The sequence below is a fragment of the Puma concolor genome, chromosome B1 (assembly GCF_028749965.1).
Source record: "Puma concolor isolate L17-30 chromosome B1, mPumCon1.1.hap2, whole genome shotgun sequence".
Classification (NCBI taxonomy): Eukaryota; Metazoa; Chordata; class Mammalia; order Carnivora; family Felidae; genus Puma; species Puma concolor.
In genome coordinates this window covers 206,609,860-206,868,080 of record NC_141670.1, presented here as the reverse complement: position 1 = coordinate 206,868,080, position 258,221 = coordinate 206,609,860, and the positions used below count along the sequence as shown (strand labels likewise).

Here is a 258,221-nt window from a genome sequence, read left to right as displayed (position 1 = left end):
GCCGCAGGCCCTGCTTGGGCTCTGCCAGGGCTCCCTGGCTGGAATCCGGCTATGGGGAGCGGCGGCACGATCCCACCAGCGGGACTGGGGCCTACCCACCCCCACGGCTGCTCTTCACGCCTGGCGGTGAGGGGGAGATTCTGGTCGAAGGTGCCCCCGAACATGGATCTCCGGGGCGCCGGTTCGGGAAAGCTGTCAAGTGTCGGTCCCCCCGGCCCCCCCGCCGCCCCGGGCTCTGGCACCAGGCCAGCGGAACCAGCTCCATGAGGCCGTGAGGATCAGAAAATGCCACCCCTGTGCCCCCCACTACTGGGGTGGGGGGGCCTGCAGGCAGTGGGAGGTGGCCATGGGGCTCAGGAGTCACTGTCAACGGCGTGGGGGAGGGTGGTTCTGCCTCACCGCCACGTCCCCTGGGCCAGCATGGCACCTGGTCCGAGGTCTTGACCCCCTTACGCCCCTGAGAACAGGGAGACCGGGCCCCCTCCTGCTCTCAGTCGGGGTCCATGGCCCTGGCCCCTGAGAGCCACAGGCAGCAAAGCTGCCTCAGGTGGAGGGCGGACATCTGCGGTCCTCGCTGCGCCGCACCCGGGCTGGAGTCACACGGGTGGCCGCTCGGTGGACAGCTGCTGGAGTACCGGGCAGGGGCAAGGTGAGGAGCGTGTCCTCTTGGCTTGCCTGTAACCCCAGGTCCCCTGCCCAGCTGAGTGGGAGCTGGGAAAATTGGAGTTCAAACCAAGGACGATTCAAGAGGACCATCCTCTGGCGGTGCTGGGACTTGGCCAAGGTCCCCGGTAGAGCAGAGTGGTGGCAACCCGTGCAAATCCCGGCGTCCAGCTGAACCCCACCCTCTGTGAGCACGGGGAAGGGGGGGCAGGAAGGCCTCTCCGTCACTCGCACCCTCTCTGGGCATCTCCTTCATACCCACAAGGTCCCCCGGGCCACAGAGCAGCTCCCTGGGGAGAAGGGGGCCCTGGGACCCTGGACGGCTCCCCAGGGCACTGACCACCACCACCCTCCTGGATATGCTTGGGGAGGCCCAGGGCCTGAGAAAGAAGGGCAGGTCCGGGTCCCACGTCAAGGCTTCTGGTGCCCACCCGCATGCCTCGGCTGTGTGTGGCCCCGGGGGGCCCCCCCCCGCCCCAGTCGGGACACCACCATGCCCCCCTTCCCCGTGCAGCAGAGATAACGTGTGACTGAGGCACGGATAAACTTGCCTGCCCCGGGACCTGATTAACGGCAAATCCCGGGAAGTTCCCGCCCCATCCTGAAACTCCATCCGCAGCCTGGGCAGTGATCCCACCCATCCGGGGCAGGCCCGGCCCCAGAGGCCGCCACCACCGGCACGCACCCGCTGGCCCTCCCTGAGACCCCAGCCTTCTCCACCCACTTTAGGCGTAAGCTGACCGAGGGTCCCCAGGACCTTCCCCACCTGACTTTGCCGTGGCCAGGCCAGGGCCCCATAAATGTCTGGTGGACCAGCAGGCTCCTGGGTGAGGGCTCAGCGAGGAAGCTGGTCTGTGCTTTCTCATGTCCCCAGACCTGGTGCCCCCCAGGTCCCCACCAGACTGGACCCTGCCTTTGAAGTGGTGGGGGTCCATGCAAGGGAGTCCTAATGGCCTGGTCAGTGGGGACTGGAGAGCCCCCGCTTCCCAGGGAGGTGACACAGGGAAAATCCAGCCCACCCAGGAGGCCCCCAGGGAGGGGAGAGGACCTGGTTGGGGGCACACAGGGGCAGCAGGAAAGGCAGCTGGGGCATCGTGGCCCGCCTACCCACCCCGGCCACTTCCCGGGCCCCCTCCAGCTGAGACGGGAGCTTCGGGTAGGAAGGCCTCATGGCATCAGGGTGGGACACTGGGACGAGGGCCAGGCACCTGGGAGATGTGGGGGCCGCGCAGCCTGGCACTAGGGGCCACATACTCAGCCAGCCTGCACAACAGGTACATGAGAACAAAGGGGCCTTGGCTGTGGTCACCTGCAGGTCAGTGGCAGAACCGGGAGGGTGTCATGGGCAGTAGAGGCTGCTCAGAGCGGTGAGGCGGACGGAGGCAGACACCCCTCGAGCCCAGCCCCCTGGACAGGAGGCTGGGTGGGCTGCGGTGGCCACAAATCGTGGGCAGGAGTGGCCCTCAGCTGGTGCCATCGGGCAGATGACTTAATCACAGGCGGGCTTTGTCCCCGGGCGCTCGCCTCCCTGCCCGGATCCTCCGCCCGGCCCGGCCGCAGGCCGCACGCCCCCACCCCCCGGCCAGCTCCTAGCAACCTGCAGCCGAGCGTGGGCAAATGTGAGGAGGGCCTGGGAACAGCGCAGGGGTGGCCGTGGGGTGCGGCCGGGGCGGATCCATCCCGGGCTGGGCTTGGGGGATGCCTGCCCGGCCTGGCCCGTGCCAGCCCCCGGAGGAGGGCATCCTGGGAGTGGCAGAGGAGGCGCCAGGGCCGGGGGCGGGGGGCTTTGTACACTCAGACCCCCCTCTCTTCCTGGGCCCCCACCCAGCCGATCCCGTCAGAGCCTTACAAAGTGAGACAAAGGCCCGGGAGGCCCCGGGAGGGCTGGGACACAGGCAGGAGATGGGGTTTTAATGACCCAAATATAACGGCGGGAGTGGAGGCAGCTCGTTAACCCTGTCGGGCCCTTGCCCTGGGGCTGCCCACGCCCAGCCAAGCCCCCATCACTGACCCCTTAAGATGGGGCACGGAAAGAAAATCTCGTCTAAAGGAACAGGGCCAGGGGCCCGGGTCCCCAAGGCATCAACCCCGGCGCCCTGTGCCCCAGTCCCCTGCCCAAGGCTCCAGGTGAGACTGAGGGGCCGCACGGCAGACACACACGCGCCGGGAGGCAGCACCCGGGGGCTTGCAACCTTCCTGCCTCCTGACCTCAGCCTAGGACCAGGCGCCGGGCTCCAGCAGGCTATCACCTGCAGGTGGGGGTCTGCCCTCCACCCGCCCCGATGTCTCCACAGGGCTCTTCCTCACCAGGGGACAGGGGAGGCCTCCGTGGGCCTCAGAGCTGGGGCGGCCCCGAGTGGAAGCACCCCGCGTGCCCCCAGCGCCCTGCCCCGGTCAGTACTTTTGCTCCCAGCCCCCGAGGTCCTCAGAGACACCCTCCCTTTCCCTTCCCCACCCACCCCATTGCCCCCAAACCTCCTCCCACCCCTGCCTCCAGGTGCAGGACCGGGCCTGGGCCTATCGCCAGCTGTGGTGCCCTGAGCCTCATTTTCCTGGAGGACCAGGTGTCCAGGGACCCAGAGTGGAAGTGGGGCAACAGATGGAAGTTTCCAGTAGCAGCCACACCGGACAATCCAGAGAGAGCACCGAGGGGGGTGCTGGGAGTGAGCAGCCCCGACCCCCCCCCCGACCCGAGGCGGCAGGCCAGGACCGCTCATGGAGGGCGGCAGTGGGAGGAGGCACCCTCGGGAGCACCAGGCACGGCACATCTCCCCCTGGGTGCCAGATCCCTGTGGAGGAGGGCCCGCCTCCGCGGCCTGAGCCCACCACCAGGACTGGGCTCCGCGTTCAGCCCTGGACTGGCTCCACGCGCTGGGCTGGGGTGAGGACTCTGGGCTGGAAACACAGACTCCAGAAAATGGAGAGTGATATGATTTCAGCTCCTGCTGGAGGGCCGTCTTGTCCAGGTGGACTCAGGATGGGGAGCCCAGCCGGGTGGTAGACAGAGGTCAGGGCTTCTCCACAGGGTCACCTCTGCTCTTGGACCTCAGCCCTGGCAGGTACCCACCACCCACATCTCCCCAGGACCCCTCCACTGGACAGACTCTGGGGCCAGGTGGACACAGGGCGACCAGGGAGGGGCAGCTGTGATGGCCCAGGGAGTGTGGGTGAGGCCAGCCGGAGCGGAGGCCGAGGTTCAGCGGGGCGTCCAGGTGGCCGGAGGCTGGACAGACTCTAAGAGAACCCAGGGATCAGGGCTGAGAGCTGGTCAGTGATTGAGGGTCAGGAGCAAAGTACGAGCCTGTCAAGTTCAGGACACCCAGTCAAGACGCCCCCTGGCCGGGTCCAAGTGCAGACACATTTGTATGTTCACGAGCATCCCTCTGTGCCCGTGCCACGCGCGTGTGCCCATGGGCCTGTGTAGGCCGGTCCAGAGCTGGGCCTGGGCCCGGAAGCGCCACCAGGGTGGGTGTGCGTGGCGGGTGCTGACGTCCAGGCCCTCACTGTGTGTCCACGAGTGGGAGAGGCGGCCCCCGCTGAGGGGTCGCGCACAGTCCTCCCCGGGGACCCCTGGGCTCTGCCCCCACAGCACGACTGCCCTCGGGAAGATGAACTTCAGCTGGGCTCTAGGCCCCCAGCCCCTCTTACAGGCGCCTTCCTTCTTGGGGTGGGGGTTCTAGAATGGCCAGGAATGAAGCCACTTCCTGGCCTCGGGCAGGCAGGCCCTCAACCCGCGAGCCTCCAAACCCGATGACCTTCCTGTGACTTGCCTGCCTCCGGTCCCCTCGGAGCAACCTGTGCTCCTGGGACGCACTGGAGTCCCGCCGAACAGAAAGGAAGAAAGGAACTGTCCCCGCGGCGGTGGCCTCCCAGGCCCGCTCACCTGTGGCCAGGGCTGGCGGAGGTGGGGGCGGTGGCCGCGTGCTGCCGGGGCACAAACAGCCCGCCTTGTTTTCCCCCACGGGGTTCCGCAGAGTTTCCAAAAGTCTTAATAAGGAACGTGGCCTGGGCGGGAGCGTGGCGGCTGGGCCGTGAATGGCGCCTGTGAGCGCCGGAGAAAGGCCGTCCTCTGCGGCCAGCCAGGGGGGCCCGGGATAAATGGCCCCAGTCATGCCGCCGGGCTGGCCCAGCGAGAGTGTGCTAAGTTGAAGCTATAAATTACCCGGCCGAGGCCAGCGCCACCGCAGCGCAGGCGGGGCAGCGGGAGGGGGCGCGGGCGTCCGTAAATCGGCCCTTTCACCACTGGAGGCTGCGCACGAAAGAAAAACTTTGTTTTATTAAAGCAACATCAGGGTTGTGGCCGCCCGGCTGGGAGGCGCCAACAGCAGGGCCGGGCACCGGGCAGGCGGGGGGCTCCAGCCGCACCCCGGGGCCTCGGAAAAAGGTCCCGTCGGGAGGGCCCGGCTCCAGCCATGGGGCCAGGGCTCGCTCCCGCACCGGGACCGGGAGGCTCACACCGCAGACTCCCCGGCCGGCCCCACACTTGTCCCCCACACGCTGCCTGGGCCCCCGCAGATCCCCGGAGCCGGCCGGCGCCCACCCCGGAGCGGGGTTCCTGGATGAGCCGCCTCCACCCCCAAGCGCTGTATCTTCCCCTTGCTGTCTGGGCTGAGCGAGGGACAGCCCGGGTATCAGGGAAGGCGTGGGCACGAAGACCCAGGCCCCGTACTGGCCCCCGGTGGTGTCAGGCCCCGCTCAGTTGAGTGGCACTCCGCCACGGCCACAGGCCAGCCCTCGGGCACAGCCCCCTGCCCAGGCATCCACGGGCTCCCAGCTCTTCAGCTTTTGGGTCACAGGAGGCCGGGGGGCTTTAGAAGCTGCCTAGGATAATATTTAGACAATTTAGGTGGAAATGAATGGAAACCAGGGGCTTTATCTCTATTCCTCCCACAACCAGGAGGACTCTAGGGTTCCACAGACCCTGGCATGGTGAGTGAATAGAAATTCAGGGGGGCTCCGAGTGTGGCTCTTGCCACATACCCCCAAAGGAAGCCCCTGGTGGCCCGCAGCCCTGCGCCCCCCCCAGCCTAGCCCCTGTAGGGGCTCTCCCCCTGAGCCAGGTCCCCCGCCTACCACCTCTGTGTCCCTAGCCTCCCGAGCACCCCAGCCCCGAGAGCCACGGTGGGAGCTGCGGCCCGAGGCCTGCCCCCCTCCTCCCTGCCCTGCTGCGGGAGGGCAGGGCCGAGCTGTTCTGCCTGGAAGTCCCCAGCAGGGTAAGTGTCTGCTAATGAGACCTCAGGCACGACACCTGGCACGCAAGGCCTTGTTCAGAGCACAGGGTCATCTGGCCTCTCGCCGAAGCGCAGCCGGCCTTGGCCCTGGCCTTGGCCCATGCCCTCTGGACCTTCCAGACACCTCAGCCGAAAACGGGGCCTGGAGGGCAGGGTGGAGTCTCCCTCTGAGCTTCAGAGCCCCTCTGCCTACGCCTCCCCGTCGGGCTGGAGGGATGTCCTCCTGCTTCAGCCAGGCGGCCATGTTCTGTGCTCCAAGCCTGGCCGAGGGCTGCCCCATTCCAGGTCACATCTGGCTTCCCCGTCCCCTCTGGTCCTTGCAGCAGGACCCTCCTGTCACCCCGCCTCTGGCTCTCAGGCGCGTAGAGGTTCCCAGGGGCACAGAGAGCTGGACGGAGCCTGAGCCTGGTGGGAGGAGGGGCTGTCAGAACCACAACCTGATGTGCCCAGGCAGCGCCTGGTCCTCAGAGTCCCCACCGGACTGCCACCTCTGTCACATCTAGCCCAAAGGAAGCCCCTTGGCTTGACCAGGCCAGAATGGCCCACCACCACTCACACTGACCCCAGCCCCCTCTGGCTTTGCCCACTCACCCTCTCCTCTAGGAGATGAAAGCGGGGCCGCTGCGCAGGCAGGACGCCCCCCGCAGCGGGCCGGGGTGCGGTCTCCACTCCTCAGACCCGCTCCGCGCGGCCCGAGCCTGTCTAAGCACGTGCTGCTCCCAGAGCCTGCCTGGATTCCCCGCGTGGCTTCAGAAAGCTGGCCTCCCCAGCTGGTGAGTGGGGTCTCCAGGGTTCACACAGCCGTCTGCAGATGCCACCCCCTTGTCGGGGCATCCACAACTCACATCTGCCCTCTGACTCGGGTGGGGGGCTCCTGTGAACCAGACCGGCCGGCCGCGGGCCTGGCCTCCCACCAGGAGACCGATCACAGGGACTCGGGTAGTGATATGAGTACACAGCAACAGGGCAGGGAGGGCACCTTGGGTTGAGACCTGACTGATGAGAAGCAGCTAGGCCTGAGTGGCCCTGAACAGGGTCCCCGGTGGCCCAGTGGCTGGAGCAGATGGAGCTGGGGGGAGGTGGGAACCTGGGGCCCCGGGGCACAGGGCACCGGGTTCTCCAGCCTCCTGGGTACAGCAGGGCCCCGGGGTACAGCAGGGACTCTGGCTGTAGCCACAGAAGCCACTACAGATGTCCAGTGGCACCGGGCAGGGCGGCAGGGCCCTGCGGAGGGGGCTGGGGTCCCGGCCAGTCCTGGGGAAGAGGCGAAATTCCAGGCCCTTGTACCGCGCCGCCTGTCCCCGCAGCCTGCCCTGGGGCTCTTCCTTGACGCAGTGGGCAGAACCCACGCTGGGCAGGGGCACGGGGAAGGGCCTGGGAGGTGACTGTGCCCCCTGGGATCCTCCTGCTCACAGCCTACCACCCGGGAGATAAAAGGCCCTGCTTGGCCCTGCCCCGTTCGGGCCCCCACAGTGCCCTTTGAAGGCTGTGGGAACGCCCGCAGGGCAGGCGGGTGCCAGGCACCAGGAGGGGGGCCGCCGGTGGTGCGGCGGGGGCCGAAAGGGCCTCCTGGCTGAGCCCTGGCCACCTTCCCAAGGCCACACCGTCAGGCTCTGGCCCTGTCTGACGCGCCAGTGGGCAATGGGGGCTGAGGTACCCACCCTCCGTGACCCTGCAGAGAGCAAGGTCTGTGCCCAGTGCCTCAGTCTCCCCACCCGTGCTCCCAGTAGAGGCAGAGAGATTCCGAGAACGTGAGGAAGCGAGATGCCTCCCCACTCACCCCTGCAGCGTCGGCCTCATTGACGACAAGGGCCCAGAAAAAAGCAGGTCCCGGAGGCCCCTCTTTAACCTCTGTCTCCAGGCCGCTGCCACCACTCTGTGGTCAGCCCAGAAGCTCCAGCCAGAAGTGGGGTGCAGAGCTGGGTCCCTGCCCTCTTCCTCCGGGCACTGACTGGGGAGGACGGGTGGGCGGCGCTGGGAGGGTGGACAGCCTCCACCCTCACTCTGCCCCGGCTGGGAGCCCCCGATGGCCTGACCCCAGCTGCCATGGGGACACGGAGGACGGACTCCCTAGAACCTGACAGCAGGGGCGGGGCTGGGGCTGGAATGTTTGCGTTCACTGTTTGCCTGAGGGGGGTGGTGCCCGGGGCCCCTCCCGGGTCCTGGGGCCCCAGGCCCAGCTGAGTCTACAGCCCAGTCAGCTGTGGTGGGGGAGGGACCCTCCGAGTCGGGTCGGACGCGGGGGGGCGGGGGGCGGCTTTGACACAAAAGGGTCCTTCCTGCCTCCAGCCTGTCCCATCGCCTCCTCCGGGACCCTCTGTCCCCTGGACTGGGAGACCCCCCCAGCCCAAATAGTTGCTCGGCCCGGCTCCTCCCCCGCCCAGCCCTCCGGGGTCCCGGGGCTTCCCAGCCCGGCTCGGAGATTATGCAAATCCCCGGCGGCTCCTTAATTAAATCCCTAACGAGGCGCTGGGGCCGGGCCAGAGGCGGCGCTGAAAGCCGGGGTCACGCTCCGGAGGGGCCCGGCCCCGTCTGCGACGTGAGGGCTCCCCGCGCCCCTCCCAGGCCTGGGAACCGCCGCGCAGCCGGAGGGGGCGGCCCGGCCAGCCCCCCTCCCCCCTGCCCGGCCGGGGTGGGGGGCCCCCCCCCTCGATTCCCGACGGGGGGCGGGGGGTGGCTGCACCCCAGCCCCACCCCGCGGCTCCGCCCCGGGCCTCGGTCTCCCCAGCTGGGACGGCCGGCGCCCGCGCACCTGCGCCCCGTCCTGCGGGCTCGGGGTCCCCGGGGGCGGGGGGCCGCCGGGGTCGGGGGCGTGGCGGCCGGGGGGCAGCGGCCCCGCGCGCCCCGCGCTCCCCTTTCAGACGCGGGTTGTTGGGCCAACAGCCCGGCCGGCCGCCTGAAAGGCCGGGATTAGCGCACATTAGCGGCCCTTTGAGCGGCGCCCGGGGCGCCCCTTCCGCCGGCCCGCGGGGGCGGGGGGGGGGGGTGTGCTGGGACAGGGGAGGGCCCGGCCGGCCGCCGCGGGGCCAGATCCCCCGCCCTCGGGTGCCAGGCCTCGGGGTCGGGCTTCTTTACCCCAGTCCGGAGCCGAGGGGCGGCCCGGACGGGAAGCGGGCGCCCCGCCGCTCGGTGGACCAGGACATACGGGCCTGCGGAGCCTCCCCCCCCCCAACCCCGGCGGGGCAGGCACCCCCGCGGGGAAGCCCAGCCCCCTTATCCCCCCCGCCGCTTGCAGGGGGTGGCCTGGGAAGAGCCCCCGGCCATTTTCCGCACGTGGGAAAGTGGCCTGCACATGGCAAGAGGGGCGCACAGTGCCCCCTAGAACTCCGCACGGCTGTTCCCGCGCCCACCTCCGTCCCTCGCTCCCAACCTTCTCACTAACCCAAGCGTCTCTTCCTCCCAGCAGCCTGCTTGGACTTTCCCAAACTGAGCTCCAGGCCTCTGGGTCTCCCAGACCTTCTCCTCCCGGACCCCCCTGGCTCCAAGGTCCCCCCGGTGGGTTAGCATCCCTCCCCCAGCACCAGCTGGAGGCTCCCCTTTTTCTCTGAGGATAATTCTTGACCCCCCGGGCCGGGGACTCCCAAGGCCAGAGAGGAGACTGCAGATAGGAGAAGACACCGTCCCCGGTGGGACCGGGGACAGTGCAGTCTGCCTACCACACCCTGTCCCTGACACCTGTCCCAGACTAAACTACCCAGAGAAGGTGTTACTAATTGCCCCCATTTCACAGATGGGGAAACTGGGGTGCTGGGCAGGGAAGCCACCTAAGGCCACACTGCCAGCAGTCGGGGTCAAACCCCACACCCAGGGAGAGGCCCCCTGCACCCTCTAACCCAGCCACCTGCCTGTCTAGGGCGCCTGTTGGCCCTGGGGCCCTCACCATCTGCCCAGCATGACCAGGCCCGGACGTCCCCAAGGTGTGGCCTGCACGGGGCCTCCTTTCCTGCTGGTGGCTGGAGCCCGGCGCCAGCCCACCTGCCACCTGGACCCGTGCCCGAGGCCCCACATGTGTACGCACGCACACGCACGCACACGCATGCACACGCACCGCAGCAGTGCCCCCACCCTGGGAAGAGTAAATATCTCCTCCGGAGGAAGCAACAGGCCTGTCTCCCGAGAGAAAAAATGTGGCCAAACCAGACCCAGGAGGCCCGTGGGCCCCACTACTGCTACCACCCCGGAGTCAATGGCCTCTCAAGTTTGGTGGTAAAACATTGACAGCCCCCCTCCTCCACAGGACGGGCTCCCAACGGGCGGGTGTCGTGGGGAGCGCGGGCCGGGCAGGCCTACGGGATCAGCTGGGCAGGTGGCAGTGTGGTGCCACAAGGGCTGGCCTCTGAGTGTGAGCTCCCCCTGCCCCTGCCCCCCTGCCCCCTGCTCCCCTGCTCCCCCTGCCCCCCTGCCCCCACCCCTGCCTCTGCCCCCCTACCCCCTGCTCCCCTGCTCCTGCCCTCCTGCTCCCCTGCCCCCTGCTCCCACCCCCCTGCTACCCCTGCCCCCCTGCTCCTGCCCCCCTGCCTCCCTGTCACCCTGCCCCTGCCCCGCTGCCCCCATTCCCCCTGCCCCCTGCTCCCCCGCCCCCATTCCCCCTGCCCCCTGCTCCCCCGCCCCCCTGCTCCCCTGTCCCCCCGCCCCCCTGCTCCCCTGTCCCCCTATCCCCTGCCCCTTGCCCCTGCACCTGCCCCCTGCCCCGAGGAGTGGCTCTCAAGGCTTGTAGGGCCCCCAGGGCTGCCCCGTCTCCCCATGGGATCTCGCCTAAAGAAAACCAAGCTGTCTTGGGGTGCCTGGGTGGCTCAGTGGGTTAAGCACCCAACTTCAGCTCAGGTCATGTTCTCACAATTCGTGGTTCGAGCCCCACGTTGGGCTCCCTGCTGACAGTTTGGAGCCTGCTTCGGATTCTGTGTCTCCCTCTCTCTGGCCCTCCCCCACTCATGCTCTGTCTCACTCTCTCTCTCAAAAATAAACAAACATTAAAAAAAAATTTTTTTTTTAAAGAAAACCAAGCTGTCTTGCCCATGGGCCCAGAGCTCTGCCTCCTGAGTGTCCTGTGACCCCTAGCCTGTGCCCCAGGTCGCTCAGGACCGGCTGCAGACAAGCTTGGGGCCTGTGGGCCTTAGGGAGAACCCCCGGCAGTGGGAGGCCCCGGACTGAGGCCCCCTGGGTTCTGGCCCCACTGGGATGACGAGTCCAGGAGCCCTGCCTTCGCTGCTTTCAGGAGGTCTCCACTGCCTCTCGCCCCTCGCCCCTGGAAAGAGAGGCAGGTCCAGACCCTCCCCTGCCCAGGGGCCCCCACCCGCCTGGCCAGGACAAGGACCGGCCTGGCCAGATCCTATGACTCTGGAGAAACCACACGGAGCCTGGGGTTTGCATCGGGAAACCCGATCAACTAATGACAGGGTTGGCGTGGGGGCGGCCGGCTGAGGGCCCCACCACAGGCCCATCGGCAGCAGAGGGACCCCATTCCTCCACTTCCCTCTGACGCCAGAAGCCAGGCCTCAAGGCCCGTCACACCATCCTCCGCTCTGCATTTGCCCCGGTTGGGCCCCCCGCCTCTCACTGGAGCCTGGCCGCCTGAAGCCCCCCGCCAGCCCACACCAGGCTCCCCCACCCTGAGAACCTTTGGAGCTTCTGGAACTGCTCTCCTGGAGAGGGGCGTCAGGCCAGGGGGAGGTCTGTATCCCCGCATCGTTACCTGCACCTACCTCTCCTTGGGCCAATCTGGCTCCTCTGGCCCAGGCCTCTGGGCCGCAGGGCTCTAAGGTGAAGGCCGGGGAGCTCAGGAGAAAGCAGCTACAGAGGGCCACAGGTGTCCTGCAGCCCCTCGCCCCACCCAGACCCACCCACGCACACGCTCCTGAGGGGACCCACACAGCGCCTGTGCCCTCGGGGACCCACCCACGCACACGCGCCGGCTCAGCCCAAGCTTCCCAGAGCCGCCTGCGGGCCGCCCCTCAGTTAGGGCCTCGTGTCCAGCCACCCAGCCAGGCCGTTAGCCCCTGGGAGGCCTCCCCCGGGCAGGGTCCCCAGAGGCCTGGAATGGCTGTCACACCAACGCCCCCACTCACTAGCCTCGGGTCCCACACCAACCTGTGATGGACCGGGCCACCTAACTCTCAGGAGGGGAAGCCGAGGCAGGCCCCAGCGGGCGGGGAGGATGGGAGGACGGCCCGGGTGAGCACAGGTGGCCTCCCAGGACCCGTGGGCACGGGGCGCACGGCAGGTCCAGCCAGGGCGGGCACCACAGCCTCCCTCTGTCGCTGAGGCCCGGGCGGGCAGCTTTAATTACCACTCGCTGGGCCCATTGAGCCGAGATAATCTGGGCCCGCCGCGGGCGGCTCAGGGAGGCGCCCCCTCCCCCCGCGGCCCCGGGCACGGGGTCCTCAGGTTCTCACGTCCTGCCGGCCCCAATTAAAGCGAGCTCGGCAGGGTTGCCGCGGCGCTAATGAGCTCCGTGGGCTGCTGGGCTCCGCGCCAGGGGGGTGCAGAGGCGGTGGGACTGGGGGGAGGGGAGGGCTGGGACCATTCCAGAGGGGAGACCCAAGGGACTTCCCCTGTCCGTGCCCACCTGCCAGCGGAGCTCTGAGCCGCCCCTGTGAAAGAGAAACACCTGACAGCAGGGACCCCCCCCCCACCCACCGCCCCGTGCGAAGCCCCCCAGACAGCCGGGCTCCCAGGTCAGGACATCCTCACACATGGCGAGAGCCAGGCAGGGGCTGGGGTCTGGAGGGCGAGTGCTGGTGGCCACAGGGCTTGGTGGAGGGCTGGTGACCCCAGACTCGGGGCCGAGGCAGAGGGGGGCGCACGTCCTGACATCTGGGAGGCTTTCTCTCCCAGCACCTTCACTCCACGGAGTGGCCTGCGGCCCTGGGGTGACAGGTGAGGGGCCCACAGGGGTGAGGGCCGGGCGCTCCAGGCCCTGCAGCCCTAGGGAGCTGGAGAGGGTGGGTGCCAGGACCGAGGCAGTCTGCCAGAAACTTCTGAGGTGCCCAGGTCAGACTGGACAGAGAAGCCCTGAGAGGCCCCTGGAGGTCTCTGTGAGTTTAGCAAATGTCCCCCAACCCAGGGCTTCGGGTCACTTGGGAGCTACGGTGGAAGCAGGATTTAATTGGCGGAGGGAGATGGGGGCCGGAGGCCATGATGGCTGGCTAGGGGGTGCTGGGGTGTCACCGCCGGGGCTGCCCCCACTCTGTTTGCCCATCCTGCCTCGCCGTACCACCTCGGAGGCGCTGCCCTGCCCCTCTTTGGAGGCCGGGCTGGGTGTGTGGGGACCTGGGGGGCTGGGACTGCAGGCCCGGAGCCCTCCCCCACGCCCCATCCACCAGATGGGCGAGGGGGGGGGGGGCTCAGAGCCAGGGCCTCGCGGTTTCGCTGGGGCCTCTGGGTCTGCTTTGTGGTCGGTGCAGCCACCGCCCCCATACCCCCTCCAGTTATGGAGGACGCCTGTGGGGCCCCAGACTTCGAAGGGGGGAACAGGGGCCTTGGCAGGCAGAGGCCCAGAGATGAGCAACAGGGTGTGTAAGGGGGGTTGGCGGAGCACAGGCCTCGGCTTCCTGGCCGGCAACGCGTGTTGGGACCCTCACCCTGCTTACCTGACTGCTTAGGGGAACCCGGGGGTCCAGGGCCAAATCCGCCGGCCCCACCGAGGACCCGAGCCTGACCCGTGCACACAGCCGTGCGGCACACACGGGCACATGCATGTGGACGGGGGCACAGGAGTGAGCACGTGGGCACAGGTCTCAGGCCCGGCCCACTGCAGGACCGGGGCCCACTGGGTGTTGGTGCTGGGCAGCAGGGCAAGGGACCCGGAGGCTGTGCGATCCAGTTTACTGGAAAGGCCAGAGCCAGGCAGGGGGCCCAAGGTGGGCTGGGGCACCTAGGGTCTGGCCAAAGCCAGCTACCCAGGCACGTGTTCCCAGGGATCCAGTGAAGGCAGGGCGCCCCGGGGCAGGCCATCTCCCCGGGTGGGAAAAAGAGACTGTAGGAGGGCGGTCACAGCCACTGAAAGATGCCCATGGGCTCAGGACGCCTGGGGGGTGCTCAGCCTGTTAAGCGGCCGACTTCCGCTCGGGTCATGATCTCATGGTCCGTGGGTTCGAGCCCCGCCTCGGGCTCTGTGCTGACACCTCAGAGCCCGGAGCCTGCTTTGGATTCTGTGTCTCCCTCTCTCTCCGCCCCTCCCTGGCTCACGCTCTGTCTCTGTCTTTGTCCCTGTCGCTCTCTCCAAAATAAATAAACATTAAAGAAAAAAAAAAAAAGATGCCCATGGTCCCATGGCCAGGCAGGGGGTCCCGTGAGCTGGAGTGGAGACCCAGGCTGGGCCGGGGCTGCAGGGCAGGGACAAGTCCTGTGCCGATCCGGTCCCCATGCTGTTGCTGGGCTACTCGCCCTTGGCCTCCTTCCCCCTCTTCTTTTCTGGCCACTTCCTTTGACCTGGAGCTTGAGGCCAGTCCGGGGCAGGGGCAGTTTGTGTTCTCAGGGGGAAGGGACCCCCTCGGACAAGTCGGCTCCAACCTTGCCCCTGGGCCGGGGTTTCGGGGCTTGGGGGCGGGGAGGTACGTGGCCGCCACTCAGGAGCAGGGGAAGCCTGAGCCCCTGAGAGAAGCTTTCGGGGAGGGGACAGGCTTCGCGCTCCCACCTGTGCCTCCCTCGGGCCCTGCCCCTTCTCGCCCGCCTCCCCGCCGGGCCGGAGCCTGGTGCCAGCCCTTGTTCCCCGGACAGCCGGTGAGCGCCGAAGGTGCTATCTGTGACAGCGGCAGAATGGGCTCGTCACACCCAGGGCAGGTGTCGGCGCCTGGGAAGGGGCCAGCTGGAAATCCAACCCCACCCCCCAGCCCCCACCTGCCGCAAACCTGGCGGTCCTTCCCCTGGGAGCAGAGATTAGCAGGACCCTTGTCCCAGCCCCTCCCAGATCGATCTGCCCCCAGATAAGGAGGGTTCCAGAGTGAGCCAGGTGGGGAGGGTGGGGAGGACCCCGGACAACGGGACGGGAGGGGGATCTTGGGTCGTGGTGTCTCAGCGCCCGAGTTGGGGGAGGCTGGGTCTCGGATCCCAACTCCCTTCCTGCTCAGGTGGCAGCAAGATCTGGGTCAGGATGGGGGCCGGGAGCAGGGGTGTGCGCCGGTGTGGACGTACTGCTCTCACAAAACCCTCCCTCAGGCACCCTGTGCCCAGACGGTTCCGGTGGGGGGGGGGAGTCGCCACGACGGGCCAACTCACATGCTGCCTGCAGGCCTTTCCCCACCTGTGGCCGCCACCTGGGCCCCTCCCGGGTCCTGTGCACACCCGGTGCCCACCCAGGCAGTGCTTCCTCACCGAGCACACACGTCCTCACTTAGGCCACGGGCCAGCTGGGCCCTGCTCTGGGAAGCCTCTCGGAGCCCCTGACTCCAGGCCCTCCCCCTCCTGGCCCGCGTTGCTTGTGATGGGGGCTCCCAGGGAGGATGGCTCCTCCAGGGGGCCCCACAGCCGTCCCCCTCGAGTGCCCGTGTGTCTGATGCCCACAAAGCTGAGTGTGCGCGGTGGGGCGGTGGGCCCTGGGAACGGGGCGATGTGGACGTGGGAGGGACTCATCTTCCTGGAGCTTCGAAACCCCCCGGGGGCTCAGCCTGCTCTCCGGCTCTCCGCACAGCCCTCCCTGGGCCAGGCAGCCCGAAGCTGCCTGCTGGTCCTCTAGAACAGCTTTCAGTTCGTGCCGTGTCCACAGTCCTTCCACTGGCCACCAGTCCCAACCAGCTTGCTGGTCACCTGGGTGGCTCGTCAACACCTCCCTGCTCTCCTGCATCCCACCCTTTCCTCTGCAGAAGCATCCGGATTCCTGCCCCGGCCACTGTCCTGCAGTCCTGGTCCAGGCAGGGCCTCTCACGGAGGGTCTCTGACCTCTCTCTTGCTTCTGCTTTGTCCCCACATCTTGGGGATTTGCCTGGAAGCTCTGGGCCGTCCACTCACCTGCTGTCCTTCTGTCCCCCTATCCAGGCCACACACACAGTGGGCGCTTTCTCCACACCATCCCTGGGCTGACCGAAGGCCACTCCCGGGCTCAGCCAGCTTTCCCAGACCTGCCCCCTCGGGCCCAGAGCAGGCCCCATGGCCATTGAGTCTGGGCTGTGGGTCCCATTGGCTATTGTCAGTCATTTCCAGGCCCAGGGGACACCCGGGCCCCAGAAAACGGCCGGAAGGGAGGTGACATAGGACCCATCCGTGGCCTGCAGTCCAGCTCCAACATCCCCGAGAACGCCATCCCACTTGGACTCTGTCCCCAGATGTGGCCCGAGCATATCAAAACCACACGGCTTTGCTTTTAGGAAGGCACGTCTCGGCCAAGTCAGAGGATGGGCTGAGGCTGTGGCCGGTGGCGTCGGGAGGAGCCGGGGGGGGGGGGGGGGGGGGGCTGGGAAGGGGAGTGCTCATGGCAGGACCCAGCCACTGCCTGGGACCCTCTGCAGGCCACCCAAGGGACAGTGCCCACTTTCCACCATGGCCCCTACAGCTTGAGGGTCTGAGACAGGGGCTTCTCAGCAACACCACTGCGGGCAGCCAGGAGCTGGCGGGTGAGGGTGACCATCGCCATCCTGCACGTCAACGTGTCAGAATCAAGCAGACACCCTCCTCCAAGAGGATAGACTGCTGGGCACTCAGGTCTGGGGACACTGGTAGAGGAGGGGCTGAATAAGGCCCACAAGGCCCCAGAGCTCACCCCCTGAGGGCCTTGGCTGGGTCTGTCACCCTTGGCCTCAGAGGACCGGGATGTCCCCAGAGGGAGCTGACGTTTGAGACTTCATTGCAAGCTCCTGGCCACTGGCACGCCAGCCCAAGGGGGCCCGGGTCCCGAGCTGTGCCCATGCCTGAGGCAGTCAAGACCCTTTGCAAGACGGCCTCTCCCCTTCCCCCTCGGTCGCCTCACTTCCTTAGACTGGCCAGCAGGACCCAGCCTCAGGGTTCCTGCAGGGGCTGTTCCCTGGGTCTGAAGCACTGTTCCCTGTGCATCAGAGGGTCATGTGGTCTAGTGGTCGGGGCGAGAACTCTGGCTGTTTACACAGTGTTCCCTCTCCCCACCTTCGGCTCGGCCTCTCTGGAGATGAAGTCAGCCATCCTGGCTGGCCACGGTGAGCACGGTGGCCACGGGAGCTAGGAAGGCTCTCCTTCATTCCCTCTCAGGGCTCATAGGGCTGGGGATCTGGTCTGTGTCCCCTGCTCTGGGTGTCTGTGGCTCCCAGAGGGCTGAGAATACTCAAGGTCCCCCCCCACCCCCACCCCGTGGCTGTCCCCCGCCCCCTGCGCCTGGACCATGGTCCCCACCCCCACAGACACACACACTAGACTTTCCTCAAACACAACTCCATTTCCATTTGTACCACTGATTGTCTGTGCGGACAAAGGCCCCTTTCAGGGACCTCAGAGGTTCAGCAAATAAATAAATGAATGAAGTCTCCGAGAGGAAGAGGTGGTGGGAAGGGGCCGGGCCTGGGGGGAGGCGGGGCAGACTGGCATCCCAGGAGGCACACAGGCTAGGGACAGAGAGGACGGCCGGCCGGGATAACAGGGGACATGCCTGCCCAGGCTGTTCAGGAGAATGAGGCCCAGGCATCCCAAGGGTCACACTGAGGGCTCCCACAAAGGCTTAAGACTGGTTCAGTCTGGAGTTTGGTTTGTCCCACAGCACATCATGGGCCCCCCAGGGAGGACAGGATCGGAGGCCCCAAGCCTGGGCGAAGAGAGATGACGGGTCTGCACGTGGTCCCCTGTGTTCCTGCAAGCTAGGTGCCACCCTTGACTGTGAATCTTCTGGGGTCCCAGCTTAGACCCGGAGTCAACTCTTAGCCCAGAGGAGGGACCCTCCTGGTGGACCTGAGCCCCTCGAAAGGCAGGTGTGCTTTGGGGACTGCCACGCACTGCTGTCCAGGGTGGGACACGAGCACCTGAACCTGAGCCCCCAGCCCTGGGGTCCAGAGGGCACCTGTGCCCTGCTCTCACGCCCTCTGCCCAGGTCAGGCCTCCCTGAGAATCCTGCGCTCCCCCTTGCCCCCAGCTGAGCCCTGAGGACCCCTCAGAGTCAGCTAGACCCCCTGCCCCAGCTTCCTCTGTCACCACCACCAGACTCGTGGGTACACAGAGACCTGCACCAAACCCTGAAAGCATGGCCCTGAGCCCCCCGGCCCTCCGATGCCCCTGGAGTGGGGATCCAGGAAGGGTAAAGTCTGTATTTCACAGAGCGGCCTGGCCCAGCCAGTCAGGGAGACAGCTCGGGCTCCCCAAGGGAAGTAGATTCCAGTCAGGTCCCAGCCCGGGCAGGGCCCTTGGGACGGGTTCCACTTCCCTGCCCTCCAGGACAGACAGAACCAGAACTGGGCAGCCAGTAGAGAGGGTAGGAGGGCTCCAGGAGGGCTGCCTGGAGGAAGGGGCTGGGGGAGATGCCTACAGGAGAACAAGGGCTGGCCTGCGGGACTGGCTGCGGCCCCGGTCCTGGCCTGGTCCAGCCCCCAGGGCAGTGCTGACTCCTGGCTATTCTGGGGACCACAATGGCCGGCATTTAAATTCCAATTGAGTCGGCCTGAGTGGCCTCGGGCCGTGAGAACAGGAGCCCCCCCCCCCCTCCGCCTGAGCCCCGCCCGCCACATTCCTGCCTCCCCGGAGATGGCCACGGCCAGGCCGGTCGCCAGGGGGCCGGGAATGCGGCACTCAATGGCCAGGGACAAGGGCCCATTGAGCGGTGACGGGCGGGATTGAGCCGTCAGTGCCCCTCCACTCAGGATCCCCCCCTCCTCTGTCCCACCCGCCTCCCAGTGTTCCCAATGTCACCTGCCAGGGGGACCCGGTTCGTGCCTTCCTGCGCCCAGAGCAGGCACGGGCCTGGGTCCTCATGACTGACCAACTGACCGCACAGCTGCGGTCCTGTCACCCCTCCCGCCACAGCCAGAGACGGGATCGTCATCGGGTCGTGGGGCACTCCTGCCCGGAGCCCTTGGTGCACCCGGTGCCCGCGGGCACAGAGGCCATTCTCCTATTCGGCCTACTGACCGCTGTCTCCCCCCACCCACCCCTGGCCGCCACCTGGCTCCCCTGCCCAGCGGCGCCCCCGCCCCCACTCCCCGTCACCTGCTGTCATCCAGCCTTGCCTTCTCCCCCGAGTGTGTCCTCACCGCCCACAATGCCAGCCTCCCGGAGGTGGAGGTGGGACTTCATTCCCCGCTTCTCGGTCAGCATCTGCCCCGAGCCTGGCCGTCAGGGGCCCCACGTGTACGCGAGGAATCGGGGTTTCAATGCCCACAAGCATGGCCAGGACCCGTCCCCAGCACCCCAGACAGGACACGGCAGCCTCACAGCAGCCCTGAGGGAAAACCGAAGGTGGTGTGGTGGCGACCCCTTGTCCTGGCCACACTGGGGCCCTGAGGGCGGAGGCCCGACTCGTGAGGCCGCCCAAGGTCTTGACCCCCTCCTTGGAGCCAACCACAGGCCCGCTACTGGACTCAGCAGGGCTCGCTGGAATCTGTCCTCGCCCAGACGGGTCACCCGGACAGGACCCTGGGCTTTGCTGCCCTCCACGGCTGGGCACAGTCCGACCCTCCCCTCAGACCGTGTCTGAGGCCTTGTCTCAGGCCAGGGTGGCGGTGGGGGGGGGGGGGGGGGGAGTCAGGTCGGATGCCAGGGAACCTGAGCCCAGGAGGAGTCGTCCCAGCGGGCAGTGGGTGGCCAGGAGGCACAAAGGCCGGGCTGCGAGGGCCCCCACCTGGGAGAGAACTCCGGGGCAGGAGACAGGCTGGCTCGGTGCCCGCGGGCGGCAGGGCGGCCCCGTCAGGACACCTCCTTCCGCCCTGCCTGGGAAGATGAACTCACCCGCCGGTCTCCTGGGTGCAAGGGGGCGGGGGGGGGGGGGCGGCTGAGAGGGGGGAAAAGAGCAAGGGGGGGCATCCTCGGCCAGGGCAGACAGCCTGCCGGGGTCTGGCACACATCCCGCGCAGGCACAGCCGCCCGCGTGCCCCCCAGACAGGTGGCAGGGAACTGCGGACAAGCGAGGTGCATGGTGCTGAGGGCAGGGTCTGGGCTCTCCGGGAGCCCCCGGGGATGAAAGGGCAGCACTTGGTCCTTCTGTGCGGCTCACGTAGCCCCCAGAGCCATTAACAATGCCAGACACCCCAGGGGTGCTCAGAGGATAGTTGCGGGATGGATGGACGGATGGATGGACAGACGGAGGGACGCTTCATAATGCAGAGCTGAGGCTGACAGCAAGAGGCACCGGGGAGTGGAGGGGACTGCGGAGTCCCCAGGCCTGGCCCGCCACCACACCCCTGTCGGCCTGCAGCAGCCGTCCACGCCTCCCTCGCCCCGCGGGCTGTCCAGCTTCAGCTCCTTGAGCAGGACTGTCCTCGCTGGACTTGCACATGTGGGGACCCCTTCCCAGCCTCGTTTTTCAGGGGAAGCCCGGGGACAGCTGGCCTAGTAGTGTGGGGGTGTGACGCCCACAGGAGCAGGGCCACCAAGAAGTCACCCCACGCCCCGGGTCCCCCACGGGCCCCCATCGTCCACACTTTGTCAGGCTGGGTGGGGGCAGCGAGGCCTGGGGTTGTGGAGGGCCCTGTTCTGGGAGCCCACACACCCCAAGCCCAGCTACTGCCCAGCTGCCTCGGGCTCCCGCCAAGCTCCTCGTGGCCTGCCTCTCACCCTCCTCCCAGACACACCTCCAGGCCCGTGTCCAGGCCATAATTGGGGTTTACAGACCCCGGGGGGCAGGCTGTCGTGAGGCGCCCTTGCCCATGGCCGAGGGTGGACAAGGATGGCTTCGCCGAGCAGGTGGCCCCCGAGAGGCCAGCGCGGGTAAGGTGGGTGCTGGGAGATGGGGGGCAGAGCTCCGGGAAGAGGGGCCCTGTGCAGAGGCCCCGAGGTATTCATGAACTCTGTGTCTGAGGAGCGGCCGGCGGGGGGGGGGGTGGTCAGAGAGGCTTTTCTGAGGCCTCAGCGGTGCTGAGACTCGGCCAGGAACCCAGGAGCCACAGGGGTCGCGAGCAGAGGGTGGTGTGGTCCATGCAGACTTCAGCAGGACCCTCGGCTGCCCGGGGAGGCGGGACTGAGGGGGCAGGGCCCAAGGTCAGGCACCAGGAGGCTCCGGGAAGACAGACCAGCCAACAGGGCTGCACCCATCCAAGGGGTCCCAGCCCACTGTGGCCGCACCTGGTGCTCAGGCCTGGGCAGCTCCTTGAGCCCCAGACGACCTTGCTTGTTGCCACTCAGCTCCCCTTTGCCTGGGGTGCGATCCAGGACCACCGCTGGTCTTGATGGCGCCTTGGCCCTCCAGGCCCCTCTGGGGCACGGCTGCAGGGTGGGAGCCGTGGTCTCAGCCCTAAGAGGGAAGACGTGGCCTTAGGCTTTCCCTCTTTGCCCAGGCTTCCAGGGAGCTCGGGATCAAGCTAAGGGCTCAAGAGCTCCCCAGGTTCTGGGCTGTTTCTCTCTTCTTGGCCTCAATAAATCCAGGGTGGAAAAGCGTATTTTCTCAGCAGCTTCAAGCTCAGACACGCACAGCAGGCGTCCCTACTTCCCAGAGCGAGCGGCGCTTTCCTCCTCGTCAGCCCCAAACTGCCCCCGCCGTGGCCCAGCCCTGGTCCCCGCAGAGCCGCCACCTGAACCTGCTGCCCTGGCCCTGGTCAGAAGCGATCACTGAGAGCCGGGACCCTGGGGTGGGCAGCTCGGAGCCAAGCCCCTGCTGTGGGTGAGCAAAGCTTGTTCTCAAACCCGCCAGGGTGGGGGTGGGGAGGGGGGCAGACCCCAGCCCATCCCCAAGGGCATCAACACACACAGACACAACATCTGCTCCTCCCTTGTCAAGGACCTGGGGACTTCATCTGCGCCCTGAGGTGCCTCCCAGGGAGAAGGGGTGTCCTGAGCAGGGGTGAGATTCCTGTTCCTGGAGGGTTGAAGCCGATGCCATCAAGGCCCAAGACACTGGCAGAGCTGCGATGGTGGGCACGAGGCTCCATGAAGGGTCACGCCTTGAGCGGGTTGGGGGAAGATGGCGAAGCCCTTACACCTGGCACCCGCCAGGCCTAGCCAAGGCCTGTCTGCCTGGATGCTCCCAGAGGGCAGGGCCCTGGGTTTGGGGGAGCTGGCTGGGGGTTTGTTTGGCCTGGGGACTGGCAGGCATCCCCAGTAAGGACGGCTGTGTTCAGGCCACTGTCAATTGGCCGTTGTGCTCGGCGAGAGCCACTAACCCTGCCCACCTGGCAGGACACATGTGTCCTTGCTGGTAGGTCCCGGCTCCAGCTGGCAGCAGCCGGCCGCCGCACACGGCCCAGATGTGGGTGCCTTGGCGGGGGACTGGTGCACATCCTGGGGCCCCTGGGAGTCCCGCCGCGCAGAGGGCGCGCTGTGTGCCCTGCGCCAGCCAGCTGTCCTCAAGGGCACACTCACTGCCCCCACGGGGCGGAGGCCGGCCCCCCCCCCCGCACCCCCCCCACCCCGTTCGACCTCACACAGCTGTTCTGAGCCTCAACAGCCGCTGTCCTGGGGGCAGGGGTCCTGACTGTCAGGGAACAGAATCTCCTCGCCCATCCTGAAACTCGCTGCATTAGCCCCAGAGCCGCTCTGTGAATATGGGGTTGGGCAGGGGCTCGGGGGGTTCAGCTGGCCTCCTCAGTTCGGATCAGGGGGCCCTGGGGGTCCAGGACTGAAGGCAGCCTTTGGGAGCAGGGTTAGAGACCCGAGGGTGGACATAGGGTCGGGGGGCACTGGCTGAGACCCCCCCCTCCCCCAGCAGGACAGACCCCCTTCCAGGGCAGGGCCAGCCTTGGCAAACTGAAGAGAGGGACCCAGATTTGTCCGGTTTGTGGTGGGGACACCCGTGTGGAGAAGGTCAAGCCTGCAGCCACGGCCAGAGAGGCGATGTTGCAGGTGACTGGGGACAGGCTGGCACACCTTCGGGGTGGCTTCTGAGCCCCCAGCTCTAACCTCTAGGGTCATACACCCCCCCGGAGACCTCAGAGACCCCTCCCCGAGGAGCCCCTTGCCATATCCTCCTTGACTCAGGGTCTCTGGGCCAGCTCAGCTGCCGAGGGACGCCCGCCTTGTGGTGGGTGAGCTGGCCCTGCGCTGGGGGACCCAGGCGAGCCCCCTCCAGGGGTCTGTGGTGGAGGACAGTGGACAGGGTCTGACTTCATGGCGGCGACTCCTTCAGGGCTGGAGAGGACAGGGCTGAACTGCAGGGGCCATGGGAAGGGTCTGAGGCCAGCCCCTCTGCCACACGTCCCAGGTGCTCTGATAAAGACCCAGTCTCCAGTCACCTCATCCATCGAGTGGCACCTTTACTGTCCCCATTTTACAAACATGCCTGAGACCACTCAGTAAGTGCCAGCAGCGCCGGGCCCCCTACATCCAGTGCCTTCTGGGCTAGGAACACTCCTGAGATGGGACGGGGGTGGTCTGGATGGAGGTTCTGGGTGGCCAGGGGTGATGGCACCGAAAACCCGGGGGGCACGGGGACATTCAGAGGCCAGGAGAGTGGAGGGGTCTGCAGAAGAGGGGGCATGTGGCTCCCGTGCCTAGCTCCCCACTTCTGAGGGCGATCTTTCGGGGGCGGAGGGGCAGGGCGGGCTGGGGAGAGCCTGAGCCGGGAGGCCTCTGGGGGGTGGGCCAGCCCACAGCCAGTCTCCACCTGCCCGGCCAGCCCAGAATTCTGGCATCACCAGTTCTGTGAGCTCAACAGTAGCGCACAGCCCCGAATCCCTTAAGCTCTTTACACGGAGAACACGTTGTCTGGGCCGCATGCGTGCACGCAGGAGCAGGACGCGGTAAGGGCAGGACGGGGACGTGGGAATAAAGAAGTCTCTGTGGCTCTCCCAGCTCTTGGTTTCAGGGATTTGCAGCTTCCCCTAGCCCTCAGCGGGATAGACGCGGTGGAAGGCATGAGAGAGGGGCCAGCCCGGGAACTGGGGGACCGGCCCCCAGCCCGGGATAGTGTGTGAATGGCCCCACTCCTCTGGCCGGCGTGGTGAATCTGTCCCCCAGACACTCTGGACCGTGAAGGCAGGAAGTGGCCTGGGTGTGGGTCGGGGGACGGCAGGGTGGCTGGTAGCCCGGTAGCCCTTCCTTCTCTGTACCCGCCACCTCTGTGGGCTGGGCTCAGGCTGTGCGGACCTGGAGATCCGCGCCCTCCCCCCCCCCACACCAGGTGCCCACGACGCTACACCTGCAGGCCCCCAGCATCAGTAGGAGAAGCCTTGAGCACAAGCCGTGGCGGACAGGCCTCACCAAACCCTTGGAAAGTTCTCTGCCAAGGAAAGGAGGGGACATGGCCGGTGGAAGTCAGGGGTAGGCTGTCCGGGAGGGCAGCTAATGAAGACACTCCGTGCCCTGGAAAGGCACGACCAGACGCACGCCAAGGGGGAGAGGCTGCTCTCGATTTGCTGTGTGTCCTGGGACAGGTGGTTATCGTCTCTGAATCAAAGTAGATTCCTCATCTGTCTGCTTGAGGTCAGTCACCTCCTCAGCCTCAAAGGCCCAAGGGACTGGGAGAGGGAGCCCTTTCCTGAGCCGGCCAAGGTTGGTCAGGGTCCCCAGGCTACCCAGCTTCTGTGGGTTAGCCTGGAGTCTGCACTAGCCAAAGGCTGTCCTCAGCCAAGTCAGGTCCCTGTGGGGCTGGGAGCGGGGGCCACCCAGAGCCCTGAGCAGAGGCCGTCAGCTGAGGCCTCCGACCCGCTCGTGCCCCCAAGACATGAACATGTGAGCACAGAAACACACACGCGCAAACGTGTGCACCCAGGCTTGGCCCGGGCCCAGGGTGTGCTGGGATCTGAAGCCCCTGCCTTCACTGGGTGTGTGCTTGGGCAGGTGTGGGGAGCCTGCCCAGCCTTGCTCTGACCCAGTTTTCCAGGCCCGGCCCGGCGGGCAGCACTGGCAGTGGAAGTTCGCAGAACTTCTCGTCAGCAACGTGGGTGCCCTGGGCCGGTGGCACCCAGCTAGCTCGATGTGCTGAGGACTGGGGCACAGGCGGCTCCTGGGGACACACGGGGGCAGACACGGGCTTGTGTGGGGGTCCACGTGCATGTGCTCAAAGGTGTATCCGCGGGGCCCCCTCTGAGGCTTCCGGACCCCACCTCCTGGGGGCGGGCCAGCTGCTTCCAGGCCCCCCTATATCCTGCCCACCTCCTCTCCTACCTCAGGACGAGCCGATACATCATCCAAGGGCCAAGCCCCGTGGGCCCCCACTACTGATCTGGCAGAGTGCTCCCCGGTTACCCCTTCCTGGAGGTCAGTCATAGCCCAGCTGGAGACCAGGATCCTGGGAGGTCATGGATTTGGGGCTAAGCCCATGGAGCCACAAGGGCTAGGAAGGCCTCAGGAGCCGTCCCAGAGGAGGGGTGAAAGGGAGGGTCCGGATGGGCAGGGAGGCCGCAGGGCATTGCCAAGGCAGAGCCTGCTGGGAGGGGGAAGGGAGGGAGTGCGGAAGGGTGGCCGTGGGAAGGGAGCTCTGGACTGATAAGCCCCTTTGATCTGCACTGAGGCAACACAGACCCCCCATCCTGAGATAACCTGGACCTGGAAGCCACAGACCCTGGCCTGAGCTGTCCTCTCCAAGGCACCCTGCCCCCACCCACGGCGCCCTGGGCAGACCCTGGCCCAGACCGTGACTGGTTCTCCGGGCAGGCTCAGTGGGAGGCTGGGGCAGGGGTGACCTGAGCCAAAACCCAGCAGGCGCCCCATGAAGCAGGGAGGGAAGCTTGGTGCGTGCCTCCCGCCGGAAACCGCCCTGGTCTACAAGGCCTCCCCCAGCCCTGGCCTGGCTGGATCTGGCCTCACCGGCTTGGGAGTGGACACCTCTCCCCCCTGGCTCCCCACTGCTTTCACCCTGAGCCTGGGGGCCCCCTGTGAGGCCGCCCCTTGGCTGTGGCCCCTTGAGCAGCCCTGTCTGACCTGAATTGTACCAGAGTGGGCACAGGTGTGGACGCTGCTCTGTGTGGGACGGTGGCACACTGCCCAGGCACCCTCTCCATGACAGCTACCCTCTGCTTGGGATAGCCCAGGGGGCCCTTCCAACCACGCCCCCAGTCCCTGCAGGGCAGGCCCGCTGGACAATAAAGTTGTCACAAGCTTTGGGCCATGGGGAAGGCAGGCAGGCGTGGCAGGGGAAGGAGGCTTTGGGAGGCCCCGCAAAGACATCTCTATTAGGGGGCCGCAGACCCCGCCCAGCCCCAGGGCCTCCCAGGACCTGGAAGAGGGGGCGAGCGTGGGCAGAGGTGGCCCTCAGGCTCACTGTCCACCAGGGCCCACTGGGAGGGCAGGCCCATTGGGCAGAGGAGCAAACTGAGGCTGGGAGCTGCATGGTGATGGCACCCCACTCTGAGAGACCCCTTGAGTGGGGGAGCGCCCTTAGCAAGCAGTTGGTGAGATACAGTCCTCCTGAGGTGCTCCCCTTGTGTTCAGCAGGCGCCCAGCACTCACCCCTGTCCAGTCTCCTGGGAGGGTGGGACCAGAGCAGGGGCTTCCTGCCAGGGGCTGGCCATACCCCACATGAACCCCCACATGAACGGTAGCCTCTCTTCCTAAAAGCCCAGCATCTGGGCTTGGGGAGAAGCCCCTGATGGGCCACTGCTCCCCAGCTCTCCTTCCCCAGGGCTGGAGAGGGTGCAGGCACACCGCCACAGGGCCCTGGATCAGCAGAGGTCAGCTACGGCTTTTCTTCCAGAATCCCCAGAGCCAGGCCCCCTTCCCTAGGAAGCCCAGGCGCCCCCCCCCCCCCGCCCAGGCCCCCGCCCCCCCCCCCCAACTCTTTCCCAGAGCTGCCTCCTTCCTCCGGACCGCCCTCCACCCAGGTGCGGTCACGGCCCCTCTACAGATGGGAGACGAGGCCCTTGTCCGAGACCAAAGGACCGGGCAGCAGTGGTGCTGGGGCAGATCTGGGACTCTGCCCCAGACGCCAGGCTTCGACCTTTCACTCCGCAGCCTACCCCTAGGCCAGGCGTCAGTGTCAGCCAGGGCCGCGGGACTGAGCTGGCCACTGGGGCATCCTGGAGCGGGGCGTGCCCCCATGTTACATTCTCCCCGGCAGAAGGCCTGGAGAGGGGCGGGGGGTGGCGGGGATCGGGGCTCACGGTGGGCCTGAGTCTGAGCTCACGGTGGGCCCGAGAACAGGGCTCCTGACGACAGTGGCGGCTTGGTGCGCCAGCAGCCTCTGCCCGGCCTCCTCGGCAAGTTCATTCTGCAAACAGCTGCCTCCTCCAATTAGCTCGGTGCAGCTCTGCGCGCCAGCCTCCGGGGGAAGGGCCTGGGGGCGGGGCGGGCGGGGCGGGCGGGCCCTCCCTCCAGCAGCTAGGCGCGGGCCTGAGGCTGTTGGAGGTGGGGGGGGGGGGGCGGCCCGCCCCACGGACTCCCTAAATGCTGCAGAGAACGCCTCACCCTGCCCAAGCTCAGTGGACATCTCCCCAGGTCACTGTGTACCTGGGCGGGCCGTGCCACCCAAGCTTCTGTGCCTCAGTTTCCCCCCCGTCAAGCACGGCTGAGGAGCAGGTGTGAGGTTCTTTGTCAGAGCGGCCATCACCACCAACTTAAGTCCTCCTGTTCCTGGTCCCACCGGTTGGAGGTTGCCCCGCCTTGAGTTCTGGGGGGTTCCCTTGGCCCCAGCCTGGGCTAGACTGTGGCTCTGGCCTCCAGCTGGCAGAGGCGAAGGCCTCCCCTGCCCACTGGACCCAGCCGGCCGCTCTGACCTCGCTGGCTCTGGCTGGAAGCGGGGCTGAGGGTTTTCCACGGGTGACCTGTGCAGAGGCCAGAGGGGGCGAAGGGCCAGCGACGGAGGCCCTGACGAGGCTGAGGCTCAGGGCAGAGCTCGCAGGGGCTTCCCAGAGCAGGTGACACTGGCCAGCGGGACCCAGAGGAGGGGGCCTTCCACGAAGCAGGGTGGAGGCTGACCAGGAGGGAGGAGGGTGTGACGCGGGGCTGGCTCAGCGGCCCCTGAGGCCTGGATTCCTAATTCAGCGGGAGCCTGCAAGCCGGGCTTGTTTATTCTTGGCAGGAAGGCTGATGTTGGGGGGTGGGGGGGAGTGAAGCCTTTTCAAAAAATAATAATAATAAAAACGCTCATTTAGAAGGCTCCCAAGACGTGCTGAACTCCAAAAGGGTCTTGGAAAAAATGCTGAGAAGGTTTAAGTGTAAATGGACCCAAAACACCATAATTAAATTTCCCTTAAATTTACCAGAGTTTGGGGTCAAAGAAAAAATAAAACTTAGGGAAAATACACTTGAGGGTTCAGGCGAATGCCAAGTGCTTAGAAAAATAGATTTCTGAGCTGCTCCGCGGCTACCGGCCTGGCCCCCGCCAGCCCCGGGAGCGGCAGAGGCCTTAACCGCTCCTGGGCCTGGGCCGGCTCTGGCCACCTCTCCACGGGGCCCTGATGCCCGGGCCCACCCCCCCAGGGAACCTCCCCAGTCAGACCCTCCGCCCCCTGGGCTATGGAGCCGGCCGGCCCGATGGGCCAGGACTCCCCTCCTGATGGGCCAGGACTCCCCGTGGGGAGCTGGGGGCCCCTCACCCCCAGCCTGGGTTGGAGCCCAGCGGAAGCTCGAGCTTTCTTTCGTCTCTCCCTCCCCCACTCCCTGCCACAGCTTTCCTGCATCTACAGACAGCCCTGGTCTCCCCGCTTGCTCATCTGGTAGCAACCACGCTTTCCAAACCTGAAGTCAGGATTTGAGGTCTAGTGGCCTGCACAAACCAAGGGGTAAAGAGGCCAGAAAGTCTGGACCGGGGCTGCGCCTCCCAGAAGACAGCCTCCCAACAGCACAGGATTATGGTGTTGCCCTCTTTGCTCAGCCTGCCAGGAAGCTCAGAGCTAACATTAAGGATCTTGTACAGTAGCTGGTGTTGGCCAATGGATTTTGGAATATATTCTCTTCTCCATGTTCTTTAAAACCCCACTTCTGTTATCATGAGCGAATCAGTTGTGCTTTTTATTTTAATCCTCCTCCTATTTTCTGAGTATAAATTTAAAAGGCAGAGATTACCCATGATCCATAGCAGCTGGGGCCTCTCTCAGATCTGTTCTTCTTTGGGGGACAAGGGCAGCCCAGCCCAGCTCGGCACCTCCTCCCCCATCCTGCGGTAGCCTGCCCCAGTCCCTGGGGCCCACACGGGAGCAACGGTGTCCCGAACAGGTGGAGGTGGGCGCTAGGAGATGCAGAGCTCCAAGGGGAGATCAGGCAGTCCGCCCTGGGGGGCCCCAGGTGAATGGGGCCGAGACCTGAAGTTCCCTTGGGGCCTCAGTTTCCCCCATCGGAGCCCTGGGCCTTGGGGCAGGGCAGGGAGAAGCCCCCAACAGCAGCCGCACCCCTGGGCCAGGCACTCCATCGCAGGGGTAGACGGGCAGGAGGCTGTGAGCAGGGGCCCTCCGTGCCCTGGCTTCCAGGCCCTGATGGGCATCGATTGGGTGGCAGCCGTGGAGACCGCGGCATGCCAACAGTGCTGTGGACAGCAGGCAGGATGTGGATTCAAGTCCCCACACGGGCTGAGGGACCCATCCCTACACCCGGGGCAGGCGCCCCGCGGCCCGGCCCCCCTCCCGCAGCCTCCCTCTCAGCTTACACCTGCACAGGCCCCAGCAAGCCGGGCCGCCCGGCTCTGAGTCACTGACCAGGCTGGGCTGGGCCAGGCTGCCCGTCAGCCCCCCACTCTTGCCCGAGGCCTCCTCCACTCACCTTCACTGGGGACCCCCGTGGTGGGGGGGATGGGTGGCTGTGTGGGGGGAGCGGGGGTGGGGTATCAACACTGAAGGGAGACTACCCGGCCAGGACTCCTGCCGCCACCACACCGACCCCCAGCAGACTCTCCACTCCCTGGCACCCGCGCGCCTGCCGGATGCGCCCAAAGACGGCCTCCCTCACGGGGTCCAGGACACAAGGGGTCTCGGGGGAATGCTCCGTCAAGAGGGCCAAGGTGGCACAGTGGCTATAATGGCCAATTTTTAGAAAGGGTCGCTGAGGTCTTGGGGAGCAGGGCACAGACAGCATGGCGGGGAGCGCCCTGATGTCAAGGGAAGGCCCCGTGAGCGCTTGGACCTGGAAAGAACAATGGTGAACAATTAAATTATTTCTCAGTAACAATGAAAAATGCCTTCAGGCAATGCCCTCCCCGGTGGCAAGGGCGGGGCACACCAGACGAGTCCCCTGGTGCTGGCGACAGGCAGTGCTTGGACCTTTTGGAAGCAGTTTGGCAGAATCAGCCGAGAGCCACAGGAACCTCCTGCTCTTTGACCTAAATGCCACCAGACGTTTGGGAGAGGCCGTAATGAAGGGATCCCTTCAGACTGTGGGTGCCGCCACACGAGACAAGTCCGCACCCAGACCCCCGGACACTGGGGATGTGACCTTATTTTTTGTGGTGTCATTAAATTACGGTCTTGGGACGCTCTTGGATTATCTGAGCGGGTCCCACATTCAATGCGCAGTGTTCCTAGAAGAGCTAGAAGGGGCAAAGTCCATGTGACTATGGAGGCAGAGACTACAGTGATACGGCCACGAGTCCAGAAGCACCTGGGGCCTCCAGAGGCAGGAAGAGGTGGGAAGCACCCTCCTCTGGAGCTTTGGAGGGAGCAGGGCCCTTGATTTCAGACTTCTGGCATCCAGGACTGTGAGAAACTAAATTTCGGCCAACCGGTTTGTGGTGACTTGTTACAGCAGCCTTAGGAAAGGAACACAGAGTGTGAGGCACCCAGGGGTCAACCCAGGCCTGGCGCTGGAGGAAGAGGGGGGCTCACCCCTTCCCGCAGGCCTGAGGGAGAGGGGGCAGGGCAGAAGAGCACGGGGCCCATCTCCCAGCAACCTCTCCTCTTGCTAGTGTTGCCTGATGGTCCGATCCACACAGAAGCCGCAGAGGACAGGGCCGGTGACGCCGCGTGTGGGGTCAGGCTTGCTGGGACAGATAGAAGAAGGGACACGAGGAAACAGCTAACACAGACGGGCAATCCCCTATGGGCACTTCTGCTAAGGAGACAGTCTTGAGAGGCAGAAAGCCACTCGCAGGAGGATGGAGAGATGCTCGCCTCTCAGAGTCACAGGGATGCAGGGCTCTTTTCTCAGGGGTGGACCCCTGAGAGGGAACTGTGGGCACCGTCCTGGGAGCAGACTTCGAGGAACAATACAGAACCTTTGCTGGGCCTTGGAAGGGCCCCCTGGGAAGCCAGCCCCCAGGTGCCAGCGGCTGGTCCTTCCTCCCTGCCCCACTCTGAGCAGACGCTGGCCCCGCCTGCCAGCTCTATCCACCAAGGAATCTGGGAGGACAAACTCAATCCAGTCCACACAGAGGAAGAGGGCAAAGGGGACCATCATCCCACACCCATCCTGGTATGTTAAGTCACTGATTAAGTAACTGGTTAATAGATCAGAGCACAATGTGCTGCTGTGGGCCCTAGGATGGTCTCCCGGGAGAGGACCTGGGTGGGGTGGCCGGGCACTGGAGGGGTCTGGACAGCCCAGCTAGGATGCAGTAGAAGGGGCATGGGCTTGACTAGAGCAGGCAACGAGGGAGGGCAGCACACAGCAGAGATGCTAATCTGTCAGGTAGGCACAGAGGGGCTCCCTGAGGGCTCCCTGGAGGGGGGGGGGATCCTTTTAGGGCCCTGAAGTCTGGCCTCAGAGGCTGGGTGTCTCCAGGCCGGTGTCTTCAAAGCATAGCCTGCACCTACGGCTGTGGGGTGGTGTCCGCAGCCAGCCACAGAAGGGCTTTCATGGCCATCTTCCTGATGAGCAAACCGAGTCTCGAAAGCCGCAAGCCAGGTGGTCCAGAGACACTTGGCTGGGGCATGCCAGAGCCATGCCCAGGTGCCCTCCTCTCCCACCTGGCGCCTGTAGGTCCTCTGGGTTTGCCTGAAGGTGGGAGTGCCCTCTTCCTTGCGAAGGTGGGCACACTGGGTCCTCTCCAGCTCGGCTCCGTCCCACTCAACAGTGAGCAAGCACCTGGCACAGCTCTGGCCACCAACTACCCTCATCCCTCCTCAGAGCCCTGGGGTTGGGGTGTTGGTGTCCCTGTCTGAGGCCCCCAGCCCCTGCTCTCCGTTCTGATGGCTGGCAAGCACCCAATCTCTAAACTTATTTCCTCTTATTTCCTATTGGGGGTGAGGATCCCTTTGGCAGGGAACTCAGGCAGCTTAGCTACAAGTGTACCACAGGCCCCTAATAAAAGCAGCAGTGAGACCACAGCCCCCTCGTATTTCAGCCTCAGGCAAACAGGCAGAGCTGCCCTTCGCTCCCAGGCCTTTGCGCACACGGTTCCGCCTGCTTCGATGCAGCTCCGCGCTTTTCCACCTGAGGACTGGCTGTTCACACCTCAGGGTTCAGCGTGAGCAGCTCCCTCTCCGTGAAGCCTCTCGGACGGGCTTCACCTACCGCAACAACGCCCTCTCTACGTCCCCGGGTTCCCTGCCCCGATGGGCAGGCAGCAGGGTGGCAACCGGGACTGCGCGCTGCGCAACTAAGGGTCCGCGCTCGGCCCCTCTGCGCGCTCGCGGGGCCCAGTAGTGCGACTGGGGGCCCCGCGCGTACAGCCCCGGCTCCCACGCCCTCCGAGACCGCCCGGCGCCCCCGCCCGGCCCCGCCCCCTCTAATCCCCTCCGCGGGCGGGGGCCAGGCGAGCCGCGGCCCCGCCTCCGGGCCGTCTCAGGGGAGGGGCGTGTCCCGCGCCCGGCGAGTCCGGGCGGGCGTGGCCGGGGCGGGGCGGGGCTGGGGGCGTGGCGGCCGCGGGCCAGCCCCCGCTGGCTGCCGCGCGCCTGGCGGCCCGGGCTCAGTGCGCGGTGGCGGCGGCGGCGGTGCGGACAGCTGGCGCCGCGCGATCCTGCTCCGCCGGGCGCACGGACGCACCGGCGAGCCGACGCTGGAAGCACGGGGCGCGGGCGTCCGGCCGGCGGACAAGGAGCCGGAGCAAGAGCCGCGGGCAGCGAGTGGGCGCCAGCGGCCGCCAGGTCGGTGCGCGGGCGCGGAGGGGACGAGGCGGGCGCGCGGCGAGGCCGGAGCGCGCGGCGGGCTCACGTCCCGAGCGGTCTCCGCGGCGGGGCCCGGCCGGGGCGCAGGCTTCCCGCTCTGGAAAGTTTGCCGCCGCCGCCGCCGCCGCCGCCGCCCTGGGAGGGCTCTGCAGAAGTCAGGGAGGGAAGGGGGAGGAAGGGAGGGACCGCGGCGGGGAGGAGGCGGCCGGCGCCAGGCGGCCCGGGAGCCCTGGGCGGCGGCAGCGGCGGCGGGCGGGGCGGCCGGGGGTCGGAGGAGCCGGGGCGCAGGAGCCCAGCCACCGCCGCTTCCGCCCCTGCGCGCCCCGGATCCTCCGGGGTGACGAGCTGCCCGCCTCCTCCCGCAGACTGCCTAGCGGCGCCCTCCTCCCGCCGGTGCCAGAGCGGGGCCATGGGGGGCAGCATGCCCGCGCGCGCCGCCTGAGGACGTCGTAGCCCCCGCCCCCACTATGGGCGCCCTGGCTCGCGCCCTCGCGTTCTGCGTGGCCGTGGCGGTCGTGACCGGCGCCGCCTCGGGGCCCCCCGGCATGGAGCAGCGCGTCGTGCGGAGAGCGGCAGGTACGGAAGGACCCGACGGGTACCGGCGAGGCCCAGGAAAGGGCTCCTGGGTGGGTCTGGGGCGCCGGGTCTGAGTGGGCCCGAGGGTGCGCCCTGGGCTGGCACTGCGGAGCCCGTGTCCGGGTTCCTGCCGCCCTCGCTCCCGGGAGATCCGGGCCAGAGCTGGCGCGGCAGTTTGTGAGGCCCCTGGAGGCTCAGGGCTCCCACCCAAGTGCGAGGCCGCGGCGGGCAGCTGAACGCGACCGTGGAGTCCGCGGCCACCGCCCCCCGCGGTTTCCTTATGGGGCGCAGCGTGATCCCGGGCATCACCCGGAGGGCGCGGGGGCTACGTTTCCGCGGTGATTCCCATTGTTGTTCTGCGGGTTCTCACTGACGGCAAGTTCCTATTGTCGGCGCCGCAGCCCCTGCCCGCCTCGTCCGGGTTCGTGGCCGGCTTCGGCCCGAGCGAGAGACCGCATTTCGGAGGGAGGGTGTGAGAGTGCGTCAGCCTGCCACCGGGGCCCTGCCCGCCCCCCGTGGGCCGCGTGACGAGGCCGCGGCGTCGGGTGCCTCCGCTCCCAGCCCTGCTACCCTGCCGGGTGGGTGACAGCGTCTGCCTCCCTCCCCGCCCCAGGGCGCGCGCCGTAACGCCTGGCCGCTGTCCGAGGGACGGGGAGCCGCGGACGCCGGCGGACTGCCCAGGGCCGGTGCACGTCGGGGGTCGGCGAGCGGCGCGGAGGGGCGGGGGCGCGTCGGCCCGCCAGGCCCCGCCCCGCACACGCGCCAAGGCCCTCGAGGTGCGGCGCGCGCGGCCCCCCGCCGGGCGCCCCGGGAGCCGCAGCCCCGCACGCGAGCCTCCCGGCTCCGGGCTCCCGGGGCGCCCGCGAGGGGGCGGCGTGCGGGGGCGGCGGCCGCGGGCCCCGGGGCGCGCGCAGCCCCGCTGCGTCCCGGCGGCCGCGCGGAGGGAGGCCCTCTCCCGGTGAGCTCACGCCCCACCCGGGCGAGACCCGAACAGCCGCTCCTTTGTACCCGGCGCGGCCACAGACCGCGCATTGATGGCGGCCGCGGCGGCCTCGCGGGGAGGTGTGAGCTGAGCGGCGGCGGGCGCGCCGTGCCAGGGAGGCGGCGGCCGCGGGCGGGACGGAGGCAGATGGCGGCCCGCCCCTCCCTGCGCCCCCGCGCCCCCTGCTCCGGCGGCGGCTGCAGCCTCCCGGAACAATGTCATTTTTTTATGAATGAAGTGGGCCTGGCGCTTGAATGCGTGTGTCATTCAGCGGCGTGACAGAGGCCGTCGCGAGGTCAGCGCGCGCTTTTAGCGCCTGCTTAGGCGGCCCCAGCTTCCAGGGGCGCCGAATAGGCGGTAGCGGGGGGAGCCCCGAATTAGCATTCGCATTCAGATAAAGATATTACTCCCTACGGCCGAGGAATGTCAACTAGCCCCGAGGAGGGGGCGAAGGAGGGGGCGGCGGGCGGGGCTCCGGGCCCTCGCCTGGACCCCCTGCGGCGTGCGGGGCCCTCCACCCCCCCCTCCTCTGGGAACTGGCAGTCCGCGGGAGGCCGGTCCTGGGGCGCAAAGCCTGTGGTGCCCCCACTGGATGCAGGCCTGGGGCACAGTAGCAGGAGGGACCCCAGGGGTGGTGGGTGGGAGGTACAGGGACTTTTTCCTCCACCAGAGCATAGGTGACCCCCCACCCCCACCCCAACCTCCTTATCCCCGAAGTAGAGCCGGGAAGACAGGTACTGAATACATGGGTCGGTATACTTAAACCATTTCTTTAAGTAGATGAACCAGACAGCAAAAACACGAAGACCTTCTGAAACTTAGAGGTTCCAGCTGACATTTTCGCCAGGAAACATAAATTAAAACGCCACAGTCCGCTGGGGTCAAGGTGGGGAAGGTGTTCGCCCCTGGACTGATCTGGGCAGCCTTCATGTCCACATGGGGCCAGTGTTCTGGGTGAGGGGCTTGCTCAGGGAGGTTGATGGGGGGGGAGGGGCGTGTGCCACGTGCCCTGCAGTCTGAGCCCACCCAACCGGGAGGAGTCTCTTGGGGGGCACAGGGCATTTCCCACAAAAGCACTGGCTGCAGCCTCCCCCACCCCTTCATCAGGGCTGGACTTTGAGCCCTGGGTGGTTCATTAACCTGGTTGAGCCGAGGCTGGACTTCTGGCCTCAGCTGCACTGAGCCCCTGCACTGAGCTGAGAAGCACCCCTGCAGGGCCTCAGGTCTTCCTTGGGACTGATCTGGGGCCTGGCTGTGCCCCGGTTCACAACTGAAACTATAGGGGAGCTGGAGCCCTGGCAGGGACAGGCTGGGGGGGCAGCCAGGCAGGCCTGAGCCATTTACCAGTGAGTAAGCAATTCCCGGAGTCTCTTCTGGATGGGAGGGGAGCTCCCGACTCTAGATCCTGCTGGGGGTCCTCACCTGTCTGTGTGAGGACGATACTCACAGGGTTCTGGGAAAGTTAGGCTGGATAATCCTGTAAGCCCACATTAGCTTGCTGGGTTTCCAAATCCCCCTTTTTTTCCTTGGTTATGAAACTTTTCAGAAAGTTTCCAGGTGGGGAGGTTGGAAGATCAGATCCTCTCCCTTGACCTGAGGTCCCTTTGAGACACCCCTCCTTTCTTGGACTTTTTTTAAATGTTTATTTATTTGAGACACAGAGCGAGTGAGGGAGGGGCAGAGACAGAGGGAGACAATCCCAAGCAGTCTCTGCACTGTCATCGTGCAGCCCAGCTCGACACGGGGCTCGATCGCAGTGTCATGGGATCATGACCTGAGCTGAAATCGGGTTGGACACCTAACAAACTGAGCTTGCCCAGCGCCCCCCTTGGGCTGTTTTAAAGCACGTTCCTGGCAGCCAGTCCCACCCCCTGGAAAGAGTGGAAAGCTTCACCACGCACCCTGAACCGGAACCCTTTGTTCCTCATTCCGCCCCCAAACCCAAATCCCTCCGGAGCTGCCAGCTCCAGTGGTTCCTTTGAATCAGGTCTGAATTTGCTGGGTGTTCTCTGGGGTCACCCCGAAGGCCTTTCTGAGGATCCCTGTGCCTCCCCCCTTCCCCCCCACACACTGGGGGAGGCTTGACCCTGACCACAGCCTGGTGGCATCTCTCAGCCTGGCTGTCGCATGCTTCAGCACTTTATTTACTTATTAAATGAATTTTTTTTAACCTTTGTTTATTTTTGAGAGACAGAGAGCACAAGCGGGGGAGGGGCAGAGAGAGAGGGAGACACAGAACCCGAAGCAGGCTCCGGGCTGTCCGCACAGAGCCCGACGCGGGGCTCGAACCCACGAACCGCGAGATCGTGACCTGAGCTGAAGTCGGAAGCTCAACCCACTGAGCCACCCAGGTGCCCCTCCAGCACTTTAAACCGCTTGTGGTGGCCTCCCTGGCCTGCGGGTGGGATTTTTGCCCTGTGCCACAGTGGGGGAAATTGGGGTATGAGGCCAGTTAGTAACAGTCAGGAGGACACTGATTGGGGACATCCCCGCAAGCCCAGCTGGGCCCTTCCAGGACGCAGTAGTCCGTGGCTGTGCCTGTGGGCTGCACTTGGTGTGTGGCCCACACCGGGGCGGGGGTGGCAGCCAGGAGCAGGCGCCGTGGGACCCACAGGGTCAGACCTTCCGCCTGTGCTCACCCCCCTCAGTGGCATGTGGGCACCTGCCGTGGCACATAGGACTTCCGCCCTCTAGTGTGTGTGGGCCCCAGAGCCCCCTTTTGTTGATCGGGAAAGACCCCTTCCTGGGGCCGAGCGGCACACGCCCCAGCCACTGCCCTAGTGGAGCCAGACCGTGACTTTTAGCATCCACTCATGCCTGTCACCTGGAGTCCTGCCTGCTCTCTGTCCCCCTACCTGACACCACCCACTCACGCCACTGGTGGGTCACCCCCAGGGTCTCCCGTGGCTCAGGGTGGGCCTGGTGGATCAGGTCTACCGGAGGCAGAGATTTCTGCCAGTCTCTGCCCTGGTCCAGGGGTGTCCCGTCCCCCCACCTCCCTCCACCCACCAGCAGACGGCTGCCAGGCATGGCTGGCCCCGGGGCTGCTCTGTGTCCGTCAATCCCACACTGGACCGGGTTGAAGTGAATATACTGTGTGGATGGCTTGACCTGCTGACGCTGCCCAGACCAAACCGGAACCAACAACTGTTGCCCTTGGGCCGGGGCCTGGGGCTGAGGCTGCCATGACCAGCCTGTTCTCCGACTTCTGGGGGGCCTCAGTCCACTCCCAGCACTGGGTGGTCCCCACAGGACACAGTGGCCGGGACCAAGGGGCTGGAGGTCGGGTCAGGAGTCCTCCGACAGTGGGGCCCTCAGGGACACAGGCACAGAGGTACTTGAGAGACCCTCCCGGCGGGCACGGGGCTGGTGAGGCCACCTGAAGTGGGTGGGCAGAATTGGGACTGTCCAGGGAGCCAGGGGCCGGTGTGGCTAACAGCGGGCAGCTGGGCCCTCGAATCTAGGCCACGCGTCGGCAGAATGACAAGTGATGATGTAACTGACCCAGCTGGGTCTGGGGAAGGAGGCCTGGGCGCTGGGACCACCCACCCCTGTCCCGGGCCCCAAGCCCAGGCTGCCCGCCGGGCATTGTCTGGCCCTGGCAGGGAGGCCTGGGGGTGATAGCCCCGCCAGTGATGTGTCCCTGGATCTCAGGCCTCGGCCCCTTGAGAGGTAGGCAGCCGCGGGGCAGCGGTGCGGGACCCCGGGGCTCTCCGGTGGACTCCCACCCTTGGCAAGGCTCCTTCCTCTACCCCAACGTGGCGTGTACACGGTGAGGTGGGCCAGGGCACCTTGGCCTGCCCTGGCCTGCTCGCTGGCTCAGTCTGGACAAGTCCCACCTCCCACAGCTCGTGTCCTCGGCTGTGAAATGGGAGTCCCAGGTCCCCTCCCCCCATGGGCCTGTGAGACACCGCTGTCCAGACGTAGTATCCTATTTACGACCTGCTTCTTACTGTGTGTTCGGTGTACCACTGAGGTGTAGCTCGCGTGCAAGACCCTTCTCTCTAGTCACGGTGCAGGTGTCCCTCGTCCCAGAGAGCCCCCGCCCTGACCCGCCCCGCGGGGTGCGCCGGCTCTTGGTAACCAGCCCATGGCCAGTGCCGGCTCCATTCTCATGAGGCCGAGTGTCTGCTCTCCGGTCCGGAACTGCTTTCGAAGCCAGGATGGGGGGGGGGGGGGCGTCAAGTGGGTCCCATCCTCCTGGGGCAAATCGCCCCTGTCTCCAGCCCAGCGTCCCTGCCTCCAGCCTCTGCTTCAGCCGGAGGCGTGTGAGGCACTGCCTGTGAGCTCGGGATGGAGTTTGCGTTTCTAAATGGTTAAGAGCAAGTCCAAGGAGGGGGCGCCTGGCTGGCTCGGTAGCTTAAGCGTCTGTTCACTTCAGCTCAGGCCGTGATGTCACAGTCGTGAGCTCGAGCCCCTCGTGTGGCTTCGTGGTGGCAGGGCAGAGCCTGCTTAGGATTGTCTCTCTTTCTCTCTCTCTCAAAATAAGTAAATAAACTTAAAAAAAAGAAAAACAAAGAAGACTGACTTACACTGAAATTTGGATTTTCAGCGCCCTTACGCATGTTCTGATGGGTGTGCGCTGGGCCGCATGCGTCCGTTCACGTGCGTGTGGTCTATGTCAGCGCTCCGGCGACCAGCCGGAAAATATTGTCCCCCTCCGCCCCCGCCCTTCACGGGGCACTCTGCAGGACCACAGTTCTGGACACTGGTCCCTCCCTCGTGTGGGGCCATGTGGGCCCTCGCCGAGCCCCCTCCCTGCGGCCTCCACCGCGTGTCGACGCAGTGGGCACGCCGTGGTGCCTCCCGGGGTGCCGGGCGCCCGGTGCTCCCGCTCTGGGGGCTCCTGCCTTAGGGTCACATCCATATCACCTACAGAGGCCCCGGGACCTGAGCCCGGCCCGCAGGAGCAGCTGGTCTTTGGCAGCGGGGACACCGTGGAGCTGAGCTGCCACTTGCCTGCAGGTGGCCCCACAGGGCCCAGCGTTTGGGTCAAGGACGGTGTGGGGCTGGCGCCCTCAGACCGCATCCTGGTGGGGCCTCAGCGGCTGCAGGTGCTGAACGCCTCCCACGAGGACGCGGGGGCCTACAGCTGCCGGCAGCGGCTTACCCAGCGCGTGCTATGCGACTTCAGCGTGCGCGTGACAGGTACGTGCCCGCCGGGGTCCTCCGAGCTCCCTGAGAGGCCGGGGGGGGGGGGGGGGGTCTCGGGGCGGTGCTCTGCAGCTCCCCACGTTGGGGGTCTCGGTGGTCCCTGGTAGAGAGGAGGGTGCCGCACGGGAGACACGGCGAGGGGCACCCGTCCCACGGCCACACACTCTGTTGCCTGCGTTTCAGATGCCCCGTCCTCCGGGGATGACGAAGACGGAGAGGATGAGGCTGAGGACACAGGTGAGCCTGGGGTCCAGGCGCGCAGGGCGAGTCAGGGCTGGGGACCCGCCTTCCTAACTGCCAAGCCCCGTGCTCCCTGGGAATGGGGCCTCCTGCTCACAGGCAGGTGGGAGACCGAGGCCTGGGGGCCACCTCCCCAGGGTCCCACCGAGTGCGGGGTCTTCCTCGGGGTGAGGTGGCCTCGAGCGGGCCCTGGGCCTGTGCGCCCCAGCTTGGGGGAGGGGGGACCGTGCTGCACGGGGCTTGAGGAGCGGCAAGGAGGCCGCTGCGGCCTCGGGTGAGGTGGCCTGTGCCGGGTGTGAGTACGGCAGGGCAGGGGGCTCAGGGGGCTGCTGTGGGGCCAGTGGGCTAAGGGGTCGGGGGCCCAGGAGGTGGGGGAGGAGGGTGGCCGTGGGCGCCAGGGACACCAGGTTTGGGCGGGTGTTGATGGTACAGGGGATACCGTAGCACTTGCTGGTGACAGGCCACGGGTGCGGGAGAGCAGGAGGGGCAGCAGCCACCGGGGTGTTCCAGCCTGGGATGGTGGCAGGGCCACCTTGCCTGTCGTGGGGGGTGGGGGGCAGGGAGGGGCAGTGGGCTGTTTCCGAGGAGCCCGGTTAGCCAGGCCGAGAGATGTGGGACATGGTTGGGGGGCCCTGTGGGGTCTAGCGGGCAAAGAGGTGAGGAGGGGCCGGCCAGGGACACAGAGCTGGGTGGGGACACGGGAGAGGAGTCAGGTGCCGGGATACTCATGCAGCAGCTCTGCCTTGGGCTCTGAGATAGGCAGGAAAGCTGAGGGGCCGCTGGGTTTCTTCTCTTTTCCCTTTTTCCTTTGGCTGCCAGGAAGTTTAGAGCAAAACTCCAGGCCCAGTGCTCCTGGTCCCTCTGACCACCCCCCTCCCAAACCCGGTGGGCTCAGGGGCTCTGGGGGTCACGGGCAGGGCTGCTCTCCAAGGGCAATGTCTCTAGCTGTGCTCAGCCACCATCGTCTGGGCCTGCAGGGCTCCCTGGGTCACCCCAGAGTCTCTGCCCCGGGAGTGCCCCCGGCCTGGGCCTCAGCACCCTCCTCTGCGAGGTGGCTGTGTTGGAGGCGGCAGGGATTGGGGGTGAGGGGTGCGCTGTGTCCCTTCCCTGTCCGGGGGTTGCCTGCCCACTTCCCGTGGCAGGAATGCGGTCCCCACCTCAGCTCCAAAGAAGGATGGAAACCACTTAGGGTGGGGGCGGGGACAACCCTGAGAACCAGGAAGGGGGCAGGGCCTCCCACGTGCCACATCACTGCCGTGTCACCACGGCCCCTCCCACTGCCCAGCAGACCCTGGAGTGCTAGAGAGGGTGACTGGGTCTCGGAGTCTGGCCACCTTCAAGACTCTGGGCTCTCCAGGTGGCTGGGCCTCACGTCCCGGTAAATTGCTTCCGCAGCCCGGCCCCTGGTCCGTCGGCTGGGCTCTGTGACCTGGGCTGACCTGGTTCCTCTGCTGGCCCAGGCTCCCCTCAGCGGGCCTGCCCTGTGGGTGCCTCCCTGGGTGTCTGGGTGCTCCCCTGGGAGATACCCTTGTGTCTCGAAGGCTCCCGGGTGAGGGTGTATTATCCTGGACCCTTGGGCCCTCCTGGCTGGTGTGGGTGCTTGGGGGCAGCGGACAGGGAGAGGAGGGGATGCGTGGCTTGGCTTCGAGGATGCTGGGAGGCGGTGTTGGGGTCGGCGGGAGCCTTGTCCCGCCAAGGCGGGGGGCCCCAAAATCCGACACTCTCTGTGCAAGGGAGGAAACTGAGGCCGGAGGGGTGGGTGGTGGGACAGCTTCCGAAGGGGGGGGGGTGGTCAGGCGTGCCCTGCTCGCAGCCTGCTTACGGCCTTCGCGTGCCCCTCTGCCAGCCGGGGCCCCTTACTGGACGCGGCCCGAGCGGATGGACAAGAAGCTGCTGGCTGTGCCGGCCGCCAACACCGTCCGCTTCCGCTGCCCGGCCGCCGGCAACCCCACTCCGTCCATCTCTTGGCTGAAGAACGGCAAGGAGTTCCGGGGGGAGCACCGCATCGGGGGCATCAAGGTGGGCCTGGCGGCGGGTGGCGCCGGCCGGTGGGGGCCTCGGGCTGCCGCCTGCTCACCCGCGTGCCCGCCCGCAGCTGCGACACCAGCAGTGGAGCCTGGTCATGGAGAGCGTGGTCCCGTCGGACCGCGGCAACTACACGTGCGTTGTCGAGAACAAGTTCGGCAGCATCCGACAGACCTACACCCTGGACGTGCTGGGTGAGGCCCGGCGGGGGCGGGGCGGGGCGGCCCTACGGCTCGGCCTGAGCGGCCCCTGAGCCCCGTGTGCCCTCCCCGCAGAGCGCTCTCCGCACCGGCCCATCCTGCAGGCGGGGCTGCCGGCCAACCAGACGGCGGTGCTGGGCAGCGACGTTGAGTTCCACTGCAAGGTGTACAGCGACGCCCAGCCCCACATCCAGTGGCTGAAGCACGTGGAAGTGAACGGCAGCAAAGTGGGGCCCGACGGCACCCCCTACGTCACCGTGCTCAAGGTGGGTACTGCCACCGGCCGAGCCCGGGCCCTGGGGCCTGGCCCTGCTGGCCCCCAGCGGCCGGGGACTGGGTTACGGGGTCGGCGGGTGGGGCCCGGGCATCGGACCGTCGGGGAAGGAGCCGCGGAGGGCTCGGCCCGGCACTGGCGGGCCGGGGGCCGGGGGCCGGAGGGGGCTGGGGGCCGGGGGCTGGCTGGGGAGTCTGGGCTGGGTCCCAGCATGTCGGGCGGGCAGCACATGGCCCCGCAGTGAGTCCTCAGTTTCCCCCTCTGCTCTGAGGGTGGGCCTGCAGGCAGCGCCCTGGGCCGGGCTCAAGCTCAGGGGCCCGGGGGTGGCGGGCGGGGGGGGGGGGGGCAGGCAGGTGGCAGCCTAGGCCTTCGGGCGAGCTCTGGGCCCCAGGCGCAGGCCGCGGCTCCTCCAGCCGCCCCGATCAGGGATCAGGCTGTGTCACCCCGAGCGGGCTGTGTCAGTGCTTGTGCAGCGCGGCTCGCTGCCCGCCTGGCTCCCTCGGCCCTCGCCTGGGGCGGCCTCAGCTTGGTTCCCACGGCCCCAGGGTGGGGTGGGCCGCGGAGCTGGGGTGCTTGCGACACTCAGCCCGAAGAGAGACGTCGGCCGCCGGTGGGGGCGTGGGGGGCCAGGCGCCTGGGCTGAGAGCAGGGGTCCAGATCTGCCTGGGGAGGCTGCCGTGGCCCCGGTGGGTGATCTCTCTGCACTCGTGGGAACACGCTCACCGTGAGCCGGGCACCGTCACGGCAGGCCCGGCCCGGAGCCCAGGGATAGGCAGGCTGAGTGCCAGCCCAGGAGGGCCTCTCCGAGGGGCGCCTGCGAGGCCGCACTCGGGGGGGCCGTGGTGGGTGGACGCGGGGAAGGGGCCTCTTGTGAAACCACAGCCCGCCACCGCCTCCCGCAGGCAGCCTTCCTGGCTGCCCTCGCCAAGCCCCCGCTCCGTTCCTTGAGGGCCACCCTCGTGGCGGGGTGTGCGCCAGGGGCCTGCTCCCGCACGGCCACTCTGTGCCCGGCCAGGCTGCCAAGGGCGCGCCTGAGCCGGGTCTCTTGTCCCCGCAGTCCTGGATCAGTGAGAGTGTGGAGGCCGACGCGCGCCTCCGCCTGGCCAATGTGTCCGAGCGTGATGGGGGCGAGTACCTCTGTCGAGCCTCCAATTTCATAGGCGTGGCTGAGAAGGCCTTTTGGCTGCGTGTCCACGGGCCCCAAGCAGGTAACGACTCTGTCCCACGCTGTCTGGCACGCCGAGCTCCAGCTCCCGACGCCCTGGCCGTGCGCCCCCGTCCTGCTCGCTCCCTGCCCTGCGGCTCGCATGGCGCTCCGGCCGGAGCCACCTCTGCAGTGCCGGTGCCTCTGGCCTCCACTGTGACCGCCCGCTTCGAGCCCCCGCGGCCTGTGCTGACCCTGCCTGTGCCCTACACGCACCCTCAGAAGGCCTCCAGCCCCGGCAGGGGCCGCTGCCCTCTGTGAGCCTCCGCCCCACCCTCCCCCGCGTGTGCGTGCGTGTGCGCGTGTGCGTGCGTCTGTACGTCTGTCTCACCCTCGCTTGCCCCTGGCTCCGCTGCCCGCTCGCCCCCCGTTGGCGTGCGCGTGCGCGTGTCCGTCCGCCGGCGCCCCCCCCCCCCCCCCCCCCCCGCCCGCCCCTGCCCCGTACACGCGCTCACCCCGCATGCCGCGTCTGTGCAGCGCTGCCGGCCGCACGCCTGGCGCTCGCCTGGGACAGAGGACTCGCCGGTGGAGGGACTGGCTTCGGGCTCTGTGTGGACGCACGAGGCGGAGGACCCGTGGCGCCGCGGCCGCGGCCGCGGTGGTGGTGGTGGCGGTGGCGGCGGCGTTTTCCTTGCAGCCTGGCTGGACCGTCGCCGTGTGGACTGTGGCTGTGGTGCCCGTGGCAGGTGCTGGCGCTCGCCTATCGCGCTCTGTTCTCTCTTTGTAGACGGCGGGCGCTAACAGCACCGACAAGGAGCTAGAGGTTCTGTCCTTGCGCAATGTCACCTTTGAGGACGCGGGGGAGTACACGTGTCTGGCGGGCAATTCTATCGGGTTTTCCCATCACTCTGCGTGGCTGGTGGTGCTGCCAGGTACTGGCTCCTGCTGCTGCTTGCTCTGTCCCTGTCCTCTCGGGGTCGCTGGCTTGGGTCACACCGGAGCTGCCGAGGGCAGGCGGGGGACGCCGTGGTTCGTGGCCACCTCGTTCTGCAGAGCTCCTGGCCGGGGCTGGTGTGGGGATAAAGTGCACGTGCCGTCTTGCCTCCGAGGGGCCTCCCTCGAGCCCCCACCCCCCCAGCTCGGTCCCCAGCAGCCCGTGTGGCGGCTCCGGTGTCACCCCGGTGGCGGGCGTCAACGCTGCCGGCTCCACTGGGCTCTCGCTCTCCTGGGTGCGCCCCTCCTGACCCGGCGTTTCTGACCGCGGACCCTCAGGGAGGGGGACGTTGAGGCCTCGGCGTCCCCACCAGGGGTCCGAGCCCCTTGTCCCCCACTCCCGCCGCGCCTGGGGCTCCGGCCCTCGGGGGCTCCCGGGAGGCGGGGCCCGGCCTGCAGCGACGGTGTCTTTGCAGCCGAGGAGGAGCTGCTGGAGGCCGGCGCGGCGGGCAGCGTGTATGCGGGCGTCCTCAGCTACGGGGCAGGCTTCCTCCTCTTCATCCTGGTGGTGGCCGCCGTGACACTGTGCCGTCTGCACAGTCCCCCGAAGAAGGGCCTGGGCTCGCCCACCGTGCACAAGGTCTCCCGCTTTCCACTCAAGCGACAGGTAACAGAAAGTAGCTACCGGGTTCCGAGCCGCCCGGACGCCCCCGGGGCCCGCTCCTCTGGGCTCCTGAGCTCAGGCACTCCCCGTGGTGCGGGAGGCCTGGGGCCTCCCGGGGACGCAGGTCTCCGCGGTGGCTGAGCCGCCCCCCTCCCTGGTCTGCGCGGGCTCCACCAGGAGCCTGGGGTACCCTGCAGCGTAGGACTTCTAGGGCCTTCCTTCGTTTAGGGCTGAGCGGAAGTCAGATGCCCCCCTCCCCACCCCTTAGCAGCCCTGCCCGCGTGGGCAAAGCCACGGCCCCGCCACCCCTGGGGCGTGTCTCACCCTCCCCCCTGACCCTGTGGGTCGGCCACTTGGCACCAACCTGTCCCTGCCGACCCAAGCAGGTGTCCTTGGAGTCCAACTCGTCCATGAACTCCAACACGCCGCTGGTGCGAATCGCCCGGCTGTCTTCCGGGGAGGGTCCTGCGCTGGCCAACGTCTCCGAGCTCGAGCTGCCCGCCGACCCCAAGTGGGAGCTGTCCAGGGCCCGGTCAGTGGGGCTGGGGCCCTGACCCGGCGGGGGTGGGGGCACACACAGGGTGTGGTCCTGTGGCGGGGGAGGGGGCACCACTCAAACCTGATCGGACTCAGATCAGTGTCGGGTAGGAGTCCACACCGTTGATGGCGTGGCAACTATCGACCAGAGGAGGCCGGGCCAGGGGCAGGTGCTCCTGAGGTGTCGGCGCCCCTTGCAAAGTGCTGTCTAGATGGCCCCACACAGGGTGAGAGGCTGGCCGGCCAACGTCCTTTATCCTATGAGTAGTCATGGGGGCAAGCGTGGAGGGCTTCCTGGAGGCAGCGACGCTAGGCCTCAAAGACTGTCCGGTACAGGGCCTTGAGCTGGTGTGGGTGCTCACTGCCTTTCGGTTTCTGCCCCCAGGCTGACCCTGGGCAAGCCTCTCGGGGAGGGCTGCTTTGGCCAAGTGGTCATGGCAGAGGCCATCGGCATTGACAAGGACCGGGCCGCCAAGCCTGTCACTGTGGCCGTGAAGATGCTGAAAGGTGAGGGAGGAGGGAAGGATGTGGCGAGGAGAGCCTGTGCGGGCGGCAGGGGCGGGGCCGGGGCCGGGGGCGGGGCGGCGCGGCAGCGCCTGATGCGATGCGCCTGCCCTCCCGTGCAGACGACGCCACAGACAAGGACCTGTCGGATCTGGTGTCGGAGATGGAGATGATGAAAATGATCGGCAGACACAAGAACATCATCAACCTGCTGGGGGCCTGCACGCAGGGCGGTAGGCTGCGGGGGGGCGGGCAGGCGCGCAGGGGTGGGGGCGGCGGGGCGGGGCCCTCCTCTGACGCCTGGGCCCCCAGGGCCCCTGTACGTGCTGGTGGAGTACGCGGCCAAGGGGAACCTGCGCGAGTACCTGCGGGCGCGGAGGCCGCCAGGCATGGACTACTCTTTCGACACGTGCAAGCTGCCCGAGGAGCAACTCACGTGCAAGGACCTGGTGTCTTGTGCCTACCAGGTGGCGCGGGGCATGGAGTACCTGGCCTCGCAGAAGGTGAGCAGGGCGGGGGGTGGGGGCGGCGCAGGGTCCATGAGGGGGCCCGATAAGGGCACCCTGGCCTGCAGGGGGGGGGGGGGGGGAGGGTCAGGTCCTGGCGGGAGCCTCAGCCCTGCCCCCTCCCGCCCCCAGTGCATCCACAGGGACCTGGCTGCCCGCAACGTGCTGGTGACCGAGGACAACGTGATGAAGATTGCGGACTTTGGTCTGGCCCGCGACGTGCACAACCTTGACTACTACAAAAAGACCACCAACGTGAGTCTGGCTGGGGGAGGGCTGCGGAGTGGGGAGGCGGGGGGAGGGGGGTGCGGAGTGGGCCTGGCTGGGGGAGGGGGGTGCGGAGTAGGCAGCCCCAGGCACCAGGAGGGCATCTGGTGACCGACGTGCCCCCCCTTCCCCGCCTCGCCCTCCCAGGGCCGGCTGCCCGTGAAGTGGATGGCACCCGAGGCCTTGTTTGACCGAGTCTACACCCACCAGAGTGACGTGTACGTGGTGGGGCGGGGGGCCGCGTGGGACGCAGGGCGGGGGGACCCCAGCGGTGGCTCCTGTGGCCGATCTCCCCTTCTTGCCAGTGGGGTGCGTCTGGGGCAGGCGGGCTGCAGAGGGCACAGGACCTCTGGTGGTAGGACAGATGGGCTGACGGTGCCGTGCTCCCCGCCAGCTGGTCCTTCGGGGTCCTGCTCTGGGAGATCTTCACTCTGGGGGGCTCGCCGTACCCCGGCATCCCCGTGGAGGAGCTCTTCAAGCTGCTGAAAGAGGGCCACCGCATGGACAAGCCGGCCAACTGCACACACGACCTGTGAGTGCGCGGGGGGGCCCCCTCGGCCGCTGCCCGGTTGGGGCCCCGGGGGGGGGGGCGTGGCTTTGGTGCCCGCAGCGGGGGGCGGGGGGGAGCGAGCGCGGGCGGGGCCTGTGCGGGCACCGGGCCCGGAGCCTCACCTGAGCGCCCGGCCAGGTACACAATCATGAGGGAGTGCTGGCATGCGGTGCCCTCGCAGAGGCCCACCTTCAAGCAGCTGGTGGAGGACCTGGACCGCATCCTCACCGTCACGTCCACCGATGTGAGTGTGGCTCCCACCCACCTTGCGGGGGTGGAGGGGGCACGTGGGGGGCGTGGCCCTGATGGCTGCCCCCCCCCCCCCCGCAGGAATACCTAGACCTGTCGGTGCCCTTCGAGCAGTACTCCCCGGGCGGCCAGGACACCCCCAGCTCCAGCTCTTCGGGGGACGACTCTGTGTTTGCCCACGACCTGCTGCCTCCGGCCCCTCCTGGCAACGGGGGCCCTCGGACGTGAAGGGTCGCCGGGCCTGCAGGCCGAGCCCCCACCAATGTGAGAGCAGACCCCAGCTCACCGTGCCGCCGTCGACCGCAGGGGCCCCCTGGCCTGGGCCTCAGACCTGGGCCAGATGGACGGATGGACAGACAGCTTCGTGTGTGTGCGTGTGTGTGAGCGTGTGAGTCTTGAGGCCCCCGGCACCCCGGCACAGGGTCCCTGGGGTGCCCGCCCTGCTGTATGATGACCTCCTGGCCACGTGTGCTGGCAGCACCAGGGGGACCGAATGTAGAATGTAAAGGGGCTCCTCCCTGGGGCCCCTCCCCCAGGCTCCCCCCACCCATCGCTGCCCCTCCGGGAGCACTGGGTGGGGGGGGGCCGGCCAAGCTCTGGCATCCAGCGTGGACCGAGGCCCCTCCACTTGCCGAAGCTGAGCCTGCAGGGAAGCCTCCCCCCGCCCCGCCCCCCCATGATACACCTCCCACCCAAGCGGCACCTTGGGCCTGGGGGGGAGTGCTAGCCCTCAGCCTCCCCCCACCTCCAGGCCTCCCCACTTCCCACCCTGCTCCTTGGGAGACTGAATTACGGGTACCTGAAGGCAGGAGGCTTTAACTTCTGTCCGAGAGGTTCGTTCCAGAAATGAGTGTACATTTATATAAATAGATGCTGTGTACAGGATCTACACATACGTATATATAGAGATATCTATGCGGAGGGAGGAGGGCTGGTCTAAACGGGCACGGGACCCTGAGGGTGCAGGAGGGAGGCGCCGCCCGGGAGGTTCCCGAGGGATCTGCGGAGATCAACGCGAAAACCAGCAGGAGATGGAGAGGCTTTTCTGGCAACGCAGTTTTGTTTTAAAAATTGTATATTTGTAAAGCTATTTATCGACCCCCAGAACCCCCGGCCCTGTGCCCCTCTCCCCCCGTGCTCATAGTGTTCAGCCAGCCGCGTGGCAGAGAGGTCTCAGTTTTAACTTATTAACAGCCGAGAAGGTTCCTGCTTCACGTAGAGGGCCCGCTAAGGGCTTCACCCCAAAGCCCAGCCAGGTCCCTTGCACCCTTAAGGGTCGTTAATAGTTTGAGGTGATTCTAGTGAGGATATTTTATTTCCTTTGGCCTTCTTTCACAGGGGAATTAGGTTTCTATAGGGTTTTTCTTTAGGAGATGTATTTTTTGGACTTCAAAGCAAGCTGGTATTTTCATACAAGTTCTAATTGCCATGTGTTCTGAGTGAGGAGGCAGTTTCCGGGGGGGGGGGGGCAACCCTGCACGCAGGTTCAGATGTTATTAGATGTTACAAGTTTATATATATCTATATATATAATTTATTGAGTTTTTACAAGATGTATTTGCTGTAGATTTAACACTTCTTACGCAATGCTTTTAGACTTTTATAGCCCAGACTGCTACCTTTCAAAGCTTGGGAGAGAAAGCCGTGAATTCAGTTTTGTTACTTTTTGTACTGTTAATGGCCCGCATTTGGGTGGCTGTCTTGCTCATCGACCCGCCAGCCGGGCAGCGGTCCAGGGTGGTCTCTGTTCTCAGGTCCCCAGCCTCATGGGGGTCAAAGGTGTCGGCCCAAACTGGCAGATGCGCTTTCCAAAAAATAAAGAGACAACTGGTTCATGTCCCTGCTCTGTGCTTTCTGGTTTCCTGCCCTTCTGCAACCCCAGGCAGTGTCGTCCTCTCCACCTGGGACAGGTTGTCGTCTGCCCCCGGAGGAGGGCGGGGTCACCGGCTGCCTGGGTCACAAGCCCTCCACAGGTTTCCAGCTCAGGTCTCTGGCTGGGATAGGACAAGCCCTGGGCAGAGCCAGGGTCAGCGTGGTCCAGTGTGTCCAGCTGCACGGGGGCACGGCCCCGGCAGGGCAGAGCCTTAGGACCACCGGTGGCCTTCACTGCCTCAGTCCGAGGTCCCCAAGGGCAGGGGGTGCAGACACCGTAGTGTGCACGGGAGGGACGATGAGACCATCACGGGGCGGGCCTCCCCTTCCTTGGGGGGCCGTAGGCCTGCCAAGCCCCCTGGCTGCCCCCAGCTCTTGGGAGTCCACGTGGGCTCTGGGGGCTGAGGTCTCCCCCTCCTCCCCCCCAATCAGCTGGGGAGGGGGAGGTGGTTTCTAGGTGGGTCCCCACCCCCCCACCCCCATGGAGCCACATGTAAGCAAAGCTCTCACCTGGCCTCTGATCCACCAGACCCAGGGACAGTGGGCTCCACTCTGCTGGCCATACTCCTGCTCCTGGACGTTCCCTTCCCCATCCCTGGCCTGCCCACCACCCCCCCACCCCCACCCCCGTCCTATGATTTTGGGCAGATGCTGCTCCCTGACCCTCAGGGGGCACTGAGGACCCAGTGACAGGATCTGGCCCCCTCTGCTCCGGGGTCTGAGGGAGTGGGGCCACGGAGGGGGCACCCACCCGCACAGCAGGGCAGCACGGGGGGGGGGGGGGGGGGGGGGGGAGGGCAAGTCTGGGAAGACTCACTCTCAGGGAGACCGTGGTGCCGCCACCGGGCGGTGAGACTGAAGAGGGTTCTGGGACAGGTGCCCGTGCGCAGACTCGCACAGAACTCTCTGGAGCCTAGCGCTGCCCAGCCCTCCCCAGCTCCCCAGGGGTTTGTCAACCGCGTGCGCCTCCCTCCCCTGTGGCTCCTCACATTGTCAGGTCTCACCATGAAGGGCCACAGCTGGTTAACTAGCTACTGGGCTGTGTGCGCTTTTACTCTGGCTTCTAAGAAACTGGCTCCCCTGTGGCTGAGTTCAACTCACCTTCCACGAGTGACGAGTGACGGGTTTGTGGGGCCTCCCGGAGAGCAGGCGAGGCTACCAGGGTCCTGCCTCCGGGTAACCGATAACCGGTGCCGCCCAATACCTTGACCCCACTCAGGGAAGCACTCCCCACACCCCTCCAGCCTGCCAGAGATCCCATGTTTTTTGTGTCCAGAGCGCTGGGGGCAGGAACAGCGATGGAGGCCAATGAGGGCGTAGACCACGTGCGCCCCAGCCCAGTGGGGTTCTGGGTAGGGGACTGGGGAGCCCGGGGACGGGGCGGAAGGAGTCTCAGGGAGGCGGGGAGCCCGGGGAGAGCCAGGGAGCCCCGGGGCGGGGGGGGGGGGGGGGGGGAGGGGGGACCCGGATGGGAAGGGGGACCGGGGAGCCCTGGGGGGAGCCCGGGCCGGGGGGAGGGTGGGGAGAGGCGGGAACCTGGGGAGGGGGAGGAGCCCTGCAGGGAGCCGGCAGGGGAGGGCGGGGGGCGGGAGGCAGGAAACGCGGAGGCGGGCGGAGCGCGGGCCGGGAGCGCCCTCTAGTGTCTGCAGGGCAGCGTTCCCCCCCCCGCCCCCCGCCCCTCCCACCACCCGTGTCCCGGGCGCCTCTCCCGCGCGGTCCCGCTGGGCTCCGGGTGCTCGCTCGGGACGAGGGGCCTGGCCGCCGGGGGAGACGCTGTCTTCCGGACGCCGGCGGAGACCCCGGGCGGGGCGGGCCGGGAGAGGAACGGACCAGGCGGGCAGGCAAGCGCAGCCCTGCCCTCCGCGCGGCCCGGAGCCTCTCTGCACCTCACCCGCGGGCTTAGCCTCTTCCCACGGCCCCGCCCCTGTAGGGCTGCACCTGTCCGGCGGCACCTGCGGCTCCGCCCCTCACCTGCCACCCGGGCTGTCCGTCTCCCCGGAACCGGTCGGCTCCGACCCAGCCCCCGGGCAGGCCTCAGGGCCGACACGCCACCCCGCCTCGGCGGGTGGCGAGCTCCTCCATTCCCGAACCTCCAGGCCCGACCCCGCCCCTCGCCTTCCGCTCCGGAGCCCGGGCCGGCTCCACCTGGGTCGAGTGCCTCCACACTCCTGCCCCCTGCAGGCTCAGCCTTCGCAGTCTGGTTCCTACGAGGTCCGCTGCCCGCCCCCCACCGGCCTGTCCCGCTAAACTGGACGTCATCCGTCATCCGCGCACCCTGCGTCCTCTTCCCCACGCGGCGGCTGCCAAGGTCTTCAGAGGCTGCGTCCCCACACGAAACACACTCCAATCGCCTCCCGCACAGTTGACTGCTGCCGTCTCTCCTTGGACCGGAATAGCCCCTAACCTCTCTGCCGGCAACTTTTTGAAGGGGGCAGCCATGTCCTGGATATGCTGGTGCTCCCGTGGGGCCCTCAGATTTTCCTGGCCGGGCACCTGGGGCAGGAACGCCGTGGGGGAAGGGGGCAGAGCCAGGGCACCTGGCCAGCAGCCCTCCCATCCGGCTCCCGCAGCACCCAGGGGCCCCGGTTCACTGGCCCCCCCCCCCCCCCGGGGCACCATTCTGTGGGGTTTGCAAAGCAGGACGAGCGGATTCCAGCGCTTCTGCGGGTCCACCAGCAGATTCTCCCTAAAGAGCTTCGGGGGTAGACTCTCCTGAGAAGAGAACCAGGGCAATAATCTGCACCAGCGGGGGCGTGGATGTTTGCTTGCAACCCACATGCTCTCTCTGCTGTTTCATACTCGTTCTGTCCTCATTCGGGCCAGGAACATCCCTTCGGGCCAGCTGCTGTGTCCCTGCAGCGCCACCTCCATAAGCAATCCCTGCCTCCGCCCCAGATCAGCCTTTCCAGAGCCCTGGTGGCCCTCTGAGTCGTGGAACCGAGAAACAGGCTGCAGACCAGGCCTCGTGTTCTGGGGCAGCTGCTGGCCACAGGCTCACATGGCCCCTGTCCCTGGCCACTGACTCCCAGGCGTGGCATGGGGAAGGACCCCACGGAGTGAACACATGCCTGGATGCCTGCCAGGGGCACCACAATGAACCTGGATGGGAGCCATTGGCCCAGGGCCCAGGCAGGGGGAAGACAAGGGCTGAGGCCCCGGCGGCCCTCAGCTCTCCAGACCTATGGGGCGGAGGGGGACAATGGCCAAGGCTGGCCTCAGGGAGAGAAGGGACACGGGTTAGGGTGGCCTCTGGGCAGGGAGGAGACCCAGCAGAGGTGGAAGGATCCCACACAGCGCCCCATGCAGCCCGGTGCCAGTGAAGGGGTGAGGCCGCCTGAGACAGGGTGGAGGTCCCGGGCTCAGGGCTGTGATCTGTCCCTGGAGCGGGGCCGGAAGGAGTGGCAGGATGGGGGGAGGTAACATTGTGCCTGTCCTGCTCCCGGCGCCCCAACGGGGGGCCTCAGCCCTTCACTCTAGGGGAGAGCACAGGCAGCTTCAAGGAAGCCCTACTGCCCACGTGCCCCCTCGGCGCTCTGGGGAGCAGGCTGCAGGGTAGGGAGGGTCCCTGCAGCATCTGGGGCCCCCTCGGCGGAGCACGCAGCCCCCACTCCCAGGAGCCATCAGAGTATTTCACACAGAACCATGCCCTCCTGGGTGACCCTTGGGCCAGGAACCCGGCTGTGCCCACCCAGGCCCCAAGGCACCCGCTGCGGGCTGCGGGCTGCGGGAGGGGGAGCCAGTCTGGACAAAGCAGCCATCACACGGCAGGCAGAGGTCATGGAGACAGTGCTTTATTAAACCTTCTCCTTACGGCAAATTCAGCGTCTAGTCCCCACCACAGGGATCTGTCTGGGTGCACGGCCCGACGCGACACGGAGGCCCGCTGTCACCAGACAAGCAGGCACCCCGGCCGGGGCTAGAGCTCCGGAAGGGGACTCTCCATCTGGAATCTGGCCTCACGCAGCACACTCACACCCATGGTCACCCGCCACCCGCTTCCGCTGCAAAGGCAGAACCGACCGTGGGGCACAAGGCTGTCACAAAGGCAGACGCTGCAACCACCCTGACGTCTTCCATTGGCTTCCGATGTGTCACATGACTCAAAGACCTTAGTCTGAACTGTCACGGGAGCAGCAATGTCCTATTTTAATAAAAACACTATTTCTAAAAAAGATGTTTATACACAGCCCGGGAGGGAGGTTCTCAGTGGAGCGGGCCCTGGGATCCCAGGAGGACACATGGAGACAGCGCTCAAAGGCCGGGGGTGCTGCCCTGCTGACCCCAGGGCCGCTCCGTGAGAACCACCGCCTGCAGGTCATTCTTCAAAAATTACAAAGTGCCCTTCACTTACAAAGGCCGGACTCTGACGTTCCAAAAGGGCTCTAGGAACCACGTGTCAACTTCCTGAATCCCAAGTACAAGAGTGGGCGTTCAGGCGGAGTGAAGGATGAGGCCTGTGCTAAGAATTCCTGTTTCTTTTTTTTTTTTTTTTTAATTTTTTTTCAACGTTTTTTAATTTATTTTTGGGACAGAGAGAGACAGAGCATGAACGGGGGAGGGGCAGAGAGAGAGGGAGACACAGAATCGGAAACAGGCTCCAGGCTCCGAGCCATCAGCCCAGAGCCCGACGCGGGGCTCGAACTCACGGACCGCGAGATCGTGACCTGGCTGAAGTCGCACGCCTAACCGACTGCGCCACCCAGGCGCCCCAAGAATTCCTGTTTCACTTGCAAGTAGTCTTTGCCCTCCCAGGCGCCCGAAAATACGGGCGCCTCCTCCTCCGGAGAGAGCGCGGGAAGACTCGGCCGCAGGCGGTCAGGACACAGCCGCCTCTGAACACCTTAGCGCACAAGCCTCCGCTCTCTAGACCCGACGTACTGGGCCTGCACCCAGACACTGATTTCGGCTGCAGTAAGTGAGGTTCGGGGCAGTAAAAGCCCACACGTGACAGAGAGGGAGCCAGCAGCCGACTTCGCCAACACGGAAGGCCGCCACCAGCAGGTCAGGCCCACGTGTGTTCGGGAAGCCCCCCCGTAGATTCTGGGGGTGAGCGCTGCTCCCGGACAGCACAGAAAACCCAGGAGGGGGGTTCCAGGGCAGCGGGCACGGCAGGAGCGCCTGGCCGCCACCGGGACAGCATCCGTGAGGACGTCCGGAGCGCCGAGGCTGAAGATGGGGTGGGCGCGGCTTGCTCAAGGGCCCCAAAGCAGTGCCTGCTGGAAAGACAAGCGCCATCCACGGGGCACGTGGGCCACCCAAAGCTGGCACACACGCGCGCTCCCTGCAGCTGAAAACCAGGCTACTGAGATGCGTGTGAGGTCATTCATAGATAAATTAATTAAGCATCTAGAATATATAGATTTCCTTCTCAAACAACTGAAGGAAAAACCCTTTAGAACCCAGCTGCTACTTTACAAAGGTTTACGTTTGACGATACATGATCGTATTCCTATTTTGTCAAGTTTCCTCTTTAACGGCTGAACGAAAAGTTTCAAGTAATTCAGATCCATCGTTTCTGGGTGCTCCGCCTCTGCTGGCTACTCTGGCCACTCAGTTCCTATGTCTTCCAGCTCCTTCCTCTGCTTGGCCTCCCCTGAGAGAGCGTTCTGGCCCATAACGGACCCAGCCTCTGAAGGACCAGTGACACAGAGCTGAGACCACAGGCCGCCCACTGAGCACCACCGACCTCAGCTGCCAAGTGCCGAGACGGCCAGAGGCCAGGGCGGGGCGCCAAGCCCAGGGAGGCCGCCCCGCTTCCCCCAGGGGCGCACCAGGCCGGCCCTACGCGGACCCGCGGCAGGATTCTGCCTTTCCGAAGCCCCCTCAGGACGCGCCACCCACAGGACCAGGAGCACGGCCAGCGGCCTACTTGTCCTGGGTGGGGGCGGGGGGCCAGGGGACCGAGTTAGCAGTGCCGGGAGCAACGAGGACACCGCGGGGCTGCAGAGCTACGGTGGGCGAGGCGCACGCAGAGCGTCGGCCTGGACACGCGGGGGGACCTGCTCTGATCACCCACGGGGGCGATGAGGTGCTAAGGACCCAAACTGGGAAACTTTCTGAAAGCTACAAGAGGGTGGTAAATTACTCAAATGGAAATGCTTCATTTTCAAAGGCTTCATTAGCATCTCTCACGGCATGATTCACGTTAGCTGTTACGCACGTGGCAGGCGGACCGTCGTGTGTAAAAATTCTACTAGTCAACCGGTGAGGGACTAGGTGAAAACCAAAGGTTAGAGCAAGGAAGAGCTGACACACCACGACAGGGGGCTCGCACAAGGCACGACATTCCTGCCAGACAACTGTGGTTTTCCAGAGGCCACGCGATCCCCGTCGCTACAGAGACGACCTTGGAAATGGGCACGAATCGGTGCTTTTGACGCTGACGGGCAGGACACTTGTCCAGAGCTGGGGAGGGCCGCGCATGCCTCCTTCCCATCTGCACGCCGCAGGCTCCACGGGCACGGGGGTCCACGCGGCCGGTCCTTTCTCCTCCCGGGACAGGTGCCGCCAGCTTGCGGCACTCGGCGAGGCGCCTCCCTGCCCCAGTCCGGCCGGGCCCACCTCTGGAGCCACGAGGCCCGCATACAGCCACCACGGCTGGGGCCACTGCAGCACCGTGCCACCGTGTGAATCCGGATGTGATTCCCTGCGAGGGTTCGGGGATTCCAGACTGAATGAATCTTCGTGGAATGATGAAAATTAAAAATTACTTGATTATGGAAGTTTCTGATTTATTCCAGACAAAATACTAGATGTGTCACTAAGAATCACCTCAGAGCCATCACTACCACAGCAGGACCGTGGCAGCCGGCGCGGCGGGGTGGAGGCAGACACGGGAAGGGCCCGAGGCGCACACAAGCAGGCGACTCCTAGTTCTTCACTTCTGCGGCCTCCTTCTCGGCCTTCTCCTTGGCCTTCTCCTTCTCCTCCACCTTCTCCTCCTTCTCCAGCATGGCTACAATCTCGGCCACCTGGCCGGTGGAGATGTGAATGTCTTCTTTGTCCACCAGCTCGATGACCTACGCACACGGGAAAGGACCAGGGGACTCAGGGGTGGCCTTGTCCCTGCGCGGCGCTTTCCCCAAGGAGCACGCCAGGGACCCACCGGGAACACGGCGCGGCTCCCCCTCCAAGCTGCGTCCTTGGCTACCAGGCTGAATGGCCATCAGTGGCGTCCCAGCAGGGGAGCCCCCGGGGTCCTTCAGCCGCCCTGGTTCTGAGGACTAGACACCACCCACCCCCAGGAGGCCAACAGGCCCCCAAGCCCCAGGCCAAGCTACAAGCCACGAGGGAGAGGGGCTCCGGCAGCAGGGGGCGTGTGGCTCTCGAGGGTGCTGGGTGCGCCTCCTACGGGCCTGGCGTGCAGGAAGGAGCAGCGGAAGGCAGGCCAGGTGGACACGAGGCCGGGGGGCCTACCCCGGACAGAGTCAGCGCGACAACACGTGAGCTGCCGTCCACACCAAGGAAAGGGGCCCCAGGGAAGGGGCGGGTGACGGGGGCTCGGGCCTCCCAGCCTCTGCTGCCGGCAAAGCAATGACCCAGCACGTGCATTTGGTACCGTCTGGCCTTGCGGCTGAACTACACGGCAAGTCAGCGGATACGCTCGGGAAACGTGTAAAAAAATCACTAGCTGGAAACACCAGGAACCGTTCCGACACCCGTGAAGGGGCTCTCTCCTCGGAAATGCAAGGCCACAGGCCTCCTTACAAAGGGGGATCCCATTCTGGGTCTCCCGGGCTGCCCAGCTCCCCGGGTCCCCGCGCCCACCAGCTCGCCACCAGGACCGAAGCCGACCCGCAGCGGCCCGCCAAGGTCGGTGTGCCCCAGGCACCCTGCTAACACGCTTCCCAGACTGCGCCGCGGCCCCGCGGGAGGCAGGGGGAGCCAAGTGTCCTGTCAAAAAGCGGGCGGGCTGCTCTGGACAGGCATTCCAACCGCACCACTCCTCGCTCTGTGTGAGGGCAGACACGGGGCCGCACGTGCCACACGCGCCCCCCGAGCAAGCCCTCGGCTGGGCCTGGTGGCCCCGACCCGGCCCTGCCGACTCACCTTGACCAGGTCATCGATGTTGACCTTGCCATCCTTATTTTCATCCAGTGCCGAGACCAAGCTGATGAGCTTGTTTTCCGGAATGTGCTTGATCTGCTTCATGGCACTGATGAGCTCGGTGACGCTGATGACAGTCTCCCTGGGGGGACACAGCCTGCATGTGGCACAGACGTACCACAGCCTCACCAGGCCTCCCACGGGTCAGCTCGACCCGGGCAACTTCTCCCTCCCTCCAGGGCCCCTCGCCCCTGCATTTGGGAACGCCCGGCCAACTCGGACGCAAAACCAGAGACCATCAGTCAGTCCAAGGTCTCCCTGTGTGTGCAGTCCCCCGGTGAGCCCCGCCTCTCCACTGGTGATGGGGACAGGGAGTCCCATGGTTACTAGGACCGGGTCCCTCAGGCCTGCCCACCCTGCACAGTAGGTCACCCCGGGAAGGGACACTGACCTTGTCCTGGAGGTGAAGGCCCCCCAACCTGAGGACAGCAGGACCTCTGCAGCCAGCCCACCCGCCCCTCAGAGACGTGGGCGCTCAGAGCACAGTGCCCAGCCCACGGGAGCATCGAGTGTCAGCCGCTACCACCTGGCAGAGTCGTTTCCTTGGCACACAGTGACCTCCAGAGTGGGGGCCATCGCCGAGCGCCTGTGTGTGGAGGGCTCGGAAAGAGGGAGGAGGCAGGAGAGCACCGGGAATCTGGGAGAACAGGAACTAAGCGTAGCTGTGGCTGGAGGGGGAGGAGAGGCAGGGGGTTCCCAGGGGAGCTGTAACCCTATGTACATTCTGGAAGGAGCAGCTTGATAGAAGCCTGGAGAGAGAGAGGTGTGCACTATGGTGGCCAGGGGGAGAGGAGCCAAGCCACGGCTGTGGTCCTGACAGTGGCCAAGGTGTGCGTGTGTGTGCATACACGTGTGTGTGTGCAGAAGAGGCCACCCTGAGAGTTCCTTCAGTAAAACGATCACTGAGAAGTGGACACTGAAAAGATGTGGCTGGGCTTCTGGCTGGAACCACTGGGTCAAAGGTCAGGGGCTGGCACCACGGCAGAGAAACACTCCAAGGCCAGAAAGGCCCTGGGCTCCCCTGGGCCGGCACCTGAGGCACACTCACCCTGCAGGCGGGCTGGCGGCGGCCGTGCCCAGTTTGCCAGCCGTCTGGTCCGCCTCCAGCTGTGCCAGCAGGCCGTCTATCTGCCCGATCATCTGCTGCACTCTCCGCGTCAGCCTCTTGCTGGCCTTAGACTCCTCCACACAGACCTCTGTGCCCGCCTTTGAAAGTTCCTTGATCTCTTGCAAGTCCTAATGAAATGATTTAGCGATAAAAGATTGTCTCAAAAAAAAAAAAGAATCTTGCAATTAACTTTATCTTGTAACAATTAAATCAACCCAAAGTGGTATCACAAAGATAAAAAGTTCCAGGTCATTAACAAAACAGAAACCCACCAATTCCAGCCACGGAAAGCTGCAAAGTCTTACTAGCTTGGTTCTGCGAACCCAAATACTGTTTCTGTAGCAAAGAATGGAATCTATTTGAGTCTCAGCTTTCTTCATGGTTCTTTTAAGACAATAAATAAATGGTTGAAGGAATTAAGGAACAAGAAACGTCTTCTCAAACCCTGAGTCAGGATTTTCCCTGTGAGCAAGCTTTACAGGGAGGATGGAAAACGGGGCTAGAGACGAGGAACCGTCTCTTCCGAGTACGTCTGTGAAGACGCAGGTCTTTTACACCTTTTTACAAAGTAGGCTCTACACCCAACACCCAACGTAGGGCTAGAACTCATGACCCCGAGATCAAGAGTTGCACTCTCCACCAACTGAGCCAGCCAGGTGCCCCAAAACAGCTCTTTGAAAGCAGATTAGAAAGTAATATTTGGAAAACAAACACGTTTTCCTTAGAAACACACACACACACACACACACACACACACACACACACACACACACACAGCATACGTAACAGAGAAATCTCTTTCCGGGAAGTGTGAATGCAACTAAGATTTCCTTTATCAAACGTCCAGGCTTTTTATCCCATCCCTCACGTGCCTTTAGAAACCACAAGGGGCAGGCCCCTGTGGACGAGGAGGGTGGACGGCCAGCACCGCAGGACTAGAGCAGGTGCCGTTCATCAGTCGTTGAGCAGAAGGGGTACTGAGCACCCCTGGGATTTCTTTCCCCGTCCAGGTCTGTGGAGCGGCCCCCACCCCCTCACCTGGCGGCCCCGCCCACCTGGCACCCCCTCACCTGATGCCCCCCCACCTGGCGGCCCCGCCCACCTGGCACCCCCTCACCTGATGCCCCCCCCACCTGGCGGCCCCGCCCACCTGGCACCCCCTCACCTGATGCCCCCCCCACCTGGCGGCCCCGCCCACCTGGCACCCCCTCACCTGATGCCCCCCCCAACTGGCAGCCCCGCCCACCTCACTGTAGTCCTGCACATCTTCCTTCAGCAGCTCCAGCTCCTCCTTCTCCTTGGTCAGGGACGACTTCTGCTCTTTCAGCTTCGAGCAGGCATTGCTGATGATGTCGATTTCCTCTTTCGTTATTTCCTCTTCCTGTGGAGAAAACAAGGGCACACCAGGGAAAACCCGGTTGAAGGAAAACCCTTCCCCCTCCACCCCGCCGGAGAGTCTGCTCCCACCGCGGTGGGCAGAGGCCAGCAGAGACGCGCAGTGCCCGTGCTCACTGCCCACGGTGCCCGGGCGCGTCCCGAGCGTGGATCTGACGTGCACGCGCACTCAGGAAACCATCGGCCACCCCAAAACCTCGGAGGTCACACACTGAGCAGGTCCCAGAGAGCGAGCTCCTGCACATGTGCCCTCGCTCGCCTTCTGAGTGGGAGACCCCGCGTTGTCTCACGCCTTTCAAGTGCTGAACAGTATCCCATCCGGAGCACCTACCCAACGCGCTCACCCACTGTTTTATATTGTAGCTCCTTTGAGCTTCCACAGACGTCTTAGAAGACGTCCGTCTGTGTCAACAAAAAGCCTACTGGGATTTTGATGGTTCTGAATCTGTACATCGGTCGGAGAACTAACACCTCGCACGCATCTATGAGCGCAGGAAATCTGTTTTAGGTAATCAATCTCAACACTTCACAGCATTCAATGTACAGGTCAAATTTCTCCCTGGTAGTTCACTTTAGGGGCTGGAAACGATACACTTTTTCAAATTTCGACCCCACTGCTCATCACCAGTACAGAGGACACGGCTGATTCGTAGCTGCTCACACCGTCTGTGAACAGGCAGTTTCATTTCTTCCTTTTGACGGAGTGGTTTTATTTTTTCTTGCCTAGGTGTCCTGGCCACAACCTCTGCACGGTGTGTAGCAAAAGTGGGCGCCCTCGCCAGGAGCCATGCCAGCCGCGGCACCTCTACAGATGTCCTCACTGGGGTGAGAGGGTTCCCCTCCACTGGCTGAGAAGTGTGTTTTTAATCAGGAAGATGCTGGATTCTGTGAAGTACTTCCGTATTTACAGAGATGGTCGTCTGTGGCTTTTCCCCTCAGCGTGCTGCCACTGTGCCGTGTTCCCGGACAAGCCCCCCGAGACCACGGTTATCCTTTTCACAGAACAGATGCAAGGGACCCGATGCATGTCTGCTGACAACTTTCACACTGTGCTCACGACGGACGCGGTTCCGAAGGCTCCTCCTGCAGACCTGGTGTTGGCTGATGCTGCCGATGCTCACCGCGGTGAGCGAGGAAACGACCCCCCTTCGCTTTCTGCAAGCAGTCTGTGTGGGACCCCTTCCCTACACGTTTGGACTCACAGGAGCCGCGCCTGTGAAGCCACGTGGGCCTGGGTTTCTCTGTGGAAAGGCTTTCGGCGCAAGCTCGATTTCTGCGCTGAGGGAGAGCTGTGAGCGTTCTCCGTCGGGCCCCGCAGACAGCCAGCGCCGCTAAAACCTACAAGGCCGCACCGCAACAGGGGACAAGCCACTTGTTCCACCCACTCTTTACGGCATCTTTCTGGGGAAGAAAGGTCCTTCACTTAATTTTTTTAAAGGTTTGTGCTTCTTGCTAAGAAATCCTTGTCAAGCCCTAGTTCTCCTGAGACCCCGAAACGTCTTTTCACGCTTAGGTCTTTAATCCGCTGGAAGTGGGGTGCATCCGCTTCCGTGAAGACAGCTGGGCACACCCACTGGACTTAATGACAGGTGCCTCCTTGCTCCTGAACCACGTGGGCCCAGCCGGGTTCCATCTCTGCTCAGCTGTCTACATCCCAGCCTTGCCCCACCTCAAAAACAACCCTGACACCTCGGGCCCTGGCCCTGACCCTTCCCCGGGTCACCCTTTGAGGGCAGCTTGGCCAAGTTCTTGGGACCCTCTCTCCCCGCCCCTGTCCCCCACCCGATGTGCCAATACCGCCACAGGTCTGCTTCCATCTATCTCCTAGGTCATGTCCCAGGATGGCCTTGGCCTCCCTCCCCACCACTGTCCCCACCCCCCGGCAGAGGTCTGCCCTGAGCCCCAGGCCTCCCTGCCACCTGCTCCAGCGCCCCCCACCCCCCACGCCTGGAGAAGGCTGAGACACCCCAGGGGGCCTTTCCTGCCACCGCTGCTCCAAACTGCTCCCGCCAAGGCCACAGACCACCTCCCCCTACCCATTTGGAGTCAGTCTTCAGGCCTCCCCCACCAGACCCTCAATACTCCTGACAAGGCCCACCCTCCCCTGGACGCAGCCCCCTCTACCCAGGCGTCAACGTGTCGGACCGCAGAAGCGGGGCCTCCATAGCCCCGTCTCTTCTGACCTCTGGACCTGGAGGCCACCCGGGACCCTGCTTGAAATCCCCCAACATGGATCTGCTGCCCGGGCCTCACTCCTCCTCCGCCATCTGTCTACCTGACTCCTGGGAGATCAAGACGGAAGGCGTCCCACAAGGGGAGGGGGCTACAGGCAGGACAGTGAGGCCACCCTGAGAAGAACCCCTAGGATGCACAGCACATCATACTGGGGCAGGGGAGGGGATGGGGCAGGTGACAGCGGGCAGGCCCTCCCACTGCACAGCCCAGCCAATAAAAGGGCCTGTGGACCTGCCTCCAGGCATGGGGGGCCCTGACACTCGGGGTACAGAGGGCTGGGAGGAGGGGGTGCTAAGTAATGGATGCCTCGACCTTCCAGGTGCTCAGGCCCAAAGCCTGGAGCCCAGCTGGCTCTTCTCACACCACACTCGGCCTCCCAGAAACATCGCCAACCTGCGGCCTCACCTCCTCGCCCCACAGCTACTTACTATTGTCCAAAGCCAGGCCGTGACCCCCGTGGCCCCGTCTCCTCAGGAGCCCCTGCTGCAGAAGCCAGCCCCCCTTCACCCTCTGGTTGAGCTCCAACACAGCCTCCACCCCTGGGGGGGGAGGGGAGGGGGCGCGTGCGCGGTTACCTTTGAGCCTTCCAGGACGGGGGCGGGGTCCTTCAGGGCCTCTGACGGCAGAGTCACCTCAGACACTTCTGGCTGCAGCTCGGCCACAGGCCTCCCAGGGACGGCCTCTGCCGTCACGTCCGGCTCTGCTTCCTTCTGAAATGCAAGACCACTGCCAGCTCAGTGCCTCCGGCCGCCGTCCCGAGGCGTCCACACCGGCCCAGGCTAGGGGCGCGCTTTCGACAGGCCTGCTCCGAGCTGGCGGGCGCTGTAAGAACCTGTCAACCAGCAGCAGGTGACGCGCCTTCTGTGGGCTTCACGGCGGGACCCCAACAGGTGCAGTGACGTGGCCCTGGCGCTGGTGTTTCCCAGGTCAACCAAGGCCCCTGTATAAAGAGGCTACGGAGTCTGATTCCATCCTCGGCCCTGCCCTGACAGCTCTGGGAAGCTGCCCACACCTTCCAGAGGGGACACCTCAAGGGCCACGTGACCTGCCGGCCAGGTCCTGCCCCCACTTCAGAGCCGCAGCCCCCCGCCCCGAGCACCCCTGCGTCCGCTGTGCCACCCGATGGCTCCAGGACGGACAAAGGAGGCGGACCGTAGGGACCCGGACCCGGTCCACCAGCAGTCTCCGGGAAGGCCGGAAGACCACCTTCGGCCTGTCCCCCGCTCCATGCGCCCCCCTCTCCGGGCAGGTCCAGGGGCCCTGCTGGCCGCTCACCGCCGCCTCTGAGAGTCTGCGCAGCTCCTTCTCCCGGTGCTCCTGCCGGATGGCCGCCTCCTCCTGCAGGGTGGCCTCCAGCTTCGCCTTGTTGTCCACCTGCTCGCCCTCCACCTCGGCCGCCTTCACCTGTGCTTCTTTCGCCTTCAGAGAGGGGACACCTGTGAGGGGGGGGGATGCCGGAGAGGCTCACACAGCACCCTGCCCCCAGCCTGTGTTTCTCAGAGGGGCCGCCGTCCGGGCTTCCAAGGGGAATGGATCGCACCGCGGGGACCCCAGCTGCGGGCAAAGGCCACCAGGCGGCCAAGGGTCACCCTCTGCACACACCACCGGAGTCCTCGACGTTCAGAGAAAAGATGAGACGAGAGAGAAGCAGGGAGGGTGGATCCAAGGGCTGCCCTGGCCGAGGAGGGGGCCTTTTCTGCAGCTGCTCCCCCCAGAAGCGAGAGGGCCCCTTCCAGAGTGAGCCGCAGAAGGCAGTACGCACCACGATCTCCGGGAGCGTCTGCAGCGTGGACTTGAGCTGGTCGGCGGGCGAGAGGGTGTCGGGGAGGTACATGGCCCGGGACAGGATGAGCAGGGACGTGGGGATCTCCTGATGAAGGTGCAGCTCCAGCCACTGCAATCGGGGGTTCGAGACAGACTCACCCACTGGCCGCGCCCCGTCTGCCTAACCCGGGACCCGGACCCTGGAACGGTCCTCTCTGCTCTGGTTTGATGGGGGGGGGGGGGGGGGGGGGAGGACTCGAGTGGATGGGCGCACCAAGTCGCCGAAGGAAGTTCTCCCAAGAACGGGAGTCCTCAAGTTCCACCACGCCCAACTACTGCTGCCTCTTACGACCTGCCGCCCGCCCTCAGGGAGTCAAGCACGAGATGCCACACGGCATGGCGGCCGGGCTCAGAAGAAACTGAGCGAGACGCCCAGACTCCGTTACCGAAGCTCTTCACTTAGAAGTCACGTAAAAAAAAAAAATGAACCACAATGGTAGCACCCGTGGCCTCATGAGGCCCTCAGGGCCCCGCATGCCTGCCGAGCGCCCGCACTGCTTACGGCTGTTTCGCGATACAAAGACGACCTTCAAAGTGACAAGGAAGCCCATGAACATGTGTGGACACTATCTGGACGCAGGACGGGAGGTGGGACAAGAAGGAAGACGCACAAACACTCGGATCCCCGACAGCGTCGTGGGGGCAGCGCCCACACTCACACGTGTCCTGAGCGTGCTCAGAGAAGACCGGACACAATCCCAGGCACGCGTGGGGGAAGACACGGGCAGACTCACCCTCCAGAGAAGGCTCCGTCTGGGGGCCACATAACAAACACCGCTTGTGTCAAAGGAGAAGCGGGTACTGACATATATCCGTCTACACGCGGAGAGGAACCGCCAAGGAGGGTGCCGGCCGGCACCAGACACGCCATATGTCTTCGGACGCGACAGCTGAATCGCTGTGAACGCGGAATGTCGCCTCCCACTCAACCTGATGCCAGCTGCAGAGCTGGCCTCTGGGTCCCGATCAAGGGCCCTCCGGGCTGCCAGAGGTGTCAAGACAGCCAAGAGAGGCCCCTGGGGTGGGCTGGCCCGGGCCTATTTACCCAGAGGTCTCTGGCCTCAGTTAAGAGGCCGACTGAAATTTCAAGGGAAGTTAACCTCGTCCTCATCTGTCCACAGATGACCAGGAGGGGACAGTAAGGCCGTTATCGACCAAGAGCAGGGGAGAAAAACCAGGCAACATTCAGAGCCGTGAACACATGGCACATGACAGGGTCACCACACCCTCGTCCGGACCCCCAGCCAGTGTGGGGGGGGGTGCTGACACCACCGGATCCCGGGGAGGTCTTGGCACAACAAGCATATCGACGCTGGCCCGACGTAAGGGAAAGCCCCTCAACCACGCACCTGCTTCAGCTGCTCCCTCAGACGATCCTCTGTGACTCCAAGGGCCCGCATGCCTCGTGCCCGACACGCTGACTGCAATTCCTTGACGTTCAGGCTGTCCACCCCTTCCTCGGCGATTAGCTACAAAAGAAAGCCGACAAACTACACACGGAAAGGTCATCAGAGGTGGTGGTGCTTATGTGACACGCTTGGAACCCAGCGTCTAAATACCAGACGCTTCCCTGATGTGCCTCACCAAGCACAGGACGAATCGCCACCACTGAGGCCTCCGCTCTGGGTCCGGAGTGACCAGGCTGTCCGGTGGGGGGTGGGGGCCTCGGGGAAGCACACGGTGGCCAGGACCGATCCGGCCTCTGCCCAGGCCCGGCTCCTCGCTCTCAGCGCCCCCTTCCTCTTCCGCCGCCTCTTTGTGAACACCCCGGCTGTCCTCCCCACCCCACCATGGGTTCTCAGGATCCTCAGGACAGAGGAGGAAGGAGGGAGAGCAGGGCGAGCCTGACCGCAGCCAGAGCCCCCTCCCTCCTCCTCAGCCTGAGACTACGGTGACGCAAGGGAGAAAAATAAACCAGAGTCCCGGAGACGGAAGACACAGAATGTCGTGGAGACGGTGCAGGGGTGGCAGGGGAGAGGAGAGAAGAAAGAACCAGAGGGGCCCCAGGTCGATGCCACGCAGGGGTGCACCCGCCATCTCATTCGGCCCCACTCAACCTCATGACGACCCCGGGAGGCAGACGCGTCCATCGCTTCCCTTTTCCAAAGGAAGCTTCTCATCCCGGGCTGACTGGAGATCAACACGCAGGTGTGACAGGGTTTCTCCCAGCGGTAGCGTCTCTCGAACCATAGTGACAAAACCATACCCAGAATGACGGCAGGACACCAAGCCGGTCATGGCAGAAAACCTTTCTTGTCCTTTCACAGACACACCGGCACCTCCTGAACCCGTGGCGACCACGAATCCGACCACTAATCCAGCCTTCACGCGCGTGTCTGTGTGAAGCATGTTGCACGGGTGGGGTCGCACGCATGCACGCACACGCTACTGGGGATTCCTGGAAGACTCCTGCAGGCTGTCGAGCACGTTAACAACAGCTTGTCTTTCGGGTGCTAACTAGCTCTGCACGGTAGGACCATCCATCCGGGCTGACCTTCTCCCATCGCACGACAACTGGGCTGTTTCCGCTGTGGGCTTATAATGGAAAACCTCGTTTTTTCCCCTCTCCCCATCTTCCTGTGGGAAACACGAATTCCACCGGCGCTTCCGAGTCTATCTCCTCATATGGCGTTTTCGGTGGTCGCTCTGGGTGTTACCGATGGACGCACGCCCTCCGCGTCCTTGTTCGGGTCCAAGCGAAATGTGGAAACCTCACCCCCGGACGCCCCTCAGCCCTCTCCTACTCTAAGCTCGTCTTAATGTCTCTTCCTTCCAACCCCACACGGCACTGTCGCTTCTGTCTCAACTATCACACGGACTTTAGAAGGCAAACGAGAAGGAAAGTCTACTGGGTTTACCCATATTTTGCTGACCACCTTCTTTCTTCTTCGTGTTCCAGAGATCTTTGAACAACACGGGCTTAAACTGTCCACAGGTCCACTTATGCACAGGTGTCCCTCGACACAGCAGTGCTGTAAACGTCCGTTTTCTTTTCCCTAGCTTACTTTATTACACAAACACAGTATACAATACACGTAACCCACAAAATAGGGACTAATGAACCGTTTATGTTCTCGGTAAGGCTTCAGGTCAATAGTAGGCCATCGGCAGTTAAGTTTCTGGGGAGCCCAACGTCCTGCACGGAGGGCGGGGCTGTGCCACCTGCTGGCCCACCGTGGGGCAACAGAGAACAGGACGCTCCCTCTGCTTTGCGTTTTTAATGGAGTCAAATCCATGTGCTTTGGGTATTTTTCCCTTTAATCTTGGGCATTTTGTTTCTTTCTAAGAACTCAACTTGAAACATCACAGACCCAAGAATCCTGTAACAAGTGCAACTGTAAACACTGCCTTTTTATACACACTCACCATGGACTTTTGCTGCCTTCTAGACAATTTATTTTGCCACGCGGTATGACTGCAGCTGTGTTAACTTATACGCTGTAACCTTATTTCACTCACGCGTAAAGGAAAGTTCTACTGTGCCGGGACCCTGCCAGGGGAGCGCAGGGCCCAGTGTCCTAAGCCCCACGTTGTTCAAGGGTGGATTACTTCCTGTTTAGAGACCCTCCTCCAGGTTCTCGCAGGGCAGACGTGCTGCTGGCCGTTCTGTTTCCTTCTCCTGAGAAGGTCTTGATTCTCCCCTCTTTTTCAGAGGATATTCGCTGGATACAGGATTCTGAGTTGACAGGTTTTTTCCAGTATGTGAAAAATACTGTTCCCTCCTCCTGGCTGCCACAGTTTCTGATAAGCAGCTTGCTGTCCCTGGAGTCACCCTCCCTGTGCCAGACGCCGGTCTCGCTCACTGCCGTCACGATTACCTGTCCTCGGTGCTGCTTAGTGTCACGGTGATGGGTCTTCATGTGGATTTCTTTGGGTTGGTCTTGCCTGAGGTTCACCCAGCTTCTAAAATGTGTTGACTTCAGGGGCACCCGGGTGGCTCAGTTGGTTATGCATCCTACTCTCGATTTCAGCTCAGGTCACAGTCTCTCAGTTTGTGAGTCTGAGCCCTGTGTCGGGCTCTGCGATGACAGCACAGAGACTGCCTGGAATTCTCTCTCTCTCTCTGTCCTTATCCTGCTCACACACTCATGCATGCGTGCATGCTCTCTCTCACAAAATAAATAAGCTTTAAAAAACAAATACAAATAAAATGTGTTGACTTAGGTCTTTTACTGAATGTGGAAAGTGTTCAGGAGTTATTTCTTCAAGCACCTTCCCAGCTCTAGCCTCCCTCCCCTTTCCAGAACTCCGATGACGAGTATGTTAGATGCTTTCCTCTAGTCCCACAGGTGGCTGAAACCCTGCTTGTTTTTTAACTGTTTTCTCAGATGTTCAAACGGGTGATTTTTTAAAGTTTTTATTTATTTAAGTGATCTCTATACCCAACGTGGGGCTTGAACTCACAACCTCAGATCAAGAGTCGCACACTCCTTGGGGCGCCTGAGTGGCTCAGTCAGTTAAGTGTCTGACTTCAGTTCAGGTCGTGATCTCACAGTTCATGAGTTCAAGCCCCGCCTCGGGCTCTGTGCTGACAGCTCAGAGCCTGGAGCCTGCTTCAGAGTCTGTGTCTCCCTCTCTCTCTCTGCCCCTTCCCCACTCACACTCTGTCTCCCTCTCTCTCAAAAATAAATAAAACATTAAAAAAAAAAAAGTGGCACGCTCCTCCAACTGAGCCAGCCAGTGCCCCAAACAGGCAATTTCTATAGTTTATCTTAAAAGTTCACTGATCCTGTCTTCTGTCCTCTCCTTTCTCCTGTAGAGCTCATCCACTGAGCTTTTTATTTTGGATTGTATTTTTCAATTCTAAATTTCCATTTGGTTTTTCTTCCTCCTCTTTTTTAATGCTTATTTATGTATTTAGAGGGAGACAGCGCAAGCAGGGGAGGGGCAGAGACAGGGAGGGAGAGAGAGAATCCCAAGCATCCTCCGCGCTCACAGCGTGGAGCTGACCTGGGGCTCAATCTCACCAATTGTGAGATCATGACCTGAGCTGAAATCAAGACCTGATATCCAACCGACTGAGTCCCCCAGGGGCCCATCTCCTCCTCTTTTCTCCTGGGAGGCTGTGTCTCCACGCGGCTCACTCCCTAGCTGCCCGGTGAGGCGCCACACGCGGCTACTTTGGGCCTGCTGTGTGCTTCCTCACCTCCGGTCTCCGGGCTGACCCCACTGCTTGGCTCCTCTCACGGGGACGTGAGAATCCTGTCTCAAGCCCTCCGAACACAAAGCCTAAGCCCTGCGTATCACTTACTGCAGCTGGCCACTCTGACCACACTAGTAATAAAGGCCAAGTCCCACGTCCTCCCTTGCTCCCGCTTCCTGGTCCCCAGGGGCATCAGCGTCTCATGTAGTCCTGAGCAGGGGCTGTACCCGCTTCTGGCGCAAACGTGAGTCACAAGCTCTCTTTGATGGCTGATCTGTCTGTGCCCCCTCTCGGTTACACCCACAAATTACACCCGTGGCAGTTTGGAACAACTAGGGGGCCGCCTCGTTGCTGCCAGGCTCCCCATTCAGCCTCCGCCAAGCCCCAGAGGAGAAGCCAGGGTAGCGGGGAGCCCTCCACGCACCTCCGGGGCTGCCAGGGGCAGGCTGGCCCCACCTGGCCTTTGGACGCCATCCAAACGGGGTGTGCAGGGAAGGTCTTGGAACTGCCAGGCCCCCTGCTGGTCTCTACGGACACTGTGCCCCGGGGTGGGGGTGGGGGGGGCCCGGAGCGGCAGCTCGTTACCACCCGCCGGGGAGGAAGGAGCAGCTTTCCCTGACGCCACCCCAGTTGTGACATCCTGAAGAGGGTGGAGGTCTCAGCCCTCACCCACCGGCGCCTGGCGTAGGGGGACTACTTCCTCTAGTGTTTGGCTGGAGTAGAGCGTTACTGTCTGAAGCCTTCTGTCCTGCTAGGCAGCCCCTTTCCTTTAAAAAAAAAAAAAAAAAAAAGTTTATCCACTTATTTTGAGAGAGAAAGCACGAGTGGGGAAGGGGCAGAGAGAGGGAGAGAGACCTCACCAACCGTGACATCATGACCTGAGCCAAAATCAAGAGTCGGACGCTTAACCAGCTGAGCTTCCCAGGCGCCCCTGGAGAGCCCCTTTCCTGTCCTCTGGCCAGAGGGAGCAGGCTTTTCTCAGGGTTGTTTTTGTGTGTGTTTTAAATAATCTCTCTACCCAACGTGGGGCTCGAACTTACAACCCTATTGGTAAGAGCCCTGCCCGTCAGGGCTTCCGGAGTCCGCACTCATCAGCAAGCCTCAGCGGCCGCTCCTTCAGCACCAGGGTGCGAACACCCACCTGGTTGGTCTTGGGGTCCCAGGGTCGTCTTCTCCCACTTCTCAGAGACTTCTTGTATTTGGTTTTTACTTCACGCCCAGGACAGCGGAGGCCCAGGCCACCTCCCTGACAGTGCAGGCTGTTCTGTTTCAGAGGGCTCTGAGGCACTGAGCCGTGATTCGTCCAAGGTCACAAAGCAAGGGAGTGGCCAGGACTCCAGCCGGGGCCACCTGCCCCTAGCTGCCTCTCCTGAGGTGGGGGCAGCCACACGCAGGCTCCCGGGGAGTGAGGTGGCCCCCAGAGGACTGCCCATGCCAGCCCCCCTCACGCCCACAGAGTGGGTGTCCCAAGCGCCTTCCGAGACGCAATCCGTACGCAGTGGAGGAAGGACTTCCTTTCAACCCTACAAACCCACAGTGATGGCCTGCCACTTCCAGCTACGGCAAGGAGCCGGTTTTTGCCAGATCGGCACCCCTGCCGAGAGCTACTAGAAAAACCAGCTGAAACAAACACAGAAACAGGCTCGGAGGCACCAGAAAGCTAGCACAACAGGGCTCGGGGACAGCAAGATTACTCAGACCAGGAAAGACGGGACAACCACGGGGGTGTGAGCCACTGGGGACTCGGCGACACTTGCCGATGCGTAGCGCAGGCTCAGAGTCCAGGCCAAAGGCCCCCGCTCAGAGGCAGAGACACCCCGCCAGAGCCAAGAGGCTGCCGCCCAGGGAGAGGGAAACGCCCAGGGAGAGGGAAACGTGCACAGAGCGGGGCGGGGCTCCTGGGCTCTGGTCCGCAGGGGGCACCGCGAGGAAGGGACACAGGGGAACTGCAGCCCACACTCTGTCAGGGGAGCAAGCCAGAGGCAGCAGGGCCGGCCCCGATCCGTGGTTAGTGGTCTCAGGCCAAGTGGCCCCTCTCTAGCGGGGCAGACCCAGGCGGGCCCTGCCTGGAACCTCGGAAACTTCTCACGGACAACGTCTAGGTCCAGGAAGGAGACACTGCAAACCAGCCCGAGAAAGCAAACCGGACAAAAAGACCCACAGACCACAGCTACTGGAGTGGTCAGACACGAACTATGATGAGCACGTTCGCGAACACAGAGAAGTGGCCGGGAGCAGAGACCGGACACCTCCGAGGTGCCTATACGGCCGGCAGATGCCGCAGATTCCGGGGCCAGCAGCGCTCTCGGAGACAAGGGAGAGGTGTAGCAGCTCTTCCTGGAAACACTGGAGGGCACACTCTCAGAGAAAAGGGAGAGTTTTAGCAGCTCTTCCCGGAAACACACTGGAGGGCACATGCGGTGTGGCCGCAGGGCTGTGGGTGGGCCCGGTGGGGGGGACACCGCGGTCAGCACAGCCCTAGGAGCAAGGTGGTTGCTTTTGACCTCCTGCCCTTCTCCTCAGGAGCCCCAATCCTAGGTCACTCTTCTTATGAAAACTGTCAAAAATCGGTAACAAAACTCTGTGTCAAAAGAGCGTGGCTTCTGTTTTGTTTTTTGGTGCAAGAAGATGATTTTATTGAAGCACGGGGACAGGACCCGTTAGCAGAAAGAGCTGCCAAAAGACGTTTATCACAGCGCGGCTTAGGGGGCAAAACGTTAGCCAAAGTACCGGTGAATAAGTCACGACGTGTCCACACCATGAAACATCAGGCAGCCACTAAAATTCACCTTTTCAACAAATACTTAGCGACATGGGCAGGTCTCCTAATGTCACGCCAGGGGACAGACCGTAAGGGCCGTGCGGTTCCAACGTCATTCCAGGAGACGCACGCGCACGCTGGGTGTGTGCACGCAGGCCACGGTGGGCAGAGGCGCAAAGTGCCCACCGCCGCGATCTGGGAATGACAGGACCGCTGGTGACTCCGCCTCCCCTACGGTTAGGACACCGGAGCCCCAGGTGCCTGGAGAGGGTGGTCGCGAGTGCGGGTGCCCACCTTGTCGTCGGCCTTGATGGAGCGCAGCCTCATGGTGAGCTGGAAACGCAGGAAGTTGTTGGTGCCGATGGACTGCAGCTCCAGCAGCTTGCACAGGGCCACCAGCTGCGGTCGCGTCAGGTTGTCCAGGGTCAGCTCGTCCTCGAACAACTTGGAAAAACGCAGGATCTCCTCGTTGCTGGGTCTCTCACCGGTCTCTCGGATCTGTGGGATCAAGCGAGCCACCCACTGGGTGGGGGGGGCTCCCTAGCACCGCCCACGGCCTCGGGCCACACGCCCCAGCTGGAAGTGCCCTGGACCATCCACAACCCCCCTTCGGATCTCCCTGGTCACCAGGCTCCTCCTGGGGAGCAGCCCCTCGAGGGCTCCAAGCGCCCAGCCTGCACTGGCTCCCCCGGGGTGATGCCTCCCTGCAGCTTCCGGCCCCCCTCCCACTCGTGGACCCTTCCCGCCCACGCCAGCAGAGCCGTGGCTGTGGCTGTGGAGCAGCCTCGGGGCCCATCCCCTCCTCCCCCAGCCTGGTCCCCCAGCTCGTCACAACGGCAGGGTCTTAGTTCCGAATCTACTGAACTCTGCCTCCCCTGGGGCTGCTGCAAAGTACAGAGTCACAGGCAAATAATTCTGATGTCAGCAAGCTCAGGACAGCAGGCCCAACCAACATCACCGAGCAGGGTTAAACCCCGTAGGGCACCAGCTCACGGCCGCCTGGGGGCTCCACTCCCGCGTCCCGCATCCCTCAGTGAACAAGAGGGACGGGAGGCGTGCCCCTATGCAAGACGGGGCGGCCCCGAGGCGCTACCCGGCACTTGGGACTGGAGGGCTGAGGCCCCCAGGGCTCTGAAGCATCACGGCACCTTCTGGAAAAACACGGAGAAGTCTTTGGTGGCATTCCCCTTGGCTGCCTTGTTCTTCAGGGCCATCTCCTCGATGGTGTCCTGGAGGAACTTGGCCAGCTCCAGCTTGACCCGCAGCTCCTTCTTCAGCCTCTCCTCCTGTGAGGTCAAAGAGGGGGTGCTACCCTCCCCTGGCCCGCACCCCAGCTCCCGCCTGCTTCCACCCAGCACGGGGTCCGCTTTACCCCTCAGCCCGGCACCTCCCGCACTTTCCTGAGCGGCGCGCGCTCCCCCCGGGGACTGTGCCTTCCCAGACTTGCGCTTCCAGTTCGGGGCCTGAGAATATAGTTGTGGGGCCCCTCAGGGCAGGGACCGGCCGCTGAAGCTTCTAAGCTTCGTGGGCCGTTGGGCTGTGGGGGTGAAACAACGCTGTGACTGCGGGGACAGCAGATGGGCCCTGCCCTCCGCAGGTCGCACCGCCCACGGGCGGCCTCTCCCCGTGGCCTGAAGGACAGTGGGCTACAAAAACCGCACTTTAAAACACATTTAAAGAAAAACAACTCCGTAACCCACCGTCTACTAATCACAGCACAGCATGACCCAATTAGGAAGAAAACATACAACTTCAAAACCATCGACCATCTGAACGTCAGTCACAAACAACGCAGACGTTGTACTACGTCCAAATTCGCTCTGAAACGAGCTCCCGGCCCCGACGCCCTGTCACCTTGATGGACTGGGTCTCGAACGTGGACGGCAACATGTTGGGGAAGAGCTTCACGGCGACAGGGAGCAGGAACTCCATGAACGGCACCACCACAAAGACCAGGAAGGGGACCAGGCGAAAGAGGTCAGCGCATATCCGGAGAAACTGGGAAAAGGCGGAAGGGAGCAGGGGGTGAGGCGTTAACACCGGTGCTCACGACGACCGTCAGTGGCGCGATGGCAGCCCAAGCCCGACGGGGGTCGGCGAGGGCGCTAAGTCCCGACAGCCCGGCACGCTGCTCCCAAAGGCATCTGTTTCTCCAGCGTCCACACCGCGGGAAGACAGCCTTCAGAAAGGCTAGGAGGGGCGGAAGCCGGCGTGGGGAGCGGACTGCCCACCCCTTCTCGCCCCGTCCACCGGGGGGTCCCACTCTGCGGAGACAGCCTGACGCAGACACCGCGCTGCCCCCTGAACTCGGAAGCCAGCCGGATGAGAACGGCAGGCCGAGGTCGCCAGGGGAGGCTGTGGCCACACCGCCCGCCCCAAAGAGCCCGCAGAGAGAGTGTCACGGCTGTTTCTCGAGAGGGTCTGAGCACACAGCAACAGTTAGGCCAAAACCCAACACTTCCTCGACGTGAACCCACTACTGCTGACACCAGTAAACACGTTCACAAGTTGAAAGCATCGAAAGCCCCCGAGTGACACTCAGCGGACACTCGCTGCTGGGTCCCCAGTCAGCCTTCTCCTCAGTCTACTCAGTCAACACCTTTGACCCCAAGCTGCCTAGGCTCACAGGAACCGAGATGCATGCTCGTGCCGGTGGAGGTGTGCATTTCCACGGTCGTTAACTACACGTCTCCGGAAAAGCGAGGTCATTCCTAGAAACGGCTTTGTTCTGGCCTCTTCTGACACTTACGACGGTCAAGTGGCATGTTCCCGCCGGGGCGCCGCTCCCCAGATCCTGGCGGCCCTTCGCGGCAGTTGGGAGCCACCTGCCCCACGTTGGTGCGCACTGTGACCACCCGGCCAGAGGGTCCCCTCCCCAGCACTCTGTGGAGGAGACACCTGAGGCTCTTCTCCCTGGGCAGCACTCACCCAGCTCTTCCCAAACCAGTCTCTGCTCCAAGGGTCAGGGAACAGGGACCCCGACCTCGAGCCTGTCTTCCCACATACAAACCTTGCCCGTTCACTTTTCTATCTGTCGTCAAAACAGACTCACGGATCCCTGTACTTTTTCATTTGTTTACAATTTATTACTATTTCTACTTTTATGCTCAAATGGTCCCAGAAGAGGCCCTTCAAGCTGGTGTCTGTGTTTTCTGACATTCCTCCTTAATTTTTTTTCAGCAGTTCTATCAAGGTTTAATTTACATTCCATGACACTCCCCCACTATGAGTGTGTAATTCAATGATTCTTGGTAAATTTACAGCTTGTGAAACTATCACCAAAATCCACCTTAAGCACTGTCATCATACCATCAAGCGCCCTATGTCCATCCGCAGTCCATTTCAACCCTCAGCCCCAGGAAACCGGTAAATCGATTTGTTTCTCCCAGTTTGCTTACATAGGGCTGTAGAAGACGTTCTTTGGCATCTTTGGCATCTGGCTTCTGCCATGAGACACACAAATGCTGAGGCATGTTACGTCCTTTCAATGACTGCACCCCTTTGACATCGTGAAATGTTAAATGCCAGGATGACCTTCTTCATCCCTGGGCATCTTTGCTATGAAACCACCTTCGTCTGATATTAAGGTGGCCACGTCAGCTTTCTTCCGACTGCCGTTAGCAGCACTTACTTTCTCCCATTTTTTCACTTTGAATCTATTTGTGCCTTAACTTTTTTTTTTTTTTTTTTAAGATTTATTTTTAGGCCATCTCTACACCCAACGTGGGTCTCAAACTCACAATCCCAAGATCAAGAGTCACAGGCTCCACGGGCTGAGCGACCCCGACGCCCCTATTTGTGTCTTCACACTTAAGGGGTGTTTCTTGCAGACTGCATGTAGTTAGGTCTCGCCTTTTAATCTCATCTTACAACCTCAAACATTTAATCAGCAGAAAACCGTATGATCATCTAAACAGATGCAGAAAAAGCATTTGACAAAACCCAAATCCTATTCCTGATAAAAACTCTGATGGAATTTACAAAAATGATACCAGAGGGCCACCTGGCTGGCTCAGCTGGTGAAGCATACGAGTCTTGATCTAGGGATTGTGAATCCGAGCCCCACGCTGGGTGTAGAGATCACTTAAAAGTAAAATGTTTAGGGGCCAAGACATGATGTCGAGGTTCACGAATTCAAGCCCTGCATTAGGCTCTCTGCTGTCAGCACAGAGCCCACTGTGGATCCTCTGTCTCCCTCTCTCTGCCCATCCCCCGCTCGCGTTCTCTCGTTTTCTCTCTCTCTCTCTCTCTCTCAAAATACATGTTTTTTTTTTTAAATGTTAATCTTTACAGAAGATTACAAATGTTCACAAAAATGGGAAAACAAATGTTTGCAAAAAAAATGTAAAATCTTTAAAAACAGTAACAAAGAAACAAAAAAGATCCCAGAACAACCGTCTTTGGTGACTCTGCAAGATGTAAGATCAATATATGAAAATCAGTCGTGGGGGCACCTGGGTGGCCCAGTCAGCTGAGTGTCCGACTCTTGATTTTGGCTCAGGTCATGATCTCACAGTTTGTGAGTTCGAGCCCTACGTCAGGCTCTCCACAGGCAGCACGGAGCCTGCTTGGGATTCTCTCCCCCTCTCTCTCAAAATAAACAAACATTTAAAAAAGCTTTGTAAAAATTAGTTGTATTTCTATATACAATTGACCCTTGAACAATACAGGGTTAGGGGCACTGACTGTCCCATACAGTCAAAAAGCCTCGCGTAAATTTGGATCCCCCCAAAACTTAACTACCAAAAGCCTAACAGCCTACTGTTGATGAGAATCCTCAGCGATACGTAAACAATTAACACACACTTTGTATGTTGCAGGTATCATATGCTGCATTCTTTCAATTAGGCCAGACAAAAGGAAACGTTAAGAAAATCTTAAGAGAAAGTACATTTATAGTAGCGTACACGTTTTCATATTTTTTCCATGTTCGTATATTTATAAAAAATAAACCCACAACGGGGCTCCTGGGTGGTGCAGTCGGTTGGGCGTCCGACTTCAGCCGGGTCACGATCTCGCGGTCCGTGGGTTCGAGCCCCGCGTCGGGCTCTGGGCTGACGGCTCAGAGCCTGGAGCCTGCTTCCGATTCTGTGTCTCCCTCTCTCTCTGCCCCTCCCCCGTTCATGCTCTGTCTCTCTTTGTCCCCCCCCCAAAAAAAAAAAAAGTTGAAAAAATAAATAAATAAAATAAACCCACATAGAGATGGATCCACACAGTTCGAACTTGTGTTGTTCAAGGGTCACCTGTACTAGCGATCAACACGTGGAGACTGAAATTTTAAAAGCTCTGTTCACCCACACGAGCCAAAAGACGGAAGAAACCCAGTGTCCGTGACTTATGGACAGGTGAGAAAGTGTGGTCCATCCACCCAATGGAGTGCTATTCAGCCTCAGCCTCAAAAGAGGACTCCTGCCGCCTGCCGCCACACGGATGAACTCTGAGCAGACTAAGTGCAGTAAGCCAGTTACGAAGGGACGGACGCTCTGTGACCTCCCTTACATGAGGCCCCAGGGGAGTCAGATCACGGAGACAGGAGGGAGGTGGTGGGTGTTGGGCTGGCGGAAGGGGGTGGAGAGTGAGTGTGGAACGGGGGCAGAGTTTCAGTTTGGGGAGACGGCAGGGTTCTGGAGACGGGTGGTAGGGACGTTCACGACACTGGGAAGGTCCTCGGTGCCGCAGAAGCACAGACCTAAAAATGGCTAAAAGGGTAAATTTTAGGTTGTTTACTTTGTAACAAAAAAAAAAACTATTTATTTTTTTTAATTTTTTTTTCAACGTTTATTTATTTTTGGGACAGAGAGAGACAGAGCACGAACGGGGGAGGGGCAGAGAGAGAGGGAGACACAGAATCGGAAACAGGCTCCAGGCTCTGAGCCGTCAGCCCAGAGCCCGGCGCGGGGCTCGAACTCACGGACCGCGAGATTGTGACCTGGCTGAAGTCCGACGCTTAACCGACTGCGCCACCCAGGCGCCCCCCCAAAAAAACTATTTATAATAACGTTAAGAAAAAAAAAAAAACTGCACAACACTGTTGAAAGAAATGAAACAAGAAATCTGTTTTATTCCACACCGGCCACGCCCAGAGGTGCCCGCGTTCTCTTTACTTTCTGACCCAGGCTCCTCCTCTTGTACCACTGCTGTCCCGGCTGTTGCTGGGCTCGGTCTCCAAGGAGCCCTGGCTCCCCCTCGTGGGGAGGAGCGAAGCCCAGGGCCGGGGGCCCAGTGTGCTCACTGCTACCAGGCTGTCGCTGCTGCCACATCTGCTGGAGCACAAGGCTCAACCACAGGAGGGGTCAAGGACCAGATGAGAGCAGGCTGGTGCAGCCAGAGCCTCTGAGGACATAACACTCACTGCAGGGCCTCGGAGAAGCCTCGGAGACTCCCAACCACATACCTGGCGTCGAAGGAGGACCAGCGAGCGGTTTAACCGTCCCAAGAGCGTCGGTGCAGATGAAGGCATCAGCCCTCCGACGTGCTTCAGCTTAAGCAAGCACGCGGTGGGAAAGCTCTGGAAGGAGGAGCCCCTTCCCGAAGGCCCCCCGCCCTCGGCTCCCCAGAGCCCCTGGGAGCGCGCCGACCAGGTCCCGGCTGCAGCCCCCCGCACGGTGCTGAGGCACCTAAAGGAACGCTCGGCTAACTGAGCGCGAACGCAGGCCGGTAATGGGACAGAGTCTGCCTGCACGGCCGCTGGACACTTGTCAACAGATGCACGCCATGACCAGACCTCAGCCCTGCTTCTCCATCCTCCCTGCTGCAACGTTCACACTGCCACCGAGAGGCATCTCCAGGGTGCACCGACTCTGCTGTGAGCATCTGGGGGACAGAAACAGTCCTTCCAAACCCTGCAGGTCCACGGGGCCCAAGGTCAGAACACAAAACTACTTTCCCAATACTTCTATTCCACAGCAATCCTCAGACGTTTCTGTCATTCTCTGTTTCACACGATCAGCATGCATTCAACAGTTGTGACCTTAAATTCACATTTCATTTTTTTTTTTTTTAAACATTTATTTATTTTTGGGACAGAGAGAGACAGAGCATGAACGGGGGAGGGGCAGAGAGAGAGGGAGACACAGAATCGGAAACAGGCTCCAGGCTCCGAGCCATCAGCCCAGAGCCTGACGCGGGGCTCGAACTCACGGACCGCGAGATCGTGACCTGGGTGAAGTCGGACGCTTAACCGACTGCGCCACCCAGACGCCCCAATTTTTTTTTTAAGGAGGGCTGACTTTCAGCTGATCGCAGTGAGGGAGCTGCTGTGCTATGTGGGAAGCCACCACTCAGAAACCGGTCGTCCACGAATGGTTTAAAGCACCAGGTTCCCCACGAACGTGCGCTGCATGACAGGCAAAGGGGTGGTCTTGTTGCCCAGGACGAGGGGCTCTCGGCACCCAACCCTGGTCCCGACGCACCAGGGCCGGCGGGGGACCAGCCATCCGAGGCCATCGAGGCCCCATGGCGCTGTCCTATCATTCCACCTGGGCAGGATTCTGACTCAGAGGTGGCCAGTCATAATCCCACAGATGGCACCTTCGCCCCATTGGAGCCTCGGCCAAGCACATACACCAGGTGTCTGGACTGCACCTCCTCTGGACTGAGGATCACCATGGCAACCATGCCCTGCCAGTGGGGTACAGCTAACTTGTCTCATGGCGGTCCAAACCCAGCTCATGTTCCCTGGGGGGGGGGGGGGGGGGGGAAACAACCCAACGTTTGGTGAATTCTGCTTCACGACAACAGCAAGAGTTAAATTCACATTTCAAATCTATCTTCCACTTAAACGACGCCTACAAATTATTTTACAACCGCTTGCCTTTGTAAATATCCTAATTGTAAGAGTCACTCTTCTATATGCCAACATTTTGTTCAAATTCAAATCACCTGGAAGGCCCTGAAACAAGGAGAAGAAAGCACAGCCCCACAAAGCCTCTCCCATGTGCTACCCCTGCCAAGTCCATATGCACACGGGGACCTCTCCCGGGGGCCTCGCTGGGACCTCTCGCTGGGACCTCTTGCTGAGGCCTCGCTGGGACCTCTTGCTGGGGCCTTGCTGGGACCTCTCACTGGGGCCTCTCGCTGGGACCTCTCACTGGGGCCTCTCGCTGGAGCCTTGCTGGGACCTCTCACTGGGGCCTCTTGCTGGGGCCTTGCTGGGACCTCTCACTGGGGCCTCTCACTGGGACCTCTCGCTGGGACCTCTCGCCGGGGCCTCTCGCCGGGACCTCTTGCCGGGACCTCTCACTGGGGCCTCTCGCTGGGACCTCTCGCTGGGACCTCTCGCCGGGGCCTCTCACTGGGACCTCTCGCTGGGACCTCTCGCTGGGACCTCTCGCTGGGACGTGCTCATCTGCTCCCACTCTTTTGTTTTTGTTCTTACGAAGTCTCATCATCCTCACGGAAGCAGCAAATGCACACAGCTCTCGCGGGGTAGGGGAGCAGCGCACGGGAGTCCAGGATATAAAGCATTACATTGTGATTAACTCAACAACGCACCTCGTCATCAACATCCGACAGACACTAACAGGATGATCCTGAAATTCCAATACAACTGTCCTTCTTTCAATTCTCCATCTGCTCCCTTCTAACGTGGCATCCCAGGGGAAATCCCAGCCAGTCAAACAACCACGACCCAGGTTCTCCAGAAGTTCTTGAGAACACGTATGAAATCAGAAGCCAGAGGAACTCTCACACGTAACGGCCAACTCCCCAGGTCGCGTTAAAGTCAAGTCCTTGTTTTCTCACAGAGGAACCTTCTGGCAGTCAACTTCCAGGGAAGAGACACTTCTGCTCCTTTCCTCGGAGAATCCTAGGGCACTGAGAACTTAAAGCTGCCCCTTGGCCCCTGGGGACCCACCAAAAAAGAAAAGAGCGAGAAGGAGAGAAAGAAAAGTCTACAGTATAACTGTCAGTTATTTCAGGCAAAGTAAGACACCCAGAAGGTCTGAGCTCCTGAAAAATAGGAGCGATCTTTTTTTAAGAGCTGGCGAAGGGCAGAGGTGACTGGCTGGCTCAGTCGGTTAAGCGTCCGACTCTCGATTTTGGCCCAGGTCAAGATTTCGCGGTTCGTGGGCTCAAGCCCCGAGTCAGGCTCTGGGCTGACAGTGAGGGGCCTGAGTTGGATTCCGTCTCTCCCTTTCTCTCTGCCCCTCCCCTGCTCACGCTCACTCTCTCTCCAAATAAATAAACATGAAGAAACAGGTTTAAAAATAAAAGAGCTGGTGAGTGGCGGAGAAAGCTGGCGTACCGAATGCTGAACCAGAGCTCCCAGCAGCTAAAGAGCCGGTGGGCGGGCAGGTTCCGGAGCCGATGACAGGTGAGACCTGAGTCAGGAGCTCAGAGCCAACAAGTAAGACCCAGCTCACAGAGGGAGAAGCACAGCCCTAAAGACAGACATCTGGAAAGCAACGAGACAGAAAAGGCAGCTACCCTGCAAAAGAAGTCCGCCGGGGTGGGCACAGGCCGACAGGAAAGAAGGCCGACGCGGTGGCACAAGGCCAGAGCGACGGGAGACCACAGACGGGGTGTGTGAGACCCTCTGGCCGCGGAGGCACCGAGAGATCATCAGCAGTGGTACAGGGAGGTTCACGGTTAGAGAGTTTCCTGTTGTTATTATTATCTTCTAACCACAAGTTGCAGAAGGAAAGCCCCGGAAGTATTTGAAAGCACCTAAGAGGCGGCCCGACCGGGAGCTGCCGAGCATCCATTACCTGCCTGCGCTCCCTGCGGGTGAGGCTGTGGCCGTGGAGGACCCGCCAGAGCATGCGCGCCGCAATCTTCGTATCGATCCAGAGCAGGCGGAAGCCGTGGTAATAGTGCCTCAGCTCGTCCAGGACCCTCTGCCCCAGGGACTTCCTCACGGTCGCCTCCGGCGGGGGGCTGTACACGGGGCCTCCCTCCTCCAGCTTCTTGTTCTTGTCCTTCAAGGACTTGAGGGACTTCTCCACGACAGAGTCGTCACCCAGCGGGGGCGTGGAGTGCCAGCAGCGCGTGGGGAGGAACTGAGGCCCTGTGACCAACAGGCCAGCGGGGGCGGGGGCCCACGGCACTGGGGCCACCAAGCACACGCGCCCGGGCCTCGCAGTCCAGCAGCCACGGGGATCGGTCCTGAAGGACAGGTACACGGGGTGGGCAGGAGTGCAGCAGCGAAACGAGACATTCCTTGAAGAGAGAGAGAGGAAAACAACGATGAGGGGCGACCTCCTGGCACCTCAAACCCGTAAGCGCGACACGGACCAGGCTGCGTCACAACCACACAGACACTCAATCTTCCCAGCACCGACACCGACTCCCCACCGCGTCTGCGTGCCCGGGAAACACATCAGGAGGAAGAGGGGCTGCTGGGAAGGGGCTTGTGCGAGGGACTGAGAGCGGTCGGTCCCCATGGGCTCACAGGTGGCACCAGGGCACCAAGGGGCCGGGGGCTCGAAGGAAGGGCAGATTGGACACAAACAGCAGAGCTTGGCCCCTGACCCCCGGACTACAGAACCGACCTCGGGGCAGGTCTCCCAGGTGGCTTCCCAGACTTGGGGAATTGGGGGGGTGGAGGCGGGGCAGGGAGGTCCGTTCCCTACCAGGTGACTTTCTACGAAGATTTGCAGTTCTTGAGCGAGCCCCGGAAGTTACTGAGGACTCTCAAATCCACGGGGACCCAAACCCGTGCACTGTCCAGCAGAGACGTTTGTACCAAGTGGCGAAAACCCAACGAATCACGCCCCGGACCCGCTCCTCCATCTTCCCCACGCTGCTGCTTCTGCTCAGCCCAGAGCCTCGATGACATCCAGCGCTGGAACACCTCACCTGCACGACTCTTGGAGCCCCGGGATCTCCTTCGTACCCCACCCGTCACACTGGACGACGCTCCCCCCCGCCCCCGGGCACAAACCCACCCCCGGGAGGCCACAGGCTCCAAGTCAGCTCATAGGCTCGTGCTCATAACTGACACAAGCCCAGCCTCTTCCCATCGGCTGGAGCATCTCACGGGACCTGGGCTCCGCAGCTGCCTGCCCCATCCCAAATTCCAATCCACTACTCAATGCTGAGACCTCGGGCAAGTTAATTAACCTCTCTCTGTGCTTCGTGAGCATCCTCTGTAAACGTGTGCAGTAACAGACACGTGAAGTACCCAGAGCGCCAGGTGCATACGACACCCACCAGGGAGCTGGCAGCCGCCAATCGGGGCTGGAGGAAGCCAGGGAACGTCTGGTCCAGCTGTACCTCTTACAGGTGGGGAATGCTGAAGGACAGCCAGAGGCGTGCCCGCCTCGGTTCACAGCCTGCATCACGTGGGTGCAGCTGGCACAGGGCATCACCCGCCACCCATCGAGCAACCCCTCAACGACCTCCTGCCTTCAAAGGGCAGGGTCAGTCCTGTGCCGTGAGCCCCAGGGCCCCACAGTCAACACCTGAGCAGGAAGGGCGCGGCCTTGAACCCACCCTGCCCTGACTGGGTCACAGCTGCCGAGGGACAGGCTGCACAGAGCACAGCAGACCCGCTCAGTCACTTGCGGCTGTGGGACTGTGGCCCCAGACTGTGCCTTCTGTGCCTCAGCCTCACCTCCTGATGCAGGGATCAGCCTGCCACCCTGTCTCTGTCGAACTTAATGATCCAGGCTCCCGACACTCAACGAGCAAGGAAGCAAGTGGCTTCCACAAGAAGGCGTGATGTCGGTGCTGGACAGCACAGCCAACAGGCGAAAGCAGAGACTCGCGAAAACACAGCAAGCTGAAAGGCACCCAGCATATCCACTGGGGCCAGCGAGGCTCCGGGATCTGGCTATCTTCAAGCACGCTAGAAACTAACATTACCAATATTCTACCCAGAAAGGTTTAGCTGTTTTCAAAAAGCATAAAATTGCGTAATTTATTACTTTAGAAATATTCGTCAAAACAAAACTAATCTGGGCACTGCCGGGACCCTGCTCTGCCCCAGGTCGCTAGAGCCCACGGCTCGGCGTCCCTCCCGAGAAGCGCCCGCCTCACCTACACGGGATCAGTGGGCCCAGCTTCCCACAGGCCCACCACCAGACCTTCTCCTGCTTTCTCATTTCTTCGCTCCCCTTAAAGTGGGAAAAAACTACTCTGGACAAAAGAAATGTCAACAAGAAATACACAGTCACTACAAGACAGTCTGTTTGTTCACATGAAAACGCTGAGGGACTCCTATCAAAGGCATTCATTTCACCTAAGGGTGCGGGCTCCCACGTCCACCTCAACGTTGACAACTTGCTGCCACCTTCAACAAGAGAAAAACCAGGGGTGCCTGGGTGGCTCAGGTGGTAGAGTGTGTGACTTTTTTTTTTTTTTTTTGAAGACAGAGTATGAGCAAGGGAAAGGGGCAGAGAGAGAGAGAGAGAGAGAGAGAGAGAGAGAGAGAGAGAGAGAGAATCTTAAGCAGGCTCCACACACAGCACAGAGCCCAACCTCTATGATCCAAGTAGAAATCAAGAGTCAGACACTCAAGCGACTGAGCCACCCAGGCGCCCAAGCATGCGACTCTTGATCATGGGGTTTGTGAATTCTCACGGTTTGCGAGATCGAGCCCCACGATGGGCTTTGCACTAACAGCACGGAGCCCGCCTGGTATCCTCTCTCTCTCTCTCTCTCTCTCTCTCTCTCTGTCTCAAATAAACAGATGAAATGAAATGAAAAGAAATGAAATGAAATCTTAAAAAAAAGGGGAGAAGTCCTAAGCAGCACCTGGCAGAGGAGTGCGTTCGCAGGTCAGAGCATTTCCCGGGCCTCATGGCATCAGCCGCACCAACACAGGATGGCAGGCAGAGGGACCCAGGCCTGCTCTCCCCACAGCACCTTCTGGACCCTTGAAAAGATGCCACAGGCACAACACCTGCGGGCCACCTGACACGTCCACTTCCCAAGGCACCCCACCCAGACAATGGCCTACGGCTGGGCCACGGAGGGCGCCAACCCTCAACGTGCCACGTTCAGTTCTTCAGGGACATGGCGTCAGCAAGGGCGGTGACAGCAGCAACAAACAAGGGAAGCAGAGGCGGACAATAAAGCCACCGGTCCCAGGACCAGGAGGAATGGTTCCCGAAGCGCAGGGTGCCTCTCTGCCCAGAGACAAGAGGTGACGCTGCCCGCAGGACAAGGTGCCCCTCAGCTGGGGAATGGGAGGCCGCCGCCCACGGCACTGGGACCTCTGTCAGCGCCCTCCAGGCCCTGTGGTACCCAGTGCACCCTGCAGGACACTCCGGGGGCCAGGCAAGCACCAGCCACCAATCCTCCTTGTGGTCCCATGCAGGAGCCCGAGAGCCTCACGGCAGCCCCGTCCTCCCGCCGAATGACCCCCTGTGCTTGGGGGGCTTTGCAACCAAGGGGCTGCACTTTACTGGACTCCCTCTCTGCCTTCACTTTTAGGATAAAGGAGGTCAAGGGCAGCTAGATAACGCCCATCGATCGAGTGGTCCTGGATCAGAAACTCCGCAGCCGCTCACACTCTGGGGTCGGGACCACCAGAGCTGAAAACTGAGATGACAGACCCCCTCACGGGGCACCGCCACCACACAGGCCCGCGCCACGCACGGACTTCTGTGCCGGGACTGCGTCCACGCTGAGGCTTTTTCATAAACACGGGACAGTCCCGTAAGCGTTTCTTCCTAACCATTTTCTTAAGTTTTCTTTTGTCTAGCTTGCTTTCTTGTAAGACTACAGCATATGATACATATACAAATCACGTGTTAATTGACTTTTTATGTTCAGCAAGGCTTCTGGTCAAGAGCAGGCTGTCAGTAGCTAAGTTTCAGGGAAGTCAAAAGTTACAGGTGCACTTTCGACTGCACAGGGGCCAGCGCCCCCAGCCCCGCCTTGCGTTCTCGTTCAAGGGTCACCGATACTTATCTGTGCCATCAAAATAACAAGTAACGTGTGCTGGATGTGATATAAAACTTCAACTCTCACCTATAACTGCTCATTTCAAATGCGTGAGTTCAGCAAAACAGCTTTATAGTTCTCATTATGTAACTTTCCTTTTTTTTTTTTTTTTTTTACATATAATTTTATTTCACTTATTTTTAAGTAATCTACACCCAACATGGGGCCTGAACTCACGACCGACCCCGAAATCAAGAGTCATATGATCCACAGACTGAGTCAGCCAGGTGCCCCTCACTGCTTAACTTTGTAAAAAAAAAGTGTTTAATTTTCTAAAAATTGTTAACTTATAAAAAATTCACGTTAATAAAGCACAGAGTGCTTATATTTTAATATGAATCTTAAATGCAGGTACATTTGACTCTTAAAAGGTGCCTGAAAAATTCAACACGTATTCCTAATAAAAACATTTGAGCGCACTACGAATAAAAAGACACAGCGGAGTCCTGGAGACAAAAGCCAACCTTCCAGACTCAACACTAGACACTACTTCTTGCCTGCAGCTCTCCTGACAAGACCCGGCTGCCGAGAGAACCCAAAAGCAGCAGAAGCAAGAGCTAGACAGAGGCAGAAACGCACGTTGGTACTGCTACCACGTCCCAGGACCACCCCCGCCACTAAGGAAAGGTGTTATAGGAGGAGCTAAAACCTAGTAAAGGGAGCTGTGAGAAGTGGTTGGACACAAGACAGCTGGTAACTTACGTGCCAGCAATAACCACTCAAAAAATGAGACAAGAGGTCCATTAACGAGACCAAATCCAACACATCCGGGAACTGCCTTCAATTAATGCATGTGGCCTACACAAAGAAAGTGACCTTCACCTGAGAGAGAAAAAAGGTCTGTTTAAAAAAAATATTTATTGAGGCGCCTGGGTGGCGCAGTTGGTTGGCGTCCGACTTCAGCCAGGTCACGATCTCGCGGTCCGTGAGTTTGAGCCCCGCGTCGGGCTCTGGGCTGATGGCTCGGAGCCTGGAGCCTGTTTCCGATTCTGTGTCTCCCTCTCTCTCTGCCCCTTCCCCGTTCATGCTCTGTCTCTCTCTGTCCCAAAAATAAATAAACGTTGAAAAAAAAAATTTTTTTAAAAAAAAGAAAAAAAATATTTATTTATTTAGAGAGAGGGACAGAGACAAGCAAGAGAGGGGCAGAGAGACAGGGAGAGAGAGAGAGAGAGAGAGAGAGAGAGAGAGAGAATCCCAAGCAGACTCCGAGCTGTCACCACACAGCCCACTGTGGGGCTCGAACCCACAGACCGTGAGATCATGACCTGAGTCGAAGTACGACGCTTAACTGACTGAGCCAAGCCACTCAGGGGCCCCTCTCCAGATGAGGTAACAAATTAACGATCTCAAATGAGTAAAAAAACTTAAAAGCCCCCATGGTTCCATGGGCAAGACGTTGTGAGGGGCCACCTGGGTGGCACCTGGGAAGGGGGTCCTGCACTCTCCAACAGGGAGAATCAGGGATGGAAGGGAGAGACGGGCTCCACTCTGGGTGTCTGGGACAAGGGCCTGGGATCAGGAAGAAAGGTCTGGGCATCCCACCACGTAGGTGAGGGGGATCAGCAGGAAACTGTGCTCAGGGATGCTGGGCAGAGGGAATGCAGGTGGGAGAGAACAGGAACCCTGAGAGAAGTTCAAGTCCATTTGCGACAGCGGACAGGGAAGAGTGGATGCCACTCCCTCCAGGAAGCCCTCCAAGCCTCGCAACAGTATCACAGACTTCTCACCAGAGGGAAGGGCTAAATCCACACTGCAGACATATCCCCAGAACCAAGTGGGGGTAAGTGAGCCCTGCGGCCACCACTCGCTCAACATGACGCTCTGTGAAGGACCAAATGGGGTTCAAGCGAGGGTCTAGTGTGTTCACTGAGGGAGCCCCACACCTGCAATGCTGCGTGGAGCACCCAACGTCTTTTTGCAAAGTCCATGAAAAGCCACTGAAAACAGCAGCCGTGTGAGCCGGGCAAAGCACACGGTGCGAAGTACCCAGCGCAGCTTTCCAAAACAGACGTGTGAGGGCATCTGGGTGGCTCAGTGGGAAGTCAGATGCTCAACTTCGGCTCAGGTCAGGATCTCACGGTTTGTGAGTTCAAGCCCCGCGTCAGGCTTGCTGGTATCAGCACAGAGCGATCGTCTGTCCCCCTCTCTCTCTCTGCCCCTCCCCTGCTCACACTCTCACGCTCTCTCAAAACTAAATAAAAAGCATTTAAATAAACAAATAAAAAACAGATGCGTGAACAAAAGACCAGAATAAAATACATCAAAATGCTAATAATATTTGTAACAGACACTGAAATTATGAATGCTTATTTTCCAAAGACCCACTAACATGTGGTTATGTTTCAAAATGAAAAGATAAAGGGTGAAAAGAAAGGAAAACAAAAACAGCAAAGCAGGAGGTACTGTCTCCCCACAATCAGGAGTCACACGTCACTCGAGCACTTCCAAGCTCCCACTTACAGAAGGATGGTAAGTGACGATTTACTTACAAGTGGCTTATCAACCCCACGGCGTTGGCACAACGGAGACAAGCGGGCTCTCCCAGACCACCTATGACAGAGACAAAGAAAAAGCAAGAAAATTCGTGTCAAAACAGGCGTTTCACACCAACACTACCTTTTAGAGTCCGAAAGGGCGCCCCGTGTCTTTCACAGAGTAAGTGTCTGGAAGCGTGTTCTGAGTGCCGGAAGGTTTCAGGGTGTTGCTAAGTGAAGGGACACATTAGGAACACAGTGTCTTGGGGCAGCTCTAGGGAAGAAGGGGGACCTGAGGCAGCCCCTGGCCTCACGCACCCCTACCGGGGACGCCGGGTTCCACCAGCCGAGGGCCCGGAGCTCGGGCCTGAAGTCTCCCCCGGCGGGACCCTACTCGCTCCGGCCGATGCGCAGTTGCGCGGGACCCCCGAGTGCACAGACAGCCCCACAGGGCAAGCAAGGGCCTGATCCAAAGGGTCCCTCAACTTCTCTGCCCACAGGAGGGTGAGGGTTATGAGAACCACTCGTAGACCAAACACCGCAAGTGAACCGTATCTTGGATAAACACTACCGCTGAGCGTACAGCACGCTTTTAGGATTTTCGTGTATTTTTGACACTTTCCCTGAGCATAAATTCCAAGTCCAGTCACACGACCTGTGCTCAGACCCTGTGCTGCGGACACAAGCGGTGGAGGGGACAAGATAGGCACTGGCAATCCTGGGGCGGCAGGGCCACAGGCACCGTGCTGGCAGGGCAGAGCGGGGCTGGAAAGGCGGGCCAGCACCCTAAGACCCTCAGGCAGCAGGAGTGCACAGAGCGGGCTTGGGGTGCCGAGGCCTTACTCGGGGAGCCAGCGTGAGAAGGGAGGAGAGCAGACAGGCACGGCAGGGGACAGGTGCCGACTCCTGGACAAGCTCGGAGCAGACCAGGCAGGGCACATCCAGGCTGCTCCCAGTGGATCCTCTGGGGACACACACTTCCACTGGTCACTTTATGTAACTCAGAAGGAGCCTGATGTCATCATAGGCAACTCTCATATTCCCATCAAACATTAAATTTAGGACCTTGTAGTATGAGTGACAGCCTTGTTTTAAGCTGGCGTCTGGGCTCACATGTGGTCACTGTGGTTCATAAAGTAACCTTTTCCATTTCAAACACTACACTTCCAATCACATCAAGTCTTTCTCACTGTAGCTGAGGACCAAACAAGAGGACTCCCAGACTTGGACCAGCCCCCTGCCCTGCACACTCCCCGCCTTGCAGCCCCACCCTGGACACCCCCCCCCCCCACACACACCCCTGCGCTGGACCAGCCCCCTGCCCTGCACACACCCCCACCCCTTGTCCTGGGTCTGCTCTCTGCATCCCTGCCCTGCACACCCTCCACATCCTCTTCCCTGGGCCAGCCCCCTGCCCTGCACACTCCCCCAGCGCACCCCCACCCTGGACACCCCCCCACCCCGCATTCCCATCCTGGGCTGCCCCCCACACCCCTGCCCTATGCACTCCCCTGCACACCCCCACCCTGGGCCTGCTCCCTGCAACCCCACGCTGCACCCCCCGCCCCCCCGGAAGCACACAAGCCATCACAGCTCCCAGAGCTGCCTGGCCTACCCCCCATCTCTACATTGTGTGAACTGTGCATCCCGGTCCCACCTGGTCCCTTCCCACAATCTCCCCACTCCGAAGGCTTCCCTGGCCCTCTGAGAAACCCCATTCAGGGAGGTGATGGGGACTCTTGAGATACGGTTCATGGGTGGGCCACTCTTTCCTTCTAGAAGTCCTTTTCTTTTGTTTTGTTTTTTTCCCAACAACCCATACTCCAGCACCAACTGGGCAACCCACCATTCAATTCTTTTTTTTTTTTTCTTTAACGTTTTATTTTATTTTTTGAGAGACAGAGCACAAGCAGGGGAGGGGCACAGAGAAAGGGAGACACAGAATCCAACACAGGCTTGAGGCTCTGAGCTGTCAGCACAGATCCCGACACGGGGCTCGAACTCATGAACTGTGAGACCATGACCTGAGCCACCCAGGGGCCCCAACCACCATTCAATTCTGACTCTATCCGGAATTAATGCAAACCCACTGGTTAAGCACTCAGCACAAGACTGCTTCACTAGGGACACCAGCTGCAAGCAGGGTCCCCAGGCCACCCACACATCTGCCAGCTACAGATTTGGGGGTTCTTACGATCACCTTCAGTTTTGTTAATTATCCAGAACAGCACAGAACTCAGCAAAGTGTTCTGCCTACTATTAGAGTTTATTAGACAGGACAGGAAAAACAGCCAGACGGTGAGGTACCCAAGGAAGGTCTCCAAGACTCCTAAGCGCAGGAGCCTCTGTCCCTGTGGGGTCGGCATCTGCAGAAGCCACCAACTCCGAGGCTCCCCAAGCCTCCCTAGTCAGGAGTCATCCTCACTTACCTAGGCGTGACTGACTACAGCCTCGGCCTCTGGTGCCTGAGCTCAATCCCCAGATCCCTTCCCATCCCTGAAGGTCGGGGCTGGGCTGGAAGAGCCAACCCTCTAATCTCAGGTACCTTGTTAGCATAGGTGTGAAGAAAGGGGGCTCATTATAAGTAACACAAAACACCCCTTTGTTGCAGGAACTATCAAAGGTTCTAAGAACTCTGCCGGGAACAGGGACAGGGCACAGACCAAATGTATTTCATCATATCCCACACCTTTCTCCACCTGGTTTCCAGGAGACAGGGCTCTCTGGGTTCTCTGCACCAGCTGCTCCAGGCAGGATCCTCCCTACCCACCTTCCAGCACCTTCCCAGGCACCCTGCATTGGAATACCTGTGAGGATAGGAGACTCTGAGGTCCCTTGAGCACTTCCCATCCAACAGCTCTGAGAACCCACGGCTTGCCCCAGCCTGCTCCTCCCCGAGTCCTCCCCAGTTTCAATAGTCGCCAAAGGCCAAGACCTCACGGCTCTCACCCAGTCTGTGGCAAACCCGGTCAGTCCCCCTGCTACAGGGCCCCAGCCCACTCCCAAGTATGTGCCCCACACAGCAACTTCCAAAGCATGGCACAAAAAGGGGGTGAAAAGTAACTCCCCACTGTGGAGAAATCTGACAAATACTACCTCCGCCCAGTGATCAAGGTCAATACTGACTACAAAACTCATCTTGCTAGCAGGCATCCTAAACAGGATGTGATAAGGACATCACACCTGTGATCTTCCTCCCCAAAACACATAACCCCAGTCTAACCATGAAAAAATGCCAAACGTGGGACGCCTGGGTGGCTGTCAGTTAAGCGTCCGACTTCAGCTCAGGTCATGATCTCACCATCTGTGAGCTCGAGCCCCGTGTCAGGCTCTGTGCTGACAGCTCAGAGCCTGGAGCCTGCTTCTGATTCTGTGTCTCCCTCTCTCTCTGCCCCTCTCCCACTCACACTCTGTCTCTCAAAAAGAAAAAAGAAAAATTAAAAACTAAAAAAAGAAACAGAAACAGAAAAAATGCCAAACAAATCCCAATAGCGGGGCATTCTACACTAGATCTAAACAGTCCTCAAAACTGTCACGGAAGGCCTGAGCAACGTGTCACAGCCAAGACTATAAAGAGAAATAACTACATGTAATGTGGTGTCCTGGATAAGATCCTGGGACAAAGAAAGACATCAGAGTGAAATGTGTGCAAATTAAAGAAGTAAAGGAAATGTTTCCAACAAATAGAAAAGTACGTGCAGAATAAAGATAGAGTATGTAAATCACAAAACAAAAATCAGAAGAAAGTATGGAACACAAGGAAAGGAATCCGAATACAGTATAGAACCTCAGTCGATAATAACGCTTCAAAGTTGGTTTACTAATTACGACAACGAGCCATACTCATAAAAGAAGTTAACGACGGGGAAAAGTGCTCCAGAGAAGGACTGCTGTGCCCAGCTGGGAGTGCCATTTCGGAGGGTTGGGGACTGTGCCCCACAGTCCAGTCTTGGGTCTCACAGGCTCTGGATTCCCTGTTGGTCCCGCAGCAACCCAGAGGTCTGACCCCCTCTCAGCCCCTTCCTGTGTAATACAGAACAGTGCCAACTACAGGAAACGTCGGTGGTCCCAGAACGATGCAACCACAGGACAAACTCCGCTAACTTTTAACGTTTTTATTTATTTATTTATTTTTATTTTTATTTTTTTTGGGACAGAGAGAGACAGAGTATGAACAGGGGAGGGGCAGAGAGAGAGGGAGACACAGAATCGGAAACAGGCTCCAGGCTCCGAGCCATCAGCCCAGAGCCCGACGCGGGGCTCGAACTCACGGACCGCGAGATCGTGACCTGGCTGAAGTCGGACGCTTAACCGACTGCGCCACCCAGGCGCCCCTAACTTTTAAACTGTGAACACGCCACAGAGCCGTGAAGTGGCCGACCATTTTCATTACCATCCTAAACACGGAAAACCCTGAGGGCAGGTGGTAAGATGGGAGGCTGACTGGGCACCTAGACCATTTACACTGTCAGTTCTTGCGGCCCAATGCCCTTCCCATGGCTCCAAAGTTCTAAGAAGCCAACCAGCCATCACTTAAAAATTACAAGAATCATGTTTCTTGGGAGTGCTTTTGTGAATTGTACAGTACCTTGAAATTTATTTTACTTGAATCTAAATTTTGTAGGGCAAGTCCCAATCTTACAAATAAGGAACTCAGAAAGGTTAACGTCAAAGGGGAGAGAGTCAGAAAGGGAGTGTGGGCTGCTGACATGTGAACCCCTAGGAGCCCCGCGTTAGGTGTGATCTGTGTGGACAGCTAGGGTCACAGAGCCTGGGGGTACAAAGGGGCCAGGCTGGGGCCATGCACAGCAAGGCCTGGGGCCCCTCTACACATGCCCCACACAGTCCTATACGGATATCGGTCCCACGGATGTCCCACAAGGCGGCAGACCCAGGCCGTCTCACGTGAAGAGTCCTAAACGAGGCCCAAGGGCACGACTGTCCTCGTGAGTGAATACCACGTTCCACCAAGCTTAACCACGAGAGGAGCGCCCAGACAGCCCCAGGGCTGGCCGTCAGCGCGCTCCCTTCAAAAAACTTTCCCAAACCCGCTCTGGACGCAGCGGCCAGCAGCCGGGCGGCTAAGGTCACAGCGCGAGTGAGTCACAGGCCGCCGCCCGCGCCGGGCCGCCCCGCACGCGGCACTCACGCCCCGGCAACCGGCTGGTCGGGGCGGGGCGGAGGGGCGAGGCCGCCCCAAGTCCCGGCCCGGCCTGACCCCAGCCCCGGGCCGCGCCCGAGCGCCCCGACCCACCCACCCCACCGGGGCGCCGCCTCGCGCTGGGGAGTGGCGGGGCCGCTGGGCCCGAGGCCCTCTGCCGCCCGCCGGTCTCGGCCCCGGCCGAGACACCCGGACCCCCCTGCTCCGGCCCTCTTAACGCCCCTGGCCCCCGGGTCCCACCCTGGACCCCCGCCGCTGCCGCTGCCGCTGCCGCCGCCGGCCCCGGCGCTGTCCCGGCTCCCAGCCCCCACCCGGCCCCGGCCGGCTGCTTACCCCTCGGGGCGGCGGCGCGGGGCGGCGGCAGGCGAACGGGCCCCCGGCCGCGGCAGCTCCTCAGTAAGATGGACGCCATGTGCCCGGCTGCGGCGGCCGCTCCGGCCTCCTGCTGCTGCCTCCCCGTCCTCCGCGGCGGCCGCGACTGCTCGCCGGCCCGCCGGCGCCTCGGCCCGCCCGCGCGGACGGTTGAGGGCGGCGGTTGGCTCCCGGCGGCCGACACTCAGCTCAACGACCCGGCACCGGCGGCAGCCATGTCCCGGCACAGCGTCCGGCGGCGCGGGGCGGGGCGGCCGGGCCGCCGCTCCCATTGGGCCCCTCGGGCGCCCGCCGCCCGCCAGGTGCGGGGCGGGCCCGCGCCCCCGTGGACTACGGGTCCCGGCAAGCCTCGCGACGGCCGGCCCCCGCGGGCGCGCGGCATTCTGGGTCTCGGCGCGCAGCCGGCGCGCGGCCGGGCGTGCCCGCTGCGCACGCGTGCTGGGCCCTTCCGCGTCCGAGCGGCGGTGGCTCGGCGTACGGCCGCGGGGACGCCTTCGGGGAGGGCCCCGCGGAGGGGCGCTGACAGCCCGGCTTGAATGGCTGACCCTTGGTCGGTCTCGGATCCGGCCCAGGGCGGCGCCCCTACCTCGCGGCCCGGCCCACCGGGCTGACCGCTCAAACGCCTGCTCCCAGATCTCTCCGTGCAGGACCTTTGAGCCCCACACTCCCCTTTCCTAAGACGGTGTCCTCTCCGCGAAGGTCGTGCGGGGATGGATGAGGTGACGCAGGGAAGGCAGGCTGGGCGAAATGGGGTGGCCAGCTCCTGGGGCCCAGTGGACACGGTCTTCCCCGGAAGGCCACTCCCACCAGCCTGCGCTCCAGCCCAGTGGCACCAGGCGCTTTCTCGGGACGCGCCACACTGCTTCCGCTCTCCCATGCTTTGCTCCTCTCCGACCTTTTGCTTGGAAGGTGTTTTCCCTCCTTCTGGCCTCTTCTGCCCGACTCTTTTTCGCTAATGTTATCCCAGGGTGCCGCTTGGTGAAGGTCCTGCAGTGCGTACTCAGTGCAAATCTGTTCTCCGGGGTACGCGAATGTGGAACTCCTGGTCTTAGCAGGCTCCCCACTCTAAAGAGACTGAATTTGGCTGAATGGCGTTCTCCCTGGGAGGCTCCTCCAGCACTCAGCCCTCACCGTCAGGAAGAAATAGCCCGCCTGAAGTGGTTTTCCTGCACCAGAACTGCCTGACGCTGGACTGGGATGGGTCTGCAGTCCCCATCTCAGGTGGGAGAAAATGGAGCTAGGTAGTACAGGGCACTTGGGAGATGATAGGCGGTGCTTGCATTGGCACTGGGCAGTGAGACTTCAACTGCAGTAAATCTAAGCACATGGATTCCTGAAACTGAAGCCTCCAAAGCCAAAAATACCATAAGGCCAGGCTTCTTTTCTATACATTCCCCAGGAGGCAAGGGTGGGATAAGGAAGGGCAATCGTTGTCCCCCTACTCAGGGTCAGGTCTGAGTCCTGGCAAATAGGTGTTCAGGACCAGACAGAACTGGCCTTTCAAAGCCGCGAGTGCAGGAGAAAGCTTGTGCTAGTGCTGGTAGCTGGCATTGGCCCTCGGCTCTGTTCCGAAGCCATCAAGGGGCAAGGAGGCAGGCCCCACAGGGGGAATGAGACGTCCATGGGACTCTGAAGGACAGTGAGTGGGGGGAAAGCCCCACTTGCCTCAGTATTGCCCCAGGGGCTGGTGTGAGGAAATGTGGCAACATCGTTCACTTCCCCTTGGGATGTTTCACCTCTGGCCTAGCCAGGTTGCATGAGAGGGAGAAGCCAAAAATAGGGTGTCCACTGAGGGAATGTTGAGGGGGTGGGGGTGGGCGCTTCTGAACACCATCTGTGATGCTTTCTACAGCTCTGCCAGGATAGGGTTTTAGATAAATTAATTTTTTTAGGTTTACTTATTTTTGAGAGAGAGACAGCATGAGCAGGGGAGGGGCAGAGAGAAAGGGAGAGAGAATCCTAAGCAGGTTCTGCACTGTCAGCACAGAGCCTGAGGTGGGGTATGAACCCACGAAACCACGAGATCATGACCTGAGCCAGAACCAAGAGTCAGATGCTCAACCAGCTGAGCCACCCAGATACCCCTAGAGAAATTCATTTTTTCAAGAGTAACCTTAAACTTTGGGTTTTCTAGTTAGGTAAGGAGCATGTGCTTATTATAACAAGTTTGTAAAAAATATAAAGAAACAAGTGGAGGGGTGCCTGTGCCTCTTGATCTCAGGATCATGAGTTTAAGCCCCATGTTGGGCATAGAGCTTGTTTAACAAAATAATAATAATAATTTTTTTTAAAAAAAGTAGAAATCTGGCATCCTGCCAGCTTACCGTGCATACCCTTTAAGCCGTATGAACAGCTGCCTTCCTGCCCTGCCCCTCATGCAGCAGGTCCAAGTGCACAGAATCCTGGCACAGCAGGTCTGGTTTTGTATCATGGACCCTTTTCACTCTTTTCTTTCTGTCTTCTCTTTTTTTACAGGCCTTTTGATTTTCCCTGTGCTCCCCACAAGTTGAACACAACTTTCCGTAGTCGCTCCACGTTTACATAAGTGACAAGACTTCAGAGAAACAGGGTGGAATATTCAGGCAGCACAGGTGTCCTAGCTAGGGAGGTCAGAGAATCTAGCTAGGGGTGAGGCCAGGAGCCAGGTTAGGGGCGGGGGGGGGGGGGGGTCATGTTAGACATCTGGTTAGGAGGCAGGTTAGGGAGGCAAGATTAGGGATGTGTGTGTTTGGGTCATGTTAGACATCTGATTAGGAGGCAGGTTGGGAATGGGGGGGGGGTCATGAGGCAGGTTAGGGAGGCGGGTTAGGAGACAGATCAGGGATCAGAGAAAGACCCCGCTGTGTGCCGTACTGCAGCCACGATCAGGCTCAGAGCAGGTGAAGTTGGATTTGACGGCGTTGGAGTTTTGCCCAGAAGCGTGACAAAGGAGGAGGGGGACAGTGGAGTAAAGATGTGTGCAGAAGAGTGGCCGTAAGGCTTGACTGGGAGATTTAAACTGGGGCGGGGGGTGGGGGGAGGGTCGAAGAGGTGGGAGCAGTGCGGGACGGCGGGAAGTGGCAGGACCACTGGCCCGGGGAGGCTGCTCATCCTGAAGAGGGTTTGGGCTCAGGTACCAGAGCAAGAGGGGGGTGCTCACAGTGGGTGGTGGGTGGCCCACGTTTATCGGCCACGGCAGGGGCTAGGAAGTGAGCCCGGGAGAAGAGCCTCAAGTGAGGCTGGAGGCCAAGGTCCTTGGGTAGAAGAGCCAGGACGCCTTTGAGCGCCATGGGGAAAGGCATGCCTTCCTCCGACTGAAAGCAGGCTCACCGGGCACACGCAGCAGAAGGGGTGGGCGCTGGCCTCCAGCCCCCTCTCACCTGTCAGAACAACCTGCATGACCGGGGCAGTGGCCCGGGCTCGGGTATGGAGGAGACATTCGTTTGGGTCATGAGTACTCAAGAATGGTGTCTGTGGGGCTGAGACAGAGCCCACGGCCACGCCCGTTCTCTCCCTGTGTCCGTAACAGAGCGCTGGGTTCTCCGTTCACCGGCCTCCCTTGACCCTTCTTCCTTCTGCCTGCAAAGCACTGAGGGTGATGGAATGGAAAGAAAGGACCCTGGACTGCCAACCTTGGACTTGTTTGACTTAAAAGTGAGAAAACATCTATCTTTTCTCAGTCACTGTTATTTGAAGGGGTTTCTGTATATAAAGGTGAATTTAATCATGACGGATTCAAGGAAAAATCCCTAAAAGCTAGATTGCTGAGTCAATGTGATGCAAATGTATATTTTGCAAACTTTTAAAATGAAAGGTTTTAACTTTAAACTTTAAATTTGACTCGTATGTAAAGTGTACATACCTATGTATGTAGAGTGAAGTGGTCAAGTCTTAAGCGAGCAGTCTGAAGCGTTTCCCTGTTGTGCGCACACTCATGCTGCCCCTCTCCCATCAAGGCAGAAGGCCGCCAGTGCTCCAGAAGCCTCATGCCCCCTCTGTTGTCACCCCTTCTCAGACACCACCTTCCACTCTAACTGCTGCCTCAAAACCACTTTGGCCTGTTTTGTGTTTGTTGGTTTTTAATTTATTAAACAAATTTTTTTTACATTTATTTATTTTTGAGAGACAGAGAGAGACAGAGTGCAAGTGGGGGAGGAGCAGAGAAGGAGACACAGAATCCAAAGCAGGCTCCAGGCACTGAGCTGTTAGAGGGGCTTGAGCTCATGAACTGTGAGATCATGACCGGAGCCAAAGTTGGATGCTTAACCAACTGAGGCACCCAGGTGCCCCTGGATCATTTTTTGTAAAATTTTTTTAATGTTTATTTATTTGTGAGAGAGAGAGAGAGCACGACAGAGCGTGAGTGGGGGAGGGGCAGAGAGCCAGGGAGACACAGAATCCAAAGCAGGCTCCAGGCTCTGAGCCATCAGCATAGAGCCCAACAAGGGGCTCGAACTCACAAACCCTGAGATCATGACCTGAGCCAAAGTCGGACGCTTAACCGACTGAGCCACGCATGCACCCCTCTTTTTAATTTATTTTAGAGTGGGGTATCTGGGTGGCTCAGTCTGTTAAGCAACTGACTCTTGGTTTCGGCTCAGGTCATGATCTTGAGGTTCACAAGTTCGAGCCCCACGTTGAGCTCCTCTGCCTCGATGATACTGTGGAGCCTGCTTGGGATTCTCTCTCTCACCCACCCCCCCCCTCTGCCCCTCCCTTGCTTCTCTCTCTCTCAAATAAATAAACTTAAGAAAATTAGAGAGAGCACAAGTGGGGGAGAGGGGCAGAGGGAGAGGGAGAGAATCCCAAGCAGGCTCCACACTCCGTAGAGCCCGATGTGGCTTCGATCCCATGACCCTGGGATCATGATCTGAGCCAAAATCAAGAGTCAGACTCTCACTCAACCGACTGAGCCACCCAGGCGCCCCCAGAATATGCCTTACTCGACCATTTTTGTTATTGGTAAGGCTTCTGGTCAGCGCTAGACTATTAATAATTAAGTTTGGGGGGAGTCAAAAGTTATACGTGGATTTTCCAGTACACGAGGGTGGAGGGGTTGGTGCCCCTGTTCAAGAGTCAACTGTGGTGGATGCGTTTTAAATCTGGCTACTTTCATTTAACGCTATGTCTATCAAACTCATCAGCACTGTTGTGAGTCACATTCGTTATTTTTCATTGGTATATAAAATAGGGAATTTTTCAGTGGGATACACAGTATCCCATTATGTGTTTTCTTTTCTTTTTTTTTTTTTCAACATTTATTTATTTTTGGGACAGAGAGAGACAGAGCATGAATGGGGGAGGGGCAGAGAGAGAGGGAGACACAGAATCGGAAACAGGCTCCAGGCTCTGAGCCATCAGCCCAGAGCCCGGCGCGGGGCTCGAACTCGCGGACCGCGAGATCGTGACCTGGCTGAAGTCGGACGCTTAACCGACTGCGCCACCCAGGCGCCCCTCATTATGTGTTTTTTTTTTTTTTTTTTTTTCAACGTTTATTTATTTTTGGGACAGAGAGAGACAGAGCATGAACGGGGGAGGGGCAGATAGAGAGGGAGACACAGAATCGGAAACAGGCTCCAGGCTCTGAGCCATCGGCCCAGAGCCCGACGCGGGGCTCGAACTCCCGGACCGCGAGATCGTGACCTGGCTGAAGTCGGTCGCTCAACCGACTGCGCCACCCAGGCGCCCCTCATTATGTGTTTTAATGAGTATACCACAGCTCATTTTTCAGTGCTGGGAGGGTTGATGGGCCCTCAGCTTTTGGCCAGTGTGAACAACGTTGCTATTAATGTTCTCACATGTGCCTTTTTTGCACATACATACAGCTTTGATAGGAGAATTGCTGGTCGGGGGTGTACTTAAATTCAATGTTCGTAGGGACTGACAGATGGTTTCCAAAGGGGTCCTTTCGGCTTAGCCCGCCATCAGCAGAGCAGGAGGGATGCAGCCGCTCCATACCCTCACTGACCCTCATTTCTGTTGTGACTATGACTATAATTATTCTGGAGGCACACTGTGCTTTCATTTTGCATTCCTTTGCATGACTGAAAATTTTGAGGCGTCCTCTCATTTACCCTTGACCATTTGGACTTGCTATTTTGGGAAGTGTCTATGTAAGTAAGGCTAGTTCTTTGTCAACGTCTCCATTCAGTCATCTGCCTTTTTCTTATTGATTTGTAAGAGTTCTTGGTGTATTCTGGATATGAGTCCTTAGATGTATGTATTGCAAGCCTTTTCTTCCTTTCAGTAGATTACCTTTTCAACTCTTAATGGTGTCTTTGAGGAATCATTCTTGATTTTAATGATTTAATCTCTTTTTTGGTGAGTTGAAGAAATTTTTGCTACCCCAAGGTCATGAGGACATTCTTTTATGTTTTGTTCTAGAAACTTAATTGTTCTATATTTCACATGTAGGCTTATGATTATTTAAAATTGGTGTTTGTCTTGTATACTGTAAAGCAGGCATCAGGATTACTTTTCCCTATGGGTACCAAGTAGATCCAGCACCATTTATTCAGACACAGCTACGAAGATGCCCGTGTCCCATCGTAATCCCAGAATTTGGGAATATGTTGCTTTACATGGAAAAAGGGATTTTGCAGAGATAATTGTATTAAGGATCTGGAGATGGGATATTATTCCGGAAGAGGCAGCTAGGCCAATGTCATCGTAAGCATCCTTAGAAATGGATGACAGAGGCAGGGGTGAAGGGTAGAGGGAGATCTGATACAGAGGAAGAGGTCAGAACGATGCAGCCTTTGCTGGCCTCGAAGGTGAAGGAAGGGCCTTGAGCCGGGGAATGCGAGCAGCCTTCGCAAGCTGACAAAGGTGAGAACATGGGTTCTCTCCTGGAGCCTCCAGAAAGGAATGTGGCCCTGATGACATGTGGTCATCAGCCCAGCAAGACCTGCATCAGATCTCTGACCCACAGAACTTGGAGACGATCGGTTTGTGTTGTGCTAAGCCACTCAGTCTGTGAGAACTTGTTACAGAAGCAAACAACTAACATACCCCTGATGCGATCGTGCACGTCTGTTAGCCAGCAGGTAGCCCGTTGGGACCCTATTCTGTTGCTTGTTGTTTTTGCTACACTTGAGCCAATACCAAGTGCTTTTAGTTACTCTAGCTTTATAACCTGTCTTGGTATATGGTGCTGTCAGACCTCCAGTTTCTTCTTCTTCAAGCCTGTTTGGATGTGTGTGTGTGTGTTTTTTTTTTTTTAATGGTTATTTATTTTTGAGAGAGAGAGAGAGAGCAGGAGAGGGGCATAGAGAGGGGGAGAGAGGGTCTCAAGCAGGCTCTGTGCTGGCTGCAGAGAGCCCGATGCGGGGCTCGAATCCACAAACCGTGAGATTATGACCTGAGTCGAAGTCAGACGCTGAACCACCTGTGCCACCCAGGCACCCCTTAAAGATTTTCTTTCGTTCTTCCTTGACCCATCTGGAGTTTCCAGGAATTTCTGCATGTAGTGTGAGATGCGAGCCCAAGTTCATTTTTTACTTGTAGATAACACAGTCCTTTCCCAGGCCTTCTTATTAGATAGTCATATATCAAAGTTCTACCAGGAAGGTCTGTTTCTGGACTCTCTCTCTCTCTCTCTTTTTAAAAGTTAATTAGTCTCCATGCCCAACATGGGGCTTGAAGTCACAACCCTAGGATCAAAAGTCACATGCTCCTACCGACTGAGCCAGCCAGGTGCCCCTGGACTCTCTTCTCTTCCCTTTTCTCTCATTGGCTGGCTGTTCCCCAGACCACTAACCATTCTGAACTGAGGCACAGTCCCCCTGCCACTAACCTCCATGAGCCTCTGGCAAGTCAGTGCATTCACATAGCTCTTTCCTTTTTGGGGAAAGTTCATAGAGTGGGCTATTTGGATTGTGGTTGTTTAGGGCCCCTGACTCTCTCCATGCTGTGGGCCCTTCCGGGTTGACCAGGAAGTGCCTATGTGTGCTTGCATCCCAGCAGGGCTGCTTGGGGTTTGCTGAGCTTCTTGGATATGTAAGTCAGTGTTTTTGTCAACTGTGGAAAAGTTTCACCATTATTTTGACAACTGTTTTTTTTTTTTTTTCCTGTGTCAGTCCTACCTTTCTGTCCTTCTCAGGTTCTTTTTGTTTTTTATGAAGTTTTTTTTTTTTTTTATGTTTGTTGATTTAAAAATTTTTAAAAAAAATTTTTTTTATTTATTTTTGAGACAGAGAGAGACAGAGCACGAATGGGGGAGGGGCAGAGAGAGAGGGAGACACAGAATCGGAAGCAGGCTCCAGGCTCTGAGCCAGCATCAGCACAGAGCCCGACGCGGGACTCGAACTCATGGACCGTGAGATCGTGAACTGAGCTGAAGTCGGACGCTTAACCGACTGAGCCACCCAGGCGCCCCATGTTTGTTGATTTTTTAAGAGAGAGAGAGAGAGAGAGAGAGAGAGAGCGCAAGTAGGAGAGGGGCAGAGAGAGAAGGAGACACAGAATCCGAAGCAGGCTCCAGGCTCCAGGTTGTCAGCACAGAGCCTGATGCGGGGCTCGAACTCACAAACCGAGAGATCATGACCTGAGCTGAAGTCAGGTGCTTAACCGACTGAGCCACCCAGGCGCCCCATCTCCTTCTCAGGTTCTAACACACATATGTTAACCCTTTAATATTGTCCAGCAGGTGCCTGAGATGGTTTGCTCATGTTCTTCAACATTTTCCTGTTCTTCAGATTGGATAATGACCCTTAGTCTGTCTTTAAATTCACTCTTCTATCAGCTTCATTCTGCTGTGAATCCCATATGGTGATTTTTTTTTTTTTTGTCATTTGTAGGATTTTTATTTGGTACTTTTTAACAGCTTCTATTTTCTATTGAGATTTCTCTTCATTAGACCATATTTTCCTTTAATTATTGAGTATCTTAAAACAACTGCCTTAAAGTTTTTCTCTGTCAAACCTAAAATGGGGCTCAGGGTTGACTTCTGTCGATTCTTTTTTTCTCCTTGGTAATAGCCACATCTCCTGTTTTCTTTGCATGCTGAGTGACATTATTGTTCATTGCTTGTTGTGGATAATACGGTATAGTCTCTAGATTCTGTTATCTTCTTTTGACGATGACAGTGTGCGCTTTCCGAGGCCAGATCACTAAGAGCTCTGCAGCTTGCGCCTTCTTTCCTGCGGATTCCCACTCCAGGGGACGCCAGCCCTGTGTTGGGAGGACACTGGAGCAGCTTGTGGAGAGGCCCCTGTGGGGTGGAACGGAGGCCGCCTGCCAATATCCAGAAACACCCGAGTCAGCCATCTTGGTAGCCCACCTGCAGCCCCAAAGCTGGCTCACCCACCCTGAATTCCCGACCAAAGAAACTGCACATGATAATCAATGTCTACTGTTGTTTTCAACCATTAAGTTTTGGGGTAACGTGACACATGACAATCAAGAATAGACAAGTTCCCGGGGCACGGATCCCGGTGTCTCTGCCATACGCCAGGGACGTTCGTGGGCTTGGACGAGGTGTCCACTCCAGCGGGCCCAGAGCTCCCACGACAGTTGTTCTGTGGCAAGCCTGGAGGCCTCACCATCCGTGCAGCCCCGTCCTCAGCCAAGGACAGTGGGAACTCTGAGACTCCCCTCTCACCGGATTCCAGCAGCACCACTGCGTCCTCAGCTCAGTAATATGGGGTGGCCTGGCTGGACGCCATCTCTCTGTGCCAGGGTGGGAGACTGCCACAGTAGCAAGCTGGGGTGGGCAAGGTGGACCTCAGGAATTTCCCTTCCCTGGGGATTGCAGTCCTGCATTTCCTGTTTTTCACACCTGAAAAGGGCTGCCTCGTCTGTTTTGTCCATGTTAATGATTGGTTGCAGTGGAGGGCCAGTCTGGCACAGGATTCTCTCCAATAGCCCATACAGGAGCCTCAATCAAAAGTGTTTTTTTCAAAGGCAAGCTCTTTCTACGTTTGTGGGCAACCTGGTGAGCTCTGCATCAAGCCTAGAATTTAGTTAGTGGTGATGGACTGACGTTGGTTTCTTAGTTGTGATAAAGCTACCACGGAAATGTAAGGTGTGGACATTAAAGGAAATGGATGGGGGGAGCTCTGTGTTATCTGTGCATCTTTCCTGTAAATGTGACATTATTGCAATAAAAAATGTTAAATGATCCATCTGGCTGGTACAGGAGTGAGGGAGAGAGGCCAGGCTCTGTGTCCTGTGTGGCTTCCCAGCAGGCTGGCTCTGAATGGCCGCTCCTGCTGTCTCCGGTGAGTCCCCAACTCAGGCTGGTGAAGCCGGTCACTAGTCCAGAACAGCCGTGGTCCAAAGCGTCCCCCAAGCTGTTACCAGTGCTTACACTTTCCGGCAGGCCCAGGGCTTGGGAAGACCTTTCACGTTCTTCTCTTTGTTGTTTTGGGTTTTGAATTCCTGCAATCTTCATAATTAGAAAAAGAAGCGCTACTTTAGCACAAACCAATGGTTCTTTAGCCAAAGCCTGAATGAGTGGGCAGCGCTGGCCGCAGCCCTGACCCGAGTGGTCCTCGACCTGGGGCAGTCCCCGCGGAGGACGAGGGTGCGGGGGCCGCAGGAGGGACGGGCGCGGCATGGCGTAGGTCGCCCCTCCTCTCATCACTGTCCTCGGTGCTGCGGCATCGCTTCCTTCCCTCCGCCGAGGCTGCAGAGACCCAACCCGCCGGCAGCCGGGCCATGGGAGGTCGGAGGCAGGAAGAAGCGCCCCAGGAGGGGGGAGCGGGCGGGGCCGGAGCGGCGGGCGGGGCCTCGAGGCGCGTGGCCAATGGGCCGGGCGGGACTTGTGGGGCGGGGCCAGGGCGGAGGCAGCCCAGCGTCCCGGGCTGGGGCAGGTCCCTAACCTCTGGGGTCGCCCGGCGGCCGCCTCCCTATCCCGCGGCCGGATCGCGCGAACTTGCCTGCCCGGCTACCCCCGCTCCCCTCGGCGCCCACCCCCACGCCGCGGCTGCCCGCGCCATCCCCCCGCCCCCCCCAGCCGGGCGTGCCCCGCGCTTCCTCGAGGGAAGGCCGCCGGGCAAATGGGAGCATGTGCCCTCAGGAAGGCGGGCTCTGACCTCACGCGGCCATTGCTTCCTGCCAGCCGCTCCCCACGGGCGCTGCCCTACTGCCCCGCTGTGCACACGGAAGCCTCACACCCTGCCCAAGGTCGTACAGCTAGTAAGAGAGATGTGGGTTGAACGGTGTCCGCCCAAAGATATGTCCAAGTCCTAACCCCCTGCCTGTGAATGCGACTTTATTTGGAAATAGGGCCCTTGCAGATGTAATCAAATAAGGATGAAGTTCTTAGGGGGGCCCTAATCCAGTGACTGGCGTCCTTAAGAGAAAATAGGGGTACCTGGCAGGCCCAGTTGGTGGAGCATGAGGTTCTTGGTTGGGGTTATGAGTTGGGAGTCCCAACTTTGGGTATAGAGATTACTCAAAAAAAGTCTTTAAAAAAAAAAAAAAAAAAAGAGGGGCGTGCCTGGGTGGCTCAGTCAATTAAGCAACCGACTTTTGATTCTGGCTCAGGTCATGATCTTGCTGTCTGTGTGATCAAGCTCCACATCAGGCAGAGCCTGCTTGGAATTCTCTCACTCCTTGTCTTTCTGCCCCTTTCCGGCTTGTGTGCAAGCTCGCTCTCTCTCTCTCTCTCTCTTTCTCCTTCAACAATCTTTAAAAAATAAAATCTTTAAAAAAAAAAAAGGAAGATAAAACAGACAGGTGGACACACAAGAAGGAGGCTATGTGAAGACAGAGCCCAGGAGTGGACCGATGCCAAGGCAAGCCTAGGGACACCAAGTACTGCCCATCATCACCAGAAGCTGGGAAGGGACCAGGAAAGATTCCCCCTGAGAGCCTCAGAGGGAGCATGGCCCTACATGCGCCCCAGCTTCAGGCTTCTGGACTCCACAACTGTGAAACAGTAACTGTGTTGTTTGATGGCACTTTAGTGGGGCCCTAAACCACCTGTTAAAGTGCAACCAGGACTAGGAGACTGGCCATCCAGGTCCAGGCAGCAGTGCCACCTGGAGATAAACACAGAGTTGTGTGTACCTTCCAGAGGGACTCAGCCAGCCTGGGAGGAGCCAAGGAAGGCTTCTGGAGAAAGTAGTCTCCCAGCTCAGATCTGATGTGCGGGCAGGGGGAGAAGAAGTTCAATTTGACATCCAACAAGGGTGGGTGGGTGTGGCTGTCCAAGGGGTGACATCCAGCGGGGAGGGAGTCAGCTTCAGACACTGGAGCTCTGGGGAGAGGGCTGGGCTGGAGAGGCACAGGCAGTGTCCTTCCCACTCTTGAAAGTCCAACACTGGCTGAGGAGTGGGTTTTGTGTGAAGGACATGGAGAAGTCATAGCAGGATTTTATTTTTATTTTTTATTTTGTTAATGTTTATTTTCGAGACAGAGAGAGAGTGCATGTGCAAGGCGGAGGAGGGGCAGAGAAAGGGAGACAGAAGATCTGAAGCGGGCTCTGCACTGACAGCAGAGAGCCCGATGTGGGGCTCAGACTCACCAACCTTGAGTTCTTGACCCGAGCCGAAGACAGACGCTTAACTGACTGAGCCACCTGGCGCCCCGAGGAGTCAAGCAGGATTTTAAACAGTTGGCTGACATGGTCAGTTTTGTGGTTTAGAAAAATTCCCTGCTCTGTACCGACAGTGGGGAGCCTGCTTGGGATTCTCTTTCCGCCCCTCCCCCACTCATGCGCATGCTCTATCTCAAAATAAATAAAACTTAAAAAAGAAAAAGAGGGGCGCCTGGGTAACTCAGTTGAGCTTCTGACTTCGGCTCAGGTCATGATCTCATGGCTCATGGGTTCGAGCTCTGGCAGGCTCTGTGCTGACAGCTCAGAGCCTGGAGCCTGCTTGGGATCCTGTCTCCCTCTCTCTTTGTCCCTCCCCTGCTCACATTCTGTCTCTCTCTCTCAAAAATAAAATAAACATTTAAAAAAAAAAAACACAAAAGAAACATTCTCCTGGTTGAATGCAGAGCATGGACTGGAGGGGGCCAAGGCTGCCTCCTACTGGAGAGAGGCTGGATTAGAAGGGACGTAGGAAGTACAGTCCCTGGAGGGTGTGGGGGAATGCTAGGTGGGGTCTCCAGGAAGCGGCTTTTGGGGGCAGAAGGGTCTGTGTTTGCCTCCAGGACCGGACCCTGGCCTTGGGCTTTGGTTTGCTCTTGGAGGTGACCACTGAGACTCTGATGACAGGTGCTTCAGGTCTCTGGGAGGCTCTGGGGGGGTCAGCCCCAAGGTGGAAGGAGAGAGGGTGGACAAACCTCCTGCTCAGGCCTCTTAGCCAGGACTTGGACGGGAGACCCCTCAGCCAGGCTTCAGTCCACATGTCTATCTTCCCTGCCTGACAGAGACCCCCATGCAACGGAGGGTTGGCCACTGTGGCCCTGAGGAGCCTTGCAGTGCTGCCTGCTGGCTCCTGGTGGCTGTCCCAGCAGACTGAAGTGGCCCTCGGGCCGGGTGGGAGCACAGACCTCGGAAAAGGCAAGTTTCCAAGTCTGGAGAGTGTAGCGAGTGGGCAGGGCTGGGAAGGGGCTGCTGGGAAGGTGGGGTGCGGGGAGGCCCCCCCCCGCTCTGCCTGGGCTGGGGGAAGGGCCTCTATTCCTTCCCCTCCTTGGAGGCAGGGGCCACCTGGGGCATGGGAGGAGGGGTGGCTTAAGACTGCCAGTTTCCACTTGGAAGCCCTCTTTATTTGGCCAGGGATGGAGAAAGGCTGGGGTCAGAGTGCACACATCCCCATGGAAACAGCGATGAGCCTGGCCCCTCAGGGACCCTGGCCCTGGCAGGGGATGGGGCTCCTTAGGCTCAGGGGCCTGGGCCCTGCTTTTGGCAGCAGCTCTTCCGGGGAGGTCAGGCAGTGAGCTGCAGGGCATGTGGTGGGGAGAAGCAGGGAGGCAGAGAGTGCTCCGGCCACGGCCGCACTGGAAACAAGAGGGAGACCGCAGTGTGCCTCCTGGAGCCGCATGCCCAGAGTAGGCGGCTAGTGCGAGGCGGGCGGCCAGAGGGGCACAGCAGCAGACCTCGTGTTCAGGGGACTCCCCGCTCCTCTTGAGCCCTTGTTCTGTCTGCTGGTGCCAGCAGGCAGGCCTGGAGTCCTCTGGTTCTAAAGGCCTTGCCCAGCTGGCCTTGCCTAAGAAGGTGGGAGGGGTGCTGAACCCCACCAGGCCAGAGCGGGGCAGCGCTCGCTCCATCATCTGTTAATTGCCTGCCTCTGAGTACGGAGTTTTTGTCCAGAGAAATGACAGGAGTCTCTTTGAGACTCCGCCCCAGCTGCTGCCGTCCGTGTGTGTCTGGGATCCCTCTGGGCCCACCGGGCTTGGGGCTGTGCCTCTCAGGCGCCTGGGGCCTGTTTTCCAAGAACATGTTTTCTCAGCCTGTCCCGCACGGAACTACCCAGGCTCTCAGAATTGCCAAGCTCTGTACGCACTGAAATAGCCACCCCAGGGACGACTGCCTACCTGTGGAAGCCTCACACGTGAACACCTGTGGGGGGCACAGATGTACCCGCACACGAAGGCCTCTTCACCCAGCAGTCCATCTGTGCATGGGGGGTGTCTCAGTCTTCTGAGAGCCCCTTTTTCACACCGAGGGAGACTCAGCCATCGGAAATATGGTCTCCACAGGGCGAGGCCCCTGGAGTGTGCAGGGCTGGGGGGCTGTCCTGCTGGTCAGGCTCGCTGAAAAGGGCTCAGGACCTCCTTGAGTCAGCCAGGCTGGGCCCGGGGAGGACTGCACTGGGCGGGAAAAGACCAGCCAGCCCCAAATCACTTTCTTCAAGAGAATCTAAAACACACACTTGCATGTTTTGAATAAATTTGCATATTGATCACACTATTCTAAATGCATTTTTTTTTCCTCAGGAGAGGAGCTTCAATTCCAAATCTGTGAAATCAAATGAGAGATGGTGGTATCTGTCTTGTACTACAAGATTTATAAGACAGTTTTCAGGTTTGTTGCCCAGAGGGATCCTGGGCCCCCAGAAAGGACAAGGACACCTATTCTCCCCACAGCCGGACAGATACCAAGGCTAAACGAGAGCATGAATGAGCCACCGTCCAGCTGGACACCTTGCCAGGAGCTCCGGTGGAGTCTGGCAGTGACTGCTGGGGGGTCTCTTCAGTTATCTCGGGATCTCCAGCACCCTGCAAGGACACAGCACACATTAGGACCTCATGGATACCTTTTGGCTGAAAGCGTGAGCAATTCCCTAATTCCTTTCACTTGTGACACCGGGGAGGGTCTCATCCCTGCCCTGGCTTGCCCTATGCCAGTCCCTGCTCTGGTGGGAAGCAGCTTGGAGCCGGTCAAGGTGGGGACTCTGAAGTGCCCACGTCTAACGCAGAGTTTCCTACCAGGGTCCTACATTGGCGGAACTGTATGGACAGCCTTTGTATCCCCAGGCCCTCAGACACGGGATGCGGCTGCTCGGGGAAGGAGACCTGCGGTGAGGTGGCTCTTTGCAGCTGAGGCCAACCCCGTAGAACGTGGCGGCTGGAGGCTGAGCAGGAAGACCCTGCTTGAAAGGGGACCTGAGCGGCACATCGTCGTGTCCACCATACCAGCCCCCTGTCCTTACCACAGCCAGAGTGATCTTCTCAAAGCTGTGCTCTGACCACAGGCTGGCATTCCTAAGCCGCCCTGCCCCGCTGCAGCCTCATTGGAATGGCACATCGCCCAGCAGTTCCAGGGACCGAGTCCTCACCCTGACCACAGATCCCCCACTCCACCCAGCTCCAGGCCAGACTTGAGACTGGGGACGGGGTGGGGAACGGCTGAATCCACGCCCTGCAGATACTCTGCAGGAAGACTCCGACACCAGCGAGCTGGCCAGTCCTTCTCCGGCCTGTCTTCCACGCTCCCTCCCATTGTTTGGGACCATCGGAAGCCAAATCTGTAGCGTAGGCTCCAGGAGCGCAGGCATGTGTGTGTGTGTGTGTGTGGAGGGGCAGTTGGAACTTGACCTCCGCCTTCCCCGCGCCACCGCGCTTCCTGTCCCGGGCGCCTTCTTCCCGCCCCCGAGGTAGGGGCGTGGGTGACCACCTGGGTGCCGGGCTGGCAGCCCCCGCGGGCTGGCCCCGCGGTGCCGCGCGCACCGGCCACCGCACCGCAGCCCGAGTGGCTCGTGCTGAGAGGAGGACGCGCGCGGCTGCCCGACGTCCCAGATCCACCGCCGCGCGCCCCCGGCAGGGGCCGCGATCGCGCGGGGCCGACTCGCGGGCCGCGATTGGGCGCGCGGCCGTGACGTCACCCGGCGCCCGCTGGCTCCGGCCTCGGGCTCCCGGCTCCGGGCTTTGGGTTTAGCCGCCGCCTGGCGCGCGCCCGGCCGAGTAGCGGGAGCGGGACGCGCGCTCCGCGCTGCTCTGAGGCGGCTCGCGGGGTCCCGCGGCCCCGGCCCCCCGCGCGCCCCCTCCCCCCTCCCGCCCGGTCCCCGCCCCCCGCGCGCCGCCCCCCCCCGCTCCCCTCTCCCCTCCCGGTCCCCGCCCGCCCCCGCGCCCCGCCCGCCCGCGCGCCCCGCCCGGCGCGGATTTGAAAAGTCCGGCCGCAGCCCCGCGAGCGCGGCAGCCAATCAGCGGCGCGCACTTTCCCGCGGCTTCTGCGAGGCGGCGGCGGCCCGGCGGCGGCGGCGGCGGGCGGGAGGCGCGGGGGCGGGGTCGGCGCCGCGCGCGGAGAGCCTCGGCCTGGCCGCGCTGCGCCCGCCGCCGCCGCCGCCCCCTCCCCTCCCTGGGCCCTCCCTCCCCCGCGGCCCCGGCCCCCTCCCCGGCCCGCCGCCGCCGCCGCCGCCGGAGCCGCCGCTCGCCGGGAGAGCCGCCGCCGCCGGAGGATGCGACGCACAACAGGTCACTGGAGCCGCCGGCTCAACCGCCGCCGCCGCGGGCCCCGAGGGGCTGAGGGGTCCGGGGGCGCGGGGCCCGCGGGGCCGGGGCTGAGGGGCCGGGAGGAGCAGGCCGGCCGGCGGGGCGGGGGCGGCCGCGGCTAACGGGGCCGGGCGGAGGGCGGCCGCGGCCATGTTGGGCCCGGCCGCCGGCGGCTGCACCTGTGCCGGCCTGCGGGCCGGGCGGCCTTTGTTCGCGGCGGCGCCGAGCGGGCCGGGCCGGCCTTTGTGAGGCGCGGGGCCCGGCCGGCGGTGGGAGGGGCGCGCCGGGCCGGCGGGGAGGCGCTTTTTGTCTGCGGACGGTCCGCGGGTGACACTCGCGGGCGCCGGCCGTTGGTCAGCGCGGGCGCCCCGGAGCCGGGCCGGGCCTTGGCAGGTGGAGGCGCGGGGACCCCGCCCGGGGCCGTCGGCGCGCGCCGCCCCGGCCCCCTCTCCCCCCGCCCCCCACCCGGCGCGGACCGGGAGCCCCCCGGGGCGGGGGGGGGGGTCTCGGGACGCGCGGAAGCCCGGCCGCCGACCGCACGGCTGCCGCGGCCCCACTCGCGAGAAGGGCGGTTGAAAATCTCGGCGTTTAAAAAATGCTGGTCTTGAGTCTGGGTGGAAAGGTCGCGCGGGCCCGCGGCGTCAGTCGTCTCTCCCGCTGTGCCCGGGGGCCGGAGCCGCCCCAGGTTTGACATCCAGGTGGAAACTTAGTATCGCGGCTGCCCTTCCGCCGGGCCGCACGCTTGTGCAGCAGATGAGTGGGGGCTCCGGGTGCGAGAGTGAGAGCGTGAGCGTGAGCCTGCGAGGAACACGCCGCTGTGGTAGGGCGTGAGCGCGAGGCTTGGGCGCTGACAACCCACGCTTAGATTTTGGGGGCCTTGACTTTTACATGAGTTGAAGCCCGAGCTTCCTTGATCACTGAACAACTTCGGGAGCTCACGTAGGTGCCCCGCGCACCGGTTACATTGTGTTTCGTGTATTTTAAAATAAGGTTGTCAGGATGTTAAGTAAGAAGCCGTCCCATTCACGCAGCTAGGACTTTACCTTTTATTTTTTCAAATGCTTTAAATGCCCTCGGTGTCTGTCTGAGTGTGAGAACAACAGTGCTTCAAAGTACAGCTGCAAACGGCAAGACGGAGGAAACCCGGCCTGTGCGCACAACCCTTGCCTTGTGTGCTCTTACCCCACAACCGCCCATAGTTCAAATCTAAACTACCGACTGGAAGTGAAGGGGACTCATGCCTTAAGCATGATTACTTTGAGTCATTTCCTTTTCTTTTCTTCCATTTTCTCAGACGCCCGGCAGCCTTCAGTTTTGGGCTGATGGTTGGTAAAGAGAGGGCGTGCTGCGTGGTTGTGAGTTGGTGAGAGCTTTTGTGGAGAGCTCTGATCTCTTCTGCACAAAAATCCTCCCTCCGACTACATGACTGCGGGTCAGACTGGCCTCTGACTCCAGCTGTAAACTTTCTTGTGTAAGAGTTTCAGATAAGTAACTGAAGCCTGAGAGACAATTTTATTCTTACGCAAAGTAAACCGACCTGCGATTTGTGGAAACACTGAGTGAAACAATAAACAGGCCACCAGGTGTGGCAACTAGGCTTAGGGTTTTTATGCACGTGATTCATATGGAACTCTTAAAACAGTAAGTAGCGCTTTAACGTGAGGAGCCCAGTGAGGAACTGTGGGAATTCGATGCCAGAAATGAGAGGCTCCGCGGCTCTGGTTAAGGAGGAGTGGGTCTAGCCTTCCACCTGTTTGGATGCCCTTTCCTCCTACAAGGAGTCCCAACTTTGAAAAGTCCCAGCTCCTACGGCAGAATGTCAACTAATTAGTTACTTCCTTTTTATGGTTTGACGCTCGGGTGTAAGAGTCGGTGGGATAGACTCAGAGGTGCTGGCGGACGATGGAAAACACCCATAAAAGGTGTGCCTCGTGAGACACAGCCCGTGTAAAAGGTGCTAAGATGATGCTGAGGTTTGCCGTCTGGATTTGTTTTGCTCTGCCCTTTTTATTCTGGACAAATAACCTTTCTAAGTAACACTTTCGGTAGCCAGTGGGAACTGGAGATTTAAGCTTTACGCTCCCCTGTCCTGGTACACACTTTTGCTGCGGTTCTGGCTTGGTGACAGAACGGGAGCAGTTTCGGGTTAGCGTCTCAGCTGCCTGAGCCTCACTCTCCTCTTTTGCTGGACTCCAGCAAGTGTGTCTTTGTTCCCCAAATATGCGGTGCCCTGCCCTGACTCCAGGCCTTTGCGCAGGCTGCTGTTGGACCAGGGGCACTGCTTGTCCTTCCTGCTGGAGCGCGGAGTACCCGGCCTTCCAGTGGCCGGCTGTGACCTTTCCCCCCTCCTGGCCTAGCCCTTGAAGATAGGGCTCTCCTGGCCTTGGGCGGCACAGGCTCTGGGGTGCCTCCTCACGGCAAGAACTCAGCGAATGCTGAATATATGGGCATACGACTCGGGATAAACAAACTAGCCCATTTTAAAGTCAGCACCTGACCTGTTTGCCTCTATTTTCTGTGAGTCTCGTTGGCGCAGAAAGGGATCCTCTGGAAGAAGCTGAGTATGGAACGTAAGCGGCTGGCCTAGGGTCACCGGGCTTCGGTCGGGGAGCCAAGACCGCGTTTGCCAGGCAGGGCTGTCTCCTTCCCTCATCATAGCTAACTCGCATGTGAAATAAAAGTTGATTATGAGACACTGCAAGCATGTAAGTGTAACGAGCAGTAGACCTGTATCTGCCACCGAGATGAAGCGAGCAGTGATGCGATGACTGTACCTGTTTGTCTTGCGGGGCAAATACAGAGCAGGAGGTGAGAAACAAGAGGTGAATGGAGGGAGGCTTGGGCTCTTACTTTACACACAGTCTTTATGTGATTTTTTTTTTTTTTTTTTTTTTTTTTGAGAGTGAGCATGCGAGGGAGGGGCAGAGAGAGAGAGGGAGAGAGAGAGGATCCTTAGCAGGCTCCGTGCTGAGCCAGATGCAGGGCTCAATCTCATGCCTGTGAGATCGCGACCTGAGCTGAAATCTAGAGTCCCACGGATAACCTACTCAGCCACCCAGGCACACCCTGTATGATTTGTTAATTTCTTTTCCAGGCGTGGTTATTTATACTAAGCCCTTTGGGGAGAAAGAGACTTAAGTTGGTTGCCCCAGGGACTTGTCAGCGTTTTAATTTGTCTATTGGTTGCAATATAGCTTCTGAAGGAGTTGATTGGTTTCACGAAATTTGGATTGCTAGGTAAAAAACTGAAGATGGACCACAAAGTTGTTTTGTCCTTGAGTCTGCCTTCCAACAAGCAAGTGGCCACATAAGCGTCTTCAAAGCACGTGTTTCTCTAACACTTCAACGGTTTCAACAAAACATAGAGGCACAGACATTGCAAAGTCTTGGTTAAGCTGAGTGTTGGCCTGTAGCTTAAAGCTCCCAGTAGTGAGAGTTTCCTAGCAGGTGTACAGGGAACACTCCTTATTCCTGGAAGGAATTGGGACCTCAGCGTTTAAGCTGACTGGGTTGTCACGGAAAGAGTTAATGGTGTGACTTGTTTGTTATGCTGTTAAAGGATGTATTTGTATCAGCAGCACCTTCGTGTTTCTGGTAACGTTTCATGTGTTTCTGCTGCTGTATTCTGGAGGCCAACAGATCAGAAAGCGTGTTTCTGACTCCAGCTTTACCGCCTTCTGTCAGCTCTCTCCACCCTGCCTCGACTGTGAAAAGTGCACGTGTGATCACGTGAGGCCCCACTTTTCAAGGATCTCCATTGCCTTAGGGTTCGAGACCAGCATCCCTGGCCTCTCAGCTTGTGCTGCACTTATCTCGTCCTGCGGCCCATTCCCTTGGGCATCTGCATGGTCAGTGCTTGCCGCCTCCCTGCCTACACACCCCCTAGTGCGTACGTGGGCACCGTTGGCTTTTCTTACCTCTCGCTCAACTCTCTGCTTGGACCGCACTCCCACAGGGCCACCCAAGTCTCTGCCTGTTTTGAGAGGCCCTCGTAATTATGCCGGGAGCGCTTTGTGCTTCGCCCACCTTCGCCCACTCTCCATTCCCACTGCTCTTTGGCCCATCGCAAGGACCGCGGCCACGCGTGGCCTCAGGTAGTTGCATTTGCTGTTTCTTCTGCCCAGAATGCTCTGCCCTGAACACCTGCACGGCTAGCTCCTTGCCTGCCTTTAGGTCTTTGCTGAGACCTCTTCCCAGGCACCTTCCCTGACCGCTGACTTAAAAGACCCTGGCACTACCCATCTGCCTTAGCCTTTCCTCCCTGGCACTTATCCCCTGACACTGTGTTTTATTGATCTGTCCATCTGCCTGGCTCCATTGACATGTCTGTAGGGTGGGGACTTGTTCTCTTCTGGCTTTGATTACTCTCATACCCCCAAGTGCCTAGGGTGGTGCCCAAGTGACCATTAGTTGCTCCGTGATTATTTGAATGAAGGGACTCTCAGTTCTTTGGTTTTGAGTGTATACAGTCTCAGAAGTGCTGTGAGCATGCTTGCCCTGCTGTGAGGTTGGGAATGCAGAGGAGGGCCATGGGCAGGTGACAGATGTCAGAGAGGAGGCTCACGAACCAGTGCTAGAGAATTGTGGCTCTCCAAGACCCCGGAGGTAGGGGTGGGAAGAGCGGGCAGATACAAGAAAGGGGGCTGAAGTGGGATTGATGGGCTGGGGCGCAGCATAGGGCTCCGATTCAGGGGACAGATTTGGTCCAGGTGACTCCAGTATTCGTAATTTGAAAAATCTGGTGGCTGGGGCACCGTTTTCATCTCCCTGTGTACTCGTGAGAGGGAAGTTGGGCCTAGTTTCTGATCTCTGTTCCCTGCAGAAAGGAGCTCTGGTCTCACCTGCCACCACGAGTATCCCTGGTGCTTTTCCTCCTCTTCCTTCCGTAGAGGAGGCCATGGGTCTTGAGCACAGCGTGTGGCCCCTGCGTGTTTGTCCAGCATCTCTGTTGGCTGCTCCAAGACCTCACTGTCCTGGTGCTGCAGCTCTGGTGACCTGTTGCCTCTGGTGCTGCCCACCCAGCACCCACAGCACTAGATACAGGGTCTTTGTCGTTTGGCTTTTTTGCTCCCAAGTTTGTCATCGCTTTGTGAATGCTAGGCCCTGTCGTGACAGCACATTGTGTGGGCTCCCGTCCCTTTCTCTTTTCTAGGTCGTGACTTTTTCAGGGGGAGGACCTTCTGACCTGTCTTCGGGTCCTCGAACAGTGCCACTGAGTACTCCGTTAACAAGTGGGGACAGCTTTGGAGTCTTCTCTTTTCCTGAAGCTTTTTGTTTCATGAAAGTGTGAATTCCTACATTTTTTAGGTTGAAATATATGTTAGAAATAAGAGACTTCTGTGTCGTTTCCCCGAAAAGATTTGAAGTTGGTGCCGTCTGCATAGAGCTTTTCTCTGCAGCTTCCAGCATTGAATATTCTTTACCTCTTGTCGAACCCTCACAGCAGGAGGCCGAAACCCAAAGATATTAAGTACTGACCCAGAGGCACGCGGCCATGAGTGATTAGAGCCCCTGCAAGGCCTGACCTTTGTTTCCGTCTCTGGCAGCTTACTGTTCTGCCTCTCGGGATGTTTTAACAGAAGCCCGTCTATACGTGGCTGGGAGGGTGGGCCATTCTGTTTTTGTTAGTCAGCATGGCGGTGCACTTCTTTCTAACATTTCTTCGCTCACTGAGTATCAGCTGTGTTCCAGTGATGAACCAGAGCCTATGGCCTTCACCCCGTGGAGTTTACAGACCTGTGAGGGGGATGAAACAGGGGAGACACGTCTTTGGAAACCCTGAAATAGTCCTGCCAAACCGTCGAACCTTAATCTGATCAAGGCTCTGTGTCCAACAACCAATTCATGGGAAATACAGGGGGAGAGGAACACGTTAAGCTAAACCATAGGGTCGCCGTTGGCAGAACCTACAAGACCAGTGACCTGATCTCTTCAACAAGGAACAAAAGTGTTCTGTGGACGTTTTATTTGTGTCCAAGACAGGCCAGTTGGTTAGAGACGTGGCTAAACATCACCTGTGATAGCCGGGATACTTAGGAACCGGAACACTGACTGGATGTGTCGTTAAGGAAGTATTTTTTTTAAGCTGCCATAATGGTTTTGTTATGTTTGAAGAACATAATTTGAGGGGTACCTGGCTGGCACTGTTGGTAGAGCATGTGACCTGATCTCAGGGTCCTGAGTTCAAGCCCCGTCCGTATTGGGCACGGAGCTTACTTACGAAAAGAACTTGTACCTTTTAGAGACACGTTCAGTTACTTACCTATGAAATGATGTGCCACGTGGGATTTGCTTCACAATTCTCTGAAGAGGGGACAGTGGATATATGGCTGGCTGGATCAGGACTGACCTAGGTCGAGGTTGGTATGGGAACGTGGGGCTGTACCTGCTCTATCTACCTTTATGTGTGTTTAGAATTCTCCATGACAGAAAAGAGGAAAGTCGTGAAGGAAATCTCGGATGCGTCTGGTAGCATCTGTAGGGAGATTCTATGTAGCTGGGGACTGGCTTTCAGGGAAGACTTCCTGATGGGATGGGTGCTGGAGCAGAGAGCAGGAGAGGGCTTGGTGGGGGACACACCTGGCTGAGGTAGGCACCCGTATGCAGAGGAGGGGGCAGCCTGTGCAGAGACCCTGGGGCGGGAACGGAGGGTGAGGGGACCGTGTGCAAAATGAAGCTGCACAGGTCGGAAGGGGGCAGGAATTTGGGGCTGTAGGAAGGATCTTCCTCCTAAGAGCAGCGCGAGGCCCTTGGAGGGTTTAAGGAAGGGCGGGGCGTGTGGGTGAGACACACATCCGTTGGCTTTGGACAGTGCCTTTGTCGGAGTCGTCTGTAGAGTTGGTGATGGGAGGACGGGGGAGCGTGAAGGAGTACACGAGGCCAGGCTGTGGCTGCTGTCCGTTTGCACGGGGATCTTTCCAGTCGTCCTTGCTTTGGACGTTTGGTGCCCGGTAGGACGGAACAGTCCTGCCCCCGTGGAGTTTGGTGTGGCCGTATGATTTGCTTTGGACAATGAGAAGTGACCTGTTGCTTCTGACCAGAGGATCTGAGGGATGTGTGCTTTATCATATCTTCTTTTTCTGACTCTCATTGTGGGAGCACACAGATCTGTACTGTAAGCAGGAGAGAACCCTTTGGGTTGAGCCAGGTAACAGGTGATGGCTTTGGGGCTTGTCACCGCAGCATGACCTAGTCCTTGGGTCTCCAAGCCTGGCCCCTAGACTGGCACCATATTTACCTGGGAACTTGTTGGACACACATGTTCGCGGGTCTGTCCTTGGCCTCTTGAGTCCTAAGCTCTGGAGCGGGGCCCGGCATCTGTGTTCAGGTGAGCTTTTCACGTGATTGTGATGCTTTCTACGTCGAGGAGAACTGCCTGTGACTTTGCTGATTGATAAGCCAGTTAGGACCTTGCGGTGTTTGTCCGGTGAAGGATGCTGGTGGTGGGCTAGTGCCGAGGTGGTAGGTGTGGGGAGAAGTAGGTGGGTGTGGGTAGGAAGGATTCTGGAATAAGACTGATAAGACCTGTTGTTTGGGATGGGAGAGATGTTTGGGGTGGCCCCTAAGTTTTTTTGTCTGATAAAACCAGATAGATGGGGTGCCGTTCACCGTCTAGACAAAATATTCTTCTGTAAGAACAATTTATATCTACTTTGGTTTCAGGGTTCAGAAACCAAGAACAGCCTATTAAAGAATCATGAAAACGTCTGTTGATGTCTTCGTGGAAATATCAGTTTCCTAGTGAAGCTCACGTTGATCCCCCCACCCCCCGCCTTTGAAATTGCGTCCTGTCTGCTCCCCAGATCCCCCTGGCTGATTATTTTTCTCCACAACAGCCGTTACTTTGTTTATTGCCCCTCCCCCTTGAGTGGAAGCTTCTTGAAGGTAGGGCCCTTGTCTCTAGTTCACTTCTGTGTCCCTGCGAGCACTCGGCGTGTGTGAGCCGAACAGACAATTGCCTGTTGAGGGGTCAGCACCGGATGCTTTCCCCGTGGCCAGATCCGAGAGCAGGCCGCAGCCACCCACCACGGCCTCGGGGGGTGAGCAGGAGGGAGTGCGGGCGACTTAGAACCGCTGGGGTTTTGGTCTGCGTGTGACTGGGGTGCTGCCGAGCATTGTCCGGCGTCTGGTCGCGAGGCCTCTGATTCTCGTCTGTTGGAATTTCTGTGGGAAGGTCTGGCCTGAGGGCGCGGGGAAGCTGTCTGACTTCGGGCGGCTTAGTCCTCCTCAGGTGGGAGAGGACAAGCATGTTTTGTTGAAAGCAGCAGTGCCCGGAATGAAGGCTTGCAAGCGGGACTGCTGACAGAGCAGCATGGTGGGTTTTCCTCTCCCCCGTTCTGTGTCTGAAGCTCTGTGCTTTGTGGGACCTGAGTCGGGATTACGCGTCACGTTAACAGGTCATTGGGTTGTTTTCTGTCTAGTTCTGAAAGTTGTATAAAAAAAGTATTTGTTTCCTTAAAATTCAACCGCTTATAACTTGTTTGAGAAAAAATAGGAGTGGTTCGTGTTGTCCACTGCCCACCTTTGGAGGCTAAGCTCGCGTGCGTCTCTCAGACAGTACAAGTGCTCTCGGCTGCTCTAGGGACCCGTGTGAATCCGCAGGTGGCGTCAGTAAAGGGCAGAAACAGGGTGGCGTCCCGTGCTCTCGTGTCGGCCACCCGCCACGGGTCAGTGGAGTGTGATTGAGGGCTGTCTCCTGGTTCAGAAGAAATCCTGGACCGTTACCCTCTCTGCTTCCTTTGGAGAGGGGCCTTCCTTGTTCTTGTAGGTTGATAAGTGTCTGAGGCAGAGGGAATCTGCCTTGGCGGCCCGTTAACGTTTTAATAATAGGGCCTCGCTCTTCCTTTACCGGCAGCCTCTTGAGTCCCCCAGGGAGACTCCTTGTGGGGCCCAGCGTAGCCAGCGCGGGTGTGGGAGGGACGTGCACCTGCTGTTGCATTGGACCTGGCGGCCGCTCGTGGTTGAGCCCCTTTGTGGGCTGTCTGCGTCCCATAGAAACCAGTGTTGCCTCCCGTGGTCTTCTCCAGCTACCTGTTCTCTGCGCGGCCGAGATCTCAGGGCTGCTTCTTTGTAGCTGCTCATATCCTGGCGCCACCTCGCTGCTCTTCTCCCTTCATGAACCGCTGGGCACAGGAGTGATGGGCAGGGTAGGGGTGGAGCAGAACCCGAGTTTCAGTTCCTGCCGGAGTTCATAGAAGTCCTACTTTCAAGGATGCGTGAATTCTTGACACATCATTAAGGCGAAATAGGAAGCTTAATTATTATTATAGATGATTTTTAAATTTTGTAATCTTTATTTTTGAGAGAGAGAGAGTGAGCGAGTGTGCAAGCGGAGGAGGAGTAGAGAGAGAGAGGGAGACACAAAATCTGAAGCAGGCTCCGAGCTGTCAGCACCGAGCCCGACGCGGGGCTCGAACCCACGGACCGTGAGATGATGACCTGAGCTGAAGTTGGACACTCAACCGACTGAGCCACCCAGGTGCCCCTATTACAGATAACTTTTAAATCAGAAAACATATTTTGTGAAAAATTGGTATGATACAGAAACGTAGGAAGGAAGGAAACATAACCTCACCAACTAAAATGTTTATGGCTATTTCTGGCTTAGCTTCTCCTTTATTGAACTGGACCACGAACCCTAAGAACAAATTCTGCTCCCCTATCCCCTGAGGCAGCCGCTGCGCTCTTGTTAGTCGTTTCTGTAGACTCTATCTGCACTCTGAAAAAAAGGACTTGCTCATTTTGCAGAGTTGAGAACTTTGAGGTTTACATGTTATGTGTCAGGTTCCATCTTTGGGAGTTAAGGATCTTTCTTGTCCCCTCGCCTCCCACTCCCTTCCCTGCTTCCTCCCAATATTGTGGTGCTGGCGAATCTATTTCTACGTGGCGGGCTGTTCTAGAATTCGGTGGTTGAAAACCTAGCATTTATCTGTGTGCAGTTCTGCTCTTGGCTGCAGGCCTCTGCTCTCCCCAAGGTGGGCCTTCCCACAAGGCTGCTTGGGCTTCCTCTCAGCGTGGTGGTGGCTGCTCTCCAAGGTTAGGCAGGTGCTGGTGTGGCATTGCTCTTGTCATGCTCTTTCCGTGAAAGCAGTCACAGCCCCAGGCGAGACAAAGGGCGTGGAAACATAGACATTTCTTTGTGCAGGGGAGTGAGAGAGGATTTTGGGCCATCTTTCATCCACCACAGTTTTATAACAGTTTTTGGTTTAAATGGATATGTAGCAACTGTTACATTGTTCAGCTGAACCATGCAGTGTGATGGGTAATATTTGCTTTCGTGTTTCCTTAGTGGAAACCGTTATGTTGTTTTCCATTTGCCTGGTCTCCTGTGCGTCTATTACTAATTCAGTCCCAGGTTTTCCAGGTGAACCGTGTAAAGAGCCTTTAGTGATGGTCAGCTGGACTCTGTCACGGCCATGTTTTTCTTTCGGTGACCTTGGAGCTCTTTGCCCTCCTGCTCCAGACTGGGTCCCCACGGGCCTGTGACACGGCTGCGTGTTCTTCCCTTCACAGGTGGACCTCCAATTCTTGGGTCTCTTGTCTTCTGTGATTTACTTTGACCTGTGGTGCTTCTCTTAAATGTGCTCCGGGAGGCGACATTTTTTGAGACCTGGCATGCTAAAACAATCTCCTATGTCGGTTGATAGCTTGGCTAGGTATGTGGTTTGGATTGGAAATAATTTTCTCACAAATTTGAAGTGCATTGCTTCAGTATTTTGGGGCTTTCCATGTGCATTTTCTCTTTTAGGAATACTGATGCTATCGCGGTTTCTGATTCTTTGCCTATGACCTGTTATTTGCACCCCGCCCCCCACCCCCCCCCACCCCTCCCGGCCATGGGTCTCCTCTGCATTCATTATGCTGGCACTTGATGACTTGGTGGGTCTTTTTAACCGTTTGATTCTGGGACATTTTGAGTTATTTCTAACATAATTAAAAAATCTTGACTATGTTTCTATTTTTCTGCAGTTTTATCGAGGTATAACCAGCGAAATTGCTATACGTTTAAAGCATAGAAGGTAATGATTTGGTATACGTATACGTTGTGAAATGAGCACCATAATCAAGTTATCCATCACTTAAAAGGTACCTTTAAGAATGTTTTTAGGGGCGCCTGGGGGGCTCAGTCGGTTAAGCGTCTTGACTTTGGCTCAGGTCATGGTCTCGCAGTTTGTGGGTTCGAGCCCTGTGTCGGGCTCTGCAGAGCCAGGAATTGCTTCAGATTCTGTGTCTCCCTCTCTCTCTGCCCCTCACCTGCTTGCACTGTCTCTGTCCCTCTCTCTGTCTCTTTCTCTCAAAAATAAATACTTAAAAAAAAATTTTAATTCTAGTGTAGTTAACATACAGTGTTATGTTAGTTTCAAGCGTACAATATAAACTGTGGTGAGTGTGCTTAAAAGTTGCTTTCTTAGCAAATTTCAAGTGAAATACATTATTAACTATAGTCACCATAAAGTATATTATATCTTCGATCTTATAAATGAAAGTTTGTATTCTCTGGGGCACCTGGGTGGCTCAGTCGGTGAGTTCAGGTCATGATCCCAGGGTTGTGGGATCCAGCCCCGGGTTGGGCTCCTTGCTGAGCCTGGAGCCTGCTTCACATTCTCTCCCTCTGTGCCTCTCCCCTGCTTGTGCGAGCACAGGTGTGCCCTTTCTCTCTCTCTCAGATTCAAAACAAAAGAAAACAAAAGTTTGTGTTCTCTGACCAATGTTCTCCTGTTTCTCCCACCCCCAGCCCCTGACTGTTTTACTCTCTTTTTGTATGAGTGTGACTTTTTTTTTTTCTTTTTCAGATTACACATGTAAGGGGGATCACACAGTTTTTGGCTTTCCCTCTCTGGCTTATTTCTCTTAGCATAATGTCGTCTGGGTTGCAAATGGCAGAATTTCCTTTTTTTTTTTTTTTTTTTTTTTTTTAATTGGGGCAATTTTGGGCCAATTTTAATTGGGGCAATGGAATACTATTCCATTGTATATATCGTCATCAGCTGGTGGGTTGATGGACACAGAGGTTGTTGCCATGTGTTGGCTGTTGTAAATCACACTGCACTAAACATCGGTAGCCGATACCTCTGACATAGCAATGTTGTTTCCTTCAGATAAATGCTCAGAATGGGATTGCTGGGTCACGTGCTGTTTCTTCTTTCTCTTTAATGTCTTTTTTTTTATTTTGAGAGAGAGCACACGCGTGAGCGTGCATGGAAGGGGCAGAGAGAATCCCAAACAGGCCGTGCTGTCAGCCCAGAGCCTGACCTTGAGCTCCATCCCACGAACCATGGCATCGTGACCTGAGCCACAATCAGGAGTGGGACGCTTAGTCGACCGAGCCACCGACACTCCTCAGATGGTATTTCTGTTTTTAATTTTTTTGAGGAACTTCCATCCTGGCCTCCCCAGTGGTTGCACCAAATTCACGTTGCCACCAGCAGCACACGCTCCTTGCCCGTGCTCGTCTCTTGTGTCTTGATGTTAGCCATTCTGGTAGGAGCGAGGTCGTCCTCACCGTGGCTCTGAATGACCTCTCTGTGACCACGAGTGGTGCTGGGCACCTTCTCGTGTACCTGCTGGCGGTCTGCGGGCCCTCTTGGGACGGATGTCTGGTTAGGGCTCTTTTATAATTTTTAAAGCCTTCTGTTTCTGTTTGGAACTCTTCCCACATGGCTGTTGTGTCAGCATGATCTTCAGATTTTCTTCTTTTTCTCTCCAGTGTTTCTCTTTTCCTTCCTGCCTTCCTCCTCCTCCCACCCGCTCCCTGTTCCTTCTCCTTCTCCTCCTTTCTCCCTTCCTGCCGCCCTCCCTCCCTCCCTCCTTCCTCTCTGCCCTTTGGCAAGACTAGGAGATTATGATGTCTTGTCTCTTTTTGTCCCCTTAGCGGTATTGGAATGTGACTACAGACAGTGCTGTCGTTTTTAATTACTTCGGGAATATTTTTACATTTTCATAACGTTCCTTTAAAAATCTAACGAAGAGCTTAGATGATACGTTCTCCTGCTTCAGAGTTAAAACGTTATGGTGTGAAAATCTCTCTCCCACCCCATACCCTGGCCACCCGATTCACCTCCCTAGAGGCCACCGTGTCACCAGAGGTGGGCAGAGAATACCCGAGTGGGAGGCTGTGTCTGTTTGGACTCCCGTGGGGTCACATCGAGGGCTCTCCCGTTCTCTGTGCGAGGTGTCCTCTGAGCTGCTGCTTCGCTTCTGCCTTTGTAAATTCTTGTTTCTCGTGGTGAGTTTCTTCGCTGTTCTGATTGCCCCTCTCAGTGAAGGTTTGTTGTTAAGATGGAGGTCCCGGAGCCGGTGGCAAGGTCTGGGTGGGGGGCTTGACTGAAGGCTGACTGGTCGGGACCCCACCGTCAGGCTTGGTGGGCGTTTCCCCCTGGGTCTGGGCAGCTGTCTTAGAAATCGCTGCTGCGCTGAGCGGCGCCCCCCCCCCCCCCCCGGTAGCGCGCCCCTCCGATGCGCCCCGTCCGGACACTAGACTCCAGGCTGTGTCCAGCGGGGACGGAGCTGGAGCTGCATATTTCTTGGACCTACACCAGCTCTTCCCAGTTTTTGTAGCAGATGCCCCTGCTGCATGTGGTGAATTCTCATTCTGCGTCAGGTGTATTTTACAGGGAAAATAGGAAAAAATATTTCACAGCTATGAACAATACAATTTAATATGCTTTTAATACCCTTCCTATTCAGCAAAATAAATTGATATTTAAAAACCAGGTAAAATTCACATACCATAAAATTCACCACTTAAACCATTTTAAGATTTATACTTCAATGTTTTTCTTATTTGTTTTTGTTTTTTGTTTTTTCCTTTCTGTTTGCTCAGTATGTCTCAGGGTTCTGCAACCGTCAGCACCGTGTAATTCTTGCCTGTTTTCATCATTCTGGTGTGGAGCCCAGTACTCCTAGCTGTCACTCTCAGTCCCCTCTCATGCCCCAGCTCCCAGCAACCACCTTTCTCCTTTTGGGCTCCATGCATTTGTCTGTTCTGGATGTTTCTTATAAGTAGAATCATATGATGCGTGGCCTTTTTATGGCTGACTATTCCATCGTATGGTAGGTCACATTTCTTTCCTCAGTTTATCATTATTATTTGGGTGGGTTTTTTTTTTGCTTTTATGAATAATGCTGCTCTGACGATTCTTGTACAAGTTTCTGTATGGACGTATGTTTTCAATTCTCTCTTGGGTAGACACCAAGGAGTGGAATTGCTGGGTCGTGGGAGCCCTGTGTTTAACTGTTTGAGGAATGGCTAGACTTTTCTACAGCAGCCGTACCATTTCACATCCCCACCAGCAGCGTAGGAGGGTCCAGAGATTTGACATGTAACACTGAGAGTAAAAACCAGCAATGGGACCAAGGAAGATACCAACTTGGGTATCATCATGAAGTTAGGATTGGAGCAGCAGGGGAGGCAAGCAGACGGGTAGGCCCAAGGCTAGCATCGAGATCGGCCTGAGGCTCGAAGCTTCCAAACAAAACAAGAAACAGGTCATTTATAAAGTCCTGACTTTTCTAGGTGTATTTCTGCAGGAGAAGCAGACTTTTGCTATGAATTCTAAATTTTGTAGAGTAAAGCTTCTCCTTCATGAGAGACTTGGAGTGGCCGTTGCCCTCAACCCTGGTTCTATAGCAAGCCATCCTGATTTCGTTGTTCATCCCACGGCGGTCTTCATTGTGAGGACGGAGGTCGTCACTCGGCGGAGGCAGGAGAAAAGTATATTCCAGGCAGATGAGTGTGACATGTTAGAAAGCAAGGGAGAATGGAAGGAGTCTGTGTCTGCAAGTCAGATTTATTTGTGGGCTACGGTTTCCCGGCTTTCTGGGTAAGTCTCTCGTCTGCCCCTGGGGGAGTGACCCAAGAGCTTGATCCCTCTGCTGGCTTGGCTCTAGGGAATGTCCTGAAGGCCTTACTGCTGTCCAGCATCGAGACTTCTCTGCAGTGATTCTGCTCGTTTGGATTCCCAGAATGGGCAGCACAGGCCGCGGCCCAATGCTCGAGTGGCCGGGGGTGTGGGACAGCGGGGCCCCACGGGGATGGGCTCTGGAGAGTGCTCAGCTCTGGTCTGGGGAGGACGCTCTTCCTGCCATCTTGTGCCTTCCACCCCATCTTTCTCCTTCCTCTTTTCCTTCACATACTCCGTCCGTATTGTGAAATGTCTTGCTCCTCTGGAATATTAGCTCCACAAGAATACAGAATGTGCTTTACCTGCCGCTCTGTTTCCAGGTGCTGCTGGAGCAGGCCTGGTGCCCGTAAGTCGTTCTGAATGCCGATCGTTTCTTCCTGGGTGACTTGTCCCTTTCTCCTGAAAGCAGCGTGCCTTGTTTCACGTTGCGGACCCTCCTCTGTTCCACGTGGCCCTGCCCGGCCGTTTGACGTGTGCGGTCGTGTGACACGTGCTCTGTGACACGCGAGGTGGTCATTACGTAGCCCTGGAGAGCTCGTCGCGGACGGCAGCGGTAGGGTGCGTAGCCCCCTGCACTTGCCCCCTGGAAAAGCCACCCATAGCTCGGAGCTGCTAATTTCGGTTTAACTTCCATAGTTTCATTTCTCACTCTGTTTCAGTGTTTTCTTTCCTTCCTACCACGATCACGTGCTACATTCGTTCCTGGAAGACATTTTGACAGGGACCATGTTTATGCACAAGAGGACTTGGGCTACTGGCCCCTCTCTTCCTGCGTGCCTGTGAGGCGGCTTCGGTCCCTGCGGGCCCCCCACGCAGGGCACCTGCAGCCCCACTCCCTCTGCTGCCGGTGTCCCTGGGGGTTCACGCAGTTCTTGAAATTCCTTTGCTGTCATTTTTATTGGGGTTTCCGGAAGGAGTGTACATGCGTGTGAGAAATATTCTCACAGTCTTTTTAAATATAAAAATTGTTTTAGAATTACCTCTTTCCCCTTACTGTTTGCATCCTGTTCTTTCTTCTGGGTTTATGTTCTTGCTACCATGCCTCTTTTAGCATTTCTTTTGTAAAAGGGATGTGCATATGGAACTCATACAGAACATGAGCAGAGGGGGGGCAGAGCGAGAGGGAGACACAGAATCCGAAGCGGGCTCCAGGCTCCGAGCTGTCAGCACAGAGCCCGACGCGGGGCTGGAACCCGCGAACCATTAGATGATGACCTGAGCCGAAGTCAGACGCTCAACTGACTGAGCCACCCAGGCGCCCCTATTTATTTTTATTAAAAAAATCTTTTTTAAAAAATGTTTATTTCAGACACAAAGAGAGAGAGAGTGAGAGTGAGTGCACACCAGGGGAGGGGCAGAGTGAGAGGGAGACATGGAATCCGAAGCAGGCTCCAGCCTCTGAGCTGTCAGTACAGAGCCCGAAGCAATGAATGGCTTGAACCCACAAACCGTGAGATCATGACCTGGGCCGAAGTTGGACGTTCAACTGACTGAGCCCTCCAGCTGCCCCAGCAGTCATGTTTTCTTTTTTAATTTTTTTTAATGTTTATTTAATTTTGAGAGAGAGAGACAGACAGAGCATGAGTGGGGGAAGAGAAGAGAGAGAGGGAGACACAGAATCCAAAGCAGGCTCCAGGCTCCGAGCTGTCAGCACAGAGCCCGACGCGGGGCTCGAACCCATGGACCGTGAGATCATGACCTGAGCCGAAGTCGGATGCCCCACCGGCTGAGCCCCCCCAGGTGCCCCTAGTTAGCTTATTCTTTATGGGTTTTAAGATTGTCTTTTTGTCCTTCATGTTGTGTGGCTTCAGTGTGGCGAGGCCCAAAGTCAACAACGTCAGGGTGGAGTTTTAAATAATTACAGCTATTTCAACGTGGTATGAGCTGTCTTAGGAGAATGCGTTCATCTAAGTGTTCAGTCGTGGCTCTAAACACCGATTTGCTCTTATTTATGTTGCTTAGGACCCTGGCTGCTCTTTTAGTCTGAAAACATGATTTCCTTTCGTCTCTGCGAAAATTTCCATCATTATCCCTTTGAAACTGCCTTTCCCGCATCCTCCCGTCTCTCCCAGAACTCCACTGGGACGTCCGCTTCCTGAGGGCAGAGTATCCTTTCTTTTGTGGCGGTTGTACACGGCGTAAAATTTACTATTCTCACCACTCTTGAGTGTGGACTTCAGTGGCATGAAGTCCGTTCACCTCGGTGTAGGCGTTACCCCCCTCCATCTGCGGGACTGTCTCACCTTCCCAAACCGACACCCCGCCCTCATCGAACACCAGCCCCCACCCTGCTTCTGTTCTCTTGCGGCCACCAGTCCACTTTGTATGAATATCATCGCTCTGGGTACTTCGTGTAGGTGGAGTTGTACAGTGTTTGCCCTAAAAGTAAGTAAATACGTGCACACACACGTAAAGAAGGGGCGCCTGGGGGGCTCAGGCGGTTAAGCGTCCCACTCCAGCTCAGGTCACGATCTCACAGTTTGTGGATTCGAGCCCCACTTGAGGCTCTGTGCTGACAGCTACGGAGCTGCTTGGGATTCTCTCTCTCTGCCCCGCCCCCACTGTGCTCACACTGCACTCACACTCTCTCTCTCAAAGTAAATGTAAATAAACGTCAAAAAATGGGGGGGCTCTGTTGGAAGAGCATGTGACTCTTCATCTCGGGGTCATGAGTTTGAGTCATCTCGGGGTCATGAGTAGGGATTACTAAAAAATTAAAAAAAATTTTTTTAAAAAAGGAGCGCCCGGGTGGCTCAGTCACTTGAGTGTCCCGACTCTTGATTACGGCTCAGGTCATGATCCCAGGGTTGTGGGATGGAGTCCAAGTGGGCAGCCTGCTTGGGGTTCTCTCTCTCTCTGTCTCCCTCTGCTCTTCTCCCCTGCTTGTACACACGCTCTCTCTGAAATAAGATGAAAGTAGATAAATAAAAAATTAAAAACCAGTACTTTACTTTTATAACTGTCTTCTTTCACTTGGCATAATGTTTTCAAGGTTCGCGGAGATTGTAGTGTGCAGGAATTTATCACTCTTCACGGCTGGACGCTGTCTATGTACACATTTTGCGTATTCCCTGCTGATGGACAGGCGGCCATCTTTTGGATATTATCAATAATGCTGCTGTGATTGTTGGATTATAAACATCTTTTGAGTCTCTGCTTTAAATTCTTCTGGATGGGCAGAATTAGTTTTTTTGGAGCGGTTTTAGATTCACAGGAAGATTAAGAGGAAGGTAGGTACAGAGAGTTCCTATATGCCCTGCCCCCCACCCACACACATCCATAGCCTTCCCTGTTACCGACATTCTCCACCAGAGTGGTACCTTTGCTGCACTTGATGAACCTGCACGGGTGTGTCTTAATCGCCGGCGTTCACAGTTTCCATCAGGGCCCGCCCTTGATGTTGCGCGTTGTGTGGTTCACGGCAGGTGTCCGCTGTTGCAGCATCCTACACGGTAGTTGCCCTGCCCTAAAGATCCTCTGTGTTCTGCCTGTTCATCGCCCTCCTTCTGGCAGCCACTGACTGATCTTTTCACTGTTTCAGGATGTCCTGCGGTTGGAAGCACACGGTGTGTAATCTCTTCTTTCCCTAGGTAGCGTGCATTGAACGTTCCTCCGTATCTTTTCCTAGCTCGATAGCTCGTTTGTTTGTAGCGTGAGTAATATTTCATTGTCTGGATGGTCCACCGTTTGTTAATTCATCTCCTGCAGGACATCTTGGTTGCTTCCAGGTTTTGGCAATTATGAATAAAAGCTGGTATAAACGTCTGTGTGCAGGGGTGCCTGGGTGGCTCAGTCAATTAAACATCCAACTCTTGATCTCAGCTCAGGTCTTGATCTCAAGGTTGTAAGTTCAAGCCCTGCAGTGGGCTCCACACTGGGCGTAGAGCCCATCTTTGTGCAGGTTTTTTTGTGGATGTTAGTTTTTAACTCCTTTGGGTAGATACCGAGGAATGGGATTGCTAGATGTTATGATAAAATTATGTTTGGTTTTGTAAGAAACCACCAAATTGTCTTCCAAAGTGGCTGAACCACCTTGCATCCCATTAGCAGTGAAGGAGAGATCTTCTTGTTCCGTATCCTTGCCAGCATTTGGTGTTGTCAGTGTTCTGGATTTTGTCCCTTTTGATGTGTGTGGAGTTCTACCTCATTTTAATTTGCATTTCCCTGATGACCTATGATATTGCACGTCTTTTCATATGCTTATCTGGCATCTATATTTCTTCTTTGATGTTTTGTTTTAAGGTATTTGGCCCATGTTTTAGTTGGGTTGTTTGTTTTCTTGTTGTTGAGTTTTAAGAGTTCTTTTTATATTTTGGATAACAGTCTTATATCAGATGTCACTTGCAAATTTCTTCTCTCAGTCTGTGGTTTGTCTTCTCATTCTGTTGACCTTGTCTTTCACAGAAGGTAAGGTGTTTTGTTTTGGTATTTTTTTTTTTTTTTTTTTAATGAAGTGCAGTTTATCAGATATTTCTTTCATGGATTGTGCCTTTAGCGTTGTATATAAAAGGTCACTGCCAAAGTCGATGTCGTATAGGTTTTCTCCTGTGTTGTCTTCTAGAAGTTTTGTAGTTTTTTTAAATTTCACATTTAAGTTTATGATCCATTTTGGGTTAATTCTGTGAAGGGTTAAGGTCTGTGTCTAGAGTCTTTTTTTTTTTTTTTTTTTTTTTTTTTTTTGCGTGTGGTTGTCCCATTGTGCCAGCACTGTTTGTAGAAAAGTCTTTGCTTCGTTGTATTGTCTTTGCTTCTTTGTCAAAGATCGGTTGACTGTATTTATGACAGTCTGTTTCTGGTCTGTCTCTTCTTTACTGTCGAACACTTATCTCTGATTTTGCCAGTACAACGCTACCTTCCTTAGTGTACTGTCTTCATAGGAACCCCAGAGTCAGGTAGTGTCCGTTCTCCTACTTTGTTCTTCACCTTCATTACTGTGTTGGCTCTTCTGGGTCTTTTGGCTCTCCACATAAACTTTAGAATCAGTTTGTCAATATCCACAAAGTAGCTTACTGGGATTTGAGTGGGATTGCATTTCGCCTCTAGATCAAGTTAGGAAGAACTGGCATCTTGCCAATATTGAGCCATCCTATCCATGAACATGGAACATCTTTCCATTTGTTTAGCTCTTCTTTGATTTTATTTATCAGAGTCGTATAGTTTTCCTTCAAGAGGCGCCTGAGTGTCTCAGTCAGTTGAGCGTCTGGCTTCTGCTCAGGTCACCATCTCACGGTTTGTGGGTTCGAGCCCCGCGTCGGGCTCTGTGCCGATAGCTCAGAGCCTGGAGCCTGTTTCGGATTCTGTGTCTCCCTCTCTCTCTGCCCGTCCGCTGCTCGTGCTCTGTCTCTCTCTGTCTCAAAAATAAATAAAAACATTATAGTTTTCCTTCAAAGGGTCTTGCAAATGTTTTGTTAGATTTATTACTAAGTATTTCATTTTTTGGAGCGCTAATGTGAATGGTGTTTTTAATTTCAAATTCCACTTGTTTATTGCTGGCATGTAGGGAAGTGATTGACTTTTTGTATGCTAGCCTGGTGTCCTCTAATGTTGATATGAATGCTTATTAGTTCCAGGACTTTTTTTGATTCTTTCAGATTTCTGCATAGACACCATGTCATCAGTGAACAACAGTTTTGTTTTCTGCTTCCCAGTCTGTATACTTGTATTTCCTTTTCTTGTCTTAATTGCATTAACCAGGATGGCAGAATGTTTTTAATCCTGTTTTGTTCCATAGTGTAGCCCCAGCGCCTAAAATCCCGTGTCTGGCACAGCATAGGCACTGTAGAAACTTTTGAAAGAATGAAACATGAATGTTGTGTCTCTTAATCCCTCTTAAATATTTTACATGTCTTTACCAGCCATACGGCTTGGTGAGTTGGTCAGATTTATCTTCTAATTTATTAGTTTATTTATATATTTAGCTGTGGTTAGTCTGCTGTATTCAACTCAACTGTTTTAATTCCAGTGCCTTCTTTTTCTTTTCCAAATCTGCAAATTGTGAGAAAAATAACTTCCTATTCTTACTCTGTGGAAGCTAGGAGCTCGTTCTCCGGAGCTAGGAGCTGTGCCTGGCTCCTTGGATATTCCTCTCTGCTGGTGATGGGTTTGCGTGCTGTGTGATCTCTTTCTCCTGGTTTCCTGCAGCAGGGAGATCTTCCAGCCTGCTCTGGGTTGTACAAGATCCCCCGAGCAGTTTCCAGCTTGCCTTTGCGGGGTCCTACCAGCATCATTCATTCTAGAGAGGTTTTTACTTAAGTTTCCTGGCTCAGGATTTGAGATATCACAGCCTCTGAGGCAGATTTCTCCAGAGTGATTCTGTCTCCCCGGTGTTCCCTGGTGGGTATTTGCTGAGGGCTCTGCCCCAGGCTGGCCATCGGCTCAGATGCCGATGGCACTGTGACAGTAGGCACTCCGGTCTGCTCTGGGTGATGCCTGCTCTTCCTCCCCAGTGTTCAGAACCACCCTATGAAGTCGGTCCTCTGTCCTCAGGAGGTGGAGTGTGGAGGAGAGCATGTTGTCACTTGGATGGTTAATAAGCATTGGAGCCCAGATTCCAGGCTAGGCAGCGGCCTCCACGCTGTGCCCTGAGCCACTCCAGCCCGCCGCCCTCCATACCCTCCTGATCTGCTCTAGGCTCTGTTTGGGGAGCCAGGAGCCCCAAGCCCTCGCTTTGTTCCTGAGCTCTGCTTCACTCACAGCTGCGGGCTCTGCCCGCTGAGGCTGATTGCTGTTTGCTTTTCCTTCCTGGACCTGAAGGTTTCCCTTTCTTGCTCTGAATTAGGCAGCATAGCTGGCTTTTTTTAAAAGAAAAAACTACTTGACCACCTTCATCAGAAATCTCCTGTAGTGTGTTAACACGGTGACATAACATTAATAGAGCTCCTGATACCAAATCATCGTTTCTGGGTAAATCCTCTCTGGCATCTTTTAGTGTAGTAGTGACAGGGTTTGATTTACTTCTGTTTTGTGATATTGTTTACAGTGTTTTTTTTACTGATCTTGGTCTATAGCTCTCTTTTGCATGCAATTTTCTGGTTTTGGTATGAGAGCTATGCCAGCCTTCTATGTTTTGGGAAACTTTCCAGTATTTTCTACGTTCTGGAGTAATTTAAACAGCGGGAATGATATTTATGTGATGCACAAGGCATAGCAGTTGGAAAGACTGAGCTCGACTGGTATATACCGACATGGGGAAGTAAAGATAGGTTGATCGGTGCGTGATCGCATTTGTGGAAATACGGACCCGCGAAACAACTCTGTTGCCGGATGCACGCCTGAGGCTGGAAGGATGCCCAGTGAACCTGTGACGGGAATCGCCTCTGAGGAAGGGCAGATGAGACTTGGCTTCAAGAGGAGGCCGACTTTCACTCCTCCAACCCACACCTGTGGGAGGCAGCACCGGGGGCTGGACCGCCGCTGCCCCTGTGCCTTCCCGCTTTATGACTCGGGTGTCGCGGTGTCCGCGCCCGGGAAAGGGGATGCGAGCACCCGCCGCAGGCTGTTGTGGGTGGCGGGCGGTCTGACCAGAGGAGGCCCACGGGGTGCTGCGTGCACTTCCTTTTCCAGTTCTCAGGTACCGAGCACCCCAGAGTAAGCCCGAACCACTAAGTCTGTGGGTGCTATTGTCTGGAGTTCTCGCTCTCCTTTTTTCCCTATAAAGACGGCTGGAAGCGAACGTGGCCTGGGGCTAACACACTGTCCTTTCAGGGCGGGGGTTCTGGCCTGTTGTGCCTCGCGCTTCCTTCTTGCAAACCCCTGCCTCCCCTCCGGGCAGAATGACGGGTCCCTGCGGGGCGGTGGGGAGCAGGGCCCTCTGGGCTCTGTGGGCTCTGGGCCTCTCAGGCGTTCCACCCCTTGCTTACGGTTGGTTTTTCTTGAAAGGCTGGACACGGTCAAAGATTTTCTAATTTATCGGTATGACTTCGGTAAAAAGCAGAACTTTTAGAAACATAAGACGAAGTGGTCGTTGACTTGTGCTGCTACGCGGGAGGTGAAGGCCAGTGGCTTCTCGCAGGTGGGGTCCTGGGGCGTCAGCCGTCCACGCCCAGGTGAGGAGGAGACAGTGACGAGGCGAGGAGACCAGCAACACAAATGAAACTTAAAAAAACAACAGCGAAAACAGACTTGTGAAGTCCACAAACTTAAAACAGTTAGGTTTAACATGTTTAAGGATTTAAAATGGGAACCAGCAATCTTGAAAAGTGTGGTTCCTACGTCAGGTTGTGATTCACGTAAACCTAGGCTTGACATTGAATCCTGGCCCCGGGACTTCTAGCCTTGTGATCCTGGGTACCTTCTGAGAGAAGCCAGAAATCTGAATTTTTGTGTAAAATATCCCAAACTTTAACTGTCGGCAGCTAAACTCTTGACTTATCGGCAGGGCTTTACTTCTTAGCATTGTTTTCTTTGTGGTTTTGCTCTAACTAGGATCGCAGTTTTCACACTTAACTCATCAGGGTCTGCTTAGAGGTAATATTCTACCTCATTGAAAGTTTAAGATTCTTGCAACTGTCTAGATTGATTTACTTCCTCTCCCATGCTACAGTTGTCATACGTATCTGTTAAGTTACGGTCCCCACAATCATAAAGTTTGCTTTGGCAACATGAATTTGAAACTAAGAGGAACAAAGAGTCATTTATATTTACTCATTTATTCAATACTTCTGGTGCCTTTCCTTCCTTCTTAAAGATCCAAGTTTCAGGGGCACCCGGGTGGCTTAGTCAGTTAAAGTGTCCCGACTCTGGATTCCGGCTCAGGTCATGATCTCAAAGATCATGGGTTTGAGCCCTACATCAGGCTCTGCACTGACAGTGTGGAGCCTGCTTAGGATTCTCTCTCTCTTCCCCCCTCCCCCGCCCCTCCCCTGCTTACACTCTGTCCCTTCAAAATAAATAAACGTAAAAAAAAAAAAAATCCAAATTTTAGTCTGGTCTCATTTTTCTTCCCCTGAAGAACTTCCTTTAGCATTTCTTGTAGTGTAGATCTGTTGACAGCTTATTAACTTGTATTTCTTTTAAAATGTATTTTTGCCTTCATTCTTTTTTTTTTTTTTTTTTTTTTTAGTGCTTATTTATTTTTGAGAGAGGGAGAGAGAGAGACAGCGTGCAAGCGGGGGAGGGGCAGAGAGAGAGGGAGACACAGAATCTGAAGCAGCGGTCAGCACAGAGCCTGATGCGGGGCTTGAACCCATGAACCGCGAGATCGTGACCTGAGTTCAAGTCAGACGCTCAACCCACTGAGCCACCGAGGCACCCCTCTTCTGACTGCTTTTGAGATTCTCTCTTTATCTTGTGTTTCAGCATTTTGACTGATGTGCACTTGGCGTGTGGGTTTTTTTATATTTATTGTGCTGCATTTCTTGCATCTATAAATTTATGTTTCACCCAGTTTGCAAAATACTTCTAGCTGTTTCTTCCCCCAATATTTTTTCTGTCTCACTCTTTTCCTTCTCTCCTTGTGGGTGTGAGTGGGAATCCAGACGTTTTGATATTGTTCTGTAGATTGCTGAGGCTCGCTCACTCATTTTATTTCTTTTTTTAAAGTTTATTCATTTATTTTTAGACAGAAAGAATGCAGAGGGCACAGAGAGAGGGAGTGAGAATCCCAAGCAGGCTCTGCACTGACAGCACAGAGCCCAACATGGGGCTTGAACTCACCAACCGTGAGATCATGATCTGAGCTGAAATGAAGAGTCAGGAGCTTGACCTAATGAGCCATCAGATGCCCCTCTTTCTTTTTTAAATGAATTTTTCTGTTTTTTAGACAAGGTAATTTTTAACGATCTATTTTCAAGTTTCCTGACATATCTAATATACTTTGGATGTATATCTAATATCCATCCAATGATGCTCTGATTTCAGTTATAGTATTTCTCTTGTAAAATTTACATTTGGCTCTTTTTTTAAAAACAGTTTTTATTTCTTTGTTACATTTCCAGTTTATTATTTTATTAATACATTTTTGTTTATGTTCTTGAGCATGGTTATAATAGATGCTTTACAGTTGTTATCTGCTGGGATGCCTGGGTAGCTCAGTCGGTTGAGTGTTGGACTCTCGATTTCAGCTCAGGTCATGATCACAGGGTTGTGGGATCAAGCTCTGCATCTTGATCTGTGGGATCAAGCTCTGCACTGAGCATGGAGCCTGTTGGGGATTTGTGTACTCGCTTGATCTCTCTCTCCCTCTCCCTCTCTCTCTCCCTACCCCTCCCTCCCTCTCTCTCCCCCTCCCCTGCCTGTGCGTGCTTGCTCGCTCTCTAAAATACAAGTAACATTTTTTTTAATTAAAAAAAGTTTTAAAATTCTTATTTGCTGGATTTTAATATTTGGGCTATTTCAGGGTTGGTTTGTGTGGTTTCCCTGTTTCTTCATATGTTTAGTAATTTGGGGTCATATCCTGGATATTTTGATGATATGCTGTAGATGCTCTGGATTCTGTTATGTTCCCCTTAAGAGTGGTAGTGTTTTTTTACTTTTAATTCTCTTAAAGTACACATAACATGAAATTTATCTTTACTAGTTTGTCGTTGTCGTTGTTGTTTTTTGAGAGAGAGAGATTGTGCATGTGTGTGAGTGGGGAAGGGACAGAGGGAGGGAGAGAATCCCAAGCAGGCAGCCTGACTTGGGGCTCAATCGTACGACTGTTGAGATCATGACCTGAGCTGAAATCAAGAGTCAGATGATTAACTGAACCACCCAGGTGCCCCGTCTTAACTATTTTTAGTGCCCGTTCAGTAGTATTAAGTACGTCCGCCGTGCCGTGCAGTCGTCCCCACCATCCAGCCCCAGAAGTCCTCATCTTGTGAGTCTGAAACTCTAACGCCCGTCAAATACCAACTCCCCATCCTCCCTCCCCCCAGCCCCCGGCTCCACCAACTGCCTTCTGTCTCTGTGATCTGACCGCTCCAGGGACCTCCTGTCAGTGGAATCATATAGTATTTGTCCCCTCACGACCGGCTTATTTCACGGAGCACAATGTCCTCCAGGTCCATCCGTGTGGTGGCAGGCGGCAGGACGTCCTTCCCGTTCGAGGCCGAGGAACATTCCGCCGTGTGGACGGACCACGTTTTCTCACCCGCGTGTCTGTCGACGGACTCTGGGTTCTTGCTCATCTTAGCTGATGTGAACGGTGCTGCTGTGAACGTGGGGTGCACACACCTCTTGGAGACCCTGCTCTCCGTTCTTTTGTGTACATACCCAGAGGTGGAATTGCTGGATCCTGTGGTGGGTCTGGTTCTAGTTCTGTGGGGAGCCTCTGCACTGTTCTCCACAGCAGCTGCACCATTTTACCTTCCCACCGACCGTGCAGAGGCTCCCAGGTTCCCCACATCCTCGCCAACGCTGGTTACTTTATGTATTTTTTTGAGAGTAGCCATCCCACTGGGTGTGAGGTGGGATCTCATTGTGGTTTTGATCTTAAAAGTGGTCTTGTGGTTTATTTTTTGTCTAGCAGCTGGAATCTTCCTTCACTTGCTTTATAAGCCAGGCTGTGTGGTCTCTGCCCCACATGTGTGTCGGCCTGGGATTTGGGCACAGTCTGTCTGCGGGATCTGGAGCTCTTCCTCCACGGCTCTCACCCGTTGGGAGTCTTCCTTCTTGTAGGGTGTTCCAGGGGTCCTCTCAGACCCTCCTTAGGCACGAAACTAGAAGCCAGGACGTTCGCCCAGCACTGTTCCTTTCTTTGAGGAGCAGAGTCCCATTTATTTTCTTCCTGCTTTTGTCTCTCTTCGTGTCTTCAAGTAATTGTGACATATATACATATGTTACATAATTAAAAAAAAATTTTAACGTTGATTTTTGAGAGAGCACGAGCAGGGGAGGGACAGAGAGAGAGACAGAGAGACACAGAATCCAAAGCAGACTCCAGGCTCCGAGCTGTCAGCACAGAGCCCGACGTGGGGCTCGAACCCACAAACTGAACCGTGAGATCATGACCTGAGCCAAAGTCAGGCGCTCAACTGACTGAGCCCCCCAGGTGCCCCCGTAATTATTTTTTTAAGTAGGCTCCGTTCCCAATGTGGGGCTTGAACTCCCCACCCTGAGGTTAAGAGTCATGTGCTCTACTGACTGAGCCAACCAGGCATCCCTGTTTTTTTATGTTTTTGCCCATTTCGGTCTGACATGAGCTGGAATCATTTGCCTTTAGAAAAGCGTTGCGTGAGCGAAACCGCGTGCGCTCCCACGTCTCCTGGTGTCAGCAGGCCGTCCGGTGTGCGTGAAGCCGAGCCGGGTCTTGGCCTGTTAAGTTTGCTCTTCTTTCCTGTGTCTCCTGCGAGGTCTGGGTGGAAGCCCCGGAGGCCACAAGCCCTCTTGCTGCACTGGAGGTCTCGCCACCACAGCACCGTCGGCGTGTTTGGCCAGATGATCCTGTGTCGTAGGGGCTGTCCTGTGCGGAGAAGGGCATTTAGTGGGCTTCTTGCCCCCTCCCCAGTTGACGTCTGTAGCAGCTCCCCAGTGGTAACAATAAAAATCGGTTCCAGACGTTTGTCCTCGGGCAGCATGGGGAGCGGCTGCCGTGCACGTGTGGACCTCTCTGGTGTGTGCACTGTCGCGCACTTGGCTTTTCCCTGCCGCCCCTGCCGCTGTGCTGCCTTCTCGGAGGGTCCCGGTGCACTCTTGGTGAAGCGGTGCCCGCCTGTTCCTTGATCCTGGCTGCCTTTTGGGCTTGGATGCCGTCACTGGGTGTCCCCACGTGGGGACTGCAGTCCTGCAGCAAAGACCTCATCGTCACAGGCAGCCTGAGGGGTCTTCCTGATGCTCGTGGGTCCCCCAGCGGCCCGAACGGCACGGTGCGAAAGTACGTCATGGCTCAGCAGTGTTGACCTTGGTAGTGACTCTCCAGGAGGCAGCTGAATAGAAGGCACCATTACTACGATGCTTCTTGTCATCAGCCCTTAATTTGGGCCTGGGCAGGGAGGGGTGGAGGACAGAGATCAGATGACTGGCCTGAGCATAAAGCACACCTGACTTGGGCTGTCTTCTCACTTTGTTACTCTTGATGTTTGGCTTCCCCCCATCGTCAGTCTGGAACTAACGATGGGCCGGGCATTGGGACATCTCGTTTTCGGCTGTGCTGAGCAGTACCCTTGGGCATTTGCCGAACCTCTGCCTGGGAGTCCCCCCTCAGCCGTGCCCAGACGATCGGTTTGGTTTCTGAGCCCTTCCCTCTTACCCTTTTGCAAAGGCCGGCCTGTCTCTGTGCCAGCCACCTCAGGTACCAGCATTCACCGCCACGGGGCCGATGAGCCACTTGTCACAGCCACACTGCTGGCTCGTGGTGGCATGGCTTGTGTCTCCTGGCCTGACTTTTGTGTTCTCCCCCTTAAAAGTGGTTCCTTCCCCTTCCCTTCCCCCTTCCCCCCTTCCCCCTTCCCCCTTTCCCTTCCCTTCCCCCTTCCCCCTTCCCTTCCCCCTTCCTTTTCCCTTCCCCCTTCCCCCTTCCCCCTTCCTTTTCCCTTCCCCCTTCCCCCTTCCCCCTTCCCCCTTCCCTTCCCCCTTCCCCCTTCCTTTTCCCTTCCCCCTTCCCCCTTCCCCCTTCCCCCTTCCCCTTCCCCTTCCCTTCCCCCTTCCCCCTTCCCCCTTCCCCCTTCCTTTTCCCTTCCCCCTTCCCCCTTCCCCCTTCCCCCTTCCCCCTTCCCCCTTCCCCCTTCCTTTTCCCTTCCCCCTTCCCCCTTCCCCTTCCCCTTCCCTTCCCCCTTCCCCTTCCCCCTTCCCCCTTCCCCTTCCCCTTCCCTTCCCCCTTCCCCCTTCCCCCTTCCTTCCCCCTTCCCCCTTCCTTCCCCCTTCCCCCTTCCTTTTCCCTTCCCCCTTCCCCCTTCCCCCTTCCCCCTTCCCTTCCCCCTTCCCCCTTCCTTTTCCCTTCCCCCTTCCCCCTTCCCCCTTCCCCCTTCCCCTTCCCCCTTCCTTTTCCTTCCCCCTTCCCCCTTCCCCCTTCCCCCTTCCCCCTTCCCCCTTCCCCCTTCCCCCTTCCCCCTTCCCCCTTCCTTTTCCCTTCCCCCTTCCCCCTTCCCCCTTCCCCCTTCCTTTTCCCTTCCCCCTTCCCCCTTCCCCCTTCCCCCTTCCCCCTTCCCCCTTCCCCCTTCCCCCTTCCCCTTCCCCCTTCCCCCTTCCCCTTCCCCTTCCCTTCCCCCTTCCCCTTCCCCCTTCCCCCTTCCCCTTCCCCTTCCCTTCCCCCTTCCCCCTTCCCCCTTCCTTCCCCCTTCCCCCTTCCTTCCCCCTTCCCCCTTCCTTCCCCCTTCCCCCTTCCTTTTCCCTTCCCCCTTCCCCCTTCCTTTTCCCTTCCCCCTTCCCCCTTCCCCCTTCCCCCTTCCCCCTTCCCCCTTCCCCCTTCCCCCTTCCTTTTCCTTCCCCCTTCCCCCTTTCCCTTTCGTTTCCACTTTATCATTTTGTGACTCTGTCTCATTTCTGTGATACTGGAGCTGCCTCCTATGACCGAGGGATTATGTAAACGTCATACATGGTCTCACGATAAACCACACAAAGCCGTAGAGGTGTCAGGATACTTCTGTTAGGTTCTAAACGTGATGTTTCTTTTTCTTTTTGTTTTTCTAACACTGTAGTGCTCTAGATACGGAGCGTCTGGGCTGAATGCAGTTTAGCATCAAAAGGGTCCTCTTTCTGTAGAGAAGATTGCGAAGTGTGTCAAGATGAAGCAGGCACCGGAGACCCTCGGCAGCACGAACGGGAAGACCCAGAACTGTGAAGTGAATCGTGAATGTTCCGTGTTCCTCAGCAAAGCCCAGCTCTCGACCAGTCTACAGGAGGGGGTCATGCAGAAGTTCAACGGCCACGACGCACTTCCCTTTATCCCATCCGAGAAGCTGAAGGACCTGACGTCCCGTGTATTTAATGGCGAGCCTGGTGCTCATGATGCCAGACTGCGCTTTGAGTCCCAGGAAGTGAAGGCGCTCGGGACGCCGCCCAGCACCACCCCCATCAAAAACGGCTCTCCGGAGATTAAGCTGAAGATCACCAAAACGTACATGAACGGGAAACCTCTCTTTGAATCTTCGATTTGCGGGGACGGCGCTGCTGCCGTGTCCCAGTCGGAAGAACACGGACAAAAACCGGAAAATAAGGCCAGAAGGAACAGGAAGCGGAGCATAAAGTACGACTCCTTGCTGGAGCACGGTCTTGTTGAAGCAGCGCTGGTGTCCAGGATCTCGAGTCCTTCTGACAAAAAGGTGCCTGTGAGGAGGCGTGGCCCGGGTGGGTCGAGCGCAGCAGCCGCGCCGCCGGCCAGGCCCCTTCTGGGCGTGGGACGCCGGGCGCAGCCGAGGAGAGTGTGCCCCCTCGCCCTGGGTGCACCGGGCTGACAAGGGAGCCGGGCTGTGGCTCGGCCCCTGGCCGCAGGCGACCCTGTGTTAAGTCTCACAGTGGCCCGCCCTCAGAGCCAGTTGTGACGCTAGGGACTTGACTAAGTGTTCGGGAGTGAAATGGATAAAAAGAGGTAAAACCAGTTTCTAGACCCAGGTCTGGCCAGTTCCACACCCCTTGACCTCCAGGACTCAGCCTGACGACAGGGAACGACGAGGGGTGCTGGGATCTGGCTTCCTGGTGCCATGGGGGATGGGGGGGGCGGTGCAGGGGGGCTCCTGTCCTTCCACGTGGCTTGCCATCCACTCTTGTCTCCTCTGCCCGGTGGGCCCGCAGACGGTCCGCCTCCTTGAGGACTGGGTCTGCCTTGTGCCTTCACGCTCTTGGTTCCCAGTGCGGAGCCCAGCACTTGAACACGTGTGAGCAGGTGCTCAGTCATGAAAGACAGGTGGAAACCCCTGCTTGTGATGAAGGACTGTAGGGGTTTCTGCCACCGTGTCTCAAAGTGGCACTGCGATGGCCCGCTGCTGAAACGAGTATAAGCCATGTAAACGGCCAAGGAGCCTCGGCCTTGGCAGAAGGGACCAGGGAGGGTGCCAAGGGCTGACGGTGTCTGTGGTCTATGTGAACAGAGGCTGGAAGGGGCCTGGGGTCCTTCGGTCTTTAGTCGAAGCTCCAGGCCCACTTGCAGGGGTAGGGAGAGGGAGCCTGAAACCACTTTGGGTTGGTATCATCACCGAGGTTGGAGTATTTAGTTTAAAATTACACTTGAGGAATTTTATTTACAGTTTCCACAGACAAAGGGGAGAATGTTCAAAATTCCCTTGAAATCGTTAAAATAATGAAGATTTTTTAAGGTTTAGAAAAGTGAGTGCTCAGGAGCTGTTTGGCTCTTGCTGATGTATTGCAACGGTGAATTTTTTAAAAAAATAGATGAATTTAGCGAGCAGGGCTGATGCAACGAGGGTCTGAAGTTCGCGTGGTTGTGGGGGACCTCCTCGCTCGTTCATAGGGAAGAGGCTGGTGCAAGTTACTCCTGCTCTGCCAGTCGGTTTTGATAAACTTGGGTAAATACCTGAGTTTTGACTCTCATCTTCAGAGTGGGGTGGTGATCCTCCACATGGGGCTCTCACGTGGCTTAGAGGACACGAAAATGCAAAGCTGGGGTGCTGTGGGCTAATCGGAGAGCCAGCACGTAGCAGCTGTGTGCCAGCCCTTAGCACTGTGCGCACGGGTCCTCATAACACACAGTGAGATCTCAGAGCCCTTATCCTTGGTTTACAGACGAGGAAACTGAGGCCCAAACAAATTCAGCAACTTGCCCAGGTATGTAGAGCTCTAGGAGAAGGCTCGGGAAGTGACACTCAGGAGGAGGCCAGGAGCCATGCTGACCTTGCTTGTCCCACTGGAGGGACTGAGAGAGGAGTGGGATGGCCGTGGCCCCGGTCAGGCCTCCAGCTCCTAAGTGACTCATGTTCTCAGGAAGAGAAATGGAGGCTCAGAGACCCCTAGGACCCAGATCACAATGGAGCTGAGACTTGTTGCCAAGCCCTCCTGAGGTTCTTGCCACCCTGGGTCCTTTTGTGCTGGGTGACACAAGTGCTCCCGAGAACTGACAGACACATGGCTGAGGGGCACGGGAGGGTCAAAGTATGGATCCACGCTTCCACGAAAATAACTTATTTGACTAGCTGAGTAAAGCACCATTAAAGACCACCCACCACACCAAGGAAATAGAGCTATGTAGGGCCCTTCATAGTCGGGTACCTACTGTGTGCGGTTTGATGAAGTGATAGCAGGGGAAGCACTCTCCTTGTGTGTGTGTGTGTGTGTGTGTGTGTGTGTGTGTGTGTGTGTGTGAGAGAGAGAGAGAGAGAGAGAGAGAGAGAGAGAGAGAGAGAGAGAGAGAGAGAAACAGAAACCTCTAGCCTGCGTAATCTTTGGATAGAAGATTGGATTTAGGGGTACTTAGATTGTTAGTATGTATTTTGTTGTTCATTTTCAGGTTGCGGCTAAGAAAGAGTCCTGTCCAAATACTGGCAGAGACAAAGACCACCTGTTGAAATACAGTGTTGGCGACTTGGTGTGGTCCAAAGTGTCCGGTTACCCTTGGTGGCCGTGCATGGTTTCCGCTGACCCACTCCTTCACAACTACACCAAACTTAAAGGTATTGTGTTTATGGACTGTTTTTCCGTCTTTCTCTTTTTGCACTTAATCTTTCTAATCTCCAAACTTTTTTCTTACCTTTCCTTAAACGGCCCTACTGTGGTGGTTCTTTTTTTGTTTTCCTATTTTAAAAAATTGTGCTAAAATACACATAACATAAAATTGACCACCTTAACCATTTTTTAAGTGTGCAGTTGAGTGGTATTGAACACGTTCACAGCATTGTACGACCGTCTCCACCATCCGTGCCAGAGCTCACTCACCTTACGGGTCTGGGCCTCTGTGCCCGTTAAACGCTAACCCCCATTCCTGCCCCTCCTGGCCCCCGGCGCCCACCGTTCCGTTGTCTGTCTCCTTTTTGTGGTTTTGGTTTGCAGTGCCCTCAGGATTAGTGATGCTGAGCATCTGTTCACATGCTTATTGGCCATTTGTATGTCCCTGCAGAAGTGTCTGTACTAGCCCTTTGCCCATATGTGAATCAGATTTTGGTTTTTTTGTTGCTGAATTTACTGTGGTTCATTTTTGCAACGTTAATACTTGATTTGGATGTAACACATTGCCATTTCTTTTTATATCCAACTCAGACATTTACCTTACCTGATTGAATTAGTATTATTAATTGAGGAGTGGTCGTGGCTTTATGTTGCTTTTCAGGTTTTATGTTAATTTATTATCGTTTTAGATATATAATGATTGCTTGTTTCAGCGTGATTTTCAGATATAGCATTTTTAAAACTTTTTATTTTTTTTAATGTTTATTTTTTGAGTGAAAGTGTGAGTTGGGGAGGGGCAGAGAGAGGGAGACACAGAATCCCAAGCAAGCTCCGGGTTGCCCCTGTCAGCACAGAGCCTGATGCGGGGCTCAAACTCACAGACTGCGAGATCGTGACCTAAGCCAAAGTCGGATGCTTAACCGACTGAGCCACCCAGGCACCCCTAAAACTGTTTATTTTTGAGAGAAAGAGAGAGAGAAAGAATACAAGTGGGGGAGGTACAGAAAAAGGGGGACAGAGGATCCAAAGTGGGCTCTGTGCTCTCAGCACAATTGACAGGGCTCGAACCCACAAACCGTGAGATCATGACCTGAGCCTAAGTCAGGTGCTCAACTGACTGAGCCACCAGGTGCCACCCCAGAAATCGTATTTTATGCTAAGTTTGAGTTATAAAGATGTCCCAGTTTACTTTTTAGGCCTGTGGGGAGAAGGAAAAACCAGAAATGATCTTTGCATCATGAAACTTGGGAATATAAATTATTGCACGGAGCAGTTGGAGAACAGGGTAAGAATACAACGTGTTGATACAGATTAGAACAGATCCTAACATAAGCAGTAATTGGAGAACTCACAAAACATAAAAACTCTTGTGTTTCTGGAGCGAAAAACGAGTTTGGATGGTTTGAGATTTTTCTGGAAAGTTCTTTTAAAGTTTGACTTGAGTTTGAAGAAGGTGCTAGGTGGTGAGTACAGGGTTGGAGCTGAGCCGGGTAGCACCCCACAGGTCTGTGCACCCTTCCGCAGTGTGGGTGACTAGAGCCGGGGGCTGGGCCGGGCGGGCTCCCGGGCTTCCTCGTGCGGTTGTCCGGTCAGCCTCGTGTGGCCTCTGGGCGGGACTCGGGACGCGGCCCCCCTGTTGCCGGGCTGCAGCCCTGGGTGGGGCTGCTGCTCACGCCGGCTGGCCTCTGGGGAAGGGGCATGGGGGCGCCTGCCTGGCCAGCGGACCGGAGGGGGGGACGGGCTCAGGACGAAGAGGTCCACACTGCGGTGGCAAGTGCCTCCGTCTGAGTTGTGCCCGGCCTGCTGTCCCTGGAGGTGGTTGGCCTCTGCCTTGAGGCTCGGGGACGCGCACCTGCTCAGCACGTGCTGTGGCGGGCCGGCTGCGGTTCCCGCCCCGTGGAGGACTGTTGGCGTCCTCAGCTTGCCAGAATTGGTGGGGGGGGTCTCTTCCACAAGCCTTCGGGGGCCCCAGGATGCGCCCTGGAGGCATCTAGACCTGGAGCGTGGAAAGAAGTAGTTGAGACGGAAGCTGGGTGGCCACACAGGTGCGGACGTGTGGCGTTGCTGGACCCTTCTCAGGGCTCAGCCGCCGGCACGGGGGCTCAGCCGGTTAGGTGTCCGGCTTGATTTCTCCTCGGGTCGTCATCTCACGGTGGGTCAGTCGTGAGCCCCCATGTTAGTCCGGCTCTGCGCTGGGTGTGGGGCCTGCTTGAGGTTCTCTCTCTGTCTCCCCCCTGCCCCTCCCCGCTTCGACTGGATGTGTGCGTTCTCGTCCTCTCCCTCCCCACCCCCCGCCCCGGCTTGAGTGCACACATGCATATTCTCTCTCTCTCTCCCTCCCCCGCCCGCCTTCTCTCTCTCTCTCTCTCTCTCTCTCTCTCTCTCTCTCTCTCTCTCAAAATAAAGAAACAAGCCGGCCACACAGCAAACTGAAGTAAAAGTCAGTGTGGCCTTCATGGCTTCCACGTCTCTGGTCTGCCTAGCACATCACAAGCAATTTCTTTTTTAGTGTCTGGGGATTTCTGCTCTGTTTACATGAAGCTCCTAGCTTGTCCGACCCTTGTAACTGAAGGAGGCTTTTGAATGTCTCTTTGTTCCAGCTACTGGGATGAATTAGCTTTAATTTCATTACATCTTCCCCCTGATGTAGAGCAAAAGAATTCCCGCAGTCTCCAGCAGGCTGTCCAAATGACGTGCAGACACAGCACGTTTTTATTCATCTCTCACTTCCTCTTTCTTTACTCTTAGAGCCTTCACTCTGGCCCAGGACTTTTACTCTTTTGCCTACGACGTTGGAGCATTCTTCTTCCAGCTGAGGCGTGGGCTCTGGACTTAGCCTGCCGGGGCCCCGCTCAGCAACTTGGTCTGGTAGTGAACCACTTAATTTAAGCCCCCGTTTCCCTCTGTATGAAAACGGAGGGTAATGATCCCAGCCCTTGTTTGGGAAAGTCTTAGCGTGCTGAGTAGTGAGCGTTCAGAATCAGGGCTCTTTCCTGAAAACGTTCCTGTCTGACCAGTTGTTTTCCCCTGCACGGCCCTAGTTTTGGGTCATTTAATTTAAGTAATTTTGTGCCATTGTTAGTGCCTTGACGTCCCCAGATGTGGCCTGGCTTTGACAGCAGTGCTGAAGGGTCACACTTGAGTTCCATCTCGTCTTTTGTTTGTTTGTTTTGTGGAATGTTTTATTTATTGTTCGCTTGCTTTTTTTTTTTTTCATTAAAAGAATTAAAAAAATTTTTTTAATGTTCATTTATTTTGAGAGAGAGAAAGAAAGCATGAGTGGGGGACGGGCAGAGAGAGAGGAAGACACAGAATCCAAAGCAGGCTCCAGGCTCCAAGCTGTCAGCCCAGAGCCTGACGCGGGGCTCGAACCCACAAACTGTGAGATTGTGACCTGAGCTGAAATTGGACGCTTAACTGACTGAGCCACCCAGGCGTCCCTGCTTGCTCGTCTTCTATTTAAAAACCTTCCGAGCATATAGTTCAAAGTGGGACAGTATGCTGGGCACCCATGCACCCTCACCTGTGTTTGTGAACTTTAGATGTTTTTTTTTGACCTGTTCCATCTCTCTCTGTCTGTGAACACTCTCTCTCTGCCAGCCCGCGGGAACGTAGGCGCAGGCCTCCTGGTGCCTCACCTGTACACGTCAGCGGGGTCTTCTGAGGACAGGGACCGCTTCCTGCCCAGCTCAGCACCAGCTACATGCAGGGGAGCCCTCCAGCAGTGACACGACGGCCCTTGGGTGGACTTCCCCAGGATTTTCCCTGTGCCTGTGTTTTTCCTTCGCTCGGGATTGGATAGGGTGCCTGCGTTGCACCAGCTGGCCCGGCTCCTCAGGCCCCCGCGGTCCAGCACAGCGCTCTGTGCCCCCAGCCCCGTTCTTAACTGTGCTGCCGTGTTGTGATCAGACTCAGGAGTCCCGTGCAGGTGTTGAGGGAGGGGGCTTATGTGGGGCCCGTCACCAAGTACCTGCTCCTCGCAGCGCGTTCCTCCAGGAGTTGTTTGGGGACACAGGGGAGGGGGCGCTCACGATTACAAGCAGATCACCTTGGGAAGAGCGGTACTGTGCTTTTGAAAAGTAGTTCAGAAGGAGGAGGGCCCAGGTGAATGCCCTGCCCTCCTGCCAGCTGATAGGAGGCTCACGTGACCTCTGAAAGGAAAAGGGGTCAGAGGAAACCATGAGGACACGTGTCCTGGTGGAATTGCTTCGGGAGCTCTTGGTGTCTGCTGTCCCACTTCTCGGTCGCTGGTGGCTGACAGAGCTCTCCAGGGGAAAGGTGCAGTCCTTTTTTGTCGCTAGTGAGTGCCCCGTGGCCATACGTGGGCACCACGTCCCCCCGCCAGCCCTTCCCCACGCCCTCCCCACTCCTTTATGACCCATCGGCTGAGCAAATGTACCTGCCCGTTTTTATCCCGCTTCCTCCTGTGTTTAATTAAGTGGCATTTTTCTGTGAAAATGAGCTTCTTCCTAAACACTTAGTTATGTATTACAGTCCTTACTCTTTAATGCCCTAGTTGTCCCAGATTTTAACCAGCAGAAGTCCCATTAAGTCCCTTTCAGCTGTGCCCTTTTGATGTGTCTCAGTGAGCCCGTGAGGGCTTCCTTGTGGAGACGCACAAGACGCTCCATGCACACTTACTTACACTCTGCCGTGTCCGCCATTTCCTGGGAGGAAAGCTGGGTCCTTTAGAAGACGGCGGTGTGTGGAAGCCCACGTGTGGGCACCGCTTGTGTTCATGGCTGTGGGAGACCGAGAATTCACCAGGGATGTGTGAGGTAGGTCTCCAGGCAGGACGGAGACCTGGCTGCGGGTGGAACTTTGGGGTCCGTTTATGATTTCTGAACACTTGGCATGCAGCAGCCCCTGGTGGGTTGACATGGTGAGTCATGGGCAAGCTTTGGGGGCTCAGGCATCCTCACTGGGGAAGGACAGGGACCTGAAGGAAGGATGGCTTCTGGCATGGCGCTGGCTGAGCATGGGGATCTTCTCCCTGTGAGGCGCAACTCCCTCACCCTACCCCTACCCCACCCCAAGTTTTCTCTTTTTTCTGCGTAGGCGTACTTTTTTTTTTTTTTTTTTCTACTTATCACACTTGGATTTATAGTTGCGGTTGAATCTGGATCTTAGTAATATACTCAGATTTAAAAACCTGGTGTTCAACATTCATGCAGACGAGAATACCACTCCTAGACCACAGCTCAATCCAGGCTCCTTTGAAAGCGTAGATTCCCTTTGAGAAGCTAAGTCAATGAACGTCTTAATAGCGTGTTTGTAACGGGGGCGCCTGGGGGGCTCAGCCGGTTGAGCGTCGCCATTCTTGACTCCGGCTCAGGCCGTGATCTCACGGTTCCTGGGATCGAGCCCCGATTCGGGCTCTCTGCTGACGGTGCGGAGCCTTCATGGGATTCTCTCTCTCCCTCTGCCTCTGCCCCTCCCCTGCTCACACTCCGTCTCGAAATAAATAAATAAATAAATAAACAAACGTTAAGACAGCATTTTTGTGATGCACAGTAGCAAGACTTGTCTGGCCTGTTATTTACCAGGGTATCTTAGATGGATGAGCAGCTTTGAGGCCTGACTCAAGTTGGAAACAGCAGATAAGTGTAGGTTTCTAGATACCACACTATGAAGAGAACAATTGTCTTGCACCTGAGAGCTTCACCGTGTCCAGGGCATGCCCGTATCGCACTAGTCTCCTCATCAGATAACTGCTGTCTGGAGTCCAGTCATTTTCTGTTGTGGAAAAAATTTTTGTCACATTTTCTGTTACGGAAGGTCACCCTCATTGCTTTATTTCTAAATTCCAGCATTTTCAAAAAATATGATAGGTAATGTGGCCTTCTCATATCTTGGGTGATCATATCGCTTCATAGTATGATCTCCTTACTGATTTTTTCTTTTTGGCTTATTCTTTCAGTTACCGAGAGAGGTATGTTAAAATAATCGGCTAATATTTTTTGTCAGTGTGTGCTTTCCCTGTTTTGGTGCTCTAGTGCCCTCCAGGGACTAAACCAGGAAATTCAGGCATGGTGATGCTTGTCCTTTATTTTCTGTGGAACTCTGTGGTGTCATGTCCTTGTGATTTTGTCCCTGTTCTCTATTCTTGCTTCTGTAGACACTTGTCTGCATTTTTTTTTTTTTTAAATTGCTGCTCTTCCTGCCTGGAGCTTCGGCTGCAAAGCAGCCTTGTTTCTTTTTGGGGTCCATTCTGCATGCATGGGTGACTGCTGTCAACTCAAAGGATTCGCAGAATCTGGAGAGATTCTGGCTCATTCTAGCCCAGAGGGTCAGGGTCACCTTGAGTCCAATGGGCCATGATGGGGACAAAAGGATTGTAGTGCAAAATTAGGTACCTGGGTTATTGGTGGAGGATAGGTTCTTTTAGAAGGTTGTGTGGGTAGGGGGAGTCAATGACAAGTGTTTTCACACTGAACATGATTGATGAACATCAGAAATCACAGGAAGAAATAATTACTAATAAATGGTGGGACAACTGGTTAATTATGTGGTAAAATAAAACACTGAGATATTCACCTCTTGAAGCAGGGAAATTCATATGGATTAAAGAAACCCACAAAACTAGGAAAAAAACTGGGTTATATTGTTACCAAATTTCTAGGCAGGAAAGAACTTCAAAACTAATTATATTTATTTTACAAACCTGGGATCAGACTATAGTATTTTTCTCTGCTTTTTTTTTTTTTTTTCACTTTCTCTGTAAGGAGTCTTTTTTTGTGTAATTAACTTTTGATAGAAAATAATGTAAGTTCATATTGTTTCATTATATGCACTGTAACAGACCTTCTTTGTTATGCAAATGGTGTGACATATGCCTATAGTCATTTTCGTGACCAAGGAAAGTTCTTTCAAAGTATTAAAGTAATGGAAGAAGTCACAAATCTCTTAACATAGTTTTGAATCTCACCTATTGTAAAATCAAAGTATACGTACATAAAAAAATTTTTTTTAATGTTCATTTTTTTGAGAGAGACAGAGCATGGTGGGGGAGAGGCAGACACACACACACACACACACACACAGAATCTGAAGCAGGCCCCAAGCTCTGAGCTATCAGCACAGAGCCTGACACAGGGCTTGAACCCACAAACTGGGAGACCATGACCTGAGCCGAAGTCAGACACTTAACCAACTGAGCCATCCACACACCCCAAAGAAGTGTGCACATTTAACAAACAAATCAAATTCTATTGAGAGTTTAATAGTGAAAAATAGTCCAGTCTCCTCCTTAGGGCTAATGTATTTTTAACACTTCCAGCATTTTCTTCTAGTTTTAACTACTTTTATTTTTTTTTTAAAGACTTTATTATTTTTTTCAGAGCAGTTTTAGGTTCACAGAAGAATTAAGGTACAGATAGCCCACCCACACACATGCACAGCCTCCCTTCCCATCAACATCTTCCACCAGAGTGGTACATTTGTTATAATCAATGAACCTACAGTGATACATCAATCACCCTAAGTCTGTAGATTAAATTAGGTTCCTACTTGGTGTTGTGTATTCTATGGGTTTGGACAAATGTGTAATGACCTATATCCATCATCATAGTATCATTCAGAATAGTTACACTGCCCTGAAGAACCTCTGCTCTGCCTATTCATCTCTCCTTCCCTCTGAACCTCCAGCAAACACTGATCTTTTTACTGTCTCCATAGTTTTGCTGTTTTCAGAATGTCATATAGTTGGATTAACTACTATTTAAAAGAATTTTTTTAAGCATTTATTCATTTTTGAAACAGAAACAGAATGTGAGTGGTGGAGGGGTAGGGAGAGAGGGGGAGGCACAGAATCTGAAACAGGTTCCAGGCTGTGAGCTGTCAGCACAGAGCCCGACGTGGGGCTTGAACCCGCTAACCATCAGATCATGACCTGAGCTGAAGTCACACGCTTAACTGACTGAGCCACCCAGACTCCCGATTAACTACCACTTTTGATTTATCATTTAGATATTTTCTGTTGATTTCCTCTTATGGAAAGTGATCCCTTCCATTATTTCTTATTTCTTTTCATCCTCTGCATATAATTAACTTGCTGTTTTTATTACATCAAACATAAATGTTCACATAATTTTGACTATGTAAATATCATTGAGTGAAAAGAGAAGTGTGTTCTATAATTGCATTTTCTTTCTTATACAACCTTTTCTTTTCCTGGAGTTAATTATTGCCTTTTGTTTTGTTTTGTTTTGTTTTGTTTTGTTTTGTTTGAAAAAGTAGGCTCTTAAGCCCAATATGGAGCTTGAACCTATACTCCGAGATCAAGAGTCACATACTCCACTGACTGAGCCAGCCAGGCACTGCTGCTTTTACTTTTAAATCCTCTGCTTTGCTGCCTATACAGCCTTATTTATTTTTCTGTCCCTGAAACTCCTCCTTTTATATAGATTTTTCTGTTGGGGGGAAAATGTGAAAACCTGTGTTTGCCATTTTCCTTTTCTGCTCCCTGGATCTCATTTTTTAATTGTCTTTCCTTGCTACTCAGATTTTCTTTTGCTATGGAAATTTTCTTTTTTCTCATCTTTTCTTCCCCTGGAGCTCTGTGCTAGAATTTTCCATTTTCCTGCTTCAGTCTGGACTGCCAGCACTCTTTTAACCTTTTGCGTTATAGTAATCTTAGACTTCTTAAAGATGCTTTCCTGAGTTACATGCATTGTTTTGTGTGGTTCCACACTGTGCTTTTGGTCAGTTTTCCTTTTTGGCTGGAATATATTTTTGGTATCGTAAGAAAGTGTGTATGGGTTGTAAATTTGTGGTTCATAGGATGCTACTTCTCTATCTTCACACTTGATTGATGGTTTGGCTCAGCGTAGAATTTTATGTTGAAAACCATTCTTTTCAGAATTTTGAAGGTATTACATCATTTCCTTCTAGCATCCAGAATTGTTCTTGAAGTACTATAACACTTTTCCATTAACATGGAAGCTGTCTTCCTTCAATGGCTTAAATGTCACAAAGATGTACCTTGGTGTGGGTATTGGATGAGACACTTAGAATTGTTTTAGTTCTGAGACGTGGTCTTGTGTTGTTAATTCTTTGACAACTTTCTCTGTTTCTCTCTCTAGAAGGACAGTTACTTGAGTATGGTCCTTCCTGGATTGATCCTATAGGTTTCTGACAGGAGTAGATATTTTTCATCTTAATCTTCTTCTTTCTGGGAGATTTCTTAACATACCTTCCAAGCTTTCTTAATGATTTTGTTTTTTCATAATTGTATTTTAAAGTTTCTGATAGCTCTTTTATTTGTTTTCTTTACATAGCAAACTAGAGATTTTCTTTGTCAGGTGTCCTCTCTTCCTGGCATGGTGTGTGTGTGTGTGTGGCCCTGCAGAGATTGCTTATTTTTGTGTATCTTGGGCTTGTTTGTGCTAGAGGCTTCCCTGGGTCCCGGGAGTCCTGGATGCTGCGTTTGCATTTGAGAGAGCGCCACTTAGAGCTGCTGCAGCCTGTGTGTGGGGAGACGGACAGCTTATTTTAGAGGGTCCAGCTGGCCGTCGGCCACTTAGTTGGGGGGATCTCCAAAAGACTCAATGGAGACATTTTTCCTCTGGATGTGTTGGTTCTGTAGAAAGTGTTCTTGGATTTCTTTTGGCCAACGTTCTCTGTGAAGGAACAGGGCCTGGCGGTCCTCCCGTGGAGATCCCCCTTTCTCCCTCCACTTGGCACAGAGGTCTGACCTTTTAACCAGCTTGCTTGTTTTCAGCCTCACTCTTCTTCAGCCAAATATGGCATTTTGGGATCCTCTCTTGGATTTTGGGTTCAAGTGTCTCTTTCCTCACCCATCTCCCTTCTGGCTGCACTGTAGGATGTGGCTTTTTCCTTTCTGCTAAGAGGAACCGCAGTGGACATCTGAGGGGTTACCCTGTGGCCTCATGGCTGCCTTCAGAGGTCATTGGTACCCTGATTCCCCCTCTGAGCATTGTGAGTGAGTAGCCGGCCCAAGGTTGCCCAGCTGGTAGGTGATGGGGTTGGGATTTGAACCCGGGCCATCTGACACCAGTCTGTATCCCATTCATTGCTGCCTAGTACCCTCTCTGTTGAATGGCCCTTTTGCTGATGTCCTCTCTTACTTTCTTTATTTGGTAATCTTTTTAAGTGGATCTTGACGGAGGAGATAAAGGAGAGCATTTATTTACTTTCTTTCCTAGTCAAATTTGAATCTTACCTGAGTCCCTCATAAATGTGTTTCCTTTCTCTTTGACATGGAGCTTGGGGTAGGACTTTTTTTGAGGTTAACAGACTGAAACAGAACCAAATAAAACAACTTCAAAGCAGCTTCATATCACTAATTATTAATAGACTTGCCTAATTTGATCCCAAATTCTAACTTTCAAGTTCTAACATTTTATTTTAAAAACTAGGTCAGAAAAAGAGTGCACGCCAGTATCACGTACAATTCTTTGGTGATGCCCCAGAAAGAGCTTGGATATTTGAGAAGAGCCTTGTAGCTTTTGAAGGAGAAGGACAGTTTGAAAAATTATGCCAGGAAAGTGCCAAGCAGGCACCCACGAAAGCTGAGAAAATTAAGGTGATAGATGTTCCTTAAGTATAATTTTAGACCAAAATAATTTTTACTCTTAATTATTACCTTATTTTGAAATTATGGTTGCTTGATATATTATAATGATTTATGTCTATCATTGTTTGATTTTGCCCAAGTATGCTGTGTTACAGAATACGACAAGTGTCCTTGGAGACCTAGTTTATTCGTTTTACTCATTGGATGATAATCAGATAATTTCTTTTATAATTTTTATTTTTCTTTGTATACATAAAAATACATGAAATGTTATCTCTGATCTATACTATGTAGTGTATATGTTACATTAGTTAAATGGGATTGGAATTGGTTTAAAGAAACAGTTATTACATTGGGCTGAATTCTGTCTAAACCTTCAAGTAAATTGGTTTTTATAGCTTTTGATTTCTAAATTTGTCTGGAATTCTAAAAATATTCTTCTTTAAAGTGGGTTAACTTTTTTGTTTGTATGATGAAATTTACAGTGTCTTATGTTTCTCTTTTCAGCTGTTGAAACCTATTTCAGGGAAATTGAGGGCCCAGTGGGAAACGGGCATCGTTCAAGCAGAAGAAGCTGCAAGCATGTCTGTGGAGGAGCGGAAGGCCAAGTTCACTTTCCTCTACGTGGGGGAGCAGCTTCACCTCAACCCTCACGTAGCTAAGGAGGCAGGCATTCCTGTGGAGGCTCCGCCTCTGGGACCCATGGTAGAGCCCTCAGGAGTCCCCGAGGAAGCTGCTGCTGACCCCAAGTCCATGCGAGAAGAGGGCGTTCCCATCAAGAGAAGGCGGAGAGTGAAGCTGTCTAGCTCTGCCGAAAACCGAGCGGGTGACCCTGGGACAGTACAGAGTACTCCTCAAAAGATGGCAGAGGCCGACCCCAAGAGAGGAGTCGGGTCTCCTCCTGGGAGGAAGAAGGCCACGGCCTCCGCTCCACGAAGCAGAAAGGGAGATGCGGCATCCCAGTTTCTGGTCTTCTGTCAGAAGCACAGGGATGAGGTCGGTACTGTGCCGGGTTCTCAGTTGTGCGTTTATTCTGGGGGTTCCCGAGTTTGGGGAACATCCTTTCAGCGCAGTCCTCCCGTTCCGCGGTGCTCTCAGCACGCTCTGTAGTGAGCTTTGCAGAGGTTTGAGCTGTAATACGGGAGTGTTAGGGAACCGCCACTTTCGTCCTGGAGGGCGGAGATGCTTGCCTGTGTGCTCTGGGTTACTAGAACGTCCCTCCCGTTGTGGATGAGGAGACAGCAGGGACAGAAGTATATCGATAGGGCAAGCGTTTGAACACTTTTCTTGATCACCTTCCTGGAATGCGGCATTGGTTAGTACATGGTGATAAGGGCTTGGTTGTAAAGAGCTGAAGGGATTAGACCCCCGGCCTTGGTTATGTTCGATATTACGCGTAGTGATACACGGGTTGGGAGGGGCTTTCCTTAGGAACAGAGAGGTGTAATGGAAGAAAATCGAGTGTGTGACTCACTGTGTTGCAGAATCAGTGATCCACTCGGTAGATGGAGAAAAGGCATTTGATAGAATTCATTGCCCTTTGATACAAAGTTAGCAAGCCGGGATTAGAAGGTAACTTCCTTAATCTGTGGAAGGGTATCAATCAGAAGCTTTCGGCAAGCATCACACTTACTAGTGAAACATTAGAAGCGTTCTCTTTAAAACCGTGAACAAGACAAAAATGCCTTTCTTTACCACTTACGTTAAGTGTTGTAGTGAAAATACTAGCCAGTATAGTAAGGTAAGGATAATAAATAAAAAAGGCATAGTTGTAAAGGAAGAAATAAAGCTGTCATTGTTTGTAGAGGTCTGTGTAGAAAACTTCAGAGAATCTACAGGGGCGCCTGAGTGGTTGTCGGTTAAGCATCCGACTTTGGCTCAGGTCATGACCTCACAGCTTGTGAGTTTGAGCCCCACGTTGGGCTCTGTGCTGTCAGCTCAGAGCCCACTTCAGATGCCCCTCTCCCCGCCCCGGGTGCCACCGAGGTGGAGTAGCACACACATGTGCGTGCTCTCTCTCTCAAAAATATAAAAAAAACATTTAAAAAAATATTTAAAAAAGAAAATCTTCAGAATTGATAAAAGTTCACTAGGACCGGGGTATACAAGAACGTAACAAAGAGGAAATTAACATAAGACAGATACCATTTGAGGCACCTGGCTGGCTCAGTTGGTGGAGCATGTGACCCTTGATCTTGGGTTGTGAGTTTGAGTCCCACCTTGGGTGTAGAGATTACTTAAAAATAAAATCTTACCAAAAAAAAAGATACCATTTATGACAGCAACAAAAACATAAGGTATCCAAGAAATAAATACAACACACCCCTTTGTTTATAGCCGCATTATCAACAACTGTGGAAAGAGCCCAAATGATGAACGGGTAAAGGGGATGTGGTGTATGTATACAATGGAGTACCACTCAGCCATCAAAAAGAAGGAAATCTTGCCATGTGCGATGATGTGGATGGAGCTAGAGGGCATTATGCTAAGCGAAATCAGTCAGTCTGGGAAAGGCAAATACCACATGATTTCACTCGTATGCGGAATTTAAGAAGCAAAACAGATGGACACATGGGAAGGGAGGGGAGAGAGGGAAACAAACCACAGGAGACTGTAAGGACAGGGAACACACTGAGGGTTGACGGAGGGAAGTGGGTGGGGGATGGGCTCGATGGGGGATGGGTAGTACGGAGGGCGCTTGCTGGGATGAGCACCGGGCGTTGTATGGAAGTGAGGAGTCACTGGATTCTCCTGGAACCGATATTACACTACATATGTTAACTAATGAGAATTATAAATAAAAATTTGAAGGAAAAAAAATATAACAAAATATGGATGACTTTGGGAAAAATAACTCTTGGTATTTTAGCAGACCTGAATAAATACACACATTAATATATAGGAAGGTTCCGTATTCTGAAGTTGAGGTTGTCACTTTACCTTATATTAAACTATAAATTCCATATAATCCCAATAAAACTCCCAGTAGGAATTTGTTTGCACTTTGTAAGTGGGTGATGAGTAGCCACGTTGAGGAGAAGCCCGGCCTGAGGACTTGCCCACCACACAGGAGGTTCTGTTGCTGGGGGCAGTGGTGTCGGCCGGGGATGTTCAGGGCGGTGGCCGCACCCAGAGAAGAACCTGGAAGCAGATGGGGAAGGGGCACGGGCAGCTGGACAGTCTGGACGGGTGCCAGGACCGCCCAGGGCTTTCAGGACTCAGCCGCTGCGGGACAACTTTGTCCTTTGGGAGAGAGGAGGATTTCTTAAGCCAAACCGATCATAGGCCCCTGAGGAGCTACGTTAAAATGAAAGTTTATGTGACAGGGACAACCGGGAACAAAACGAAAGGACAAACTGGGTACAGAGCTCAGACCATTCTGAAGGCTGCGAAAATGGCAATTTCTAGAAGAGCCTGGGCAGCCAGTGCATCCACAGAGAGGTCACTCTGCCTCGCTGGCAGCCAGGGAACCACAGAGGACTGTCCGCGGCTGCCGGGTGAGCGCCCCGGCCCTGCGCCTCGGGAAGGACGGGCAGAGAGAGCCCGCATCATTCTTTACACTTGGTTTCCAGAGAAATTTGGTGACGTATTGCGGAATTGAAGATGCGTGTTTTTTTTTTTGTTTTTAAAGTTTTTATTTTAAAAATTTACTTTTTCATTCATTTGAGTAATTCTACACCCAACGTGGGGCTTGAACTCAATCCTGAGATCAAGAATCACGTGCTTTTCCAACTGAGCCAGCCTGATGCCCCGAAGATGCGTGTTTTTTCTGTCTTGTAAGGTCACTCCCGGGTACTGACCCTGCAGAAGGTGGCCCACGTGCCCAAGGAGACGGCACGGTGGTTGCAACTGAAAGGTGGCTAAGGGAGGGGCAGGGCTGGCGTGCTCCTGTGGCCGACTCGGGGCGGCGGCAAAGGGGCCGCCGCAAGTCCAGCAGGGGGCCGTCGGCCGAAGGACGTGCAGATCCTGTCGCTTGCGGGAAGTGTGAAAAGTGCAGCGCACCCCCCGTTTTACCCACCCGTCTGCCTCATCTGTCCCCGAAGAGCAGCGTCTCGGAGCGGAGAAGTCGGCCCGGGGAGGAGCCGCGGCCTCTGTCGGACTGGAAGCGGTACGGGGCGCTGGGCGGCGTGGACGGCCCCCGCCGGGCCCCCGGTTGTGGCTGCCGCGCAGCTGCGTGCTCTGGGAAGCAGGGCAGGGCTCTCGACCAGAGCCAGCCAGCCAGCCACACTCCCGTCTGTTTGTCCCTGGTCTCTCCGCGCATCTGAAATTACGAGAGAAAAGCGGGTGCCTGAGAATTCAAACTGCTTTCCCGAGACCACCCTTTCTGCCTTTGGGGACCCATCCTGCTCTCAGGATGGCCTTTCCAGTACTAAGGAAAGTGCCAAGAGCAAACCGAAGCCTCTCACTCCAGACACTGCGTGTGTGAGGTGCTGGGCACCCGCGGAGTCGCTCAGCTCCGAGCGCCTCTCCAGAGCACGTGACGCACAGGTTTGCCGTGGCGTCCTGCTAAATGCAGAAGCCAAAACTGAAGGGTGCCCGATGAAGCTTCAGTTCACATTCAAGACAGGTGACCTACCCTGCCCTGCCTGTGCCCAGTCTCTGTTGGGGATGGGGTATGAGGCCCATGGGCCCCTTCCCTCCCAGCTGGGTGCAGGTGTTGCTTGGTTTGGGGTGATTATCGTTGTCAGAAGAGTGATGACGCCTGGATGTTCTTTAACCGTTTCAGCGACTTTGTTGTTAATACAAAACTGTGTTTGTGCTGGTTCTGTGATAAGTAATTCTAGGCTTGAGTTGGGGAGGCTGCTCTCCGATTCACCCTGGAAAATGATCTGGGTCTGTCTAGGTGGTTTTTTCTTTTTGAGGGGCGACGGTGGCTCCAAGGATGGTTTTTGTTTGGTAGTTAGTTGATGAATCATGGCCAACTCTTGAGGAACAGAGTTGGATGAAGCCTTCCCTCTGCTTCCTGCCCCCTTTTCCGGGGTCACTAGATAGAAGACTGTGACTCTCAGGGATATTTGGCTGCTACCCGCGGGCTTTTGTTTTGAAGTTCAAGTTCCTTCTTGCAAACGAAGGAGAATATTCTGCCTTGTGAAGTGGGTTGAGTTCTTCATTAACGTGCTTTGCTTGGTTCTGTCTGTCCAGCAGGCTCAGCTCACAAGTGTCTGTTGTGGCATCCCTGGAGCACAGTGATGGGGCTGCAGTGGGGGTCGTGAATAGTTTGCTGGGAGACAGAGCCCGCAGTGGGATGGAGTCCTGCTGATGAGGGCCTGGGCGGGGGTGGGGGTGGGGGGGACTTTGCAGGCAAGGAAGGGAGAGCAGCTGGGGGAGCCCCACTGTGAGGAAAATCCCAGGAAGGATCTCCCAGAGGCTCCAGCATCAGTAGCAATGTCATTGGTTACTGATGTGTATGGTCTCAGTTTCCAAGTTTTAAAGAATCTGTTTCACCTTCCCTGATCCCAGTTTTTATCGATGTGATATAAGCAAACCGTGCTTCATGTCTTTCTTCTTTGTACGAACGTTCGCGGTAGTTATGTAGTATCGCATAACACATTGCCTCAGAACCTAGTGGCTTAAAACAGCAACACGCATAGGGACGTCTGGGTGGCTCAGTCGGTTGAACGTCCGACTTTGATCTTGGCTCAGGTCTTGATCTCAGGACGGTGAGTTCAGGCCCCACGTCGGGCTCCGCACTGGGTGTGAAGCCGGCCTGAAAACCGCCACCACCACCACCACCACCAGCACACGTGGATCCGCCCACAGTGTCTGCAGGTCGGGGGTTTGGGAGCAGCTCAGTGGTTCCGGCTCAGGGTGTCCCGTGAGGTCACAGTTAAGAGGGGGGCTGGGGCTGGGGGATGGTCTTCCGAGGTGCTGCACTGATGGCGCCTGCAGGAGGCCTCAGCGCGTGGTCCTGTCCGTGGGGTGGCACCGAGGCAGGCTTCTTGTGGAACGGGTGATCCCGGAGGGCAGGGCGACGTCTTCTGGAAGTTCAGACTTGAAAGCTGGCGGGCTGCCTGTCTACACTGTGCGTTGGCTACACTGGCAGTGCCACTCAGGGAGGCGGGAGTCCTGGCAGCGGCTCCCGGGGCCCCTCGGAGGGTGGCGCCGTGACCATCCCAGAAGTCTAGAAGGCGGCACAAAGGTCTGAACGGGTGCGTGAGCAGACAGGTGGGCCGTGGGCAGGGAGTGCGAACCCCGAGGGGTGCGCGGAATCTTTGTTCCGGTGTCGTTGAGTCAGCGCAGTGGGTGAGCTTGGGGGTATTCAGCCTTCTGTGCCTTTTTGTGTGTCCGAAGTAGTTTATTGAAAGTATGGGAGTGGCCACCGCTGAGTGCTTGCCATCTGTGAGGAATGTGGCTGGTACGCCACTGTGACGACCGTCTTATTTATTGTTTTTAAGTTTATTTCTTTTGAGAGAGACATGGTGCGCACAAACGGGGGAGGGGCAGAGAGGGAGAAAGAGGATCCCAAGCGGGGATCCCGAGGTGGGGCTCCAACTCCTGAACCGTGAGATCCTGACCTGAACTGAGCCACCCAGGCTCTCCTGGAAAAAACCATGTTCAGTTGTCACGAAGGCCTTTTGAGGCTGGCACAAGTTATCCCCGTTTCAGGGCTGGCTACGCTGAACCCAGACATGTAAAGTGACCGTCCTCTGCCAGTGGGGGGACGCAGGCAGGAAGGAGGAGTGGGACTTGGCCCTAAGTGTGTGCGTGTGTGCCTGCCTGTGCACACGAACGTGTGTGCACGCTGAACGTGCAGCCGTTGTGCCGCACAAGTGCGTTGATGAGACCCCGCAGACCTTCCTGGGCAGCCGCTGCTTCCTGAACCTGAGATGCGGGAGGGAGACCCTGAGGCCCCGGCCAGAGTCTGGGTGGGCGACTGGGGTGAAAAAGTGAGGTGAGTGCTGTAGGTGGGGTGGTGGCTGCCACGACACTATTTCCTGTCCCCTAGCTCCAGATGCTGCCGGAAGGCAGGCAGGCAGGCAGGCAGGCAGGCAGCGTTGTAGCTGAAGGACGCTCCAAAGTCAGCCTGATGGAAGATAATGTTTCTGAGAGGGAAGGGCCTGTGGAGAGACAGAGCCATCATGTCCCCGAGTGCAGAGTTGTCCGGGGAGGGATGAGAGGAGGGTGAGGATGGGCTCCAGGTTCTGAGGGGCCATGGAAGACATTGTCCGTTGGCAGGGACTCTACCCTACATGTGGGCCAGGCCATGGTCCCTCTTGGTGCAAGAGGGAGACCTCTTAGGGTGGGAATGTCAGCAGGTAGATGGATAGGACCAAGAGCCAGAAAACCGGTTGCTGAAACCATAGCCATCCAGGTGGGGTGGGTGCAGAGGCATCCGGGAGAGGGGCTGGCCGGCCTGGCAGGGATGTGGGTGCAGGGGGGAAGGGGACCTCAAGGAGGAGTGGGGAATCTTGTTTGACGGGGGGCGGGGGGGTGGTGGCTGTGAACACTGTTAGGATTAATTCTGATTGAGGATATTGTACTCAGGGGTGGGTGATAGGGTGGGGGGCCCACAAATGCATGTGCTGATCTTGAGGAATCTTCAAGAGGAGAGTTCTAGAAGGCAAGCGTCCTGTGAGTCTGAGCCGTGCACAGAAGCCTCTGCTGCTTGAAGGTCTGAGACCTTCGGTGCTTGAAGCGTGGGGGTTGGTGAGCTCATCCCTCAGGCTGGGCGGGCGGGACAGAACCCTGCCGGCCCCTAGGCCGAGGGAGCCCCCAAGGTGAGAGGGGAGGGCAGGTGTGTGTGGGGCCGCGGCGGGGGCAGGGTGGGGATGGGGACAGTTCCCATGGGGCACCGGGGCTGGACTTGTGGTTGCCAGAGGCGCCCTGTGATGGGAGGGCACAGAGGGCTGGGTGGCTGTGCACCCACATGTGGAGGTGCACGTGCTCCGAGGTCCAAGGCTGGGGGAGCCGGAGGCGTGCCGGGACGTGGGGACGAGTGGGGGACACGGGAGGCTGTAGGAAGCCGACTGTGGTGACCGTGGTGTGAGTGGGGGCTGCGTTTTGGGGCAGACGTGGCCCGCGGTGGCCGGACAGGCGGGAGATCGGGGTGGCCGCATCGCAGAGGACGACACCGCACCTCTGCTCACCCGAGTTTGCGGAGCTGCGAGTGCAGGCGCCACATGCCGACTGGGGTCTCGCTCCAGAGCGTTCTGGCCAGTGCTCAGAATCAGGCAGCAGGCCTTCAAAGGGGCTCTGCCGGGGCCGGAAGGCGGCCCTGGGAGGCCGGCCGGGGGTGCCTGGGGCCGAATTCCAGTAAGACTAGATAGGAGCACTGATACCCGAGCTTCCTGTAATTGTCACGAGCTACGAAGTGTTCTTCTTCCCCACCATTTAGAAGTGTAAAATCAATTCCTGGTTCATAGACCACACAGAGGACAGCAGGTGGGGCTCGCTTGGCCTGCAGGCCGCGATTTGTCAGCCTCTGCGCCTCTGCTGCTGGTGGCTCTCCAGCTTGGGAGCCCTCACAGCAGCCACGTCAGGCCCAGAGCGTGACCCGGCCTCGGTGTGGCCTGAGCACCAGAGGTTTTCCAACTCCCCGGGTTGTTAGCATGCAGCCAAGGCCGCGGGCCCAGGAATCAGGCTTCAGGGTACCTGATCAGGGTACTCTGGGTCCCCCGGAGACCTTGGGGAAGGCCGGGGTGGGGCCCGAGGCCCGCATTTCTGGCCTGCTTCCGGGGCGCTGGCGCAGGCAGCCCTGCACGGCTGGAGGGCCGTGTCTGTGTGCCGACCCGGGCGGTGATGGGGCCTGGTGCTCCTGCCTCGTCCCCTGTGTCATCCATCCAGGCCACGCGCCCGAGTCATGGGTCATGGAAAGCCAAGCCAAGCCTCCGCCCCCCCCCCCCCCGTGTTGACAGGTAGCGCTCGCAGGGCACTTTTCCCACTGCTGACTTGTCAGGGATGCCTAGAAAATTGTAACTTACTAATACTTTAGTGATTTGGGGAAAGTATGTATTTTCCTCTTGCCATTTATTATTTCCTGAGTTGTCATAAGTTCCGTTGACTTGTTTTCACCATGCTGCTTTTATTTATAAACTTCTGACGAGTTATAGCAGCAGATCCTCACTAATTCTCTTTGAAGCTTTTGTGGGGTACAGCTCCGTGACGCGGGGGTAAGTGTGCCACGTGCTGGGTTCTCGGGGGCCGTGCCTGGACTTGGTGCGGACGGACCCCCAGTGGGCTGCAGGTGTGTGGTTTTCTCACCCCGCCCTTGCTGTGCCCGCAGGTGGTCGCAGAGCACCCGGACGCCTCGGCCGAGGAGGTCAAAGAGCTGCTCGGCTCCCAGTGGGACATGCTCAACGAGAAGCAGAAGGCGCGCTATAACACCAAGTTTGCCCTCGTGGCCTCTCCCCAGTCTGAAGAAGACTCCGGTAAACCTAGAGCCGAGCGAGTGCGCTCTGCTGAGGTGTGCGGTGTGCGTAGTGGGGCCGGCCGAGCCCCGGTCTGGGAGCCCGGGGGCGGCGGGGCCGCCCTCCCCAGCCCTGCCCCTGCTGCCCGTGCCGGCAGCCAGGGTGCGTGTGGGCGCGATCAAGCCACCTCCGCTGTCTGCGGCTCCTCCCTCATCGTCACACGAGAGCTGTTCGGTGTCACCCTCTGTCTGGCCTCGGGCCCCTCGCTCTTGTGCCCGAGCGCAGCGGGCGCTCTAACCCCTGCAGCCGGCGGGGCGGTGTAGGGGAGGACACCCAAAGGAAGGGGGCCCGGGCTTACGTGGCACGGTAGAGTCCGACCGTGGCCTGTGGCCCCCTGGCGAGGCTGCCCTCCCAGCAGGGGCTGTGCCTGCCCCTCGCAAGGGGCTTTGCCCCTACAGGCAGGGGGGCCTTCCTGATCTCTTTGCTGGAGAGCTCGCAGGGTGAGGAAGGTGACTGTGGACTGACCTTAAATGTGGGTGACCTCTGGTTTTTCACAGGCCTTCAGTTTAAATATCAAAAAAATGCTACTTTGCTTTGGTGAACGGAAAGAGAAGGGAGACTTAACACTGTGAGCTTTTGGAGGAACCGTGACGATGGTCAGATTTGTCATCTGTGCGTGCTTGGACACGTGTTGTGGAAAACCGACGTTTCTAACGTAAAAAATAAGCGTGATGGGTTGGTTATCAGTTTAAATACAGAACAGTTCTGTACCTCAAGGTTCAGCCCTGAAGAGCTTTGGAGAGGCCAGATGTAAAGTGTTCGAAGACCCCCTAGAGGGGGGCGAGAGCCAGAAGGAGTCGCACTTCCCTCGTGTGCACCTGCTCGTGCTTCTGGACCAGCACTGGTGCATCCGACCAATTGCACACGCACTAGAGACCTTTCTGTTTCGTTCACGGAGGATCTTGATTCTAGGGCTTCTGGGTCTCCACATCGACTCTCTCATATGTTAATACTGACTTTGTCCAGTTCAGGATTTGTTGCAAATGCTGTCAGGTAGACTAGTAAGCATATTTTGGATTCGTGTACTTTTCTTTTTTTAATTTTTTTTTTTAACATTTATTTATTTTTGAGACAGAGAGAGACAGAGCATGAACGGGGGAGGGTGAGAGAGAGAGAGGGAGACACAGAATCTGAAACAGGCTCCAGGCTCCGAGCCATCAGCACAGAGCCCGACGCGGGGCTCGAACTCACGGACCGCGAGATCATGACCTGAGCCAAAGTCGGACGCTTAACCGACTGAGCCACCCAGGCGCCCCTCGTGCACTTTCTTTAAAAGGCAAACGATCACCTGACTAGGAGTGTCCCTTTTCAATGACTGGCTTACTTAAGAAGGAGTCGGGTTTTCCTGAAGCCAGATTTAACTACCCTTGGAGTAAGTGTGCAGGTGGTTGTGGGTCACGTGTGGTCACTTGGGACGGCTACCGAGTGCTTAGACAGGGGGACAGGGCTGGTCTCCTCCGTGTGTGTGTCCAGTGTGTGCTTGTCCTGGGGGCCCTCCTGCCTCCCCATTGGGGCCCCCGTGCCGGTGACCAAGATGGCGGGCGGACTGTGTTTGTGGGACAAGCTGTGCCACGGCCTCAGTGTGAGGAAGTCAGGCAGGTGCCCACGTTGCTTACCTGTGTACGAAGCCCCTGCTGTGTCATTTCGGGCCCAGGGGACGTCTTCCGCGAGGACTGCGGCCCCACCTCACCTGTGTGAAGGTGAGCCGCCGGATGGCGGCTGCTGCTAGCGGGTGTCTGTGGCTCAGTGGACACGTGCGAGGAGGGTGGGCACGCCAGGCGGTGGAGGCTGCGGCAGGCCGGGCTGGCGGCGCCCTGTGCCGGTTGCGTGGGGACGGCCTCCTAGCAGCCGCCACCGCCCCCACACCTCCATGGGCACACCTCTCCTGTGCCGCCACGGCAGCCCACGGTGCTGTGGCCGGGAGGGGGCCGGCTGACGCCGTCCCGGGACTGTCCGGCCGCTCAGCTCTGTGCTCGTGTCTGCCCCGGCCGGGGTGACCTCCTGCTGGGCGCCACACTCCTGGCCCGAGGGCTCTGTCCCGCCTGGTAGGAAGGTTTGAGGACAGCGCTGCCCTCCCACGGGATGTTTTTCCTGGACAGTCCAGGGGTAAGCCCTGCACCTCTGTAAGAGAGTCGTGCAAACGGAAACGCTGAGTTTGTGTTTGAAATAAACATCAGCGTGTTCAAATTAATCACCTCTCTAGAATTTGCACTGCGAATTCTTACTGCACCGTAAGATTACCTTATGTCTCACTTTTCTAGGTCAGTACTGTTTGAACACGTTAAGACTTGGATTAGTTGATATTCCTGGAAACACCTAATTGGCACAAACCACTGGTAGAAAACCCTTAGTCTGCAGACACCGCAGCCGTGTTGCTGCTACCCAACATGCTTCTTTAAGGAAATATATAAAAAGTAGCAAGTTGTGTCCTTTCTAAAGTTCCGCTTAAATTCCTCCATCTTTGAGTGTTAGTAAACTCCTGGGTTATATTTACATTTAATGCTCTAGTACGTTAAAATGTTATTATGAGAAATACCAGTATAATAATCTGTAGATGAGATAAGCGTTCTCCAGTATTCGATGTTGCGTGTGCAGAATGCAGAGAGGTTTGGCCCTTAATTCTCGGGCCCTGGGAACCGACGGCCCTGCAGGAGACCCTCCTGGGCTGGGTTGGTGCACGCGTGCCCCGGCTGGGGGAGCGGTGCTTTGGAGGGTGGCTCGTGGAGTGCTTTTCACGTCAGTTTCGCCCGTTCTCTGTTCCAAGGTAACGTAAATGGGAAAAAAAGAAACCATACCAAGAGGACGCAGGACCCTCCTGAAGACGTTGAAATCGAAGACGCACCCAGGAAAAGACTCAGGACCGACAAGCACGGTCTCCGGAAGGTAACCGCACCCCGGGTTTGTCCAGGCTGGAGGACTGTGGCCCTCCCGTGCGACTCTTCAGTGGATGCCTGTGGGAGGCAGGAGGCCTTCCTCTGGGCTGGTGCTCAGTGGGTGTCGAACGTGCATCAGGGGGCCGAGTCTGCCTGGCCAGGGTCCACATAGCTGGAGAGACGGCGGATTCTCCCACCTGGCATATGGTGCTCATGCCTGCAGGGAGCGTGAGCCTTTTGCAATGTGCTTTATGACTCAGTGTCATTCATGGAAACTGTCTCACACGTCCAGTGAGCTTCTCCATGAACCGGGAGCGTAAACAGGCTTTGCATCTTTAAATTTTTTTTTTTTTTTTTTTTTTTAACGTTTATTTATTTTTGGGACAGAGAGAGACAGAGCATGAACGGGGGAGGGCAGAGAGAGAGGGAGACACAGAATCTGAAACAGGCTCCAGGCTCTGAGCGGTCAGCACAGAGCCCGACGCGGGGCTCGAACTCACGGACTGCGAGATGGTGACCTGAGCCGAAGTCGGACGCCCGACCGACCGAGCCACCCAGGCGCCCCAACAGGCTTTGCATCTTATGTCTTAGTGTAAAGCTGTTTAGCGATAGTTCTGACAGAGTAGTTGTGTACTTACGGTTTTGAGTAAAGCCTCATACCATCTTCTAACCTAAGTTAAGAGGCTCCTTTATTGTTTCGCTGTATTTTTGGAATGGAAAATGAATTCTGCATGTCGTTGAAGCGTAAATATGCGGCCACCACATCTTCTGTCTTCTTTCTCTTTTTTGAACGTTAAAAAAAAATTGTTTATGTATTTATTTTGAGAGAGAGGGAGAGAGCCCCAAGCAGGCTCCAGCCATCAGCGTAGAGCCCAGCACGGGACTGGATCCCACGGACCGCAAGGTTACGACCTGAGCTGAAACCAAGAGTCGGACACTCAACCGACTGAGCCACGCGGGCGCCCCCGTTACTTCAAAGCTGCTTTTGCGGTTCAGGGGGCACACGGGCCCTGCCCAGTGTTTCTGGCCACCAGGGCCTCTTCTGGGGCACCTGTCAAGTGTCCAGTGCTGAGATAGGTAATGTTCACCTTGAGTCGCTGCACTGCGTGTGGTGACTGTGCCCTCTGGCCACCTGGTGTTAGAGCAGTCCTTTGCTGGCAATCGTAGTGACCTCGGTTGCTTTGAAATATTTGCATTTCATATTTACCTTAAAAAAATGTGTGGCCCTGGACATTTGAAATATCAAAACTCACATTAAGTAGCTAGGTAGAAATGTTTGATTAGCTGATAGCTCAGGAAATCGCAAACAAAGAGAGTAGTGGTGTCTCCTCGGGCTTAGTTATCAATCTGAGTAAGCGCGTCCTACAGAATTCCCAATACGCGGAGTCCTGGATGCGCCAGGTGCCGCCCCGTGCCGTGCGCCTGTTCCCTTTTGCACAGTCCTGTGACCCGGTCCCCTGGGGCTGTCGGGAGAGGTTGTCTACACCTGCTTCTGGTTCCGAGTGCTGGGCAAAAACGGTCCCGGTACCGTGTTTTTGGGTGGAGTCTCTCGGTGGTGAAACGTGCTTTGCGGATGACCTTTGTGAAGTTCACCTGGAGCTGGTCTCCGAGTCGGGGCCCCTCCGAGTGGGGGGTCAGCACGGTGACATTGGCACTGACCCGGGGCCCCTTCAGGTTCACGGGACAGACTGGGGGGCGGACCCCCAACTCCACTTTGAATTCAGAGGCAGATTTGAGTAGCACATCGAATGCCGCTCACGTGAAGAGTCTCAGCAGCATGACCGTTAGGTCGTGAGGCGCAGCCCCGCTGGCCCCCTTGTCCCAGCAGATGGCAGAGTGGAGAGGGGTGAGGCGGGGTCCCCCTCCTGGCGCGCGTGGAGCCCATCTCCAGAGGAAGACCTTTCTGTCGCACGTTTCGGCAACCCATGTCGGTTCACGTCAGATTTCTTCCCTTCCTCTTGTTCTCCCGTTTCTTTTGTTTAACAACAGAGAGAGACGGCGAGTGACAAGACGGCCCGAACAGGTTCTTGCAAGGCCATGGAGGCCGCCACCTCGCTGAAGAGCCAGGCAGGTAATGTGGGCATTAGCGCTTCTTCCTTGTTGGCAGGCCCTTCCAGGCGCCTGGTGGGCTGCAGGTGGACGGACGGGGAGCTGGGCTGGGCCAGGGTCCGGGGAGCCGGGGGCTCTGACGGCCCAGGGTCCAAGGATAAGGTGGAGGGACGTTCTCGCGCAGCTGAAAGATCAACTGCTCGAATGTGTAAGTTGTTCTAATGATCCAGCTACGTTTTATTGAAGTTATTTTTCTACTGATTTCTGTTGGGCTTTATTTTCAGTTTAAAATGATACTAGAAAAGTTCCTTAAACCAGGAACATCCGTGTTTCTAACTTGCTGGTGCCAGCTGCTGCTATAGATTCCACCCCTTTTTAGGAGCCGATCCTTCACTTACTGTATTAGCGGAAGTAAAAGTAGTGACTGGTTATTTCCCTTTCACGCGTTGAAAACTGGCTTTGAATGTTTGTGAAAAGTAACCGTCAAAAGAACGAAGGGGGAGTCGGGCCGCCTTCCCTTCTCACTGTCGTTTTATCGTATCTGATAGTTTATCACGGGGGGCTTACCATCTCCAGCTTGTACCTAGGGAAGGAAACATTCATGGGAGGAGCGAGGGTTGGAAATGGATTCATTTCCCTTATTTTGCAGCAAGTGCTGTGCTGGTTTTTAAAACTCGGTTAAATAGACTGTTGGAAGGAAGACGTTTACGGGCAGTTTGAACAATGAGTGGATATTTGATGATACGAAGGGATCGAGTGTTACTTTTAAGAATGGTGTCGCGGTATTGCGCTTGTATTTGAGACTTTGTCTCAGAGACACGTACTGAGCTTTTTACAGGTGAAACGGGGTGTGGAATGTACACCAGAAGAACGTGGCCAGGGGGACGTGAAACTAGGCGTGGATGGAGCCTTCTGGGCCCCAGGTTGATGTATTCGGGGGCCAGGCAGGGGGACACTGGGGCTCACTGTACAGTCTGCCCTTGTTTAGAGTGAGGTTTTTTCGCGGTAAAAAGTTAAGCCTTTAGTGTCACAAAGCGGCCCGGGAAATTTATCTTTAGAACCTCACTTACCAGGGGGGTGATTTTAAAGCAGGAAAGAAGGAGACAGAGGGCGAAGACTTCAAATTTTACTCTATAAACCAAAATTGTCTTACAGCAACGAAACACCTGTCTGACGCATGCAAACCACTGAAGAAGCGAAATCGGGCGTCTGCAGCAGCGTCGTGCGCTCCTTTTAGCAAAAGTTCATCTCCTTCTGCGTCCCTAACTGAGAATGAGGTAAAATCATAATCCTAGCGTTAACTGGCGTTCACGTGAAGGCCATTTAGTTGCCCAGGTGGAAGCACCAGTGAGTCAGACTTGACACGCGTGACACTGGTGTTGGCCACAGGCGAACGTAGGTGAGTCTCAGGTCATTTAAACTCTGGGCGAGTCGGAGGCGGAAGAAGCGACGACTTCAGCCTCCGGGAGCGCCACAGACACGCATGCACGCAGAGTACGCACAGGCGGGCGTGCATGTGCTCCGGTCTGGACGTAGTGCAGTTGTTCTCGCAGTCTGTCTCTGGAACGTTGTGCTCCGTGTAGCCCTCACATTGTAACCTGGCCCACGTCACCGCAAGCCCGCTCTGGCCCTGGCACGACGCGCTGTGTCACTCGAGCTGACCCTGGCCGTCGTGCACTCACCCACCTCAGGCGGGAAGAAGGGCGGCTTACCTGCCGTGGCACCTTTCAGCGGCTTTTGGACCTGGGCTCACGGAGGAATGTCCTCCCGTGTTCCCTGGTTTTGGTCCTTTAAAGTCTGGCATATTCTTAGGTACTTGAGTGTTGAGGTGAGTCACAACTACCATGGTAATACGACTCCTCTATTTTCTGGATTTGCAGAACACACAGAAGCAGAGTGACAGCTCTCTGAGGCTGTTCCCACCCTTGTATCATGACATCTGGACTTCGTCATCAAATCTAAAGTCTTTGCCACTCTAAAACCAAAACAAAAAAACAGCCTCAGAATGCAAGCGTAGCACTTTTTGTCCAGAGGGGGCTCTGGATTCCCGATTCTAGTGACTACCCGAGGAGCTTCTATTCCAGTTTTAATTCCTTGTTGTTTTGTTTCCTGGGGGCCTCTCGTCCTCACTGTAGACAGGAGGCCTGTTTTTAGAACATTTATGAGGACTTGCTAACTTTGGGCTTTTTCGAACAAGGTAGTAGCCCCTCGCCCTGTTGGGTGACAAGGTGGCCCTCGTGACCCGGCCCCTGCCACGGTCACTGTCTCTCAGCCTCGGCTGCTTCCTCCCTTTAGACGAGGGGGCCCTTCCCCTGTGAGGTGTCCTCGGGGGCCCAGGCAGCGGGCAGTCTGATGGGGTGCGGGTGCAGAGAGCCACCCGGAGAGGGGTCTTCTCTGGGGACTCAACACCAGTAGCGGTGGGGGCTGCTCACGTGCGCGGGACTGGAACTTTCTTGCCATCTGATGTGCGCAGGGGACTAGACCTCTCTTCTGTTCGGGCACATTCACGAAAATGCAGTAGGCACTCACTAACCTTCCAGGGGGCTTATTGAAACGTGGAAGAGACCAATTCTATACAGATTTTTTTTCCTTTTTCCTTTTTTCTTGTCGGAATTATGATTAGTATCGTAAAGAATTTTTAAAAATGAGGATTCCCATCCCAAAGAAAAAGAATGCTAAAAATAAAAAGTTTCAGGTCCGTAGATCCCTTTTGCTTCAAGTCGGCTTTTATATGTAAAAAGATTTTTAATGAGTTTTTTTTTTTTTTTTTTTCTGTCATCGCATTCTGATCCACCATTCAGTTGAGTTTTTACTTACACCCTCGTCAGATCCAATCAAAGGCAAGGCGCTGAGGCTGCTGAAATCTTCTCTGTCATTCCTGGTCAGAAGCTGTACAAGTCAGAGGCCTGGGCTCAGGGGCCCCCTGGCCCAGGGCAGGGAGGTGCGGGGGGGTGGGGGGTGGGGGCGGGGAGCGGGGGGTGGTTAGGGTCGGGCAGCCTGACTCTCGTTGTAACCAGGGTGAGCATGGTCTTCCCGGTTTAGACATTTGTTCTGAACTCGGGGAGACTTAGAGGAAGCATTTTATAATCAGTAGACTTAACTGATTCTTAATTCTTTGGAACTTTAGAAGTGGTTAGTTTATTAATTATGTTTATATTCTATATTAACTACATTATAATCCTATACCTTCCTGCATTTTGAAGGCGATACATAGTTCCCATCACGTGCGTTCAGCTCCTTATACAACAACGTTTAAACCACCAGGCCTTTGATGTCAGGCCACTTCTGCGTGGCTTGCAGAAGCCTTCCATTAGAGTTAATTTTCACAGGATTACGTTGTTCATTAAAACCACTTCGGGTGAACGAAAAGCCTTGTCTCTTATGTGTTGACGCTCCAGAGCCACAGCACGCGTTCACGGCGTATTTGTGCTGGCCGCCTTCGGGAGCAGGAGGCGCAGTGCGCGTTACAGAAGCACCGTGCAGACCTGGTCCGGGGGCGCAGGGAGTCAGGCCCCGTGGGGCTGCGGTCTGCGCTGGCCGGCCCTTCCTCGGGCCACGCACCCGTTGCTGTTTCTCCTTCCTACTTTTGTCACCCTTGATTGGAATAAGGGCTTGCCACAGAGCTGGTGTTTCAAGATCTCTTAGGTCACTCGTGGTTTAAACTTTTCTCGAAAAAGGTAAACGTGGGAAATAAAACTTATATCGGAAGGACTGCTACCAAGTGCTTCATTGCCCTGATGGTGAGACGATGAAGAGAATAGACGGAGATCGCACGCTTGCGTGACAAAGGCCTGTGAGGGAGTTGATGTGACTTAAGTGTCTTGTAACCTCGTTTCTTATTCCCTTAGTAGAGCAAATTCTTATCTTTTTCGCCTTCGCTGGTAACAGCTTTTACGGGAGCCCACATCAGCCAAGTTGGATGTGAACCCAGCTGCCCCGTACCGCACTTAAATGCTGTAATATTCCAGATGCCTGCTGCAGGTGGCACGTCCACGCACTCACTCAGTGACACTCGTACCCCAGTCATTTTATGGAAGATGTGCGATAATCTGTTTTCACTGGTATTAATAACACACACAATGAAGAGAACAGATAACAAATTTTAAGACCAAGGTAAGATGCCCAGGCAAGGCCATTTACCCGATCCCGCTCATCTCACGATAGAGGCACACTCCTCCCGCAGCGGTCCGTGTAGATGTCAGGCCGCAGGGACGCCCGCCACACGGGGCTGCCCTGGGCCTGCGACGAGGACGCCACGCCGAAGGGGCTGGCCTTGCTCGAGGCCACCCTCGTCCTCTGGCTCATGACTTACCGAGTCTGTACCGAACACTGCCGGTGCCCGCACCGCCGGAAAGAGAGCGAGCCGCACACAGTAGGAGGAGCCCGCGTCAGCTGCCCCGTTGCCAGCTGGAATGCACTCAGCACTGTAGACACGAAACCGCTTTCCAACACCGAAGGCAGGAAGGGTTTCGATTCTGTCCTTTTTTTACTACACAGTTTTACTATGACACTAGACACAGTGAATTTGTAGGAAGAATCTCATTTTCAGTATCATATGAGCCATTTAACTCTTTTGATGCAGCGACCAGTATCTTGGGGATACCTCGATCGGGTTATTTACAACCACAGCTTAATCGGTTGCTGTTGTAGGACGTCAGCTGTCACATTAAATGACTGAGTGTTGGGTGTCGCCCGCTGTCCCACCCCGGGGCGTCCGCATGCCTGCATGGAGGGGCACAGGCCACACTTGCCCCTCAGCTCCCGGAGGCAGGACCGCTGTTGGCGTTACCGTGTTAGGAGCCCTCGGTCATTCCCAGCACACTCTTCACACGCGTTCTACCTTTAATGGAAGTTTCTGACTAATACTTGTGTTCTAACCGTTAAGTACTGTAACGCATGTAAAACACTTGGGGTACCTGACGCCTTGCAGGGACTCGGTGGTTCGCTATTGTGACAATAATGGTTATAACAATAAAAACAATAAAATCTCCATCATTCCATTTTTATCCCAAAGTATAAATTCTGCTCTGGCATGAAGAGCTCTCCTCCTGCCTGCCCCGTGCACATGGGGGTCGAGTGGCAGACGCTGGGTCTGAGGAGCACGGCCGGGCGCTAGACTGTGGCTGAGCGCTGGGCGGGTGGCTCTGCTCGGACGCGGCGGGAGGCCCGGACGTGAGTGTGGGCAGGGCTGGCGGAGAACTAGTCATGAAATTGGAAAGTGCGAAGGAAGGTCGTGTAGGAGTGGCCCGGGTCAGGAAACTGTCGCAAGCAGGGTCGAGCCCGTTTGAAACTGTAGCGCGGTGACTTTTGCGTAGGTGGCCGGCCGGCTCCCAGCCCGCGCCGGGGGCACCAGAAGTCAGCCGGAGAGCGGGGGCTTTCCTCCCCGTTGAGGCGCCTGCTGGGATGACGGGCCCGTATGTCCGCTGAGTGGCATCAGCCGAGGACACAGGAGGGTGTGGGGTGGGGCAGGGATGGGGGTCACGCGGTGTTCCTCCACCGGGGAAGGCACCGCCCCCCACCCCCGCCCCGAGGATGTCGGGAAGTGACCAGGCGGCCGACCAGGCAGTGGCAGGTGTGTTCAGCTCCTGCAGGAGGCAGACGGTCCCGCGTGGGGCAGAGCCGTCCCGCTCCAGATGGCAGCAGCGGTCCTGCTGGGGAACACTCCCACCCGCGGCTCTTCCTGAAGGTGAGTGGACAGGGCTCCTGTTCTGAAAAGAGCTTAGGAGGCAAGGAAGGTTGTCTGCCACGATACACATCCATTATGCTACTAACCGAACATAAATTCCCTCATTTCGTAAAGAGGTCAGGACAACACCGAACACGTTCTAGTCTTGCCGTTTGAACCGCTTGTTGTGGAGGTGACTGTTCTTGTACATAGAACCGCTGTTAACGGCCCCACTTAATGGCTGCAGGCCATCTTCCTACCCCACGCTGGTGCCTGGTCAGGGGCGGTAGCTACGAGAAGGAGCGCAAGGCATTCGGAAGAGGTGAAACCTGTCGGAATAGATAAAAGTTGAGGTCGTCGCTGTTCTGAGACTGGAAGTTTCCCGCGATGATAGAGGTCCCGTGAAGTATGTGCACCTATCGGCAGTAGAGGTTCCCGTTCTGTTGATGCACCTGTTAGGGGCTTCTGTCTCCCATGTGGGCCTCCCTCCAGAGTTAATACAAGAGTTAAACGTCTGCCTCTGATGGTGATGGGTTTGGGTGCATCTCCACACCCTCTTTGTAATTGTGTCTGTTACATCTCTGTCTCCCGACTGAAAATAACCCGTTTTTTTTCAAGAGGGAGCTAGCTCCTAAAAACCAACAGGAGATGTAGGCCAGATCTCATGACAAGGATGCTCCGTGTGGTGAACGGAACCCGCACGGTGCACGGACGAGTCCTGTCTGTCCCGCCCTCCAGGAAGGGTTAGCCTGCTTCGTGGGTGATCGCTGTGGGGTCCCCCGCCTTCACGTGTGTCTGAGGCCGAGCTTTTTGCTGGAAGGTCACGCACAAGCACAGAAGGGGTTAAGACGAAGTGTTCAGGGTTTGGGGGGTGGGACAGGGGAGTGGCCGTTACAGGACTTTTCGTAATTGGGGTGTTACCAGCCAGGCCACACGCACCGTGTGAGACCTGAACCGTTAGCGACCCGATCGGGACTCCCGTGTCTCTTTGGCCCTGACCTGCTTGCCTAAGATTTGGGACCAGAAGTGTGTGAGGAGAGCCAGCGTTTGCCCGGGGGTGGTGACGTGCACACCCAGCAAGGGTCTGCCTGGGCACTGTCCCCAAGCTGAGAATAAAGCGGAGATTGTAAGTTAGCCATCTGGTTCCGAAAGACAAAAAAAGGCACCCACGTGTGGATGTGGAACTCAAATGGTGAAGGAATGCCCTTGAAGAGGGGTCTTGGCCGAAGCCCGATGTGAGTGGTGTGGGGCCTGCTGTGGCAGACCACGAGCGGTGACTCTGTGTGCCACTTTGGTGACAGGACGAGCGTCTTTACGTCCAGTCCTCCATTGGCTGCATCCAGCGCGGCGGAAAGGGGAGGCTTGGTGACCCAGGGGTCCCGCGTGTGGCCACGCTGGTGAGGAGGCCGTGCTCCTGTCGGAAAGGGCAGACGTCCGTACGTGGGCAGGTCTTCTGGGTTCCTTTCTCGCTTGGTTTCTGACCTAACGCTTCTCGACCACGTTTAGCCCCTTCAGGTTGTTAAGTCCGTTTTAAGGTGGTTCTGATCAGGAAGACTTCTGTGTGCGGCCTGGTGAGGCCTCTTTCTACCTCGTGCGGGCCGTAGCGTTCCACGCTTTTAGAACCGTTACGTTCAGCCTTTAAAAATCTTTAAACAGAGAAAGTAATTGCCGAGGCCTGCTGGTTATCTTTGGAATATGAATTTAAAGGATTGTCATTAGCTGAAAGAATGGAGTCCGGTTAGAAAAGAGTCTCCGCACGCTGTCAGTCTGTCACTGGCTGCTTCTTGGCTCTGAGGTTTGTCTTCCTTCCTTCTTCCCTTTTTCTCTTTTAAGAAGTATACTGGCTCCTGTGTATTTTAGGATTTTTGGTTAGGGACATTGGTGTTGATCCCTTTTCAGTTCTATTTTGCTGTTTTACCTAGCCTATTAGAAATCACCACTGACTTACTGGCCACTGGTGGAAAGCCGACTACCCTTAGCAGGTGGAAAATGGCATGCACTGTATTCACCCTGTTCCTTGTACTGTCTGGGAAGACGCACACTCCCTTCCACACTCCCTTCCAGGCGCTGTCACCGGCCAGGGAGGAGGTCCCTCAGGGTCCGTCCAAGAACCTGACGGCGACTAGACAGTTACACATTAGATCCGCTTTATAACTTCTTCTGGCCTACACGGAGCTGTTGAGCTTGGGCACATAATTCTTTGGTGTACATTTTAAAGCATGCTGATCATTCAGGCACACTGTATCTTTAAGAAATGTCGGCCCATGCAGGGGTGCGGGGGGGAGGGCTTGCTGAGCTGCAGGTGGGAGCTTTGCTACTGTTTTCACGCTGCCCTGCCTTGCTATTGCTGTTGCCTGTAGCAGGCTGGCCCTGGCCCCTCCCCCACTGCTGAGGACACCGTTGGGACGGAGTGGGGTCGGGTCGATAGGACATTGTAGAGACTCCTCTTACGATCAGAGCCAGCCTTGAATCTGGATCTGGAGAGGCCGCCACATGGCCTGATGGCTGTGGCTGTGGCCGTGGCCGACCTGTTGGCTCTCACTGGCACCTTCTGGGGCCGTTGGACGACACAGAGGCTTCCAGGTTAGAAGGTGGGTGGGGTGTGTGTGTGTGTGTGTGTGTGTGTGTGTGTGTGTGTGTGGTGTGTGTGTGTTCTCGGTGACCCGGCCCAGCCCTAGAACTGAGGCGCCCCCAGGACATTGTAGTCGAGGTCATCTAGGAGGGTCGCTTTAATAAAAGTTACTCTGAACTGTAGTGTTTTAGGTGGTGAATGATTTAAAAATTATTTTAATTCCACTCTTAATATTTCACTGTGATGTTAATTTGGAGGACCTGAGATTGGTCTTTGGATTTTAAGCTCATTAACTCTGCTGAGCACAGGATATTTATCGTTTGTAAATCCAAGATGCTATGTGAAAGTACTTCTAGTTCTTTCTTCCTTTACAAAAGCGTAACGTAAACATGGAAATAATGTTGGTTTATAGAAATATATATTGTTCAAGGTCTGTAATTGTATTTCAAAAATGATGTGGAATTCGATTTGTGAAGGGATTTGTTTTGTCAAAAAATTTAAAAATCACTCTGTACCCTGCCGTCTGAGGCACAGGCCGCGCGCCCCCCCCCCCCCCAGTCACAGCAGAGAGGACTGGGGTTCGTTAGTCCCCCTAAACGGCTACATTGTTTCCTGAAGTTGGTTCAAATATGTTCACTAGGTTACTTTGTGTTCATTAATATCATCTTGAAAAATCCCTGCTTTACTGTGGAGACAGCATCCCCTGCCCCTAAAGGAACGTATTTCTAAGGCAAATAGGCAATTTGATACTATCACATACTGAGTGGAGGGTAGAGAAAGTGTTTTCAGACTCCAGAAAACTCGGAGAAGTCAGGAACTAAGCTGCTTGGAAATCCGTGCCACAGGTGTGGCTTTGGTGGATCGGGAAGCGACGGGAAAGTTGTTGACAGTCTGTGTCCGTTCAGTTACTACATTTCTCTTTTTCCAAATGCATCCTATTGGATATGGAATAGACCGTAGATGTCGTAGACTGAGATTTGGGACCGTGTTGGGACCATTCGGGTGAAGGTGTCGCTTTCACAAACGGCATCTCCGAGTAAGTACCGTCACCTGGTGCCCGTGGAGGCGGAGCCCTGCACCCGGAGTAGAGGCTGGCGCGGTGCCCGCGTACTTTGCTCCTCTTGTGGGTGGTCTGCCGAGCGGAGAGCCGGTGGATCCCTCCGACTGTGCTAGTGGTCGTTGGGTCGCTGGGAAGGGGTTCGCTGGGCCGAAGGTCGCAATCTCCCGCATCTGTGTCACGGACTGTAATATTGTAAGGTCTGTATTCTGTATGTGTATCTTAGACCCCAATCAGGAAACAAGCCTCATGTGTGTCTTAACATTTATATTTCCATTCAAAATATGTATTCAGTGTTTATTTCCTCAAAACAGACTTTGTTAATTTAGGAAATATCTCCAAGTGGAAACGTGCTAACTTTTTCTGTAAATCTTAAATAAAAGGTGCTGTTCCTTTCTTCGACCCAGGACTGGTCTGTGTTTTCTGTCTTTCTCTCCATGCATTTTTCCTTTTTTTTGTTTTTTTTTTTGTTTTTTTTTTTTTCTTTTTTTCTTTTTTTTGTAAAGCTTTAAATTTGTTCCGACCACATTGAAGGGAAGAATGTGGGTTGGTGGGCAGGGCACTGGGCTCGCTTTCCCTGAGCCCCTGTTGAAGGCCCTTTCTCTGGGCCTCGGTTCCTCGTCAGACGGGTCAGCCTTGGGCTGCCCTTTGACCGGGGCCACGAGGTGTGGCTGGTGTTCCCAACGCCCCGGGCTCCCCAGCACCCCTAGCGTCTCAGACCCCGCCCATCCGTGACTCCGAATACGATGGACATGTTAAAATTGGGGTTTGAACGCAGAGGGTGTTTTTTTTTTTTTTTTTATCAAGTTGCCTTCTTTCTGGATGTTGATGATAAAGGAGTAAATGTGCTGAGCTGATAGGGAGGGGCACCATCTGGCCAGCCTGGGGGGCAGGGGAGACCTACTACTGTGTGAGACCCCCATAACTTAGTGTACGTTCATGCCGCTGTTTCTGTCTTCCTGGAAAAGGTGAGGAACTGGAGTGTAAAGGCGGCTTCCTCCTGAGACTGTGTTACTGCGGGAGGGGTCAGCATAGAGGAGCAAGGGCGGAGAGCTGGGCCCGACCTCCTGCCCCCCCCCCCCCCCCCCCCCCCCCCCGCCAACCGATGCACACACCAGCCAGAGGCAGCGTGTCCCTCAAAGACCAGCCCGCTAACACCAGCTCTAAGTGTTTTGGGGTGTTTTTCTGTTCCCTGTAATTTCATCGAGCTAAGTCTGGAGGAGGTTAATTGATAAGACTACAGAATTGGGTGGGTTGGCTGGTGGGGTTTGTTCTGTTTTGTTTAATTGTGGCCCGATTTTAATTTCTAGCTTTGTAGTCATTGGTAAACGGCAGGCCTATATATAACATAATTACTTGTCGTGGTTATCAAGGTATACAGGAAATGTAGTTTATACTTCTGCTGTGTTGAAAAACTCAGTATTCAACATTCCATTTACCTAACGTCAAATAAATGCTAAATGTGTTTTTAGGTGTTTTTTTTTTTTCAGTTTCAATTTGGTATAGAAGAATATTTTTGTACTAAAGATTTGATTTCTATTTAGAGGTTTCTTGCTCCTCAAATGAAGGCAAGACGTTGCATACAGTGATGAGAGGGAGGCTTTAGCCTGGTCTCCTTGATCCCTGATGATGAAGGGGGATGAAATACGACCGGGATGGGGCGGGGGGTGGGGGGGGGGGGCTTTTGTTTGCTCCACGATTGCCATGTTTTTCTCCCAAGGCTTTCTCTTGGGCTCACGCGTTACCAGAGCCGGCAGGTTTGACCTTGCCTTCGCCTGCTTACCCGTCCGGGGACCACGGGCGGCAGGCAGAGGGCAAGTCGGGACGGCCCGTTAGTCGCGGCCCACTGCGTGTGCTGGCGGCTTCCAGGAGCGGCCGGGCCCGCCGTGCGGAGGCTCCCCTCCTGCCCCCTCACTCTGGCTCTTCTGGAAAGTCACTGGGTGCTGATCTGCTTCTCTTACTGTGAAAAGCTGGGCCGTAAGCGACTGGGCGACAGAGGTCAAGATTCCCAGTCCCGGGCCCGTCCCAGGTCACCTGCTGGGGCACGTGGGGTTTTCACCAGTTCCTTCCTTGGTCAGGATGGCAGGAACGCGAAGACACGTGCCTCTGTGCCCCTTCTGCCCGCGCGGAGAGGGCGAAGTCCGCTTCTGAGCCTCCGCACAGTTACAGTTCGGTCGACCCGCCGCGCCCTCCCAGGAAACCGTGGGCACCGGGCCTTTGCGGCCAGGAGCTGGCAGTCGGGCGGCAGCCAGGCAGGAGTCGGGCCGCCTCCGCCCGCACTGGTGACCTGTGCCGCCTCCTTCGCCCCCAGGTGTCGGACGGCCCGGGAGACGAGCCCGCCGAGTCCCCGTACGAGAGCGCCGACGAGACCCAGACCGAAGCGTCCGTCTCCTCCAAGAAGTCTGAGCGGGGCGTGGCCGCCAAAAAGGAGTACGTGTGTCAGGTGAGGGGTCGGCCGCCGCTTGCTTTTGTCCTTGACCCGGGCCCGGGCCCCGCACTCGCGCCCGCGGTCACACGGGCTTCTGTTGTGAGGGCGCCGGGCCGCGGGGGGACCCGGGACCTAGCGCCCCGGCCGGGCTCGGGCATCCGCGTGAGGCTGTTTCGTGTCACCGCCGTGTGGCGACGTGTGGCGCACGCGTGTTCCGAACGTGCGAAGTCGGGCGTGGACGGAGGAGGCAGGGGAGCCGCGGGCGGGCCGGGGTGGGGGGGGGTGGGGGGGGGAGGGGGTCGCCCGGGCTCAGCCTGGCCGGCACCGGGTCCTCAGTCCTCACCGTCCTCACCGCCGCGCCTCCGCCCCGCCCCGCAGCTGTGCGAGAAGCCGGGCAGCCTCCTGCTGTGCGAGGGGCCCTGCTGCGGAGCCTTCCACCTCGCCTGCCTCGGGCTGGCCCGGAGACCCGAAGGGAGGTTCACCTGCAGCGAGTGCGCCTCAGGCAAGTTCCGCGGGCGCCCCTCCCGCCCCCCCCCCTCGGCCCCCCCCCCCCCGCCCGGCGGGTGCGCGCCTCCCCTCGGGGTCCCCACGGTTCGCTCTCTCCAGCGTGACGCGCTCCCCTCGGTGGCCGTACCGAGAGGTAGAGCGGCGTAAGGTAACCGGCAGAGTGACGGAACGGGCTGTCCTGAGCCCCGCGCTGGGAGGCGGCCGGCGTGGGTGCCCCGGTGTCAGAGGGCCCGGCGTTACCAGTACAGGTGAGCTGGCCGGTCAGTCCCAGGACATGGACGTTCACGGGAAGGTGGGCTTCCGTAGACACGCGGCGTGGACCTGAACTCCGGGGTCAACGGCAAGGACGTGCCCGTCCCCGAGCGGCCACGGCTTCCTTCTGCCGCACCGCTTCCTTCGCCAGCGCACTCTGGGGGCTGCTGGGAAGAGGGGCCGCTCAGATGCGGCCCCTCCTGTCCACACGCAGCCCCGAGGGCCTCCTGGCTCTCGTGGGCGCGTGTCCTAGGTTAGGAAGACACGTGGAGTCTTCCCGAGTCCCTCCAGTCCCAAGCCAAGGCCATCCGATGTGACGGCACCTCGCCTCTGCTGCCTGTGGTTGGTTCTAAGTGAAGGTTCGCTGTACTTGGTTGATGGCTCAGGAGGGAGAGCAAAAGCTTTCCTTCGGAGGAATGCCTGCTCTCCGGCTTCCCGCTAATTCGAGGGGGCGTCCCCACCTCAGCCGCCTCCTGCTCAGACTTCCTTGTCCTCCGGGGAAGCTGGAGCCCATCTCACGGCAAGGTAACGGCCCTGATGGTTGGGACCGTTTTCTGAAGCGTGCTCGGACCGGGCACCGAGGTCCGAAGAGAGCCCAAGGCCTCGGCCGCACGGGCCGCCCCTGACGGGGCTGCTGGAGTTCGGTGGCTCAGGGACGACAGTTTAATTCTTGTTCCCTGCCCCTCTTTAACCGTCTGCTAGGGATTCACTCGTGTTTCGTGTGTAAGGAGAGCAAGACCGACGTCAGGCGCTGCGTCGTGTCGCAGTGCGGGAAGTTCTACCACGAAGCCTGTGTGAGGAAGTACCCTCTGACCGTGTTCGAGAGCCGAGGCTTCCGCTGCCCCCTGCACAGCTGCGTGACCTGCCACGCGTCCAACCCTTCCAACCCCAGGCCGTCGAAAGGTACGGGCGCTCACGGGAGGCGGGCGCGGTGGCCGAAAGGTCTGTCCCCAAAGGCCTTCGGTTTTTCTTCGGAGTGGCGGTTGTCTTTCTGTTACTGACTCGACACTGGCTAGCAGGGTTTTTCTCGAGAAGTCGGTAAGAGGATCCGCCCTGCCGTGCCTTCTTCCTGCCCTCCGTGTCCTCCCGGAGCCTCCACTTTAGGAGGGGGGCCTGTGAACCATTCTGATAGGTTCTGTTTGTTCCAGTTTTTAATTTTTAAAAAAATTTTAAATTTATTTTCAAGAGAGAGAGCATGAGCAGGGGAGGGGCGGAGAGAGAGCGAGAGAGCTGTCTCCGAGCTCCAGGCTCGGAGCTGTCAGCACAGAGCCCGAGGCGGGGCTCGAACTCACGAACCGCGAGACCATGACCTGAGCTGTAGCCAGATGCTTAACTGACTGAGCCTCCCAGGTGCCCGTATGTTTGTTCCAGTTTTAGTGCTTCTTCAGTATATGAGAAAAATGTTCTATTCATCTGTTCATTTAGAGGCAGAGAAAGTGAGGCTGGGGGGGAGGGGGAGAGGGAATCTCAGGCAGGCTCCGTGCTTGATCTCACGATTGATCGTGACGTGACCTGAGCTGAAAGCAAGGGAGTCGGACATTTAACCGACTGAGCGACCCAGGCGCCCTGAGGAAGGTACTTTAACATCAAGTCGTATCTGCCTTATTTCGCGTTAGGTGTGTGGGATTGAGGACGGCGGGCTATCTGTACTTCTGACACCGGTGGTTCTCAGCCGTGGCGATGTTGCTTGCCAGGAACACTGGGCCACGTCTGGGGAGACCTTGGGGGGTGCAGATTGGCACCCAGTGGGTAGAGGCTGGAGCCGTTGCGAGACGCACTACAGGCCCCACGGGCTGGCGGTGCCTGGGTTTATCAGCCCTGCTTGACCTTATTTAAGAATGTGGCGGGGCGCCTGGGGGGCTCAGCGGGTTGAGCGTCCCACTTCCGCTCATGTCAAGATCTCGCAGTTCGTGGGTTCGAGCCCCGCGTCGGGTTCTGTGCTGACAGCTCGGAGCCTGGAGCCTGTTTCAGAGTCTGTCTCCCCCTCTGTCTCTGCCCCTCCCCTCACTCATGCTTCGCCTCTCTATCTCTCAAAAATAAATAAACTTTTATTTAAAAAGAAAAAAGAGGGGCGCCTGGGTGGCGCAGTCGGTTAAGCGTCCGACTTCAGCCAGGTCACGATCTCACGGTCCGTGAGTTCGAGCCCCGCGTCGGGCTCTGGGCTGATGGCTCGGAGCCTGGAGCCTGTTTCCGATTCTGTGTCTCCCTCTCTCTCTGCCCCTCCCCCGTTCATGCTCTGTCTCTCTCTGTCCCAAAAATAAATAAACGTTGAAAAAAAAATTAAAAAAAATAAATAAAAAGAAAAAAGAGAGAGAGAGAATAAGGCATTTTAAGTGATTGACAATTCTCTTGATGGTTTTGAAGCACCTTTGCCTGGGGGAGATGTGTTTTTGTAACATCTATTAAGTGTTCTTTCCATCCTGGTTACTGCTTTCGTCAAATACTCCCGAGTTTATTTCAGCGTGAATTTTCTAAACGCGTGGGGGGCTCGGTCGCCTCTCGCCGCCCTGCTCGCTGTCGGGCCTTCAGCGCGTGTCTCTGCCCCCAGGGAAAATGATGCGGTGCGTCCGCTGCCCCGTCGCCTACCACGGAGGGGACGCTTGTCTGGCGGCCGGCTGCTCCGTGATCGCTTCCCACAGCATCATCTGCACAAGCCATTTCACTGCCCGCAAGGGGAAGAGGCATCACGCTCACGTGAACGTGAGCTGGTGTTTCGTGTGCTCCAAAGGTGAGGGCTGGCGCCACGGCGGGCGGCCAGGGCGGGCTGCTTCTCTGGGTTCCCTCGCGTACAGCTCTCGCAGGTAACCCCTGGGGCCTCCGCGCCCGCCCTGCTCCGGGGGTGGGGACGCCCCCGATGTCTCCCAAGTGCTCCCGTGCCGGTGTGCGCCGTGACGTTTCTGAACTCACGGAGGCCGGCGCGCCGCCGGAGGGCGAGTTCCCCATGATGCCAATAAAACGGGCTTGTTTCGTTGCGCCCCGACGGCCGGCCGTGGTTAGGCTCGCGTCGTGGAGCGAGGGGCGGGGTGGCTGCGGGTCGGGAAGGGCCAGTGTGAGCCGCTCGCCCTCCCTTGCAGGGGGAAGCCTGCTGTGCTGTGAGTCCTGCCCGGCGGCCTTCCACCCCGACTGCCTGAGCATCGAGATGCCCGACGGCAGCTGGTTCTGCAACGAGTGCCGAGCCGGGAAGAAGCTGCACTTCCAGGACGTCGTCTGGGTTAAACTGGGGAACTACAGGTGTGAGGACCGGAACCCTGTCTGCCTCCTTGTTCACTGTGTTCTTTTCACTTTGCAGGACTGAAAGCGCTGAATGACTGTCACTCTGTCTGAAGAGTCTGTGAACCCTGTTTTTAATATTTATAATAGATGGTGGCCGGCAGAAGTTTGCCATCCCAAAAATGTTCCCCCAAATATTCAGAAAATGAAGCACGAGATTGGAGAATTCCCTGTGTTTTTCTTTGGGTCTAAAGATTATTACTGGACGCATCAGGCGCGAGTGTTCCCGTACATGGAGGGGGACCGGGGCAGCCGCTACCAGGGGGTCAGAGGGATCGGAAGAGTCTTCAAAAACGGTACGGACATTTCCAGGCGGAGCAAAACCGCACTCTCGGGTACCTTCTGCTAACCCTGATTTTTGTTGTTTGAAAGTTTGGTTTCTGTAGAGAACACCAGGCTAAGCATTCTAGCCGTGCTTTAAATTAGGAAAACATAGGTTTGCAGACTGATTTGTTGAGGCACAGGATAAAATGTACTCCCGAGTAACGTTTACAGCATTGGTTTGGGATTAATTTCACTCACATGCATTGGAAGCTCTATTTTTATTTAAAAAAATTTTTTTAAGTTTATTTTGAGAGAGTGAGCGGGGGAGGGGCAGAGAGCAGACAATCCCAAGCAGGCTCTGCAACGTCAGTGTGGAGCCCGACGCGGGGCTCGATCCCACGACCCCGAGACCATAACCTGAGCAGAAAGGAAGAGTCGGTCTCTTGACCGACTGAGCCCCCCCCCTGGTGCCCCGCAGTGGAAGTTACTTAGAAGAAGTTATTCCAGTGCTGGTTTACAGAGCTGTCTTCTGCCTTGCCTGTTATGTAAGATAGAAATGTGGAGAAGACTTTGCCGCCGCCTAGACCGGGTGCCCCGGGAAGGGCCAGGTGTGGGTAGGTAGACAGGTGCCCCGCTCTCTGATTCCACAGCCAGGGTGACTGACGGGATGGGAATGCCACCGCCTGACTGGAGGAGGTGGCATTTACTCGGGGCCGAGAGTGAGTGGGACAGAAGGGGGACTTGGCGTGCGTTCGGCTCGTCCTAGTCCACGGAGGGCGGGCGCATCGCGGCCGGTGGCACGTGGGGGTGGCTGGGTGGGCTGTGCTGACAGACCGGCGTCTTGTCTCCTGTGGGCCTCACGCACGGCGGAGAGCAAAGGTCTGATGAGAAAGATTTTCAAAACTCGTAATGAGATGACAGATGTTGAAACTGAGACTTAACGTGCTGGAGTCCGCTGGCGGGTAGTGAGGTCAGACTTGAGTCCTGGGGGTCAGGGTGGCCCCAGCACGCAGGGCGTCCTCCGCCCTCGCTCGAGCCCGGTGCCACCCCCGCCCCCTCCCAGAGGACGTGTCCTCCCGGGAGGATGTTAGATCCCCGTGGGCAGTGAGAGCTGGAGCGTCAGCCTCCCAGAGAAACCCGCCCTGGGCCTTCCTGGTGGCAGGTGGCACGGCACAGCGCCTCCCAGGCCTCCTCGGCCCGGCGCTCTCTGAGCATCTTGGGTGGAAGACCCTCGCGGCATTTAAAGCACCCGCCCTGAACAGCGTGCGCACCCCAGAGCCTCCTGGACACCGGTAACCGCACTTGGCGGGACACGGAGGCTTGCGTCGGCCGTTTAGACGCAGAGCCTGTAGGTGGAGGTGTGCGTTTAGTAAACCTCTTACTCACGCTCACATTTCGTGGACTTTTTAGCACTGCAGGAAGCCGAAGCTCGTTTTCGTGAAATCAAACTTCAAAGGGAAGCCAGAGAAACACAGGAGAGTGAGCGCAAGCCCCCGCCGTACAAGCACATTAAGGTGACGGGGGTGGGGGGCCGGGTCAGGGGTCACTGCGGGGACCGTGGGTGGGCCCTCCTGCCGCGGTGGGTAAGAGGGCTGCCGTGAGCAAGCATCTGTCTGCAGCCCCCGTGTGGACCGCTGCCTGAGGTCACGGGCAGAGAGCAGGTGCAGCCACTGCCCAGCGTGTGTCCTTTCTGGGGGGGCGGGGAGGGCGTGCAGGCAGGGCTGGGGGGGGGGGTCTCCGCGGTTTTGGGTTTTGCCCTCGTGTGAGGCTCCAGCCGGGAGCCCGTGAGGCACGGGGGTGGTGGCGGGCACGCCGTCGTCACCCGGCGCTGGGGACGAGCTTGGATGAGAGGTGGCCGGCCCGGGCCGGTGCTCGGCTGGAACGTGGCTTGGTCAGCCGGAGCCCTGGAGACAAAGCGATGTTCCCGCCGTAGAGGGTGTGGATGCCGCACAAGGACTGCGGGGGTGGCCGTGCTGCCTCCGGCGAGCCCGGCAGTCCCGGCAGGGAACCTGGGTCCCCACGTCCCCACGGGGTGGGAGGGAGAGAGGTCCAGGAGCTCCTCACAGCCACGCTGGGTGAGCCGATGTCACCGTGTCCTGCCGCCTGGGGCCCGGCAGCCTCTCAACACAGTGTGTCAGCTGCCTTCTGGCCGCTCAAGGCCGCGTCTTTGCTCCTCAGATCCGGGCGGTGCGCCCTGTGTGTGCGTGTGCAGGTGACACGTTCTCTGGGGCTAGTGTTTCCTCAGGGATGACTTCGTGGAAATGGAGCTCCTGGGTCAAACAGCTTGGGACCTGAGGGCTCCTGAGGCGGGTTTTCAGATCGCGCTTCTGTGTTTCGCTGTCGCGGCCCAGCAGTGAGGAGGCCTTTGTTCCGCCACGTTTCCCCTCGCCTTACTGGCCTCTGCTTCAGTCCCTCTTCCCCTCTGTCTGTGGCTTTGTGGTTGGGTTGCTCTTGTGCTGTCACCGTGAACCGCGAGTTTGCCAGGGCAGAGCCTCCCTGGTCACCTGCCTGCGGGTCCCTGCTACAGGGACCCTGCCCCATGCTCAGCACGTGCTTGTGCGCCTGTCTTCCGGCAGCCTGGCGGGGCAAGCGTGGACGAGGGACGTGAAGTGACGGGGGGGTGGGGGTGGGGGACCATGCCCCTCCCCCCCCCCCCCCCCCCACCGCCACCCTCCTCTGGAGCGTGGGGACCGGCGGGAGGCCGGGGTGCTTGCTCTCTCGTCTGACGCGCCCCCGTGTCCCCGGCAGGTGAACAAGCCCTATGGGAAAGTCCAGATCCACACGGCCGACATCTCTGAGATCCCCAAGTGCAACTGTAAGCCCACCGACGAGAACCCCTGCGGCTTCGACTCGGAGTGTCTGAACCGGATGCTGATGTTCGAGTGCCACCCGCAGGTGTGCCCCGCGGGCGAGTACTGCCAGAATCAGTGCTTCACCAAGCGCCAGTACCCCGAGACCAAGATCATCAAGACTGACGGCAAAGGGTGGGGCCTGGTCGCCAAGCGGGACATCAGAAAGGTGTGTGCCGAGCCCCTTTCCTTGCTTGCAAGAAATCCTGGGCCGGCTGGCGGTTTACGCTTGGATATGCTTAGTACGCTTTTGCACGCACGTAAGAACGGGGTTTTTAAAAAGTCTGAGTTACTACGGTTGAATGTCGTAAAACGTTACGTGCGTGCTGTCTAGCAAAGTAAAACTCAGCAGGCCCCTGACTTGGCCTCCACTTCGGATTTTGGTGGTTGCTCTATGACAGGAAAGACTGTGAAGGAGCCCTGCCCTGGATGGGCGGCCGTTCCGTCCGGGGCAGCGCGGGACCAGGTCGTCCGTCAAGGCCACAGGCCACACACGGCCTGCCCATGTCCTAGGCTGGGCAGCCGGAAGTAGAGAGGCAGCCGGAATTGGCTTATGAGGCCAGGCTGTGGCCTGGGGGGCGGCGGCGGCCTCAGACCCCAGGTCTGGTTCAGGGCCGATCCCGGGTGAGAGCAGCGGCTCTGAAACGCGCACGGCCCCTGAGGGTCTGGTTCCACTGCCCGCCTCGGCGGCCAGTTCCTCCGGGCTCTCGCCGTGTAGACTCTGCTAGGGAAGGCGAGCCGTGGCAGCCGGCCGTGTGGGAGCTTGGGGTGTGCCGCCAGGGTGCCCAGAGGCAGTGGCTGCAGGAAGCGAGAGTTAGGGTGCCGCTTTGGGAAGGACGCTCGGGTGAACTGTTCCCTGACAGCTGAGTATGGAGTCGTTGAGGTAGACCTGAACTTCCAGGGACTTGGGAAGACGCGCCCCGGACCGCATCGTGACGTGCGCGTGGTGCCGGCTCCGGGCGCTTCGGGCGCGGGCTCCTGCACCCGGACCCCGTTGTTCACCACGGTCACGGTCTGCTGTTCCGCCTTCCAGGGAGAGTTCGTGAATGAGTACGTCGGTGAGCTGATTGACGAGGAGGAGTGCATGGCGAGGATCAAACATGCACACGAGAACGACATCACACACTTCTACATGCTCACCATAGACAAGGTAGTGCTGCCAGCTCCCCACGGGCCGTGTGCTGCGCTGTGCCCCGGGGCCACAGGCCTGTCTGTGGTCCTGTCCGCGTGGCCCGGTCTTCAGACGTTTATGCGTTTTCTCCTGAGGGGCACGGCGTCTTCTGGCAGCTGCCTGAGGGCCTGTCTGCGTGAGGGCGTCCTGGGGCCGCGTGCGTCCGCTGGTGCGTGCACAAAGTACCAAACAGGCCGGACCGAGGGTCGGTGAAAAGAGGAGAAAAGATGAGGAGAGTTACACGTTTTCGGCCGCACAGCCCAGGTGTGCAGTTTGCAGGATACGTCGGCCAGAGGGACCGATGTCCTTGGGGCAGGGGCCACACCGCCCGTTTGCCAGTGGGGGTGAACGGAAGAAGGTGCATCCGGGACGCTCACGGGTTGGCTCCCGCCCGCCAGGACGGCCCCTCCCGGGTGTGTGCGCGGAGGGCCGCTCTGACCCCAGGGGCGGCCTCTGTGGTGCCCGAGCGCCGTGCGTGGGGAAGGCAGTCACGGGGCTCGTGTCCGCTGCTCGGCCTTGAGGCCGTCGTCCAGCAGGAGCCGGTGGCTACCGCGAAGGATGGCCGGAAACGAGGTAGAAGATGATCACGCACCAGGTTAGGATGGTCCCAGGGACCTCGCAGGGTCGTCCCCAGGGAGGCCGCGGCCCCACCACGAGGAGACGAGGCAGATGCCGCGGTCCGTGTGTGCTTCCTGCCGGGACCCTAGACCCTGGGGCTGGGATGCCGGACGGGACCCCCTGGAGACCGTGCGGGAGACCCCACTGTGGACACGGTGCCGTCCCTGACGGCTAAGTGTCTGCACAGGGAGCTCCTCGGGAGGACAGCGTTGACGTGTCCGAGGAACTCACTGGCAGAGGGTGAGGGAAGGAGCGTGTGCGCGGGCACCTCTGCGGGCTAGGTGACGAGGAGAAAGCAAACGTGTGAAAGTGTCAGTAGGCGGCGTGTCCGGGTGAGAGGTGCGGGTGTCGGCCGTAGCATTCCGTTTTTCTTCCTGTAAGTTTGAAATCGCTCAAGGTGAAGGAATTGGTTAGAAAGGTGAGGGTCCTGCACTAGAGGGGGGCGGAGCTCCTCCCTGGGCCCGTCGGGGGGCACAGTACATCCGGAGCTCCTGCCGGAGGCGGGTCCGGCAGACCCCACAGGCTGGCAAACAGGGGTCCCGTGGTACAAGAACACCCAGCCGTGGATGGGGGAGGACCGACTGCCCACAGCACGCGTGTAGGGTGGCAGGTGAGGGGCAGAGAGCCCGCTTCTCAGAAGCAGGGGCGAGCGCGTGCAGCCTCCGGGGGCCAACCCTCGCGTGGGGACCACTGCCAAGGCCTGCTGGGAGGCCTGGCGGGCAGCTGGAGCTGAGGCACCCGTGTAGACCCCTCAGAGGGCTGTAGTCCTGGGCAACGGGCCCGTACGCTTGGCCCCGAGGGTAGCGGATTTAGGCTTCCCACTGCCACCCCCCTCCCTTTTAGACGGTAGTGGTGAGGGAGGTTGTTTTATTAGAAGTTTAACACTTGAAACGCGTGTCTTACCAGGTTTTGGAGTCAAAATGTAAACCACTCGTGTGTCGTAAGAAATGCCAGTTTCATCATTTAACACACACATTGGTCCCTGAAATTGCTGAACCCTAATAATTCACTTAGGCTCCCTGACTGAAGAGAAGATAAAGCCAAAGACCCACGAGAGAGAAACAACTCATACCTCACGTCACGTCCTTGCCATAAAAAGAGTGCAAGTCCCACTTCAGCGCTTACGGGGCCGTGGAACAAGATGTCCTTAAGCAGGACCTTCACAAAGTCTCAGCTTTTGGTGAGAGCCAGAAGTAGTAAGACTGAAGTCTGGCACCAAGTCTTCAGTGAGCGTGTGAGAAACGGCCGAAGCCATTAAAGGAGACGTGGCGATCACGCCTCACACCGAGAGCTAACACGCAGTCGTCGAGATGAGCCCAGAAGGCGGCTGAGGAGACGCTGGGCAGCCACAGGGCAAATGGCTGGAGCGGAAGCCGGGACCAGAGAGGCTGTCGGCCGTGGCACGGGAAGGGAAGATGAAAACTTTGTCGGAGAGGCCGGGAGACGCAGAAGGCAGACATGTTCAGATGCTCCAGAAGGAAAGACAAGAGAATGGGGGAAGGGTCATGTGGCAAAAGGATTTTCTAGAATCTGATGGAAACTGACCCAAGTTTTGAATAGCATAACTAAAAATAAACGTATACCTAGAGATGCTATTAAAAAAAAAAACACCCAAACATAGCAAAGACATGTAGCAGGGACACCAGAGACTGAAAGTGGCAGAGAGAGGAGCACGTTCCAGGAGCGACAGCCAGACAGTCAGACTCCTCCACGTGTGACCCACGGCCAGAAGACACGGCACAGAGTGGCAGGTGGTAGCCCCCGCTCCACAATCGAGCACCACCGAGGAAGCAGAGTGAGCTTCAGAAGTGACCTGCGAGACGCAAGCAGGTGTGGTGTGCATGCGAATCCATAGTGGGCACACCTGTACGGGTCTGGCCGCCTGGCACCGTGGGAACCACGGTGGTGATTGCTGGGCAGGAGGGGCTGTGGTGTCAGGGGCAGGGCAGGCTGACGGCCCCAGCGGGGTTAGAAGTGGTGGCACGGAGCCATTGCGAGCTGCTTGTTTTGTGTGGATGCGGGGGTGAGGTCTCACCAACTTTCCACTTTGGCAAAGTATACATGTTAAAGCTACACTGAAAATTACTAAATGAATAGAAACAGAAGGTGTGACTTCCAAGTCGTCGACTGAGTGGAAAGGAGCATGAGGAAAGTAGACAGTGAGGTAGGAGGGGGGTAAAAAGAGAAAAGAGGGTAATTAGAAAGCATGGGTTTAGCTCAGCTGGTTGTGTGCCCAACTCGTGATTTCAGCTCAGGTCATGATCCCAGAGTTGTGGGTTCAAGCCCTGCATCAGGCTCCACAATGAATGTGGAGGCTGTTTGGGCCTCTCTGTCTCTGTCTCTCTCTCTCCTTCTACCCATCTCCTCTGTTTTTTCTCTCTTAAAAACAAAAAACCATGCACGGGACGCAAAAATACACGTGTGGCAATGATCACAATAAATGTAAATGGCTTAATTTATAAGACTAAGGTTTAGACTGGCTAAAATACAGGAACCGGATATAAAAAAAAATTTTTTTTTAACGTTTATTTTTGAGACAGAGAGCATGAACGGGGGAGGTCCAGAGAGAGAGGGAGACACAGAATCGGAAGCAGGCTCCAGGCTCTGAGCTGTCAGCACAGAGCCCGACGCGGGGCTGGAACTCACAGAGTGCGAGATCGTGACCTGAGCCGAAGTCGGACGCTTAACCGACTGAGCCACCCAGGCGCCCCAGGAATCTGATCTGAAGCTCTGTGACTTATGTATTAAGAATGAACTAGAGGGGTGCCTGGCCGGCTCAGTCTGTGGAGTACGGGCCTCTCTGATCTCGGGGTCATGAGTTCAAGCCCCATGTTGGGTATGGAGATTACTTTAAAAAATTAAACAAAAAAAGGAAGCAGAAAGCTTGTAAGTGTACTAGAAAATTAAAAACTTAGTAAAGGCTAGTGCAGAGAAGGCTGTTCGTAGTACATTAGCATCAGATAAAGTAGACTTTGAACAGCCACAGCAGCCAAGGAGGAGGCCTTAGTAGGGTCCTCACTCCCCTGCTTACTGGGTGCAGTTGTGGGGGTGGAGGAGACCCAGGGACTCAATGCGTATCTAACAGCTTGGAGAGATCTTAAAAGAAGGTCAATGAAGAAAACGGGAGACAGGAGCGGACCCATGGTGCAGCAACAGGAACCTGTAAACATTAAAATGCATGTAGGACTGTGGTAGGAGAGGGTGGCTGCTCGCTCCCAGAGCAACAGCAACAAAAAGTATATGGAGTGCGTCTTTGGTGGGGCCTGGAAGTGCCTTTGTCAGAAGAGACGAAGAGCCGTCTGCAGGTGGCACCTGCTGGGCAGCAGCACTGAGTCTCGGAAGGGGGCAGCGGAGACGGGAGGTGTGGGGGCTCCTGGGAGGCAGGAGTGACGGGCTTGGGAAGGGCCGTCTTCCGAGAGAGACAGAGAACGTGCCCGAGACAGAGCACGTGGCGCACACTCCCTGAGTCCAGCTGCTGCGGGGCCCCGGCGCCCTCCGAGCGGGGTGGTGAAGGGACCACAGGAGCCGCCTGTGGTGGAGAGAAGCCACTGGGACGGCTGCTGTCACAAAGCACTGGACTTGAGAGAGTGAGGAGTCAGAGGAGGCCGGACGGCAGGCAGAGCTGAGTCGGGAACGCAGGGGGCGTGGGGTGGAACAGGAGGAGACCGGCATCTCCCAGCAGAAGCTTCAGCTGCCCGGAGCGCGTGGGAGCGCGGGGCAGACGTGGGACAGACGCGGGGACTGAGCAGGACGCGGTGGGGAGAGAGCGGGGAAGGACGAGACCAGCACAACACAGGGCACGGGCCGAGGACAGTCTCTGCGTGACCACGGGCGCTCCGGACACCGGAAGGAGGTGAAGACGGTGCTGTGTTTCCGGGAAATCCATCCAGAATGGCCAGCGTAGGAAATATTGTATCAAAATTATGGGTGTGACAAAACCTTCTGGTAGCCAGACGAAGACACTGAATTGCGTACCAGGGAAGAGAACGAGGCCGGCTTGCCAGCTGTGGACACAGAGCTCCGCGCCTGAGCACAGAGGGTCAGCTCCCACACGGTGTTCAGGAGAAGAGAGGGCCAGAGACCAGAGACCCTGCGGCCAGCTGAGCGGTTCGTCAGGGGCAGCGGCTACAGGGTAAGAGGCTCGAGTGTGAGGCGCGGAGCCAGGAGACTGTCCGGGAGCACAGCGTGCTTGGGGTATCGTGCCCAACGCAGGGAAGGGCAGCCCAGGTCACCTCTGGTGGGAGCCGGGGATCGGAGCCGGTAACTCCCAGAGGGAGACCGAAGGTGGCCGAGCGGTGCTGGCGAGGTGGGGTCACTGAGGCCATGGTGGCAGACCCGTGGGTGCCACACACGGCTGGAGATGCCGGGCTGCTTATAAAGGGTGGTCGGGAGGACAAAACTCCAAATTGCCAACAGGACGGGGAAAATTGTAACGAAATCCGCATTACTTCGCGGTGAAAGGCTTAAGAGGCCTGCATGCAAACAGAACGGGCTGGTACGTTAGACTTGTGCACGGCGTATCGTCCTGTCTGTAAACAGGGAATTGAATTGACTCGCCTGTTTAAAGATTCCCCGAGTGCCCCGTAAAGCAAAGCCTGCTTCTCTGCTGTCCGTAGAAAGAAAGATTCTGAAAGCTGGAGTGTAAAGTCGCGTGCGGGGCAGGCGGCCCCTGTCAGGTGAGGTCGGACTCCGGCCCCACCACGTCCGGGGGCTCAAAGGAAGGCCTCGATGGCGGCAAGGACCCCTTCGTGCAGAGCGCGTGCCCGGCGCCACATCCCTCGTGCGGCAACAGGGAGGCCAGGAGAGGCTGGGGGAGCCGGTCTGCCATGCGTCCGCCTCCGAGGCAGAGGGAGGGGCCCTGGACAGACAGAAAGAACACGGTTAATGAGGGAACTGAAGTCAACGCACAACTTCAGCAGTTAGCAAACAGCACAAGTAAAAAGCCACGTCCGTCCCCCTCCCCCCGCCCCCACGGTCCCCAGTACTTTCCAAAGACACACCCCCTCCCCCTCCCCCACCGGCAGATCCCCCCAGGCCCGGCCCAGTGATGGGGCAGAGGGAGCGGGCTTGGGGCCCACAGGAGGGGAGGGTGCGCCCCTGAGAAGCACCGCCCCCCCCCCCCCCCCCCCCCCCCCCCCCCCGTCCCCCAGGAGCGCAGGGGCCTTCACAGCCCAGGACTGACAGACGCAGGAAGGCACACCCCCACTGTCACCTTAACGAGTGCCGCGGAATCCTCTGAGGCTGTGTAAGCCCCGCTCCCTGAACACTGGGAAACCGGGAAAAGAAAGGAGTTTCTTCCAGTTTGGTGAAGCTGTGAAAATCTGTCCCAGACTCTCGGCCTGAGACGGCTCAGGAAGGAGACAAGATGCTGTGGCTGCTGCTCCTGACCCCGGACACGGCGGCATGGGGGAAGGCTCAGGGACGACCTGCGCACCGGCGTCAGGTCCCCCCCACACACGCGGAAGCACTGGCGACAGCTCTCCCGCGGGACACATGAGAGGACACGAATGAACGAGACACGGCTCCGTTTCTGGTTGAGAGGAAATGTCGTCACAATGTGCGTCTTCCCAAACGTCAAATTGCCATTTGACGCGAAGATTAACAATTTAAAGTAAACGTCGGGGCGCCTGGGGGGCTCAGTCGGTTGAGCGTCCGACTTCGGCTCGGGTCATGATCTCACAGCTCGTGGGTTCGAGCCCCGCGTCGGGCTCTGTGCTGACGGCTCGGAGCCTGGAGCCTGTTTCGGATCCTGTGTCGCCCTCTCTCTCTGCACCCGCAGAGCACTCTGTCTCTCTCTCTCTCAAAAATAAATACAAACGTTAAAAAAAATTATAAAAGTAAATGTCGATGGGCCATCTAGAAGAGCCCACGCAGACGGCGAAGCCCGCAGGACTGAACGGCGCTCACCCACGCTCTGTGGCGTTCCCGTGAACGGTGTGGCCCAGTCTCAGCGGCAAGTGACGGGGCGGCAGACGACAGACCTCTGGGCAATGGTGCCCCCTCACTGCACTCACAAGAGGAGATCTTCCAGATGCTGTAAGGAACCAGGAAACACCGGAGGTCTCTTGTGTAACTTAGGGGTTTCTCTAGAGAAGGCTGTGTGAGGCTAGTCGAAGACCCTGAACGCATAAAGTGAAGGATTAACAAAATCAGTTGTGTAACACTGGGCAAGTTTTGAGCGAGAAAAGGTACCATCAAGTTAAAAATCGAGTGTCGTCCTAGGAGAAAGATTTGACACGTAGTTACCAAGGGTCTGGTATCCAGAACATACACACACGTGCGCGCGCACACACACACACACATAGGGAGGGAGCTGCAGATCACCAGGTCGCCCAGGGATGCTGGCCCTCAGCCCTCAGCCAGGAAGTGCACCCTGGAGCCCTGGGGCCGGTGACGCCGTGGAAGCTGTGGGGCCAGGGCCTCCACCGCTGTGGGAAGGAACACCGTGCGGGCCGTGAAAGGCCCCTATGCGGAGGGAAAGGGCACACTGCAGAGCAAGCCCGTTCTGATCGCATTTCTGTATTGAAAGGAACACCTGGTGTGGGTGTAGATCGTGTATTTGCACATTTGTTCACCCCATTCACACAGAGCTTTGCACAAACTCGTGACCACAGTGCTGTATGTGCCTGATCTTAAGTGCCCTCCTCCCCCGTGCATCTCTTACCTCGGCTGCCCTCCTCACGGGGCAGGGACCTCCAGCCGCACCGTCCCGTTGCTGGACGGTGATGGCGTGTGCACGAGTGCTGCGTTGCGGGCTTGGCCCCAGGGCAGGGCCACGGCGTGCACCTGTTTGTGGTTTTTCGCCAGCGCCGGCTGCTTTAATCAAACCCGTTCCTGCGGTCACCGAGTGCGTCCGGTTCCGTTGTCCTTTTCGCCTGCGTTTCCTCCACTGCTTGGCAATGTGGACACCTTCCCAAAGTGCTTGCGCGTCTGGGTCAGATCTTCGGGAATCGTGTGGTTATATTCTTTGCTCCTTTGGAACCGGGGTCCTGTCGTTTGTGTCCGTCGATGTGAGTCTCTGGCGGCTGTCAGTGGTGACACCTTCCCGTCCCTCCTGGCTTGTCTGTCACCTGCTGGCTGGTGTGCGGAAGCGCCTGCCGGCTGCCCCGTCCTCACCGGGACTCGCTGGGGCTTGGTCCTCGCCACGTGGTCCTGACCTGCCCTCCGTGAGTGAGAGAAACAGAGAACTGGTTTGGGGGCATCCTGTCCCAGCGGACACAGGAGACCACGGTTTCCAGTACAACATCGTCGGCCAGTGGGAGAGACGGTGAAAATTCCCTTTAAGAAGGGCATGATGGCTAAGGGTCACCCCCGCGTTTAAATGCGACTTGAAACTTGAGTTGTACCTTACAGGACCGGATAATTGATGCTGGCCCCAAAGGAAACTACTCCCGGTTCATGAATCACAGCTGCCAGCCCAACTGTGAGACCCTCAAGTGGACGGTGAACGGGGACACTCGCGTGGGCCTGTTTGCCGTGTGCGACATCCCCGCAGGTACGACATATCCGCGGGCTCCCCCGAGGCCGTGACGCCGGTGTGGACGTGAGCGAGCAGGAGTGTGTGTTGTGGGCCTGACGAACGCGTTTCCAGGGTGGCCGCGTGTCTCTTCTCCCCTAGGGACGGAGCTGACCTTTAACTACAACCTCGACTGTTTGGGTAACGAGAAGACAGTCTGTCGGTGTGGGGCCTCCAACTGCAGCGGGTTCCTTGGGGACAGACCAAAGGTAAGGTCACGGATGCCAGCCTTTCTGACGTCTGCGGACACGTCCGTCCCTTCTTCCGGGCTGGCGGGTAGCTTTGGCGGGCAGGAGGGGTCCCTGCGGGGTGTGGGCGGCAGGGCTCCGGGCTCCTATGGCTCACGCGGCCGGAAGTCTGCAGCCAGAGCGCCGTCCGGGCCTCGCTCTGTCCGGAGGCTCTGCTGGCTTCTGGCAGTTTCCAGCCGGCCTTGGCGTTCCTTGGCTGGTGGACGCGTTACTCCCGTCTCTGCCCTGATCTGCACAGGGCCTTCTCCCTGTCTCTGTGTCCCTTCCTCTCCTCGTGAGGATGCCAGTCATTCTGGATTAAGGGCCCGCCCTGCCCCAGTAGCACCTCATCCTAACGTATTACATCTGCATCAACACCGTTTCCAAGGAGCATCCCGTTCTGAGATTCCGGGCAGGTCATGAATTTGGGGCCCACTTACCTGCCTGCCTAGGCCCCCAAACACGGGGGGATCACGGGCATCTGGCCCGGAGTTGGGCTGTCCACGGGGGTCTGCCGCTTCAGCCGAGGGCATGATTTTGTTTCTCTCGCTCACAGTGCGGTTCTTACTGGAAAGAGCGAGGGGCGCATCCCGTGGGGGCGGGGCCGCTCCGGGCCCGTGCGTCCCGCCCACAGATCCGGGAGGCGCCGACAGCTGCTACTGCAGAGGCTCTTGGCAAAGCTGGTCCTCCTCGCTGTGCTCAGTGGTCACCCGTGGGGCAGAACAGGCGTGTGTGTGTGTGTGTGTGTGTGTGTGTGGGATGAGCCCCACCCCCCCCACCCCCCCCCCGAGGCACACGCCTGGTCCCCGCGCGGTCTTCTCCAGGCGAAAGCGTCTGCAGAGTCCCCGGAGATGCACACACCTGCACCACGGCTCTTGCGCTCCCTCTTTGTGGTTCCTTTTGTTACTGCTTTGGTCCACGCACGTCTCGTAAACAAAGCGCGTTTGTTTCTCACTTTAGACCTCGACGTCCCTTTCTTCAGAGGAAAAGGGCAAAAAGAGCAAGAAAAGAACGAGGAGGCGGAGAACCAGAGGCGAAGGGAAGAAGGAGTCCGAGGATGAGTGTTTCCGCTGTGGGGACGGCGGCCAGCTGGTGCTGTGTGACCGCAAATCCTGCACCAAGGCCTACCACCTGTCGTGCCTGGGCCTGGGCAAACGGCCCTTCGGTGGGTGAGCGGGCCCCCCCGGCGGCCTTTGGGGGTCCCTGTCGATGGCTCTCCTCTCCCGGTCACAGACTCGGTGACTCAGGTAGCGAGGCCCGGCCCAGGGAGGTCCGTGCACGGAGTCAGGGTCTGCGGCGGGCACGGCCGTGGAGCCCCTCGGACCGCCCGGAGCGGGGCTTGGGCCAAGGTCCCGCGAGTGGCTGCCGAGCCAGGGCTGCCGGCGTGGGAGGGGGGCCGGGCTCCGGGCGCAGAGCTCTGCCCAGCCTTGGGTGTCGTAGGAAGGGGGCCCCCGGAGCCAGCCTGGGACGCGCAGGGCCGGGAGGGGGACACGGGGCGGGCTCCGCCTTGTTCTCAACAGCCTCGCTCTGGAGGGATGACGGGTGAGGGTGTGACATGTTAACTTGTCCAGAAGCGAAACAGATCCTCATGCAAACCAAAATCTATACAAAGGGAAGTCAAACACGTTTGATCGTAAAAGAAAACAGATCGTGTGCAAAAGATGACAGAACGAGACTTTCTGGACAGACGCGAGAGGGAAGTGTGCAGGTGACGGGGTGGTGACCCCACTGAGCAGCAAGCTGGTGCAGATTAACGCCGGAAAGATCAAATCCCCAGTAGAAAGCCGGTCCAGGCCACGGCGAGGTCACAGAGAAGCCGGAGTGCCAGCGGGGCCCGGGGGTGGGCCACGTCCCCCGCCGGGCCGGCCCGCCTGGCCTCTGCTCCTCTCCACGTCAGCTGGGGAAGAGCGGTGTAGTCTCTGTTCGTCTCACCGGACAGTCCACGCAAACGCTAGAAGTTGTTGATGCTTCCGCCGCTCCGGCTCACGTTTCGTGTTTCGTTGCAGGGAAGTGGGAATGTCCTTGGCACCACTGTGACGTGTGTGGCAGACCTTCCACGTCATTCTGCCACTTCTGCCCCAACTCATTCTGCAAGGAGCACCAGGACGGGGCGGCCCTCGGCTCCACGCGGGACGGGCGGCCATGCTGCTGCGAGCATGACCTGGGGGCCGTGTCGGCCCGGAGCGCCCAGACTGGGAAACCCTTTCCGGAACCCAGCAAGTCCAAGGGGAAGAGGAAGAGAAGGAGGTGCTGGCGGAGGGTCACGGAAGGCAAATAGCGCCAGGCAGTGGCTTGGCCGGCTCCGGGAGGGGGGGTGGGGGGAGGGCCGCGGGGGGGGGGGGGAGGGGAGGAGGGGGGGTCCCGGCCCAGAGGACCCAGCTCGAAGCCGCTATGACAGCCGTGTAGGCCTCCTGGGAGGGAGTGCCTGTCCACCACTGAGCCATCCTCAGCAGCGCCCGCTGCGTCTGCACTGATGACCCGTCTGAGCCGCGAGGTTCAGAAGGTTCCAGGACAAACAAGCCTTACTACACAGCATTACAGCTACACTTGAATTTCTGAGAATGTCAAGGTTCCCTCCCACTCTATTTTTGTAGGTTAAAGTTATAATTGAAAATTAATTGGCATATGAAATGTTTTTATCTCACCTGAAATGTAGAGGGTAGTATTTTTCTAAAGGCTCACTATGATCTCTTTCATCTTAACCAAGTCACTTGGCCAGCTCACCTGCCTTCGTCACTCAGTAGAGACCAGGGCGGGGCCCGGGCAAGGACTCAGACCCTGGATTCCTTGGAAACCATGATTTTGATCATTATTTTGCTCTTCTGAAACAGCTGTATGATTTTGGGGTTTTTTTGTACTAATGTGAAATTTTTCCTCAAAATGCTTCTTTTCCATCCTAGTGAGGAGCCGGCCCCAGGAGTGGTGATAGTGACAGTGTTGTAAGCTGTCCCGTAGTTTTTTCTGTCGTGGATTTGGACTGAATGGCGCCACCCCGTGGGCCTTGCAAGCGCGGGGCCTCTCGGAGCGGCCTCCCCGGCCCAGGCCAGGTCTGGCGCATCTCACCTGGGCCTGTCCCTGAACGCGCTAGGTTCTTACCAACATTTGGGGGAAGACTTTGTATATTTTTTTCATTGGGCTTTTCTTTACCAGTTTCTGGCTTTTATTCTCAATATATTTTTGCTAAACTTGTTTTCACAAATTACCACCGACTGAAACGTGTATTTACTGATGCGGCCCTGAATTCTCCCAGGGAAAGGGGCCAACTCGGTGGGGGTGCGGCCCCGCGGTGAGTTTGTGTGAAGCGCCGAGTTCACAGAAATGGTTCTGTCGGGGCTTTGTGCGCCCGCGGCCCGGCAGGGGACAGTCCCGGCAGCAGGGCACGGCCAGGTGCTCCCCACCCTGGGGACCCAGAGCACGTGGGAGATCGGGCTTTTCCGAAAAGTGTTCTTTTGGGGTCTGAGGAGAGACGCAGAGTCTGGGACCGTTGCACCTACTTGCTACTCTCCCGTCACCCCTGGGGGTTGTGCTGGTCACACGCGCCCAGCCAGGACGCCACCGCCAGGCACTCGCGCTGGGGGCCCGAGGCGCCATCTGTGGGCGTCGGGCCTGGAACTTCTCTGTGAGACGTCACTAACTTTTACTCCTTACGAGGCCTGGCCACACCATGGGAGGAGCTCCTGGGAGCACGGAGGTCTCTTCTCTTTGGAAGTTTCTCTTGACCCTGGGGAGTCCGGAGCACCAAGGGCGGGGGTCCCGGATGCCAGGCAGCCAAGTGCGCCCCGTGGGGCCCGCAGCCTCCACGCTGACGGATGGGAGGGAAGGGAATGGAATACTCAGCAGCAGATGCTTGTTTCTGGTCCGTTCTTCTTAACCGAAGGAGAACAGAGACGTACACACGTCCCTTGTTGAAAACTCCCGAGGTCTCTCCTGTCTGTTTCTCTTCCATCGTCGCCTCTGCCTCGTGCAACTGCAGGACATGCTTGGACCCGGACCCCCCGTTTAACTTCTTCTCCGTGGTTTGGTGACGTGAGCTCTTGGGGGCAGCGGTCTCTGCCGGGCTCGGACCACGGGGAAGAGTCTGCTTCGGGTGTGAGGCTCCATGGCGCCGACGGGGCCTCGCTTGCTACGAACAGGGTCTCACCCAGGCGTCCCTCTGCCCTTCTCCTATCGTGATCCTGGAGGAAGGAGCCATCCGCGGCCACGAAGGAGACACGAGAGCTTGGTCATCAGTGGACCCCTCCTGCGTGTGGCTTAGGCGACCTCTGGAAATGCACTTGCTCAGTGGGACCCGGGGAACTGTGGGGCGTTTCCGCGTAGAACTCGTTTCTCTCAAATCGTCCCGAGAAAATACTGGATTGGTTTATAGATTTATGCTCCTTCTTCCCCAAACAACCTGGAAGGTTGTTCCCACGACGAGCCCAGCAGCGTTCCTGTGCCCTGGCGCTCCGGCTCAGGGCCTGAGGGATTCCCGAGGCCTGCGGGCTCCGCTCTTCATGGCCCAGGGCCTTGGGTGCAGCCTCGCCCCTCGCTTCTCCTCTCCCACCAGAAGTCAGACCATCAGACTGGCTTTGCAGCGCACTTTGGGGAGCAGATTAACTTATTTTTGTACTTGACGGTAGTAAAATCTTGTGAGTTTTAAGTCACTTTTGATATTTTCAAATTCTACGATCTGAAGGAAATGCTGGAAAAATTATTTTAAATATGGTTATCCTCTTTCCAAAAACTTAAAACTAATGAGCAAATAACACTAACTCTGAAAATCTCTAGAAAACTGGTTTACGAATCCGAGTACAACAAGGCTGAGGCGCGGCGGCTGAGCTCGAAGGGTCTTCCTGCCAGGGCTTTGCTCTGAATCTGAGGGAGAGCTCGTTTTGCTGGGGGGGTGGGGGGGGTGGGATTCGGTCTTTATGAATGTCAGCTTCACCCCTTTGTCACCAATGTGAAGCAGAAACAAAACGAAAGCCGCCCCAACACCTCCGGATCCCTCAGCGTCAGAATGACTGGTGCTGTGCCCGTGGCCTGCGAAGTCTCGCCCTCCCGTGCCAACACTGGCCTCCGGGGACCCGGGCGCCTCGCACACCGCACGGGGCACAAGGACACGTCCGCTCTGGCAGTCAGGAAGTAGGACCACTGTGGGGACCGGAGTGGCACAGTGACCCTGTTTGCCCCGGTCGGTAAGGAACCGCGTGGACAGCCCGCCTCCCTTGCTTCCTGGGCCTCACTCGCACTCAGGTCTGCACGTCTGACGCCTTTGAAATTCTTATCCTGACATAAAAACCACAGTGTGTATCGTGCCCATCTTCCAGAACTACCTGGTTTCCAGGAATTAAAGATAAGCCTGTTTTGAGGAAAGTTAACGCAAAGGACTGTTGCCAAATTCTCGATATCCTCTGAGCAGCACAGTGTTGGATGTTAGTCACTAGAGGGAAATGCTGTCGCAGGCGTCGTGCTGTCCAGCGAACCCTGTTGAGATGTGAAATGCCCTGTCAGAAATTAAATATGAATTTAAATGTGCCTGTTGGTGTCTACGCTTCATACAGAATGAGGTCAGGCTCCTCATAGGAACACTCGGTGCTATCACCGGTTTCGCTAGACTTAAAAACTTGAACTTCCTGCGGGGGGGGGGGGGGGGGCGGGGCGGCTAGACGGAACTGTAGACTCGGGAACCGCCAGTCGGGAGAATAGCATTTAAAGTGGGAAGCTGTGTTTGGAAAACTGTATGTGAGTATTTTTGTATTAAAAACTTTTTAAAGGCTTTTTTTCTTAAACTTATTTTATATGGGATTGCATTTTGAAGTTCTGGGCTTTTTCCCACTTTTCCGCTTACTTTGCGTGGTCATTCCGAGGCTGCTGGCACAGCCCCGCCTGCCCTCCCTCGGGAAGGGCTCTGTCCTCAGACTGTCGCTCCACCGCTCACTTGCCCTGGTAGAAGCTGACCGTGGCCTCGGAGGGATAGCAAACACCACAAACAGTAAGTGTAGCTCTCCTTTCGGAAAAATGCCCCCCCCCCCCCGCTTTTTTAAACACTCTGATGAGCAAATCCCCATCGAGGGTGAAACGGTCAGGAGCTGCCGACCCTTCTGAGCGGACACTCGGCCCTGCCCCGGGTCCTCCGTCTTCCCTGAGGAGAGCCTTTGACCCTGGCTCCCCTAGTCGGGGAGTGACCATCCTGCCAGCCCGCCACCACCCACCCCAACGGGGGCTGCGGCCCTTGGAGCAGAGAGGACGGGCTGGCCCGAAACACCGCCGCGGGGCTTTCTTTAGAAAAGCTAGACTTTAATTACTCAGATAGTTTTACAATGAAAACAGGTACCAGAAGACCGGTCTCAAGGCTCACAACCGTACAAAAGACAAATACAAAAGCTGCGGGCGGTGAGCGCGGCCCGCATCTCCCGCCCTGGGGTACTCGGCAGCCCTACCTCACCCTGTCCACCGCGCCAGGCATCCCTTTGGTCCCCTCAACCTCGGGGGGCGGGGAGAGCGTCGCACTAGCAAGGAAAAGCCCTCCTTCGTGGTCAGTGGAATTTAAGAAAAAATAAAAAAGATAAAAGTCTAATAAGCAGAGCTGTCGCTAAAATTCGGAAGTTATAACTTTTCTGGTTAACTTGAACTTTCGAAAATGTAATATTGAATCCAAAAAAGTATCTGAAATCACACAAAAGGTAACCCATAGTAAAATTTAAAAAACAAGTCCAGAACACCCCCGAGAAATGAACCTAAAGCTTTAGCGGGCTGGGGCCCGGTGGAGCCCGAGGAGCGGCCATCCCGCCAAGCCCCACGGCGAAGGCCAGCACGGGCGGCGGGCGGCCCCTAGGACACGTTGGCCATGGGCTTGTACTTCTTGAAGCGCGTCCACTGGCCTGTGGCATAGTTCATCTCGAACACGGTGTCCACCAGCATGGTGGTGCTGCCCTGGCCGTCCGACTTGGGCAGGTCCTCCGTGTGCTCGCTGAGCTTGATCTGGATCACGTCGCCCTGCTCCTGGCACGGGTTCTCTGCGGAGGGCAGGGGCTGCTGGGCGGGGCACCGGGGACTGAGGAGCCCGTCCCCCCGCCCCTCCCGGGGCCCTTGTCCCCCTGCCCGCCCCCATCCTGCCGCCCCCCCCCCCCCCCCACCCCGGGGCCAGCCACACACACCTACCTCGGGAGCCGGCCATGAAGCCCAGGATGAGGGCCTTCTCCGGCCGTGTGACTTTGTTGGCCGTCTTGAACATCTCCTGCGCAGCAAACATCTGCTCTCTCTGCAAGCGTGGACAGGGGTGTGGGTATCCGGGCACTACGGGTGCCCCCACTGCAGCTGTGGGCGGGCAAGGCCTCAGCCCGCCCAGGGCACACCTACCGTGAGGGACAGGTTCTTCTTGGGCTGCTGCTGCTGGGCAGGGGGCTGGGTCTGTGGGGCCACCATGGCCACGGGAGGCGTCTGGGCGGCCGGGGTGACGGCCGGGGGTGTGGTGGGCGTCAGGGGAGAGGTGGGCGTTGAGGGTGTGGATGCGGCAGGGCTCGGGCCGCTGTTGTACATGGGTGCCCTCTGCTTGAACTGTGCTGGCAGCGCAGGGCTTGGGGCACTGGGCTCCTCAGGCGGCCGGCTGGCCTGCAGGCCAGCCTCCCGAGAAGACGGTGCTGTAAGTAGAATGCGGTCTGGTGAGGGGGCGGGGGAAGGAAGGGGGGACGGGGACGGGGACGGGGACCCGGACCCACCCTCCCCCCACTTCCCCCCCCTCCCCCACGGCCCTTGAGCTCTCCTGGGCTCCACTGCCCCTAGAACAAGGGGACAGGTCCTGCTCCACCTCCCAGGCCCTGACTGCTAGACCCCGTCCTGCCTCTGAGTCCCCAGTGGGAGGCCGTCTGGCGGAAGCTGGGGCCTGAGCCTGAACCACCGGCAGCACCTCCGGGCCCTGCAGGAGCAGGGAGTCTCAGGCTCTTCCAGACGGCAGATGAGATGTCCAGGCCTGGCCCAGCCCCCTCCCCGCACCCCTCCCTACCCTCCCCCCCCCCCCCCCCCACGGCCCCGGTAACGCAGGAAGGCAGCCTCCTCCAGCCCAACAGGGCTGCTGGCCCCCCATGGCCCTCTCTGGCCACTTCCGCTCCCAGAGGGCAAAGCTAAGCCCAGTGACGCCAGAGCCCCAGGGTCAAGTCCATTACCCTGGGTCCACCTTTTTGTCAGAAATTCTGTGACTGCGAGGGGATCCCTGGACCCTATCTTGACGTCAGCTGGGCAACCCCCTCCCCCTCCTCCAGCACCCCCACTCCCCACTGGGCCCTACAAAGGGGCCTCCAGAAAGGACAGAGCCGGTGAAAACTTGGGGATTGCTCCAGCACAGATGTCCTGCCGCCCAGGGAAGCGCCATGTGAGCAAGGGAGGATCTGCTCCCTCCCCAGCGGGCAGCAGTCCCGGTGGGCGCTGGGGAGGGGTCTGGAGAAGGCTGAGCCGGACACCTGCCCGCTCACCTGGTGGGGTCTCGGAGCTGGGGATGTAGGACGAGGCCGGGACCACGCTGGGGGTGGCAGGCAGGTAGCTCGTGGAGGGCAGCGCAGGCTCGTTGTTCAAGGATCCGAGTTTCTGGAACAGATTTTATTACGATCCCTCCCAGAAGAGACCCAGGGCTCAGTGCTTCCCCTGGACGCTGGCCTGTGCTGGCTCCCCTGTGAGCCTCAGACTCAATCCTCCACCCCCCCGGGAGGCACTCCCAACCCTGGGGCAGGACGGCGGGCATTGCTCTCCTCAGCCCCTGTCTGGACCTGCCTCATGGGGGGCGGGGGAGGGGGGCTTCCCAAACCAGCCAGCCAGGAGGAGAGAAAACACCACTCTGCAATGGAAGGAAACTGGGCCGTTACCCGGAAGCAAGCCATGCTCACAAGGCCTTTCTCCAGCCCTTGCCCGTGGCCCCATCCCCACGAGCTGCGTGGGGATGGTCTGCACGGACGAGAATCCGAGAAGCAGGCTATGCTTGCCCGCTGACCCCCTCCACTGTGGGCGGGACTGAGGCCCCAAAGACAGGTCCCCACTAGAGAGGGGAAACCAAGGCCTAGAGGTGAGGAGACTCACCACAGAGCCCCCCGGAGAGCACATGTGGGACGCGCACACACAGCCCTAGTGCAACGCCTCTCGCACCCGTATCCACACACACACACACACACACACACACACACACACACGCTCCCCACAGGGCACACTGTGTGGCTAACCACATGTCGGCCACGTGAGGAGCTGGGGGGGGGGTGGGGGAAGATGGGTGGTTGTGGAAGGCGCCCCTGCAGCGCCCAGGCCCCACCTGTGTGGACACCAGGCCGGCCGCGTAATCTGGGGTGGCGTTCTCCACGACGGTCTCCTCCTTGGCTGGCTTTTCCACCACTTCCGCATCTGCTGACAAAACAGAGTCCTCGCCAGTGGCCCCGACTGCGCGCACCCCACGAGCGGGCCCAGCGGGCCCCCGGGGTGCAATCCCGAACCGCCACACTGAACGTGTGCTTCAAACACGGTCTCCAGGCAAAGAACAAAGTGAGCTCATTTTCCAGAAGTCCTGCCCCGTATGATCACCGCGCCCCAGTTGAGGACCTAGCGTCAAGACAAAAGCCACCGGCGGGACGAGTCACCGGGAGAGGGACCGGCCGGGAAGCGCAGCCCCCAGGTGGACTGCAGCCCAGACCCACCCCGATGCCTGACCCCCGGCTCCCCGACCGAGCGCCCGGCGGAGGGCAGCCCAGACCCCGTAGGGAGCCCCGTGTACACACCCAGCGTCTTCCTCCTCCTCTTTGCCTCTCGGCCGGCTCCCACCATGTCCAGCTCAGAAATGTCGAGCAGCTGTCAAAACAGACAGAAGCCGGCCCTTACCCGCGGTGTGAGGGACACCGAGGCCGGTCTCGTGAGGCCGCGGATACCAGAGGGGAAGTGCCTACCTTCACTCCCCTCTCCTTCCGCAGGGGGGTCCTCGAAGGCGGGATGGGGGTCCGGTTCCCGGCGGGGCCGAAGACACTGGGGGTGGTGGGGCTTCTGAAGGGCGCCTGCTTCGGGATGCCTTTGAGTGGGGCTGCAAAGAGGTGGGGACCTCAGGGACTGGCCTGTCTCCTGCCACTCTCATGCTTCCCTCTGAGGAGCGAGGCCACCCTGCCAGCACACCGCCCGCTTCACCGGCCCCGTGACACCATGCGCGAGCCCAGCGGGTGCAACCCCGATTCCCACGGACCGCCCTGTCTCTGCGAGGGTGGGTGGAGGCGACATCACCAGTACACCTGCGACCCTGGGCGACCCTCTCCTGGTGGCCAAGGGCTCAGGCGTCGAGTCTGAGGGCAAGGCCATAGGAAGCAATGACATCACAGCCAATCTAGGATATTGTTGCCAAAGCACGAACAAAAACAGACACCACCGTGTCTGCAGCCATCCATGCTAACACAGCGAGCCTCCGACGGCACGGACGCGACTTCTACCCACGCTCCCTTCTTGTACCTCCCAGCAAACTGACCGTGAAAGGCTAGATACGCACACACTGCAGCCAGAATCACCCTCCCTCCCTCCCTCCCTCCCACCTTCCTCCCTCCCTCTCTTCCTTCCTTCCTTCCTTCCTTCCTTCCTTCCTTCCTTCCTTCCTTCCTCCTTCCCTCCCTCCCTTCCTCCTCAAGTTGGTCCTAAGTGTGTCAAAAAGAAGTCACCTGACACACAGCGACCTTCCCTTTCAAGCAGGGCCTGCCCCCCCCACCACTGGGCATCTAGCACCTCCCCACTCTCGCCCCCGGGACCCCATCTCCATGCTCAGCCCGCAGGCCTGCTCCTGCTCGGGTCTCACCCCGTGAGCCAGGCCCAGGGCACACGCAGCCTCTGGCCAGCACTGCCCTCAGGACACGTTGCTGGGGCGTGGAGAACCTGAGAGCTTTCTCCGGTGAGCGGGGTGGGCGGGCCTCTAGAAGGGACCCCGCCAGGCTTCCCTGTCAGCTCCAACAGGGTGCCCTCTGTTTTCAGGTGGCACCCCTCCCCTGCTGCCTGGTCACCCTGGGCCCTGCCTCTTGCCCTTGGGTTGTTTTGTCCGGTGCCTTCTGGAGGCACGCTCCAGGCCACCTGTTCTCTGCTCCTCCTATCTGCTCCGGTGATGTGCACGCAGGGCTGTTTCCAGCCCTGAGGGAAGGAAGAAGGTACGGCCCAGGAGCACCAGCCACCGGGGCATTTCGCAGTCCACCGTCAGTCCCGAAGCTCTGCGGCAGGGCGGCACTCACCGTGTGCAGGGGGCACCCTCTCCCTACCGCCCCCCCCCCCCCCCCCCGCCCGCATCCTGCTCAAATTCTGGTCTTGCTCCTCTTGGCATGTCCACGTATATCCTTCCAGGTCTTTCCACAGGTGGAAAACCTGCATTGACCCTGAGCTCTCCTCATTCCACGCGTTCCTTTCCCAACACCTCTTAAGGCACCTTTGGGGCCCAACATTTAAATGGTGTGGCTGACCGGGAAAAACCGTCTTTGAAGCCAAACCCCAATCTCTGACCCAGAGGCAAGCCCGGAAGCAGGAAGGAGTCCTGCGGCTCCGTGCTCGGGCTGCCAGGGCGGAGCGCAGCGGGCAAGGCCTTACTTGTGGTGTCCATCTTCCGGAGCAGTCCCCGGCCCTTGGCGTGGAAGGGCACGCCCGCGCTCCGCTTCAGCTGCTGGGCCGTCTCGGTGGCTGTAAGAGGGTTGCACGTCAGCAGCGTGTCCCGCGGTACATGTGCGTGGCGCTCACGAAATGACTCGCTAGGAAGTAGGTGCTGTAAGTATTCACTCACACACACACACACACACACACACACACACACGGGTCTCTCTTCCTAAAGACACATTCATACGTTCCCCGAAGCCCAATGTGACTGCAAATGGTATGTTTTTTGCTTACAAGACCTACTTTCAAGTAAGGAGAGCCGTGGGGCTGCCCGGAAGGGGCAGAACCGTACTCCAGAGGGGCCCCACAGGGGGGCTGGAGGGAGGCCTCCTGGGCACCCTGCGTGAGGTCTCAAGTCGGGCAGCCCCGATGGGGGTGTCCTCACTGGATACTGATGACCGTGGTCATCAGGCAAAGCGTGCGTGGCGTTTCTCCTCGCAGACGCAGAAGTATGAGGAGGGAACGAGATTTTCCCGGGACGGCTCGGTGGGTGCTGGGGAAGGGGACGGGAGCAGCGAGGCGGGGCCGGAAGCCTGGTCCCCAGCACTAGGCTCTGCCACAGGGGACAGCGGGGCCACCAGCCCCATGCAGCCACAGCACGGCACCAGACCCAAGACGCTGTCTATTCTGAACTAAGAGTCACAACGGCTGGTGCGTTTTACCCAGATGCTTTGCAACCAGGGCATTTACGTATGTCATTGATACCAATTCCGTAGCCATTCAGAATAAAAGTTTATCGGGATATGTTTTGCAATTTGGTTGAAAAGAATCAACTTCCTTGCCTTTTTTTCTAGCAAATAACTTCCACACCCATTTCACATGCTACTATCTGAGAAAACGTTAAATAAAACGCTGAAACATCTTTACGGTGAGATGCACGCCATCTGCAACTCCAGAAAAAGGCAGTTACAGGAGGGGCCAGCCTTTCAGGAGCTTTTGCCAGGCCACCTATCACCGCCCACATCGCTGTTTGCAGATTTCACTTTTTGTAACAAGATTACAGACCCTTTAACCCGAAAATTCTGAAGTTTCTAGAGCAGATTTTAGAACACACAGTTTAGCGTAGCAGTAAATAAATTTCTGAAAAACTTTTGCAGACCTCGGTCTCAAGAAGACAGGTTAGGAGCCATAAATCAAAGAACTCCGAAAGTAGAAGTACAGACCGAGGCCAAAGCACGGCCGTGAGCTCGGCAGGGCGGCCCCGAGAGGAGAGGGTCCCCACCAGCCCGGCGCCCAGATGGCGGACACTCACATTTCTGCAGGAGCTCTGCCCTCAGCGTGGCACTCTTCGGCTTCCTCTTTAATTGAAAATGTTTCACTGGGGGAGTGAGGGGTCCGGCGAGGGTCGTCAGGGCGTTTTTGTTCAGGTACTGGCACTCCAGTGGCAGCATGGCTGACGCCTCACACTCATTCACTGCTCGTTCAAGAACCGACACAACTCGTTAGGAGCTCCCTCACCCAGGCCACCGTCTCCACCACTGATGTGAAAACACAATCCAAATGCCGTTTCCTGTTTACAGCTGCGGATCTTCCGCTTTGATCCGTCAAAGACGGACTCCCCAGCGTCTCCACCCCACCAGTCGCCCGCCAGTCAAGGCCACCAACATGGCTGGTGGTCAAGCGGGTGGCCACCCACCAGGATGGGGCCCCACCGGTGTGCATCAATACAACAATTTTTGGAGAGTGTCTCCAGCATTCCCAGGCATCAGAAATGCCCAGACACACCCCGAGCAATAGGAAAGGCGAGTCTGTGGTCACCATAGGCTTCTCTCTGCAGCCTCCACGGGCCCCTGTCAGTGGTCTCTTCTGGCTTCTGCTGGATCCTGGCCCTCAGAAGCAGCACTCGGGTGGCTTCTCTGTCCCCCCAGGAGTCAGAACTCAGGGAAAACCCTTGAGGAAGGAGCTCAAATGCACCCCTATTTTTCCTGCCCCCCCCACCACAGGACCAGCACCCCCCCCCCCCCAGGGGCCAAGAAGCCCCCTGCAGCCGAAGACAAAGCAGGCCCTTCCCCACCTAAGAGGCAGACCTCACCTGGACCCTGGTCAAGATAACCACCAGGACAAAGACGTCCTGGGTTTGCTTCCCAGGGCTCCCAAAGACTCTGTGTTGTGTGGGGGGAATGGCCAGGCTACCGGCCCTGTGGCAGCACAGGCTCCATCTTGAAGGGGCACCAGCACCTGTCTCCAGACAGAGAGAGACCTGGGAGGAACAGCCCTCCTCGTCTTTCTATGCCTTCTCTGATCATTTACGAGAATATTCTAAATAATTTTCAGTTCAAGCTCAAAATAACTCAACTGGTGATACTTTAAACACACAGTTCTGAGCATCTACTCTGTGCCAGGGAATGTTCTACGCTCTAGAGATGCAACCTGAACGGGCAGAGCCCATGGCCTCACGGAGCTGAGCAGTGAGGAGAGGCTTGTGGGCTGTTGACAAGCTTGGTATTCTGAGACTGGCCAGAAGCTGGGCAGCAGCTCTGGCGGGGGGTGGGGGTGGGGGTGGAAAATGCACACAGATAACATTTCCGGAACCACAGCAACTGCCCCGCACACAACGCAACACTGTAGATGTCAAGTTCACATTTCCCTCCTCCCCACATAAAAAACACACACACAAATACCCTTTTCTCTAAGTTCTCCTAGAATATCTTGAACGTTGGGATTCTGTTCTTCAAGGTCAAGGTTAAGCGAGCCGGTGTCGGGAAAGGACTTCAGGATGTCAGCTACCATGAGAACCCAGGGGTCCGAGTCCAGGGTAGCCAGCTGGATAATCTCCGCCAGGGCGCCCTTCATCTGCAGAGAAAGGAGAGACAGTGTCCTGAGCCTGGGGGCTGCACGGCCGCCCCTCCCGGAAGCCCCGCCCACTGCTGACAGGCCTTGGCAACCAGCTGGGGACAGCAGCCCCCGCAGGTGCAGGTGTCTGCACACCTTTGTTCCCAAACACAGACAGCAGCCCCCTTCACACCCCACTGAAGCTCTGTGGGGAAGTGTCCAGCCTCCACAGCAACCGCCTCCATGCCCGGCCCCCTCCTCACGGGAACCTGGGCTCCCCTTCCTCTGTGCTCCCCCCACCCCAGGGCCATCCCGCTCCCCTGGGCCACCACGGCCTCTGCCAGGTCGCGATGCCCACTCACACTGAGCGCCCCCACCTTCGCCTGTTGCCCACTCCCCCTCCCGCAGCAGCCTCTCCCCACAGCCTCCTAGATGGCTCCTAGCGGCACCCAGGTGACCGTGTGCCAGGACAGCAGCAGGAGGGAGGGCTGTCCACACACAAGCCCCTGCCTTTGCCAGGCCCACACCCCCATTTAGGAAACCTGCTGATGGGGCACCTTCAGGAAGGAGAGGCGAGCTCACAGTCCTGACGGGAGAGCACGGATGCAGGAGACAGAGGGCCGGGGAAGGGGAGAAGGCAGGACCCTTGAGCCGCTGCAAGACCACACTAGCCCTACACTCAGCCCACCTGGTCACTGGTCTTTCCATCCCTCAGACATGTGATTCCTCACTCCTGGCCCCGCAGGGGCAGCAACTGCCCTCACCACAGCTCCCTGCCCCCCTCCCATTCCCACCCACTGGAGGAGAGGTACCCACGTGTGAGGTCAAAGCTTCAGGGTGGGTCCCCCTCCCCTGCCAGCCACACACAGGGTCAGATGCCAGCTGACCAGTTCTAAAAGGCCATATCTTGAAATATGCAGAAATATGTTCTCTGATGGTAAAAATGATAAACCCTGAAACCAACATTGTACTATATGTTCACTAACTAGAATTTAAATGAATATTCGAAAAGAAAAAAAGCAGCAAACATTTATTTGTAAACATTTGTGGTAGGGGGGGCTTTTTGCTGTTACAGAAGAGTGCCCCATCCACTGCCTTCCCCTTTACTTCCATTGAGGTATAATATAAGCTCTGTTCTGCGTTAAAAACAAAAAAGCACAAAGTGAAAAATTAAACAATTTAAAATTTTTTTAAAAGTTTGAGAGAGAGAGAGAGCGAACGAGCAGGGGAGGGGCAGAAAGACAGGGGGAGAGAGAGAATCCCAAGCAGGTTCTGCATCATCAGCATGGAGCCTGATGTGGGGCTCCAACTCATGAACCGTGAGATCATGACCTGAGCCAAAATCAAGAGTTGGATGCTTAACCGACTGAGCCACCAAGGCGCCCCAAAAAATTAAACAATTTTTAAAAGATGTTTATTTATTTATTTTGAGAGAGAGAGGGAGGGAGAGAATCCCAAGGAGGCTCGCACTGACAGCACAGAGCCTAACGTGGGGCTCAGGCTCACAAAACATGGTATTGTGACCTGAGCCGAAATCAAGAGTTGGATGCTTAACCGACTGAGCCACCCAGGTGCCCCTCAAATTAAAACAACTTTATGCGTCCCTTGCTACAACAAGAAGAGCATAAAAACACGTCCCAGGCCAACTAAAATTGTGCCTAAGAAAATGACACGTACTGAGCGCCCAGCGTTCTAAGTGGCGCAGTAAGATGGCAGGTTCCACCCTGGGCAATGGCTCCGAAGCACGAAGAACAAGAAACACACACAGACTGCGCCTAAGGAAACTCCCGAATGTCCATACTCGCAAACGACCACACAGAAGAGAGGCTGCAAACATGACGTGGCCCACACCGGCGGGCGCTGCCTCATGAGCCGGGCGAGGGCAGAATCAAACAGGTGGGCGACGTGGGCAAAGGGGCAGAGGGACCGGAACCCTCTGGACACGGCTGCCGGCAATGCAAAATGAGGCCGCGCGGGGGGGAGCCAGCCTGGCTGTCCCTCAGTGAGACGCGCACGGAGTTGACCGTGCGACCCGTGGCTCCACTCCCGCACAAACACGAGATAACGAAAACGCACGTCCGCCCAGAGACCTGCATGCCAACGGCTTTCTTCCTAAGAGCTCAGCAGTGAAGGGGTGACTCAACCGGGGTGTACCCACAGCACAGATGCAACCTGAACTTCCGTACGTGACGCTGAGTCAAAGAAGCCAGTCCCAGAAGACCACACAGTGGACGAGTTCCAGGTGCGCTGTAGAGATGTGACGGGGGCCTGACAGGAACAGAAGCGAATGCTAATGAGGACAGGGCACCCTGCTGGGGTGACGAACTGCTCTGGATTAGAGAGTGGTGACGTCTGCACAACACTGTGAACATACCCAGACCACCAAACTGCACGTGCAAAGAACGAGTCCTATGTGAATATCTCAATCTGAGAAATGATGCGAGGCAGAAAAATCTGTGGGGGAAGTGCCCGGAAGGGTAACCGAGGGAAACGTAGCCAAAGCCTGCAGGATGTCTCCAAATCCGGCATCACCCCCGGGCCCGGGCCCCTGCCTGGATGCCGTGTCCCCAGACGTCACACGCCTGAGCACCCAAGAGGCACAGCTGAGTGGTGTCTCCAGGAGGCGGCCCAGGCCGGCCTGGGACAGTCCCCATCACCAGGATGCAGCTCTGACGACAGCTGGGTCAGGAAGCATGTACTTGGGTCAAAAGGAGCTTTAATTGTGCAGGCAGGCACTGGCACAGTCACAGCCAGAGTCGAAGCAAAGAGGAAGAAAGGCAAAATCCAGTATTCGGCAAATACTCCTCCAGAGCGTGTGATGCTGGTGACCGGTTACAGTGCCATGAATGTTTACGACTCTCTCCAATAAAAACATAAAGCAGAGAAATGAGTTCAAATGAAGGTGACGGAGCAGTGAGGGCAGGAGCCCTGCGCGGACCTGGCGGGCGAGGGGAGGGCACGCGATGCCACAGGGAAGGCCGTTCTCCTTCAGCCGCTAAGTGTGGGGTCACCCGCCCCTCTCAAATTCCTGATTTTCTTCACACAACCGGACAATCTGATTCTAAATTCCTCTGAGAAAATCAACAAAGAAAAATAAGAGAAACATTTAAAAAGAAGGTAACGAGAGGGCGTTAATCTTACCAGATGTGAAAATGCATTATGAATGTGCCACACGATGGAGAACGCTCCGAGTCTCTCACTTTATTTCCAAATAAACTGCAAATGGGTCCGATTTCAGTTTGAAAAGTAAGACTGTGAAAATACTAGAAGAAACCACAGGAATCCTTTTTTGTGACTGCTAAGTGAGAAAGACGTCTGTACATACGATTCTAAACCAAGGACCACAAAAGGCAAGAATATCAACTTTACTACACAACTATTTTGGCATGGAAAAACCCAAAAAAGTCCAAACCCCATAAATACAATCAAAAGAGCCACGACAAGCTAGAGAAAAAGTACTTGCAACTCCTATCACAGGCATTAAACACACACACACTTGATCCTACAAGTCAGTAAGAAAAGGTTTACCAGAAAACGATTCAAAACTCTTAAAAATGCAAAGGATACTCAGCCTCACTCCATGTAAAAGAAACGCAAACGGAAAGGAGACAAGCTTCCCCCGCGTGAGCCTGGAGGCGCGGGGCAGGTACCTGGGCAGGTGACCACCGCGGCCCCTCGGGGAGAACAGCCTGGACTCGGCCACCTCGGGCCAAACCCCAAATCTGTCACCACTCCCTAGAAAAGCACGGGCACATTCCCAGGCGTGCCTGTGCCACAACTCCCCTCCGCGAATAAAGGAACAGCAGCTGATGCCAGAACGTAAGCGGGCATAACGTCTACAAAGCTTTTACCTTAGCAACATGCGTCACAATTTATATGCTATGTGCTCTCAGGGCAGTCAGCACTTCCGAGAACGTGCCCTCCGGCTCTCTTGCACACCCGGGAAAGAAGAAAGTGCCCTCCGGCTCCCCTACACACCTAGGCAACAGGACACTCAGGCAGAGCATTCCCCGCAGCGGAAGACGGGAACAGCTCTGCGCCCACCAAGAGACCCACCAGATAAAGCAGACTCTGCGAGGCAGTGAAGGGAATGACGCGTGCGCGATCCCCTCCCCAAGCCTCCCCAAGAGGAGATGTGCAGCTAACCAGACCCTCTAATGACTTAGTTGTTCTATAGACAGAGTCTCTCCCAAGAGCCAGGTGAGGTGCGGTGTTAGAGCTGCAGAAGCAAGCAAGACACAAGACGTGCTCTCAAAACAGCTCACACATGAGCACAAAATAAACTGAGAACCCACCTGCGTTCACAAAAACCTAGTGGTTTTGGTTTTTTTATTTATTTTTTTTGAGAGAGAGAGAGAGAGAGAGAGAGAGAGAGAGACAGAGCACAAGTGGGGGAGGGGCAGAGAGGGAGACACAGAATCCGAAGCGGGCTCCAGGCTCTGAGCCGTCAGCACAGAGCCCGATGTGGGGCTTGAACCCTTGAACCGTGAGATCATAACCTGAGCTGAGGTCAGAGGCGCCCCTGTTTTGGGTGTTTTCTTTAAGAGGGCAAGTGAGAGCTGCTGGGGTGGGGGGGGGTGGGGAGAAAATCTCAGGCAGGCTCCATGCTCAGTGCAGAACTTGATGCAGGGCTCGATCCCATGACCCTGGGACCATGACCTCAGCCAAAATCAAGAGTCAGATGTTAGACCAACTAAGCCACCAGATGCCCTGTAAACCTAGTGTTTTAAGTTGAACTGTGCTCCTCCAAAAAGATATGGCAGAGTCCTAATGTCCAGTGGCTCAGAATATGACTATTCAGAAACAGAGCCTTTACAGAGGTGGTCAAGTTAAAATGCAGTCATTGTGACTGGTGTCCTTACGAAGAGGGGAAACTTGGACACACATGAGACACTCACAGAAGAAACACAAGGTAAAGAAACAGGGAGAAAACAGCTATGTGACTGGAGCGATGCTCCTATAAGCAACCAAACAGCCGAGGCCATCCCGAGTCAGGAGAGGCCACCCAGAGCCGTGAGACGCTATGTTTCTGTTGTTCTAAGCCATCTAGTTTGTGCTACTTTGTTACAGCAGCCCTGGCAAACTAATACAACAACCCTAAGGCAAAATGGACCGTAGTTTCTAAAAATGTTAACAAAAAAAGGCAGGGAGGTTAAAAACAAAAAGACTACTGTTATGGACTGAATGCGTGTTCCCTCAAACTACACGCTGAAGCCCTAATTCCCAGTGTGATGGTAGCGGGAGGGGACGGGGTCCTAAGGGAAGGGGTGCCTGCCTTTTACAAAAGGGATCCCAGACCTCTCTTACGGTGTGAGCACACAGCCTGAAGGCTGCCGTCTGCAGGCCAGGAGGACAGCCCTCAGAAGACATTGAATCAGCTAGCACCTCGGTCTCGATGTCCTATAGTCCAGAATTGTAAGAAAGTAAATGTCTGGGGCTCCTGGGGGCTGTCGGTTGAGCATCCAGCTTTGGCTCAGGTCATGATTTCGTGGTTCCTGAATTCGAGCCCAGCATCGGGCTCTGTGCTGACAGCTCAGTGCCTGGAGCCTGCTTCGGATTCTGTGTCCACATCCCCCCCCCCCCCCCCCCCCCCGCTCTACCCCACCCCTGCTTGTGCTCTGTCTCTGCCTTTCAATAATGAATAAACATTAAAAAAATTAAAAAAAAAAAAAGAAAGTGAATGTCTGCTGCATTGTGTTTCATTATGGCAGACCAAACCTCATTCATTCATTCATTTATATTTTAAATGTTTATTTTCGAGAGAGTGCAGGCAGGGGAGGGGCAGACAGAGCACGACAGAGGAGCCGAATAGGGCTCTGAGCTGACAGCAGACAGCCTGACACAGGGCTCGAATTCACAAATTATGAGATCATGACCTGAATCAAAGTCAGATGCTTAACCAACTATGCCACCCAGGCACCCCCAAACCATTTTTAGATTAAACCAAATCTTCAGCAAGAATCCCACTTTCAGGAGCGGCTGGGTTGCTTAGTCGGTTTAGTGTCCGACTTCCACTCAGGTCATGATCTCACAGTTCGTGAGTTCGAGTTCAGTGTCGGGCTCTGTGCTGAGAGCTCAGAGCCTGGAGCCTGTTTTGGATTCTGTGTCTCCCTCCCTGTCTTCCCCTCCCCTGCTCATGCCCTCTCTCTTTCTCTCTCAAAAATAAATAGACATTAAAAGAAAAAAAAGAAGAATCCTATCTTCAACCGTGTTCTCATGGTAGCTTTCATTGGGTCTCTGGGGGGAGGCAGATGCTGGAGTAAGGACCTTCCAGTTCTTGCCAAGAGGGCAACGCCGCATGCCCTAAAGCATGCACACACACACACTCTCTCTCTCATATACACACAGCGTCACAAATCCATGAGAAAAATGCATGCATCTAAATGCATGGTTGGACACAGATCTTGGACTCAGAACAGAGAAAAGTGAGACTGGCTTCCAATATAACAGCACATACAAAGGTGCACTCCTGACGCATTAAAGACCTATCTGTGAATGGAAGAACTACACAGTGAAAAGAAACAAAAGAGGCACATCTAACGACTTCTTTTTAAAAAAATTTTTTTCAACGTTTATTTATTTTTGGGACAGAGAGAGACAGAGCATGAACGGGGGAGAGGCAGAGAGAGAGGGAGACACAGAATCGGAAACAGGCTCCAGGCTCTGAGCCATCAGCCCAGAGCCCGATGCAGGGCTCGAACTCCCGGACCGCGAGATCGTGACCTGGCTGAAGTCGGACGCTTAACCGACTGCGCCACCCAGGCGCCCCTCTAACGACTTCTTAAAACTTCAAAAGCACAAAGCATAAACCAAAAACTTACTGTGTATTAAAATGAAAGATTTCTGTTCAGCGAAGGACAAATGAAAAAGTTAACAGGTAACAAAATGGCAGATGCAATCTGTAATGTTCAAAACCAGCAGTGTTTACTACCCAAAATATACAGAGTCCCTGCAAATCAACAAGACAGCAACCCCAACAGAAACAAAGGCAGATGCTATTAATAGGCAACATACAAAGGAAATTTGACAAGGCAAGGAACACAGGGGACAGATGCCTCAAATGAACACAAACTATCAATTTCCAACCATCTGATCCACAAAACCAGAAAAGTGGACAAAACCAGGTGTGACAAGAGTGAGGGGGAATCAAGTACCCTCAGGCACTGCAGGTGGGAGTGTGGACACTACAATGTCACCACTTAAGCAGATACATTCTGTGACCCAACACTTCCACCTGGGCGTAGATTTCAAAGATAGCTCCACAGTGACCCAGGGGTAAGAAGCCCTGTCCTACAGCACTGCTTGTTACAACCAAGCTGGTTGCAGCCTGCCACCCAGGGCTGGAGGGACGTGCACAGGGACACCAACTGCGGGGGCACAGTTGAGCAGGAGTCAGCCCATTTTTCTCTGAAGGGCTGGACAGTGACTATTTTAGGGCTTGTGGGCCACATGGCATAGGGGAGGGGAGGGGAGGGGAGGGGAGGGGAGGGGAGGGGAGGGGAGGGAAGGGAAGGGGAGGGGAGGGAAGGGAAGGGAAGGGAAGGGAAGGAGGGAGGAAGATATGAGACAGGCTTAAATAAACTTTTCAATAACGTGCAAACATTCTTAGCTCACAGACCATACAGACAGGTCACAGGTCTATTTATCAACCCTTGGATTAGATAAACAGCAACATGGCTGAAAATAATTAAAAATAATGTTTTGTTTAAAAAAAATGAACTGAAGGGGGGCACCTGGATGGCTCAGTTGGCTAAGCATCGACTTTAGCTCAGGTCATGTTCTCACAGTTCATGACTTCAAAGACCCACACTGGGCTCTGCACTGAGTGCTGAGCCTGCTTGGGATTCTCTGTCCCCCTTTGTCTCGGTCCCTCCCCCACTTTGCGTGCCCGTGCATTCTCCCTCTCAAAAATGAACATTTAAAAAAATAAATGAATAAAAAAAATTGCTGAAGTATGTAGACAATATAATTTTACATCAATTAAAAGTAGTAAGTGGGGGTGCCTGGGTGGCTCAGTCAGTTAAGTGACCGATTTCAGCTCAAGTCATGATCTTGTGGTCTGTAAGCTTGAGCCCCGCGTCAGGCTCTGTGCTGACAGCTCAGAGCCTGGAGCCTGCTTTGGATTCTGTGTCTCGCTCGCTCTCTGTCCCTCTCCTGCTTGCTGTCTCTCTTTCAAAAATATTAAACATTAAAAAAAATTTTTTTTTAAATATGTGAAGGGGCCCCTGGGTGCCTCAGTCAGTTAAGAGTCCGAGTCTCTTTTATTTCGGCTCAGGTCATGACCTCACAGTTCATGAGTTCAAGCCCCAGGTTGGGCTCCGTGCTGACAAGCACCAAGCCTGCTCGGGATTCTCCCTCTCCCCCTCTCTCTGCCCTTCCCCCACTGGCTGTCTCTCTCTCTCTCTCTCTCTCTCTCTCTCAGAAATAAACTTCAAAAGTTTTTTTAAAAATATGGAAGATTTGCAACGTAAGACTGATAGAAAAGATGCTCAATGTCACTATCATTATGGAAGTACAAACTGACACCTATTAGGACGCCTGACTGTAGGGACACCTGGCTGGCTCAGCCAGGGGAGTGTGCGACTATTGATCTCAGCGTTGTGAATTCGAGCCCCATGTTGGGCACACAGATTACTTAAAAATAAACTCTGTTTCAAAAAATGCCTAAAATTAGAAAGGCGCTACCAAATGTTTCTAGAAGACAACTGGAGACCTCGTATGTCGCTGGTGGGAAGGTGAGTGGTACCGTCACCCTGGAGAGCAGTGTGCCTGGGTGGCTCAGTCGGTTAAGTGTCGGACTTGGGCTCAGGTCATGAGCTCATGGTTCGTGAGTTTGAGCCCCACGTCGGGCTCCCTGCTGTCATCGTAGAGCCTGCTTCGGATCCTCTGTCTCCCTCTCTCCTTGCCCCTCCCTCACTCATGTGCACGTGCAGGCTCTCTCTCAAAAACAAATGAACGTTAAAAAGAAAAAGGACCCAGCCATCCCTCTCCTACATGCTTCCTCCAGAGAAGAGCAGTGCGCGCAGGGACACAGCCGTAAATGGGGCATGCCCATATCGAGACAACCTACTCAGCAGTAAAATTATGAACTATAGGGAGCCTGGCTGGCTCAGTCAGTGGAGCGTGCGACTCTTGAGCTCGGGGTTGTGAGTTCCAGCCCCGGGATGGGTGTCGACATCACTTAAAGAAATAAGCTTAAAAACAAAAGTTATGAACTATTAGCATACGTAACACATGGGCGAATATTAAAATTATACGCTGAGTGAAAGAAGCGACACCTAAAAAACCCACTCTGTACGATTCCATGTATATAATGTTCTATAATGTGCAACTTGATCCGTAGTGACAGAAAGCAGTTGCCAGGAGGAGACGCGGGTTGTGATCCGCCGGAACCTTCACTGTCCTACTGTTACAGGTGTGTACATGTCACATTACACACCTTAAATACAGGCAGTTTAGATCACTTACACCTGAAAGGAAAGAAAAGTCCCCACCTAAAAGCAAGACACTCTTTTAAGTAGAACAGAATGGTTGTTGCCTACAGGGAACGTGGGAGCAGGATGTAGGGGTCAAAGAATAAGTGCGACAGAACAGCCTTAGTAGGAAGGAAAAGGAAGCCAGTAAAAAGTTTAACAGCAGACAGAAGTAAGGGATGGGGTGGTAAGTCAGGCACTATCCAGACCATAACAAAGAAAGGAAGCCACTAGAAAATATGGAAGGGGCTACCCAGGAAAGAGAGGAAAGTCCCATATGCACCTAACTGCAGAATCAGGGAGAAAGGGAGAGAAACTGGGGTGAAGGCAGTGTTTGAAGAAATAACTGCTGAGATTTTCTAGAACAGACAGATTAAAGACACCTGTAATTTGAAAAGTCCACCAAAACGTGCCACTGGAAACTCGCAGGACGACCGAGTGAACCACGGTCCTGCACCAATGGTCTGGGACCATCACAGCCGAGCCTACAGCCTGGTGCCAGGCTGCTGGCTCACTGTGGTGACACAGCTGCAGGCCAGAGGCTCACGGGCACCATCGCAGAGGGTCACGGGCACCATCGCAGAAACCTGTACTAGGTTCCAGGGGGACAGCAAAGTTTAGGTGAAATTTCAACGAAGTGGTGAGTCCGTGTGTAAAAAAGGTCTGTGTCAGAACCGTGACGCAGACCTGGGTCCAGTGTCCTTGGAAACAACACAGGTAAGAGAGGTAGAAGTCACGTTCAGACCCTCCTCATCTGACCCTCCGCCCCTGGGTTGGAAACTGAGGCTGCTTCTGTGTGTCTAAGCATCTGAGATCCTCCAGGTACAAATGGGACATTTCCTTCTTCCTGAGTTCAGACAGCCAAGTTTCTGAGTCTGTAATTTCAGTCAACGGTTTCTCAGTAAGACAGCCACGCGAGGGAAGGGCTCAGCACTTCACAGCAGCAGTGTGTGTCCTTGGGGGAAACTGGGTATCGTTCCCTGTGCAGCTGGCCTTGTCATTTTGACCCTCCAGCTGAGACATCTCTCGCCCTCCCGGTCACTGGTCACTGGAATCCCCAAGACTTCCCATGGTCACCCCGGACCTGGCTAACTCTACAGAATACACAGAATCTCCCGGTCCCGCTGTTCTAAGACTTCCACTGGCGCCAATGTCAGTGTCTTAGACCACAGTGGTCACTGGTGTTTTCCAGTAGCATTTATTTCCTAGAATGCCTTTTCAAATACAGCTCAAACATCCCAAAGTCACTATTCACATTTTATGACACTCTGTAGTCAGCAAGACACCTCATGCACATAATACCCTGAAATCGTTCGCCTCCATTTTCAAGGCATCATTCTGACTCCCCTAGCCAGAATAAAAGTTTCTTAAAGAGCAGGAGCCCTAACCTACTTCTGTACCCCTTACTAAATAAACTAAAACACTGGATCATTCAAATTTCTTTTCCTCCCCCCGGTATTAGCCACAGACTGTTGTTTACTTAGCTTTTAAGAAGACTAGATACGTCATAAAACTAGTAAACTGGTTTCAGGATTTCACAATGAAACACAGGTTGTAGCAGATGCTGTTGTGATGGTTAAACTTACGTGTCAACGTGATTGGGCCGGGGGTGCCGAGACGTCGAGACATCGGGCCAAACGTCAATTCTAGGTGTGTCTGGATGAGATTAACATTTGAATTGGCACACTAGATAAAGCAGATTGCCCTCCCTGGTATGGGTGGGCCTCATTCAACCAACTGAAGACAGAACTCCTGCTTGGCCAAAGTGGGACACTGGTCTTTTCCAGTCTTTGGATTTGGCCTGAACTACCGGCTCTTCTAGCATCCCTGCAGATCTTGGGACTTCTCTGATTCCTTAATCACGTGAGCCAATTCCTTCCACCACCACCCCCGTATATGGCATATGTGAGTATTTATAGGGCGTGCACTCACACACACACACACACACGCACACACACACACACACACCCTGTTGGTTCTGTTTCTCTGGAGAACTCTAACACACTGTGGACACGTCCAGCCCAATCATCTAGTCCCCCTGTATCTACAGTCTTATATAGAAAAACTTAATCTTTAGAATGACATTTCAAATGTATTAGATACTTAAATAACTTAAAGATAATTAAGATAGCTAAGTGAATTAAGATGTTTCAGCAAATTTGCTTGGGGCACCTGGCTGGCTCAGTTGGTAGTGCATGAGACTCTCGATCTTAGAGTTGTGAGTTTAAACCCCATGCTGGGTGTACAGATTACTTAAAATACTAACCAAAAAAAAAAAAAAAAAAAAAAAAAGAGGGGCGCCTGGGTGGCTCAGTCAGTTAAGCACCCAACTCTGGCTCAGGTCATGATCTCATGATTCATGCGTTCGAGCCCCACATCAGGCGCTCTGCCGTCAACACAGAGGCCACTTCGGACACTGTCTCTCTCTCCCTCTGCCCCTCCCCTGCTCACAAACACCCCCTCTCTCTCAAAAATAAATAAACATTTAAAAAAATGGGAAAAATAAAAAAGTTTTAATACTAAGAAAATAAAAACGCTTTTCAGAAAAGTAAACTACCCAGAATGGCCTAATCCTTTTGCAACCTAGCCAATAATTCCTTTATTATAGTTTCTTGTAATATAGGGGCACCTGGCTGGCTCAGTTGGTATAGCATGAGACTCTTGATCTTGGGGTCATTGAGTTCAAGCCCCATACTGGGCGTAGAGCTTACCTTAAACACACACACACACACACACACATACACACACACACTGGTGTGGGGGGGTGCCTGGGTCTGAGTGGCTCAGTTGGTTAAAGCTCTGACTCTGGACTTCTTATTTTCCACTGAGGTCATGATCTCACAGTTAATGAGATAGAGCTCCGTGTTGGGTAGAGCCTGCTTGAGATTCTCTCCCCATCCCCTCTCCCAATCAGATGCATGCACATGCATACTCTCTCTCTCAAATAAATAAATAAAAATTGTTTTGGTATTATGAAGTCCCAGAACTACATATATTGATATATATCAGTGAAAGAAAGCTGATATATCTATATTAAAGTTGGACCAAAAAAGACTTTAAGCACAAAAAACATTACCACATACAGAAAGCTCTATATAAAGATCCATGGTTCAGCTTAACAGGCAACTAAAACAATTCTAAACTTGCATGCACCTAATAACATAGCCTCAAAATATATAAAGCAAAAGCTGATAAAACGGTAAGGAGAAATGAACAAATCTATAATCATAACAGAGATCAACATACCCCTCTCACTAATAAATGAAGTAATTCTTTTAAAAACCAGTAAGACTACAGTAGACCTATACAATACAATAAACAAACTGACCTAATGAACATATACAGGGCAATGGATCTCAAAACTAGTGAATAAATCTGCTTCTCAAGTTCAATCACAATGTCTACAAAAACTGACTACATATTTTGCCATTAAGCAATCTTAAATTTCAAACAACTGAAATAATGTAGACTGTATCCTGATGAGCACTCAATACAGCTAGAAATCACTAACAAAACATAACTAAAATCTCTCCCTCTCCAATGTACAGAAACTAAGAAACAATTCTAAACTACAGTGCCAGTGAAGAAATCACAGAAATGAGGAAGTATTGCGACTTAACGAAAATGCTATTTAACAAAACTTGCAGAATGCAGCTAAAGCTGTGATTACAAAAAACCTTGCGGCTTTATACATGTATCTTAGGGAAAAAGCATTGAAAATGAGGTCAGCTTCCATCTTAAGAGATTAGTAAAAGACCAAAAGAAAAAAGGAAATACAAGGAAGAAGATAATGAAAATGAAAAAAAAAGTAGTTAAACAGATAACAAATACATAACATAACAGAGAATATCAACAAAGCCAACAGTTGGTCCTTTGAAGTTCTATAAAATTAACAAATATCTGGTGAGATAGATCAAAAAAAACAAAAAATGAAAAAGGGACCATCACTACACATGCTTCTGATATTAAAAAGAGAAGAGGATATTAACTACTTTATGCCAATACATTTGAAGTTTTAGTAGAAATGGTCAATCCTTTAAAAAAAAATAACATCAGGGGCGCCTGGGTGGCGCAGTCGGTTAAGCATCCGACTTCAGCCAGGTCACGATCTCGCGGTCCGTGAGTTCGAGCCCCGCGTCGGGCTCTGGGCTGATGGCTCAGAGCCTGGAGCCTGTTTCCGATTCTGTGTCTCCCTCTCTCTCTGCCCCTCGCCCGTTCATGCTCTGTCTCTCTCTGTCCCAAAAATAAATAAACGTTGAAAAAAAAAATTTTTTTTTAAAAAATAACATCAAACTTTTACTTAAGAAGAATATAAAACAGGGTGCCTAGGTGACTCAGTCAGTTGAGCATCCAACTCTTGATTTCAGCTCAGGCCATGATCCGAGGGTCATGAGATCTAGCCCTGCATCCCACTCTGTGCTGACATCATGGAGCCTGCTTGGGATTCTCTCTTTCCCTCTCTCTGCCCTTCTCTCACTCACACACATGCACACAGCACTCTCTCTCAAAATAAATAAATAAACTTTAAAAATAAAATAAAGATAATAAATAAGAAAAAAAAAAATCAATACTCAAAAATCTCTCCACAAAGGAAATCCAGGCTCCCCCACATAGCTTTATTACTAAGTCCTACCAAACATTTAGGAAGAAATAATCCGATTATTAAACTCCAAAGAAAAGGAAAACAGAGGATACACCACAATTCCTTTTATAAGGATAGCATAACTTCAGTACCAAAATATGACAAGGACAATTTCAAAAAGTAAAATTAAAGGTTAATTTCACCCAGGAACATAAATACAAAATTCTTACACAAAATATCTGGGCAACATAATCCAACAATATAAAATGACTAAATTAGGTTTATACCTCAGGGATGCAAAGCTGGTTTACAATTGAAACTATTCTATAAATGTGGTGAGTTACATGCCAAGGGATATTTTAACCATCTGACAAATTTCAAAATCCATTCATGTTCACACTATTAGGATGGCTATGCCAGAAAGACTGATAACAACACAGTTGGGAAGGATGTAAGAAATTGGAACACTCAAAAATCACTCGTGTAAAATGTAAAAATGCTGAAGCTACTATGGAAAATAGTTTGGCAGTTCCTCAAAATAGTTATGATCCAAACAATTCTTCTCCAAGGCATATACCTGAGAATTGACATCCAATGTCCACATTGAAAACATATGCCCATAAAAACTTGTCATGAACTTTCACAGTATTATTCATAATAGTAAAACAGTATAAACAACCTAAATGGCCATCAACTGATGAATAAAATGTGTTCTATTAATACAATGGATATCATTCAGTTGCAAAAAAGAAATGAAATACTTACACGTGCTACAACATGGATGAGCCTTGAAAGTAGCCCGTCCCAAAAGACCACACATTGTATGATTCCATTCATATGAAATGTCCAGAATAGACAAATCATTAGACACAGAAAGCAGGTAAGTGGGTGCCTCAGGCTAGGGAAGGGGGGTAGGGCTGGAGGGGGAGACTGCTAATGGGTACAGGCTTTATTTGGGGGCTGATGAAAATGTTCTAAAATTGTCTAGAACGATGGTTACACAAATGTGAAGATACTAAAAGCTGCTGAATTGTACATTTCAAATGAGTGAATTGTATGCTTTGTAAATTATATCTAAATAGAACTCTTAAAACTCATTCATGATTATAACTTAAAACAAAATCTAGAAATAGAGAAGAATTTCCTTAACCAGACAAAAGCTAGCCATCCAAAATAATAGGAAACATAGTATTTACTGGCAAAACAGTCCAAGTTCTTCCTGTGTGATGAGAAACAAGACAGAGTCCTGGTGAGCCCAGTAAGGCAAGAAAAAACATAACTGGAAAGAGCATAGGAAAGACACAGAAAAATAGTTTACAGAAAAGATTATTACAATTAGTAAGCCCTTGGCACAGATACTATTCACAAACTCATCTAAAAAATAAAATTTTAAGGGGCGCCTGGGTGGCGCAGTCGGTTAAGCGTCCGACTTCAGCCAGGTCACGATCTCGCGGTCCGTGAGTTCGAGCCCCGCGTCAGGCTCTGGGCTGATGGCTCGGAGCCTGGAGCCTGTTTCCGATTCTGTGTCTCCCTCTCTCTCTGCCCCTCCCCCGTTCATGCTCTGTCTCTCTCTGTCCCAAAAATAAATAAACGTTGAAAAAAAAAATTTTTTTTTTAAATAAAATTTTAACAGATACCACCTACAACAGCATGAAAAATGTGAAATATCGAGTAATACATCTAACAGGATGGCAGGCCTCTGTGGAGAAAATCGTTAGCAGTTCATAACAAATATTAAAGCAGATCTAAATAGAGAGATATGTCCATATTCACAATCTATCAGATTGAGTATTATTAAGACGGTTTCACCCCAGAATGCATCGTGAGTTCAACTCGGTCTTCCATGTCGGTCAAAATCCCAACGTGAGGTATGTGTAACCTCAGAAGGGAAGATCAAACACACGTGGAAGTAGAACCGACCAAGAATAGCCCGAGATGCCCCTGAAGAACAAAGCGGGAGGGGCCGCTTGTCAAGGCTTCTGTGTCAAGCGGCGGTAAGAGGACTCAGTGGGCTATTAGCACAATGACACATTCAAATGGCCTGAAGAAACAGAGCAGAGCCCAGAAGCGACCCGAAGCAGTGACAGTGCAAATCAACGGGGAGAGACAGCTGTTTCCGGAAGTGGTGCTGGACTCACTGGACATCCATATGGAAAGCAAAACTGCACTCCCAGCCTCACAGCACAATCAATTCCAGGTAGACTGAAGACTGGCAAGTGAAAGGCAGACTGTGCAGCTCAAACCGGACAGCAGGAGCCCCACCACCCCCGCCCCCCACAGGGAGGCACATGCCCGGGGAGACAAAATCCCTCCCAATCACTGAGGGAGGCGGGACGGTACTGGTACAAGCACACACGTAGAGCTAAGAGCTTCCGAACGTCCGAAGATTCCAGGAAAGGGGCTAAGTCAAGCTGAAACTGGAAAACATCTGTAACACAAACAACTGAAAAAAGGACTGCTACCCAACGTACGTATGTATGTATGTGTATTTTCAACCTACGTAGCAATTTAAAAAAGACAGGAAAACACAGAAGATTTGAATATTCACAAAAAATAAAATCAGTGAATAAACACACGAACCACATTAGTAGTAGTAGCTCAACCATAATAGTATTAAGGCAAATACAAGTTAAAACCACTGAATGAAGTGCCTACACTTAATACTGTACTGCATATTTGAAAGCTGTCAAGGGAGTAAGTCTTTAAAAGTTCTCATCACAGGGCGCCTGGGGGGCTCAGTCAATTAAGCGATGGACTTCGGCTCAGGTCATGGTCTCATGGCTCCTGAGTTCCAGCCCCTGAAGGGGCTCTGCTCCGACAGCTCAGAGCCTGGAGCCTGCTTGGGATTCTGTGTCTCCCTTGCTCTCTGCCCTCCCCCACCCCCTCTCAAAAATAAATAAACATTAGGGGAGCCCGGGTGGCTCAATGGGTTGAGCTTCCGACTTCGGCTCAGGTCATGATCCCTTTGCGAGCCCAGAGCCTGCTTCGGACTCTGTGTCTCCATTTCTCTCTCTCTCTCTCTGTCTCTCTCCCCAACACACACACACTCGTACACTGTCTCTCTCTCTCAAAAGTAAACATTAAACACTTTTTTAACGTTCTCATCACAAGAAACGATCTGCATATATGATCGATGTATTGACGTGATCACACAATACATACAAACACTGCATCGTTATGCTGCACACCCGAATATAACTATATAACTAATGTCACTGTAGGTCAACTATACCTCAATTTAAAAAATGGAGTAGGTACTTTGGGAAAAAACAAACAAGAAAGCCCCACCAAACACCTTCCCACACCCTCCAGGCCGGCAGGCGCCGGTGAGGAGTCCAATTGGATACAACCACTTGGAAAAACAACTCAGCATCGTGCCGAGCCCCCCCCCCCCCCGCCCCCCTCTCCCGCCCCCGAGTTCCAATCCCAGAAACCGTACCCTGGACAGAGACACGCTTGCGGACACCCTAACGCAAACACCGCGACGCGGGCAACAGCAGGGCGCCAGCGCACAAAGCTGGCCGCCAGCCACGGTCTCCCCAGGACGGGGTGGACGGAGAGCTGCCGGCCCCGGGAAGGGAAGGCCACTCGCAAGGAAAATGGCCCAGGGCCGGCGGCAGAGCGGACGCGCCACGCGGGAAGCGGCAGCCCCCGGCCCGTTCCAGCCGAGGCCCGCCCACTCCCGGCAAGGCACCCGCGGCGGTAAAGGCACGCGGGCCTCGGGCGGGAGGCCGGGCGGCGCGGACCGGCCCCCCGCGGGCGCTTCGGCACAGCTCCCGCACAAGCCACCAACCACCGCAGCGTCGCTGCGGGCCGCCGGCACCACGGCGGGGCTTCGGCATTCGGGAACACTAGTGCCGCGTGCACGAAAAGCGACGCCGAGGACCGTCCAGGAAAGCACAGAAACACACCCCTGCCCACTGACCCGGAAGACGGAAAATGGGAGGGTGGCAAGACTCCAAGGATTCAGGGCCCTAAACGAGCGGCTGTTCCGCCAGGGACCGAGACTGCGGGGCCACCAGGGCCGCAGGTCCTCCGTCTCGTCCCAGACGCCCGGCTCCGGGAACCCGCCTCCTCCGGGCAGCTCGCCGCCCCCCAGGCCGCTCGCAGCGCGGGAGCCCGCCGCAGCCCTGCCGCCAACAGGTGCCCCGGCCCCGCGGCCCCCGCCCCAACCTCCCCTCCCGGCCAGGGCGCACCGGCCGCTCCAGACCCCGGGACCCTAGCGCGAGCAGGGTGGGGCCTGTGGGGGGGGGGGGGAACGGGCCGGAGAGGGGGGCGGGGCTTGGGAGGAAGGAGTGAGGATCCGCGGGGAGGGGGTGTGAGGGTCGGGGACCAGGGGGTCCCGGGAGGGAAAGAGGATCCTCCGGGAGAGGGGTGTGAGGGGGAGGGTCCGGAGCGGGAATGAAGGTCTGCGGGGAGGGGGTGTGGGGAGGGGGCCCGGAGCGGGAATGAGGGTCTGCGGGGAGGGGGTGTGAAGGGGAGGGTCCGGAGCGGGAATGAGGGTCTGCGGGGAGGGGGTGTGAGGGGGAGGGTCCGGGGCGAGAACGAGGGTTCGCGGGGAGGGCGGATGAGGGTCGGGGACCAGGGACCGGGGCAGGAATGAGAGTCGGAGGGGGAGGGAGGTGTGGGGAGGGGGTCCGGGACGGGAATGAGGGTCCGCAGGAAGGGGTGTGAAGAGGAGGGTCCGGGGTGGAAACGAGGGTCCGCGGGGAGGGAGGTGTGGGAAGGGGGTCCCGGGCGAGAATGAGGGTCCGTGGGGAGGGGGTGTGAGGGGGAGGGTCCCGGGCGGGAATGAGGGTCCGCGGGGACGGGGGTGAGGGGGCGGTGGGCCGTGAGGGTCAGGGCCAGGGGTGCGAGGGGGTACGTTAGGGACGGTCGGAGGGGAGGGAGCAGGGCCCGGGGTCTCTGGTCACTGGAAGGGGCGGCCCGGGCCCCCCCACCGCCGCCCGCCTCACCTCGTCCACGGTGCGTCGCGGAAGGTGCAGCGTCCCGAGCAGCAGCTTGAGCTTCACGGCCGACGAGAGGCCATGGAAGCAGAGGCGGATGTTGTCGATGACCGCTGCGGTGAGCAGGGACGCGATGCTGGGCGGCGCCCACAGCTCGTCCGTGGCCCCCAGTTTGTTGTGCAGCCACAGGCCCGTATCGCTCTCCCGCATGGACGCCATCTTGGGGGGAGAAAGCCGGGCGCCGCCGAGCCGGCATCTTATGAAGACACCTACGCGCCCGCGGTGAGGACCCCCAACATGGCGGCGCCCGCCCGGACGAGCCGCGGGGACGTTTCCGGGGGGGGGCGGGGCCTCGGCGAGACGCTGTGCAGCGACGCCGAGGAAGGCCCGCCAGCCGCCGTAACATAGCATGGCGGCGTCCGCGGCCGGCTCTCTGGAAGGCCGTGGGAGATGACGTCACGAGAGGGGTGTCGTGCCCATGCGGCGGGTGGGCGGGGCGCCTGGGAGCAGAGGCCGGCGGCGGCCGGCGGAAGTCCAAGCGGGTGCTGCGTGTGCTCACTTGCGGGGTTGGCCGACGCCCCGGGGCGCCTGCCCGGCTGCGCGTGCCTGCTCGCTCCCCGTCGGGCCGCGAAGCAGATGGGGCCCGGCTCCGCGCCGGCCAGGCTGTCCCGGGTGGCCCGGAGGCAGGCTCACGCGTGCTTCCCTTGCGCATGCATGCATTCCTGCTTGCATTCATTCATGCGGCAAAGTGCACGGAGCACTTGCTTTGTGCCTGGTGCTGTTCCAGGTGCTGAGGATACAGTAGCGAGCACAGACCCAAACTTCGCCTTTGTGGGTTCCTCGATCCAGAGGTGGTGTGGAGAGAAAGAGCCGGGCGGGGGTGGGGGGGGGCGGTGGGCAGGAGTGATGGGAGGACGGAAGCCTGGCCAAACCTTCTGGTCCCCAGTGCCGCTGTTTGCCATTGGCCAGGCAGCTGTCCCAGGAAAGGACTGGGTGGCTCCATGTCCTCAAGGTCAGCTGCAGGCAGCTTTCCCGGGGCCTGTCCCGGACACCCACGCCTGCCAGACTTGGGCCTGCCCTTTCCAGATATACAAAGTAGGGGAGAATCAGCAGCCAAGCCCTTTTTAAGAGGAAGTCAGCCCTGCCTTGGCTCCAGCCGGCTCTGGGCATATAATCAAGGAAAGCACAAAATTGAGTGAGTGCCCCTCTGCCTGGAGGGGGCCCTCTCCACCTTGGCCGACCCCGTCCTTCCCCCAGGCCAGCTGGAGACATCGCTCAGAGTCCTGCTCAGAGGACGGGCCTCTGGTGGACCAGGAGGTGCTCTGGAGTATGCTGACAAACCGGGAGGAGTGAGGACGTGCTCACCATGGCATGGCATGGCATGGCATGGCATGGCATGGCATGGCATGGCTGGGGCCATGTCTCTGAGGAGGGGACACTGCAGCCGAGGGTGGAAGAGACGGCAGGTAGTGAGCAGGAGGAAGGGCGACCACACCCGGAGCACCTCAGTGGCTCAGGAAGGTACCGGCCTCCCAGTGCCTCCCCCCCCCCCCCCACACACACACATCTACCCCTCCCCTGTCACAGCCAGGACCTCCTTGTCTCGGGAACATGCCTGTGCCCAAATCTCCCCTTCCGACCTGTTCCTTCTGCTCTCCACTCCCATAGGCTCCGTCTTTCCACCTCATTAAGACGGCTGTGGGGAGGGAGGTGGGACACACCCACTGCCTCCCCTTTCCTTCTGCACCTGGCTGGTGGACAGATCTGCAGTCCAGACCCCTCAGATCCAATCCCACGGCTCACTTCTCTCTCCAGGTACCTCCCCCCGCCCCAACTCTAATGTGTTGGGAGTGTGTACTGATGTGTGTCTCATTAACAAACCTTCAGTGTTACGTGTACGTTTGTGTCTTGGATGGTCAGAGGTGAGATTATGCCCAATCTTGAATGCGCCACATTTAGGCTTTCCATTCCTCTAGGATTAAACTCTCACATTGCTTCTAGTTGCCCATCCTACAGACAACCCACGATGTGGACCCTCCTACGAGTCCCTCCAGGACTGTGTGTGAGGATCTGCGAGGTGCATGCCCCACAGTGGAGGGAGTGACCAAAGGGCACCCAGGAAGGAAGAGATAGTGCCTAGAAGAGAAACCCAAATACTTGAGAAGCAGGGAAGATGCTTAAACTTCTCAGTAACCTGAAAAGTCCAAATTAACATAACGAGATGCCCTGTTATACCCATTCGATTGCAGAATTAGAAAGTCAAAAGTTTTGCTGTCGTTTTTTAAGTAATCTCTACCCACAATGTCTCAAACTCAAGACCCTGAGATTAAGAGTTACATGCTCCACACGGACAGAGCCTGCCAGGTGCCCTACAAGTTTTTGTTTTTAAATGTGGATATCCAATTGTCCCAACACCATTTGCTGAAAAGACTATTTTTCAAATGAGCCACCTTTGAACCTTTGTTCAAAATCTGTTGTCCATATATGTGTGGGTATATCTGTGGACACTTTTGTATCCTGATTTATTCATCTGTCTTTACACCATGCTGTCTTGATTATTATAGTTTGATGATTCATCTTGCAATCAGGTAGTGTTTGTCCTCTGACTTTGTTCTTTTGCAAAGTTATTTGGCTATTTTACACCCTTTGCATTTCCATATGCATTTTAGAATCATTTGTCAATTTCTAGGAAAAAAAATGTGTGGGCATAGAGTTGTTCGCAGTGTTCCTTTATTATCGGTTTTAATGTCCGTGGGATCTGCAGTGATAGCCTGTTATTAGTAATTTGTATCCTCTCTTTTAATTTTTTTTCAATTGAGCTATAATTGACATATATTAGTTCCAAGTGTCCAATATAATGGCTTGATGCTTATATATATTATTCTTTTTTTCTTAGTTAACCTGGCTTGCAACTCATCAATTCTATTGATCTTTTCGAAGAATTAGCTTTGGTTTCATTGATTTTTTTCTATCGATTTCATGTCTTCAACTTCACTCATTCCTACTCTAATTTTTTTAAGTTTATTTTCATTTATTTTGAGAGAGAGGGGAGGGACAGAGAAAGAGGGAGGGAATGAATCCCAAGCAGGTTCCACACTGTCAGCACAGAGCCCAATGTGGGGCTTGAACTCATGAACCCTGAGATCATGACCTGAGCCAAAATCAAGAGCCGCACTTGACCGACTGAGCCACCCAGGTGCCCCTCTGCTCTAATTTTTATTATTTATTTTCTCCTGCTTATGTTGGATTTAATTTGCTCTTCTTTTTCTAGCTTCCTAAGGTAGAACTTAGATTATTGGTTATAGATATTTCTTATTTTCTGATATATGCACTAGATGCTATAAATCTCCCTCTAAGCATTGCTTTCTCTGCATCCCACAAATTTTGATAAGTTGGGTTTCATTTTCATTTAGTTCAAAATATTTTAAAATTTCTCTTGCCATTTCTTCTTTGACTCATGTTATTTACAAGAGTGCTATTTAATCTTCCAAGTATTTGGGGGGACTTTCCAGGCTTCTTTCTTTACTGATTTCTAATTTAATTCCACTGTGGTCAGAGAGCAGATGGTGTACGATTTCTATTCTTTCAAATTTGTTAAGGGGAGGGTTCTGGCCCAGAACGTGAACCGTCTCAGAGCGTTCCACGCGAGCTTACGGAGAATGTGTGTGCTGCCACTGTTGAGTGAAGTGGCCTAGAGTCCACTAGAGACTGGATTCAGGACTATGGATGGACGGCCTTAACCGTCCTTCGTGATTCTCTGCCCCCTGCCAGCGGGGTGTTGAAGTGTCCCACCGCAGTAGCGGATTCATCGGTTTCTCTCTTGTCGTTGCCTTGACATCTATTTTATCTGATATCAACAGAGTGATGCCAGTCTTATTTTTAATCAGCGTTTACATAATATGCCTTTTATCCATTATTTTATTTTTAGCCTTTCTGTGTGTCCTTATGATGTACTTGTGTCTCATATAAACAGCATATAGCTGTGTTGCGTTCGCTTTTTTATTCAAAAAATAAAATCTTTGTTAACTGGGATATTCTGTCCATTATCGTCGAATAAAACTCATTGATACGTTTGTTCTCTCCTTTTGTGTCTTCTTTTGGGTTGATTGTTCCTTATTCATTTTATCAATACACACATTAGTTTAAAAGTTATCAATCAATAAATCCATGTAAAAAGAAAATAAAAGTTATTCACTCTGCCTTTTTGTAGTCGACTCACAAGAAATCACAATGGGTCTGCTTAGCATACTAAAAATGAGTAATACCAACTTCCACTTAGGGCTATATGGTCTACCACATCTAAAGAACTCCCACATCCACCACATCTAAAGAACTGGGCAGAATACGAAACACAGCTTTGCAGGCAGCGGGCAACAGTGATCCTTGAAAGAGGCAAACAACACAGGAAGCTCTACAGTTAGCCCAGGCTACTCCTGGAGGAATTTTCCAGGCTATAGGAGAGGGTCGAGGAACCCAATAAAGCTAGGCAGTAACCCTGACTTGAAGGGACAGAGTTCAGAGTTTGGGGTGCCCAGGGTGGCTAGCAGTTTGAGGACAGAGTACCAGAGAGACAGGGAAGAGCTCCGGGTTTTGTGGTTTGCCCTGCAAATCCCCAGCTGAGGGCTGATCGAACATGCATGTGCAGTAACTGATGGGGTTTGAAGTGGTGGTCAAGAAAGAATTCTTGAGACGTCTTCGGTGCAAACAGGTGGTTTTCCTAAAGCCCGGGGACGGGACCCATGGGCAGAAAGAGCTGCACTGGGGTTATGACAGGTGACTGATTATATACCTTCAGGTGGGGAGCAGGTTAGGGACAGCCTAAGCATCTGAGGAATTTTGGGAGCAAGGTTTCCAGGACCTTGAGGAGGCTAGCTGCTGTTAAGGTGACTTACTGTTGTCTAGTGAGATAGTCATGAGACCCTTCAGCTGTCCGTCAGGGGGCCATATGCTTGGGGGATGACTGCTAATATATATCGTGGGGTGGGGGGTACAGGTAGAGATAAAGGAATTTTCCAAAGAGATTTTTATATGTTAAAGAACACTTACAGGATCGTGGAGGTCGAACTCATGTCCAGCTGAGGTTGCTCTTTGCCTCTGGCAAAGTAGTAATATTGAAGCAGCTAAGCTCCCGGAGGAAGGTCACTCTGCGTGTCTCAAGGACTGGCCAGTGGGCTGTAAGCAGTAAGGGAAATGTAATTTTTTCTTTTGCCTTTGTTTCCCACAAGTGTAACCACCCACAGCTAGGGAAAGAACCACTGCGATGGATAAGGACGAACAACCCTCAGAGTTCACACGGGTCCAGAGATAGGGTGTGTTCCCACCAGCCATGCTCAAATTGACCTAGACTAAAGATTGTTCTGGGGTGCCTGGGTGGTTCAGTCGGTTGAACATCCGACTGCAGGTCATGATCTTGCAGTTTGTGAGTTCGAGCCCCATATCGGACTCCCTGCTCTCAGCACAGAGCCTGCTTGGGATTCTCTGTCCCTTTCTCTCTGCCTGCCCCTCCCTCCCTCCCTCCCTCCCTCTCTCTCTCTCTCTCTCTTTGTCTCTCTCTCTTTCTCGAAAATACACATAAAAAAAAAAAGGATTAGATTGTTCTGAGCCCACCTAACAAAATTTAAAAGGAAGACCCAATTCATGTCCAAGTAACTAAACTGCATTCCAGAACAAGCCCAAATGTATGTACACGAAGGAACAGAAAGTCTCCATGACCCAACATTGTAAAATTCACAATATCTGCCACCCAGTCAAACTTACCATAAATGCAAAGAAGCCTGTAGATACAATTCATAAAGATGGGAAAAAATCAGTTATTCTAACCCTAACCCTAACCCTAACAGCAGATGAAGACTTAGAAGTCGTAACTGTATTCCAAATGTTCAGGAAGCTACAAGAAAGATTAAAAATGTAGATGTATACAAGAGATCCTTAATGATAGAGAACAAACAGTTGATGGAAAGAGGTGGGTGGGGAATGGGCTGGATGGGGGACAGGTACTAAGGAGTGTGCTTGTTGGGTTGAGCACTGGGCATCGTATGTAAGTGATGAATCACTGAATTCTACTCCTGAAATCATTATTGCTCTGCACGTTAACTAACTGAAATTTGAATTTTAAAAGATGAAAAAAAAGGAGATGTATAAAATTGTTGAATCACTACATTGTGTACCTGGGGCTAATATAACACTGCATGTTAACTATGCTGGAATTTTTAAAAATGTTAAGTAGAGGTTTTAAAACACCCAAATGAAATCACATGTCCATCTAAAGACACATACATGAGTATTCAGAACAGCTTTATTTGTAATGGCCAAATACTGGAAATTACTGAAATGTCCATCCGCAAGTGAACGCATAAACAAATTGTGGTTTTCCATACAGTGGAACACGACTCGCTGAAAAAAGGAAGCCCTGGTGATACGCCCAACGATAGAGATAGAACTCAAAATAATGATACTAACTCAAAGAAGACAGGCAAAACATAGAATATATGATGCCACTTACACAAACTTGTAGAGAATGCAAACTAATCTATTAGTTTGAAAGCACATTAGAAATCTATTAGAAAGCACATGGGTTGGCAAGTGGTCTGTGGAGAGGGGCCAGCGAGAGGCAGAGGGAGGGAGTGCCCAGTGATCTTGAAGGTGGTGATGGCATCACAGGTATGCACCTGTGTCAAAACTGATCAACACCAACAGAACCTGTACAAAAGTGATAAAGCAAACAATGCCTGCACCTCCTCTGTAAACACAGGTCTTTGGGGTGTGTTATCTAGAATAATATAACTCCATTTACCCTTGCCTGATTTATTCATTATCATCTGCCTTATTTCTATCCTTTTGTTGTTGTTGAAGGCAGCCATGTTTTCTTTTACTTTTTTGAAGTTTTTTTAAATGTTTGTTTATTTTTGACAGAGAGAGAGACAGAGCATGAGAGGGAGAGGGGCAGAGAGAGAGGGAGACAGAATCGGAAGCAGGCTCCAGGCTCTGAGCTGTCAGCACAGAGCCCGATGTGGGGCTTGAACCCACGGATGGCGAGATCATGACCTGAGCTGAAGTCGGATGCTAAACTGACTGAGCTTCCCAGGCGCCCCAGCAGTCATGTTTTAATGTTTCCCGCCAGATGCTCCTCTTGCCTTGGTCCTGCTTTCTCTCATATCTCGCATCTTCCATGGGGATCTCAGCCTGAACCACAGCCTCGGCATTTCTTTCCTCAGGACCTTCTGTCTCTGTCTGAACATGTCTTTATTTTGCCTCATCTTTTGTTTAAAAATATAAGTAAACCTTATAGTGAGTGCATATATAGAAATGTGCACAAATCATAAATGCGCAGTTGAACTTCCACAAAGGAAATGCACTGTGTCTCCAACGTCTGAATCAAGAACTATAGGGGCACCTGTGCAGCTCAGTCGGTTAAGTGTCCAACTTCAGCTCAGGTCATGATCCCACAGTTCGTGGGTTCCAGCCCCACATCAGGCTCTGTGCTGACAGCTCAGAGCCTGGAGCCTGCTTCACATTCTGTGTCTCCCTTTCTCTCTGCCCTCTCCCCTGCTCACGCTCTCTCTCTCTCTCAAAAATAAATAAGCATTAAAAAATTTAAAAAAAAAAGAATTAGAGTGTTACCCACAGGCTGGGATCATCCCATTGCCCCCTCCTAGGGTAAGCCTTGTCATGTGCTTCTGTTTGCTTGTATTTTGTTGAGGATTTTGCATCAATGTTCATAAGGGATGTTGGTCTGTAGTTTTCTCACAGTGTTCCTGTCTGGCTTTGGTAACAGGGTAATTCTGGCCTTGTAGGATGAGTTGGAAAGTGTTCCAAAATTTTTTGGAAAAGTTTGGGAAGGACTGGTGTTAATTCTTCTTTAAATATTTGACAGAATTCACCTGCGAAGCCGACAGGTCCTGGGCTTTCCTCTGCTGGGAGATTTTTGATTAGTGATTCAGTCTCCATACCAGCCGTAGGTCTATTCAGACTTCCTGTGTCCCTGTGACTTAGTCTCAGCAGGTTCTGTGTTTCCAGGAATTTGTCCGTTTCATCTAAAGGGATCTGATTTGTTGGTGGACAACTGTCCACAATACTTTCTTACCATCCTTCCGATTTCTGTAGAATCGGTGATAATGTTCCTGCTTCGTTTCTGGTTTTGGTAATCTGAGACTTCTCTCTTTGTCTCTCAGTCCATGTATAGCTAGAGGTTTGCCAACTTTGTTGGTCTTGTCAAAGAGGCAGCTTTTGGTTTCATGGACTTTCCCTGTTGTTTTTCCATTGTCTGTCTTGTTTATGTACGCTCTCACCTTTATTATTTCCTTCCTTCTGATGGCTTTGGGTGTAGTCTGCTCTTCTCCTCCTAGTTCATTAAGTAGTAAACTTCGGTTCCTGATTTGAAATCTTCTCTGTTTTAAGTGTGTTTGTAGCTATACATCTCCCCTAACTTCAGCATCACCTCCACTGTCTTCCCTAAGTTTTGTTTTGTTGTGTTTTCATCTTCACTTGTTCCTAAGTATTTTCTAATTTTCTTGTGATTTCTTCTTTGATCAATTGATTTAAGAGTGTTGTTACTTAATTTCCACAAATTTGTGAGTGTTCCCGTTTTCCTTCTTATGGACTCCTAACTCCATCCTGTTGCGGTCACAGAAGACACGTCTTTTAAAACCCGCCGAGATTCACCACGCGCTCTGACACACGGTCTGTCCTGGAAGACGGCCGTGTGCGCGTGAGGAGAACGTGTGCGCTCGTGGCTGGGCGGGCTCTGTGTGTCTGTTGCGTCTGGCTGGTGGCTTGGGTCGCGTCCTCTTTCCCGGACTCCTCTTCGGTCTGTTGTTTATCCACCAGTGAGGGTGGGGGGTTCAGGTCACCACCACTGCCGGACTGTCTATTTCTCCCTCCGTTCCGTCAGTTTTCGCTCCATGTATTTTGATGGTCTGTCGTTAGGTGTGTACATGTTTGTAATTGTTATGTTTTCTTGTGTCGGGATTTCATCAACACGCACCGTCCTTTGTCTCTTGTAACCATTTTGAATTTAAGTCTGTTTTGTCTGGTATCTCCCTGTTCTCCTTCGGTGACCATTTGCCTGGACTGTGTTTTCCATTCCTTTACTTTCAACCTGTTTGTGCCGTTGGATCTCAAGTGAGTCTCCTGTAGGCAACCTGTGTTTGGATCTTGTGTTTTTATCCATCCTTCCAGTCTCTGTCTTTTAACTGGAGATTTTAACGCATTTATGTTTATATTTAAGTAATCATGGATAAGGAGGGGCTTCTGTCACTGTGTTTTCTTTGTACATTATCGATTTATTTTGGTCCCTCATTTCCTGCATTACTGTCTTCTGTTTAGTTGATTATTTTTTGTAGTGAAATGTTTAAATTCCTTTCTCATTTCCTTTTGTGTATATAGCTATTTTCTCTGTGGTTACCATGGAAATAATGTTGTAACACTCTAACTTGGCTTTATCCCAGCATAACTCCACCAACACGCAAAAACTCTGCTCCTTTACGGCTCTGTCCCCACCCTTTCAGGGGTTGACGCCACATAATTACATCTTTATAAGTTGTGTGCCCCAAACACAAGGTAATAATTATGTTATTTATTTATTTATTTAAAAATTTTCTGAATGTTTATTTATTTTTGTAAGATAGAGCCACAGAGCATGAGCAGGGGAGGAGCAGAGAGAAAGGGAGACACAGAAACCAAAGTGGGCTCCAGGCTCTGGGCTGTCAGCACAGAGCCCGACATGGGGCTCAAACCCACAAACCGCGAGATCATGACCTGAGCCAAAGTTGGACCCTCAACCGACTGAGCCACCCAGGTGCCCCAGTAATAATTATTTTAAATGCATTAATCTCTTACATCACCTAGAAAACAAAATGTGGAGTTACAAACCATTGTTACCATGGCTTATATAATTGCCCACGCGTTTACCTTTCTCGAGATCTTTATTTTTCCATGTGGCTTTGAGACACTGTCTAGTGTCCTTTCGTCTCACCTGGAGGATCCCTTTAGCATTTCTTCCTGGGCAGGTGAGGTGATCACGTCTCCTTCGGCCTTTCTTTATCTGGGGAGGTCTTCATCTCTCCCTCATGCTTCAAGGACAGTTCTGCCAGATGCAAGATTCTTGGTTGACAGGCATCGCTCCCCTCCCCTCCCCTTCCCTTCTCTTTCTTTCCCTTCCTTTTCTTCTTTACTTTTCGCACTTTGAAAGTATCGGCCCACTGCCTGCTGGCCTCTAAAGTGTCTGATGAGAAATCTTCTCACTGACCTTATTGGGGATCCCCTATATGTGGTAAGTACACACAAGGTTCCAAGATTCTCTCTTTTTCTTTAGCTTTCAAAAGTTTGATTATAATATGTTTGGGTGTTGATCTCTCTCAGTTCCTATTACTTGGAATTCACGGAGATTCTCGAGTATTTGTATTTATGTTTCATCAAATTTGGGAAGTTTTCAGCCACTATTTCTTCCAATAGTCTCCCTGCCCCTTTCTCTCTCTCTCCTCCTTCCAGGATGCCCATAATGCATATGCTGGTCTGCTTCACAGTGTCCCACACGTCCCTGGGTTATGTTTGTTATGCCCAGAATTCGTGATCCTCAAAGACCACTAGGGAGCCGAGTCCGATGCAAAAGCAAAGAGCCTTTATTCGAGCTAGCTCGAGCTCAATCCCCTACCTGCACCGACGCAGCGGTGAGATACCAGGGAAAGAGAGCGAGTTTCAAAAGGACAAAGGTTTTATTGGGGCCTGGGGGCAGTTGGTGAGGTAATGGCTATGGCCTCAGCCGATTGGCTGGGGAAGGGTCCTGGGGAAGGGTCCGAGTCCTGTTAGGCAGGTGAGGGAGGGTTTACTCAAGGGGAGGAGGTGTGGTCAAGGTGAAGGACACAGAACAAGATGGAGTCGGCTGGCGTAGGCCGCCCTTTCAATGTTCACTTTTCTTTTTCTATCTGTTCCTCCGACTCAATCATTCTGGTGTGGTTTTTTTTTTTTTTAATAACTTTAAACACATTTATTTATTTTGAGAGAGAGAGGGGGAGACAGAGTGAGCACAAGTTGGAGAGGAAGAGAGAGAGGGAGAGAGAGAATCCTAAGCAGGCTCTGCTGTCAGCACAGAGCCCAACACAGGGCTCAGTCTCAGGAACTGTGAGATCGCGACCTGAGCTGAAATCAAGAGCCGGATGCTTAACTGCCTGAGCTGCCCGTGTGCCCCTCTTGATATTTCATTCTGTTCCCACATAGTTTTCTTGGCTTTTTCCACATCCTCCTTCAGTTCTTTGAATGTCTTTAAAGACAATTGTTTTTTTTTAATTTTTTTAACATTTATTCATTTTTGAGAGACGGACAGAGCACAAGTGGGAGAGGGGCAGAGAAAGAGGGAGACACAGAATCGGAAGCAGGCTCCAGGCTCCGAGCTGTCAGCACAGACGGGGCTCGAACTCACTAACTGTGAGATCATGACTTGAGCCGAAGTCAGACACTTCGACTGAGCCACCCAGGTGCCCCAAGATGTTTCTTTAAAAACAAATTTTTTTCAAAGAGAGAAAGAGAGCAAGCAGGAGGGGGGCGGAGAGAAAGGGGACACAGAATCTGAAGTAGGCTCTAGGCTCCAAGCAGCCAGCACAGGGCCTGACGTGGGGCTCGAACTCACGAACCGTGAGCTCATGACCTGAGCCGAAGTCGGGCACTCAACCGACTAAGCCACCCAGGCGCCCCTAAGGGCAATTGTTTTAATGTCTTTAGTAGTCATTAGGTCTTTTTCAGGGACAGCTTCTGTTGAATTTTTTTTTTTTATATACCTTTGAATGGGATGCTTTCCTGTTTCTTTGTATGCCCTGTGATTGATTTTTTGTTGAAAATGGGACATTCGAATATAATAATGTGGCAACTCTGAAAATCAGATGTTCCTCCTTCCCCAGGGTTTGCTGTTTGTGGCATTGTTTTATTATTAATTTTTTGTTTTAATTGCTGTCGGCTGTCTCTGGGCTGAGGATCAGCCGGAGGCATTACTGAAGGTCCTCTCAGGTCAGTTCTGAGCCTTCCCAGCACTTGCACGATCACTTTCCGATTTTCCCCTCGGTAGCACTTGTTTTTGAACACCCTCGCCTTCGATCCCGGCTCCCAGAGGGAGGAAGAAAGATCAAGTGAGTAGGAGAAAAAGGGCCCCACCCCTCCAATCCGCTGGAAGGCAGTTCAGCGGGATGGGAAGGGTCTTGCAATAATGGGGGAGGTGCAACAATGACCACCCTCCTCTGTGCCTGCACCCGTGTGATCAAAAGCAGTCATCAAAACACAGATCCCCAGAGGGCACAGGATAGGGTCCCTTTTGCCCACCCTGGCTCCCGCACGCTGTAGGCCAGCTGCTCCAGAAACCCATGCACAGCTGTGTGCTGTGGGGCTGGGTAGCGGCTCCTGTGCTACCCGTGAAAGTGGAAATTAATATAAATTAACCATCAGTTACCACACGTGAGATTCTGCCCCTGCCCCGCCCCAGGTGGGGAGCAGAGTTCTGGTGTTAATGCCGTGCCACCTGTCCCGCATCCTCCAACCTGTTTGTTCTTAATTCTGGGCATTTTCTTGATCTTTCAGCTCACTAATATTCTTTTTTTTTTTTTTTAACGTTTATTTATTTTTGAGAGACAGAGAACGAGCACGGGAGGGACAGAGAAAGGGAGACACAGAATCTGAAGCAGGCTCCAGGTTTTGAGCAGTCAGCACAGAGCCCAATGGGGGGCTCAAACCCATAAACCGCGAGATCATGACCTGAGCTGAAGTCGGACGCTTAACCGACTGAGCCCCCCAGACCCCCGTCAGTTCACTACTATGCTTCTCAGCTGTGTTCAATATGCAGCCAAGACTGCTAACTGGGTTTTGAGGATTGCACTTTTAAGCTCTAGAATTCTTATTTGGTTCTTTTTCAAATTGTACTTATCACCTTTTCTGTTCCCTGTTTCCTGGTATACTCAAGGTTTCTTCCTTCCTCCCTCCCTTCCTTTCACCCTTCCTTCCTTCCTTCCGCATAGCTACTTTAAAACCTGTGTCTGGGGCGCCTGGGTGGCGCAGTCGGTTAAGCGTCCGACTTCGGCCAGGTCACGATCTCGCGGTCCGGGAGTTCGAGCCCCGCGTCGGGCTCTGGGCTGATGGCTCGGAGCCTGGAGCCTGTTTCCGATTCTGTGTCTCCCTCTCTCTCTGCCCCTCCCCCGTTCATGCTCTGTCTCTCTCTGTCCCAAAAATAAATAAACGTTGAAAAAAAAAATTTTAAAACCTGTGTCTGATAATTTTTGTATTTCTGATCATTTGTGGTCAGTTTCTCTTCCCCCCACTCATGGTGGGTGCTCCCTTGTGCACGCCTAGTTTGCTTTAACCATGTACCTCATTGCCCTTGAAAAATTGTTGGTTGGGTCGAAGGATGAAGAAACCTTCTCCCTGGGGTCATTCGAACGAACTTCTGCCAGTTGCCATGAGTAGCTAGTCCAAAACCATTTTATTTTTATTTATTTTTAAAAAAAATTTTTTTTTCAACGTTTATTTATTTTTGGGACAGAGAGAGACAGAACATGAACGGGGGAGGGGCAGAGAGAGAGAGAGACACAGAATCGGAAACAGGCTCCAGGCTCCGAGCCATCAGCCCAGAGCCCGACGCGGGGCTCGAACTCACGGACCGCGAGATCGTGACCTGGCTGAAGTCGGACGCTTAACCGACTGCGCCACCCAGGCGCCCCCAAAACCATTTTAAAAGAATTTCATGGCCCGCATTTTCTTAGCATGTTAATTGGTAGAAGTGTTGGTTGTCAATTCCACACTGGACGGGTGTCACAGCCTCTCAGGGGTGGGTCTTCTCCGCCTTCCCCCTCCACATCAAGAGAGCTCACTCCCAGGCCTGGGGGCAAGGAAAGGCAGGGCTTACTTTTTGGCCTCCCTTTTCTGCTTCACCTGTTGTGTGTATGCGTCAGACCCCAGCGCTCAGCCAGCTAACCTTTGGGGCCACAAAGCCCACCTCTGTTCTCCCAGCCCTACCCAGCTCTCCCAGCCTCAGCCGACTTCACCTGACGTGGCTAAGGCCAAACCCTGGTCCTCGGCACCCGGGACTCAAGCCTCCAGTCTCCCCCAGGCGGTATCTGACGCCATCGTTGTCTCCTCCGGTTCTCTCACATCCCGCGTGCATCTGTGACTCCTGTGGCTCCATCTCCAACTTGGTCGTTCCTTCTGGAAGGTGAATGCAGGGGTGACGGGAGACGGCGTCCCGACTGCTGGAGATTGGGGATGGTGGACCTGTGGGTGCATCTGCTCTGGAAGGAGGAGAGGGTCCCTGAGACACGGTAGCAGGCGGAGCCCAAGGCGAGCACAAAGCCGCCGACCCCGTCTCTTTGATGTTCCCGAGGGCCCAGACCCTCACCCGGGTCACAAGGTGGTGGCGGCCACAGAGACAAGGAGCGGCTGAGGGCTCCGGGTGTTGGGGTGGGTGGCCTCAAAGGATTCTTTCCCCGGGGCACCTGGCTGGCTCAGGGTGCTCTCGGGGTCAGGAGTCCAAGCCCCATGTGGGGAGGAGAGATTACTTAAAAAAACAAAACGTGGTCCCAGAGCTTCCTGGTGTCACCGTAGAGGCCACACTTGTGCTGACCACTTCCACATTCAATCTCCAACCCGAAGGGGCCAGGCGGGAGAGCCGGGTTCTGGCGAGAATTCCCCGCTTCCCCCCAGCACTCTCCCAGCACCCCTTCACTCCCTCAACTGTCAAGGTGGTGCCTCCATATCCAGTTACCCAGCGAGCACGGGCTTCCCTACATCTGCCCCCAGAGGCCTCCTGACGACGTGCCCCTTGGTCCTAGCTCCTGCCAGCCCTGAGAAAAGCCTGCTCTGTGCCCGCCAGGCCGCTTCCTGCCCCCGGCCCCGGGCCCCCGCACTCCGGTCCCCACGCACACATGCCTTCCGAAGGCCCTCGGTTCTAGATGCTGCAGACACCGCCCCGCCCCCCGCCCCGCAGCACCGCGGACATCCGGCCAAGTGCTGCCCCGGCTCTTCCGCAGGGTTCTCCCGGCAGTGTAGCGCCCGGCAGCGTCCCGCGCCTCTGCCCTGCGCCCTGACGGCCCCAAAAGTCTCCGAAACGGCCAGATATCCCTGAGGGCAAAGTTCCTCCCCTCCCCCCAGGAACTCTGGGCCCAATGAGCAATCAACATGTTTAATAAAGTACAGAGAGTGTCAGAAGGTGAGAATGTAGGACAGGGTGGGCTGGGGAGGGTAGGGGTGTAATGGATGGAAGGTTTGTATCCCCCAAATCTGTGCCGTGGAGCCCTAACCCCCAGTGTGGCTGCATTTGGGGGGTGCTTTATGGAAAAACATTCAGGTTAAACTAAGTCCTGGAGGTGGGGCCCTAATCTTGTAGGGTTAGTGTCCTTATAAGAGACAGCACCGCAGTGAGGAATGACCTCACCCCTGTCAGACCAGCTTGCATTAAAAAGACAAGAAGCGGGGCGCCTGGGTGGCGCAGTCGGTTAAGCGTCCGACTTCAACCAGGTCACGATCTCGCGGTCCGTGAGTTCGAGCCCCGCATCAGGCTCTGGGCTGATGGCTCAGAGCCTGGAGCCTGTTTCTGATTCTGTGTCTCCCTCTCTCTCTGCCCCTCCCCCGTTCATGTTCTGTCTCTCTCTGTCCCAAAAATAAATAAACGTTGAAAAAAATATAAAAAAAAAAAAAGACAAGAAGCAAACAGTGTTGGTGAGCATGTGGAGAAAAGGGGGCCTCCCTGCACTGTCGGTGGGAATGCAAATTGGTGCAGCTGCTGTGGAAAACAGTGTGGAGCCTCCTCAAAAACTTAAAAATAGAACTATCCCATGATCCAGCAATCCTACTACTGGGTTTTTATCTGAAAAAAAAAAAAAAAAAAAAAGAAAGAAAGAAAAGAAAAGAAAAACACTAATTTGAAAAGACATCTGCCTCCCCATATTCATAGCCTCTCCACCACATAAGGACTTGGACTGTCCCTGGGGTAAGATGGGCTCTGGGAGGGCTGTGAGCGGACAGGGGACAGTGTCTGATGATGATTTAAAACGGCCCTTCTAGGGGGCGCCAGGGTGGCTCAGTTGGTTAAGGGTCTGACTCTTGGTTTTGGCTCCGATCAGGATCTCACAGGTTTCGTGAATTGGAGCACAGAGCTTGCTTGGGATTCTCTCTCTTCCGCCCCTCCCCTGCTCAAGCTATCTCTGTCTCTCTCAAAAGTAAACAAATAAAACTTAAAAACATTTAAAACGGTCCTTCTGTCACAGCAGTGGTATTTACAACAGAACAGCCCAGGTGCCCCTACAGATAAATGGAGAAGCGGAAGGTGGCCTATCCATACAGCGGAGTATTACTCACCTTAAAGGGAAGGACCTCCTGCCACCTGCCACCACACGGATGAACCTTGAGGACACTATGCTCAGTGAAATAAGCCAGTCACAAAGGGACAAACACTGTATGAGTCCACTTCTTTGAGGCCCCTAGAGCAGTCAGAGTCACAGCGACAAGTAGGATGGTGGGTGCTGGGGGTTGGGAGTTAGTGTTTAATGGGGACGGTGTCAGTTTGGGAAGATGGGGACGTCCTGGAGATGGAGGGCGGGGACGGCTGCACAACAGTGTGAACGTACTTAATGCCATTGAACTGGACACTTAAAAATGGTTAAAATGGTATATTTTATGTTACTGCATGTATGTACGCGTTACTGCAATGTTAAAAGGAAGGTATAGGGGTGGCCTGGGTGGCTCAGGTCATGATCTCTTGGTTGGTGAGACGCAGCCCTGGTGTCCGGCTCCTCACTGACAGCCCGGAGCCTGCTTGGGATTCGCTCTCCCTCCCTCTCCGCCCCTCCCCCACTCGCGGGCGAGCTCTCTCTCTCTCTTAAAATAAACTTAAAAAAAATAAAGAAGGTATAAGAAAAATTCCTTCTGGCTGTTAGGGAGACTGGACCACAAGGGGGCGCAACAGGAAGACAGCGCGGTGAGTCAAGAGTCCGGAGGGGCGGCGGCCAGGGGCAGGGCCAGCGGCCATGGGATGGGGAGAGGGAGTCTGGGTGCTCTGAGAATGGGGCAGACAGAACTTCTAGAAGGATTGCTGCAGGTTTGGTCCGAGCATCTGCAGGGACGGTCTGCCCGGACCTGAGACAGGGAAGGCCGGAGCATTTTATCTTGGGGTGGGGGTGGGGCAGCACACGGAGGGGTGAAATCAGGAGGTCAGTTTAGGACCTGCTGACATCGAGAAGTCAGCTGTCCACGTGGTGGCGTTCAGGAGGCGGCTGGACGTGGGATCCGAGGCTGCATGGCTGGTCTTCACAGCCGCAATCGGAAGCAGTCACAGAGGACGGGACCCTCAGGAGGGACATGAAGTGGGGGGCAAAGGTCTGCCCAGCCGCGCCCTGAGGGTGCAGGCGGAGGTGGAGCGCTGAGGGGAAGGGGACTGCGGGGGCTGCTGATGGTCACGTGGGGGGGGGGGACTGAGGACCGTCCCCAGATTCCGCAGGTGGGTCAAGGCAGCGAGGATTCAGACAGAGCAGGAGTGGGCTCGAGAGAAAGAAGAGGTGCGGCGGAGGTGGGGTGGGGGCTCGCGACTCGCGAGGTTTGTTTCGTTTGGATAGAAAATAAATCACAGCCTGTTCGCTGAAGAGAAGGCTCCAGTTGAGAGGGAACATCCGGTGCCCTGAGGAGGGGCAGGGGGAGGCGGAGGGGGAAGCAGACTGCGGCGAGGGGACATCTCTGCTGGGGGGATGCAGAGAGACAGAGCACGTGTGGCCTCGGCACTCTAGACCCTGGCGGCCCCGAGGGCCGCCCGCGGTTCCATCCCCGACATCCCGCTGCCCCCTCGGGCGGCGCGGTCCCCCCGCTAGGGGGCGCACGGCCGCGGCAGGGGGTCTAGACCCCGGAGGGTCGGGTGGGAAGGTGCGATGAAGTGAGCCCAAAGGAGAGGATCCCGGGGCGCCGGCGAAGGGGGGGGTAGGTACGCGATGATGGATCCGCGGTGTTGGAGGGACGCTGGGGACGCTGCGCACCGGCACCCGCTCCCCGCTGAGCAGAACGCGCTCGACAAGCCTGCAGCGGTGCGGGGAAGAACGTGGTTCCAAGAGCACCGCTGCCCGAGGTCCAGCCGGAGCCTTGCTTCTGGGTGGGCTAGTTCCCCCTCCGCGCGTGGCCGCGGCCCTGTGCCTGTGCGCGGACGGGGGACCCGCGCAGGTCACAAGCTTGGGACCCATAGGTAGAAAAAGCCAATGCTGTGTGGCGTCGGCGTGCAGGTCTCAACCGAGTGGCCCCGCAAGAAGGCTCCGCCTTCTGGGCTCCGTTCGCTACCGGGACGTGGGGCTCCCGGCCAAGAAGGGCGCGGAAATGCGCACGTCCGGGAACGCGGCCCGCAGTCCCCCAGCCCCAGAGCCCCAGACCGGAAGCCCGGCCCGGCGTCCGCCCGACGGGGAAGAGGAGAGGGTGGCGGTCACGAGCACGGGCCCCTCTCCTGGGTCAGGAAGCCCGCGTCCGGCCGGGGCCACAGCTGACCCCAGGCCCGGCGGAGGGGGTGGAGGGCGTGCAGGCTCGGGAAGGGGGCCCGGCGCTGCCCCGAACAGCGTGGGCCGCTGGGCTCTCTGGCACTCGCGCGGCCGGGACGTGGACCTGGGGCGCCTTCCCCGGAGGTGCTGGGCCTTGGAGGCAGCAAGCAGACGCCAAGTGGAGCCCATCCTTGCCAGAGGGAACAGCTCCGCCCGGCGAGGACCTGAAGCCCGCGCGCATCGGGCACCTACTAGGGGGGGCCAAGCGAGGTTCTTTACTTCCAACAACCCTGCGCTTCCACGAGGGAGAAAAGGGCACAGAGAAGCCAAGCTACCCCTCCGAGGTCACACAGCAGGGGAAGGTGGTTGGACCTGGAGGCTGGGAAAGGCGGGCGGAAGGGGAGTGGCAAGTAGGTGTCCGTGCACCGAAGGTGGAGAGGAAGGACCTGGCGGGCCGGCGGGCTTCTTTCCTGGCCGGGAGGGTCGGGGGCCAGGCTGGGCCGAGTGAAGACCCGGGAGCGTGGATTCCCCACCGCCTCACGGCCTGGCTCGCTCCTGGCCCTGATCTCCCCGGGGCAATCCAACCCGACCGGACCCTACCGACCGGCGGGGAGCCTCCCCAGCTCCTAGAGTGCATAGAGCCCCACCCTCAGGATCGGCCCCAGGAACACCCCGAGACCCCGCACCGCTGGAAGCAAATTTCCCGCTTCCTCAGCTTGGTTCCCGCCGGCAGTGGCTCTGGAGGTTCTGCCCAGATGCCGTCTCCTCCCGGCAGCCCTCCCGACTCCAACGCCTGTGAGCCTGATGGGGGCTGCAAGCGCAGCTCCTGCCAGGGCTGAGAACTCGGAGTCTTGGAGCTTCCGCGGTCCCTTTAAACTGGTGGTTCGCGCAGTCCCGGGGTTCCCATGACAACGACGGCGGAAGGGGGACCCGGGCGGGGTCTGGTCGGAGCGCATGCGCGGTACGCGCCCGACGCGGCACGTCTTCCCGAGTCGCCCGCGCTGCTGTCGCGGGGTCCCTGAACCGCGGTGAGGGCGGGGTGGGGCGTTCGCGGGCCCGGGGGGCGGGTCGCGGACTCGGGGTGCAGAGGTGGGGGTGGTCTTGGGACCTAGCTGAGGGCGGGGTGGGAGGGGTTCGCGAGCCCGGGAAGGGACGGGGCGGGGGGTCCATGAACGGGGGTGAGGGCGGGGTGGGAGGGGTTCGCAGGCCCGGGGATAGGGTGTCGAAGTGTGAGGGGTTCACGGGCCCGGGGCGGGGGTAGGATGGGGAGGTCCATAAACTGGGGTGAGGGCAGAGTGGGAGGGGTTCGCGGGCCCGGGGTGGGCGGGGTGGGGGGGGTGGGGGGGGTCCATGAGCCCCGGTGAGAGCCGGATGGGAGGGGTTCGCGAGCCCGGGAGGGGACGGAGCGGGGGTTCCATGAACCGGTGTGAGGGCGGGGTGTCCATGAGCCCGGGTGAGGGCGGGGTGGGAGAGGTTCGCGGGCCCGGGGTGGGCGGGGTGGGAGTCCGTGAACCCCGGTGAGGGCGGGCTGGGAGGGGTCGCGGGGGGCGTCGCCCAGGTGGGTGAACCGGTCGGGCTGACCCCTGTGCCTTGCTGCAGGGCGGCCCCGGCTCCCTGCGCTCGGCCATGGCCCCCCCGCCTCCGTGCAGGCTCCCGAGGTCGCTGCCGCCGTGGCTGCTGCTGCTGCTGTTGAGTGTGGCGCTGCTGGGCTCCCAGGCCCGAGCCGAGCCCGCCGCTGGGAGCGCAGTCCCCGCGCAAAGTACGTGCGTCGCGGAGGGTCCCCGCGGGGCCGTGACTCCACCCGGGTGTGCGGGAGCGCCGTGCCTCCCCATTGTTCCCGGCGCCCCTGCCGCGGTCCGGCGCTCGGGCCACCCCTTGGGTGGGGGGCGCACGGGTGGGACCGGGCTAGGGTCACGTTCTCGCCGCCCTGATGCGCATCTCCGTAGGCCGCCCGTGCGTGGACTGCCACGCGTTCGAGTTCATGCAGCGCGCCCTGCAGGATCTTCGGAAGACGGCCTACAGCCTGGACTCGAGGGTGAGCCTCTCTGGCCAGGAGGGGGCCTGGCCTGGCCGGAGCACTGGCTCAGGGTGCTGCCGCCTGAGGGCGGGGACGGGGACGGGGACGGGGGTGGGGTAGGACCTCCCGCAGCGCCCGCGATCTTCCCGCCCTCATCTGGCACACTGTTTCCGGCCTCAGTGAGGGAGGGTGCCTCTCCTCCCCCAGGCCTCTCGGCCTTATTCCCTGTGAGCCCCACCGGGCACCGCCAGCCTCAGTTCAGCATTCCCTACGCGGGGCAGTGAGACCCAGTGGGGAGGGGCAACTGGGGCAGGGAGTCAGAAAGGGCTTGCTTGGTGGGGGAGGGTTGGGCAGAGCAGTCTGGTCTGGGAGGCTTCTCACTCCCCAGCCTCCCCTGGGGAGGGACGAGTGTGCACACAGGGTCCCAGGGCACAGGGATCACCCTCCCAAATCTGGAATGAACACAGCCTCCCCACGTTCTCCCATGTCCTCGCTGTCCCTCGGTCTGGCGGGGGGCGGGATAGTTTTCTCTTAGGACAGAGATAGGTACTCCTCTGGGGAAAGGGGAGAGTGTCCAAGAGTGGAAAGAAGGGGAGACCCCACTCTGATCCCCTTTTCTGGGCAGCCCCCCCAGGGTTCCCCAGATTGAAGCCTAGACTGCCCCCCAGGGTCTGAGGATCCACAATCTCCTAGAGTCTGAGGCCAGGCTCCTGAGAGCAGCAGCCCCCAGCCCATCCCGGGCCGGTGCCGGGGGCAGCCTGGGAAGGGGCATGTGCATAGAAGGAGAGCGGGTGAGAAGCAGTCCAGGCGTGGGATCGCGTGCGCACGACCCAGGGCAGGACTGCGGTGCTGGCAGAAACCACAGAGTCGCTTTCCCTCCTGGAAGAGGGGAGTGGGGAGGAGAGGAGGCCCACCCAGTAGCAGAGGGTCTGACAATCAGTGGTGGGGAGGCGGCGTGGCGGGGGGCGGGGTGGCTCTGAGGTCTGGGGAGCTGGTGGAGGGTACCGCCTGTGGGCTTTGGGGGGAAACGGGCAGAGTGCCCACGGGAGCTGGTGGGGGGCAGCAGTCGTACAAGTGCCCTCCCTCACCGCCCCTTGTTGCTTTGCAGACGGAGACCCTCCTGCTGCAGGCCGAGCGCCGGGCCCTGTGTGCCTGCTGGCCTGCCGGGCGCTGAGGATCCTCAGACACCACTGTCCCCTCATCAATAAATGCCCAGCCCAGCACGCCGTGTCCTGTCTCCCTGTTCTGGCCACCACAGCCCACCTGCATCGCCCCCCGCGTCCCTGGGTGGGCTCCTCTGTGGGTCTCGGACCCCCAGCTGTCCCATTTGGGCTGAGGCCCACTGGGCACCTGCTGCACACCAGCGCCAGTGCCAAGCAGATGGGCATGCGTGGCCACACGTGTGGACCTGGACCCACAGGCACCGTGGCCACTGCCAGTCCGCCTTCAGAGACCTGCTTCCTTGCCTGCCTGCCCTTGTTTTGAGGCCAGGGGAGCACAGAAGTTGGCCCGGTCCCCTGGAACAGCTGCCCCGGTGCTGAGCCCCCAAGGGCTCCCCCGCACTGTCCTGGGGATGGCTCTGGTGGGAGCTCCGTGGAGGCCCAGCCCGTGGACCCCCACGGAGCCTAGCCTGCTGTGGCCGCTGGGAGAGGGAGGGCAGCCCCGGAAGGCTCCTCCGGGAAGGGAGGGCCAGGGAGGGCCGGCATGGTCCCCATGGTCTCCACCCAGCCTGCTGGGCCCCTCCCATAGCCTGAGCCCAGCTCCCGCACCAGAGAATTGGAATCCGGATAGGAGTGTTGTGCCTGTGGGTAATGGGCCTGTAGTCACCCACCCATGAATAGTGCCAGGCAGGAGGCCAGGTGTGTTGGCAGCTGTGGTGGGCAGGTGAGTGGGGTTTCTCGTCCGGTCGGCTCCCAGAGAGGGGCTCCCGACTCTCCACCCCCAGCTTGTCCCTGTCAGGGTTCGTGCGCACACTTTCGCTCAGACCCTCGCTCTGGGCCTCTGAGCTCCTCAAGGCGGTGCTCCCACCCTGTGGCCTGTTCCGCCCTCAGTGCTTTTCCGCCTGCAAGTGCCTGGCCTGCAGGTGAGCACGCATGTGTCTGGACCACGGTGAGCAAACCAGAGTCCTACCTTGGTCGCGGTGGGAGGTTGAGGTAACCGCCTTAGCAGCGACGGTGTCTCTAAAGCAGGCCAGGGAAAGACAAAGGGGTGCCGAAGCCATCTGAAGCTAGGCCGGCTCTCGATTCTGGAAATGAGCGAGGTACACGGGGGTGGGGGTGGGGCATAGCATCAGAATTCTACTGTCCTGGGGCCCCAGGATGGAGCAGAGGGGTGGCTGAGGCAAGTGCCTCTTCCCCTGGGGCCCGCCCAGAGGGTGCTGGGGTTCCGTTGGCTGGCTTCGGTGGGGATGCACCCTGTGTTCTCTGCTTGGGTGGTCAGATGTAGCAAATACAGATCTGGGACCGGCGGGTACTTTTCAGTATAGAAAGTACTTCTAGTGTAAGTACTCTTTAAGTAGAAGCATGTCGTCCCGTGCAATATTTCGGACATATTTATACTACAAGTTATTCATATATCCCAAATTTAAATTTAACTGGGCATCCTGTATTTTGTGGGCAGCCACAAGCCCTGGCACAAATTGGGGTTTCTATTACTGTGAAAGGTCAGGACGGCCAAGGGCTTGTCTCAGAAAGCCTCTCCTGGGAGCACCCTTGGGGAGGAAGGAGGGGCCCGAGCCCTGCAGACAGGGCCTGGAGTGGCAGGTGGAGGGGCCAGGATGCTGCTGTGCCTGCCATGCTAGTCTTGGGGTATGTTCTGGACCCCTCAAGGTGACAGGTCCAGGGAGCAACTGGGTAGATGTGCCTGGGAAAGGGGCTGGGGAGAGAAGGTCAGGAACACAGGTGCTGGCCGAGACCCTGTGGCCTGGGGGCGGCCAGAGCAGAGGTGAGCGCCAAGAGGGAAGAGAGATGAGGGGCCCCAGAGGAGAGGGGGCAGCCATGAGGCAGGAAGAGCCCTGAGACAGGTGAGGGCTTTGGTTAGAAAGGAGGGGTCAAGGTGTCACGTGCTGCTGAGGTCAAGCGAGGGCCAAGCCTGGTTCTGGACCACCAGAACAAACACCGGTCGTTGTTGACCTTGGTAAGAACAGGGTCAGTTGTGGGTGGGGAAGGCCTGAATGGAGGTTTCGTGGCGGGGAGTGGAGGTGGGGAGAGTCGGCACGGACAACTTGCGAGTTTAGTCTTGCGAGGCTAACAGCCGTCCCGGAGCTGGGACGTGGCTTTCCTGCGCATCTGAGGCAGAGTCCATCAAGAGCACTTGCCACGACTGTGTGTAAACATGACTCTCCCCTAAGCAGTGAACTGGAAATGAAGTATCTCTACGACAGCTTTTGTGTTTTCTGGGCTTGATGTTGCCTTAGTGTCTCAGTGCTGTCTGCCGTTGTCACATTCTCACCTTCAAGTCACTCCTCTGCCCCTTGCCAGGCCCTTGCCCTCCTGCTCCCAGCCAGCTGGGCACTCCTACTGCCCACTGCCTGCCCTGAAGGGGTAGAGCCCCTGGTTTAGAGCCCTGCCTCCTAGACCTCGCGTCATCCTCCACGTTGCATGTCTTCAAGTATCTTCTAGAAAGCACTGTGGTAAGCGAACTTTCTGAGCTGGCCCGTCTGAAGACAGCTTTTGCTTGCGTGTTCAATTCATGGCCCTTCCGACTTCAGGGCCTTTGCACAGGCTGTCACCACTCCATGGAGTCACCCACTTGGCCTCCTCCTTGACCTGTTCAGTCTTGAGTCCCTTACAGCACCTTACTTTGGTTGGTTTGTCCCAGTGTCCCTCTCTTTCATTAGTTTATTTCCTGCCCCTCCCTCACTGGATTGGAAAGCCTCAGAACAGGGCTTTGTTCTTTTCAGGGCCCAGTAGAGGGTGGGCACTCACTGAACCTGTGTGCAAGGGAAGGATGGGTGCTGGGGCATGAACTCGGGCGAGGAGCTTGAGCAGTTTGGGTCCACCTGCCTCCGGCTGCTGGCAACCGGTGCCTGTCGGGAGCTTTGTTCCCTCCCCACCTAGGCAGCTCTGGGGACTGAGGTCCACGCAGGGTGCTGGGCGGGCTTCACTCAGCACTCAGTCCCTTAGCTTGGGGCAATAACAATAATCACTATTGCGCCCCACCCCCTTTTCTCCTGGGGCAGCGCCCGTCAGTTGCACACGGACTTCCCATCTCGTCTGGTTTTCTTCTTTTTTTCTTCCTACCCCCTGGTCTTTTGGTTCACTTCCCTGGAGACCCCTTGGCCTTCCTCCAGCACTCCCACCCACCTCTGTCGCTTCCCAGGCCCCTGTACCTCTGACTGCCAGCGAAGCTTCAGGCTCAGTCCCTAGTTCTCCCCCCGCAGGGAGGGACCGGCTGGCCCTTGCCACATTCCCGGAGGACGTGGGTCTGCCCCCAGATGGACCCAAGGGTCCCTTCACCTGGGGTGAGGACTATTCTGCTAATGCACCATCCGGTGTTTGGCGCCCTCCCCCTGCAGCTTTTGGAGTCTGGGAGGGGTCCGCCCCCCCCCCCCCCCCGCACGCCCCACCTCCCTTGGGCCCCTGCCTAGCTCTGACTGCAGTGTCCAGACCCAAGGGGCTCGTGGTGGGACTGCAGGTGGTCGGGGCAGCCTTGGCGTTGCGGGTGGGGAGGAGACTCCGGGCAGCAGCAGCCAGAGGGGTGCCCGGGAAAATGGGCGGGGAGAACAGACTGGCCCGACCTCGCTGACCCTTGATTTCTTTGTCTGTGAAATGGGTTCCTCATGCGGGCAGAGGGTGCACAGGGGGCACCCTCACGTCACCCGGGAGGAAACGGGCTCATTGGCGGGCCTGGGAGCACTCTGCAGCCTGTGCAGGCTTCCCTTTAAGGCCACCCCTACTCAGAGTGCTAAAGCCCAGGCCATGATGTCTCCAACACCTTCCAGGTGGCTGTCCCTGGGGTCCAGCTCTGCCCCTTGCAAGCTGAGTCTGGCTGCCTCCTCCCCACCTCGTCCCAGCACTCTGCAGGGCCCTCTAGACCAGGAAGCAGCAGCACTAGGCTAGTCAAGCCATTATGGCCCCCGCGGCGGGGGGGGGGGGGGGGGGTGGCTTTCAAGGACTTGGGCCATCAGGAGGGAGGTGCCTCTGCAGATGCAGAGGGGCCACCAGAATCAGGCTGAGTGGAAGTCCAGGCCCTTTTCTCCATTGGCTCTTGGGGGCCAGGGGAGGGGTAGCCTCAAGCCCAGGGTCTGGGGGTGAGGTGGGTTGGGTGGTAGCCAGCAAAGGCTGTGGCCCTACAGGGGCTGGGCCACTCTGCACCGAGGGACCTCTTCACACCAAGTCTGGGATCAGAGGTCAGGGATCAGGGCACTGCCCAGGAGCTCCTGGACCCTGGACCCGGTCCTCCCTTCTCCTGGCCCCATCGCAGCACAACAGTGTCCCCCAAATCCCTGATACGGTGTTCAAGACTCAAGTCCCAAGCTCCACCACCCCTTCCTCTGAAGCCGCATCAGCTGCCCCTCTCCATTCCTTGTTTTTCCCGCCTGGACCCCTTGCTAATGGTGTCGGCTTTGCAACACTTCTGCCATCCACCTCGGCAACCTCAGGACACCCTGGAGCCTGCTCCCCCAGTGGCTGGTCCGAGCTTCCGGCAGCACTCAGGCAGCACACGGAGGGATTTCTGAGTGGATCCGTGTGCTCCTGTGAGAGGCTCCATGACTCCACTTTCCTCTCTTGGAGGACAACCGCCAGACAAATCCTGGCATCTGGGAAACATGATGTGAGCTGGCTTCCCGTTTGCCCCCTCCCGCCACGGCCCTCGCATTGGCGATCCTGGCCTCAGACCAGTTCAGCTCCTGGGTGCAGGGTCCTCCCCACTCTGCGGGGGTCCCTTGGCGTGACGCTGGCGAGGGCTAGTCCCCTTCCCTGCCTCTAGGTGGTCGTAGCGGCCTCGCTGGGCCCCAAAGCAGGTCGAGGGTCCTTAGGCCTGGTGCCCTAGGTCTCGACTCCAACCCTGAGGGTGCGGTAAACTCAGCTCTAGGCTGCCCTGCGGGGTCACCGCGGGGAACGCGGGGCGACGCGGGAAAGGACGCGGGGAAGGGGAGCACAGTAGCAGGGGGGCTGGGTTCAAAAAGAGTTAGGGACTACCTGTCCCGCACCCTCACCCTCACCAACCATCATCACCCCCCCCCCCCCCCCCCCCGGCCCGCAGCGTCGGCAGGCAGGTAGAGCTCGCGGGGACCCGGGAGACTCAGCAAGAACCACCCCCCCCCCCCCCCCCCCGCCCCGCACCTGCACCGAGATCTTGGAGCGCATGCGCGGGCCGAGGAGGGCGGGGGGCCGGGCCGGGAGGGGTCCTGCGGGCCCAGCGCCCCCCGTGCCCGCTGCGGGAATTCGGTGTCGGAGCAGAAGGTTGCTGAGCTGCGCCCGGACGCGAGGGGCTGCGAGCGACCTGGGCATCAGCGCCTGCTCCGACCGCGCACCCGCGCGTCCAGCCCGTGTGGCCCCGGGCGCGGGTTCCCAGGGGCGCCAGGCCCGGGAAGCCGCGGCTCCGGTCCTCAGGGCCCCGGCCGGGCGTCGCATTCAGACAAAGGGGCAGGAGATGGAGATGGTTCCGTGACTGAGTCCGGCGGCCGAAGAGGAGGAGGACGCGGCGCTGCGGGCTCCAACGGCCCGGCCCCAGGACCCGACGCTCCCAGGCTCGCGCGGAGGGGTGGCGGCGCGGAGGTGCCGGGGCCGGGCGGGAGGAGCCCCGCCAGGAGCCCCGAGGAGCGCCCCCTCCGGGCCGGGAACCCCGGCCGCGCGCTCGCTCGTCCCCGGCCATCTCGCGGGGCTCGGCCGCTCCGTCGTGCCCCGGGCTGCCCCGCGCCGCCCCCGCCCAGGCGCACTCCCGCCGGCCGCCCGCACCGGCCGCGGCGCAGCGCCCAAGTGTGCCATCGGGCGGGCGCGGAGGCGGTGTCTGCTCCCACCCCCGAGATCACATGGTGACCCTCGGCAGCCAATGCAGTGGACGCTAGGACCCTGCGGGACCCCGGGCGCCGCGACTGCACCGGCGCCGCTGCATTATAAATACTTCTCCAAAATGCGGCGCAGCTCCCTGCGCGCGCCCCGGCCGCCCGCCGCCTCCGCCCCGCGCCCCTGAGCCTCCGCCGCCGCCGCCGCCGCCGCCACCGCCGCCGCCGCCGCCGCCGCCGCCGCCGGTCCGAGGGCGCCGCGCCCTTGCCCTGGGCCCGGGCTGTGCCCGCCCGCAGCCCGGCCCGCGTCCCCGCGCTGCGCCGCCCGGCCGGGTGCATGCATTGTGGGCCTCCCGACATGGTCTGCGAGACGAAGATCGTGGCCGCCGAGGACCATGAGGCGCTGCCGGGGGCCAAGAAGGACGCGCTGCTCGCCGCCGCCGGCGCCATGTGGCCCCCGCTGCCCGCCGCGCCCGGGCCGGCCGCCGCGCCCGCCGCGCCCCCTCCCGCGCCCGGCCCCCAGCCCCGCGGCGGTGCGGGGGGCGCGGGGCCGCCGGGGGGGCGCGGCGTGTACATCCGCGAGTTCCGCGCGGCCGAGCAGGAGGCGGCGCGCCGCATCTTCTACGACGGCATCATGGAGCGCATCCCCAACACGGCCTTCCGCGGCCTGCGGCAGCACCCGCGCACGCAGCTGCTCTACGCCCTGCTGGCCGGTCAGTGCGCGGGGGACCCCGCCGCGCTCCGCCTGCCGCAGTCCGCGCCCGCCCGCCCCCCTCACCCCCGGGGACAGACGCACAGGACCCCCCGAGCCCCGCTCGCCCCCACCGCGGGGCCCGGCCCCGGGAGGGAAGCCCACCCCTCGGGCCCCCTCATGCCCTCTCGCACGCGCACGGACGCGCACCCGCACGCCATCGGCTTTCTGCGGTGGCCTGGGGCGAGGTGGCCCCCGGCGGCGGCGGCGGCGG

General features: G+C 57.0%; 6 protein-coding genes, 5 long non-coding RNA genes and 1 other non-coding gene across 23 annotated transcripts in view; 7 read left to right on the top strand and 5 right to left on the bottom strand.

Annotated features, from left to right (window-relative positions):
* Positions 1–32,633: 32,633 nt before the first annotated feature.
* FGFR3 (fibroblast growth factor receptor 3) lies at positions 32,634–49,476 on the top strand. Of its 4 annotated transcripts, none has more exons than XM_086705637.1 (18): positions 32,634–32,815; positions 33,202–33,412; positions 39,273–39,542; positions 39,732–39,785; positions 41,635–41,807; positions 41,884–42,007; positions 42,089–42,279; positions 44,219–44,363; positions 44,841–45,031; positions 45,412–45,560; positions 45,951–46,072; positions 46,192–46,302; positions 46,382–46,572; positions 46,708–46,830; positions 46,990–47,060; positions 47,237–47,374; positions 47,531–47,636; positions 47,723–49,476. In XM_086705637.1, the coding sequence occupies exons 2-18, from the start codon at positions 33,304–33,306 to the stop codon at positions 47,867–47,869; spliced, it is 2,415 nt and encodes an 804-aa protein (XP_086561763.1). In that variant the 5' UTR covers positions 32,634–32,815; positions 33,202–33,303; the 3' UTR covers positions 47,870–49,476. The 4 variants fall into 4 exon arrangements, with proteins under 4 accessions (XP_086561763.1, XP_086561762.1, XP_086561761.1 ...); XM_086705636.1 differs by lacking the exon at positions 44,219–44,363 and adding an exon at positions 43,345–43,495 and having other exon boundaries at positions 45,415–45,560; XM_086705635.1 differs by lacking the exon at positions 44,219–44,363 and adding an exon at positions 43,345–43,495.
* Positions 49,097–50,949, bottom strand: LOC147582157 (uncharacterized). The gene is made up of 2 exons (XR_015250657.1): positions 50,615–50,949; positions 49,097–49,445 (listed from the first exon to the last, which is right to left on the bottom strand). It is a non-coding gene; the product is annotated as an uncharacterized LOC147582157 (long non-coding RNA).
* A 5,274-nt stretch (positions 50,950–56,223) lies between these two features.
* LETM1 (leucine zipper and EF-hand containing transmembrane protein 1) lies at positions 56,224–94,228 on the bottom strand. The gene is made up of 14 exons (XM_086705633.1): positions 93,944–94,228; positions 88,465–88,525; positions 81,793–82,243; positions 73,940–74,083; positions 73,234–73,371; positions 72,380–72,583; positions 65,531–65,650; positions 64,120–64,251; positions 63,633–63,776; positions 62,933–63,067; positions 59,974–60,108; positions 58,668–58,855; positions 57,563–57,701; positions 56,224–56,532 (listed from the first exon to the last, which is right to left on the bottom strand). Exons 1-14 carry the CDS (start codon positions 94,020–94,022, stop codon positions 56,383–56,385), a joined length of 2,220 nt encoding a protein of 739 aa, XP_086561759.1. The 5' UTR covers positions 94,023–94,228; the 3' UTR covers positions 56,224–56,382.
* Positions 94,229–94,708: 480 nt separating this feature from the next.
* LOC147582156 (uncharacterized) lies at positions 94,709–104,083 on the top strand. 2 transcript variants are annotated; one of them, XR_015250655.1, is made up of 4 exons: positions 94,709–95,203; positions 96,458–96,590; positions 97,491–97,615; positions 103,048–104,083. It is a non-coding gene; the product is annotated as an uncharacterized LOC147582156 (long non-coding RNA). The 2 variants fall into 2 exon arrangements; XR_015250656.1 differs by having other exon boundaries at positions 96,458–96,610.
* Positions 104,084–107,572: 3,489 nt separating this feature from the next.
* LOC147582155 (uncharacterized) lies at positions 107,573–111,192 on the bottom strand. The gene is made up of 3 exons (XR_015250654.1): positions 110,968–111,192; positions 108,392–109,075; positions 107,573–107,854 (listed from the first exon to the last, which is right to left on the bottom strand). It is a non-coding gene; the product is annotated as an uncharacterized LOC147582155 (long non-coding RNA).
* On the top strand, positions 110,647–198,740 carry NSD2 (nuclear receptor binding SET domain protein 2). Of its 3 annotated transcripts, XM_086705627.1 has the most exons (23): positions 140,286–140,870; positions 143,009–143,171; positions 153,543–153,709; positions 154,208–154,696; positions 162,924–163,068; positions 163,825–163,917; positions 164,695–164,697; positions 165,872–165,990; positions 167,970–168,051; positions 169,185–169,306; positions 179,635–179,766; positions 180,130–180,253; positions 181,213–181,413; positions 183,059–183,238; positions 183,585–183,741; positions 183,871–184,076; positions 185,455–185,558; positions 186,793–187,062; positions 187,927–188,043; positions 196,036–196,177; positions 196,301–196,407; positions 197,386–197,590; positions 198,432–198,740. In XM_086705627.1, exons 1-23 carry the CDS (start codon positions 140,334–140,336, stop codon positions 198,701–198,703), a joined length of 4,137 nt encoding a protein of 1,378 aa, XP_086561753.1. In that variant the 5' UTR covers positions 140,286–140,333; the 3' UTR covers positions 198,704–198,740. The 3 variants fall into 3 exon arrangements, with proteins under 3 accessions (XP_086561752.1, XP_086561753.1, XP_086561755.1); XM_086705626.1 differs by lacking the exons at positions 163,825–163,917; positions 164,695–164,697 and adding an exon at positions 110,647–110,770 and having other exon boundaries at positions 140,247–140,870; XM_086705629.1 differs by lacking the exons at positions 163,825–163,917; positions 164,695–164,697; positions 179,635–179,766; ... (10 more) ...; positions 197,386–197,590; positions 198,432–198,740 and adding an exon at positions 171,918–177,725.
* Positions 193,239–196,040, bottom strand: LOC147582154 (uncharacterized). The gene is made up of 3 exons (XR_015250653.1): positions 195,347–196,040; positions 193,895–194,900; positions 193,239–193,540 (listed from the first exon to the last, which is right to left on the bottom strand). It is a non-coding gene; the product is annotated as an uncharacterized LOC147582154 (long non-coding RNA).
* Positions 195,801–195,927, top strand: LOC112859199 (small Cajal body-specific RNA 23). The gene has a single exon (XR_003223498.1).
* Positions 198,741–202,680: 3,940 nt separating the features above from the next.
* NELFA (negative elongation factor complex member A) lies at positions 202,681–230,033 on the bottom strand. Of its 2 annotated transcripts, none has more exons than XM_086705630.1 (11): positions 229,824–230,033; positions 210,663–210,834; positions 209,294–209,455; positions 207,979–208,068; positions 206,322–206,452; positions 206,157–206,226; positions 205,697–205,785; positions 204,873–204,984; positions 203,764–204,044; positions 203,566–203,665; positions 202,681–203,420 (listed from the first exon to the last, which is right to left on the bottom strand). In XM_086705630.1, exons 1-11 carry the CDS (start codon positions 230,031–230,033, stop codon positions 203,236–203,238), a joined length of 1,602 nt encoding a protein of 533 aa, XP_086561756.1. In that variant the 3' UTR covers positions 202,681–203,235. The 2 variants fall into 2 exon arrangements, with proteins under 2 accessions (XP_086561756.1, XP_086561757.1); XM_086705631.1 differs by lacking the exon at positions 229,824–230,033 and adding an exon at positions 225,634–225,720.
* Positions 229,958–233,887, top strand: LOC147582153 (uncharacterized). 3 transcript variants are annotated; one of them, XR_015250651.1, is made up of 3 exons: positions 229,958–230,096; positions 231,072–231,629; positions 231,816–233,887. It is a non-coding gene; the product is annotated as an uncharacterized LOC147582153 (long non-coding RNA). The 3 variants fall into 3 exon arrangements; XR_015250652.1 differs by lacking the exon at positions 229,958–230,096 and having other exon boundaries at positions 230,729–231,335; positions 231,483–231,629; XR_015250650.1 differs by lacking the exon at positions 229,958–230,096 and having other exon boundaries at positions 230,729–231,629.
* A 14,456-nt stretch (positions 233,888–248,343) lies between these two features.
* Positions 248,344–251,530, top strand: NICOL1 (NELL2 interacting cell ontogeny regulator 1). 3 transcript variants are annotated; one of them, XM_086705625.1, is made up of 5 exons: positions 249,221–249,318; position 249,509; positions 249,890–250,049; positions 250,237–250,325; positions 251,416–251,530. In XM_086705625.1, the coding sequence occupies exons 1-5, from the start codon at positions 249,245–249,247 to the stop codon at positions 251,479–251,481; spliced, it is 390 nt and encodes a 129-aa protein (XP_086561751.1). In that variant the 5' UTR covers positions 249,221–249,244; the 3' UTR covers positions 251,482–251,530. The 3 variants fall into 3 exon arrangements, with proteins under 3 accessions (XP_086561749.1, XP_086561750.1, XP_086561751.1); XM_086705623.1 differs by lacking the exons at positions 249,221–249,318; position 249,509 and adding an exon at positions 248,344–248,634; XM_086705624.1 differs by lacking the exon at position 249,509 and having other exon boundaries at positions 249,165–249,318.
* A 5,974-nt stretch (positions 251,531–257,504) lies between these two features.
* Positions 257,505–258,221, top strand: part of ASPNAT (aspartate N-acetyltransferase) — a 6,877-nt gene continuing 6,160 nt past the window's right edge. Inside the window, exon 1 of the mRNA XM_086705622.1 lies at positions 257,505–257,969. Within this exon, the coding sequence (XP_086561748.1) occupies positions 257,594–257,969 (376 nt within the window). The 5' untranslated portion in view covers positions 257,505–257,593. The remainder of the gene's footprint in view (positions 257,970–258,221) is intronic.

Bases quoted from the DNA above. Each gene is read 5' to 3' on its own strand.
- FGFR3 (XM_086705635.1), top strand. From the start codon at position 33,304: ATGGGCGCCCTGGCTCGCGCCCTCGCGTTCTGCGTGGCCGTGGCGGTC. The intron at 45,032-45,411 runs GTAACAGAAAGT...TGCCGACCCAAG, and splicing joins GCTTTCCACTCAAGCGACAG to CAGGTGTCCTTGGAGTCCAA. The intron at 46,573-46,707 runs GTGAGCAGGGCG...TCCCGCCCCCAG, and splicing joins AGTACCTGGCCTCGCAGAAG to TGCATCCACAGGGACCTGGC.
- LETM1 (XM_086705633.1), bottom strand. From the start codon at position 94,022: ATGGCGTCCATCTTACTGAGGAGCTGCCGCGGCCGGGGGCCCGTTCGC. The intron at 74,084-81,792 runs GTAATGGATGCT...GCCTTTTCCCAG, and splicing joins CCCGCAGGGAGCGCAGGCAG to TTTCTCCGGATATGCGCTGA. The intron at 65,651-72,379 runs GTGGGCACCCGC...TTTCTTTTGTAG, and splicing joins CCATCAAGGCCGACGACAAG to CTAATCGCCGAGGAAGGGGT.
- NSD2 (XM_086705627.1), top strand. From the start codon at position 140,334: ATGAAGCAGGCACCGGAGACCCTCGGCAGCACGAACGGGAAGACCCAG. The intron at 153,710-154,207 runs GTGATAGATGTT...TTCTCTTTTCAG, and splicing joins CGAAAGCTGAGAAAATTAAG to CTGTTGAAACCTATTTCAGG. The intron at 197,591-198,431 runs GTGGGTGAGCGG...GTTTCGTTGCAG, and splicing joins CCTGGGCAAACGGCCCTTCG to GGAAGTGGGAATGTCCTTGG.
- NELFA (XM_086705630.1), bottom strand. From the start codon at position 230,033: ATGGCGTCCATGCGGGAGAGCGATACGGGCCTGTGGCTGCACAACAAA. The intron at 206,453-207,978 runs GTAAGGCCTTGC...ACCTCTTTGCAG, and splicing joins CCGGAAGATGGACACCACAA to CCCCACTCAAAGGCATCCCG. The intron at 204,045-204,872 runs GTGAGCGGGCAG...TTCTACTTACAG, and splicing joins CAGCTCCGAGACCCCACCAG to CACCGTCTTCTCGGGAGGCT.
- NICOL1 (XM_086705625.1), top strand. From the start codon at position 249,245: ATGCGCGGTACGCGCCCGACGCGGCACGTCTTCCCGAGTCGCCCGCGC. The intron at 250,050-250,236 runs GTACGTGCGTCG...GCATCTCCGTAG, and splicing joins GAGCGCAGTCCCCGCGCAAA to GCCGCCCGTGCGTGGACTGC. The intron at 250,326-251,415 runs GTGAGCCTCTCT...GTTGCTTTGCAG, and splicing joins CCTACAGCCTGGACTCGAGG to ACGGAGACCCTCCTGCTGCA.